Source organism: Crinia signifera, chromosome 2, assembly GCF_055691185.1.
Source record: "Crinia signifera chromosome 2, ASM5569118v1, whole genome shotgun sequence".
NCBI lineage: Eukaryota > Metazoa > Chordata > Amphibia > Anura > Myobatrachidae > Crinia > Crinia signifera.
Genome location: NC_139218.1, coordinates 8,102,057 through 8,390,414, shown reverse-complemented (window position 1 = coordinate 8,390,414; position 288,358 = coordinate 8,102,057). Strand labels below are relative to the sequence as shown.

The 288,358-nt window shown below is 48.9% G+C and overlaps 3 protein-coding genes across 8 annotated transcripts; 1 reads left to right on the top strand and 2 right to left on the bottom strand.

Moving 5' to 3' along the window:
* Window positions 1-5,260: 5,260 nt before the first annotated feature.
* On the bottom strand, window positions 5,261-24,083 carry COX17 (cytochrome c oxidase copper chaperone COX17). Of its 4 annotated transcripts, none has more exons than XM_083171530.1 (4): window positions 23,939-24,083; window positions 21,889-22,050; window positions 5,824-5,933; window positions 5,261-5,446 (listed from the first exon to the last, which is right to left on the bottom strand). In XM_083171530.1, the coding sequence occupies exons 2-3, from the start codon at window positions 22,005-22,007 to the stop codon at window positions 5,849-5,851; spliced, it is 204 nt and encodes a 67-aa protein (XP_083027656.1). In that variant the 5' UTR covers window positions 22,008-22,050; window positions 23,939-24,083; the 3' UTR covers window positions 5,261-5,446; window positions 5,824-5,848. The 4 variants fall into 4 exon arrangements, with proteins under 4 accessions (XP_083027656.1, XP_083027657.1, XP_083027655.1 ...); XM_083171531.1 differs by having other exon boundaries at window positions 21,889-22,046; window positions 23,939-24,061; XM_083171529.1 differs by having other exon boundaries at window positions 23,919-24,058.
* A 563-nt stretch (window positions 24,084-24,646) lies between these two features.
* Window positions 24,647-89,395, top strand: CFAP44 (cilia and flagella associated protein 44). Of its 2 annotated transcripts, none has more exons than XM_083171527.1 (34): window positions 24,647-24,892; window positions 28,415-28,516; window positions 28,630-29,938; window positions 31,052-31,214; window positions 31,814-31,916; window positions 32,019-32,235; window positions 32,408-32,522; window positions 33,905-34,069; window positions 34,169-34,324; window positions 34,486-34,533; window positions 35,047-35,146; window positions 35,909-36,003; window positions 36,968-37,177; window positions 38,024-38,134; window positions 41,343-41,495; window positions 41,677-41,904; window positions 42,391-42,539; window positions 58,936-59,215; window positions 59,350-59,405; window positions 60,567-60,729; window positions 64,226-64,356; window positions 68,604-68,797; window positions 68,935-69,097; window positions 72,037-72,214; window positions 72,382-72,876; window positions 79,207-79,410; window positions 79,498-79,693; window positions 80,493-80,603; window positions 80,778-80,908; window positions 81,287-81,403; window positions 86,501-86,702; window positions 86,828-86,988; window positions 87,573-87,707; window positions 88,706-89,395. In XM_083171527.1, exons 1-34 carry the CDS (start codon window positions 24,862-24,864, stop codon window positions 88,892-88,894), a joined length of 6,561 nt encoding a protein of 2,186 aa, XP_083027653.1. In that variant the 5' UTR covers window positions 24,647-24,861; the 3' UTR covers window positions 88,895-89,395. The 2 variants fall into 2 exon arrangements, with proteins under 2 accessions (XP_083027653.1, XP_083027652.1); XM_083171526.1 differs by having other exon boundaries at window positions 68,932-69,097.
* A 19,133-nt stretch (window positions 89,396-108,528) lies between these two features.
* On the bottom strand, window positions 108,529-240,543 carry BOC (BOC cell adhesion associated, oncogene regulated). Of its 2 annotated transcripts, XM_083171525.1 has the most exons (20): window positions 240,511-240,543; window positions 239,009-239,071; window positions 145,964-146,130; window positions 143,033-143,302; window positions 123,179-123,325; window positions 119,313-119,456; window positions 118,718-119,011; window positions 118,111-118,383; window positions 117,721-118,004; window positions 117,438-117,600; window positions 117,231-117,341; window positions 116,633-116,839; window positions 115,860-116,041; window positions 115,488-115,593; window positions 114,766-114,888; window positions 114,304-114,516; window positions 113,968-114,170; window positions 113,225-113,298; window positions 110,291-110,418; window positions 108,529-109,439 (listed from the first exon to the last, which is right to left on the bottom strand). In XM_083171525.1, exons 3-20 carry the CDS (start codon window positions 146,079-146,081, stop codon window positions 109,297-109,299), a joined length of 3,183 nt encoding a protein of 1,060 aa, XP_083027651.1. In that variant the 5' UTR covers window positions 146,082-146,130; window positions 239,009-239,071; window positions 240,511-240,543; the 3' UTR covers window positions 108,529-109,296. The 2 variants fall into 2 exon arrangements, with proteins under 2 accessions (XP_083027651.1, XP_083027650.1); XM_083171524.1 differs by lacking the exons at window positions 239,009-239,071; window positions 240,511-240,543 and adding an exon at window positions 169,572-169,905.
* Between the last annotated feature and the right edge of the window lie 47,815 nt (window positions 240,544-288,358).

Sequence of the window (288,358 nt, the reverse complement as noted above, 5' to 3'; positions counted from 1 at the left end):
CAGGACCATCTACAGGACGGCTTATTCACAAGGTGTTACAATGCGCAGGTGACGCCCACAGCTTCAGCCTACTCCCAGGAGCCTGCTTGGGCCACCGCTCACCCAGATGATGGTGCAGGTAGTAAGATAAGTTCCCATCTGCCCCATCCCAGCAGCCTGTGATGTCATCCCCATCCCTAACGGGATTACCACCACCATGGGTGAGCGCCTCATAGCTTGCAAAACACCTTACAGGGTAAACCTCATAAGCGTAGGGCTCCAGGCAGGGGAAGTTCTTCCTCTCAGCCCCTATCTCCGGCTCAGATTGGGAGGATGAAAATGTGGGATCGGTCCTGTGCGCATTGGGTTGGACACATCAGTGTAGGTGTGTGACAGTGGTGAAGCACTGCTATCACACACCTGTGCAGCGGTGGCTGGAAGCGGTGTCCATGCGGGATCCCTGTGGCGCTGGGCAGGAAGTCAGCAGGTCCATGCGGCAGCTGGGAAACAGGTAGCGCTATTTTACTGGCGGCGACGCGGGAAGCGCTGCTAAATTTGAAAATGCTGATTGGCTGAAGTAATCGGCGTCCGGCCAGTCTTTCCAAAATGTTTTCAAATTTAGCATCGCTTCCCTCGCCGCCGCCTGCCAAATAGCGCTACTTTTTATTATTATTTATTGCATGTATAATTTGGCACATCAAGTACCAAATCGTAAGCAAACCTCCCGGGGAGTTCCCGGGCGAACTGGACAGACTTGTCCTTAGGACAAGTCGGACTAGTGTATGGGGGCCTTTTTAGAGGGTTCCCTTCTGTTTGGGTCCGAATTAGATAAAATAGTAGCTCCAACACAACATAATAGGCCGACTGCATCAGATCTCTTGTGTACTATACGCTGTGGTCACTGGGGATGCTTAATATGTGCAGGTACCCTGTGATAGCCAACATATATACTGTAATAAATCTGCCCCTTTTCTGTGATCCGTGTGAGAGCCGGGCTCGGCCTAAGGTGTAGGGCTGGAGCGGGGGTCTTGGCTGCGGCACGTCACGCAGTTATAGGGCCTACACACATCCCGATTTTGGCCAGATATAGCATGCCAGATTTAGCATAGCAGATTTCCTTTGAGCACAAAATCATCTATATTGCTTAGAACGTGCAAAATGTGTCAACGATATGCCTCAGCGATTCTGCTTAGCGATTTAAGCATGCCAGATTGACACCACACAAAAGGCGCCCGATATGCAGGGTCTTGCTAAACGATTTTGCTAGATTGATGGGACATGCTCATTCTTCATCTTAATGCGATTTAGACGCGCGGGGCCGCGCATCTATATCGGTTTAGCCCCCACACACACACCGATGTATGCTTAGTTTCTAAGCGACCTTGCTAAATCGCTTAGAAAATGGCACAAAATCGGCATGTGTGTAGGCCCCATTAGAGTTTGAGCTTGGAGAAACTCAGATATTGCAATGTACTTAGTCAGCCGGACGCAATTCTAGTCTATTCTACAGAATATTGCCGCTGCTTCTGTGTCCTGCCGCTGCTTCTGTGTCCTTATTTAAGCACATACTGGAAGCACTGTTGTAGTAAAATGAACCATAAGTATCGGACCAATTCCCAGATGAACTCTTTATGATGATCTGATACATTGTGAGCGATCTGTAATATCCTGCGCTATATTCTGTTTGTCTGACATCTGCCGATTACCAGCATCTGAGCATATGTTCTACATGGATTTTGAGCTAGTAAAACTCTTTATTTTAATACAACTTCTCTATTTTAACTATGTATTATTCCATTTGTGCCCCCTTATGTTCCTTTTACGCTGTCCTTGGGGAATCCGCACCCCCTTGTTGGGTGTTTGTAATTATAAGCACCTGGTTGTGTTCTCCCTCTTCAATGACCGAGTCCTGGGGCTTATTTAATGACGCTATGTACCCAAATGTGCTGCAAACCGCCATCTTTTGTTTTGTAAATTGCACGTGATCTCCCGCTGGAATGAGGCTGGACGCAGAGTACTTGCTCACATCTCGCCAAGTTATTACACAGGTCTCTACATACTATGTAACTCACACGGGTGTGGTATATTTCCCCGACAGTCATTACTCAGACATCGGAATCCCGACTGCACAGTGTGGGAAGCGCAATGAAGCCCCTTGCGGGCTTGCCATGCTGCAGGCACAGTGGCGAGCTGCACTCGCCACCTATTTTATTACCCCTCTATGGGGGTCGTGGATCCCCACGAGGGAGCAGTCGGGGTTCTGATGTCGGAGGAATGACTGTTGGAATCCCGACTGTCGGGGAGCCGTCCGGCACCCACTCACAGAATGGAAAACCTGGAACCGGATGTATAACTAACACAATGTCCCATGTCACTGAGACGTGCCTGTACAGAGTTACACAACACAGCCCCATGTTACCAAGACGTGCCTGTACAGAGTTACACAATGTCCCATGTTACCAAGACGTGCCCGTACAGAGTTACACAACAATGTCCCCATGTTACTAAGACGTGCCTGTACAGAGTTACACAACACAGCCCCATGTTACTAAGACGTGTCCGTACAGAGTTACACAACACAGCCCCATGTTACTAAGACGTGCCGGTACAGAGTTACACAACAATGCCCCATGTTACTAAGACGTGCCGGTACAGAGTTACACAACAATGCCCCATGTTACTAAGACGTGCCGGTACAGAGTTACACAACAATGCCCCATGTTACTAAGACGTGCCGGTACAGTTACACAACAATGCCCCATGTTACCAAGATGTGCCGGTACAGAGTTACACAACAATGCCCCATGTCACTAAGACATGCCGGTACAGAGTTACACAACAATGCCCCATGTCACTAAGACGTGCCGGTAAAGAGTTACACAACAATGCCCCATGTTACTAAGACGTGCCGGTACAGAGTTACACAACAATGCCCCATGTTACTAAGACGTGCCGGTACAGAGTTACACAACAATGCCCCATGTTACTAAGACGTGCCCGTACAGAGTTACACAACAATGCCCCATGTTACTAAGACGTGCCGGTACAGTTACACAACAATGCCCCATGTTACCAAGATGTGCCGGTACAGAGTTACACAACAATGCCCCATGTCACTAAGACGTGCCGGTACAGAGTTACACAACAATGCCCCATGTTACTAAGACGTGCCGGTACAGAGTTACACAACAATGCCCCATGTTACTAAGACGTGCCCGTACAGAGTTACACAACAATGCCCCATGTCACTAAGACGTGCCGGTACAGTTACACAACAATGCCCCATGTTACCAAGATGTGCCGGTACAGAGTTACACAACAATGCCCCATGTCACTAAGACATGCCGGTACAGAGTTACACAACAATGCCCCATGTCACTAAGACGTGCCGGTAAAGAGTTACACAACAATGCCCCATGTTACTAAGACGTGCCGGTACAGAGTTACACAACAATGCCCCATGTTACTAAGACGTGCCGGTACAGAGTTACACAACAATGCCCCATGTTACTAAGACGTGCCGGTACAGTTACACAACAATGCCCCATGTTACCAAGATGTGCCGGTACAGAGTTACACAACAATGCCCCATGTCACTAAGACGTGCCGGTAAAGAGTTACACAACAATGCCCCATGTTACTAAGACGTGCCGGTACAGAGTTACACAACAATGCCCCATGTTACTAAGACGTGCCGGTACAGAGTTACACAACAATGCCCCATGTTACTAAGACGTGCCGGTACAGAGTTACACAACAATGCCCCATGTCACTAAGACGTGCCGGTACAGAGTTACACAACAATGCCCCATGTCACTAAGACGTGCCGGTAAAGAGTTACACAACAATGCCCCATGTTACTAAGACGTGCCGGTACAGAGTTACACAACAATGCCCCATGTTACTAAGACGTGCCGGTACAGAGTTACACAACAATGCCCCATGTTACCGAGACGTGCCTGTACAGAGTTACACAACAATGTCCCATGTTACTGAGACGTGCCGGTACAGAGTTACACAACAATGCCCCATGTTACTAAGACGTGCCGGTACAGAGTTACACAACAATGCCCCATGTTACCGAGATGTGCCTGTACAGAGTTACACAACAATGTCCCATGTTACTGAGACGTGACTGTACAGAGTTACACAACAATGTATCCTGTCTCCTATATCCGGAGACAGAAGGAAGCGCTGTGTGTGCAACAGATTCTGCCTCGTTCGCCAATTGTCACAGCTCTCAATATAACACATTGGGGAGGTGTCAGACCCCTTTGGTATCAGCTACTCGCCTGATTGGTGGAGAGAAGATACTCCTTATGCTGTGTGTTGTACCCAGATGTATAAAATACTATTCGGTTCTTTTAGTGTTGCTCTATGGGGAGAAGCTCAGAAGGTGAACGGCATTTGCTGCACTAAAACCTTCCAGACCATGAAATAACAAACACTTCTTACACATAGTCAAGTTACCGCTTGGTATTTGGGTATATTTTGGAGTAGGGTAGAATGTTTTGGGTAATACTGGTAATGAGGGCCTGCTAGTAATTCAGTACAGCATGCTGTGCTGCAGGGGGCAGATGTAATATGTGCAGAGACAAGTTAGATTTGGTTGAGGTGTGTTTAAACTTACGGTTCCCATACACTAGTACAATCATATGTTATGCAACATCACCATCCAATTTCCATACGCATCTGAAATGCTGTTTTTCCCTCCACCCAATGTGCGACGTTACACATCAGGTGCTGGAACTGGGCAGGAGACCGGTGGCGGTAGCTGGCAGTGGTCAGGGGTGCGGGCGGCAGAATTTCAAAATATTGTTCAAAAGACTGGGTGGCCTTTTGTATGTCACATTGCAAGGGAGTGTGTTTATAAACCACGTGTGATCATACATGCAGCACATATCTGGTGATGCGAGATATAACCGGTGGGCCTGCACGTCGTGTCGGGTTACACGTAATTTGTCGAAATGACATCCAATATATCCCATGTGTATGGGCATCATAAGATCTAAATTATATTGTAACAACAAAGCTGTCTAACCTCTGCGGGCTACATGCAAAAGCAGTCAGTATTTACCCTGCACAGACTCCTATAGCAATGACTGCCTTGCTGAATCTGACCCAGAATACCAGTGTCTCTGGTGCATGTATTGTGCCTATGTCCCCATGCAGGGCGATGGATGGTGAGAGCGTGGCAAGGCTGGCAGAGGACACAGCAGCCTGTATCCTGTATAAGACCAAATCTAGTAACCGATCTAAGAAGACATTATACAAACAATGATTCTTATTCATTTACTTTTCTTTATTATAGTTCAAAAATAAAACTTTGTAACAATGACGTTATAGCTGGAGGTCAGGTCCAATCTGTATTCCGCATCCAGACTCATCTGCCCCATTCTGCAGCTGCAGCGCAGGTTCCATCATAAGAAATAAGTTATAACTTCCACACCGCACACAAGATCAATCCCTGAAAGAGATGAAGGCAAATTATTATGGTTTCCCTGTGTCCGTACACGCAGCGCACACACACACACACACACACACGTATGTCCTCCATCACCTGCACACTGCCCCCTACTGGCACAGCACCGGGAGTGGTAGCTAGAACCTGGCAGAGCAGCATTATCTGACTGTACGGATGCTGCTGAATCACAGAGCGATCAGATTTAATGGTGTGTACACACTTGTACAATCTGCATGAGATCCATATATAGTCAAACTCTCATCTGGATCTCATGCAGAAAGTCTTGGCTGCATAGACTATATAGTGTAGATCTGCACTATATAGTCTAAATTGTACAAGTGTGTACACACCTCAACAGTATAAGGGCAGAGGGTTCTTACCACACACTCCGGCCTCCGGCCACCGTCACACCTTGAACCCCAGCGATCTCATGCATTCCTTGTGAGCCTCGATCAGCTCCTGGCAGTGCTCCTCTCCCTTCTCAATGATGCTGGAGACAGAGGGGGAGATGTAATAATACAAGTCAGTGCACCACTGTCCTCACAGCCCCTATATTATACATACTCTGCTCCCCCCGGTCTGTGTACCACTGTCCTCACAGCCCCTATATTATACATACTCTGCTCCCCCCAGTCTGTGCACCACTGTCCTCACAGCCCCTATATTATACATACCCTGCTCCCCCCCGGTCTGTGTACCACTGTCCTCACAGCCCCTATATTATACATACTCTGCTCCCCCCGGTCTGTGTACCACTGTCCTCACAGCCCCTATATTATACATACTCTGCTCCCCCCGGTCTGTGTACCACTGTTCTCACAGCCCCTATATTATACATACTCTGCTCCCCCCCCCGGTCTGTGCACCACTGTCCTCACAGCCCCTATATTATACATACTCTGCTCCCCCCGGTCTGTGCACCACTGTCCTCACAGCCCCTATATTATACATACTCTGCTCCCCCGGTCTGTGTACCACTGTCCTCACAGCCCCTATATTATACATACTCTGCTCCTCACAGCCCCTATATTATACATACTCTGCTCCCCCCGGTCTGTGTACCACTGTCCTCACAGCCCCTATGTTATACATACCCTGCTCCCCCCGGTCTGTGTACTACTGTTCTCACAGCCCCTATATTATACATACTCTGCTCCCCCCGGTCTGTGCACCACTGTCCTCACAGCCCCTATATTATACATACTCTGCTCCCCCCCGGTCTGTGTACCACTGTCCTCACAGCCCCTATATTATACATACTCTGCTCCCCCCGGTCTGTGCACCACTGTCCTCACAGCCCCTATATTATACATACTCTGCTCCCCCCGGTCTGTGTACCACTGTCCTCACAGCCCCTATATTATACATACTCTGCTCCCCCCGGTCTGTGCACCAATGTCCTCACAGCCCCTATATTATACATACTCTGCTCCCCCCGGTCTGTGTACCACTGTCCTCACAGCCCCTATATTATACATACTCTGCTCCCCCGGTCTGTGTACCACTGTCCTCACAGCCCCTATATTATACATACTCTGCTCCCCCCGGTCAGTGCACCACTGTCCTCACAGCCCCTATATTATACATACTCTGCTCCCCCCGGTCTGTGTACCACTGTCCTCACAGCCCCTATATTATACATACTCTGCTCCCCCCGGTCTGTGTACCACTGTCCTCACAGCCCCTATATTATACATACTCTGCTCCCCCCGGTCTGTGTACCACTGTCCTCACAGCCCCTATATTATACATACTCTGCTCCCCCCGGTCTGTGCACCACTGTCCTCACAGCCCCTATATTATACATACTCTGCTCCCCCCGGTCTGTGCACCACTGTCCTCACAGCCCCTATATTATACATACTCTGCTCCCCCCGGTCTGTGCACCACTGTCCTCACAGCCCCTATATTATACATACTCTGCTCCCCCCAGTCTGTGCACCACTGTCCTCACAGCCCCTATATTATACATACCCTGCTCCCCCCCGGTCTGTGTACCACTGTCCTCACAGCCCCTATATTATACATACTCTGCTCCCCCCGGTCTGTGTACCACTGTCCTCACAGCCCCTATATTATACATACTCTGCTCCCCCCGGTCTGTGTACCACTGTTCTCACAGCCCCTATATTATACATACTCTGCTCCCCCCCCCGGTCTGTGCACCACTGTCCTCACAGCCCCTATATTATACATACTCTGCTCCCCCCGGTCTGTGCACCACTGTCCTCACAGCCCCTATATTATACATACTCTGCTCCCCCGGTCTGTGTACCACTGTCCTCACAGCCCCTATATTATACATACTCTGCTCCTCACAGCCCCTATATTATACATACTCTGCTCCCCCCGGTCTGTGTACCACTGTCCTCACAGCCCCTATGTTATACATACCCTGCTCCCCCCGGTCTGTGTACTACTGTTCTCACAGCCCCTATATTATACATACTCTGCTCCCCCCGGTCTGTGCACCACTGTCCTCACAGCCCCTATATTATACATACTCTGCTCCCCCCCGGTCTGTGTACCACTGTCCTCACAGCCCCTATATTATACATACTCTGCTCCCCCCGGTCTGTGCACCACTGTCCTCACAGCCCCTATATTATACATACTCTGCTCCCCCCGGTCTGTGTACCACTGTCCTCACAGCCCCTATATTATACATACTCTGCTCCCCCCGGTCTGTGCACCAATGTCCTCACAGCCCCTATATTATACATACTCTGCTCCCCCCGGTCTGTGTACCACTGTCCTCACAGCCCCTATATTATACATACTCTGCTCCCCCGGTCTGTGTACCACTGTCCTCACAGCCCCTATATTATACATACTCTGCTCCCCCCGGTCAGTGCACCACTGTCCTCACAGCCCCTATATTATACATACTCTGCTCCCCCCGGTCTGTGTACCACTGTCCTCACAGCCCCTATATTATACATACTCTGCTCCCCCCGGTCTGTGTACCACTGTCCTCACAGCCCCTATATTATACATACTCTGCTCCCCCCGGTCTGTGTACCACTGTCCTCACAGCCCCTATATTATACATACTCTGCTCCCCCCGGTCTGTGCACCACTGTCCTCACAGCCCCTATATTATACATACTCTGCTCCCCCCGGTCTGTGCACCACTGTCCTCACAGCCCCTATATTATACATACTCTGCTCCCCCCGGTCTGTGCACCACTGTCCTCACAGCCCCTATATTATACATACTCTGCTCCCGCCGGTCTGTGTACCACTGTCCTCACAGCCCCTATATTATACATACTCTGCTCCCCCCGGTCTGTGCACCACTGTCCTCACAGCCCCTATATTATACATACTCTGCTCCCCCCGGTCTGTGCACCACTGTCCTCACAGCCCCTATATTATACATACTCTGCTCCCCCCGGTCTGTGTACCACTGTCCTCACAGCCCCTATATTATATATACTCTGCTCCCCCCGGTCTGTGCACCACTGTCCTCACAGCCCCTATATTATACATACTCTGCTCCCCCCAGTCTGTGCACCACTGTCCTCACAGCCCCTATATTATACATACCCTGCTCCCCCCCGGTCTGTGTACCACTGTCCTCACAGCCCCTATATTATACATACTCTGCTCCCCCCGGTCTGTGTACCACTGTCCTCACAGCCCCTATATTATACATACTCTGCTCCCCCCGGTCTGTGTACCACTGTTCTCACAGCCCCTATATTATACATACTCTGCTCCCCCCCCCGGTCTGTGCACCACTGTCCTCACAGCCCCTATATTATACATACTCTGCTCCCCCCGGTCTGTGCACCACTGTCCTCACAGCCCCTATATTATACATACTCTGCTCCCCCGGTCTGTGTACCACTGTCCTCACAGCCCCTATATTATACATACTCTGCTCCTCACAGCCCCTATATTATACATACTCTGCTCCCCCCGGTCTGTGTACCACTGTCCTCACAGCCCCTATGTTATACATACCCTGCTCCCCCCGGTCTGTGTACTACTGTTCTCACAGCCCCTATATTATACATACTCTGCTCCCCCCGGTCTGTGCACCACTGTCCTCACAGCCCCTATATTATACATACTCTGCTCCCCCCCGGTCTGTGTACCACTGTCCTCACAGCCCCTATATTATACATACTCTGCTCCCCCCGGTCTGTGCACCACTGTCCTCACAGCCCCTATATTATACATACTCTGCTCCCCCCGGTCTGTGTACCACTGTCCTCACAGCCCCTATATTATACATACTCTGCTCCCCCCGGTCTGTGCACCAATGTCCTCACAGCCCCTATATTATACATACTCTGCTCCCCCCGGTCTGTGTACCACTGTCCTCACAGCCCCTATATTATACATACTCTGCTCCCCCGGTCTGTGTACCACTGTCCTCACAGCCCCTATATTATACATACTCTGCTCCCCCCGGTCAGTGCACCACTGTCCTCACAGCCCCTATATTATACATACTCTGCTCCCCCCGGTCTGTGTACCACTGTCCTCACAGCCCCTATATTATACATACTCTGCTCCCCCCGGTCTGTGTACCACTGTCCTCACAGCCCCTATATTATACATACTCTGCTCCCCCCGGTCTGTGTACCACTGTCCTCACAGCCCCTATATTATACATACTCTGCTCCCCCCGGTCTGTGCACCACTGTCCTCACAGCCCCTATATTATACATACTCTGCTCCCCCCGGTCTGTGCACCACTGTCCTCACAGCCCCTATATTATACATACTCTGCTCCCCCCGGTCTGTGCACCACTGTCCTCACAGCCCCTATATTATACATACTCTGCTCCCGCCGGTCTGTGTACCACTGTCCTCACAGCCCCTATATTATACATACTCTGCTCCCCCCGGTCTGTGTACCACTGTCCTCACAGCCCCTATATTATACATACTCTGCTCCCCCCGGTCTGTGCACCACTGTCCTCACAGCCCCTATATTATACATACTCTGCTCCCCCCGGTCTGTGTACCACTGTCCTCACAGCCCCTATATTATATATACTCTGCTCCCCCCGGTCTGTGCACCACTGTCCTCACAGCCCCTATATTATACATACTCTGCTCCCCCCGGTCTGTGTACCACTGTCCTCACAGCCCCTATATTATACATACTCTGCTCCCCCCGGTCTGTGTACCACTGTCCTCACAGCCCCTATATTATACATACTCTGCTCCCCCCCGGTCTGTGTACCACTGTCCTCACAGCCCCTATATTATACATACTCTGCTCCCCCTGGTCTGTGTACCACTGTCCTCACAGCCCCTATATTATACATACTCTGCTCCCCCCAGTCTGTGCACCACTGTCCTCACAGCCCCTGTATTATACATACTCTGCTCCTCACAGCCCCTATATTATACATACTCTGCTCCCCCCGGTCTGTGCACCACTGTCCTCACAGCCCCTATATTATACATACTCTGCTCCCCCCGGTCAGTGCACCACTGTCCTCACAGCCCCTATATTATACATACTCTGCTCCCCCCGGTCTGTGCACCACTGTCCTCACAGCCCCTATATTATACATACTCTGCTCCCCCCGGTCTGTGTACCACTGTCCTCACAGCCCCTGTATTATACATACTCTGCTCCTCACAGCCCCTATATTATACATACTCTGCTCCCCCCGGTCTGTGCACCACTGTCCTCACAGCCCCTATATTATACATACTCTGCTCCCCCCGGTCAGTGCACCACTGTCCTCACAGCCCCTATATTATACATACTCTGCTCCCCCCGGTCTGTGCACCACTGTCCTCACAGCCCCTATATTACACATACTCTGCTCCCCCGGTCTGTGTACCACTGTCCTCACAGCCCCTATATTATACATACCCTGCTCCCCCCGGTCTGTGTACCACTGTTCTCACAGCCCCTATATTATACATACTCTGCTCCCCCCGGTCTGTGCACCACTGTCCTCACAGCCCCTATATTATACATACTCTGCTCCCCCCGGTCTGTGTACCACTGTCCTCACAGCCCCTATATTATACATACTCTGCTCCCCCCGGTCTGTGCACCACTGTCCTCACAGCCCCTATATTATACATACTCTGCTCCCCCCCGGTCTGTGTACCACTGTCCTCACAGCCCCTATATTATACATACTCTGCTCCCCCCGGTCTGTGCACCACTGTCCTCACAGCCCCTATATTATACATACTCTGCTCCCCCCGGTCTGTGTACCACTGTCCTCACAGCCCCTATATTATACATACTCTGCTCCCCCGGTCTGTGTACCACTGTCCTCACAGCCCCTATATTATACATACTCTGCTCCCCCCGGTCAGTGCACCACTGTCCTCACAGCCCCTATATTATACATACTCTGCTCCCCCCGGTCTGTGTACCACTGTCCTCACAGCCCCTATATTATACATACTCTGCTCCCCCCGGTCTGTGTACCACTGTCCTCACAGCCCCTATATTATACATACTCTGCTCCCCCCGGTCTGTGCACCACTGTCCTCACAGCCCCTATATTATACATACTCTGCTCCCCCCGGTCTGTGCACCACTGTCCTCACAGCCCCTATATTATACATACTCTGCTCCCCCCGGTCTGTGCACCACTGTCCTCACAGCCCCTATATTATACATACTCTGCTCCCGCCGGTCTGTGTACCACTGTCCTCACAGCCCCTATATTATACATACTCTGCTCCCCCCGGTCTGTGTACCACTGTCCTCACAGCCCCTATATTATACATACTCTGCTCCCCCCGGTCTGTGCACCACTGTCCTCACAGCCCCTATATTATACATACTCTGCTCCCCCCGGTCTGTGTACCACTGTCCTCACAGCCCCTATATTATACATACTCTGCTCCCCCCGGTCTGTGCACCACTGTCCTCACAGCCCCTATATTATACATACTCTGCTCCCCCCGGTCTGTGCACCACTGTCCTCACAGCCCCTATATTATACATACTCTGCTCCCCCCGGTCTGTGTACCACTGTCCTCACAGCCCCTATATTATACATACTCTGCTCCCCCCGGTCTGTGTACCACTGTCCTCACAGCCCCTATATTATACATACTCTGCTCCCCCCCGGTCTGTGTACCACTGTCCTCACAGCCCCTATATTATACATACTCTGCTCCCCCCAGTCTGTGCACCACTGTCCTCACAGCCCCTGTATTATACATACTCTGCTCCTCACAGCCCCTATATTATACATACTCTGCTCCCCCCGGTCTGTGCACCACTGTCCTCACAGCCCCTATATTATACATACTCTGCTCCCCCCGGTCAGTGCACCACTGTCCTCACAGCCCCTATATTATACATACTCTGCTCCCCCCGGTCTGTGCACCACTGTCCTCACAGCCCCTATATTATACATACTCTGCTCCCCCCGGTCTGTGTACCACTGTCCTCACAGCCCCTATATTATACATACTCTGCCCCCCCCCCGGTCTGTGCACCACTGTCCTCACAGCCCCTATATTATACATACTCTGCTCCCCCCGGTCTGTGTACCACTGTCCTCACAGCCCCTATATTATACATACTCTGCTCCCCCCGGTCTGTGTACCACTGTCCTCACAGCCCCTATATTATACATACTCTGCTCCCCCCGGTCTGTGTACCACTGTCCTCACAGCCCCTATATTATACATACTCTGCTCCCCCGGTCTGTGCACCACTGTCCTCACAACCCCTATATTATACATACTCTGCTCCCCCCGGTCTGTGCACCACTGTCCTCACAGCCCCTATATTATACATACTCTGCTCCCCCCGGTCTGTGCACCACTGTCCTCACAGCCCCTATATTATACATACTCTGCTCCCCCCGGTCTGTGTACCACTGTCCTCACAGCCCCCATATTATACATACTCTGCTCCCCCCGGTCTGTGTACCACTGTCCTCACAGCCCCTATATTATACATACTCTGCTCCCCCGGTCTGTGCACCACTGTCCTCACAGCCCCTATATTATATATACTCTGCTCCCCCCCCCCCGGTCTGTGCACCACTGTCCTCACAGCCCCTATATTATACATACTCTGCTCCCCCCGGTCTGTGTACCACTGTCCTCACAGCCCCTATATTATACATACTCTGCTCCTCCCGGTCTGTGTACCACTGTCCTCACAGCCCCTATATTATACATACTCTGCTCCCCCCGGTCTGTGTACCACTGTCCTCACAGCCCCTATATTATACATACTCTGCTCCCCCCGGTCTGTGCACCACTGTCCTCACAGCCCCTATATTATACATACTCTGCTCCCCCCGGTCTGTGTACCACTGTCCTCACAGCCCCTATATTATACATACTCTGCTCCTCCCGGTCTGTGTACCACTGTCCTCACAGCCCCTATATTATACATACTCTGCTCCCCCCGGTCTGTGTACCACTGTCCTCACAGCCCCTATATTATACATACTCTGCTCCCCCCGGTCTGTGCACCACTGTCCTCACAGCCCCTATATTATACATACTCTGCTCCCCCCGGTCTGTGTACCACTGTCCTCACAGCCCCTATATTATACATATTCTGCTCCCCCCGGTCAGTGCACCACTGTCCTCACAGCCCCTATATTATACATACTCTGCTCCCCCCCGGTCTGTGTACCACTGTCCTCACAGCCCCTATATTATACATACTCTGCTCCCCCCGGTCTGTGTACCACTGTCCTCACAGCCCCTATATTATACATACTGTGCTCCCCCCGGTCTGTGTACCACTGTCCTCACAGCCCCTATATTATACATACTCTGCTCCCCCCGGTCTGTGTACCACTGTCCTCACAGCCCCTATATTACACATACTCTGCTCTCCCCAGGTCTGTGCACCACTGTCCTCACAGCCCCTATATTATACATACTCTGCCCTCCCGGTCTGTGTACCACTGTCCTCACAGCCCCTATATTATACATACTCTGCTCCCCCCGGTCTGTGCACCACTGTCCTCACAGCCCCTATATTATACATACTCTGCCCTCCCGGTCTGTGTACCACTGTCCTCACAGCCCCTATATTATACATACTCTGCTCCCCCCGGTCTGTGCACCACTGTCCTCACAGCCCCTATATTATACATACTCTGCTCCCCCCGGTCTGTGCACCACTGTCCTCACAGCCCCTATATTATACATACTCTGCTCCCCCCGGTCTGTGCACCACTGTCCTCACAGCCCCTATATTATACATACTCTGCTCCCCCCGGTCTGTGTACCACTGTCCTCACAGCCCCTATATTATACATACTCTGCTCCCCCCGGTCTGTGCACCACTGTCCTCACAGCCCCTATATTATACATACTCTGCTCCCCCCGGTCTGTGCACCACTGTCCTCACAGCCCCTATATTATACATACTCTGCTCCCCCCGGTCTGTGCAACACTGTCCTCACAGCCCCTATATTATACATACTCTGCCCCCCCCGGTCTGTGTACCATTGTCCTCACAGCCCCTATATTATACATACTCTGCTCCCCCCGGTCTGTGTACCACTGTCCTCACAGCCCCTATATTATATATACCCTGCTCCCCCCGGTCTGTGTACCACTGTCCTCACAGCCCCTATATTATAAATACTCTGCTCCCCCGGTCTGTGCACCACTGTCCTCACAGCCCCTATATTATACATACTCTGCTCCCCCCGGTCTGTGTACCACTGTCCTCACAGCCCCTATATTATACATACTCTGCTCCCCCCGGTCTGTGCACCACTGTCCTCACAGCCCCTATATTATACATACTCTGCTCCCCCCGGTCTGTGTACCACTGTCCTCACAGCCCCTATATTATATATACTCTGCTCCCCCCGGTCTGTGCACCACTGTCCTCACAGCCCCTATATTATACATACTCTGCTCCCCCCGGTCTGTGCACCACTGTCCTCACAGCCCCTATATTATACATACTCTGCTCCCCCCGGTCTGTGTACCACTGTCCTCACAGCCCCTATATTATACATACTCTGCTCCCCCCGGTCTGTGTACCACTGTCCTCACAGCCCCTATATTATACATACTCTGCTCCCCCCCGGTCTGTGTACCACTGTCCTCACAGCCCCTATATTATACATACTCTGCTCCCCCCAGTCTGTGCACCACTGTCCTCACAGCCCCTGTATTATACATACTCTGCTCCTCACAGCCCCTATATTATACATACTCTGCTCCCCCCGGTCTGTGCACCACTGTCCTCACAGCCCCTATATTATACATACTCTGCTCCCCCCGGTCAGTGCACCACTGTCCTCACAGCCCCTATATTATACATACTCTGCTCCCCCCAGTCTGTGCACCACTGTCCTCACAGCCCCTATATTATACATACTCTGCTCCCCCCGGTCTGTGTACCACTGTCCTCACAGCCCCTATATTATACATACTCTGCCCCCCCCCGGTCTGTGCACCACTGTCCTCACAGCCCCTATATTATACATACTCTGCTCCCCCAGTCTGTGTACCACTGTCCTCACAGCCCCTATATTATACATACTCTGCTCCCCCGGTCTGTGCACCACTGTCTTCACAGCCCCTATATTATACATACTCTGCTCCCCCCGGTCTGTGCACCACTGTCCTCACAGCCCCTATATTATACATACTCTGCTCCCCCCGGTCTGTGCACCACTGTCCTCACAGCCCCTATATTATACATACTCTGCCCTCCCGGTCTGTGCACCACTGTCCTCACAGCCCCTATATTATACATACCCTGCTCCCCCCGGTCTGTGTACCACTGTCCTCACAGCCCCTATATTATACATACTCTGCTCCCCCCGGTCTGTGCACCACTGTCCTCACAGCCCCTATATTATACATACTCTGCTCCCCCCCCGGTCTGTGTACCACTGTCCTCACAGCCCCTATATTATAAATACTCTGCTCCCCCGGTCTGTGCACCACTGTCCTCACAGCCCCTATATTATACATACTCTGCTCCCCCCGGTCTGTGTACCACTGTCCTCACAGCCCCTATATTATACATACTCTGCTCCCCCCGGTCTGTGCACCACTGTCCTCACAGCCCCTATATTATACATACTCTGCTCCCCCCGGTCTGTGTACCACTGTCCTCACAGCCCCTATATTATATATACTCTGCTCCCCCCGGTCTGTGCACCACTGTCCTCACAGCCCCTATATTATACATACTCTGCTCCCCCCGGTCTGTGCACCACTGTCCTCACAGCCCCTATATTATACATACTCTGCTCCCCCCGGTCTGTGTACCACTGTCCTCACAGCCCCTATATTATACATACTCTGCTCCCCCCGGTCTGTGTACCACTGTCCTCACAGCCCCTATATTATACATACTCTGCTCCCCCCCGGTCTGTGTACCACTGTCCTCACAGCCCCTATATTATACATACTCTGCTCCCCCCAGTCTGTGCACCACTGTCCTCACAGCCCCTGTATTATACATACTCTGCTCCTCACAGCCCCTATATTATACATACTCTGCTCCCCCCGGTCTGTGCACCACTGTCCTCACAGCCCCTATATTATACATACTCTGCTCCCCCCGGTCAGTGCACCACTGTCCTCACAGCCCCTATATTATACATACTCTGCTCCCCCCAGTCTGTGCACCACTGTCCTCACAGCCCCTATATTATACATACTCTGCTCCCCCCGGTCTGTGTACCACTGTCCTCACAGCCCCTATATTATACATACTCTGCCCCCCCCCGGTCTGTGCACCACTGTCCTCACAGCCCCTATATTATACATACTCTGCTCCCCCAGTCTGTGTACCACTGTCCTCACAGCCCCTATATTATACATACTCTGCTCCCCCCGGTCTGTGTACCACTGTCCTCACAGCCCCTATATTATACATACTCTGCTCCCCCCGGTCTGTGTACCACTGTCCTCACAGCCCCTATATTATACATACTCTGCTCCCCCGGTCTGTGCACCACTGTCCTCACAACCCCTATATTATACATACTCTGCTCCCCCCGGTCTGTGCACCACTGTCCTCACAGCCCCTATATTATACATACTCTGCTCCCCCCGGTCTGTGCACCACTGTCCTCACAGCCCCTATATTATACATACTCTGCTCCCCCCGGTCTGTGTACCACTGTCCTCACAGCCCCCATATTATACATACTCTGCTCCCCCCGGTCTGTGTACCACTGTCCTCACAGCCCCTATATTATACATACTCTGCTCCCCCGGTCTGTGCACCACTGTCCTCACAGCCCCTATATTATATATACTCTGCTCCCCCCCCCCCCCGGTCTGTGCACCACTGTCCTCACAGCCCCTATATTATACATACTCTGCTCCCCCCGGTCTGTGTACCACTGTCCTCACAGCCCCTATATTATACATACTCTGCTCCTCCCGGTCTGTGTACCACTGTCCTCACAGCCCCTATATTATACATACTCTGCTCCCCCCGGTCTGTGTACCACTGTCCTCACAGCCCCTATATTATACATACTCTGCTCCCCCCGGTCTGTGCACCACTGTCCTCACAGCCCCTATATTATACATACTCTGCTCCCCCCGGTCTGTGTACCACTGTCCTCACAGCCCCTATATTATACATACTCTGCTCCTCCCGGTCTGTGTACCACTGTCCTCACAGCCCCTATATTATACATACTCTGCTCCCCCCGGTCTGTGTACCACTGTCCTCACAGCCCCTATATTATACATACTCTGCTCCCCCCGGTCTGTGCACCACTGTCCTCACAGTCCCTATATTATACATACTCTGCCCTCCCGGTCTGTGTACCACTGTCCTCACAGCCCCTATATTATACATACTCTGCTCCCCCCGGTCTGTGCACCACTGTCCTCACAGCCCCTATATTATACATACTCTGCTCCCCCCGGTCTGTGCACCACTGTCCTCACAGCCCCTATATTATACATACTCTGCTCCCCCCGGTCTGTGTACCACTGTCCTCACAGCCCCTATATTATACATACTCTGCTCCCCCCGGTCTGTGCACCACTGTCCTCACAGCCCCTATATTATACATACTCTGCTTCCCCCAGTCTGTGCACCACTGTCCTCACAGCCCCTATATTATACATACTCTGCTCCCCCCGGTCTGTGCAACACTGTCCTCACAGCCCCTATATTATACATACTCTGCCCCCCCCGGTCTGTGTACCATTGTCCTCACAGCCCCTATATTATACATACTCTGCTCCCCCCGGTCTGTGTACCACTGTCCTCACAGCCCCTATATTATATATACCCTGCTCCCCCCGGTCTGTGTACCACTGTCCTCACAACCCCTATATTATACATACTCTGCTCCCCCCGGTCTGTGCACCACTGTCCTCACAGCCCCTATATTATACATACTCTGCTCCCCCCGGTCTGTGTACCACTGTCCTCACAGCCCCTATATTATACATACTCTGCTCCCCCCGGTCTGTGCACCACTGTCCTCACAGCCCCTATATTATACATACTCTGCTCCCTCCGGTCTGTGTACCACTGTCCTCACAGCCCCTATATTATACATACTCTGCTCCCCCCCGGTCTGTGTACCACTGTCCTCACAGCCCCTATATTATACATACTCTGCTCCCCCCGGTCTGTGTACCACTGTCCTCACAGCCCATATATTATACATACTCTGCTCCCCCCCGGTCTGTGTACCACTGTCCTCACAGCCCCTATATTATACATACTCTGCTCCCCCCGGTCTGTGTACCACTGTCCTCACAGCCCCTATATTATACATACTCTGCTCCCCCGGTCTGTGCACCACTGTCTTCACAGCCCCTATATTATACATACTCTGCTCCCCCCGGTCTGTGCACCACTGTCCTCACAGCCCCTATATTATACATACTCTGCTCCCCCCGGTCTGTGCACCACTGTCCTCACAGCCCCTATATTATACATACTCTGCCCTCCCGGTCTGTGCACCACTGTCCTCACAGCCCCTATATTATACATACCCTGCTCCCCCCGGTCTGTGTACCACTGTCCTCACAGCCCCTATATTATACATACTCTGCTCCCCCCGGTCTGTGCACCACTGTCCTCACAGCCCCTATATTATACATACTCTGCTCCCCCCCCGGTCTGTGTACCACTGTCCTCACAGCCCCTATATTATAAATACTCTGCTCCCCCGGTCTGTGCACCACTGTCCTCACAGCCCCTATATTATACATACTCTGCTCCCCCCGGTCTGTGTACCACTGTCCTCACAGCCCCTATATTATACATACTCTGCTCCCCCGGTCTGTGCACCACTGTCCTCACAGCCCCTATATTATACATACTCTGTGCACCACTGTCCTCACAGCCCCTATATTATACATACTCTGCTCCCCCCGGTCTGTGCACCACTGTCCTCACAGCCCCTATATTATACATACTCTGCTTCCCCCGGTCTGTGCACCACTGTCCTCACAGCCCCTATATTACACATACTCTGCTCCCCCGGTCTGTGCACCACTGTCCTCACAGCCCCTATATTATACATACTCTGCTCCCCCGGTCTGTGTACCACTGTCCTCACAGCCCCTATATTATACATACCCTGCTCCCCCCGGTCTGTGTACCACTGTCCTCACAGCCCCTATATTATACATACCCTGCTCCCCCCGGTCTGTGCACCACTGTCCTCACAGCCCCTATATTATACATACTCTGCTCCCCCCCCGGTCTGTGTACCACTGTCCTCACAGCCCCTATATTATAAATACTCTGCTCCCCCCGGTCTGTGCACCACTGTCTTCACAGCCCCTATATTATACGGGAAGCGGTCATCTATTAGAATGAACTTAGGTCTACAGTCATTAGGTCGACCCCACTAGGTCGACTGGCAGGAAGGTCGACCTGACTTAAGGTCAACATGGGCCAAGGTCGACATGACTTAAGGTCGAATTTGCATAAAGGTCGACTTTGCATAAAGGTCGACATGAGGAAGGTCGACTGGTCATAAGGTCGACATGAGGTTTTTCACAGTTTTTTTGAGCCGACATGTGCCAACAGGCGGTATTTCATGCCCTACCATCCACTAGGGCGTGGAGGAGGTTATTAAAGCTGTGGCGAGCGAAGCGAGCCACCGTGCCCGATGCATTGCGAGCGATGCGAGGGTCCGATTCTCATTGCCAACTGTGTCCATGTCGACTGTCGACATTCGGATAAAAAAGTGAAAAACCCATGTCGACCTTATGACCAGTCGACCTTCCTCATGTCAACCTTTATGCAAATTCGACCTCAAGTCATTTCGACCTTGGCCCATGTCGACCTTAAATCAGGTCGACCTTCCAGCCGGTCGACCTAATGACTGTAGACTTAATGACTGTAGACCTAAGTTCATTTTGACAGATGTACCGATTCCTATTATACATATTCTGCTCCCCCCGGTCTGTGTTCCACTGTCCTCACAGCCCCTATATTATACATACACTGCTCCCCCAGGTCTGTGTACCACTGTCCTCACAGCCCCTATATTATACATACACTGCTCCCCCAGGTCTGTGTACCACTGTCCTCACAGCTTCTGTGCTAGGACCCCGCAGGCCACTAACCTGTGATTACAGCCCCTATATTATAAATACACTGCTCCCCCCGGTCTGTGCACCACTGTCCTCACAGCCCCTATATTATACATACTCTGCTCCCCCCGGTCTGTGCACCACTGTCCTCACAGCCCCTATATTAAACATACTCTGCTCCCCCCGGTCTGGGCTCTGATTATACCGACATGCCGTTCTCTACCAAGCTGCCGACACAGCGAGCACAGCCTCCGGGCGGCACCGGATCCCAGGTAACCAATATTCCACATTTCTGTCTAACTGCACAAATATCGGGTTTCCAGTTTGGGGCAGAATTACACGCCTGTTATTGTAGTCATAGAAAAGGGGTTATGGCAGTGGTTCCCAAACTGTGCGCCTAGGCTCCCAGGGGTGCCTCAGAGCACTTGCAGGGGTGCCTCAGGTTGGTGGCCAGAACCAATTCAAATTGTTTATGGTCAATGTAATGGGCAAAATCAGTGCTTGTGGCTTTCAAGTATAAAATACTGTACTGTATGCGTATAAACAGAAGTGAATCATGTTCCTTACTACATACAGTACTGTAACTGGATCTACAGTACTGTAAGGATGACATTTAAGCACAACTTACAGTACTTAATTTACAGTAATTATTATTATTTTTTATTCTTGGTAACAAACTTTTGGGTGCCCTGAAAAATATTCTGATACTCTTGGGGTGCCGTGATTCCAAAAAGTTTGGGAACCACTGGGTTATGGGAAGGCCTGTGACCAGCTCCGCAACAGGAGACTGTCTGACACGGAAACATGGATTATCCCCAATAAGAGCTGGAGCCGCCGGTACTGATCACACAGAAGACTATGGTCAGGACAAGTTATAGCAACCCTGCGGGTGGGCTATGATGAAACATCTAGGGGTGCACAGGGTAGCGGCACCAAGATTGGGGGGCACTAACGTTACTTACCAGGCGTCCCGCACTTTCTTTGTCTCCGGACACGCACAACATGGCTTTAGCGGCTTCTTCTCCGGGGTTTCTGCGCTTGCAGACGTGGACTCACAACTCGCTGCCGCCAAGCTAGACATGGTGGGATGGTATCGCCGCTTCGGTGCTGGTGGTAAGGTCTGGCTGCCAGTAGAAACAGCGGTTAGTCCACAAATACACAATGTCTGCTGTGGCCCTGCAATTCTATATAATGTCCGATATATAATACAGTGACTGGTCATCATGTTATACAGAAACAGAAGGGACTTACAGGACGCTGACAGCGGGTGCTAGGGCAGCGGGTACATGGGACGCTGGGGCAGCTGGTACATGGGATGCTGACCGCACACGCTGGGGCAGCGGGTACATGGGATGCTGACAGTGAGTGGGTGCTGGGACAGCAGAACATGGGACACTGACAGCGGGTACCTGGGATGCTGACAGTGGGCGCTGGGACAGCAGGTACATGGGACCCTAATAGCGGGTACATGGGACGCTGGGACAGCAGGTACATAGGACACTGACAACGGGCGCTGGGACAGTGGGTACATGGTACACTGACAGCGGGCAATGGGACAGCAGATACACAGGATGCTGACAAGAGGTACATGGGACGCGGATAGTGGGCACTGGGACAACAGGTACATGGGACACGGATAGTGGGCACTGGGACAACAGGTACATGGGACCCTAATTGCGGGTACATGGGGCCCTGGGACAGCAGGTACATAGGACACTGACAATGGGTACAAGGGATGTGATAACGGGCACTGGGACATTAGGTACATGGTACACTGACAGCGGGCACTGGGACAACAGGTACATGGGATGCTGACAGCGGGCGTTGGGACAGCAGATACACAGGATGCTGACAACAGGTACATGGGATGCTGACAGTGGGCACTGGGACAACAGGTACATGGGATGCTGACAGCAGGTAAATGGGATGCTGACAGCAGGCGCTGGGACAGCAGATACACAGGACGCTGACAGTGGACCCTGGGCCAGCAAATACACCGGTGTGTGAAGGGCTCCTTCTGGTGTAAATTATTTCCCCCACACCCACTGGCCGCAGATGAAGCAGGATCAGGTGTAACATGAGCACAGCCAGCTCTGGTCTAAACATAGATCCACAGACTCTGCCTGACGGCCTGTAACAGATCAGCAGCACAAACACCACGTCTGTGCCCGCTGGCAGCGCGGACCTAATGCCCACATTCCCATACAGGACGCTACCAGTATAATGTAACTGTGCTGCACACATGACACATTATAAAACTCTGCAATAACACGTGTGCCAGCAGAGATAGCGTCTCCACACACCTGCTGCGCCTCTGTACCCAGCACACACTGGGCACTGTCTACCCTCTGGGCATCTTACCTGGCACACAGGACCCCAGCCCCACCCATTTGGGCACCAAGACAACCCCACCCCATGGGCACCAGAACCGCCCCAGCACACACTGGGCACTGTCTACCCCCTGGGCATCTTACCTGGCACACAGGACCCCAGCAACTTCCCACCCGTGGGTATCAGGGACCCCAGCACAGTCCCACCCCATGGGCACCAGCACCACATGGGCACTAGGGCATGACATCTATGACCTTCCCATGTCTTTGGGCCTAAGCAAGTTTCCGTCCTACCATGTTGAAGTGATAGAGACAACATAGCTGTCCCTACATACATGACCCACATCCCATGTGCTAGACATGTAGCATGTCACGGCCCCCTCTCCATGTTACATAACTGACCTCTGGCTCCTTCAGCCCGGCTGCCCCCTACACCTGTGCATATCACACCGGCCCCCTCCCACCAACACGGACACATGACACATGTGTGATCCAGTGCACATGCTCTCCCAGAACACACACACAACATGCTACTAACATGTAACACATACTAGATACGCTGCCACCCCCCCAGGCTCCTGGCTATATATGGAGACGTAAGAGCAGCTGCGCCCGTGTTCTACCGGGTGTAAACAGAATTATGCAATAATCATGTAACATACATGTAACATGCGCCACTCACGAGCTGTGTGGTCCCGGAACTGCTGCTGCCGCCGGTAATAACGTGACTATAGTGGGAGAGTGTCCAGCAGCGCCACCTGCTGTCCGCCCGCTGTAACTGCTGCCATATGCGCTGCTGAGCGGCGTACACCAGCTGTTATTGCAGCCACACAGCGCCACCTAGTGTCAGCACACTACTATAGATGCAGGTATTTAGTCACATGTCCGGCAGCGCCACCTGGTGTCCACCTACTATATAGCGCTGAGCGGGTCCACCAGCTGTTATTGCAGCCACACAGCGCCACCTAGTGTCAGCACACTACTACAGATGCAGCCACACAGTCACATGTCCGGCAGCGCCACCTGGTGTCCGCCCGCTGTAACTGCCGCCATATAGCGTTGCTGAGCGGCGTCCACCAGCTGTTATTGCAGCCACACAGCGTCACCTAGTGTTAGCACACTACTACAGATGCAGCGCCACCTGGTATCCACCTACTGTAACTGCAGCCATATAGCGCTGCTGAGCGGTGTCCACCAGCTGTTATTGCAGCCACACAGCGCCACCTAGTGTTAGTACACCACTACAGATACAGGTAGTCAGTCACATGTACGGCAGCGCCACCTGGTGTCCGCCTACTGTAACTGCAGCCTCTCAGATCCAGATATATGTCCGGCAGCGCCATCTAACGCCCATCCTTTGTAACTGCAGCCCCTAGGCACGGACAAATGTCTCGCAGCGCCACCTGCTCTCCGTCCTATATAGCTGCACGCCAGAGCAGCGCCACCTAGTGGCCACTCTCTAGCCCTACAATCTTAGAGTCCAACAGAGTGCTGGGGCCGGCCCTAGGGTGGCAAGTGCCGCCTGCTGTTCACGTGATACCGTTACCACGGTGACCTCATGATGCCGGCCGGGTCCCTGGTATCGTAGCAACGGCGCCAACAAAGATGGCGGCCAAGGAGGAGGCAGCAGGGACAGGTAGGGGACAGTGGGGGGCTGATCTCACAACACACACACACACACCACTTATACATACATACATACATACATACATACATACACATACACCCCACATACAAACACACACACACACACACACACACACACACACACACACACACACACCACACAACCGCATACACACACACGTATTTATCTATGTGACATTGTCCTGCAGTTCCTATTACAGTATTACCCAGGGCCTTGGCTGTGATACTTTGTTCTGCTTCAGCTCTAATGAGAGTTACTTGAGGGAGAGGAGGATAGAGAACAAGATTATATGACCAGTGCCATTGTGTACCCTCTCTTCCCTATGCCAGCCAGTGTTATTATGGAACCCCGCAGATCAGTGGCGTAGCTATGTATGTGGCAGACCCTGCGGCGGCTTGGGGGAGCGGTACCAACGGGGTCTGTGGTGGCCGTGGCAGGCTGAACTGACAGGCGACCCAGGCAGCAGTGAGCGCTGAGCTGGTCCCGCCCTGTACATATCTAATGAGCGGGGACCCAGTGCAGTGCATATTGATTGAGGCGTCCCCGCACCATGCATAGGTAATGAGCGGATCCCATTCATTACATATGCACAGGGCGGGGACCCGCTCATTAAATATGCACTGCTCTGGGTCCCCACTCATTAGATATGCACATAGCGGGACCAGCTCAGCGCTCACTGCTGCCTGGGTCGCCTGTCAGCTCAGCCAGCGGCGCCCGTAGTTCATTGCCTTGCCTCTTATCGTTATTTATTTATAGCTGTAATATTATCCCAACCTCCATGTGCTGCTCAGTGTATGCATGGGGGAAATTTACTAAGAACCCTCTAGAACATGGGTCGTCAACCTGCGGCCCTCCAGATGTTGTGAAACTACATGTTCCAACATGCATTGCCACATTTTTTTCTATAAGAGCATGCCAAAAACCCTCAGGGCATACTGGGATATGTAGTTCCACAACATCTGGAGGGCCACAGGTTGAAGACCTGTGCTCTAGAAGATAGTAGACAAGATCTGATTGGTTGCCTATAGCAACATCACATGTGAAGTAGAATACACATCTTAGTAAATTTCCCCCAATGACTGGTTGTGCTTCCCATAAGTTCCACCACCTCTAATGGTAGGGGGAACTAGAACCCTGCACAATAAGTCCAACAGAAAACCCTGTTCCAGCTGCTTCTTTTTCCATGGGATTTTACTGTGGGAATTATGTGTAAGGCACACTACTACTGTGGGCATTGTATATAAGTGACACTACTGTGTGGAATACATGTAAGAGGAGTACTACTGTGTAGGCCAGTCATATCCAAACTGTGGCCCTCCATCTGTTGTGAACTACACATTCCAGCATGCCTTGCCATTGTTTTAGCATTCCCTTATACTAAAACTGTGGCAATGCATGATGGGACTTGTAGTTTCACAGCAGCTGGAGGGCCATAGTTTCAACATGCCTAGTGTAGCCTAACATCAATAAAGGGCACTAATAAGTGATGTAATGTGAATAAGGGGCAATACTGTGTGTCATAAAGTGAATAAGGTGCACTACTATGTGGTGTAATATAAATCAGGGGCACTACATGCTGTCTAATGTGAATATGATTGTGCTAGCATAATATGAATTTGGGGTACAACTGTGTAACCGCACCCCTCTTCCTTATAAGACCGCTGTTCCGCGGGACATGACTTCCACCACCTCTCCGAGACTACTTTAAGCCCTGATCACTACATTGTGTTACTGAGAGTGTCAGAGTCCTGGGGATCTTAGACGTCACGTATTATATACACCACTGTGCAGATGGGTGCCCGGGATTAATACGGAGGATGTCAGACACATTTACACAGATACTAAGCTAGATGGCAGAAGTTGTGCAGGTAACAGGGCAGATATGGGGAACATGGATTCTGTGACACCAGTGCATAGATTTATACATTTGGGAGGGGGAAGGGTCACAGGGAATTTCTGATTATTACAATACTCTGCTGATTTCAGCAGTTGATGATGTCATGATGATGACATCAGAGTCTCTGTAACACAGTGTTATGATGTCACGGCTGGCAAGTGGAGATGTCGCAGTGTACAAGAGGCACTACTGCTCCGTCTGAGAGATGTGTGTCTGTAAATCAGCCCAAAAGCAGTTGCACAGTTCAGCACATATAATATCACCACAGGTTTGACCTATATATTAAAAATATGCTGCACTGTACCATGTTCTAGCATCTGTTATGACCCTCTCTCCCTTACACGGGGTTCATGCAGTGTGCCACACATGCCCTGTAATGCAGCACACATCATGTAGCAGCATTCAGAGTGCTATAGAGTGGCGGCCATTTTCTTGTGGCACACGTCCTCCTTTCCCATCACTCCCAGTGTTTAATCCATGTTGAGAGTGATGACATAGATGCTCAGCTGTGGTATGCCTACCAGGGATTAGGGACATAGCGAGACTCTTGGGGGTGTCAGGGAGATCACCTTTTAAGGTACTTGTGGAGTATCACGGCTCCCATCGTATGGCATCGTATGCCATATGTAGTGGCATACGATGGCATACGATGCAATACGATTTTTATCGATTTTTTTCGATTTTTGCTCAAAAATCGTATGCGATCGCATCGGATGCCATACGATGGCATACGATGCGATGCGATGGCACCCGATTTTGCACTGAAATGCATCAAAATGCATTGAAATGTGTATTAAACTTGTGAAATGCCCCCAAATGCCATTTTTCATAGTGCACCACCCCCACTATCAACGTCAACCCAAAGCGTGGCGAGCGGCGGCGGTACGCGTCCTAAGGCCTTTTCAAACCCCCACTATCCACGTCGGCGTGGAGTTGAGAATAGAAAGTGTGGCGAGCGCAGCGTGCCACCGAGCCCGAAGCGTGGCGAGCGGACGAGGATACCTGTGAAGCCCGCGAGGGGACGTGTATAGCTGTGAAGGTATCCGCGTCCCCTCGCGGGGCTCGCTGCGCTCGCCACGCTTCGGGCTCGGTGGCTCGCTGCACTCGCCACACTTTCTATTCTCAACTCCACGCCGACGTGGATAGTGGGGGTTTGAAAAGGTCGTAGGACGCGTACCGCCGCCGCTCGCCACGCTTTGGGTTGACGTTGATAGTGGGGGTGGTGCACTATGAAAAATGGCATTTGGGGGCATTTCACAAGTTTAATACACATTTCAATGCATTTTGATGCATTTCAGTGCAAAATCGGGTGCCATCGCATCGCATCGTATGCCATCGTATGGCATCCGATGCGATCACATACGATTTTTGAGCAAAAATCGAAAAAAATCGATAAAAATCGTATTGCATCGTATGCCATAACGAATTACCGTAGAAGGCAATTTAGGACAGGTACATGATAAATAAGGACAGTTGCATCAGGGGGCAGGACACTGATGCATGTATTAGGGTGGCAGAGATATATACTAAGAAAAGCTTATGAGGAGAGAGGGCCCTGCTCGTGAGAGCTTACATTCTAAAGGGTAATGGGTGATTCTGTTTCTGTTCTATAGATATGGCCACCAGCCATAAAGAGGCGGAAAGTGAAGATAAGAGTGCTGAAGATATACCTCTCTCTGACTCTGAAACATCTGCCCAGGAGACAACCATCGATGGTGAGAACAGTACCTGTATCTTATCAACAATTAGTTTATACTAATGTGTAATATATTGTATACTATATATTTATATTGCTATAATTAATTTTATGTTGTTTTTATTACATTAGGCCAGGTTACAGAATCATCCTCTGGAAAAGACCCTAACCTAGCAGAGGAATCTAACCCAGCAGAGGAACCTAACCTAGCAGAGGAACCTAACCTAGCAGAGGACTCTAACCTAGCAGAGGAACATAACCCAGCAGAGGAACCTAACCTAGCAGAGGAACCTAACCTAGCAGAGGAACCCAACCCAGCAGAGGAACCTAACCCAGCAGAGGAACCTAACCTAGCAGAGGAACCTAACCCAGCAGAGGAACCTAACCTAGCAGAGGACTCTAACCTAGCAGAGGACTCTAACCCAGCAGAGGAACCTAACCCAGCAGAGGACTCTAACCCAGCAGAGGACTCTACCCCAGCAGATGAACCTTACCCAACAGATGAACCTTACCCAACAGAGGAACCTAACCTAGCAGAGGAACCTAACCTAGCAGAGGAACCTAACCTAGCAGAGGAACTTAACCTAGCAGAGGAACTTAACCTAGCAGAGTACTCTAACCCAGCAGAAGGTCCTAATCTAGTTGAAACTAATCTAGCAGATGGTGCTAATGTAGAAGATGAACCTAACCTAGTAGAAGATCCTAACCCATCAGAGGAACCTAACCTAGCAGAGGAACCTAACCTAGCAGAGGATCATAACCTAGCAGAGGATACTAATTTAGCAGAGGAACCTAACCTAGCAGAGGAAACAAATCTAGTAGAGAAGACTAACCTAGCAAATGAACCTAACATTTTAGAAGATGCTACTCTAGCAGAGGGACCCAACATAACAGAAGATGCTAATTTAGCAGAGGAACCTAAACTAGCAGAGGAAACTAATCTAGCAGGGGAACCTAACCTATCAGAAGATACTAATCTAGCAGGGGAACCTAACCTATCAGAAGATACTAATCTAGCAGAGGAACCTAATCTAGAAGAGGAGACTAATCTAGCAGAGGAACCTAACCTAGTACAAGAGGCTAATCTTGCAGAGGAATCTAACCTAGCAGGAGATCCTACCATAGCAGAAAATGTTAACCTAGCTGAGGCACTTAATTTAACTGAGGCACCTAACCTAGCTGAGGAACCTAACCTAGTAGAATATCCTAAATTGGCAGAAGACACTAACCTAGTAGAAGAACCTAAACTGTCAGAAGACACTAATCTATCCGAGGACCCTAACCTAGCTGAAGGTTCTAAACCTTTAGAAGATGAAGAGGAGACATCAGAGCAGACAGAGGATACAATCCCAGAGGACTTTTTCTATGATTATGATAGTATCTGCTCCCAGCCTTACATCTCGCCAGACTCTGGAATCCCCGGCAAAGTCCTTCAACTACTGTATCCTTCTTCCTGCAAGAAAGTGGTGATCTGTTATACAGCATGACATAGTATAGTTGGATAATCTCCTACATCTACTTTCCTGTATGGATGTATTGGGGGTCTGCTGTACAGGAGACAATAGTATAGTTCCATCATCACCGCTTATAACCTTCTTATATGTGGATGGTGGTTTCCTGTGCAGGAAAGCATCATCTGCAACCTTATTCCTGTAGGAGAGTAGTGAGACCTTGCTTGGCAGGAAAAAAAGTCTTGTTGCATCATCTCCCATATCTTTCAACCATGGGAGAGTAGTGAGTTTATTATTTGTGCACCACAATCAGAATCTTGCTACACATTGAACATTTTGCAGCCGCCCCCCCCCCCCCCCCCCCCCCATTACCTCATGATTTTTTTTTTCCAGGTGAGGGGCATATTAATAGAAGAAGGGGTGTGCAGTCTCTATCTGGGCCCCCTACTCTCTTGCTGTCACTTAGTGCAGCAGTATCTGTGCACTAGGGTCACTAGGAGACACCATAGCTGTGCCAGAAACTCCAGTCTCAGATCAGATTATTCACCGAACCACTAGGAGGCACTAATAATATAATATTGCAACCACTAGAAGGCACTGATGACATAATATTCCCACCACTAGCAGGAGCTGATGACATAATATTCCAACCACTAGGAGGCACTGATGAGATAATCTTCCAACCACTAGGAGACACTGATGACATAATATTCCAACCACTAGGAGGCACTGATAACATAATATTCCAACCACTAGAAGGCAGTGATGAGATAATATTCCAACCACTAGGAGGCACTGATGAGATAATATTCCAACCACTAGGAGGCACTGATTAGATAATATTCCAACCAATAGGAAGCACTGATGAGATAATATTCCAACCACTAGGAGACACTGATGAGATAATATTCCAACCACTGGGAGACACTGATGAGATAATATTGCAACCACTAGGAGACACTGATGAGATAATATTCCAACCACTAGGAGGCACTGATGAGATACTATTCCAATCACTAGGAGGCACTGATGAGATAATATTCCAACCACCAGGAGGTTCAGATGACATAATATTCCAGGGTGTTTCCTTAATGTACCTATAGACATTCTTTTGGTTACGACTGCACCAAACGGGCAAATCTCCACTTGCTGGATGACCAGACCTTGCTGTATGTTGCTGGCACAATGAGTGTCATCCTAACACTAAAGACTCAGGAGCAGAAATATCTGAGGAGCAGCAGCGGGAGGGGGATTGGCGGAGTGACGGTGAGTATTACTAGGAGACCCTCTGATACATGAGAACTGTAACATTAATGATATTTGTATACAATAGTTATGTTCATTTGTCTTAAATAAGATTTTGGGCTATATTCCGAGTCGCACGCAGCGCCAACAGTCTTGTAGCTGATGCAACTGTGCATACGTGAAGAATTCTGGTGGTATGGGAGTGTTTTGGGTGGTAACTGGGAGGTGGCTAGTAGTGCATGTATAAATGTGCTGCTCAGTGGGTTTGTATTGGAGTGTCCTCAGCGGTGCCTGGGAGGTGGCTAATAGTGGATACATAAATGGGCCATTCAGTGGGTGTGGTATGGGAGTGTTGGGGCGTGTCATTGCAAACGGCTGTGATGCCATACACACTGCTACATGCATAGAAGCCATCGGCCAGGCAGAGAGACTGCACATGCCATTGGGCTGTGCAGGTTTCCATGATGCAGCTGCTGGCAGCGTCCAATGGTATTATAGCATGCACAGGTGCTAAACGTGGGCACCTCACCGCTTGCACCATTGAGGCAAATGTACGTATACAAGGTAATGAGTGTGCAGCATGTCTTTATCTATTCCCAAACGCCCGTCTCTACTCACAGGTCCACCCCAGCAGGAGATACTTTGCTGTAGCTGAGAAAGGAAACAACCCAAACATTATCCTCTATGAATTCCCGTCTCTGAGACCATTCCGGATACTCCGAGGTGAGAACACACAGGTTTATTTCCTTTATCACCATAACCGGGTGTCACCACATCTTCAGTCCTGACCCACAGCAGTCATCGTTCTTCCCTTTCCACTTTCAGGAGGCACAGAGGAAGCCTACACCTTCGTAGACTTTAACATGTCCGGCACCCTCCTGGCCAGCGTGGGCAGCAGCCCGGACTACATGCTGACCATCTGGGACTGGAAGAACGAGAAGATTATGTTGCGTTCCAAGGCGTTTTCTCAGGACGTGTTCCAAGTCACCTTCTCACCGGAGAACGAGGAGCAACTCACCACCTGCGGGACAGGACACATCAAGTGAGTGGTTATTCTCCATGCGAGTAGCCCAAACCCAACCGTCTTTCTCCATGTTGTGCATATAACACATCTTTGTATCTATCAGTGGTAGAAGGTTTCAATTGGACCCCAGACTTGGCTGAGTATTCTGCTCCTCCACATACTGACTGGTGTCTGCATTGTCATTATCTAGATTTTGGAAGATGGCTCGCACGTTCACAGGCCTGAAGCTGCAGGGAGAACTGGGGAGATTTGGGAAGACCACGCTTACAGACATACAGGGATACGTTGAGCTGCCGGATGGGAAGGTAGAAGAAGGGAAATATATTATTATTAATAACATAATATTTATATGGCGCCACAAGGGTTCTGCAGCGCCTGACAATACATAAATGAGCAGGCACAAGAAAACAATGACTTATAGTACAGAACAATGTAGGACAAGTACACGGTAAATAAAGATCTCTGCATAAGGAGACAGGACACTGATTACGTATTAGGGTGGATACGACCTAGGGTTAGGTGCCGCTTAAAGGAGTATGGACTTAAAAAGAGTCAATGCTGTATGCGGATATCTTACCTGTTGAACGCAGGTTATATGAGTGTGAGAGGTGATCACAGGTGAGTGAGAGTTGATCTTAAGCAGCACAGGTGCATGAGAGGTGATCACAGACAGGACAGGTGTGTGAGAAGTGATTGCAGGTAATAGGTGTATGAGTTGATCCCAAAGAGGACAGGTGTGCAAGAGGTTTTCACATTAAGCACAGGTGTGTGAGAGGGCATGAAATACTGCCTGTCGGCACATGTCGGCTCAATTTTTTTTAAAAACCCCATGTCGACATTTTGACTGTCAACCTAAACCATGTCGACCTTATGACCCTGTCGACCTAATGACCTTGTCGACCTAACCCATGTCGACCTTCCTGCATGTCACCTATTGGTGTCGACCTGACTGTCCACCTAATGACCCATACCCACAAAAATGTTCCCGGCACAATAATAGCAATGTGCATTAGTGTGGTGAAAGGCTGCACGCTTACCTGCGGCTGATGGGAACAATAAATGCATTCTCTGTAGTAAGTTTCCCCTGTATGTTGAGATTGAAGGAACCGTCCTATCAGCAGCAGAGCAGTCTGTAGATGACAGAGGGGAGATGCAGGCAGGTAGCTGGGCATTATTACAGATTGGCCACAAAAGGGCCAATGGTTCATTGCGCACACAGAAATATATACATCTTGCTGTGCTACCGTCCACTATCCGTGTGTCTCGTTTTCTACTTATCATCATCATCAGAGTTCATATGAGACAGCTTTTACTTACACTTATGGGCAACCCTGCACAGATGCATCAACACACTCACACTCAACTTTGCCTCTGTGCAAACACTTTTAACCATGTACTCCCCTTCAGCCAAAGGTGAAGAGACATATGGCTTTATAAGACCAGTGCAAAAATACACCAGATACACCAGTTCCGCAAATAGATCTGAGTTCAGTTTTGCATCAACACCATAATGTGCATTAAGAACCAAAGTTCAGTCATGTTACACATAGTAGGAACATGTCCCATGGGATAGGAGATGTAACATTCAGAATGCAGGGGGTGCACAATAACCAGTAAGATGATGAGTAAATGGGTACTGCCATGGGCACTACCTAAAGCCTCACTTTTACCCATCACTTTCCTTCAGGTGATATCTGGGTCTGAATGGGGCAACATGCTGCTCTGGGAAGGTGGACTCATCAAGGTGGAGATTTGTAGACGAGGATACAAGCCTTGCCATAATGGTCCTATTAATCAGTTTGTCCTGGATGAAGGCGAGCTTATCACCATTGGTGCCGATGGCTGTGTTAAGGTGAGTATACATGTGCACTGTACTTTGAGGGGAATTATGTAATCAGCATTCCCAACAGCATTTCCGACGTTCTGCCCTTCTTCCCTTCCCTCCTGTCAGGTCTGGGACTTTGAGACGGTGGACACTGCTGACTCTGTCGACGACACCGGTCTTCTGGAGATGGAGCCGATGAATGAGCTTCTGGTTGGGAAGAATGTCAATCTTCACTATATGGTTAAGACATGGGAAAATGACTCCCCCATGTGGTATGCACAGGTAATGCAGGTTCTTCATGACTTCTATGGGATAAACCATGAAACAAATTACAGTTGAGGGGATTAATCTGCATCTGTGTTAATAACATGACCTCTTTTATCAGAATATTTGTTTTACAATTTGTATGTAGAAATCTATAACTGTCCCTTTGGGTTTTGCAGGACGCCAATGGTGGAATATGGAAGCTGGATTTGTCCTTTTCCAATATAGTAAGTTTTACTCTCAGTTCCCTCCGTGCATTATAATAAGCATTTAGGGATAATTTAATAACGTTGCATTTAGACTTTGCACTAAGCTACAGAAACCAGTCAGGTGCTTGCTTACATTGTCTAACTTACAGTAGACAGATAACAGCTACTTGCTGATTGGTTATTGGTTTCTAACGTTTTCCATGAATGCAATGTTTCGGGATGGACTTGGTTGTAAGAAGATGGTTCACCAGGCCCTGAACTGTGCATTAGATTGAATAGTCCAAGTGGCTTCCTGCCACAGCACTGTAGAAGAACTCAGGCCTACACTCTCAGTAATACAGAAATGGAAGAGTTCTTTACTGTAAGGGCGCCTATACTGTGGGATTCTCCGCCACCAAATTCTCTGACAGAATGTAACATTGGGTTGGGACCTGTCATAGAAGAATTGGTGTCTGTCGCTGTAAGTAAGGGTTATGTTAGGAATATATTATACCTGTGAGATCACAATGGCTGCTTTCCTTATCTCTATAGACCCAGGACCCCGAATGTCTGTTCTCCTTTCACTCAGGCAGGATCAAAGCTCTGGATGCGTCTCCGTCAACATATCTTATGGCCACTACGTCTCTAGACCGTAAGTTCGGGGATGTCCCTTATACGGAGAGAAGATACTAAATGCTGCTTACTGTACTTACCTGAGTGTTACACCGGATGATATAGCACTTTGTCTTTAGGAATATATCAGGTGTCTGTTTTACTAATTATGGGCCTGATTCCTGGTGTCGATATGGTGGTCATAGATAGGGCTTATTCACAAAGTGGGTGACAGGCGTAACAGAGTGATCACTCAGACGTTGGCATTTCACGACCGTTGCAAGGCGCGTCTTACATGCTGCACACTGGTAGGATTACTCAAAAGGTCGATGATTGACCGCCGATTGTCGTACTGAAACGGCGGATCAGATTTTCTCACTACCGCTGCTTATAGAATCCCAGCTATAATATCAGGTGTTTGGTTACACGTCAATATGTGGCCTATGATTGGATACTCTGAACTTTAGGGCTGATCCGGAATCACACGCTGCTATTGGTCACTTGCGCTAGTTGCATCTGTGACTATATAATACTAGCTACTTCCCCGGAGAACAAACGTGCACCAGGGAGTGCAAGGACCAGGGCGCCCACTTTTTATGTATTTAGACGCTACCATCGGATGCACCATGGTGACTCACACCAGCCCCGTGCTAGCTGAACAATCTCCGTAGGTGCGACCTCCATGTGCTGAACAACATCTTGTAAGCAGCTAATAACATTGTCTATTTGCGTGAATATTATGTTCAGCTCGGAATCTGGCCATTCGGGTGTTACTTACAGCTCTGCCTTATCCTCCTTCCAGGATCGGTGAGAATCTATGACTTTGTCGGGAAGGTTCCTCTGGTGGAGATGAAGTTCAAAAAAGGAGGCACATCCCTGATATGGGCACCACGCATGGTGAGTTCTTGGGTTCGGCACTACACAGTATGATATGGGCACCATGCATAGTGAGCTCTTGGGTTTGGCACTACACAGTCTGATATGGGCACCACACATGGTGAGCTAATGGGTTTGGCACTACACAGTCTGATATGGGCACCATGCATGGTGAGCTCTTGGGTTCGGCACTACACAGTCTGATATGGGCACCACACATGGTGAGCTAATGGGTTTGGCACTACACAGTCTGATATGGGCACCAGACTTGGTGAGCTCCTGGGTTCGGCACTACACGGTCTGATATGGGCACCATGCATGGTGAGCTCTTGGGTTCGGCACTACACAGTCTGATATGGGCACCAGACTTGGTGAGCTCCTGGGTTCGGCACTACACGGTCTGATATGGGCACCATGCATGGTGAGCTCTTGGGTTCGGCACTACACAGTCTGATATGGGCACCACACATGGTGAGCTAATGGGTTTGGCACTACACAGTCTGATATGTGCACCAGACTTGGTGAGCTCCTGGGTTCGGCACTACACGGTCTGATATGGGCACCATGCATGGTGAGCTCCTGGGTTCGGCACTACACGGTCTGATATGGGCACCATGCATGGTGAGCTCTTGGATTTGGCACTACACAGTATGATATGGGCACCACACATGGTGAGCTAATGGGTTGGCACTACACGGTCTGATATGGGCACCATGCATAGTGAGATCTTGGGTTTGGCACTACACAGTCTTATATGGGCACCACACATGGGGCCTTATTCTAGTTTACTCTTTCTGACAAAATCCTTCTTAGATGGACAAAACCATGTGCACTGCAGGTGGGGCAGATGTTACTTGTGCAGAGAGAATTAGATTTGGGTGGGGTTTTACTTCAAAGTGAGATCTATATTGCAGTGTACCCACCAGGGCTAGGAGTCAGGTGATGTTCTCTGAACCTGCTGCCACCATTGTCTTCTACTCTGCAGGTTAATCCTAAAGGCGGCCTGTTTGCAGTGGGGTTCGAGGATGGAGTTGTGCGTATCCTGGAAGTTTACAATGCGCTTGGTATGAGGCTCGTGGCCGGACGTGGCGGCACACAGGACGCTACAATAAGCCTGAAACAAGCATTCAAGCCACATAGTGCACCAGTGACCGCTCTGGCGTACGAGCGTAATGGAGAAATCCTCGCCACAGGGGTATACACACCGGTTTCACACTTTATGAGATACTTTACTCAAAATAAAATAATATGAAATATTGTTACAGACAGAACATAAGATCTTCCATTGGTCTCTGTATAATGGATGAGATGACAAGCCGTCACACAGAGAAATCCGGGAATCCTTTCTTATTCGGTTTCTATAACTAGCACCTTCTGAATCAGCTTTTCCATTATGCTTTATCCCCAGTGGCGGATCCAGAGGAGGGGCTGCACCATGGTTCAAAATTCAAATAGAGGAGCCACACCCACTGCCAGTGAGTCAGTTTGGAATGGCTGTTGGTGGCAGTGGGTTTGGTTCTCCTATTTGAATTTTGAACTGTGCTGCAGCCCCCCCTCTGGATCCGCCACTGCTCATCCCTCAGACTTATTTAAGTGTATTGTAGACATAAGGGAGAAAGCTGCTCTATTCAGTTATATCAGCAATCGGGGGAAATTCAGAGGAGCCGCTGGCACCAGATTGCTTGGGACTGTGCTGTGTACTTGGGTCATTGGGGAAGGGCCATGTTTCTCCCCATACCCAGGAGCCATAGGGCCCCTCAGGGGTAAAGGGAATCTTTAACCCCCAGATGTAATGGGCTCTTTAGGGGGAGGGGTCTTCAGGACCACCTCTGCCACAAGCCCCAGGTGATCCCCTATTTACCTCCCAGAGATCCCCTACGGTCGGCCATCCTACCCTTGTACATATAGGTGTATACGTTATCATAGTATTGTGGGAATGGGAGCAAAAATTCCCAGGAAACACAAATGATGTCACTAAATCTGCATTTCCCATGACTCTCAGGGACTGTATTACAATGTGACTTCTGTTTGTACCACACAGAGCACAGACAAAACCGTCTTCTTCTTCGCCGTCGGAGACGTGTATAAGCCCATAGGATTCGTACGTTTGCCGGGAGCGGTCAGGGAGCTGCACTGGTCTCCGCCGACACACGTGAGTCCCAACACTTTCTTCTCTCTGACGTATTGGGCGTCATTTAGCCTTAGGAGCGAATCCAGGTAAAGGGAGAATATTTGCACGTGGACAAATCATATTGTGATAAACATGGGACAGATGCTGGATATGAGCAGGTAACACACAGATTACAGAGCTTGTATGTCTCCTCTGTCCCAGCTCGACGGGGTGAGAGGGTTAGATTTAGGCTTGGGAGGGTTAGGGTTAGGCTGCAGGAGGGGAGGTTAGGGTTAGGCTGAGGGAGGGGAGGTTAGGGTTAGGCTGCAGGAGGGGAGGTTAGGGTTAGGCTGCAGGAGGGGAGGTTAGGGTTAAGCTGCGGGAGGGGAGGTTAGGGTTAGGCTGGGGGAGGGAGGGTTAGGGTCAGGCTGCAGGAGGGGAGGTTATGGTTAGACTGCAGGGGGGGAGGTTAGGGTTAGGCTGCGGGAGGGGAGGTTAGGGTGAGGCTGTGGGAGGGGAGGTTAGGGTGAGGCTGCAGGAGGGGAGGTTAGGGTTAGGCTGTAGGAGGGGAGGTTAGGGTGAGGCTGCAGGAGGGGAGGGTAGGGTGAGGCTGCAGGAGGGGAGGTTAGGGTTAGGCTGCAGGAGGGGAGGTTAGGGTTAGGCTGCGGGAGGGGAGGTTAGGGTTAGGCTGCGTGAGGGGAGGTTAGGGTTAGGCTGCGGGAGGGGAGGTTAGGGTGAGGCTGCGGGAGGGGAGGCTAGGGTGATGCTGCAGGAGGGGAGGTTAGGGTGATGCTGCAGGAGGGGAGGTTAGGGTTAGGCTGCGGGAGGGGAGGTTAGGGTGAGGCTGCAGGAGGGGAGGTTAGGGTTAGGCTGCAGGAGGGGAGGTTAGGGTTAGGCTGCAGGAGGGTAGGTTAGAGTTGGGCTGAGGGAGGGGAGGTTAGGGTTAGGCTGCGGGAGGGGAGGTTAGGGTTAGGCTGCGGGAGGGGAAGTTAGGGTTAGGCTGCAGGAGGGGAGGTTCGGGTGAGGCTGCAGGAGAGGAGGTTAGGGTTAGGCTGCGGGAGGGGAGGTTAGGGTGAGGCTGCAGGAGGGGAGGTTAGGGTTAGGCTGCAGGAGGGGGAGGTTAGGGTTAGGCTGTGGGAGGGGAGGTTAGGTTTAGGCTGCGGGAGGGGAGGTTAGGGTTAGGCTGCAGGAGGGGAGGTTCGGGTGAGGCTGCAGGAGGGGAGGTTAGGGTGAGGCTGCAGGAGGGGAGGTTAGGGTTAGGCTGCAGGAGGGGAGGTTAGGGTTAGGCTGCGGGAGGGGAGGTTAGGGTTAGGCTGCGGGAGGGGAGGTTAGGGTTAGGCTGCAGGAGGGGAGGTTAGGGTTAGGCTGCAGGAGGGGAGGTTAGGGTTAGGCTGCAGGAGGGGAGGTTAGGGTTAGGCTGCGGGAGGGGAGGTTCGGGTGAGGCTGCAGGAGGGGAGGTTAGGGTTAGGCTGCGGGAGGGTAGGTTAGGGTTAGGCTGCAGGAGGGGAGATTAGGGTTAGGCTGCAGGAGGGGAGGTTAGGGTTAGGCTGCAGGAGGGGAGGTTAGGGTTAGGCTGCGGGAGGGGAAGTTAGGGTTAGGCTGCAGGAGGGGAGGTTAGGATTAGGCTGCAGGAAGGGAGGTTAGGGTTAGGCTGCAGGAGGGGAGGTTAGGGTTAGGCTGTGGGGGGGGGAGGTTAGGGTTAGGCTGCAGGAGGGGAGGTTCGGGTGAGGCTGCAGGAGAGGAGGTTCGGGTGAGGCTGCGGGAGAGGAGGTTAGGGTTAGGCTGCGGGAGGGGAAGTTAGGGTTAGGCTGCAGGAGGGGAGGTTCGGGTGAGGCTGCAGGAGAGGAGGTTAGGGTTAGGCTGCGGGAGGGGAGGTTAGGGTGAGGCTGCAGGAGGGGAGGTTAGGGTTAGGCTGCAGGAGGGGGAGGTTAGGGTTAGGCTGTGGGAGGGGAGGTTAGGTTTAGGCTGCGGGAGGGGAGGTTAGGGTTAGGCTGCAGGAGGGGAGGTTCGGGTGAGGCTGCAGGAGGGGAGGTTAGGGTGAGGCTGCAGGAGGGGAGGTTAGGGTTAGGCTGCAGGAGGGGAGGTTAGGGTTAGGCTGCGGGAGGGGAGGTTAGGGTTAGGCTGCGGGAGGGGAGGTTAGGGTTAGGCTGCTGGAGGGGAGGTTAGGGTTAGGCTGCAGGAGGGGAGGTTAGGGTTAGGCTGCAGGAGGGGAGGTTAGGGTTAGGCTGCGGGAGGGGAGGTTCGGGTGAGGCTGCGGGAGGGGAGGTTAGGGTTAGGCTGCGGGAGGGTAGGTTAGGGTTAGGCTGCAGGAGGGGAGATTAGGGTTAGGCTGCAGGAGGGGAGGTTAGGGTTAGTCTGCGGTAGGGGAGGTTAGGGTTAGTCTGCGGGAGGGGAGGTTAGGGTTATGCTGCGGGAGGGGAGGTTAGGGTTAGGCTGCAGGAGCGGAGGTTAGGGTTAGGCTGCGGGAGGAGAGGTTAGGGTGAGGCTGCAGGAGGGGAGATTATGGTGAAGTTGTAGGGAGGGAGGATTATGGTTAGACTGCGTTGATGGAGGGTTCGGTTGTGAGGAGGGAGGGTTAGGCTGCATTGAGGGAGGGTTAGATTGTGGGGATGGAGGGTTAGGGGGGGAAGATAAGAATACTTACTAGACCCCTGTCGAGATTCCCACTATCGGTATTCTGACCGCTGGCATCACCACGCTGGTCATCTATATGTATTCCGACTGTACAGCTGTAAATGTCCCCAACACGAGGGTTATTTGGTTGGCTGGGCCTATCACGTCCCTGTAGTACTAGTCACTAGAGGACTGACATTCACTCATGTTACACCGATACCCCTTTTACACTACCACAATAAACTGGGTTATTACTAGGGCCAAAAAATAACCCAGTCCCAATGACCTGAGAATCCCACCCGGGTAGAAAGCTGGGGGGACCCAGGTAACAGGGCAGTGTAATCGTGTGACCCAGATCATTAAACTTGGGTCCCATTAGAAGCCTATGGAAAGCCAGCTCACCTGCGCTTGGAGATGATTTGGGCAGAGAGGAGCCCTGGCATTATCCCGGGTAAAGCCTGTGCTGTAAATGGGGTCTTGAGTCGCTGTGATCTGGGCTGGACCCGGGATTGGGGTGTAACAGGGGTATGAATATATATGCATCTGACATAACAGCTGCCCCCTCCGGGTATATGACAGGTGCCACCTTTGCCAGCTCCATAGTGCCCACTGACCACCGCCTGTCCCATGTCTGTAGGAGGAGAACACGCTGCTGGTTCTGTGTGAGAATGGATTTGCCGTTCAGATTCCGTCTCCTGCCGCCGAGCAGGCGGATCCTGTCTCCACCTATGAGATCTCTCATCTTCCTCTACGTTACTTCCAATTCAGCAGCATCAAGTCAAAGATTGAGGTAAACGCATCTTCCCGGTATAACTGCGGTCCCCCTACTAAAGCTAAACATGAACTCATTGTGCATTCTCTGCGCTAAGTGCGCCAGGCACAGATAATGGTGGAGTAGAGTCCTACTGTTGAGGTGCCTCGTGCTGTACATAGGGAGGACCACAGGAATCACATCCCTGTCTCTGTTGCAGAGGGAGGAGCAGCTTGCTCGCATACAGGAGAAGCGGCAGCAGAAGCAGAAGGAGCGAGATGCCTGGATACAGCAGGAGAAGGAGCGGGGAGTGGAGCTGACGGAGGAGGACCTGGAGCCGCTGGAAGAGGATGAGGAGGACAAGCTGCCAGAGCTATATGTTCCCAAGGAACCGAGTCCTGTTCTCTGTGGCTTCTACGCCACTCCTGGGAAGTTCTGGTTGTCCCTGGTATGCTCTCCCTCCATTGCACTGCTCTTATTAGAGATCCATGCAGAATAAGGCCCTAAATGTGTAGTTTTTGCTATATGCAGAGTAGGGAAGCCAATCCTGGGGCATTTTTCAATCTCAGGATTGAAAAATGCTCAATCCTGGGATTGGCTTCCCTATTGATACACCAATCCCGGGATTGAAATCCCGGTGTTTTGGGGGCCAAATCCTGGGATCCCGCCGATCCTGATCCCGGGATTGGCCACCCTAATGCAGAGTTGATTGTGGACATCCCCGATACTTCCTACACATTGGCCCTCATTCTTGTTGACTCGGTAAGCTGCGAAACTCGCAATTTACCAAGTCCCAGAGGGCACATCCAGCTGCCCTCGGCCGCCGCCGTATCCCCTCGCAACCATACGACGGGATGTGTCCTGAAGACATGTCGATGGTCAGCCAAGTCTGCACCACCCGGATTGTATGATCCCCTTTTCCTTTTCGCCATAGGATGGGTATGACGCCGGGTTCCTCTACCTCTGTGAGTTTTCAGAAAGCGAACAACAATCTGGAGATTTGTATATGAGGAAGGACGAACCACTGAGGGCTCTGCCCATGGAAAGCACCGGCACCAACCCAATCCACAGAATGCACTTCAGGTAGGTACCGCTGCAGAGGATCTGGGGACTTGCTACATGCATAGAAGGACTTGTGTCCATCTCCAGGGTCTAATCAAGTAAAACGTTATCTTATTACAGGACAGGATGAGTAGATATCTGCTGGGGTCAGTACTGACAAGGAAAAAAACATTTTGTATTCCAATTGCACACTGAGGGAAAAATAACTACATAATTATTATGTAGTTATTTTTCACTCCGTGTGCAATTGGGATACAAAATGTTTTTTTTTCCCTAGACAGAATTACCCCTCCTTTTTGGCACCTGAGTGACACACCTCTGATTGAGCAGCTTACCAACAAATGTGTTGGTCAGTACTGACGAGTCCGGTGTCTCCTAATAATGACTGTGGTCTTATGTTACCGATGTCTCCTAGTAATGACTGTGGTCTTATGTTACTGGTGTCCCCTAGTAATGACTGTGGTCTTATGTTACTGATGTCTCCTAGTAGTGACTGTGGTCTTATGTTACTGGTGTCTCCTAGTAGTGACTGTGGTCTTATGTTACTGGTGTCTCCTAGTAATGACTGTGGTCTTATGTTACTGATGTCTCCTAGTAGTGACTGTGGTCTTATGTTACTGATGTCCCCTAGTAGTGACTGTGGTCTTATGTTACTGATGTCCCCTAGTAATGACTGTGGTCTTATGTTACTGATGTCTCCTAGTAGTGACTGTGGTCTTATGTTACTGGTGTCTCCTAGTAGTGACTGTGGTCTTATGTTACTGATGTCCCCTAGTAATGACTGTGGTCTTATGTTACTGATGTCTCCTAGTAGTGACTGTGGTCTAATGTTACTGATGTCCTAGTAATGACTGTGGTCTTATGTTACTGATGTCTCCTAGTAGTGACTGTGGTCTTATGTTACTGGTGTCTCCTAGTAGTGACTGTGGTCTTATGTTACTGATGTCCCCTAGTAATGACTGTGGTCTTATGTTACTGATGTCTCCTAGTAGTGACTGTGGTCTAATGTTACTGATGTCCTAGTAATGACTGTGGTCTTATGTTACTGATGTCTCCTAGTAGTGACTGTGGTCTTATGTTACTGGTGTCTCCTAGTAGTGACTGTGGTCTTATGTTACTGATGTCCCCTAGTAATGACTGTGGTCTTATGTTACTGATGTCTCCTAGTAGTGACTGTGATCTTATGTTACTGATGTCTCCTAGTAGTGACTGTGGTCTTATGTTACTGATGTCTCCTAGTAATGACTGTGGTCTAATGTTACTGATGTCTCCTAGTAGTGACTGTGGTCTAATGTTACTGATGTCCTAGTAATGACTGTGGTCTTATGTTACTGATGTCTCCTAGTAGTGACTGTGATCTTATGTTACTGATGTCTCCTAGTAGTGACTGTGGTCTTATGTTACTGATGTCTCCTAGTAATGACTGTGGTCTTATGTTACTGATGTCTCCTAGTAGTGACTGTGGTCTAATGTTACTGATGTCCTAGTAATGACTGTGGTCTTATGTTACTGATGTCTCCTAGTAGTGACTGTGGTCTTATGTTACTGGTGTCTCCTAGTAGTGACTGTGGTCTTATGTTACTGATGTCTCCTAGTAGTGACTGTGGTCTTATGTTACTGGTGTCTCCTAGTAGTGACTGTGGTCTTATGTTACCGATGTCTCCTAGTAATGACTGTGGTGTTATGTTACTGATGTCTCTTAGTAGTGACTGTGGTCTTATGTTACTGATGTCCCCTAGTAATGACTGTGGTCTTATGTTACTGGTGTCTCCTAGTAATGACTGTGGTCTTATGTTACTGATGTCTCCTAGTAATGACTGTGGTCTTATGTTACTGGTGTCTCCTAGTAGTGACTGTGGTCTTATGTTACTGATGTCTCCTAGTAGTGACTGTGGTCTTATGTTACTGATGTCCCCTAGTAATGACTGTGGTCTTATGTTACTGATGTCTCCTAGTAGTGACTGTTGTCTTATGTTACTGATGTCTCCTAGTAGTGACTGTGATCTTATGTTACCGGTGTCCCCTAGTAATGACTGTGGTCTTATGTTACTGATGTCCCCTAGTAATGACTGTGGTCTTATGTTACCGATGTCCCCTAGTAATGACTGTGGTCTTATGTTACTGATGTCTCCTAGTAATGACTGTGGTCTTATGTTACTGGTGTCTCCTAGTAGTGACTGTGGTCTTATGTTACTGATGTCCCCTAGTAATGACTGTGGTCTTATGTTACTGATGTCCCCTAGTAGTGACTGTGGTCTTATGTTACTGATGTCTCCTAGTAGTGACTGTGGTCTTATGTTACTGATGTCTCCTAGTAGTGACTGTGGTCTTATGTTACTGATGTCCTAGTAATGGCTGTGGTCTTATGTTACTGATGTCTGCTAGTAATGACTGTGGTCTTATGTTACTGATGTCTCCTAGTAATGACTGTGGTCTTATGTTACTGATGTCTCCTAGTAGTGACTGTGGTCTTATGTTACTGATGTCTCCTAGTAGTGACTGTGGTCTTATGTTACCGATGTCTCCTAGTAATGACTGTGGTCTTATGTTACTGATGTCTCCTAGTAGTGACTGTGGTCTTATGTTACTGATGTCCCCTAGTAGTGACTGTGGTCTTATGTTACTGGTGTTTCCTAGTAATGACTGTGGTGTTATGTTACTGATGTCCCTTAGTAATGACTGTGGTGTTATGTTACTGATGTATCCTAGTAGTGACTGTGGTCTTATGTTACTGGTGTCTCCTAGTAATGACTGCGGTCTTATGTTACTGATGTCTCCTAGTAATGACTGTGGTCTTATGTTACCGGTGTCTCCTATTAATGACTGTGGTGTTATGTTACTGATGTCCCCTAGTAGTGACTGCGGTCTTATGTTACTGGTGTCTCCTATTAATGACTGTGGTGTTATGTTACTGATGTCCCTTAGTAATGACTGTGGTGTTATGTTACTGATGTCTCCTAGTAATGACTGTGGTCTTATGTTACTGATGTCTCCTAGTAATGACTGTGGTCTTATGTTACTGATGTCTCCTAGTAGTGACTGTGGTCTAATGTTACTGATGTCCCTTAGTAATGACTGTGGTCTTATGTTACTGATGTCTCCTAGTAGTGACTGTGGTCTTATGTTACTGATGTCTCCTAGTAGTGACTGTGGTGTTATGTTACTGGTGTCTCCTAGTATTGACTGTGGTCTTATGTTACTGATGTCTCCTAGTAATGACTGTGGTGTTATGTTACTGATGTCCCCTAGTAGTGACTGTGGTCTTATGTTACTGGTGTCTCCTAGTAATGACTGTGGTGTTATGTTACTGGTGTCTCCTAGTATTGACTGTGGTCTTATGTTACTGATGTCTCCTAGTAATGACTGTGGTGTTATGTTACTGGTGTCTCCTAGTATTGACTGTGGTCTTATGTTACTGATGTCTCCTAGTAATGACTGTGGTCTTATGTTACTGGTGTCTCCTAGTAATGACTGTGAACTTATGTTACTGGTGTCTCCTAGTAATGACTGTGGTCTTATGTTACTGGTGTCCCCTAGTAATGACTGTGGTCTTATGTTACTGGTGTCCCCTAGTAATGACTGTGGTCTTATGTTACTGATGTCTCCTAGTAGTGACTGTGGTCTTATGTTACTGGTGTCCCCTAGTAATGACTGTGGTCTTATGTTACTGATGTCCCCTAGTAGTGACTGTGGTCTAATGTTACTGACTTCTCCTAGTAGTGACTGTGGTCTTATGTTACTGGTGTCTCCTAGTAGTGACTGTAGTCTTATGTTACTGATGTCCCCTAGTAGTGACAGTGGTCTTATGTTACTGATGTCCCCTCGTAGTGACTGTGGTCTTATGTTACTGATGTCTCCTAGTAATGACTGTGGTCTTATGTTACTGATGTCTCCTAGTAGTGACTGTGGTCTTATGTTACTGGTGTCTCCTAGTAATGACTGTGGTCTTATGTTACTGGTGTCTCCTAGTAGTGACTGTGGTCTTATGTTACTGATGTCCCCTAGTAATGACTGTGGTCTTATGTTACTGATGTCTCCTAGTAATGACTGTGGTGTTATGTTACTGATGTCCCTTAGTAATGACTGTGGTCTTATGTTACTGATGTCTCCTAGTAGTGACTGTGGTCTTATGTTACTGGTGTCTCCTAGTAATGACTGTGGTCTTATGTTACTGATGTCCCCTTGTAGTGACTGTGGTCTTATGTTACTGATGTCCCCTAGTAGTGACTGTGGTCTAATGTTACTGATGTCTCCTAGTAGTGACTGTGGTCTTATGTTACTGATGTCTCCTAGTAATGACTGTGGTGTTACGTTACTGATGTCCCCTAGAAGTGACTGTGGTCTTATGTTACTGATGTCTCCTAGTAATGACTGTGGTGTTACGTTACTGATGTCCCCTAGTAGTGACTGTGGTCTAATGTTACCGATGTCTCCTAGTAGTGACTGTGGTCTTATGTTACTGGTGTCTCCTAGTAGTGACTGTGGTCTTATGTTACTGATGTCCCCTAGTAGTGACTGTGGTCTTATGTTACTGATGTCCCCTAGTAGTGACTGTGGTCTTATGTTACTGATGTCTCCTAGTAGTGACTGTGGTCTTATGTTACTGATGTCTCCTAGTAGTGACTGTGGTCTTATGTTACTGGTGTCTCCTAGTAGTGACTGTGGTCTTATGTTACTGGTGTCTCCTAGTAGTGACTGTGGTCTTATGTTACTGATGTCCCCTAGTAGTGACTGTGGTCTTATGTTACTGATGTCCCCTAGTAGTGACTGTGGTCTTATGTTACTGATGTCTCCTAGTAGTGACTGTGGTCTTATGTTACTGATGTCTCCTAGTAGTGACTGTGGTCTTATGTTTCTGATGTCTCCTAGTAGTGACTGTGGTCTTATGTTACTGATGTCCCCTAGTAGTGACTGTGGTCTTATGTTACTGATGTCTCCTAGTAGTGACTGTGGTCTTATGTTACTGATGTCTCCTAGTAGTGACTGTGGTCTTATGTTACTGGTGTCTCCTAGTAATGACTGTGGTCTTATGTTACTGATGTCTCCTAGTAATGACTGTGGTCTTATGTTACTGGTGTCTCCTAGTAGTGACTGTGGTCTTATGTTACTGGTGTCTCCTAGTAGTGACTGTGGTCTTATGTTACTGATGTCCCATAGTAATGACTGTGGTGTAATGTTACTGATGTCTCTTAGTAATGACTGTGGTCTTATGTTACTGATTTTTCCTAGTAATGGCTGTGGTCTTATATTACTGGTGTCTCCTAGTAATGACTGTGGTCTTATGTTACTGGTGTCTCCTAGTAATGACTGTGGTCTTATGTTACTGATGTCTCCTAGTAATGACTGTGGTCTTATGTTACTGATGTCTCCTAGTAATGACTGTGGTCTTATGTTACTGGTGTCTCCTAGTAATGACTGTGGTCTTATGTTACTGGTGTCTCCTAGTAATGACTGTGGTCTTATGTTACTGGTGTCTCCTAGTAGTGACTGTGGTCTTATGTTACTGGTGTCTCCTAGTAGTGACTGTGGTCTTATGTTACTGATGTCTCCTAGTAATGACTGTGGTCTTATGTTACCGATGTCCCCTAGTAATGGCTGTGGTCTTATGTTACTGGTGTCTCCTAGTAATGACTGTGGTCTTATGTTACTGATGTCTCCTAGTAATGACTGTGGTCTTATGTTACCGGTGTCTTCTAGTAGTGACTGTGGTCTTATGTTACCGGTGTCTCCTAGTAATGACTGTGGTCTTATGTTACCGATGTCCCCTAGTAATGGCTGTGGTCTTATGTTACTGGTGTCTCCTAGTAATGACTGTGGTCTTATGTTACTGATGTCTCCTAGTAATGACTGTGGTCTTATGTTACTGATGTCTCCTAGTAATGACTGTGGTCTTATGTTACCGGTGTCTTCTAGTAGTGACTGTGGTCTTATGTTACCGGTGTCTCCTAGTAATGACTGTGGGGTTATGTTATTGATGTCTCCTAGTAATGACTGTGGTCTTATGTTACTGATGTCTCCTAGTAATGACTGTGGTCTTATGTTACTGATGTCTCCTAGTAATGACTGTGGTCTTATGTTACTGGTGTTTCCTAGTAATGACTGTGGTGTTATGTTACTGATGTCCCCTAGTAATGACTGTGGTCTTATGTTACTGGTGTTTCCTAGTAATGACTGTGGTCTTATGTTACTGATGTCTCCTAGTAATGACTGTGGTCTTATGTTACTGGTGTCTCCTAGTAATGACTGTGGTCTTATGTTACTGATGTCTCCTAGTAATGACTGTGGTCTTATGTTACTGGTGTCTCCTAGTAATGACTGTGGTCTTATGTTACTGGTGTCTCCTAGTAATGACTGTGGTCTTATGTTACCGATGTCTCCTAGTAATGACTGTGGTCTTATGTTACCGATGTCTCCTAGTAATGACTGTGGTCTTATGTTACTGATGTCTCCTAGTAATGACTGTGGTCTTATGTTACTGGTGTCTCCTAGTAATGACTGTGGTCTTATGTTACTGGTGTCTCCTAGTAATGACTGTGGTCTTATGTTACCGGTGTCTTCTAGTAGTGACTGTGGTCTTATGTTACCGGTGTCTCCTAGTAATGACTGTGGGGTTATGTTATTGATGTCTCCTAGTAATGACTGTGGTCTTATGTTACTGATGTCCCCTAGTAGTGACTGTGGTCTTATGTTACCGATGTCTCCTAGTAGTGACTGTGGTCTTATGTTACTGATGTCTCCTAGTAATGACTGTGGTCTTATGTTACTGGTGTTTCCTAGTAATGACTGTGGTGTTATGTTACTGATGTCCCCTAGTAATGACTGTGGTCTTATGTTACTGGTGTTTCCTAGTAATGACTGTGGTGTTATGTTACTGATGTCCCTTAGTAATGACTGTGGTGTTATGTTACTGGTGTCTCCTAGTAGTGACTGTGGTCTTATGTTACTGATGTCTCCTAGTAGTGACTGTGGTGTTATGTTACTGATGTCCCTTAGTAATGACTGTGGTCTTATGTTACTGATGTCTCCTAGTAATGACTGTGGTGTTATGTTACTGATGTCCCTTAGTAATGACTGTGGTGTTATGTTACTGGTGTCTCCTAGTAGTGACTGTGGTCTTATGTTACTGATGTCTCCTAGTAGTGACTGTGGTGTTATGTTACTGATGTCCCTTAGTAATGACTGTGGTCTTATGTTACTGATGTCTCCTAGTAATGACTGTGGTCTTATGTTACTGGTGTCCCCTAGTAGTGACTGTGGTCTTATGTTACCGATGTCTCCTAGTACTGACTGTGGTCTTATGTTACTGGTGTCTCCTAGTAGTGACTGTGGTCTTATGTTACTGATGTCTCCTAGTAGTGACTGTGGTCTTATGTTACTGATGTCCCTTAGTAATGACTGTGGTCTTATGTTACTGGTGTTTCCTAGTAATGACTGTGGTGTTATGTTACTGATGTCCCTTAGTAATGACTGTGGTGTTATGTTACTGGTGTCTCCTAGTAGTGACTGTGGTCTTATGTTACTGATGTCTCCTAGTAGTGACTGTGGTGTTATGTTACTGATGTCCCTTAGTAATGACTGTGGTCTTATGTTACTGATGTCTCCTAGTAATGACTGTGGTCTTCTGTTACTGATGTCTCCTAGTAATGACTGTGGTCTTATGTTACTGGTGTCCCCTAGTAGTGACTGTGGTCTTATGTTACCGATGTCTCCTAGTACTGACTGTGGTCTTATGTTACTGATGTCCCCTAGTAATGACTGTGGTCTTATGTTACTGATGTTTCCTAGTAATGACTGTGGTCTTATGTTACTGATGTCCCCTAGTAATGACTGTGGTCTTATGTTCCTGATGTTTCCTAGTAATGACTGTGGTCTTATGTTACTGATGTCCCCTAGTAGTGACTGTGGTCTTATGTTACTGATGTCTGCTAGTAATGACTGTGGTCTTATGTTACTGATGTCCCCTAGTAATGACTGTGGTCTTATGTTCCTGATGTTTCCTAGTAATGACTGTGGTCTTATGTTACTGATGTCCCCTAGTAGTGACTGTGGTCTTATGTTACTGATGTCTGCTAGTAATGACTGTGGTCTTATGTTACTGGTGTCCCCTAGTAGTGACTGTGGTCTTATGTTACCGATGTCTCCTAGTACTGACTGTGGTCTTATGTTACTGATGTCCCCTAGTAATGACTGTGGTCTTATGTTACTGATGTTTCCTAGTAATGACTGTGGTCTTATGTTACCGATGTCCCCTAGTAATGGCTGTGGTCTTATGTTACTGGTGTCTCCTAGTAATGACTGTGGTCTTATGTTACTGATGTCTCCTAGTAATGACTGTGGTCTTATGTTACCGGTGTCTTCTAGTAGTGACTGTGGTCTTATGTTACCGGTGTCTCCTAGTAATGACTGTGGGGTTATGTTATTGATGTCTCCTAGTAGTGACTGTGGTCTTATGTTACCGATGTCTCCTAGTAGTGACTGTGGTCTTATGTTACTGATGTCTCCTAGTAATGACTGTGGTCTTATGTTACTGGTGTTTCCTAGTAATGACTGTGGTGTTATGTTACTGATGTCCCCTAGTAATGACTGTGGTCTTATGTTACTGATGTCTCCTAGTAGTGACTGTGGTGTTATGTTACTGATGTCTCCTAGTAATGACTGTGGTCTTATGTTACTGATGTCTCCTAGTAATGACTGTGGTCTTATGTTACTGGTGTCTCCTAGTAATGACTGTGGTCTTATGTTACTGGTGTCTCCTAGTAATGACTGTGGTCTTATGTTACCGATGTCTCCTAGTAATGACTGTGGTCTTATGTTACCGATGTCTCCTAGTAGTGACTGTGGTCTTATGTTACCGATGTCCCCTAGTAATGGCTGTGGTCTTATGTTACTGGTGTCTCCTAGTAATGACTGTGGTCTTATGTTACTGATGTCTCCTAGTAATGACTGTGGTCTTATGTTACTGGTGTCTCCTAGTAATGACTGTGGTCTTATGTTACTGGTGTCTCCTAGTAATGACTGTGGTCTTATGTTACCGATGTCTCCTAGTAATGACTGTGGTCTTATGTTACCGATGTCTCCTAGTAGTGACTGTGGTCTTATGTTACCGATGTCCCCTAGTAATGGCTGTGGTCTTATGTTACTGATGTCTCCTAGTAATGACTGTGGTCTTATGTTACTGATGTCTCCTAGTAATGACTGTGGTCTTATGTTACCGGTGTCTTCTAGTAGTGACTGTGGTCTTATGTTACCGGTGTCTCCTAGTAATGACTGTGGGGTTATGTTATTGATGTCTCCTAGTAATGACTGTGGTCTTATGTTACTGATGTCCCCTAGTAGTGACTGTGGTCTTATGTTACCGATGTCTCCTAGTAGTGACTGTGGTCTTATGTTACTGATGTCTCCTAGTAATGACTGTGGTCTTATGTTACTGGTGTTTCCTAGTAATGACTGTGGTGTTATGTTACTGATGTCCCCTAGTAATGACTGTGGTCTTATGTTACTGGTGTTTCCTAGTAATGACTGTGGTGTTATGTTACTGATGTCCCTTAGTAATGACTGTGGTGTTATGTTACTGGTGTCTCCTAGTAGTGACTGTGGTCTTATGTTACTGATGTCTCCTAGTAGTGACTGTGGTGTTATGTTACTGATGTCCCTTAGTAATGACTGTGGTCTTATGTTACTGATGTCTCCTAGTAATGACTGTGGTCTTATGTTACTGGTGTCCCCTAGTAGTGACTGTGGTCTTATGTTACCGATGTCTCCTAGTACTGACTGTGGTCTTATGTTACTGATGTCCCCTAGTAATGACTGTAGTCTTATGTTACTGATGTCTCCTAGCAATGACTGTGGTCTTATGTTACTGATGTCCCCTAGTAATGACTGTGGTCTTATGTTACTGGTGTTTCCTAGTAATGACTGTGGTGTTATGTTACTGATGTCCCTTAGTAATGACTGTGGTGTTATGTTACTGGTGTCTCCTAGTAGTGACTGTGGTCTTATGTTACTGATGTCTCCTAGTAGTGACTGTGGTGTTATGTTACTGATGTCCCTTAGTAATGACTGTGGTCTTATGTTACTGATGTCTCCTAGTAATGACTGTGGTCTTCTGTTACTGATGTCTCCTAGTAATGACTGTGGTCTTATGTTACAGGTGTCCCCTAGTAGTGACTGTGGTCTTATGTTACCGATGTCTCCTAGTACTGACTGTGGTCTTATGTTACTGATGTCCCCTAGTAATGACTGTGGTCTTATGTTACTGATGTTTCCTAGTAATGACTGTGGTCTTATGTTACTGATGTCCCCTAGTAGTGACTGTGGTCTTATGTTACTGATGTCTCCTAGTAATGACTGTGGTCTTCTGTTACTGATGTCTCCTAGTAATGACTGTGGTCTTATGTTACTGGTGTCCCCTAGTAGTGACTGTGGTCTTATGTTACTGATATCTCCTAGTAATGACTGTGGTCTTATGTTACTGGTGTCTCCTAGTAATGGCTGTGGTCTTATGTTACTGATGTCTCCTAGTAGTGACTGTGGTTTTATGTTACCGATGTCTCCTAGTAGTGACTGTGGTCTTATGTTACTGGTGTCTCCTAGTAATGGCTGTGGTCTTATGTTACTGATGTCTCCTAGTAGTGACTGTGGTTTTATGTTACCGATGTCTCCTAGTAGTGACTGTGGTCTTATGTTGCCGATGTCTCCTAGTAGTGACTGTGGTCTTATGTTACTGGTGTCCTCTAGTAGTGACTGTGGTCTTATGTTACTGATGTCTCCTAGTAGTGACTGTGGTCTTATGTTACTGATGTCCCCTAGTAATGACTGTGGTCTTATGTTACTGATGTCTCCTAGTAGTGACTGTGGTCTTATGTTACTGATGTTTCCTAGTAATGACTGGGGTCTTATGTTACTGATGTCTCCTAGTAATGACTGTGGTCTTATGTTATTACTGATGTCCCCTAGTAATGACTGTGGTCTTATGTTACTGATGTCCCCTAGTAATGACTGTGGTCTTATGTTACTGATGTTTCCTAGTAATGACTGTGGTCTTATGTTACTGGTGTCTCCTAGTAATGACTGTGGTCTTATGTTACTGATGTCTCCTAGTAATGACTGTGGTCTTATGTTACTGGTGTCTCCTAGTAATGACTGTGGTCTTATGTTACTGATGTTTCCTAGTAATGACTGTGGTCTTATGTTACTGATGTTTCCTAGTAATGACTGTGGTCTTATGTTACTGATGTCCCCTAGTAGTGACTGTGGTCTTATGTTACTGATGTCTCCTAGTAGTGACTGTGGTCTTATGTTACTGATGTCTCCTAGTAGTGACTGTGGTCTTATGTTACTGATGTTTCCTAGTTATGACTGTGGTCTTATGTTACTGGTGTCTCCTAGTAATGACTGTGGTCTTATGTTACTGGTGTCTCCTAGTAATGACTGTGGTCTTATGTTACTGGTGTCCCCTAGTAATGACTGTGGTCTTATGTTACTGATGTTTCCTAGTAATGACTGTGGTCTTATGTTACTGGTGTCTCCTAGTAATGACTGTGGTCTTATGTTACTGATGTCTCCTAGTAATGACTGTGGTCTTATGTTACTGGTGTCTCCTAGTAATGACTGTGGTCTTATGTTACTGGTGTCCCCTAGTAATGACTGTGGTCTTATGTTACTGGTGTCTCCTAGTAATGACTGTGGTCTTATGTTACTGATGTTTCCTAGTAATGACTGTGGTCTTATGTTACTGGTGTCTCCTAGTAGTGACTGTGGTCTTATGTTACTGATGTTTCCTAGTAATGACTGTGGTCTTATGTTACTGATGTTTCCTAGTAATGACTGTGGTCTTATGTTACTGATGTCCCCTAGTAGTGACTGTGGTCTTATGTTACTGATGTCTCCTAGTAGTGACTGTGGTCTTATGTTACTGATGTCTCCTAGTAGTGACTGTGGTCTTATGTTACTGATGTTTCCTAGTTATGACTGTGGTCTTATGTTACTGGTGTCTCCTAGTAATGACTGTGGTCTTATGTTACTGGTGTCTCCTAGTAATGACTGTGGTCTTATGTTACTGGTGTCCCCTAGTAATGACTGTGGTCTTATGTTACTGATGTTTCCTAGTAATGACTGTGGTCTTATGTTACTGGTGTCTCCTAGTAATGACTGTGGTCTTATGTTACTGATGTCTCCTAGTAATGACTGTGGTCTTATGTTACTGGTGTCTCCTAGTAATGACTGTGGTCTTATGTTACTGGTGTCCCCTAGTAATGACTGTGGTCTTATGTTACTGGTGTCTCCTAGTAATGACTGTGGTCTTATGTTACTGATGTTTCCTAGTAATGACTGTGGTCTTATGTTACTGGTGTCTCCTAGTAATGACTGTGGTCTTATGTTACTGATGTCTCCTAGTAATGACTGTGGTCTTATGTTACTGGTATCTCCTAGTAATGACTGTGGTCTTATGTTACTGGTGTCCCCTAGTAATGACTGTGGTCTTATGTTACTGATGTCTCCTAGTAGTGACTGTGGTCTTATGTTACTGATGTTTCCTAGTAGTGACTGTGATCTTATGTTACTGATGTCTCCTAGTAATGACTATGGTCTTATGTTACTGGTGTCCCCTAGTAATGACTGTGGTCTTATGTTACTGATGTCCCCTAGTAGTGACTGTGATCTTATGTTACTGATGTCTCCTAGTACTGACTGTGGTCTTATGTTACTGATGTCCCCTAGTAATGACTGTGGTGTTATGTTACTGGTGTCTCCTAGTAATGGCTGTGGTCTTATGTTACTGATGTCCCCTAGTAGTGGCTGTGGTGCTATGTTACTGATGTCTCCTAGTAGTGACTGTGGTCTTATGTTACTTATGTCTCCTAGTAATGACTGCGGTCTTATGTTACTGATGTCCTAGTAATGGCTGTGGTCTTATGTTACTGATGTCCTAGTAATGGCTGTGGTCTTATGTTACTGATGTCCTAGTAATGGCTGTGGTCTTATGTTACTAGTCTCCCCTAGTAATGAGTGTGGTCTTATGTTACTTATGTCTCCTAGTAATGACTGTGGTCTTATGTTACTGATGTCCCCTAGTAATGACTGTGGTCTTATGTTACTGATGTCTCCTAGTAATGACTGTGGTCTTATGTTACCGATGTTTCCTAGTAGTGACTGTGGTCTTATGTTACCGATGTCTCCTAGTAGTGACTGTGGTCTTATGTTACTGATGTCCCCTAGTAATGACTGTGGTCTTATGTTACTGGTGTCTCCTAGTAATCACTGTGGTCTTATGTTACCGGTGTCTCCTAGTAATCACTGTGGTCTTATGTTACCGGTGTCTCCTAGTAATGACTGTGGTCTTATGTTACCGATGTCTCCTAGTAGTGACTGTGGTGTTATGTTACTGATGTCCCTTAGTAGTGACTGTGGTGTTATGTTACTGATGTCCCCTAGTAGTGACTGTGGTCTAATGTTACTGATGTCTCCTAGTAGTGACTGTGATCTTATGTTACTGGTGTCTCCTAGTAGTGACTGTGGTCTTATGTTACTGATGTCTCCTAGTAATGACTGTGGTGTTATGTTACTGATGTCCCTTAGTAATGACTGTGGTGTTATGTTACTGATATCCCCTAGTAGTGACTGTGGTCTAATGTTACTGACTTCTCCTAGTAGTGACTGTGGTCTTATGTTACTGGTGTCTCCTAGTAGTGACTGTAGTCTTATGTTACTGATGTCCCCTAGTAGTGACAGTGGTCTTATGTTACTGATGTCCCCTCGTAGTGACTGTGGTCTTATGTTACTGATGTCTCCTAGTAATGACTGTGGTCTTATGTTACTGATGTCTCCTAGTAGTGACTGTGGTCTTATGTTTCTGGTGTCTCCTAGTAGTGACTGTGGTCTTATGTTACCTATGTCCCCTAGTAATGACTGTGGTCTTATGTTACCGATGTCTCCTAGTAATGACTGTGGTCTTATGTTACTGGTGTCTCCTAGTAGTGACTGTGGTCTTATGTTACTGGTGTCTCCTAGTAGTGACTGTGGTCTTATGTTACTGATGTCTCCTAGTAATGACTGTGGTCTTATGTTACTGATGTCTCCTAGTAATGACTGTGGTCTTATGTTACTGATGTCTCCTAGTAATGACTGTGGTCTTATGTTACTGATGTCTCCTAGTAGTGACTGTGGTCTTATGTTACTGGTGTCTCCTAGTAATGACTGTGGTCTTATGTTACTGGTGTCCCCTAGTAGTGACTGTGGTCTTATGTTACTGGTGTCTCCTAGTAGTGACTGTGGTCTTATGTTACTGATGTCCCCTAGTAATGACTGTGGTCTTATGTTACTGGTGTCTCCTAGTAGTGACTGTGTTCTTATGTTACTGGTGTCTCCTAGTAGTGACTGTGGTCTTATGTTACTGGTGTCCCCTAGTAGTGACTGTGGTCTTATGTTACTGATGTCTCCTAGTAGTGACTGTGGTCTTATGTTACTGGTGTCTCCTAGTAGTGACTGTGGTCTTATGTTACTGGTGTCTCTTAGTAGTGACTGTGGTCCTATGTTACTGATGTCTCCTAGTAATGACTGTGGTGTTATGTTACTGGTGTCTCCTAGTAGTGACTGTGGTCTTATGTTACTGATGTCTCCTAGTAGTGACTGTGGTCTTATGTTACTGGTGTCTCCTAGTAGTGACTGTGGTCTTATGTTACTGGTGTCTCCTAGTAGTGACTGTGGTCTTATGTTACTGGTGTGTCCTAGTAGTGACTGTGGTCTTATGTTACTGGTGTCTCCTAGTAGTGACTGTGGTCTTATGTTACTGGTGTCTCCTAGTAGTGACTGTGGTCTTATGTTACTGGTGTCTCCTAGTAGTGACTGTGGTCTTATGTTACTGATGTCCCCTAGTAGTGACTGTGGTCTAATGTTACTGATGTCTCCTAGTAGTGACTGTGGTCTTATGTTACTGGTGTCTCCTAGTAGTGACTGTGGTCTTATGTTACTGGTGTCTCCTAGTAGTGACTGTGGTTTTATGTTACTGATGTCTCCTAGTAATGACTGTGATCTTATGTTACTGGTGTCTCCTAGTAGTGACTGTGATCTTATGTTACTGGTGTCTCCTAGTAATGACTGTGGTGTTATGTTACTGGTGTCTCCTAGTAATGACTGTGGTCTTATGTTACTGATGTCCCCTAGTAGTGACTGTGGTCTTATGTTACTGATGTCCCCTAGTAGTGACTGTGGTCTTATGTTACTGATTTCTCCTAGTAATGACTGTGGTCTTATGTTACTGGTGTCCCCTAGTAGTGACTGTGATCTTATGTTACTGGTGTCTCCTAGTAGTGACTGTGGTCTTATGTTACTGATGTCTCCTAGTAATGACTGTGGTCTTATGTTACTGATGTCTCCTAGTAATGACTGTGATCTTATGTTACTGAGGTCTCCTAGTAATGACTGTGGTCTTATGTTACTGGTGTCTCCTAGTAGTGACTGTGGTCTTATGTTACTGATGTCTCCTAGTAGTGACTGTGGTCTTATGTTACCGATGTCCCCTAGTAATGACTGTGGTCTTATGTTACCGATGTCCCCTAGTAATGACTGTGGTCTTATGTTACTGATGTCTCCTAGTAGTGACTGTGGTCTTATGTTACTGATGTCTCCTAGTAGTGACTGTGATCTTATGTTACTGATGTCTCCTAGTAGTGACTGTGGTCTTATGTTACTGGTCTCCCCTAGTAATGACTGTGGTCTTATGTTACTGATGTCCCCTAGTATTGACTGTGGTCTTATGTTACTGGTCTCCCCTAGTAATGACTGTGGTCTTATGTTACTGATGTCTCCTAGTAGTGACTGTGGTCTTATGTTACTGATGTCTCCTAGTAGTGACTGTGGTCTTATGTTACTGATGTCTCCTAGTAATGACTGTGGTCTTATGTTACCGATGTCCCCTAGTAATGACTGTGGTCTTATGTTACCGATGTCCCCTAGTAATGACTGTGGTCTTATGTTACTGATGTCTCCTAGTAGTGACTGTGGTCTTATGTTACTGATGTCTCCTAGTAATGATTGTGGTCTTATGTTACTGATGTCCCCTAGTATTGACTGTGGTCTTATGTTACTGGTCTCCCCTAGTAATGACTGTGGTCTTATGTTACTGATGTCTCCTAGTAGTGACTGTGGTCTTATGTTACTGATGTCTCCTAGTAGTGACTGTGGTCTTATGTTACTGGTGTCTCCTAGTAATGACTGTGGTCTTATGTTACTGATGTCCCCTAGTAATGACTGTGGTCTTATGTTACTGATGTCTCCTAGTAGTGACTGTGGTCTTATGTTACTGATGTCTCCTAGTAATGACTGTGGTCTTATGTTACCGATGTCCCCTAGTAATGACTGTGGTCTTATGTTACCGATGTCCCCTAGTAATGATTTGGCTTCCCCTTCTCATCTGTAGCTCCAACAAGCAGCTGTTGTTCTGTGGTATGCAGGACGGTGCCGTTCGGGTCTATCCACTTCAGCCCAATGATCCTTTACTTACTTCCATGAGCAATTACTGGTCCCTTGGGATGCATGACAACCAGTACGGCACCATACAAGCAGTCAGCTCCAGCTATGATGACCAGTATCTGGTGACCTGCGGAGCTGATGGCAATATATTCACCTTCAGCATCCTTTCCATGGAAGACATTGAGCGGAATCTAAGTCTGCAGAAAGCAAAAGTGCCATCGCCCAGGGTAAGTCTCCTACGACTTGCCCCCTGCCAATGTGTAACGTTCCCCGCCCAACTTCTCCCTCCACCTGTAGCCTGTAGCATTGGCCAATCTTCTCTGATATATACATAACATGTATTCTGGACATTTTATTGCAGAGTAATCAGGAGACAGACAAACCCGCAGAGGATATTGAGGATCCTAACGCTTACAGGTAAGTCTGCAGCAGCCAATCAGCTCGTGACTTATCGTGTGTACATGCAGAGCCCTGGTAATATCCCGCCGCTGGCTGATTGTCCAGGTAACGACTTTACAGCATCATTGCTCTGCATTATCTAAGGATGTCATGTACCTACAACTCTACTATATATATATATATATATATATATATATATATATATATATATGCAGAAATGAGTTCTGAGGGCGCTTTCCAATAAAACAACAGTTTTGAAAACATGAATTTAATAACAATTTAAACAGAATGAATAATCCATTGGATCAATACATTAAAGTGCTTTGTTCACAGTTGTTAGATGTCGAAAAACACATGCAGGCCAACGCGTTTCGTCACGCACATGACTTCATCAGGGGCAATATGAACAGTAGACACCTTTTTTTACTAGAAATGTTGCTAATCCATGAGACCTTTAGACCAACTTCAGAGTCTGGGACTAGTCAGAATTTTGAAAAAAGTCGCCACCAGTATATTAGATCCACTTTATCTGGATTATTGAGTATGGGTCACAACACAGACCAGACTTTAGCCTTAATGAGGTGAAGTGTACTGAGTGAGATCCAAATCAGGATAAGTGTTCACTTGTCTGTCTCAGCAAGATTCTTGATGAGCCAGACAAGTGAACACGTATCCAGGTGACCAATTGTATGGGCGATCCACTTGAATACCTGCATTTATTACCCCAAAACAACCCTTCTACCAGAGGCGGGGCCATTTCGGGGCAGTTATCAACCGATTGAGACAGTAGCATAGGCTGGGTGGCCTTCTCTTTCGGCTTAGAGGAAAGAATCGCACACTTCCCACCCTGTTTGTAGTTTTAGCACAATGTGATTCTATAAAGCTGATACCCCTGAGGAAGCCCCTTGTTGGGCGAAACGCGTCGGGTGAAAACAGCACGTTTTGTCTAAAAATACTTTTGATAAAGAGAATAACACCAAGTTATGGACTTTGTTTAATATATTATGGACTGAAGATGAGAAGTGCGCCATTCCACACTTGTTCTCGTATCTTTTCTAACTCCCCTTAGCCAACAGGGGTATTGTGGTAACAGGCAGCAAACTAATAATCTCTCAGAATTTAGCGCAAAAAAGAATGGGTCTGGTGTGACGCTGTGATGTCTTATCTGCTTCTCCTCAGCATAGAGATCGCCAAACAGAAGCGGCAACACGATCTGCTCCTCAAACAAGCCGAGGAGAAGAAGGCCAGCAAGAGGCAGCAGCTCGCCATGTTGAGAAATGAGTTCCGGCTCATACTGAGGAAGAATACGGAGCTGCCAGCTCACATGCAGCTAGGCAGAGTGGTAAGTATCCTTCAGGCCGGATTCAGATATGAGGGGATCCCATAGAAAACATTATTTGTAAATACTCACAGCGTGGCTCCAATGAGGCACAGGTGCGACAAGTATGCCGCGATACATAACCACGCTGCATGTGCGTGCATCTTTGTCACTCCCATGGCCGTTAGTTCTACATTAGCCAGCAACCCGGCATCCTGAGTTGCAGGCGCAACTAGGCACTCCAGACATCCATGCGCGGCCGCATTGGAGCCACGATGACAGTGGCTACATCTGTACTCCCAGCAGCAAAAGTATGTTGATCACTTTAGTGTCTCCATTTCATATTATGTCACACACTGCCCCCAGTTCACATTATGCTACACAGTATCTGTAGTTCACATTATGCCACACAATGCCTCTAGTTCACATTATGAAACACACTGCCCCCAGTTCACATTATGCCACACACTGCCCCCAGTTCACATTATGCCACACACTGCCTCCAGTTCACATTATGCCACACACTGCCTCCAGTTCACATTATGCCACACAGTGCCTCTAGATCACATTATGCCACACACAGCCCCCAGTTCACATTATGACACACACTACCCCCAGTTCACATTATGCCACACAGTGTCTATAGTACACATTATGCCGCACACTGCCCCCAGTTCACATTATGCCACACACTGCCCCCAGTTCACATTATGCCACACACTGCCCCCAGTTCACATTATGCCACACACTGTCCCCAGTTCACATTATGCCACAGTGTCTATAGTACACATTATGCCTCACACTGCCCCCAGTTCACATTATGCCAGACACTGCCCCCAGTTCACATTATGCCACACAGTGTCTCTAGTTCACATTATGCCATACACTGCCCCCAGTTCACATTATGCCACACAGTGTCTATAGGACACATTATGCCGCACACTTCCCCCAGTTCATATTATATCACACAGTGTCTCTAGTTCACATTATGCCACACACTGCCCCCAGTTCTATTACGTCATACAGTGCCTCTAGTTCACATTATGCCACACACTGTCTCCCGCGTACATCGCATCACACAGCGCAGCATATATCTGTACGTGTTAAGCCTATCTCCCTTTAATCATCTCTTCTCCAGCGTAAACATTCCTAATTTGGCTAATATATCCTCTTAGCTTAATCACTCCTTCTCTTTTATTAGCTTGGTTGCCCTTCTCTGAACTCTTTCAGTTCTACCATGTTCTTTTTGTAATGTGGAGCTCAGAACTGCACTCCACATTCCAGATGCGGTCTAACCAGTGCCTTGTACAGTGGTATGATATGGTTACACACATGGGCCTCATTCTGATCTGAGCTCAGTACAAATTTGTTTGGAAAATGGGCAAAACCATGTGCACTGCAGGTGGGGCAGATGTAACATTTATAGAGAGAGTTAGATTTGTGTGAGGTTTTTGTTTCTGTGCAGGGTATATACTGGCTGCATTATCTTTACACTGCAATTTAGATTTCAGTTTCAGCACACCCCACCCAAATCTAACTCTCTTTGCACAGGTTACATCTGCCCCACCTGCAGTGCACATGGTTTTGCCCATTTTCCGAACAAATTTGTACTGAGCTCAGATCAGAATAAGGCCCATAAAGAAGTAAGAGAAGAACATGGGGCACCAGGGGCAGGCTTGGAAACAATTATAATAAAACAATTTTATTGAAAACCCAAATACACAAAACCACAATTGAATTGGAGATGAAAAACAATAAAAAATTCCCAATTGGAAAAAGCCACGAAACGCATTTTCGGAGGAATCAGCAATACGGGATGTCCTGTCGCCTTTACCCCCGCTAGCCCAGCCTCACGTTTGCGACCCTACGGCACTCATTAACTGCACTCACATGCCCGCGAGGGCTGGAGCCTATACAGCATTCGCAAGCAGCAAGCGGTGAGGCTCGAGCTACCACGCCGGGCACAGAGGACAGGCAGCCGGGCAGTCAGCGCTGATCACAGTGCAGACGCTAGCGTCTTTACACAATTCAGCAGCCTCTCCCCGCCGGGCCGGGTGAGCCCCGTTATACGCAGGGAGCTGCTGTCTATAACGCACAATCTGAGGACGTCCCTGCTGCCATGAATTGGTGACACTTATCCGCATAACCGGATTTGGTACTTGTGTATTATCACGGCGCCCCCAATTTCCATCGCAGGGCATTGTACAACCACAAAATCGTGTCGCATCGCATGCGATGAGACACGATTATACCCGATTTTTAATTGTACAGGCACCCTCCGACCTTTTCATACCCCCACTATCCACGTCAGCGTGGAGTTGATTTTATATAGTGTGGTGAGCCAGAAGCGTGGCGAGGGGACGCAGATTACTTTACATGTATTCCACGTCCCCTCGCGGTGCTCGCTGCGCTCCCCACGCTTCGGGCTCGGTGGCTCGCTGCGCTCACCACACTATATAAAGTCAACTCCACGCCGACGTGGATAGTGGGGGTATGAAAAGGTCGGAGGACGCGTAATGCCGCCCCTCGCGGGCACACTGCGCTCGCCACGCTTCGGGTTGGAGTTGATAGTGGGGTGGCGTTAACAATGGGGGGCATTTAACATTGTCATTACCCATCAGGGTGGGGATACAATTAAAAATTGGGTCTGGGTGGGCATTTAACATGGAAATTGCGTTGCATCGCATCGCCATTAAAATGGCATGCGATGCGACGCAATATTAAAATTGTACACTCATCCCGGGGAAAGGCTCAAATCGGGTCCATCGCATGCCATGGCATACCTTAATTAGTGGGATGCGATGCGACGCGATGGGCGCCGTGATAATACACAAGTACCCCGGATTTAATCCACCACTCTGAATAAATGCCTAGATTTGTGTGATCTGTACTGTATTGCCAATCTACCCAATTGTCGGACTATTGTTCTACAATCTAGTCAGATTGACGAGGCCGTTTGCACATTGAGTGCATATTTTAACCAGAATTTGGCAAGCTTGTTATCGCATAAAGATGAACTTTTATTCCTACCTTAATTGATGACCCCCAGGAGGTATCCGCTTGTATGTATTATTATTATTGTAACTTTTTTTGTGATTTTTCTTTTATTGTTCCAATTCAATTGTGGTTTTGTGTATTTGGGTTTTCAATAAAATTGTTTTATTATAATAGTTTCCAGGTCTGCCGCCGGGCGCCCCACGTTCTTCTCTTACTTGTTTTAGCATTTTGGAGGCTGGCATTCCTCCATCGTGGTGGCTGCTGGGCTGTATATCATTGCATCCCCAGTGCTGTAGATATATTTAATGATTACATACATGATCGCATCTGAAGGCAGATAAGTGCCTCAAGTACGTGCAGCCAATCCCACATAACTCCCCAATGTTCCTTTCCTGTCAATCACACTGTGAAGTAACCGATGGGACCAGATGAAACAAGTTCTGCCCCAATCTTCTCTTGTCAGGCATCAGTCATTGTATGCAGATTATAGGTAAATACCCACAGTCCTCTGTTTCTGTCCCAGGAGTTTGAGATGGATCACCGGATCCGGGAGGAGTTGGAGCGGCAGACTTCAGAAAGGATCCGGACCACGCTGAAGGAACTGGCCTGGGAGCAGGAGAAACATAACATAGGACTGAAGAAGCTGCAGGCTCGGTGAGTGACTATATAACCAGTGCCGGATTACCAAATTGGCAGAGTAGGCATGAAAATGATTTTTCGTCCAGCGGATTGGGGAAGCGGGGAGGAGGGTGGGCGTTTGTCGAGGCAGCATGCAGCACTTACCCGCTCGCTGGGCTACGAGTGTGTCTGAATCAGGCCCATTGTTGTTTTGGTTAATTTAAAAACGTATTAGAGCGATTTTGCGAGAGGAGACCCTGAAGTTTCCACTTTCTAGGGTCCTCCACAGGGTTTAACCCCTTCAGTGGTGGGTTTTCCTGGGGCAGGACAAACGTACCAGGGCAGAACAAACATGGTAACCACTGAAGGAACTGCCAGCTGGCACCGATCCCTCCCTATTTCCATTCGGGCACAAGCCCGGGAATGCCCAAACAGCCCCGAACTTCCCAGGCGATGACGAGGAACGATCAGCAGCGGGATGAGTGATAAAGCGAGGGATGGGGAGTGATGACAGAGAGGAGTGGTGGTGCTGCCAGATAGGCATGTGCCAGTGGTGCACCGCCTAAGGCACCACTGGCGCACCCCTACTTATCAATGGTATGACCGGAATTGTTCTGGGAAAGCTTGGGACGGCAGAGCAGCTGAGACCGGAAAATCTTCAGGCCCAATAAGTAATAGTGAATGTTATTGGTGGTTCCTTCCTGTAGTTCCGTGCACGCTGGCTGTAGTGCCCTGTGATTGGCTGGCAGCAGATGGCATAGAACAGGGTCCGGTATGTTACCTGCTGATGTTACTGGTTGTGTATGACATTCAGGCAGGGACGTGCAGTCAGGGGAGGCAGGGGAGGCAGAGCCTCCCCTGTCATAACTGATAAAAAAAAATAATTCAAAGATGATATTTATTTCACAATAACTCATATGCTGTTATAAATATCTTATTTGATTTTTTTCTTTAATTAGCTATGAGGTGGGACACTGTGGGGAGGCTGGGTGGCAGCGGGAGCTGTGCCTCCCGCTGACAATAGAAAACTGTCAGGCAGCTGGGGGCGGGCATAACCCGCAGGGAGAAAAGAGGCTGAGAAGCCCACTGAAATTGTATGGGGAAGCGGCATCTACTCCTCTGCCTCAATGACAGGGACGGATGCCCCTGCCACTGAGACAGATGTGATAGGACAGCGGAGCAGACTGTCACTCACTGATAGCCTGTATCCGCTGTCCATGAGCTGCACAGTGTCAGTCAGTGTCTGCAGGCAGGGACAGCATCATCATGTAAGTGTTTAGTTAACACTACACTTACACAGGCACTATTATAGTTTTTAAAAATGCATTCTGTGTCCCCCCCCCCCCAACACTCACTGATTTTATTTAATTTTACATTCAACCAAGGCATCGGTGCTGGCAGGAGTAGGGGCATATGTGCGCTCCACTGCACTGCAGCAACTGCCACTGATCGATGGCTGCGGGCGGCTGCGGACAGCAGGGGTGGTAGCGGCGGGTATATTTAATCTGCGCCCCAGGCTGCTGCTGCCCCCGCTCTCCCCCCCCCCCCCAGCAGCCCGTTGCCAAGCTCCAGTCCCACTACCAAGCTCCCCCCGCCTGCTGCCCGGGACACTGTCGGCTCAGGTGCAGGGGGAGCTGTCATTTCTCTTCCCCGGGATGCGGGGAAGAGGAGACATTGCTAGCTGGGCAATATTTGGTGGCGGGGTGGTAGCGGCGGGTATCTCATCTGTGCCCCAGGCTACTGCTTCTCCCCCCCACCCCCACAGTGCGGCGCCGAACGCCCGCTACAGCCGCTACCTAGCTCCTCCCGCCTGCTGCCTGTAGTCCCTGTCGGCTCAGGTGCAGGGGGAGTTGTCAGTTCTCTTCCCCGGGATGCGGAGGCAGACATTGCTAGCTGGGCAATATTTGGTGGCGGGGTGGTAGCGGCGCCAGCGGGTATCTGCGCCCCAGGCTACTGCTGCCCCCGCTCTTCCCCCCCGCAGTGCAGCAGCCCGGTGCCAAGCTCCAGTCCCACTACCAAGTTCCCCCCGCCTGCTGCCCGGGACACTGTCGGCTCAGGTGCAGGGGGAGCTGTCAGTTCTCTTCCCCGTATCACATGCGGGGAAGAGAACTGACAGCTCCCCCTGCACCTGAGCCGACAGGGAGCACGGGCAGCAGGCGGGGGGAGCTAGGTAGCGGGCATTCGGCGCCGCACTGCGGGGGGTGGGGGGGGGAGCAGCAGTAGCCTGGGGCGCAGATATCCGCCGCTACCACCCCGCCACCAAATATTGCCCAGCTACGGTAGCAATGACTCCTCTTCTGCTCTTCCCCGCATCCCGGGGAAGAGAACTGACAGCTCCCCCTGCACCTGAGCCGACAGGGACCACACGCAGCAGGCGGGGGGAGCTAGGTAGCGGCTGTAGCGGGCGTTCGGCGCCGCGCTGCGGGGGGTGGGGGTGCAGCAGTAGCCTGGGGCGCAGATATCCGCCGCTACCACCCCGCCACCAAATATTGCCCAGCTAGCAATGTCTGCCTCCGCATCCCGGGGAAGAGAACTGACAGCTCCCCCTGCACCTGAGCCGACAGGGACCACAGGCAGCAGGCGGGGGGAGCTAGGTAGCGGCTGTAGCGGGCGTTCGGCGCCGCACTGTGGGGGTGGGGGGGGGGGAAGCAGTAGCCTGGGGCACAGATGAGATCCACCGCTACCACCCCGCCACCAAATATTGCCCAGCTAGCAATGTCTCCTCTTCCCCGCATCCCGGGGAAGAGAAATGACAGCTCCCCCTGCACCTGAGCCGACAGTGTCCCGGGCAGCAGGCGGGGGGAGCTTGGTAGTGGGACTGGAGCTTGGCACCGGGCTGCTGGGGGGGGGGGAAGAGCGGACCTTGCACTACAAGTCCCAGCATGGTTAGTTAGTTGCTGGGACTTGTAGTGCAAGGGTACCGGTAATTACTAGTATTTATATATTAGCCACATTTTGGGGCATAGAAGCAGAGGTGCATTTGAAATACACAGCATTTGAAATTTAAAGATGGCCGCCGGGAGCCAATCAGAGTGTGGCATGTCTGGCTCCGCCCCCTCATATAGTTTTTAAGAACCAGCAGCAGGCAGTCTGACATCAGGAATGGAGCATAGAAGAGCTCCCGAAGAAAGAAGACTCAGGAAGTCTAGTGGGCAGTGGCTTTTCAAAGCAGCTCAAAATAGGCTGCTGCCCACCAGATGAAGTTGCTGGAAGCCCTGGCACTGCGGCAGCCGCGCAAAAGAGCTTATTGGCTGCCGCTTGCCAGGTGAAGACGCCGGAAGCCCTGGCACGGCGGCAGCCACGCAAAAGAGCTTATTGGCTGCCGCCTGCCAGGTGAAGACGCCGGAAGCCCTGGCACGGCGGCGGCCACGCAAAAGAGCTTATTGGCTGCCGCCCGTCAGGTGAAGACTGCTGTGTTAATAAAATTTTACTTTACATGGTGTGGGTGTTTTTATTGGTGTATTGGTTCTGCTGTGGGACTACAAGTCCCAGTGGGCCCATTAATGCCCTGTATGCTGGGACTTGTGGTTCCCCAAGTCCCTGCATACAGGGGAAGGTTTGCTGTGATTTGTTGTTCCGCAGCAGAACCCAATACTTTTACACTTATTTTATCAGCCCGGTGTCCACCGCCCTGGGACATCGGGGACAGCCCCGGGCTTCAGCCCGGGATGGGTGAAGCCTGGGGGTGGGGGACCCCTTTATTGGGGGGGTCCTCACTCCCCCAGGTACCCCATCCAGGGCTGACCAGCCAGGGTGAACATGCTATGGCTGGGGGACCTTGCATAAAAAGTGTCCCCCAGCTGTGGCATGACACTGCTGGCTGTTGGAGCCCGGTGTTGGTTCCAAAATGCGGGGGACCCCCAGTTTTTTTGTCCCCCGTATTTTTTGGAACCAGGACTGGTCCAAGAGCCTGGTGCTGGTTTCTTAAATATGGGGGAACCCCACAATTTTTTTATCCCTATATTTGGGGAACCAGGACTGGCTCAACGAGCCCGGGGCTGGTTATGCTTGGGAGGGGGGACCCTACGTGTTTTTTTTTGGCTCTGGCTCTGAAACTAGCCAGTGCCTCACCAGTCACTAACCTCACCGCACGTCACTGCATTCAGGGTACTTGTCTCACACCTGGTCGGATGCAGGAGCCTAGGCCAGTATTCGTGGCATCTTGCCATGTCTCACGTTGAAGGCCCTGTGTTCCTGTGTACCCCCTGGGAAGGCCGAAGCCCCGATGTGTTCTGTACACCTCTGGGAATGATGACTGAATGTGTCTGTCTGTCACATGCCAGGTTCCGGGATAAGGTGGAATTCGATACGGTGACGGTCCGCGCCATCAGCACAGAGCACCAGGTGACTACATACAGGCTTCTGTTCCTCTCAGAGAAGAACTACAAGGTGAAGGGGATGATCGGAAAGAGAAGGGCCACCCGCTATGACCTACTTCTGAAAGGGGCAGATTTGCCTAAAGACAGCCGTGACTCAGGTGAGGGGGATGGGAACTCCTCTCTGGGGCACTGATGAGGGGACTGCTGGGGGTATACAGGAGGGGATCAGTTGCAGATTATCTAACACTGTCTCTGGTTGTGGTTTGTACCTGTGTTACATCACGTAATGAAGCAGCTATAGGAGCAGAGAGCGAGCTTGGTGATGTGACGCAGGGGCAGAAGCAGCAGTGGGTAGGAAGGCGCACTGAGGGCCGCGTGGAAAGAATCCGGAAGATCCTCGAGAAGACTGAGAAAATAAAATCCAAAATCTTACAGAGGAAGAAGGAGTGGGATGAGCTGTGAGTTATATGTGTGCTGGAACATGAGCTGTGAGTTACACGTGTGCTGGAACATATGCTGTGAGTTATACGTGTGCTGGAACATTAGCTGTGAGTTATACGAGTGCTGGAACATTAGCTGTGAGTTATACGTGTGCTGGAACATTAGCTGTGAGTTATGTGTGTGTGATGGAACATGAGCTGTGAGTTATACATGTGTTGGAACATGAGCTGTGAGTTATATGGGTGCTGGAACATGAGCTGTGAGTTATATGTGTGCTGGAACATGAGCTGTGAGTTATACGTGTGCTGGAACATGAGCTGTGAGTTATACGTGTGCTGGAACATGAGCTGTGAGTTATATGTGTGCTGGAACATGAGCTGTGAGTTATACGTGTGCTGGAACATGAGCTGTGAGTTATACGAGTGCTGGAACATGAGCTGTGAGTTATACGTGTGCTGGAGCATTAGCTGTGAGTTATAAGAGTGCTGGAACATGAGCTGTGAGTTATATGTGTGTGCTGGAACGTGTTCTGTGAGTTATACGTGTGCTGGAACATGAGCTGTGAGTTTTGTGTGTGCTGGAACATGAGCTGTGAGTTATACGTGTGCTGGAACATGAGCTGTGAGTTATACATGTGCTGGAACATGAGCTGTGAGTTTTGTGTGTGCTGGAACATGAGCTGTGAGTTATACATGTGCTGGAACATTAGCTGTGAGTTATGTGTGTGTGCTGGAACATGAGCTGTGAGTTATACATGTGTTGGAACATGAGCTGTGAGTTATACGGGTGCTGGAACATGAGCTGTGAGTTATACGTGTGCTCGAACATGAGCTGTGAGTTATACGTGTGCTGGAACATGAGCTGTGAGTTATACGTGTGCTGGAACATGAGCTGTGAGTTATACATGTGTTGGAACATGAGCTGTGAGTTATACGTGTGCTGGAACATGAGCTGTGAGTTATACGAGTGCTGGAACATGAGCTGTGAGTTATACGTGTGCTGGAACATGAGCTGTGAGTTATACGTGTGCTGGAACATGAGCTGTGAGTTTTGTGTGTGCTGGAACATGAGCTGTGAGTTATATGTGTGCTGGAACATGAGCTGTGAGTTATACATGTGCTGGAACATGAGCTCTGAGTTATACGTGTGCTGGAACATGAGCTGTGAGTTATACATGTGCTGTAACATGAGCTGTGAGTTATACGGGTGCTCGAACATGAGCACTGCCAGTAGTAGTGACTCTCGGGGTGCACTGCCAGTATTAGTGACTCTCGGGGTGCACTGCCAGTAGTAGTGACTCTCGGAGTACACTGCCAGTAGTAGTGACTCTCGGGGTGCACTGCCAGTAGTTGTGACTCTCGGAGTACACTGCCAGTAGTAGTGACTCTCGGGGTGCACTGCCAGTAGTAGTGACTCTCGGGGTGCACTGCCAGTAGTAGTGACTCTCGGGGTGCACTGCCAGTAGTAGTGACTCTCGGGGTGCACTGCCAGTAGTAGTGACTCTCGGGGTGCACTGCCAGTAGTAGTGACTCTCGGGGTGCACTGCCAGTAGTAGTGACTCTCGAGGTGCACTGCCAGTAGTAGTGACTCTCGGGGTGCACTGCCAGTAGTAGTGACTCTCGGGGTGCACTGCCAGTAGTAGTGACTCTCGGGGTGCACTGCCAGTAGTAGTGACTCTCGGGGTGCACTGCCAGTAGTAGTGACTCTCGGGGTGCACTGCCAGTAGTAGTGACTCTCGGGGTACACTGCCAGTAGTAGTGACTCTCGGGGTACGCTGCCAGTAGTAGTGACTCTCGGGGTACGCTGCCAGTATTAGTGACTCTCGGGGTACACTGCCAGTAGTAGTGACTCTCGGGGTACGCTGCCAGTAGTAGTAACTCTCGGGGTACACTGCCAGTAGTAGTGACTCTCAGGGTGCACTGCCAGTAGTAGTGACTCTCGGGGTGCAATGCCAGTAGTAGTGACTCTCAGGGTACACTGCCAGTAGTAGTGACTCTCGGGGTGCACTGCCAGTAGTAGTGACTCTCAGGGTGCACTGCCAGTAGTAGTGACTCTCGGGGTGCACTGCCAGTAGTAGTGTCTCTCAGGGTGCACTGCCAGTAGTAGTGACTCTCGGGGTGCACTGCCAGTAGTAGTGACTCTCGTGGTGCACTGCCAGTAGTAGTGACTCTCGGGGTACACTGCCAGTAGTAGTGACTCTCAGGGTACACTGCCAGTAGTAGTGACTCTCAGGGTGCACTGCCAGTAGTAGTGACTCTCAGGGTACACTGCCAGTAGTAGTGACTCTCAGGGTGCACTGCCAGTAGTAGTGACTCTCAGGGTACATTGCCAGTAGTAGTGACTCTCGGGGTACACTGCCAGTAGTAGTGACTCTCGGGGTACACTGCCAGTAGTAGTGACTCTCAGGGTACACTGCCAGTAGTAGTGACTCTCGGGGTGCAATGCCAGTAGTAGTGACTCTCGGGGTGCAATGCCAGTAGTAGTGACTCTCGGGGAGCACTGCCAGTAGTAGTGACTCTCGGGGTGCACTGCCAGTAGTAGTGACTCTCGGGGTGCACTGCCAGTAGTGACTCTCGGGGTGCACTGCCAGTAGTAGTGACTCTCGGGGTGCACTGCCAGTAGTAGTGACTCTTCTGGTGCACTGCCAGTAGTAGTGACTCTCGGGGTGCACTGCCAGTAGTAGTGACTCTCGGGGTGCACTGCCAGTAGTGGTGACTCTCGGGGTACACTGCCAGTAGTAGTGACTCTCGGGGTGCACTGCCAGTAGTAGTGACTCTCGGGGTACACTGCCAGTAGTAGTGACTCTCGGGGTACATTGCCAGTAGTAGTGACTCTCGGGGTGCACTGCCAGTAGTAGTGACTCTCGGGGTGCACTGCCAGCAGTAGTGTAAGGTGGGTGTGAGAATGACTATATTTCCGTCACCTGGATGGCATGCTGATGTGTTATTGTCTCCAGGTACAAAACTAAGCCCAGTGAGGACTACGAGGACCCACAAGATGTCTTGGCTATTAAAAATGCCAAAGAGAACATGGGAGACTTTAAGCTGAAAACAGCCGAAGATTATACTGTACCCGAGCAGCTGCGTATCAATGCCGAAAGGAAGAGGAACGAACTGGCAGTGCTGGAAAACCTGGTATGTACAATAACTATAATAGGCTGGCGACATCTTAGTATAGAGATTGGTCAGTTAGGAACTACAACTCCCAGCAGATACCCGTGTAGATAACTGATCTGTCCTTGCCTTTCATGTGTAATAGAAGCGATCACTATAACACCTCCATCTTTTGTTTATTTGTACAGATACATGAGCGGAAATCGTCCATGAACCGCTCAATCCTGGCACTTCGAGATCTGAAGGTGGAGACCATAGCGAGGATGAAGAGCTTGGTGGGAGAAGTGAGAGACGTCCAGCTCGCACTGGACCCTTCCAAACACCTCTCCATCCCGATGATCCCGTCTATGTGTCCAGACGAGACACCGGAGAAGAAGTTTCAGTACAACAGCGAGACGCTGCGAAGATTCCAGTTGGAGCAGGAACGGCGCATTCAGGCTCCGCAGGCGGCAGAGAGCGGAGGGTTTGGCGAGTTCGGTGGGTTTGGAGGAAAACAACAAGCTACAGTCAGTTTATCAGAGTCCTCCTCCAGACCATCCACCACGACCACCACCAGGTCCTATGGTTCTGTGTCTCCCAGAAGAAGACCGATACAAGACTCGGAGCTGTCAGACCTAGAGAGGGAGATGCTGCAGATAGAAGAAATCAAGAACATGTATAAGCAGGAGAACCTCATACAGCAGGTAATAGGAGGAGGGAGATAACAGGGAAGGATTCCCTGTGCCCCACTATTCACTGTGCACCTGATATAAGTGAATGTATCCGCTACACCTAAACTGATGTCCGCCTTTAGTCGTATGATTGACGCAGAGGGTGAATTATATCAGACAATGGGGAATAATAATTAGTACCAGGTATTACTGCGTGGCATTTCTGCCAGGTACAAGTTTCGGGATCCAGCGCAGAGATTCCCGCGACAGACCTTTAGCAGGAAAGCCCCCAGGGTACTAATATGCTAGCGGCTGCATAGATTACATATACCGCCCATGTCTCTTCTGCAAGATCTAAATATACAGTGTACAGTATGTGATCGGTACATAAAATGGTAGATGGCAGCAGCACCACCAGAATACAGAGGGGATGCTGGCAGTCAGAACACCAACACTGGCATCCCAATAGCGGGAATACCAACAAGAGTCGGGTAAATATACTTCCTTTGCCCCTTACCCTAACTCTGACTACCCACAGCATAACCCTAACCTTACGCGTTGGTGCCTAACCTTCCTACCCTTCAGCCTAACCCTAACCTTCTTACTCCACAGCATAACCCTAACCTTCTTACCCTTCAGCCTAACCCTAACCTTCTTACACCACCGCCTAACCCTATCCTTCTTACCCTTCAGCCTAACCCTAACCTTCTTACTCTTCAGCCTAACCCTAACCTTCTTACCCTTCAGCCTAACCCTAACCTTCTTACCCTTCAATCTAACCCTAACCTTCCTACCCTTCAGCCTAACCCTAACCTTCTTACCCTTCAGCCTAACCCCAACCTTCTTACCCTTCAGCCTAACCCTAACCTTCTTACCCTTCAGCCTAACCCTAACCTTCTTACCCTTCAGCCTAACCCTAACCTTCTTACCCTTCAGCCTAACCCTAACCTTCTTACCCTTCAGCCTAACCCTAACCTTCTTACCCCACAGCATAACCCTAACCTTCTTACACCACCGCCTAACCCTGACCTTCTTACACCACCGCCTAACCCTAACCTTCTTACCCTTCAGCTTTTCAAACTTCCTTTGCCCCTTACCCTAACTCTGACTACCCACAGCATAACCCTAACCTTACGCGTTGGTGCCTATCCTTCTTACCCTTCAGCCTAACCCTAACCTTCTTACCCTTCAGCCTAACCCTAACCTTCTTACCCCACAGCATAACCCTAACCTTACGCGTTGGTGCCTATCCTTCTTACCCTTCAGCCTAACCCTAACCTTCTTACGCCACAGCCAGGGCCGGCGCCACCACTAGGCAGCCTTAGGCATTTGCCTAGGGTGTCGGCCACTGGAGGGCAGCAGTTTGGAGCTGGTCCCCCACCCTGGATGGAGTTGAGCGGCGCTGGTTGCGACTCACTGCATCACCCACCTACCCATCCCCCGTGGAGTGATGAAACGACCCGCGCCGCATCACCCGGCAAGCCCTCCCCCCTGGAACATCATGGCGACTCGCGCCGCATTGCATCAACCGGGAGCCCCCCCGGGAGCGGCACCATGGCCCTGGGGAGCGTTGCATCGCATGGCACTAACCCCCCCCCCCACACATGGATCAACACAACGGGTGAGCTCCCTCCGCCTGAGGCGCTGTGGTGCTTTACACCGGCCCTGCCCACAGCATAACCCTAACCTTTTTACCCCACCGCCTAACCCTAACCTTCTTACCCCACAGCCTGACCCTAACCTTCTTATACCACCGCTTAACCCTAACCTTCCTACCCTTCAGCCTAACCCAAACCTTCCTACCCTTCAGCCTAACCCTAACCTTCTTACACCACCGCCTAACCCTAACCTTTCTACTCTTCAGCCTAACCCTAACATTCTTACGCCACAGTATAACCCTTACCTTACGCGTTGGTGCCTAACCTTCTTACTCTTCAGCCTAACCCTAACCTTCCTACCCTGCAGCCTAACCCTAACCTTCTTACCCCGCAGCCTTACCCTAACCTTCTTACCCCGCAGCCTTACCCTAACCTTCTTACCCCGCAGCCTAACCCTAACCTTCCTACCCTGCAGCCTAACCCTAACCTTCTTACCCCACAGCCTAACCCTAACCTTCTTACCCCACAGCCTAACCCTAACCTTCCTACCCTGCAGCCTAAGCATAACCTTCTTACCCCACCGCCTAACCCTAACCTTCCTACCCTTCAGCCTAACCCAAACCTTCCTACCCTTCAGCCTAACCCTAACCTTCTTACACCACCGCCTAACCCTAACCTTTCTACTCTTCAGCCTAACCCTAACATTCTTACCCCACAGCATAACCCTTACCTTATGCGTTGGTGCCTAACCTTCTTACTCTTCAGCCTTACCCTAACCTTCTTACCCCGCAGCCTTACCCTAACCTTCTTACCCCGCAGCCTAACCCTAACCTTCCTACCCCGCAGCCTAACCCTAACCACCTTAACCCACAGCCTAACCCTAACCTTCTTACCCCACAGCCTAACCCTAACCTTCTTACCCCACAGCCTAACCCTAACCTTCTTACCCTGCAGCCTAAGCCTAACCTTCTTACCCCACCGCCTAACCCTAACCTTCTTACCCCACAGCCTAACCCTAACCTTCTTACCCCACAGCCTAACCCTAACCTTCTTACACCACCGCCTAACCCTAACCTTCTTATACCACCGCCTAACCCTAACCTTCCTACCCTTCAGCCTAACCCAAACCTTCCTACCCTTCAGCCTAACCCTAACCTTCTTACACCACCGCCTAACCCTAACCTTTCTACTCTTCAGCCTAACCCTAACATTCTTACGCCACAGTATAACCCTTACCTTACGCGTTGGTGCCTAACCTTCTTACTCTTCAGCCTAACCCTAACCTTCCTACCCTGCAGCCTAACCCTAACCTTCTTACCCCGCAGCCTTACCCTAACCTTCTTACCCCGCAGCCTTACCCTAACCTTCTTACCCCGCAGCCTAACCCTAACCTTCCTACCCTGCAGCCTAACCCTAACCTTCTTACCCCACAGCCTAACCCTAACCTTCTTACCCCACAGCCTAACCCTAACCTTCCTACCCTGCAGCCTAAGCATAACCTTCTTACCCCACCGCCTAACCCTAACCTTCCTACCCTTCAGCCTAACCCAAACCTTCTTACACCACCGCCTAACCCTAACCTTTCTACTCTTCAGCCTAACCCTAACATTCTTACCCCACAGCATAACCCTTACCTTATGCGTTGGTGCCTAACCTTCTTACTCTTCAGCCTTACCCTAACCTTCTTACCCCGCAGCCTTACCCTAACCTTCTTACCCCGCAGCCTAACCCTAACCTTCCTACCCCGCAGCCTAACCCTAACCACCTTAACCCACAGCCTAACCCTAACCTTCTTACCCCACAGCCTAACCCTAACCTTCTTACCCCACAGCCTAACCCTAACCTTCTTACCCTGCAGCCTAAGCCTAACCTTCTTACCCCACCGCCTAACCCTAACCTTCTTACCCCACAGCCTAACCCTAACCTTCTTACCCCACAGCCTAACCCTAACCTTCTTACACCACCGCCTAACCCTAACCTTCTTATACCACCACCTAACCCTAACCTTCTTACCCCGCATCCTAACCCTAACCTTCTTACACCACCGCTTAACCCTAACCTTCTTAACCCACAGCCTTACCCTAACCTTCCTACCCTGCAGCCTAACCCTAACCTTCTTACCCCACAGCCTAACCCTAACCTTTCTACCCTGCAGCCTAAGCCTAACCTTCTTACCCCACCGCCTAACCCTAACCTTCTTATACCACCGCCTAACCTTAACCTTCCTACCCTGCAGCCTAACCCTAATAGCATATTTTTGGTGGGTGCACTCTGGGACTTGGTAAGCTGCGCATATTTCCGAGTACCAAAAATAGGGCCAATATGTAGTAAGTTCAGAATGTAATGGGTCACGTCTGAGGTTTGGTCAGAACCAGAAGCCGCAGGCGTAGGGGCTGACTGATACTGGACCCAGGAACTTGTGCTTACATCAGACATGGTGACCAATAGTTGTTAGAAAAAAAGGGGTTTGGCTTGCACTGACTATTATTATTCTAACATTTTATGCCAGCTTATTGTTAAGATAAAGATATGAATATCTCTTTGCATTTATTAGCTGGTGGTGCTCCCCAGAGTTATGGGTAACCATCAATTTTGTGGGAAGAAAAAGATAACTCTTTTTTGGGGGGCACTACTTCAAAAGATTATTTTAAATTCTTATTGCATGTTCTAAATTAATTGTGTGGGGGGGTAATCCAAATCATCGCCATTTTAAAATTTATAATCATTTATTTCATTATTTATTATTTTTTCACAATTTTTGGTGTAAACACCACACTTAGTAAAATCCTTACTTATCACTAAGCATTAAAAAAAAAAAAAAAAAAAAAAGAAAATTCAGCGAAGTGATCAATTGCCCATGTGGCTTTTCGGAGCACCATATATGGAAAAATTGATTAATGATAGCTGAAACATTCATCACTTTAGGTGTACACAGCGGCAGTAGATGGTTGTATTGTGATGAGACAGACCTACTAGGGGTGATAAGGCGATTCCAGGCCGATGCATCCAAGTATGGTCTAGCTCACAAAATTAATTGAATTTTACAACATATCTCAATTTCACAATATAAAATACTATCTTTACTTATTTTTGCTTCCTCTCTCATTTGCCCAATTAATTGTCTCCCCTCATGCTTACCTGTCCAGGATACCACATTACTCTTTGTTGTTCAGATTTTGGATTACCCCCCACACAATTAATTTAGAACATGCAATAAGAATTTAAAATAATCTTTTGAAGTAGTGCCCCCCAAAAAAGAGTTAATCTTTTTCTTCCGACAAAATTTATGGTGACCAATAGTGTAACCTGAATGCTTGTGTCTTGGCAGGAGATGGTACAGATAGCGGCAGTTTGTAAATTATTTGATAAATTGGTATCACAGGATTATGTAAACAGTAATCACATGCATAAGATCAGGAGTAATACTGCAGAGGGTAACATCGATGGTGAGCTGCAATAAGGGTGCAGTGTAAATACACCGATGGCGTCCCAATAATTAGCTGTAGACTCAGGAGCTACTCAGGAGACTCAGTAGTTATTGATGGTGGAACACCGATGGAGCAGGAATATCGGTGGTGGAACACCGATGGAGCAGGAGTATGGATAATGGAACACCGATGGTCACAGATAATGCTGGAACATTGTTGGAGTCAGGCGGCACCATGGTTGGAATAGGTGCAGGTCGGTTTAAGCAGGGACTGGAATCCTCTGGAGCTGGTTAGCCAGGAAGCTGGAAACAGATCACAGCAACAACAGCAGAGAGAGCCTATCGCAGGAGAGACAAGCATAGCACTGACAACCAGGAAGTGCTGGATCAGGGAACTTATACCTGCTGGGAAGCAGGGATTGGCTGAGAGACAACCATAGCACTGACAACCAGGAAGTGCTGGATCAGGGAACTTATACCTGCTGGGAAGCAGGGATTGGCTGAGCAATTAGGAGCATCGGAAAGTGCAGCAGATTGGCTGTAGAAAACCATGGGACTTATCCAATAATGGCTGCACCCATAATTCTATAGCTGTAGTTTTTAAAGAATACATTTTGTCTGAGACACCTAGTGTATACTTCCCAACTGTCCCGATTTCCACGGATTTCCCATATTTTTGGGGCTGTCGGCCCCAGGTCGGCAGTGTCCCACTGTAGTGGTGGTGGGGGCAGTTGGGAGCCCCCCCCCCCCCCCTGCAGCAGCGTAGAATAGATGCTTTGTGCATCTGCATGTCTTCTATTTACAATGAGAGAGCAGGAGTCCTGCTAATGACAGCCGAAATGGTGGGAGGTATGCTAGTGTCAGGGCATGAGATGGATGCAGGTGTGCCGGCATGTCAGCATAGGACTGTGGAGGTGCTGTGCTGCTGACCGCACATGAACAGGGCAGGTTATTGCTGAACCTGGCACGCAGGGACAGTCCGGACAGACACTTGAGAGGGAATATGTGTTATGTGTACTCGTGACATAATCTGACTGACACAGAGGTGCACACGTCCGTCTTCCAGATAGATCTTGCAATGTTTAGCACTGTGCAGGCTCCGTAGCCAACCGTACGCAGCTGTGAGCAACTACGGGGGATTCAGGCTGTAAGGAACGTGACCACAGGTCCGCTTACAGCTGAGGCGGCATATTGCCTTATATAGCAATGTGTGAAACATCTATAAATACAATGGAAATTAGGAATCACAAATGTCTCCAACCTAGACATGGCCCAAGTTCACCTAAGTAACCTTGTTCAGTGAATCAGATACATTGTTCTCCACCCTCCTTACTACAGATTAAGAAGCTGGTGAGTGATTTTGATGCCGAACTCCGCATCCTGCGCCACACGAAGATGCAGTTGGATGTGCAGATGAAGATGGCCGACTTGCGGCACATCACGCTCTTCGAGGAGCTGCTACTGTTGAAGGAATTCGAAAAACGTGAGGACAACCTGCAGGAGAGAGTCAGCGAGCGAGTCACTGAGCTAGAAGAAATTAAGGTGCCTATACGTAATACCATGCAGGGGGGGACGACGACTATTTCTCAGCACTCAGTTGATATCACTTTTACCATCTCTCCCTTGCAGAGAAAGTCCGAAGATTACCTGCAGCAGCTGGAGACCAAGAAGAAAGACATTGTGAAGCTGCAGGAGAAGGAGAAGGCCTTAGACTCCACCTTCCAAACCTCCCTGGGCGAGAACAACAAATTTGCCACATTCCTCACCAAAGTTTTCAAGAAGAAAATGAAGCGTACCAAGAAGAAGGAGGTGCGCGGAGATGAAGGTCTGTATCAACTTTGTGCCAGCAGCATGCTATCTCTTTATTGTTTAAATGCACCGAATATTACATGTCTTACTTATAACAGAATTTTAGAATACTTTTAGGGATGGTGAATATGTACTTTTGTTTATCATAGTAAAGGCTAACTTTTTCATGGGTCATAAATTATATTGGCAGATGCCTACAAGTTGGTTGGTGCGTAGCTGAGGTGAGCAAGGAAGTTAGTCCACACACTGATTCCATACTGAAGTAGTTTAGATTCAATATGACCTAATGTTAGAAGATAAAAGCAGTAAGGTATCAATCTCTTTTGGGCTAAGTACTGTATACTAGTAAAGCACTGTAGCACTCCAATATCACAGTGACAGACTTGTTCACATGCAGATACTTTTATAGAGACATGTAAACAAGTGGTACACCTGTAGCCTGGACAGTCTGACCTTTAAGTTTGGTAAATAATATATTTTCAGATATATGTTGTTATTTAGACAGATGAGTCATTCACAAAAACATACAGATAAACGACAGCACGTAGCGATTAACCATTTAACTATAAATGAAAAAAAAAAAAGATAAAGGCACTTGGTTATTCCCAGAGCCTCCCATGACCTCTTTAAGGCTCTTCTGAAAAACCAATCCAATTTAACCCATAATGCTCAGACTTAAATCGAAATTAGAAACATAGAATACTATCATTTGACAGCAGATAAGAACCTTTTTATCTAGAGGATAGTACAGCTCAGTGTAGAGCAGCAGTCCACCTACCATGGCTGAGGGCAATAATGGACAATTTCCTTTCCAGAGGAAGAGGAGGACAGCGATGAAGAGTCGGATGAGGAGTCCACCTATGAAAGCCATGAAGAGGAATCTGATTCGGAAGAGGGTGGATTTGATGACTCTGTTTGCCCAGACAGTGAGTGTTGTGCATAGATGATACATATCCCAACATGTCCTCATTGTGTAGAACCTAAGCAGAATAGAGCTTTAAATGGAATGTTGTCATAGAGAGGGAGATGCGTTCCGTCAGTATGATGGGCTTAATTCATTACTGACCTGTATGTTGTCACCATTCACATGCTCCCTCCAGACTGCGACCCCGAGCTGTTCAGCAACGCCCTACAACTGCGAGAGAAGCGCCTGGACATCGAGGAGACTCTGACAGAGGAGAAGAAGGTTGTGGACAATCTGAAGAAGGAGTGCGACACTTTGGCCAAAAAGGTAATTCCCCAAAAATGGACTCAACATATAAAGACACGGGTTGTGTAACTATGCGGAGGTCATTGCAGAGGAGCCCCCCGCAGGCGGCTTAGTATCTGCCATGTCTGGGCTCCACCATGTGATGGGAACGCCCCCTGACACTTGGCACGTATGTATTCTGTACATTGGGCAAAACGCCCCCATGGAAGCACCAATCCGCAGTGCTGAGTGTATACACAATGGCTCTCGCTAGCTATATTCTCCCTTGTCCTGCATGCACAGGTGATGGACAATGTCGCTATGTGCGGGATCGCGCATGGTCAGTGCCATCCTGCATACACATGTCTGCTGTGAACGGGACGGCTGCATGGTTCCTGACCATTGTTATATCACTGATAGATTAGGATTGTGGAAGTGACCCTGAAGTCAGCAGAGGAGGAGCTGGAGGCATTCCAGAGGGAAAAACAGAAGAAGCTGAATGAGCTGCATGTGGTGGTTCCTCTAAAGCTGCACCAGGTACAGTAACTGCAGGACACTACTATATATCTCACATGTGACTGCAGGACACTAACATATGTCACACATAAAACTGCAGGACACTACCATATATCACACATGTGACTGCAGGACACTACCATATATCACACATAAAACCGCAGGACACTACCATATATCACATATATAACTGCAGGACACTACCATATATCACACATAAAACCGCAGGACACTACCATATATCACATATATAACTGCAGGACACTACCATATATCACATATGTGACTGCAGGATACTACTATATATCACATATGTGACTGCAGGACACTACCATATATCACACATGTGACTGCAGGACACTACCACATATCACACATGTGACTGCAGGACACTACCATATATCACATATGTGACTGCAGGACACTACTATATATCACATATGTGACAGCAGGACACTACCATATATCACACATAAAACTGCAGGACACTACTATATATCACACATAAAACTGCAGGACACTACCATATATCACATATATAACTGCAGGACACTACCATATATCACATATATAACTGCAGGACACTACCATATATCACACATAATACTGCAGGACACTACCATATATCACATATATAACTGCAGGACACTGCTATATATCCAGCATATACTGTAACTGCAGGACACTGCCATATATCCAACATATACTGTAACTGCAGAGCACTGCCATATATCCAGCATATACTGTAACTGCAGGACACTGCCATATATCCAACATACAGTATACTGTAACTGCAGAGCACTGCCATATATCCAACATATACTGTAACTGCAGGACACTACCATATATCCAACATATACTGTAACTGCAGGACACTGCCATATATCCAACATATACTGTAACTGCAGGACACTGCCATATATCCAACATATACTGTAACTGCAGGGCATTACCATATATCCAACATATACTGTATCTGCAGGACACTACCATATATATAACATATCCTGTAACTGCAGGACACTACCATATATATATAACATATCCTGTAACTGCAGGACACTACCATATATATATAACATATCCTGTAACTGCAGGACACTACCATATATATATAACATATCCTGTAACTGCAGGACACTACCATATATATATAACATATCCTGTAACTGCAGGACACTACCATATATATATATATATATATATATATATATATATGGTGCGAAGGTCATAGGCACTCCCGGGGCTTTCACAAATAATGCAACAAGTCAAAGCTTAATGCAGCAACGTTTCGAGCTTTATTGCTCGTCTTCTGGCTCAAAAAACAAATGTACAGTACAAGCACTCACCTATATAGAATACCACCACCGTGCAGGGGATCCCACGCTCCCGTCCCGGAGTCCAGCACCTATGACGTCACACCCTCAGCGGCGCATATCGGTGTTTCCGGACTGACGGGCGGTTGCTAGGCAACCCCTGTAAACAAAAGTGAAAAAAACCTTTTAAAAACAGTCAAAACGAATATACAAAAGATGCTATGGCATGTCATTAAAGTGTAACATGAAAAGAGCAAGCAGTGTAAGCATAAATAGACATGTCAGCTGCTGTCACGAGAACACAAAGAAGTGACGACAAAAGTACAGGATACGTTCCTGAGGTGTACCAATAAAGGAAGATCATACGAAACAAGTGAAGCTACAATATTCATTGAGACCCGCTGGATGAACCGTGTTTAGTCGATGAATCCAGCGAGCCTCCCGTTGCAGCAACAATTTGCTGCGGTCCCCTCCTCTGATATTGGCCGGTATATGGTCAATAATTTTGTAACGTAGGGTCGACAAATTGTAACCATGTTCTCTAAAGTGTCTGGGTACGGGTTGTTCAATGCCAGATATTTTGCCTTCCAAAGAGTGTCGGATGGTTGACCTGTGGGTAGCCATCCTTTCCTTCAAGGTACAGGTGGTCTTTCCCACATATAAAAGACCGCATGGGCACCTAATAATGTATATAATGTAGGTGCTAGTACAGGTCAAAACGTGCTTAATAGGGATCTTGGCTCCCGAGTGAGGATGGCAAAAGAAACTACCCGTCTCCAGATAGCTACATGTCGTGCAATTAATGCAACGATAGCACCCCGGTTTTTTGCTCATAAAATGTACAGGTCTTTCTTTTTTGAAGCCTGTAATGTCATAGCGGACAAGCCAATCAGTCAGATTGCGTTGTCTTTGGAAACTGGGAAGAATGGAACTTTTGGTGAAAGATTTTAAGGCTGGATCCCTCTGGACCATAGGCCATAGTTGTCTGGCTGTTTTAACTATTTCCTGGCTGGCCTGGTTGTACTTCTGAACGAGGGGAATTTTAACAACTGAAGATGGATTTTTTTGGTCTTTGGGTTTGAGTGTGTCAGCTCTGGGAATGGACATAGCTTTATTTGTGGCCAATTGAAGATCATTATGGTTATACCCCCGAACTAAGAACTTATTGATCATGAGATCTATTTCTTTATCAGCATCTGCGATATTATCGCAGATGCGTCTCACTCTTAAAAATTGTGAGAAGGGCAGACCTTTCACTGTGGCAATGGGATGCAGGCTGGAGCTAGGAAGCATGACCATCAATCAATTGTATATTCACATCAAGATAATGTACAGTGGTGGGACTCATTTCAAAGGTAAACTTGATGGTACTGTCAAGACTATTGACATGTTCCATCAAGTCAATGACTTCCTGCTGATGACCTGTCCAGATCACCAGCAGGTCATCTATGTATCTCATGAAGAAAAAACAATTCTTGGCAACTGCAGGATTAGAGAAGAAAAAGTCTTGTTCCACATCAAACATGTAGGCATGTGCAAACGCTGGAGCTACGCAAGAACCTATTGCACAATAGGTTCTTGCGTAGTTGCCAAGAATTGTTTTTTCTTCACGAGATACATAGATGACCTGCTGGTGATCTGGACAGGTCATCAGCAGGAAGTCATTGACTTGATGGAACATGTCAATAGTCTTGACAGTACCATCAAGTTTACCTTTGAAGGAAAGCATGGCTACCCACAGGTCAACCATCCGACACTCTTTGGAAGGCAAAATATCTGGCATTGAACAACCAGTACCCAGACACTTTAGAGAACAGGGTTACAATTTGTCGACCCTACGTTACAAAATTATTGACCATATACCGGCCAATATCAGAGGAGGGGACCGCAGCAAATTGTTGCTGCAACGGGAGGCTCGCTGGATTCATCGACTAAACACGGTTCATCCAGCAGGTCTCAATGAATATTGTAGCTTCACTTGTTTCTTATGATATCTTCCTTTATTGGTACACCTCAGGAACGTATCCTGTACTTTTGTCGTCACTTCTTTGTGTTCTCGTGACAGCAGCTGACATGTCTATTTATGCTTACACTGCTTGCTCTTTTGATGTTACACTTTGATGACATGCCATAGCATCTTTTGTATATTCGTTTTGACTGTTTTTAAAAGGTTTTTTTCACTTTTGTTTACAGGGGTTGCCTAGCAACCGCCCGTCAGTCCGGAGACACCGATATGCGCCGCCGAGGGTGTGACGTCATAGGTGCTGGACTCCGGGACGGGAGCATGGGATCCCCTGCACGGTGGTGGTATTCTATATAGGTGAGTGCTTGTACATTTGTTTTTTGAGCCAGAAGACGAGCAATAAAGCTCGAAACGTTGCTGCATTAAGCTTTGACTTGTTGCATTATTTGTGAAAGCCCCGGGAGTGCCTATGACCTTCGCACTATATATGACAGCTTGGATTCATCCCTGCCTGACATAGTGCACCCGGGCACCATATGCTTATTGTACTAAGGGAGTGCCGACCGTTTTTGCGCTATATATATATATATATATATATATATATATATATATATATATAACAAATCCTGTAACTGCAGGACACTACCATATACCATATGGGGGTTTCCAGAGGGGCGGAGCAAAGCACGGAGATGGACACTTAGGTGACCCAGTATATGCCGGGTCAGTTAAAGTATTTTAGATAGACCAAATGTATATAAATAATAATAATAATACACACACACACACACACACACACACACACACACACACACACACACACATGTATATATATATATATATATACATAACAGCTGTGTAGACCCCTGGGCATAGCAATGTATTGGGGCCCCTACCGATCCTCCAGCAGTAGGGGTGGGGGAAGTTTTGATGTCCCGCGACTTTTGATATCAACCGCTCAGCATGTAGGGCCTGGATCAGTAATTTCCACTAATTGCCCCTTTACTGCACAGATGGTGGGAGATGGGGTGGGGGAAGGGGGCATTGGGCTGAATGAAGGGGCCCTAATACATAACTTCCAGGGTGGTAGGGGATGTTTAATATGCAGAGGAGGGGTGTATAGTGGAGTGGGCTTATTATTCATAATTTTCTGGTGGGAGGACAGCTTGCTTGACTGCAGATATCTCCAGTTCCCAGAAATAGATTTCTTAGATTTTAATGGAATTAAAAACTAGAGGATCCCACCTACCAAATGGTGTTGGGGATCAGAGTTCAGGAGGCAAAACAATCTGCCAACAAGAATATAAAACTACATACCAGGTGTGTGGAGCTGGAGCAGTAACCAGCTGCTGGAAAGCTGATATCTCTGATTCTGGGAACAGTAGAGACAAGCTTCTAGTGTCCCTCAAAGGAGGAGAGTCCCAGCTTTTGGAATATATCCTCAGAAAAACTCTAAGTCAGACAGAACCTGAAATATCTGACTGGGAAGAGCAATTAACAGGCTTGGATGGGGACCACTGCTTTGAAGTCATATATCTCCAGTTCCCAAGGGCCGATTTTTAAAATTCTTGTACCCATGGAAAGAGGAGACCCTCAGCTTTCAGCCTAGAGCCCTTAGACTCCTGGGGGGGGGGTGTGTGTGTGTGTTTCTGGGTACTCAGAAACCCCCCCTGCGTGTGCTACTGCTACCATATATATATATATAACATATCCTGTAACTGCAGGACACTACCATCTATAACCTATCCTGTAACTGCAGGACACTGCTGCCCTATATCCAGTATATACTGGATCTGCTGTATATGACCCACCCTGTGATTTATACTGAGCTCTGTGTAGGTGGACTATGTGATAAATGGGGAGATCCCCAGCGACTTGTCCCAGGCTCTGGTCTTCACCGAACATTCCCTGGACAGTCTGCAGCGTCGGATCAGGGAGCTGCAGCTGGAGAAGGCGGAGAAGAGAGATCTGTACAAGAGGGCGAAGGAGCAGCACAAACAGCTCACCCGAGAGAGGAAGGAGATGGTGGGCAAAATCCAGAGTGAGTACCCGCTGACGTCTCCCGTAGGTGTATGTGGTGGATGAGGGTATTAGGAGATGGCTGTCGGGGGTGTTCCGTACACTGGCCGTATGTCCTATTCCTCACGTGACGTTATAAATGTCCAGGTCTGGAAGAGAAGTGCCAGCAGCAGATGATGATAAAGTTTGGCCGCGTGGTGGACCTAGAAGCCCTGCAGACCCTCTCCGTCAACACAAACCTGGAGGAGCTGAAGACCAGGTCATCAGAGAGGCAGGAGGAGATGGACTATGAGATCGAGCAGTGGAAGGTAGGAATGGGATACGGGGGTGTTTTATCATCAACACCTCCTCAGGCAGCGCCTCAGATGAGGGGAACGGGTCGTTTGGAAAAACAAAAAATGTGGCCAACAAATGACGCATCACAAACGCTGACATGGGCCTGAGCGTATGGCAACGCTGGCTGTATTAGTGTCCATGAACCATTTACATAACCCTGGTCTCCATCATATACCAGGGATAACATGGGTATACTGCAGTCATATGGTGACTTATGTACTAACTGGCGGCATGAATTACAGGGGTGCTGGATGACTCACCAACAGTCGGGATTCTGAGGGTCGTTTCTCCGACAACGGAACCCGACTGACACAGGCAGAGGGAGAATGGAATAGGTGGCGAGCGCAGCAAGTCTGAGAGGGGCTTAAATGCGCTCGCCCCCCTGTCGTAGAAACAACCATCAGAATCCCAACTGTCGGGGACGTATACCGTACCCGAATTACAGAATGCTGCCACTGTCATATTCATGGTGAACTGTCCATTCGACTCCATTCAGTTCCCATGAGATCTCGGCCCTCTGTATACTGTGTACCTTACTGTTCTATACTCCCAATAGGACAGGGTGATGGAGATGAAGAGGGGACTGATGGAGGTGACCCAGGAGCAGACGCAGAGACTGGAGAGGATGAACCAGTTGCTGACAGAGAAGAAGGCCATTGAGGCGAAGCTTGATGCCCAGCAGAGTGTAGTGGTACGTCAGTCTGTGGAATGCCACCTCAGGCTGCAGTAACGCGCAGAGGTGGCACTAGGGTTGGTGTCACCCGGTGTAGAAACTCATGGTGTCACCCCCCCCCCCCCCCCCCCCCTTAACGATGGACCTCGTTCCAGTTGAGAGCGAAAATATATATGAAATGGTGGCACTCCCAGTGTCAGGTAGCTTTAAGGTGACTTTATTTGCGTCATAGTTTGGGTGTTACCCCTTCGTCAGCAAACATCCGGAATATTGAAGCAAATACAGGTGTTATATACACACACACGAGAAACATGGCGCTCAGAGACTCCAGCAGATTGTTAAAAAGTGAAAAGCTTTTAATCCACAATGATCAACACTTCGGGGACTGTGTCAGGATACAGTGTATGTGGTGATGTGACATTGTACATGGAGTGTGCATACTTCTTGTGTCTGGAGATCTATCTATCTATCTACAAAAATATATTATAGCTAGCTATATATGTAGATATAAGTTTATAGATAGATGCCCCCAAAAAGCATCCCTGAAAGCCCCCCTCCCACCCCCCTTAATAAGCGCCTGACTGTCACCCAGACACCCACACCGCTGTAGCCGGGGGACAGTACCTGGAATCACGCTGCTGCAGGGAGCAGTGGGAGGAGGCTCGCTGAGCCGCTAAGGATAATGTTACCCACAGCAGCACATTGCGTCACCTCTCACTGCTGATTCCTGGTCCCGACCACGACGGTGTGTGTGTGGGGTGCGGGCACTAATTGCCGGCCACGGATGTGGGCTGAGTGGGGCTATTTTTTGGGTGTCACCCCACTGACGGTTTAAGGTATTTGTGAGCCATGCACAGGTGCATAAAATTGCTGAACTAGGCCACATAGACTCTGTACACGTCACACAGCTTGCACCAAAGCCGAATGTATAACAGATTCTGTATGCTGAGCCCTCAGTCCCCTGACATGCATCCGGCTCCCTCTGACTCCCATGTGTTTCCTGTGTCCATCTCCAGGGAGAAGAGTTCCAGGGGCCTCGGAAAGCCAATGTCCGGGAGAGACAGAAGCTGCTGCAGCTGGTGGAGATGCAACTGGAAGAGATTGAGAGTCTGAAAGAGGAGATCGGCCTCTTAAGCAAGAAAGGAGGAAGTATTCTGCCCCCCGCTCACCCGCCGGCGCCCCACGGAACCAGCACCCTGGCCTGAGACCAGTCCCGTCCGACCCCCATGTGACACAGCCCTCTTTACAGGCAGCGTCACCTCTCAGGAGAACAATGCGGATTTCCCCATTCATTAATAATTAGTGCGGTGAGAGGGTCATTACTGGGCCTAGGCCTTGGAGACACAGGATTGGTGACCGTGGTACATTGGCGTGTAGGTGACCACGGATTTATATAAACCGGATCAACACATGAAATAGGTTGACATAGGTAAAGTCGACATGGTTGGAAGGACTACACAAGCATTAGCTCAACAATGGCTAGGTCCACAGGCAAAAGGTTGACGTGGGTTTAATCTACTTTTATGTTGCAGAACTGAGGAAGGTTGTTATGTATTATCTGCATGTGACAATGTGACAAATACATGTAACGTTGATGACATTGCCTGGTGTGTGATTCACATCACTGCTCACTTGCTGTCTACTACACAGACCTGGAATTAAACCTGGATTATTTATTCAAATAAAATGAAACAAAAAAATGCAAAGCAACCAGACACTGTCCTCCTACTTCAGTGACATCACAAGTTGGTGATGTCATCCATGAGCAGCAAGCCTCCTTGGCTTAACAAAGGGTCTGATGAAAAAAGTTGGTTAGGTGTGTGTGTGGTGACCGGTGCTGGAGAGGAACCGGGTTTCCTACCTTGGTGCTTCGGCGACGGCTCAGGTTCATCCACTTCTCTACTCTCCGGTGGACAGGGGAGGGACGCTTCAATGAAAGGGGACAACGTTCTGCGGTACAACTCAAATTTATTGTAACTCAATTGCAACCTCTGCCCACCGACCCTCACGGCAGAGCAGTAGCCGCAGGGGTAAGGCAAGTCATTAGATAGCACGTATTGTAACAATTATTCCTGACAACCAGTATTTAAACTAGGCAACAATAACAAAAGTAACGCGCCGCTACGGCGTCTTATCTACGGAGCCGGCTCGACAGTGGCAATTACACACAAACTAACCCAGGTACCTGTGGGTCCACTAGGACTTGCAGGCCTCAAGTGTTCGGAGTACCGTAACGACACTCGGGGTCAAACACCCCCGCTTTAAAGTTACTACTGGATCGACGAGTCGACGCAGTACCCTTAACACTAAGGTTTACCTGCAGCATGTACATACATAAATTCAACTTCACATAGACAAGTCACGTTGATAAGCATAACAATAGGCGATACCCTGGATAGCTGGTGCACCAGTATAACTCTCTATCTAATAACCAGAGGTGACGTCACCTTAAATATAATTTGGTCTCGATCCCGTACGTCGGGGCAAAGGGAATGTCAGTCCCGGAAGGGAGTACTCTGCAATATGTAGGGCCTCTACGGTTCCTTTGGGGAGAAACTGCGGAATTACTGAACCCGGCCACAAGATGGCACTGTCTCCTCAAACACGTGGAAGTCTCTGTAACACCTGTACCTTTGTACAGGATACAAACTGTAATGCAGGGTGCAATTCCAATGGGCTATCCTGTGCAGCCTGTTAGACCCTCCTAATGAGGGTGATGTCCCTTTTACTTGGGGCTTATGCGTGGCCTGGTCCCTTGGGCACTGGATGATGGGACCTGTGGGTTTCGGGTTGGAGAGGATGCTGGTGGGCTTTGGTAGGTGGGGCACTCCGGATGGGCCTTGCGCTGTGGGAAGGTAGCAATGCGGGCACCAGGGGCTGGGTAATGGCTGCCTGTGCGTGTGGGTGCTACCATCAGTACCTTAAGGCTGGTCACTGGCGCAGGCTCCCGCCCGTCACGACCTCCGGCTCCCGCTTCTGGGCTCCGTCCTTGTCCCTGGAACTTCGGCAGGACTTCTTCTTCTGGCCAGGAAGCACACTAGTGTGGGCGCTGCAGCCGCAGCGTTGCCGCACTCAGTGGCTCTCCTGGTCCTTGGTACTCCCCCTTGGATGCGGCTGACAGGCGGCGGGGTCAGCGGGGGTCACGGCCTCGCCGCGCGGTCGTCTCTGGCTGGCAGTGGCAGGAAGGAGGCGCGTCGCGTCTCTCCTCTGTCCTGGAGGTCAGCGGGGGTCACACCGCCGTGCGCCGCGTCTCCAGATGTCCTCCGGCTGTGGCAATTCTCCGGGTGCCGTCCTCTGCTCTGGAGGTCGGCGGGGGTCATGCTGCTGCCCGGCTCCCTCACCCTTCTCCCTTCTCGCCGCTCATCACACACACACTTCAGCCCTCCTCTCCTCACCGTCCTCTGCTCTTGACTCCTCCCTCCAGCCTGTCCATCAATCCTCCGGCGCGAAGCCCTGGGAAAAATGTTAACCCCTGGCGCCCTGGAATGAGGATGCGGGCTATAGTTAACCCCTAGCGTCCTGCATGGGGTTTAGGGGCACCACATTCACCCCCGCTTTTTCGGATGTGTGTCCCCGCGCATCGTACCACAACAGTTAATGTCCTTTTACGCTCACATGACATTCATAACGGTAACAAAGACAGTATTTTACAGGTTACAATACATACAACAGGTTATGGAAAGGTATCTAATCCTGGTACCGCTGGGGAAGTGTACCCCGAGTACTCCTTTCGGAGCGCCTTAGCTCAGGCTCGGGGGCCACCTCCTCGGCCGCGCGAGGCGCGATTAATTCAACTGGCGGCCTAGGCTGGGCTTGCTGTGGCATAATGGACCAGCCCACCATCATCAATAGCTCGAGAGGGTCAGTGGGCAGTGGAAGCGAGAGGACCTCTTCACCCTTCGGCCTTCATCCCCATCATCATTTGGTGCTTCCTTTAGCTTTTGGTCCGGTGTTAGGCGGAGCCTGCGCTGACTTCTGTGGGCCGATGCTGGAGGGGCGCCGTCGAACTTCGAGGTCTGGCCACCCGCCACTATCAACATGGATTCGACTGCGTGCGAATTCAGCCCCCGCTTGGGGTTCACTTCGGTATGTGGCCGCTTCTTCCTCATTGGCTCACTCTGTACTCGAACCTGAGAGCTCTGTTGGCCACATCCGTACGCTTTCCCGTTACTTCTTCCTACCCCATCTTCTGTTTCTTCGGGGTACACACAACTCCATTGGGGTGGATCTTTCGGGGGGTAGTACCGTGGATGACTTCTGTGGCTTGGGTAATTCCAACGGCGCTCTCTTCTTGCGGCATATTGGGTACCTCTGACTGGAACGCCACCAGGGCCAGTGACGTTGGCTGCCCGGAGGCCCTTTCTTCCCCTGATGATGTCGAATTCCACCGGCTCTCCGGCCCCAAGACTTCGATAGGGATCTGTTGCATTTTTCTTCTCGATAGCTGTGAAGTGGACGAAGATATCCCTTGCTGCGTCAGCACAATTAATAAAACCGTATCCCCGTTGTACGTGAAACCAGACCACTCTTCCCTGGTTCTTCATGCGGGTTATAGGGTAACGATCCGAGGTGGCAGATAACTCGCTTGCACCTATATAGCATTGTCTGCCGTAACAAGCCTGCCCATCTTCGGGAGCTGGACCTACGCTTCCTGTCCTCCCCGAGGCTCGGCCCTTGACCTCGGGGCGTTGGGGTTTAAAGCTTTGTCCTGGTCGCAACCTCTCTCTGTGTGTCCAGCCTCTTGGCTTTGGTGGTGCATCAGACGTCCCTGTCCCTCAAACTGGTCGGGAGGCTGCCGTCCATACTCTCGGGGCGGTTCCCACCTACTTCGGGCCGGTCTTTGTCTTTCGGCTCTCCATTTTGGCTCCGAGTAGTTCTGTGCCGGCGAGCTCGCCATTCGGCACATCTCCCTCTGCATCTCTGCCATCCCTACGGCCAACCCCTCCATTTGTTTCTGAAGTGTCTGCATCGCGTCCCTGTCGGGCTGTTGGCCACCCTGTACCGCCAAGTCGTGGGGCCATTTCGCCTTCTCCGTTCCGCTGGCTGTGGCTCTTGTTGGTTTCACCCCTTCTCTGAAGCCAATCAGTTCCGGGTACTCTTCCTCCCTTCCTTTGGGGTTACCGACGATGGCGAGGGCAGCCGTCTTAAAGTCCCGGAAGGTCTTGCCTGGCATCTGTGACTTCAGCAATCGCAGTTGAACCTTAACGTTCTCTTGAGACGCTCCTTCAACGAATTGAATCGTTAGGGCTTCATCAGCGTTTCGTACTTCCTCCGGGTCTACTGCCATGATGGCCTTTAGCGTCTCCTGCAGACTCAGGGCGTAGTCCCGTAGGGACTCATTTGGCCGCTGCTTGCGGGCGTACAATTTCATCTTCAGCATGTCCGGCGCACTTTTTCTCTCTCCCATCGGCCATGAGGCCACTTCTCTGCGTGCCGACCCCGTTAGCTGTCCCATCAGAATTTCCACTTTCTGCTGCTCGCTAGGCTGGTACATCCGGAACGTGGATTCGAGGTTGTTCTTGAAGTCTGCAAACGAGGTTTTCTGTAACTGATCATCGTCTCCACTGTAGGTCGGGAGCCACGGGGCCCCGAAATAGTATGGCAGGGTTATGGCCGCAGCCAGTGTTGTGTCTTGGACGTCCATGTTGTTCTTGGTTTTGAGGGTTTGCCTGTTGCACCGCTTCTCCGCCCTGTTGCTGCTCCATCTTTCACCGAGTTGTCGCTCTCCTGATGCACCCGGATCCTGTTCGGTGTGACGCCAAAAGAGATGTGGTGACCGGTGCTGGAGAGGAACCGGGTTTCCTACCTTGGTGCTTAGGCGACGGCTCAGGTTCATCCACTTCTCTACTCTCCGGTGGACAGGGGAGGGACGCTTCAATGAAAGGGGACAACGTTCTGCGGTACAACTCAAATTTATTGTAACTCAATTGCAACCTCTGCCCACCGACCCTCACGGCAGAGCAGTAGCCGCAGGGGTAAGGCAAGTCATTAGATAGCACGTATTGTAACAACTATTCCTGACAACCAGTATTTAAACTAGGCAACAATAACAAAAGTAACGCGCTGCTACGGCGTCTTATCTACGGAGCCGGCTCGACAGTGGCAATTACACACAAACTAACCCAGGTACCTGTGGGTCCACTAGGACTTGCAGGCCTCAAGTGTTCGGAGTACCGTAACGACACTCGGGGTCAAACACCCCCGCTTTAAAGTTACTACTGGATCGACGAGTCGACGCAGTACCCTTAACACTGAGGTTTACCTGCAGCATGTACATACATAAATCCAACTTCACATAGACAAGTCACGTTGATAAGCATAACAATAGGCGATACCCTGGATAGCTGGTGCACCAGTATAACTCTCTATCTAATAACCAGAGGTGACGTCACCTTAAATATAACTAGCAAGCAGGGTTTAGGATAGGACCTGTATAGGCGCAATGCTGCCTGAGGATCTGTACTTTACCCGGTTATCACCTAATAACCAACAAGAATATACAACATACAAAATTGGGAATTTCCAAGTCTCTGGCGCAATGCTTGAAAACGATGGGTCTAAAGATTTTCAGGAGTCTTCACAGTTCTTAAGGGAATTTCTCAAAAACAAAGAGAAAGGATATCAGTAATGATACTGACTATTCTAATATCAGAAATGGATCACAAGGAGGAGACGAATGGATGGGCGTACCCCACTCACGGTAAGTAGCTCTATGTACAGGCACGTAGCGGTTTCTTGTCTTTATCTCTCCTTCTTACTTCTTTTCTCTTTTTCTTTCTTTTTTTCTTTTTTTCTTTGTTTTCTTAAGCCGGGGATTTTTTCAATCAGTGGTTTATGTGAAAAATGTAGGAGTAAAGAATCAGGGTTAGTGCATTTGATCAAAGGTTTCTCTAAACACCCCGTGCAGGTAGGAAGTGGTGATGCTCGTACCTTACTCACCCGAAAGAAGAGTATCTTTGTAAGTGTAGCTAGTATTTATCCAAGGGAAGTATAAAAGTGCGTACCGCACTTACGTGACTGTATGATAGGTATCCACCCGTAGCGTGTGCTTGACTTGAAATATAGGTTCCGATATCACCGTCGGGACCAGTTTTTCTAAATTGAGGTGTACATAGGTAAGTGAAAATAGTAATAGAATATTAGTGAGTGAACTTAATAATTTAAGTTCACTCACTAATATTCTATTCCTATTTTCACTTACCTATGTACACCTCAATTGAGAAAAACTGGTCCCGACGGTGATATCGGAACCTATATTTCAAGTCAAGCACACGCTGCGGGTGGATACCTATCATACAGTCACGTAAGTGCGGTACGCACTTTTATACTTCCCTTGGATAAATACTAGCTACACTTACAAAGATACCTTTATATAAGTATCTTACTCTTCTTTCGGGTGAGTAAGGTACGAGCATCACCACTTCCTACCTGCACGGGGTGTTTAGAGAAACCTTTGATCAAATGCACTAACCCTGATTCTTTACTCCTACATTTTTCACATAAACCACTGAGTGAAAAAATCCCCGGCTTAAGAAAACAAAGAAAAAAAGAAAGAAAAAGAGAAAAGAAGTAAGAAGGAGAGATAAAGACAAGAAACCGCTACGTGCCTGTACATAGAGCTACTTACCGTGAGTGGGGTACGCCCATCCATTCGTCTCCTCCTTGTGATCCATTTCTGATATTAGAATAGTCAGTATCATTACTGATATCCTTTCTCTTTGTTTTTGCGAAATTCCCTTGAGAACTGTGAAGACTCCTGAAAATCTTTAGACCCATCGTTTTCAAGCATTGCGCCAGAGACTTGGAAATTCCCAATTTTGTATGTCACCTTAAATATAATTTGGTCTCGATCAACCCGTACGTCGGGGCAAAGGGAATGTCAGTCCCGGAAGGGAGTACTCTGCAATATGTAGGGCCTCTACGGTTCCTTTGGGGAGAAACTGCGAAATTACTGAACCCGGCCACAAGATGGCACTGTCTCCTCAAACACGTGGAAGTCTCTGTAACACCTGTACCTTTGTACAGGATACAAACTGTAACGCAGGGTGCAATTCCAATGGGCTATCCTGTGCAGCCTGTTAGACCCTCCTAATGAGGGTGATGTACCTTTTACTCGGGGCTTATGCGTGGCCTGGTCCCTTGGGCACTGGATGATGGGACCCGTGGGTTTCGGGTTGGAGAGGATGCTGGTGGGCTTTGGTAGGTGGGGCACTCCGGATGGGCCTTGCGCTGTGGGGAGGTAGTCACGCGGGCACCAGGGGCTGGGTAATGGCTGCCTGTGCGTGTGGGTGCTACCATCAGTACCTTAAGGCTGGTCACTGGCGCAGGCTCCCGCCCGTCACGACCTCCGGCTCCCGCTTCTGGGCTCCGTCCTTGTCCCTGGAACTTCGGCAGGACTTCTTCTTCTGGCCAGGAAGCACACTAGTGTGGGCGCTGCAGCCGCAGCGTTGCCGCACTCAGTGGCTCTCCTGGTCCTTGGTACTCCCCCTTGGATGCGGCTGACAGGCGACGGGGTCAGCGGGGGTCACGGCCTCGCCGCGCGGTCGTCTCTGGCTGGCAGTGGCAGGAAGGAGGCGCGTCGCGTCTCTCCTCTGTCCTGGAGGTCGGCGGGGGTCACACCGCCGTGCGCCGCGTCTCCAGATGGCCTCCGGCTGCGGCAATTCTCCGGGCGCCGTCCTCTGCTCTGGAGGTCGGCGGGGGTCATGCTGCTGCGCGGCTCCCTCACCCTTCTCCCTTCTCGCCGCTCGTCACACACACTTCAGCCCTCCTCTCCTCACCGTCCTCTGCTCTTGACTCCTCCCTCCAGCCTGTCCATCAATCCTCCGGCGCGAAGCCCTGGGAAAAATGTTAACCCCTGGCGCCCTGGAATGAGGATGCGGGCTATAGTTAACCCCTAGCGTCCTGCATGGGGTTTAGGGGCACCACATGTGGGGTGGTGTTGGACAGAAAAGTTGGACGGTTGGAGGAAAGGTGGTCTGATATTATCTATTTATATATTAACAGTTTCTTATGTAGCGCAGAATATTCTGTTGCGCTTTACAATAGGAGACAGTGATACAATGTTAGGGACTTGCCCGACTAATGAGGTCACCTGGACGCGGTGGGCAAGCCGTTACTTATGGCCATAAATAAGCGAAGAACCTCGCTAAAAATGCTAAATTTTATTGCAAAATTTTTAAATTGGGAGTTTTATTTGTGCACCTGCACCTTTGACTTTGTATGCTATAAAAATCCAGTTCAACAACACTAGCGCAGTTGTTGACGCAAACCACCAGGGCAGCGCCAAAAATTTGGTCAAGTATATTTTGGTACAGGGATAATAATAACGTTGCCTTTACCATGTTAATGGAAATGAAAAACAGTCACAGATAGAGAAATGAATAACAAACAAATAATTAAAATCATCAGTTTCCCTCCCATTAAGAAGATCACACACACACATATATATATACATATATATATATATATATATATATATATATATATATATATATAATTTACTTGTAGGTAATACCACAGACCAAAGAAAGAAGTAATAGACACTGTATATATGAGGACATTAATGGACACAATGCAAGCATCTTCCCAATTCCCACAAACATCTGGAACCACCACCGGGCTTTCCTTCTGAGTCTATATATAGGATTGTAAGGCATGTTATGTCGTTGGATGGACAGCAGGTGGCGCCTCAGCCTTTTCATTTCAAGATTTTCTGGTGCTATATAATGTAAAGTGCAACAACCATCACCCAGGAACCAACTAATGGACTTCTATTATTTCTATTGTGCTTTGTACAAACTCTTAGTAATACGTTTGGCGCAGACTAATCAGATTTGTAATATCCATAGTACGAGATGTTCTGTACTGCATGAGGCATGTGAGGCACATGCCCAGGGGTAGCACTTGGTCGGGGGGGTATAGACTTACTTTTCATAGCGAAGGCTGGAAAAATCATTTGATAGTGATTTCTCCTTCGTGCGACCACATGTAAGGGTACACAACCGCTTACATGCTAGTGCTGGGATTCGCTCGGCGGGGGGCATGGATTCGGCGAGGCGGTGTTTACCTGCTCGCTACGCTGCTTAGTAAGCTGGTCTGAATCAGGCCCTTATACAGAAGCTGGATATACAATATTTATTATGTGATCCATCCAATTAATCGTTTCAGCCAGTTCCACCCAGCTCATTGTTTGAGTGTGTTCGCATTTGATGTGCTGCACATCAGGAGGCACAATGTGATGTATGATGTGCTGCACATCAGGAGGCACAATGTGATGTACGATGTGCTGCACATCAGGAGGCACAATGTGATGTACGATGTGCTGCGCTTACATTTATACTGTGACAATATATTGTGTCAATGTATGCTGGATCGCTCAGTGTGCACAGGCGGCGGGATATATTGTTTCATCGCAACGGCTTCGCGCAAGATGGCCAGATCCAGTGCGTCCCCAGCTCGGGAGTGCATCAACCAAAAGCTTCACCTCCACACAAAGCTCCGTTCACAGTTTGCTCCACTTTTCCATTCCAAAAAATGAGCAAAAAAGTATCAAGCTGCCAAAATAAGTATCGCACCTTTCCCACCCCCGTCCGAGGGGTTGTTTCTGCCATGCTCGCAGGCTGGGACCTCGTAAGAGGAATTTAATGCAAGAACCAGAGCACTCAGGATCAGTGTTTGGACTGCAGTCTCCAGCTCCCCAGATGCCGGCGCTGGGACGGGGCCCAGTTTAAACAGCAGTAAAATAAAATGATCTAGGGCAGGACGTTTCTGACAGCGAAAAGCGAAAGCGGAAAATATGACACGTATATTTATACATCTATAGATTTATATAGATGTGTGTAGCTGCGATCCTGGGGGAGGAACAGAACAGATGTGTATCTAGCCCAACGGCTCACGATACAAACAACTGCTATTTATAGGCGCCTTTAACTCTCTCAGTGCCACAACAACGGTAAATATTAATGCTGTACATATATATGCATGCACTTCAAGCCTAGGCTCACCTTCACTGCGGGCAGCAGCAGGATTGTTACGGGAGTAATGTGTACTGCTATGCAGCCTAACATGAATATGGGACACTATATGTTGTGTAATGTGAATAAGAGACACTACTGTGTGGTGTAACAAGAATAAGGGGCACTACATGTTGAGTATGTGAATAAGGGACGTTACTGTGTGGTGTAACATGAATAAGAGGAACTACATCCCTTTCTGGGGGCACACACCTTTGGCGCATGCTGTCCTTATTTAAAATATGGGGGTATTGCTGGGACAGGTCTCCAGAATGTTTATTTATGGTCCGGTGGTTGAGGATTTGGTCTGGGTTATGGGTGTCACCCAGTTCTGCTGTGATATTTGCTGCTGGGTGATGGGTGCTATGCTGGGAGAGGGGTGCTGCGTCAGAGGCGAAACTGATGGCATTGCTAGGAGGCAACAACCAAAATCTTGCCTAGGCCATCAAATTGGTTAGGGATGGCCCCGGGGAACTCAAGCTGACTATTTCATATGCCACGTGTAACAATTTCTTTAAAAATTATTTAGTTACGAAAAGAAATATACGCAGAACGGTTTGTATTCAGTCCACAAATAACATCCACAGTGGAGTACGCAGATATATATACCCTGAAAATTATAGACCGTCAGCCTTACATCCATTGTGCGGAAAATATTAGAAGGAAAAATAAGAGATAGTATCCAAAATTTCTTAGAACAGGAGTAGGTGATAAGAAAGGTTCAGCAGGGGTTTGTCAAAAATAGATCATGTCAGACTAATTTAATTAGCTTCTGTGAGGAAATCAGTAGGGGGTTTTTATTTAGGGAAATCTGTTGATGTAATACTTCTTGATTTCGCTAAAGCTATTGACACGGTGCCTCATAAAAGGTTATTAATGAAACTAGGTAATTTAGGGTTAGGAGATAAAATGAGTAATTGGATTAAAACTGGTTGCACAATCGGGGACAAAGAGTGGTGGTAAATGGCATACATTCCAGCTGGGGTAAGGTCCAAAGTGGAGTCCCACAAGGTTCAATATTGGGACCCACCTTGTTTAATATATTGATTTATAAAATAGGAGTGAGATACAGGGCGGTAAGGAGGGGGATAGTGAGACACAGGGCGGTAGGGAGGGAATAGAGACGCAGTGTGGTAGGGAGGGGATAGTGAGACACAGGGCGGTAGGGAGGGGATAGTGAGATGCAGGGCGGTAGGGAGGGGATAGTGAGACGCAGGGCGGTAGGGAGGGGATAGTGAAATGCAGGGCGGTAGGGAGGGGATAGTGAGACACAGGGCGGTAGGGAGGGGATAGTGAGACGCAGGGCGGTAGGGAGGGGATAGTGAAATGCAGGGCGGTAGGGAGGGGATAGTGAGACACAGGGCGGTAGGGAGGGGATAGTGAGACACAGGGTGGTAGGGAGGGGACAGAGAGACACAGGGCGGTAGGGAGGGGATAGTGAGACACAGGGCGGTAGGGAGGGGATAGTGAGACACAGGGTGGTAGGGAGGGGATAGTGAGATACAGGGTGGTAGGGAGGGGATAGTGAGACACAGGGCGGTAGGGAGGGGATAGTGAGATACAGGGTGGTAGGGAGGGCATAGTGAGACACAGGGCGGTAGGGAGGGGATAGTGAGACACAGGGCGGTAGGGAGGGGACAGAGAGACGCAGGGCGGTAGGGAGGGCATAGTGAGACACAGGGTGGTAGGGAGGGGATAGTGAGACACAGGGTGGTAGGGAGGTGATAGTGAGATACAGGGCAGTAGGGAGGGGATAGTGAGATACAGGGTGGTAGGGAGGGGACAGAGAGACGCAGGGCGGTAGGGAGGGCATAGTGAGATACAGGATGGTAAGGAGGGGATAGAGAGACGCAGGGGGGTGGGGAGGGGATAGTGAGACACAGGGCGGTAGGGAGGGGATAGTGAGACGCAGGGCGGTAGGGAGGGGATAGTGAAATGCAGGGTGGTAGGGAGGGGATAGTGAGACACAGGGCGGTAGGGAGGGGATAGTGAGACACAGGGCGGTAGGGAGGGGATAGTGAGACACAGGGTTTGTAGGGAGGTGATAGTGAGATACAGGGCAGTAGGGAGGGGATAGTGAGATACAGGGTGGTAGGGAGGGGATAGTGAGATACAGGGTGGTAGGGAGGGGACAGTGAGACACAGGGTGGTAGGGAGGGGACAGAGAGACGCAGGGCGGTAGGGAGGGCATAGTGAGATACAGGGTGGTAGGGAGGGGACAGTGAGACGCAGGGCGGTAGGGAGGGCATAGTGAGATACAGGATGGTAAGGAGGGGATAGAGAGACGCAGGGGGGTGGGGAGGGGATAGAGAGATGCAAGGGGGTAGGGAGGGGATGAGATGCTCCCCTGGGGCAGGGACTGATGTGTGTGTTCAATTATTCTCTGTAAATTGCTGCGGAATATGTGTGCGCTATATAATAACTGGTAATAATAATCTCTGTACAGTGCTGCGGAATATGTGTGCGCTATGTAAATAACTGGTAATAATATTCTCTGTACAGCGCTGTGGAATATGTGTGCGCTATGTAAATATCTGGTAATAATATTCTCTGTACAGCGCTGTGGAATATGTGTGCGCTATGTAAATAACTGGTAATAATATTCTCTGTACAGCGCTGCGGAATATGTGTGCGCTATGTAAATATCTGGTAATAATATTCTCTGTACAGCGCTGTGGAATATGTGTGCGCTATGTAAATAACTGGTAATAATAGTCTCTGTACAGCGCTGCGGAATATGTGTGCGCTATATAACTGGTAATAATATTCTCTGTACAGCGCTGCGGAATATGTGTGCGCTATATAATAACTGGTAATAATAGTCTCTGTACAGCGCTGCGGAATATGTGTGCGCTATATAATAACTGGTAATAATAGTCTCTGTACAGCGCTGCGGAATATGTGTGCGCTATATAACTGGTAATAATATTCTCTGTACAGCGCTGCGGAATATGTGTGCGCTATGTAAATACTGTAACTGGTAATAAATAATAATGTGATGCCAGGGCCCTTGTGCCCCAGTCTGTCACCATTTCAGGTACTAAGGTGATACAGGCGGCTGCACATAAGAACACAATGGGAGTTCTCTTGAAGATGGGATGTTGTCCATAGCAACCACTTAGATTCTATCTATTTTCCTCTATATAGTAGGTGCCTGTACAATGGCGGCAGGAATCTGGATGCGGCTATATCTGGGAATACAGCCCTTCCTGCAGGTGTGTAGAAATAATGTGCCCTCGATTTAGCTGGTACAGTACCATTTTTGAATTGTCTGTATCGGCTAAATCTTAAGGCCCCATACACTATGCGATTTTCGGCCGATTTCATCTGATTTCGGCCCTTTGGGCTGATAAATCGGGTGAAATCGGACCAAAATCGCATGTGTTTGACATCTTATCTGATCTGATGCGCGGTCCCGCGTGCATCGGATCGGATCACGGCGTCGAACCTGCAGAACATAAGATATATCGGAATCTGAGCCATCATGGGTGCTTTTTAGCACCCACGATGTTCAGATCCGATATATCTTTATATACAGCCCCCCTGTCTTACTAGCAGCGCCCCCCCCCCCCCCATTGATGGCTCCCGGCGGAGGTAGTGCAGGAGGGGACCGCAGGCGTCGCAGAGCAGAGACCGTCGGCGCGGCGGGAGAATAGGAAGAAATCCTATTCAAAAGACCGGGCGGCCGCTGATTGGCTGAGCTCAGCGGCCGCCCGGTCTTTTGAATAAGATTTCTTTCTATTCTCCCGCCGCGCCGACAGTCTCTGCTCTGCGACGCCTGCGGTCCCTGCCTGCACTACCTCCGTAGGGAGCCGGGAGCCGTCAATGCGGGGGGGGGGGGGGGCGCTGCTAGTAAGACAGGGGGCGCTGCGGGGGACACAGAGTTGGCAGTACAAGAGCCGGGCAGGAAAAGCTGTCAGTGCTGGAAAAAAAAAAGCCCCTACAATGAATGGGCAGCCTGTGATTGACTGAGCGCTCTCTCAGCCAGTCAGCAATTGGCTGAGAGAGCGCTCAGCCAATCACAGGCTGCCCATTCATTGTATGGGCTTTTTTTTCCAGCACTGACAGCTCCCGCCTCCCCCTGCCCGGCTCTGTCACTGTCCCCCGCAGCGTCCCCTGCATGCTGCCTTAGCAGCGCCCCCCACCAGCAGCCCTGTTCTGCAGCCCCCCCCCCCCCGCTCCCCGGGTTTACATGTGATAAATCGAGACGATTTATCACATGTAAAAAATGGAACATCAAGTGCCAATCTTATCAAGTTCCCCCGGGGAGCTGCCGGGGAAGCTCAGGGGGAAGTCGGGGGCGACTTGTCCTCAGAACAAGTCGCCCTAGTGTATGGGGGCCTTTACTGTACCGATTGTACTGGTTTTTCAAAGCAGCTCCTTCGACACTGGGAGTTGTAGTTTGGCTGGCCAAGACTACATCTACCAGGGGGACTCTCCCTGCTCAGTGGTTCCTCCTGCTCCTCGGAACCTCTGCGCCTCCTGTCCGTTCCCAGGGAAAGGCAAAGCAAGTGCACAGGTGCCACCATTACAGGACAATGGGCAGCTTTAGGAGGCCCGGGGGCGCAAGAAGCGGGTAAGTGCTGCTAGCAATATACTCGGTTCATTCTGGGGCCTCGGGTATGTGATCTGACGCCAGTACAAATTTGGAAAGGGGGTGTTGTCCCCTTGGTCATGCCCCTTTTCCCCTTAGTAATGCTCCCTTTCGTGCAGCAAGCAGGAGGAGGAGTTTGCAGGTGCACACTAAATATAAATGCTAGACCTTTTAATATCTTGCTATATTGCATTTCTGAGGTTATTAGCATAATGATGGCCATTATTACCGGCTTGTCCACCGCGTCCAGGTTACCTCAATAGGACAAGTCCCTAACACTACTCTGGGACGGGTCCAGGGCACGGGACCCCCAGGCCAGCCCAGCAGAGCCACCCCATGGCATCACATTAGTGTGAAATGGAAGTGATAGTAAAAGGGATAGGGGAAATTATATGTGATAAGACTTACCTAAGTAAGAAGTAATAATAAATGTGAAGGGTGCTACATATATATTAAACAAACAAAAGGGGTGATGGAGAGTGTACGATATGATGCCATGGAGCAGCCCAGCAACAGCAGCCCAAAGAGCCCCGCGCCCCCAACACAGGTCTGTGAGACGTTTACCCCCCCCCCCATTCCATCCAGTCAGTGAGATGGATTACCCGAGCAAAGAAAAAATACAGGAGTCAGGGCTTAGTCCCCCCACCCCAAACCTAGCACCCTTGAGTGATGGACCATGTCATCCACAACCTACGGATAGTCCAGATGACAGATAGACGATCCTCAGATCCCACTGGGGCAGGCACAAGGAGCTGATATATATTATACTATATATTATACAGAATTTCATTGGACTGATTGTACCTTTTATAAATGAATATTGCAGGGGCGTAAGTTTAGACGAGGTGCCCGGAGGCAGTACAGATAGTGGTGCCCCCCTCCAGTAATTGTGTCTACCATATAATACTGCGTGTGTGTTGGAGAGAGTGAGAGCTTACAGTTCCTCCTGTCCCTCCTCCTCCTCAGACTCAGAGCAGCACAGGTGGCGTTTCATACATTAGGCACACCGTCACTGAGTCCACTGCTCAGGGATCCAGCCTCCTTTGTCCGGGCAGCCTGCGCACCAGCCAATAAGGGTGCCGCAGGCTGCAGTTTCAAATATCATAGGACAGCCGAGCTGTCGCTCAGCTGTCCAGACTACTGTAGCTCTGAAGCAGTGGCACTGCAGTAGGAGCCTGAGGCGGGCAGCAGTGTGTGGATCACAGAGAGAGGGGAGGGGGGGGGGGCCTTATTCTAGTTAAATATTGGGCCTTATTCTAGTTCACTCTTAGAGGCAAATTTCTTCTAAAATGGACAAAACCATGTGCACTGCAGGTGGGGCAGATGTAACATGTGCAGAGAGAATTAGATTTGGGTGGGGTTTTTCTTCAAAGTGAGATCTATATTGCAGTGTAGAAATAAAGCAGTCAGTATTTTCCCTGCACAGAAACAAAATAACTCACCCAAATCTAACTCTCTCTGCACATGTTACATCTGCCCCACCTGCAGTGCACATGGTTTTGTCCATTTGAGAAGGAATTTTCCTCTAAGAGTGAACTAGAATAAGGCCCATTGTGTTGGAGTATAACAACAGCTACAGGTCTAAGTTTTACTTGAGAAACTACACTGGAGTGACAGTAGGTGGCGCTGTATCTTATTGTAACTTTATTATGAATAAACGTGTGATGTTCATGGTCTCAGATCTTGTTAAATAAAAACACCAAACCATCCATATATATCAAGCATTTTAATATAAATTATCATAATTCTGGACTAGTCTCAGTTCATGCGGCTAAGCGGACCCAAACTCATGGTATAACTTGAGGAGCCTGCAGTAGCCAAGTACCTGAGAGGAATAAAAGCATATACGTACTCTGCATACAGACCAATCTCTTATACCAGATACCCATCGTCCAGGCCTCACATAGGGCCAGATGCACTAAGCTTCTAAAGTGATAAAATGGAGAGTGATAAACAGCCAGCCAATCAGCTCCTACCTGCCATGTCACAGGCTCTGCTTGAAAAATGTCAGACAGGAGCTGATTGGTTGGTATGCTGGCCCATACTCACTGCTAGGGGTTCTAAGACAGTGATAGCATCAGTGGGCACAAGCCTGGATTCTGCGGCGTAAAGGGGATATAACCAACACATTCTGAGGCCATGGGACAGGAATACGACCGTTTCATTGACCTGATAAGGTTACGCCAAGGTCACAACCATTCCAGACGGGATCCTTTGCTCTCAGTATGGCGGGAATGAGGTACCAGCGTGGAGGACTGTAGGTAGAGGAGGAAGCAATACTGCGGTTATAGGTAGTATTTTATTTCTGGACCATAAGTGGCACATGGGTCCCGCCGGCGCCTACCCTCAGCTCACCCACCTGCTCCCCAGTATCGCCCTTCCTGCATGCTTGTAATAGACCTTACCAGTGCGAATAAGGGTTTGTTCCAAGTCATCTTAGTAATACCAAACCCAGTATTCCAGTCATGTAGATTCCTGTTCAGCCACTGGGGGCAGAGTTGCAGGAGGCTGTGGCCGATGTCTTAATAGAAAATAAACCCAACACTAAAAATGAGCGGTGATCTTTGGTGGGCTAATCATCGATGGTACCATTGGTTGTTACCCTCGATGTTATTAAACCATCAATGGTTTTGATGGTCATCCCTGCTCTATTACTTACCAGGCAGTTGGCTAATCAGAGGTGGGTTTTATGGGTCACATTGGGGGCGGATCTAGGCTCCGTGCTCCCGCCAAAGCGATAAAGGTAAAAAAAAACATTGACTGGCTCTGTGAAATTGATGGCGGACCACTGCATCTTTTCTATCGATTGCAAACCCGGCATCTACCATGGTAGTGGTTAACCATCAAATGTTGTTACACATCAATGGTCAATTTGGTTTGTTCACCATGAGTCTGCTGTCCAGGTCAGGTTGGGTGTAGACAGAAAGGTCTACAGCATCTACGTCAGCACAATTTTTTATTCTCCCTCCATGCCGTAGTGGATGGTAGGGTATGAAATACCGCCTGTCGGCACATGTCGGCTGAAAAAACGTAAAAAACTCACGTTGACCTTTCCATTGTCGAACTAATGCTTGTGTCAACCTTCTGACCATGCCGGCCTATTTAAGGTGTCGACCTATAGCCTGTTGACCTTCAGTGGTCGACCTTCATAGGGTCAGTCTTGTGACTGTATCCCGTGATGTATTGTGTTTTACCAAAGGTCTCTCCCTGAGAATAATGGGATGTTGTTATTGGCGACCATCCAGATTATGGGGGAAATTTACTAAGCCAAATATGGCTAAAATATTCGTATTAGTAAATCATACTTGCCGACTTTTCAAATAGCCCTTCCCCCCCCCGGGAGACGCCCAGAGAGGACAGCCGGATCTTCAGGTCAGGGGGCGGGGACGGGGCTAATTACTGAAAGACCCACCCCCAATCCAGGCAAACGCCACAATTTGTGGATCCGCGAGTAGGGGGCGGGGCTAAAATTATGGGAAATTACGTAATTTGCATCATTTTAGTCCCGCCGCGGACCCGTGAAAAACCGGTAATTAGTACAGTAAGGAAGGGGGGTGCGGGGGCTGTCAGGCAAAAGCGGGAGGATTGCCGACCTTCCCAGGGGGCCGGGAGGGGGACCCGATTCTCAGGAGCCTCCCAGCAATTTCTGGGAGGATAGGCAAGCCTGTAGTTAATAGAAATATTTTATGTGTATTCGTATTTTTGCCATTTACTGTGCCAAAAATACAACAACTCATATTCATGGCACATTCCTATTTATGAATACGAATGCATGCACCATTGACAGAATACGAATAGGAATCACCATTCAAAAGAATGGTGATTCCTAATTTGGTAATTAGTGCGATACGATTGCCAGTAAAACACGCTTAATTTTCCAGGCGTATTTGGCAGAAGCCTGCACGGATCAGTCAGATCCGTCATATCGGTCAGATCCGTCATATCGGTCAGATCCGTCATATCGTTCAGATCCGTCATATCGGTCAGATCTGCCATATCGGTCAGATCAGTCAGATCCGTCATATCGTTCAGATCCGTCATATCGGTCAGATCCGGCATATCGTTCAGATCCGTCATATCAGTCAGATCCGTCATATCATTCAGATCCGTTATATCAGTCAGATCCATGCAGGCTACCGATACGAATTCGTATTTAGTATATACAGAATCCATATGACATCAGAACATACGTATCAGTCCAATACGACTCCTTTGTAAATTTGCCTCCGGAATAGGAACTTGTTAATGACACAGGCGGTGATAGCAGTGGTACTGTAGGCATTCCTATTCAGTAACAAATATGGAAATTCTTATTCGTATTCTTAGTAAATATCCCACTATATCTATTGTCTTCTGGAAGCCAGGTGCTATATAAATAAGAACTAGATTGGTTGCCCATAGCAACATCCAATATTCAATAGGACTCTGATCTTAGGGTTACCCCTTTCACACAGAAAAGCAAATTCCCGGGTTAAAAATTTCTACCTGGTAATTTGCCAATAAACATGGGTCCTTTTTCTGTGTGATAGGGTCAATCCGGGTCATAAACAATGTTCCCTCTAATTTTACGAAGTCTGTGTGCGGCTAAAGATTTTGGCTGTGCAACTTTGGAATGAAATTTAAATTTTTGTGCGTCACTTATATATAACTGGAAAATGACATTCAGCATTTGTGTTAACTTTACTTCACAATTATATTAAACATTTAAACATTCAAAATACAGTACACAATGTAGTTAATGGGTGAAACACGCATTAATTGAGTCCACAACTGCAAAAAGGTACCACTGCTGCTTTGTGCGCTCAGTTGTAATGTCTGTGCGCACGCTCGTCAAGGTGTGTGCGCGCGCACGTGCGCACAGCTTAGAGGGAACACTGGTCATAAATCCCAGATCTCCGACCCTGGAATTTACGAGGGTCGAGGATCCGGGATTTATGACCTGAGTTGACCCTTTCACACAGAAGAAATCCCCGCGTTAATCAGCAAATTAACGGCTAGGAATCTTTAATGCAGTCATTTGCTTTTTCTGCGATTATGGTGACTTACTCCCTATTTTTAAAGCAGCAATAATTGAGAAGGCAAAACCGACCTGGATTTGCTTATTTTAAATTATTTCTGCTCTAAAAGTAAGGCCCAAGTCGCCAGAACCACGCCCGGGTCTGCGCCACGCAGTCTGTTACATAATAAGTCCATGAACCTCTGTTTAAGCAGCAAGAAATGAGCACACGCGACAAAATCTTTACTTCATTTATTAATTTCCATTCCTGTCTTGTTACAAATATACTGAAAGCAGCCAACGTCTGGTATTGCATTAAGGAGTATACATATTGCTTATGTACATGTATCAGCTATGTGCGCATGTGGGTGTGGTCTCGGGACCGGCTGAGGTGGTGACCGGAGCTGGGACGTTCCGCACCCCGGTCGCCGTCAGTCTCTCTCTTCCAGGCCTAGACACATCTCCGGCTGGGCAGGATTAAAGGCAGCGGAAGCAATATTGTACGTTATAGGCGTCTCCCACCGGCAGTGTCATCTTGTGTCTACGTCTGGTATTGGTTGTGGAATATATTGGTCCCTCTGTTTATGACCATACAAATCTTTCTTCATAAAGAAAATAATCTATGTACAAAGTGCATAAATATATAAATATATCTATTGTATAAAAATAAACTCCATTTATTTCTCTTCTTAGAAAAGGGTCCGAACAGCCTTGTAAGACTAGCGAGTGACAGCGCACTGGTTTGGGGAGGGCGCTCGCCTTATCCGTGTGTACCCCAGAAGCAGGGCCCCCCAAATGCGTCACTCCGCGATGTAACCTAGCGATCGCAGGGAAGACCCTCACGGAACAGCTCCTGCCCCAGGGGCAATAGCGCCAAACACAGCGGCTGTAAACAAGTGCGTTGTGTCCGTGAAGCTCCGTAATAAGGGTAGGGGCCATCACTGTAGCGTTATGCAGCGAAGCACTGCCACCCCATACAGAGTCCTTATATTGGGCTTTAGTCCTTTAGGTAGCCGGTCTCTCAGAGTTGTGGTGACATAGACCAGTGTCTCCGTCTCTGGTCTGTGCTGATCCGCGTCGGGTCAGAGGGTCTGTGAGAGGGTCCGGACGCTCCGTCATCTCTACAGGAGAGAGGGAGTATACAGGACCTGCAGGGAGGAGATCCAGTTATACAAAGGCTGAAATATCTAATAACAGTGAGACCTTAATGCCCAGTATAGTAAGAATCATATTACTGCAGGGAATTTAAAGAGACAATTGTGCTACGGTCAAAAGAAAAAACATAAACTACAAAGAAGAACATAGACCTAGTGTATTGTACAGATTGCGATTAGGTTGGGAAGGAAAAAACGGTCAATCCCACGATTCCCGGGATTGGCCACCTGATGGGGGAGCTGCGCTGGGGACAGTCCTTCAGCAGGCGGGTGGAGAGGGCAGGCTGTGTGGATGTGGCTGGAAGAGTGGACAAGCACCGCAGAGAGTGTGGGTGGGGAAGAAAGGCTGTCCAGGGACCGGCAAGAACAGTGGGCGGGCGAAGGCCTCTGCACAGCCGCAGACAGGGATAAAATGCGCATTTCAATCCTGGGTTTAAAGGATCTAATCCTGGGATTGAAATCCTGGCAAAAATTGTCCTAAATCCCGGGATCCCGCTGATCATTGGATTGGCCTCCCTAATTGCAATTCACCTGTGCGCGTCACCTGGATAAATCTCCCAACATACATATGTACAAAGCTCCAGACACAAGACGCAACTACGGGCCTGACCCCATCGCCACTGCGAATTCATATGCAGCGGATCTGATGAGATATGACGTTGCCTGGGGATCTGTACAGACACACCCACCGATTGCGTCTCTGATCCACCGCCCGCGCACAGATAAACCCTCACTGAGTACGCAGTACACCTGACGCAGTGTGCTACAGTAAGTCACCTAACATCAGCATTGCGCCCACCACTGATTGCGGCCCAATATGAGCTGAATGTGACTTGCTCCGGTACCTTGGCATACACCCGGTGCAGTCGCCATGGCTGAGTCCTCAGAGACTTCTATGTAGGGATCAGATCGCTCCTGGGATTCGTACAGACCGCACAGCGCAGTCATCTCGCTGCCCTGTGACTGGTTCAACCTGGAAAATAAACACGGATATAAGTGACATTGCCGCTACTGTATGACCCTCTATACATCGCTGGACTAGGTATCATACACCCCTGCATAGCCCCCTAATATATAATACACCCCTGCATAGCCCCCTAATATATAATACACCCCTGCATAGCCCCCCATTATATCATACACCCCTGCATAGCCCCCTAATATATCATACACCCCTGCATAGCCCCCTAATATATCATACACCCCTGCATAGCCCCCATTATATCATACACCCCTGCATAGCCCCCTAATATATAATACACCCCTGCATAGCCCCCCATTATATCATACACCCCTGCATAGCCCCCTAATATATCATACACCCCTGCATAGCCCCCTAATATGTCATACACCCCTGCATAGCCCCCATTATATCATACACCCCTGCATAGCCCCCTAATATATTATACACCCCTGCATAGCCCCCTAATATATTATACACCCCTGCATAGCCCCCTAATATATCATACACCCCTGCATAGCCCCCTAATATATTATACACCCCTGCATAGCCCCCTAATATATAATACACCCCTGCATAGCCCCCTAATATATTATACACCCCTGCATAGCCCCCTAATATATTATACACCCCTGCATAGCCCCTATTATATCATACACCCCTGCATAGCCCCCATTATATCATACACCCCTGCATAACCCCCTAATATATAATACACCCCTGCATAGCCCCCTAATATATCATACACCCCTGCATAGCCCCCTAATATATTATACACCCCTGCATAGCCCCTAATATATAATACACCCCTGCATAGCCCCTATTATATCATACACCCTGCATAGCCCCTATTATATCATACACCCCTGCATAGCCCCCTAATATATCATACACCCCTGCATAGCCCCCATTATATCATACACCCCTGCATAGCCCCTATTATATCATACACCCCTGCATAGCCCCTATTATATCATACACCCCTGCATAGCCCCTATTATATCATACACCCCTGCATAGCCCCCATTATATCATACACCCCTGCATAGAATCGGTACATCTGTCAGACCAGACTAAGGTCTACAGTCATTAGGTCGACCCTGGAAGGTCGATTGGCCCCAAGGTCGACAGGGTTAAAGGTCGACATGGGTCAAGGTCGACATGGGTTTAGGTCGACAGTCATTAGGTCAACATGAGTTTTTCACAGTTTTTTTTACCCGAATGTCGACACAGTCGACATGGACAGTTGGAGTTGAACCGCAGCCCCTCGCATCGCTTGCTTCGCTCGCAATGCTTCGGGCACGGTGCCTCGCTATGCTCGGCACACTATTTTATTCTACCACCACGCCCTAGTGGATGGTAGGGCATGAAATACCGCCTGTCGGCACATGTCGGCTCAAAAAACAGTGAAAAACTCATGTCGACCTAAACCCATGTCGACCTTAAGTCATGTCGACCTTAACCAATTTCAACCTTTAACCCTGTCGACCTTGGGGCCAGTCGACCTAAGTGTGGTCTGACAGATGACCGTTTCCCATATCATACGCCCTGCACAGCCCTCATTATATGTTGTTTTTGTATGGACATGAATAGAACGTCCAGCCGCCGCGCAGTGCACAATGCTGACATACTGCAGTGCCCAATGCTGACATACCGCCGTGCACAATGCTGACATACCGCCGTGCACAATGCTGACATACCGCAGTGCAAAATATGCTGACATACCGCAGTGCACAATGCTGACATACCGCAGTGCACAATGCTGACATACCGCAGTGCACAATGCTGACATACCGCAGTGCACAATGCTGACATACCGCAGTGCACAATGCTGACATACCGCAGTGCACAATGCTGACATACCGCAGTGCACAATGCTGACATACCGCAGTGTTCAATGCTGACATACCCTAGTGCACAATGCTGACACACCGCAGTGCACAATGCTGACATACCGCCATGCACAATGCTGACATAGCCTAGTGTACAATGCTGACATACAGCAGTGCACAATGCTGACATAGCCTAGTGTACAATGCTGACATACCGCAGTGCAAAAAATGCTGACATAGCCTAGTGTACAATGCTGACATACCGCAGTGCAAAAAATGCTGACATACCGCAGTGCACAATGCTGACATACCGCAGTGCACAATGCTGACATAGCCTAGTGTACAATGCTTACATACCGCAGTGCACAATGCTGACATACCGCAGTGCACAATGCTGACATACCGCAGTGCACAATGCTGACATACCGTAGTGTACAATGCTGACATACCGCAGTGCACAATGCTGACATACCGCAGTGCACAATGCTTACATACCGCAGTGTACAATGCTGACATACCGCAGTGTACAATGCTGACATACCGCAGTGCACAATGTTGACATACCGTAGTGTACAATGCTGACATAGCCTAGTGCACAATGCTGACATACCGCAGTGCACAATGCTGACATACCGCAGTGCACAATGCTTACATACCGCAGTGCACAATGCTGACATACCGCAGTGTACAATGCTGACATACCGCAGTGCACAATGCTGACATACCGCAGTGTACAATGCTGACATACCGCAGTGCACAATGCTGACATACCGTAGTGTACAATGCTGACATAGCCTAGTGCACAATGCTGACATACCGCAGTGCACAATGCTGACATACCGTAGTGCACAATGCTGACATACCGCAGTGCACAATGCTGACATACCGTAGTGTACAATGCTGACATACCGCAGTGCACAATGCTGACATACCGCAGTGCACAATGCTGACATACCGCGGACCGGGACTACTATGCAGGAACTTACTTTGCAGGATCCTGGTGGTCTGTTAGCTCTGGGGACCCCGGCTCGCTCTCTGCCAGCAGTGTACAGGCCTCATCCTGTTTTCAAAACACAAGAAGAATTCAGCTGAGTATTTCCATAAAGGACAGAACGCTGTAATTACCCTGATGTGATCCTGTCTACATCCAGGGCCTTATTCAGGTTCACTCGCCCCCTACGTGTTCACGCAGGGGAGCGATGTTTTGCAACTAGATTATCACGGCGAATAGATTATTCGGCAGGCAGGGGGTGTGGGGATGCGGGCCGGGGGATTCGCCCATGGGAGTGCCCATGAAAACGCTGGGTGTTCTCATGGTAATTCCCTGATGACGCGGTTGCGGGCAGCTGATGTCAGCTGCCCGTCCGCTTCCCGTACAGGCACTCGCAGATGTACGATGTCTTAGATTTGTGAGCACTTGCAAAATCATTTGCATGCCTGCGGCGAGTTGCCCCATGTGAGGGCGGTGGGGTGGGCATGTGTCGACTGGTGGACTGGACAAAATTTGCAGCTTTGCGAGTCAACCAGAATAAGGGCCCATATATGGTACGCAGAGACTGTTCTATACAGAGAATAACAGCAATTTCTTATACGGCAATAGATGTATATAGTATACTCCTGCACACAGGATCAGTATGAGCTCTGACATCACCAGAGAGCCGTGATGTCATCCCGTCAGTCTTAGACAATAATGCCCCCTTACTGAGTAATCCAGGGCACCGTCCTTTACCTTGTGCAGACTGTCCGAGCAGTAATCTCTTGGCTTTTCTCCAGAATACCCCAGCTTGTCCGGTGGGCCGGTGTGGTTCCCCAGAGAGCCATTAGCACAGGGGATAGTGCTGACAGCAGGTGTTCCTCGCAGGGACACCATGGTGTACTGACAGGAAGAGTTCAGGATCCCCGTACTGGGGAAGGTGATATCCGTTGTCTGTTCTGCAGAGAAGAATAACGGAGTCAATATCTGTGCAGAGTTCTGCGCTCTAGAACCTCAGGCTCTAAGACATGTTCTAGAACAAATAAAAACTGGACAACATTCCTGAAACGGGAGCCCAGTGCGGACACTTACTCTGCTTGGACAAAGCCCTCCACAGACAGATTGGGGTGAACGCCACGATCAGGAGGACGATGGATCCCAGAACCACTCCGACTATCAGGTACGGCAGGTCGCTGGATCGGGCCACTGTCGCAGTTCCCAGGGCCCCGCTCCTGCTGGGTGGAGGTGGAGGAGATGGGACCACAGACTGGGGCGGGCGGCCCGGCTGGGAAGAAGACTTCCGGGCTGGAAATGAGGAGACGCAGGAGAGGATGAGACCCTGCCGTAGCTCTAGTTAAATCATACTATACAATACAGCTATTATGGCCATGACTTATACAGGTGGCCTAGAAGGGGGTTACCGGGCAACTGGAAACCCCCCCATGGAACTGAACTAACAGGGACCACCATCAGCCCAGATCTCCCAGCATTGTTCATGGTCCGTGATGGTTACACATATTCCACCGACGCAGTAGTGAGCGCCGCGGACCTCACCTCTGGTCTCGCAGATCATGACGTTGCTGAACTCACTCTCTCCGCCCTCGTTGAAACACTGCATCTTAATATCATAGGAGGTCTCCGGCTGCAGGTCACTGATGGAGTGCCAGTAACGATCTCCTGTGGGGGGGGGACACAACGATGACTCAGTGAGACCCATTGCCTCCACCATACAACCCGGACTATTACAGCACCTCTGTGGGGAGGGGGGGGGAGGGACAACGATGACTCAGTGAGACCCATTGCCTCCACCATACAACCCGGACTATTACAGCACCTGACTGCGCTGTTAGAAAACTAAACACCGCCAAAGGTTTTATCTCTATTTTTCTATGAAAGTGACACAAAATCCAGGCCTAAGTCATTTACCCATAAACTATACTATTAATGCTGGATTGTTTGTTCCCAACCACTGACTCGTATGGGACAAACCTTCTCTAAAAAAGTGCTTATTGGGGAAATTCAGACCTGAACGCACAGCTGCGAATTCACACGACGGACGATTATGAGCATATTCATTTGCGGCCGTGCAATCAGGTGTGAATTACCCCCAATGTCTTGACCAAGTCACTAGATTATTTTACGCATCTACTATCACAAAAAAAAGCGGAGGTCTGGTCGCCATGGTTACAGACACGCGCACCAGCGATCTCTCAGGCCACGCATGCGTCACGGACACAACAGGTTCCGGAGTACAGATTGCGGCTTGTCCTACCCACCTTCCACCACGTCCTTCTTGTAGTCGCTGTCATTGTCGCTGTCCGTGGGCCGGTAGTAGATGTAGTAGCCGTGGATCGGAGTGTTGTTGTTACTTGCTGGGAAGTACTACGGGGGAAATAGATTCAGTATCAGCACAAAGAACATGATCAGATCCCAACCTCCCCCCCCAACTGATCGTTGCAAACATACGGAGAGGGCCCACTGTATACATCATCACAATTTGGTAGAACTTTGTGTCACACAGGTAATACCCTCCTTATTTATAGCGAAGGACATTGGTAGGATTGGAAGACAACCCCCCTCATTCTCCGCACTCCTGTAAGCGCAGGCCGACCTCCCCTCACTGCGATTACTAATGAGCTGGCTCTTACCATCCACTTCAGCATAATGGTGGTCTCATTGACGGCCTCAGTGAACGTTATGTACGGTCCGGTAACCGGGCGCTCGTAATTGCGGTTGCTGTATCCGGACACCATGTAAGGACGGGAGGCTGCGCTGGGCTGACTCTCCCCCAGGATGTTCAGAGCCCGCACCCGGAACTTGTAGGAGGTTCCTAAAGGAGATGCAAGAGAGTGATTGGCTGCCAAGTAACACGGTGCTGTCCTGATGCAATGTACAGGCCCCTCAGGCCATTAGAAACCAATTGTTCAAAGCGTTTACTGAATGATCTACGGCAGCGATTGGGAATAACGGGGTTAAAGAAAAAAAAGCACAACGAAAAGTGGACATAAAATTTAAGGGATTCCAGCAGAGAAAACAAACACGTTCTAGAACCTCTCCTGGCTTTGGAAACATGAGTGTCAGACAGAGGAAGCAGACAGGACTGGGCCCATAACTCGAACGCCCTCGTCACATCTGGAACTGTACATCTGTGGAACACTCGCAGCCGTCAGCGCTGTGTTATACCCTGAACAGCTCATAATGATCCAATAAAACGAGAGCAGGAACCCTGCAGAGCCTCACAGGACCCTTCCTGCTCATCCACGTAACAGCAGAAATGACTACGGCAGAAGCTGGAAGCTACGAGGGTCATGGAAGACCAAACACCGGCAACTACGAGGGTCATGGAAGACCAAACACCGGCAACCTAACCACTAGACGTAAATCGTGTTTGGACCCAATTTGTCTTCTACGGGGTCGTTACCTTTCTCAAGATCAGAAATCTCCACGGATAGGCGGGACGGCGGTATGTCTCTGGTGGCCAGGATCCAGTCTCCTGGCTGCTTCAGTTTCTTGTACTCCACGTAGAAGGACTGGATTGGAAATCCACCGTTGCCCCTGGGGATCCAGGTCACGTATACGGATGTCTCAGAGGCCATTGAGATTGTGGGGCGGTCAGGAGCTTCTGGAGCTGGAAGCCCAACAAGATATTATTTTATCTGCAAATATTACATCCGTAACAGTTTATGACTTTATTAACATGGGTAAAGAGGAAAACCTATGTGGAATTGTAGGTTGCTCGAGAGCGTAGTATCACAGACAGGAGCGGGAGCGTAGTATCACAGACAGGAGCGGGAGCGTAGTATCACAGACAGGAGCGGGAGCGTAGTATCACAGACAGGAGCGGGAGAGTAGTATCACAGACAGGAGCGGGAGAGTAGTATCACAGACAGGAGCGGGAGAGTAGTATCACAGACAGGAGCGGGAGAGTAGTATCACAGACAGGAGCGGGAGCGTAGTATCACAGACAGGAGCATTGAGCCGCTATATCTCAGACACCTGGACCATACAAAGATACTTACGAGAGAGACGGTTGTTGTCGGACTGGTTGTTACTCTGGGTGCTCGTCCCTGGGTCGTCCTTCTGGATCTGGATCTCCTTGCTGGCCCTGATCTCTGGCTTTGGACGGCGCCCTAACGGTGTACAACAAGCGGAAGAGTTAACAAAAGTCTGCAGCCTAACAAGGACACAACGCAACATGACAGAACAGACAACCTAGTGTTCTTCACCTGTCCGGAAGGTCATCATGGCCGTCTGTCCTTCCCCAGCACAGTTATATGCTGCCATCTCCACCTCATACAGGCTGCCAGGGTCCAGCTTGGTGAGGGTTAGGCGGTTCTGTGATCCCAGAACACGTGACACGGTCCAGTCATCCGAGGCATTTACCACCTGCTGCAAAGGGGAAGAGACAGTTAGGGGGATGGGGTGATGGATGGACCAGTGCTCCCACATGCTAGATCCACAGTGTAATGGAAGATGTTCAGGAAGAGACCAGTATGAGATCTGTATTACCTTGCGGTGCTTCACTGTGTAATACAGTATAGCGGCTCCACCATTGTGTTTAGGCTTCCACACCAGCTCGTAGAAGTCTGTCTTGGATGTTCGGGGAAAGCTGAGTATCGTGGGAGCCTCTGGCTGTAGGACGTTAGCCTTGTCGGCTGGACAAGGGGTCGGTAGCCCTGGAGTTGGGGGCCTTGGTTTCAGCTGAGCCTTTAGGAGCAACTGTTTGTCATCAGGGATGGGGGCTGCTGTTGGAGGCTGAACCTCTGCATCCATCTCTGGGTCTAGGAAGGCTCCTGGAACAGTAACCATAAAACATATCAGCAAAAGTGGAGACAGCGAGTCAGATGGGACCTTCAATATAAATCCATTAAGGAACGGTCTTGCCCACATGTTCCTCACCTGTGCTGGTGGTCATTAGGAAAGTCAAGGCCTGGGCACTGCCCACTTCGTTCTCAGCCATACACTGGTAGATGCCATTATCCTCGGGCCCTACGCTGACCACCCGTAGGACTTTCCTCGAGATCCGATGCCTCAGGCTGGGGAGAAGGGGAACCGCGTTCCTCAGCCAAACCACAGAGGGCTGAGGGTTACCCTTCACTTCACAGCTAAACTTTGCTGTCTGGCCCCAGGAAACAATTTGCTGAGATAAGTCCATGCTGACCTCTGGGGGTTCTGAGATAGAAAGTAAAAAGAGTTCATCACATCTGGTACGTTAACAAGTAGCGTATAATAATGTCAGTGATCACCACACAACGCATTTCACTGAGCGAACCAACCAGTCTAAAGGTTCCACCGTCTCATCCAGCCTTCACGGGAAGTTAGGCTAATAGTGACTCAATCATTGTGCAAATGGAACCGTGGGCAGAAAGGAGACTATTTACCCATAATAACTTTATATTATAGAAATAAATATGGGTTTGGGGCTATTCTTGGTTTCTAAGCAGTTGTTGAACAGTAAGTCAACAATATTCAGGAGATTCCTAGAGAACATGATAGAGCTACTCACCAAACACTTGAACATTGTAGAAGATGAAGGCCGAGTCACCGTCTCCCATCCCGTTGCTGGCTGTACAAGTGTATGTCCCAGAATCCTCCTCACTGGTGGCCTCTATCAGGAGGTTGCTGAGCAAGAAGCGCGTTTTGTTGTATCCGCTGACATTGGAGCCATCCTTGGCCCAAGAGATCCTCGGTGGCGGCATGCCACTGGCCACGCACTCCAGGATGAGGCTCTGGCCCTTGGTGACGATGATGGTTTGAGCCACGGGTGGGTAGATTATGCGGGCGGCCTCTGCTGTGGAACCTGCCGGGGTGGGACATTGTATTGATTAGGTGGGACATTGAGAGCAGACACCAAGACTTCCTACGGAACCAGAATAGGATCTACGCACTCGCTGAGACCGGAGATGGCAGGTGGTGCTTTTATTACACGGCCCTGGGGACAGCAATTATGGCATTCTCAGAACTCTCCTTTATACCCTAGTGCCAGTAAGTGAGTAGGTCCTATTGCTCCTGTAATGTAGGGAGTCGGACCACCCACCCTGGGAATCGGCAGTGTCTCTGGACACAACCACAGCTTGTGGCAGGAAATCCGCCATACTTACGTCGCACGCGAAGCCGGTCGCTGGACACGGATGTCTTCACTTCCTGGGTGACAGGGTTATACGCTGCACACTTGTAGGTCCCCTCATCTTCCTGTGTGGCATTGACGATCTGCAGGTTTCCCGAGGGCATGATCAGGTAATTATCTGTGGGGACACCGGGAGAAAACACGTCATGAAGCCAGAAGGAGCAGGGCTATCTCACTTTGGGCAGTGATAAGCTACCAACCAATCAGTTCCTAACTGACATTTTTGCAAACACATCCTGTAACACAACATTTAGGTGCTGACTGGCTGTCACTTTGTCACTTTTAAATGTTATCACTTTTCAAGCTTGGTACATCTAGCCCACTGACCCATAATTCTAGGGGCCTCCGAGCAGGGGCGGATGGTTGTTATCCATTTAGAGCAGACAGGTAGCATTCCCTACCTGCCTTCCAGTCTGCAGCCAGACAGTGAGCAAGCTGATTGGTTAGTGGCTGGAGCTATCAACCAATCAGAGTGCAGCATACTCCACCTCCCCCCAGCCTGCAGCCAGAAAGTGATTGGTTAGTGGCTGAGAACCATAATAATACTGTCAACCCACTATCCAGGACTCGTTATGTGCCTATTACAGGCTGTGGAGGGATTACTGAACTGTCCCAGAAACTGTTTTTTTTTTACTTTTTTCCGCTAATTGCGTAAAAAATGAAATTGTAAACACTTTAGGATCACGATTTCCATTAACGGAACCGTCCAGCCTGATGGAAGAGAAATCCAGCCGCCCTCTTACGGTTCTTGTAATTGATTTTATGTTTTATATCCAAGAGCTAACAATCGCCATATGTCTGTCCCACGCACTCTGGATTTATTTTACGGATTTGATCCCCCTGTAACCACTGACAGATTGCGCCATGGATCTTCCGCCATTTCTCCTAATTTCTCGTTTCAGTCCTCTTCACCCCGTATGACAGAATCTGGGTCACCAGTAATCTAGGTAGAGCGTTCGTAGCCCCATTGGGTGCTCCAGAATGCAGACATTGGAGCGGACCCGCCCAGATCTGTCCTATCCCTTGTCTCCTGAAGCGTTTCTTCCTCTGGCGTCGGTGTAACTGACAGCAAATAACGATGGCACCGTCTGCGCTGGCCCGCAGGATTACCCTCGCATTTTTATTTGACACCAGTTGCAAAACAAAACTTGACAGCCAGAGACAGCACTAATGACTGAGTGCAAAACCATTCCTCACTAATCCCGTCATAGGCTCTGGAACCTTAACCCTTTGCTGGATCTCCCAACCTCTGCCCAGGTGAGCGCGCTATGGCACAGAGTACATGGCACTAAGTCTACAGAGACACGCAGGCGGCTCCTATGGAGAACCCTCCCTTCCTGCATCTACGCTGGATCTGCAGAATTAAGCTGATTTATGAACAGTTATTTACAGAGCGTGTTACAATCAGCAGCTAACACAGTAACTAACAAAGAGGTCAAAGCGATATAATTTCCCTGTGTATATAATACAGTGAGCCCTTGGAGCTAACACTCTATTCGCACACATGTATATTAAGCTGGATTAGTGGCAGCAGCCAAACCCACCTGGATGCTAGAACAGTTTGGGCCTGGGAAATGTGATCTGCTCGTCGCTCCCCTGGCAGTGGTGGGGTTAAGGGACGAGTGCAGAGGGAAGATCCGGTGGGTTAGATTCTGTCAGGGGCTGGAAGTGGTGCAGAACAAGCTGCGAGGAGTTAGCGATATGCCCCCCAGGCATCTCCCTGCTCATTCACCCGGGAGACAAGCCACCTATTCTCGTCTCCTGTTATGACTTTGGGAATCAGGGAGGATTGTCAGCCCGCAGCCCTGTGCAACTCTGGGCATGTTCCCGGTGGTGAGGTGTGTGCTCACAGCCTGGGACATGCTGAGCTGTCAGTGGGCAGAGATCCAGGGGGACGATGCACCAGGGTGCACACTAACACTGCATGGAAATGATCGGGGGGGGGGGGGGGGGGTATTATAGGGGATGGTGCGTGCAGTACATGGGAAGGGGGAAGTGTAATATTATATGGGAAAGTACGGTTATTGGATGGGATGGGGGGATGTGTGATATTACACGGGAAAGTGCGATTATTGGATGGGATGGGGGGGAATGTCCGATATTACACAGGAAAGTACAATTATTGGATGGGATGGGGGGAATGTCCGATATTACACAGGAAAGTGCGATTATTGGATGGGATGGGGCGAATGTGCGATATTACACGGGAAAGTGCGATTATTGGATGGGATGGGAGGAATGTCCGATATTACACAGGAAAGTGTGGTTATTGGATGGGATGGGGGGAATGTCCGATATTACACAGGAAAGTACGATTATTGGATGGGATGGGGGAATGTGCGATATTACACAGGAAAGTATGATTATTGGATGGGATGGGGGGAATGTCCGATATTACACAGGAAAGTACGATTATTGGATGGGATGGGATGGGATGGGGGGAATGTCCGATATTACACAGGAAAGTGCGATTATTGGATGGGATGGGGGGAATGTCCGATATTACACAGGAAAGTGTGATTATTGGATGGGATGGGGGAATGTCCGATATTACACAGGAAAGTGCGATTATTGGATGGGATGGGGGGAATGTCCGATATTACACAGGAAAGTGCGATTATTGGATGGGATGGGGGGAATGTTCGATATTACACAGGAAAGTACGATTATTGGATGGGATGGGGGGAATGTGCGATATTACACAGGAAAGTACGATTATTGGATGGGATGGGGGGAATGTCCGATATTACACAGGAAAGTACGATTATTGGATGGGATGGGATGGGATGGGGGGAATGTCCGATATTACACAGGAAAGTGCGATTATTGGATGGGATGGGGGGAATGTCCGATATTACACAGGAAAGTGTGATTATTGGATGGGATGGGGGAATGTCCGATATTACACAGGAAAGTGCGATTATTGGATGGGATGGGGGAATGTCCGATATTACACGGGAAAGTGCGATTATTGGATGGGATGGGGGGAATGTTCGATATTACACAGGAAAGTGCGATTATTGGATGGGATGGGGGGAATGTTCGATATTACACAGGAAAGTACGATTATTGGATGGGATGGGGGGAATGTGCGATATTACACAGGAAAGTACGATTATTGGATGGGATGGGGGGAATGTGTGATATTACATGGGAAAGTGAGATATTATATGAGCATGGGGGATAAGTGTGAAAAGGGGGAAAGTGAGATATTACATTGGATGCGAAGGGGGGGGGGGTGCAATTTTATATAAGGCTTTCATGGGATTTCAATGGGATTTCATGAAATAGGAAATGGAATGACATATTACATGGGGTGCGGAGAAGCTGTGATATTACTTGGGTTTGAAGGGGGGGGGGGGGGGTGATATTACATGGGACGGGGAAGGGTGTGATATCATATGTAATGGGAAAGGAATTGTGATATATAGGATGGGGGGGATTATTATTGTTTATTTATATGGTGCCACAAGGGTTCAGCACGCCTGAGAATACATAGACAGGCAAAAAAATAGGAAATTGTGATTTACAGTACAAATGCCAATTATGACAAATACACGGTAAATAAAAGACCGCTGTGATATTACATCGGGTGGGGACAAAATATGACGTTACATGAGATTTAGGGGTCAGACGTAGGATATTAATGGCAGTCTAGGCTCTGGACAAAGTAACAGTCACATGTACAGGGCAGAAATGGGCAATGTACACGCTACACTGATAACTATATAAATATACATAATGCCCCCCCCCCCCGTCAGCGAGCGATACTGAGCGTTAGGAACATCCCATCAGTGACCCTATGTATTCTGGGGTATTTGTGTCATCTCCCGTCCTCACCTCTGGACGTCTCCAGCCATTCCTGCTTGACGCTGTAGCGCACTTGCGCTTTGGGGTGACTCTCGGGTACGTTACAGGCGATCACAGCCGTGTTCCCCTCATCCACTTCAATCACGTGCTGGGTGTCGGATGTAAAGTCCTGCAAATCTGTGGGTAAAACAAAGCGTGTGACTACTCAGTGTCCCAGCAGATTATACAGCGACTTGCTGGACAATACAGCGGTACAATGGAGTTGTGCGCTCCCATCCCTTACACGCAGCGAGGCAGCCATTTTGTCGGGCGAATATTCATGGCAATGAAGTCTATCAATTCAGCAGAATCTAGGGACATTGCTAATGCAGGGGACACAAAAAAACGATTTGGCCTCAATCTCGTCAATTTGGATGCAATTTTGACCGATTCTATGTAAATTGGACATGTTTTTGCATGTTTTAGATCAGATTCCAATCCAATGTAACGGAATCTGCTGCGCTATATAAGACGCTGTAACGGAATCTGCTACGCTATATAAGACACTGTAACGGAAACTGCTGCGCTATATAAGATGCTGTAACGGAATCTGCTGCGCTATATAAGACGCTGTAACGGAATCTGCTGCGCTATATAAGTAACTGTAACGGCATCTGCTGCACTATATAAGACGCTGTAACGGAAACTGCTGCGCTATATAAGACGCTGTAACGGAATCTGTTGCGCTATATAAGACGCCGTAACGGAAACTGCTGCGCTATATAAGACGCTGTAACGGAATCTGCTGCGCTATATAAGACGCTGTAACGGAATCTGCTGCGCTATATAAGACGCTGTAACGGAAACTGCTGCGCTATATAAGATGCTGTAACGGAATCTGCTGCGCTATATAAGACGCTGTAACGGAATCTGCTGCGCTATATAAGTAACTGTAACGGCATCTGCTGCGCTATATAAGACGCTGTAACGGAAACTGCTGCGCTATATAAGACGCTGTAACGGAATCTGTTGCGCTATATAAGACGCTGTAACGGAAACTGCTGCGCTATATAAGACGCTGTAACGGAATCTGCTGCGCTATATTAGACGCTGTAACGGAATCTGCTGCGCTATATAAGACGCTGTAACGGAATCTGCTGCGCTATATAAGACGCTGTAACGGAATCTGCTGCGCTATATAAGACTCTGTAACGGAATCTGCTGCGCTATATAAGACGCTGTAACGGAATCTGCTGCGCTATATAAGACGCTGTAACGGAATCTGCTGCGCTATATAAGACGCTGTAACGGAATCTGCTGCGCTATATAAGACGCTGTAACAGAATCTGCTGTGCTATATAAGACACTGTAACGGAATCTGCTGCGCTATATAAGACGCTGTAACGGAATCTGCTGCGCTATATAAGACGCTGTAACGGAAACTGCTGCGCTATATAAGACGCTGTAACGGAATCTGCTGCGCTATATAAGACGCTGTAACGGAATCTGCTGCTCTATATAAGTCACTGTAACAGAATCTGCTGCGCTATATAAGACGCTGTAACGGAATCTGCTGCTCTATATAAGTCACTGTAACGGAATCTGCTGCGCTATATAAGACGCTGTAACGGAATCTGCTGCGCTATATAAGACGCTGTAACAGAATCTGCTGCACTATATAACAAACTGTAACGGAATCTGCTGCGCTATATAAGACGCTATAACGGAATCTGCTGCGCTATATAAGAAACTGTAACGGAATCTGCTGCGCTATATAAGACACTGTAACGGAATATGCTGCGCTATATAAGACGCTGAAACGGAATCTGCTGCGCTATATAAGACTCTGTAACGGAATCTGCCGCGCTATATAAGACACTGTAACGGAATCTGCTGTGCTATATAAGAAACTGTAACGGAATCTGCTGCGCTATACAAGACACTGTAACGGAATCTGCTGCGCTATATAAGACGCTGTAACGGAATCTGCCGCGTTATAAAAGACACTGTAACGGAATCTGCTGCGCTATATAAGAAACTGTAACGGAATCTGCCGCACTATATAAGACACTGTAACGGAATCTGCTGCGCTATATAAGAAACTGTAACGGAATCTGCTGCGCTATATAAGACACTGTAACGGAATCTGCTGCGCTATTTATGACGCTGTAACGGAAACTGCTGCGCTATATAAGACACTAACGGAATCTGCTGCGCTATATAAGACGCTGTAATGGAATCTGCTGCGCTATATAAGACACTGTAACGGAATCTGCTGCGCTATATAAGACGCTGTAACGGAATCTGCTGCGCTATATAAGACACTGTAACGGAATCTGCCGCGCTATATAAGACACTGTAACGGAATCTGCTGCGCTATATAACAAACTGTAACGGAATCTGCTGTGCTATATAAGACACTGTAACTGAATCTGCTGCGCTATATAAGAAACTGTAACGGAATCTGCTGCGCTATATAAGACACTGTAACGGAATCAACTGCGCTAAATAAGACACTGTAATGGAATCTGCTGCGCTATATAAGACACTGTAGCGGAATCTGCTGCGCTATATAAGACACTGTAACGGAATCTGCTGCACTATATAAGACGCTGTAACGGAATCTGCTGCGCTGTATAAGGCACTGTAACGGAATGTGCTGCACTATATAAGACACTGTAACGGAATCTGCTGCGCTATATAAGACACTGTAACGGAATCTGCTGCGCTATATAAGACACTGTAACGGAATCTGCTGCGCTATATAAGACACTGTAACGGAATCTGCTGCGCTCTATAAGATGCTGTAACGGAATCTGCTGCGCTATATAAAACGCTGTAACGGAATCTGCTGCGCTATATAAGACGCTGTAACGGAATCTGCTGCACTATATAAGACGCTGTAACGGAATCTGCTGCGCTATATAAGATACTGTAACGGAATCTGCTGCACTATATAAGACGCTGTAACGGAATCTGCTGCGCTATATAAGACGCTGTAACGGGATCTGTTGCGCTATATAAGACGCTGTAACAGAATCTGCTGCACTATATAACAAACTGTAACGGAATCTGCTGTGCTATATAAGACGTTATAACGGAATCTGCTGCGCTATATAAGAAACTGTAACGGAATCTGCTGCGCTATATAAGACACTGTAACGGAATCTGCTGCGCTATATAAGAAACTGTAACGGAATCTGCTGCGCTATATAAGACACTGTAACGGAATCTGCTGCGCTATATAAGACACTGTAATGGAATCTGCTGCGCTATATAAGACACTGTAGCGGAATCTGCTGCGCTATATAAGACACTGTAACGGAATCTGCTGCACTATATAAGACGCTGTAACGGAATCTGCTGCGCTGTATAAGGCACTGTAACGGAATGTGCTGCACTATATAAGACACTAACGGAATCTGCTGCGCTATATAAGACACTGTAACGGAATCTGCTGCGCTATATAAGACACTGTAACGGAATCTGCTGCGCTATATAAGACACTGTAACGGAATCTGCTGCGCTCTATAAGATGCTGTAACGGAATCTGCTGCGCTATATAAGACGCTGTAACAGAATCTGCTGCGCTATATAAGACGCTGTAACGGAATCTGCTGCACTATATAAGACGCTGTAACGGAATCTGCTGCGCTATATAAGATACTGTAACGGAATCTGCTGCACTATATAAGACGCTGTAACGGAATCTGCTGCGCTATATAAGACGCTGTAACGGGATCTGCTACGCTATATAAGACGTTGTTAATAAATAAATAGTTATCAGATTGTATGCAGATTATGCGACCATCATACAATTTGCTCATGATCATGATCGTTCTGGTGTGTATAGAGGGGGAGTAGGGTTGACATCTGCACACAAAGGAGAGAAATTGTTTGCCCTGTAAATTCAGGGTATTACAACCGCTATATATTTTCCTGCTAGCGGGGGGTGCTATCCTATCGACTAGGTATAGTAGTTTTAATGAGAGAGAAAAAGAAAAGTAGTCATGGCGGATGCACACCACATGTATTTAGTAATTATCGAATCTTGATGAATAATGTTTACAAATTTTTATATCTTATGTGGGGAATCCTTTTAATCTTTATTGTGAACTGGATTCAGGATATACCCACAGTAGTGTACCCAGCATTAGACCTTTCCCTGCTGATGTTACTTGTTTCCAGCGGAACCATAGCGGGAAGACTAGTCCGAGGCAATGCAACGGAGTGGCCATACAAAGATATTTTTATAATGCATCAGGTAACAAAGACATTTGTGTAGAGTCCCGCGTTTGGCCTGGAAGGGGTTACATTTTGCAGGGAGGGCTCAGGAAGTCCTCTACACTCCTGAATGGAAAAATCAGGCTAAGAGGGATCTGGTTTCTTGACGTGACACCTGGCCCCGGCCTGCATGCTGGTACATTTGAGAAATCCATTAGGAGCTGTTTTTCTAGCAAGCTCCCAGTGCACATTCCAGGGTCTCCACCTATCAGCCAGCTCCCATCAATCACAGGCTTGTTCTCCAGCACTCCTGGGCCTGGGCCCCAGATCCCCGCCATCTCAGACACTCACTCTTTCTGTCATTACTGGCTGGAGACCCGTTTTCACAGTCTCCCCTTCCAGTCACAGCCCTCCCTGAGCTGGCCTGGATGGATAGCAGGCAGGACCCAAGGCCAGGGAGAGAGAGCAGCCAATAAGTAATTCCTGGCAGGCGCAGGGAGCTCACATCCCTGCTGGAATCTCATTTCTAGACACACATTGCTCCATGACCTGGTAAAACGCGTTTCTGCTTTTAATTAAATGAAAGGAAGAAAAAAAAATCAAAAGCGCTCTCTGTTTAGGGGAGAAGTGGAGCAGATGGTTCAGATGTGGCCCCGTTGTAAATCATTTTATATTATTTATGAGTGTAACGATAGCTGTGAGCAATTTTGCGCAGTCTCCTGGTGTAAAGGGCTTATCGGACTGGTGAGGGCGCCGCGTTTCGCTGTCATTAGGACAATGTGTCCCATTAAAAAGAGGTGAAAGTTGCAGAGGAGCGATCCCAGAGGAATCTCCCTAACTCAGCCACAAACACAAACACCGGGATCCCAGCGCGGAAGGAATGTACTAGGCCGCTGTTTACTACTTCTACATGAAAACAGTGTCAAACGTAACAAACACAAAGCTTCTTCCAATAAACACCAGATAGCAAAAACACAACATCACAAATACAAAAGCATTTACGCAAGTGTTACGTAACGGCGGGGCTTCCTAGGACTACAACACAATCCTATGACAAGGCCCCACACATGCTAAATGCTCCAGTGCCCCCAAACAGCGCTCACCAGATATAGGGGTAATAGGGTCCGAGGTGCACAATGCCTGTATATTTAAAGCGGCAATCATTTACAAGGCAAGACCAACCTGGTTTTGCCTGGCAGAGGATTAACGCTTTAAAAATACTGGCAACTCGGACCAAATTACATTTATACCCACGGTGGCGGCCATGTTGAATGCTGGCGAGTGGCAATAAATGGGTAGAACAAGTATGCGGCAAGATTCATTTCTTCCATGCTGACTCTTCTGACATCAAATAACCCCGAAATATATGATTAATAAGAACGTGGAAAGTTGCTTTTACACAACCGGCCAAGATTTAATGCATGCCGCTGCTGGAAAGGGAGAGTCGGGTGTCCGCCGCGAGGAAGCTGCACCTTTAATCATCATGCGGGAATGTTCGAGCTTTCTCCCTGCTGACTTTTCAATCAGGCAAATAAAATAAAAAAAAACCAAGTTCTCATTTTTCTCTCATAACTTTTTTTTTTTTGCTCACAGCGTCTGAGGAAAAACAAACCCAGATGAATCTCTCCGCAGATGAAAAGGAATTTAGATACCAAAAAAAACTGTAAGAAATAAGTTTATTTGAGGCTATTTGGCTCTTTTCTGTGTCTCTTCTCGCTGGCAGCGTCTGGTGCTAATGAAACCTCAATCGCAATTGTCGGGCCCAGAACGGCGCGCTCTGCGTGGAGCCGGAGCCTGGACCACAGTGATTTACTGCAGGTGACAACTTTTTGGAGTTAGTATGGGCGCGGTAATCTCGCCTAATGTCTTACTATTTTTGGTTTGGTAGGTGGCTCATGCTTCTGCAGTTGGCGGTACTACAAGTTCCAGCATACCCAGAGGTTTCCCGTAACCAGATTTCATTTCAGGATAAAAAGCAGAAGATTGAGATGTGAAGTGTCAGGCTGGTATGGCGGTCGTAGTGCGATACATACAGGGAGGATGGAGGACCCTGCTGTACACAGCCAACGCCTCGTAAAGGGGGTCATTCTGGTTGATTCTCACCCTTTTGAATCAACCAAACCCCGCCTTGCGAATGGTTGGCTGCCCCTTTCCTACTCGCTGGGCCAAACCCCGGGAAACTTTTTGTGGGGCGTCAGATGCAAATGAAAATATGCGCATTTGCAGACTGCCCACCATTGGGACAGCGCTGAATTAGGCCCTGTCTGATCACTGTTGAATCTCCGCCTAAGTCTCCGAACTGCAGGCTATGGGGTTATTCTGGTCTGTTCCTTCTGACCCCTTCGTTCGCAAGGGGTCCGATGATGGGCGTATGCGCATTTCTGCTCATGTACATACGCCGGGTGGGTGCGTGCGACCACCAAAGACAGCGTTTCAAGGGCATTCCCATGAAAACCCTGGACGTTCCCATGGTAATCGCCTGGGAACGTGTGCCCGCCCACTTCCTCCCGAATCTAAGGTTACCTGGGAGCCGACCATCCAATGATGTGGGTGTTCCCCCTGGCCTGCGAATGGATGTTTATGTAAAACATCCACATACCTCCCAACTGTCACGATTTTAGAGGGACAGTCCCGATTTTCGGGTCCTGTCCCGCTGTCCCACCCGCGGCAGGCATTGTCCCGCTGCGGGGGGTGGCAGTTGGGAGACCCCCCAATCTAGTAGAATAGACGCTGTGCGCATGCTCACAGCGTCTATTCTCGTATGAAAATGAGGTTGCGGCTAATTAGCATAAGCCGCGCCCTCATTTGCATACGCCCCGTCCCCTTTTCGGGCGCTCGCGCGGCGGTCCCTATTTCTTCAGATCAAAAGTTGGGAGGTATGCATCCATTTGTAGCCCCTGCAAACCAGCGTGGCATGTGAGGGTGGGGAGGTGGGCGACCCGGCATTCGCAGTGTGGACTTGCAAGGCTGCAAATCAACCAGAATAAGGGCCTATGAACCTAACAGGAAGGACAGAGAGGCCGCCATCATTGTCAGTGCCGTCTCCTACACCTGTAATATGTATGCAGTAATGAAGATGTCGCGGCTGAAGTTATTACTGCCTTGTAGCGCTGAGCGCCTGGAACCCATAGCAAAACCGTTGCACCCCCCGGGCTAAACTTTCCCTCCCAGTCTCCAGCCAGGAGGAAGAACCTGACAGCATCATTCACAAACGAGAAAGACAAATCGCTGCAAACCGTCAGAGGCCGGGCCCTTCGGGGAATTATAGGGTAGTGACGGGAAATGGTTTTAATGAGGATAATTAAAATTAACCGGTTTTGCTCATTACACAGGGCTGGCTTAGCGTACAAAAATGTTTTGTCTTTAGCTGCCAGAAAAGCCCACTGTTCCTAATGATAATCCATCTCCGCTGCATACCTTCTGATTAAGACAATTATCCCTGTCCCGGCCCCTCCTGGATAAGCCGCGTATCTCCGAGACCCAAAATCAGGATGTGTGTGTGTGTGGTGGGGGTAAGATATACAGCGAGAATATGCTATAGATCCATCATTTACTTGGAATCATGTTGAATGTTACAGAATTGTCTTCACCTGAGCCAAAACACGAAGGAGAAAATAGTGTTGAAAAATGGGGATTAATCCCTTAAGGCAGGGCGTATCCGGCAGTACAGCCAGGGAGAACCCAACTGTTTGCGCTCAAGTTGAACTAACATTAGACCATTTGGGTCACCCTGTAACAAAGGGGTCTGACACTCACAAAATTCTGGTGTAAAAATGGGAACTTTCCAAGCAAAAATGACATGGACGATAATAACATTACTCGGGACAGGGCGAAAGCGGCCGTTGCTTCCAGTCTGCTTATGTGACTGCGCACACCGATAGTTACTGTGGAGAACGCAGTGCGATGTTGGAAGCAGAGAAGTTTCAGTGGGCATTTTTGGGTGTCAATGGGAGAAGGGGATTGATGGGGTTAGATATATAGATGCGACTATGTATTGCAGCAGCGACTGCAGCGTCCAAATGGCGCACTGGTGGCGACACTCTGTGCAATGGTTGCTCAGAATATATGAGAGCGGTGGATTAGACCCACAGCCTGCAGACTTCACTGTACAGATCCCATCAGCTGCAGCATTAGCAGAAGCGCTGCGTAAAAGGGCCGATCAACGAATCAGGCCCATAGTCCCTACATTGTATACAGGGGTAACAAGGTCACTAAGAATCAGGCCCATAGTCCCTACATTGTATACAGGGGTAACAAGGTCACTAAGAATCAGGCCCATAGTCCCTACATTGTATACAGGGGTAACAAGGTCACTAAGAATCAGGCCCATAGTCCCTACATTGTATACAGCGGTAACAAGGTCACTAAGAATCAGGCCCATTAGTCCCTACATTGTATACAGCGATAACAAGGTCACTAAGAATCAGGCCCATAGTCCCTACATTGTATACAGCGGTAACAAGGACGCTGCGAATCAGGCCCATAGTCCCTACATTGTATACAGGGGTAACAAGGACGCTGCGAATCAGGCCCATAGTCCCTACATTGTATACAGGGGTAACAAGGACGCTGCGAATCAGGCCCATAGTCCCTACATTGTATACAGGGGTAACAAGGTCACTAAGAATCAGGCCCATAGTCCCTACATTGTATACAGGGGTAACAAGGTCACTAAGAATCAGGCCCATAGTCCCTACATTGTATACAGGGGTAACAAGGTCACTAAGAATCAGACCCATAGTCCCTACATTGTATACAGCGGTAACAAGGTCACTAAGAATCAGGCCCATAGTCCCTACATTGTATACAGGGGTAACAAGGTCACTAAGAATCAGGCCCATAGTCCCTACATTGTATACAGGGGTAACAAGGTCACTAAGAATCAGGCCCATAGTCCCTACATTGTATACAGGGGTAACAAGGTCACTAAGAATCAGGCCCATAGTCCCTACATTGTATACAGGGGTAACAAGGTCAATAAGAATCAGGCCCATAGTCCCTACATTGTATACAGCGGTAACAAGGTCACTAAGAATCAGACCCATAGTCCCTACATTGTATACATGGGTAACAAGGTCACTAAGAATCAGACCCATAGTCCCTACATTGTATACAGCGGTAACAAGGTCACTAAGAATCAGGCCCATAGTCCCTACATTGTATACAGGGGTAACAAGGTCACTAAGAATCAGGCCCATAGTCCCTACATTGTATACAGCGGTAACAAGGTCACTAAGAATCAGGCCCATAGTCCCTACATTGTATACAGCGGTAACAAGGTCACTAAGAATCAGGCCCATAGTCCCTACATTGTATACAGGGGTAACAAGGTCGCTGGGAGAAAGAGACTGAGGACATCTCCCATCTGCAGCATTTCCCCCTAGTTTGGAAAGGACCTTTGTATGAATTTATGAGTGTTTTTTGGGTGGAGAATTTGGATTTTCACTCACAGGAAATGAAAATATTTCTGCCTCTAGGAAGATTTCTTAAATTAATCTGCAGCTTTGACTTCACCCTAAGTCAGATTCCTCCCTCTGTCCGCTGATGCCCCAGAGATAAATCTGCAATGTGAGGCAGAGCTCTCTCTGAGAGTCACAGTGACTGCATTTATATCTCAGCTCTATAGTCAGTGACTGCATTTACAGGTATATCTCAGCTCTAGAGACACAGTGCCTGCATTTATATCTCAGCTCTAGAGTCACAGTGACCGCATTTATATCTCAGCTCTATAGTCACAGTGATGGCATTTATATCTCAGCTGTAGAGTTACAGTGGCTGCATATATATCTCAGCTCTAGAGTCACAGCGGCTGCATTTATATCTCAGTGCTACAGAGTCACAGCGGCTGCATTTATATCTCAGTGCTACAGAGTCACAGCGGCTGCATTTATATATCAGCGCTACAGAGTCACAGTGGCTGCATTTATATCTCAGCGCTACAGTCACAGTGGCTGCATTTATATCTCAGCGCTACAGAGTCACAGTGACAGCATTTATATCTCAGTGCTACAGAGTCACAGTGTCTGCATTTATATCTCAGCGCTACAAAGTCACAGTGGCTGCATTTATATCTCAGAGCTACAGAGTCCCAGTGGCTGCATTTATATCTCAGCGCTACAGAGTCACAGCGGCTGCATTTATATCTCAGCTCTAGAGTCACAGTGACTGCATTTATATCTCAGCGCTACAGAGTCACAGTGGCTGCATTTATATCTCAGCGCTACAGAGTCACAGTGACTGCATTTATATCTCAGCGCTACAGAGTCACAGCGGCTACATTTATATCTCAGCTCTAGAGTCACAGTGACTGCATTTATATCTCAGCGCTACAGAGTCACAGTGTCTGCATTTATATCTCAGTTCTACAGTCACAGTGACTGCATTTATATCTCAGCGCGACAGTCACAGTAACTGCATTTGTATCTCAGTGCTACAGAGTCACGGCCGCTGCATATATATCTTAGCTCTAGAGTCACAGTGACTGCATTTATATCTCAGCGCTACAGAGTCACAGTAACTGCATTTATATCTCAGCGTTACAGAGTCACAGTGGCTTCATTTATCTCAGCTCTAGAGTCACAGCAGATACATTTATATCTCAGCACTACAGAGTCACAGTGGCTGCATTTATACCTCAGCATTGCAGAGTCACAGTGACTGCATTTATATCTCAGCGCTACAGTGTCACATGGCTGCATTTATATCTCAGCTCTACAGTTACAGTGGCTGCATTTATATCTGAGCATTGCAGAGTCACAGTGGCTGCATTTATATCTCAGCATTGCAGAGTCACAGTGGCTGCATTTATATCATAGCGTTGCAAAGTTAAAGCCACTGCCTTTACCCATTGTGAGGCCCGCTGATTCTAAGCCTAGCACCAGGGTCTTATAACCCAGGGCCTGATTCTGATTCACAGATGTCCGCTTTTCCCTAAGGCCCGCACTATTGTACTCACTATCATGTGCTAATGCGACAATAAGCCGGACTGTGTGTTTGAGCCGATCATGGCCACCGTTTTAGCGTCCACAGACGCAGCTGACACTGGACACTGGCACCAAACCCACGGCATATCCCTTCCCCGAATCACACGGAGTTGGACATGCACCCGATTCAGATGCAGAAGGATCAAACATGGGAGATGGGTGCTTCTTAAAAAAAATGTGTCCGATGGGGACCGCTGGGAGATTCTGGCTCCGCAGTCAGTGCGCCACAGTGATCACACCAGGCACGGACGCAACACAAGAATAACACAACGCTGCGGTTATCTGCAAGGGATCAACCAAGGCTCTAAGGGCCTAATTCTAGTTCACTCTTTCTGACAAAATCCTTCTTAGATGGACAAAACCATGTGCACTGCAGGGGGGCAGATGTAACATGTGCAGAGAGAATTAGATTTGGGTGAGTTATTTTGTTTCTGTGCAGGGTAAATACTGACGGCTTTATTTTTACACTGCAATATAGATCTCACTTTGAGGTAAAACTCCACCCAAACCTAATTCTCTCTGCACAAGTAACATCTGCCCCCCCTGCAGTGCACATGGTTTTGTCCATCTAAGAAGGATTTTGTCAGAAAGAGTGAACTAGAATAAGGCCCTAAATGTAATCCTGCATCGCCATCCATGCATCCCAAGAAACTGAAAAAGGATGTAACCCAGGTGTTGGTATTTTGTGCAAGAGACAGAACACAAGGAGCAGAAACAGCCCCAAAGCTGGATTCACTTTCACCCCTCACGTCCCAGACTTGCAGAGAACCTTGTGCAGCTCGGCACAATGCTCCTTCAGTATTCCAGCTTCAGCTGAGTGTGCTACAAATGTCTGAGCAAAATGATCCAGGTCTGCGCTTAGATCCCTCTCTCCGTTACGTCCAATGAATGCTCTCTAACAGGCTGGTACTGAGAACCACCCCGCGGCCTCTTACGGGAAAAAAGGGGGCAGAAGCCACTTATTCAGAACACACATATTGTACCAATATAAAACCTGAGGTCCCGGGAGACGGAGCCATTTTTCCAGCACAGTTCTGGATGAAAACCGGCTGCATTCCAGCCGCCATAGGAGAAAAGCCAACACAACTGCTAAATATCCTATTGACATTGGACTCTACCTTAAGCAAATTCATCTCAATTAGGGGCTCCTGGGACAGGGCCGGAGAACCTGATAGGTGCGCACGCTGATAGGCCCTGCTCATAGGAAGAATGGCTCTTTGTATTACTCTGCGCCGGCCGCTCTGCCATACACAGCGAAGACAAACAGAGCGTGCAAGTAATTATGAGTGACCTCCGCGGGGACGCAGACAATGCCCGAGATGTAGCCGCAGAGGGGCCGGCTTCAGGGGCCAATGGTTCCCCATTACAAGGGACCCTTGTCTCCGTGTAGGACAAACCCCACGCATATCGGTGATGATGTTTCCTAAATACGTTATACGTTATATATTAAGAAAAAAAAATTATATTTTTGCGCCACGGACTTAACCGCGTCTGAATTCAGAGTCACCCTCCCAATGTATTAATCCTTCACACATAATGTTCCCCAACCACAAAAGTGCACAAGTAGCGGAACCATCTGTTACCTGGCAGCTATCTGCACAATGGGCCTGATTCAGAACTGATCGCTAGGCAGCGTAAGTCTGCAGCCTAGCAAACAGGTACAAGCCTCCCGCTAGCCACCCCTCCCCTTCTTGGAGCGAACGACTCTGTGACTGTGAAACTCACCAAAGCCGTTTGCTCCCAGGCATTGCACATTCGCAAACCCCGAGCATCGGCGATGGGGCCTTTAGCGCTAAGGATGAGTGAGACTGGTCTTCAACATGTGCATTAAAAGTAGGAATGGCCATGGGCCAATGGTGGACCTTTAAACATTGATGGTCTTTACCCGAGGATTAATACTAAAGCAGCCCTGCCCCTGACACCTGCAAAGCCCCATCCCTAGTCTCTTCCCACAGCTGTTATATATCCTGTTATCTGCCCACCGCTATTACATCCTGTTATCTGCCAGCCGCTATTATATCCTGTTATCTGCCCACAGCTATTACATCCTGTTATCTGCCCGCAGCTATTACATCCTGTTATCTGTCCGCAGCTATTATATCCTGTTATCTGCCCGCAGCTATTACATCCTGTCATCTGCCCGCCCCTATTACATCCTGTCATCTGCCCACCCCTATTACATCCTGTCATCTGCCCGCCGCTATTACATCCTGTCATCTGCCCGCCCCTATTACATCCTGTTATCTGCCCGCAGCTATTATATCCTGTTATCTGCCCACAGCTATTACATCCTGTTATCTGCCAGCCGCTATTACATCCTGTCATCTGCCCGCAGCTATTACATCCTGTTATCTGCCCGCAGCTATTACATCCTGTCATCTGCCCGCCCCTATTACATCCTGTTATCTGCCCGCAGCTATTATATCCTGTTATCTGCCAGCCGCTATTATATCCTGTTATCTGCCCACAGCTATTATATCCTATTATCTGCCCGCCGCTATTACATCCTGTTATCTGCCAGCCGCTATTACATCCTGTCATCTGCCCGCAGCTATTACATCCTGTTATCTGCCCGCCCCTATTACATCCTGTCATCTGCCCGCCGCTATTATATCCTGTTATCTGCCCGCAGCTATTACATCCTGTTATCTGCCCGCCCCTATTATATCCTGTTATCTGCCAGCCGCTATTATATCCTATTATCTGCCAGCCGCTATTACATCCTGTCATCTGCCCGCCCCTATTATATCCTGTTATCTGCCCGCAGCTATTACATCCTGTTATCTGCCCGCAGCTATTACATCCTGTCATCTGCCCGCCCCTATTATATCCTGTTATCTGCCCGCAGCTATTATATCCTGTTATCTGCCCGCAGCTATTACATCCTGTCATCTGCCCGCAGCTATTATATCCTGTTATCTGCCCGCCCCTATTATATCCTGTTATCTGCCCGCAGCTATTACATCCTGTCATCTGCCCGCAGCTATTACATCCTGTTATCTGCCCGCCCCTATTATATCCTGTTATCTGCCCGCAGCTATTATATCCTGTTATCTGCCCGCCGCTATTATATCCTGTTATCTGCCCACCGCTATTACATCCTGTCATCTGCCCGCCCCTATTACATCCTGTCATCTGCCCGCCCCTATTACATCCTGTCATCTGCCCGCCGCTATTACATCCTGTTATCTGCCCACCGCTATTACATCCTGTCATCTGCCCACCCCTATTACATCCTGTCATCTGCCCGCCCCTATTACATCCTGTTATCTGCCCGCAACTATTATATCCTGTTATCTGCCCGCCCCTATTATATCCTGTTATCTGCCAGCCGCTATTATATCCTGTTATCTGTCCACTGCTATTATATCCTGTTATCTGCCCGCAGCTTTTACATCCTGTCATCTGCCCGCCCCTATTATATCCTGTTATCTGCCCGCAGCTATTATATCCTGTTATCTGCCCGCCCCTATTATATCCTGTTATCTGCCCGCAGCTATTATATCCTGTTATCTGCCCGCAGCTATTATATCCTATTATCTGCCCGCAGCTATTATATCCTGTTATCTGCCCGCAGCTATTATATCCTGTTATCTGCCCGCAGCTATTATATCCTGTTATCTGTCCACTGCTATTATATCCTGTTATCTGCCCGCCCCTGCCCGCAGCTATTATATCCTATTATCTGCCCGCCGCTATTATATCCTGTTATCTGCCCGCAGCTATTATATCCTGTTATCTGCCCGCAGCTATTACATCCTGTTATCTGCCCGCAGCTATTATATCCTATTATCTGCCCGCAGCTATTATATCCTGTTATCTGCCCGCAGCTATTATATCCTGTTATCTGCCCGCAGCTATTATATCCTGTTATCTGCCCGCAGCTATTACATCCTGTTATCTGCCCGCGGATCCGATATGATTTCCCGGCGGTCGGGATCCCGGCGGTCGGAATCCCGACACTGGAATCCCGACCGCCGAAATCCCGACAAGGGGGGGACATGGATCGCCCCCCCTTGCGGGCTCGCTGCGCTCGCCACGCAGCGGGCCCGGTGCCTCGCTACGCTCGGCACGCTATTTTATTCTCCCTCTATGGGTGTCGTGGACACCCACGGAGGGAGAAAGTTTCGGGATTTCGGCGGTCGGGATTCCAGTGTCGGGATTCCGACCGCCGGGATCCCGACCGCCGGGAAATTAACCGCATCCCCTGCCCGCAGCTATTATATCCTGTTATCTGCCCGCAGCTATTATATCCTGTTATCTGCCCGCCGCTATTACATCCTGTTATCTGCCCACCGCTATTACATCCTGTTATCTGCCCACCGCTATTACATCCTGTTATCTGTCCACTGCTATTATTTCCTGTTATCTGTCCGCTGCTATTATTTCCTGTTATCTGCCCGCAGCTATTATATCCTGTTATCTGCCCGCCACTATTATTTCCTGTTATCTGCCCGCACCTGTCATTTGTCCGCCGCTATTATTTCCTGTTGTCCATCCACCGCTATTATTTCCTGTTATCTGCCCACCCCTATTAATTCCTGTTATCTGCCCATCCTTATTATTTCCTGTTATCTGCCCACCCCTATTATTTCCTGTTATCTGCCCACCACTATTACAGTATTTCATCCTCTCCCCCCTCTACCTGTCCCTTGGACCCTCTCCCCTCCCGTCTCCTCAGTTCCCTCTCCCCCACTGGCTGCTCCCACCTTGCTCACCTCTTTAACCTATCTCTTTCTACTGGCATCTTTCCCTCACCCTTCAAACACGCTCTGGTCTCGCCTATTCTTAAAAAAACTAACCTGGACCCTTTTTCTCCCACAAGCTACCGCCCAATCTCTCTTCTCCCATTTGCCTCTAAAATACTAGAACGGCTGGTTTACAGGCGTCTCACCAGCTACCTGTCTGACCACTCCATCCTAGATCCCCTTCAATCTGGCTTTCGCCCACTTCATTCCACTGAGACTGCCCTAGTGAAAGTCACCAATGACCTGCTGTCAGCCAAATCCAAGGGTCACTTCTCCCTGCTTATCCTTTTGGACCTATCTGCTGCCTTTGACACTGTGGATCACCCTCTCCTCCTCCACACACTCCAAAACATTGGCCTCTCTGGCACAGTCTTCAACTGGTTTTCCTCTTACCTCTTCAACCGTTCCTTCTCAGTCTCTGCCTCTGGCTCTACCTCACCACCTTCTATCCTTCCTGTCGGGGTCCCTCAGGGTTCCGTCCTTGGCCCCATTCTGTTCTCTTTGTACACCTCCTCTCTGGGTGCACTCATTAACTCCTTTGGCTTCCAATATCACCTCTATGCAGATGACACCCAAATCTACCTCTCCTCTCCTGATCTGTCCCCCACTGTTTTCTCTCAAGTTTCCAACTGCCTCGCTGCCATCTCTACCTGGATGTCTGAGCGATTTCTGAAGCTGAATATGGACAAAACCGAACTTATTATCTTTCCCCCACCCAGAGCTATGCCCCCTACTAATATCTCTATCACTGTTAACAACACCATCATCTCCCCTGTTCCCCAACTCCGCTGTCTGGGTGTCACTCTTGACTCCTCCCTCTCCTTTGCACCCCACATCCAAACGATGGCCCATTCTTGCCGGTTCCAGTTACGCAACATTGCTCGCATCAGGCCCTTTCTCTCACAGAGTGCAACTAAGCTGATCATCCACTCATTGGTCATCTCACGGCTTGACTACTGTAATGCTCTTCTCACCGGCCTTGCTCAATCCCAACTAGCTCCTCTCCAATCTGTCCTCAATGCTGCAGCCAGGCTTATCTTCCTCTCCCGCCGCTCTAATTCTGCTACTCCCCTTCAACAAAATCTGCACTGGCTTCCATTCCCCTACAGAATCCTCTTCAAACACCTCACACTCACATACAGGGCCATCTCTAATTCCATTGCTCCATATATCTCTAACCTCATCTCCATTCATACACCCTCCCGCCCTCTACGGTCAGCTGACGACTGTCGTCTCTCCTCCACCCTGATCACTGCTTCCCATGCTAGAGTACAGGACTTTGCCCGTGCTGCACCCCTTCAGTGGAACGCACTCCCTCGCTCCATTAGACTCTCCCCGACCTTGCAAAGCTTCAAACGGGCACTGAAAACTCACCTATTCATCAAAGCGTACCCTTCCACTGCATAAACCAGCTGGTTCTCCGACCCCTTGCCTGTTTCCTGTTTACATCCTGCTATCTAACCACCACCCCCTCGCTTGCACCTCTTGTAATCTGTCTGTCTCCCCTTCCTACTAGATTGTAAGCTCCTCCGAGTAGGGCCCTCTTCCCTCCTGTTGTCAAAGCCCACTTCTCTTCACATTTCACTCACAGCTCTCCTTTACTCCAACACTCAGGGACCATCTTCATCTGCATACTCCTCTCCATCATTGGCCTCAAGCCTCTAGTTGTTTGTTGATTGAGTCCTCACTACTTATATCCAAGCTGTAATGTGTATTGATCTGTGGCGCTCTTTATTTGTACTGTATTTTTGTTATTTATTCAATGTTATGCCAAGTTTTGTTTCCCTGTATTGTTCCTTTGTACGGCGCTGCGAAACACTTGTGGCGCCTTATAAATAAAATTATAATAATAAAAATTATAATATTTCCTGTTATCTTTCCGCCACTATTATTTCCTGTTATTTGTCCGCCACTATTATTTCCTGTTATTTAAACAGAGGCGAGCAAAAAAAGTAGTGGGCAGATAACAGGAAATAATATTGTCGGACAGATAACAGGAAATAATGGCGGAAGATAGATAACAGGAAATAATACGACTTGCAGATAACAGGAAATAATACGACTTGCAGATAACAGGAAATAATAGCGGCGGACAGATAACAGGAAATAATAGCAGCAGGCATATAACAGGAAATAATGGCGGCGGACAGATTAAAGGAAATAATAGCGGCAGACAGATAACAGGAAATAATACAACTTGCAGATAACAGGAAATAATAAGACTTGCAGATAACAGGAAGTAATAAGCGTGGACAGATAAAAGTATAAATCTTTTTTTGAAGAAATTAAGAAAAAAAGTTAATACAAATAAATAATAAAAATAAACATTCTATTTTTGTCGAGTAAAAAAACAAAAAAACTTTATTTAAACACACAAAGCATTTTATTCCCGTGGCCGGATGCAGCGATCGCCATCCTGAGATGACATCCATTTTTTGGCAGACAAAGGGCTGATTTCCCTCTTATTACTAGATTGCAGTGGAGCCGGAGAACTTCAGGGCCCCAGGTTACAGAAGTAAGCAGGCTAGCGGCACACTGCGGCCTAGCAAACGGCACACATACAGTACAACTGGGATGTCTCCATGACTCTCACCTACGCCTCCTACTGGGGAAAACCCGCTACTGTCACTATCTATCCAAAGTTCTGGAATCTGGACTCTAAAGGTTTTTTTTGCTGTGGTCTGTGCAGCTAAATCCCGGGCGGTGGGCTGCAGTTGTGCAGGGAACGGCTGAAGTATAATTACAGTATATACCGGTGGTATGAGAACGGTTACTCGCCCCACTTACAGCATATAATAAAGAACATAAGAGATCCTTATTTTCCCCAATGTCAAGTGTATTCCATGCACTGTATACTAAGCATAGGCTCCAGCAGTGGAGGGGTTAACCGAAATATGAAGCCCCATCCCCTGTAATCATATCTCTGATTAGACGTCACCCCCCCCCCCCCCCCCACTCCAACTCTTCAGCTACACGCTCATTTATCAACTCTCAAGCATAACACTGCCCCTATTCTGCTCCGGAATGTGTTCTCAGAAACTCTATCCCTCTCTCCTAGCCTGGGCCAAGTCCTAAAACTCTCAGGGATTAATGACAGGGGCTCCTGGAGCCCCTCACCCCCCTCTCCGAGCTCTTGGTATGTTCACCTGCATACAGCATTGTTACTGAATCCGAGCTCTGGGGAAGGGGCTCAGCTGCAGTCCGTGAGATCGCCAGACCCCTGTGTAACCCGTTCCGTGCCGGGGATACGGCATTGGCTCGTCCACTGAAGTTGACGACTGAAATAGGTGGACATATCTAAGGTCAAGAGGCTGATACAGACATTAGGTGGACAACGGCAAGGTCGACATGAGTCTTTCACTGTTTTTTGAGCCGACGTGTCCTACCATCCACTATGGTGCGGCGGGAGAATAAAATATTGTGCCGCGCGCAGCGGTGCACTTTGACGGTATCCATGTTGACTATGTTGACATTCTGGTCAAAAAAGTGAAAAACTCAAGTTGACCTAAGGCTTGTGTCGATCTTCCAACCCTGATGACTTCAGCCATGTCCACCTGTTTCCTGTGTCGACTTAAGCACTGTTTACCTTTAGTGGTCAACCAATGCATGTTGATGTTGAGCCAATGATCCTTGCCCCCTGCCAGAGGGGAACCGCAGACCGATCTCCGATGACCTCTGCCCTCTGGATACGTTTCCGACCAACATTCGGGTTCATGATACAACGTTACTAACAGCAACAGTGGATTTGAATATACACAACACTAGCGCCTAGCAGCACGCAGGAGCTTCGCGCGTCAGCTTCGCTGCTCACCAGCGCAAATAATGTTTATACAGTAAAACGATGAAATCCAAGGGCTGCAATGCGCAGGTGCGCTAACGCGTTCCGCCAAACACATTAGTAAGTTATAACAGACAGCACACGGCAGTCATACAATCATCATTGTACTTACTGGCCAGCGTCACAATGGCGGGATAGCTGGCCATGGCGCCAGCAGAGGTTTCTGCGATGCACTGGTACCGCCCGGCAGTATCATTGTTCAGACCAGTAATCACCAGGGTCCCACCGGACACCAGAACACCCGGGAGATCTCCCAACTGCACCCCATTCAGCCTCCAAGATATCACCGCGCTGGCCGGTTCCACCACGCAACTGAGAGTTACCGATCCACCATACTTCTGGAACGTGGAGAGAGGCTGCACCAGGAACTGTGGGGCTTGGGCTGCAGAGAAAGACAGAGATAAAGTCAGGATGACACGAAGATGGGCGATAGGCAGATGTTTGCAGTTTTTGCGTAGGAACAACAATTGCGCATGTAACATCACACATTACTCATTAACCACAGACGGCTAATGAAGTGTTCTAGGTGAGCCACAGAGTGCCTCATGCCTTCTTTATATCTCTACTTCAACTGCACTCTAGTGGTTGTTGATTGGTGTGTGGTCTTCTAGGTAACAAATCAAATAGCCATATACAAGTTGTTGTAGCACATATGATGTAAAATATAGATCATGGGGTTCCAGTGAGAACGTTGCCAGGTTGTGATTGCAGAATGTCGACAAGGACACTATTCAAGATTATTAAGATGTCGACAATTATGAATGTCAACATTTTACCTGGAAACCTAATGGAGTTTCTGACATTTGGACAGTGGAGTTTTCATGCTCATCAGTGTATTTTACCTTGTATCCGGACCCTAGGTCGACAGCCTATGGTCGACCTAATGAATGTCCTGTGTGTATAGGAAAGCCCTAGGACTGTGCCCTCCGACCCCGTGATGTCATTAAGTGTAATCCGCGGGAGACAGCGCAGCGCAGACACACCACTGAACAGGCTTTGTCCGGACAATTAGCCACAACTGGACTTCATTTCCCACAATGTCTAACACATGTGCTGCACATCCCTGATTTTCCTCCTGGGGCCTCTCGGCTATGACATCATGTCTGTTTTGTCTCAATGACATCACACGGCTGCAGGAACACACCCTGTAATTAGCATTAGAGAGAGCACAACCTGATTAGCAGAAAGAGCAGACTCCGGTCACTGCGGAACGGCCTGCAAACGAAGAAAGAGCCATTTATCGCGCCTGCAGGGCCCAAAACAGCGGCTCGGGCTCTGCAGCGGGGGATTCTGGGTAGTGACGGTTTCTGCAGGCGTCATGGAGGAACCATGTCTAGTTATGTTCTGGTTTCCAGACAGGTAATCCTGGAGCTGATTGGTCGATTTGGGCAACTAAACCACTTTATCACTCTCCGAGACTGAGCAGGCTGGACGCCCCTCAGTCTCCTCGACCCCCATCCTTAAACTAACACAGCCCTTGAACAACACACCCTAATGGGGGAGCTGGTCACCAACACCGCGCCTCTCCCCCAAACCATTTCATCTCACCTCAGCCCATGACAGAAGCTACGTGACAAGTCATGCATCAGTGGCAAGGGACAGATATTATTCACACCTATCCAACAACAACACTGGCAGCCTGCTCCGGGCACTGCCTGGCACCCGTCCACCCATGGATTAACCCACTCCCTACCCAGCACACTTGTATAAACAGTTACAGTGCCTGTACCACTGCTTGTGCCTTCATACCACTGATCAACGCAAAACACTATATAACATCGATACAAAAAGCTCCAAAGCTTTTTGCACGCAAAAAAAAAATGCAAAAAAGCTTTAAAGCTTTTTCTGAATAAAATCTAAAGAAAATCCGCAGACAATTTGCAGCCCTGTGCGCCAGTCGCACCTTTATCTGCAGTAATAGTCGGACCGCAGGGCTCCTGCAATATTGTCCGGTTTGGATATAACTTTTTTTTTAATCCATTCCACCGGTTCTCCATGAGACCGAAGTCTATAGGCGATCACGTGAAGGACACAGAAGTAGCTTAAACACCAAAAAGACAATGCAGGGAAATTACTAAGATGGTAGTTCTGTTTTACATGGTATGTTGCTATGGGCAACCAATCAGATGCTGTCTATTATCCCATGTAGAACTCCCACCTTAGTAAATTGCCCCCAACGTGTTTAGTCTTGGCCCTCGTATTGCCTTGGCAAATTCCCAGCATTGCCATATTCTCCCCATTTCCTTACGTTGGCAGATGGTGCCCCAGGGAATATAAACCTCAAAGTTTTGTATCCTTCCTCTGATTGGTGCCTTCATTTAGCCCTTTGGAATTGCTGTAAACGTTCTTTGATCTTCATGATGAAGCACTAACTCAGTGTGGCATCTCCCACAGACAGGTGTGTCTATTTAAAAATCAACTGAAGCGCTGTAAAGTGTACACAGGTGGACTGGAATCAGTGACGCCAACTCTGAAGATAACTGATTGCATGGGTTGAATGGGGGGGGGGGGGGGGGGTTAAGAAGGGGGTGCAGGGAGAGTGGCTAATTATTATTTCTATCCAATTATCAGTTTTCTTTCACATAAAAGACTATTTTTTGTTGATAATTTGTTAAAGCTCATGAAAAATCCATTTGGATTCCATAATATGAGAGATATCAAACATTACAAATGCTGAAGGGGGCATCTTGCTTCCCATAGTAATAAGACTGGATGGTGCCCTGTGCACCCAGGATCAGTTCCTTCGCTGCCCACCTGTCCTCAGGTAAGTGCCCCAACTCTACCGTCAGCCTCTAATCTATGGCATTCCTTTAACAGTCCAGGGTGTCACCCTGGAGGATTTCCAACCGTATCTTCTACTTAACCAGGCTGACAATAGGGTTGATGATGGTGACAGAGGAATGCAGAGGAGGGGTGCGGAACGGCTCCAGGTGACAGGAACTTATTCCCGTAATACCCTGCATTGTGTGTGTGTGTGCCATCCCCCCCCCCCCCCCATATCCTACAAATACACATCATTCATAGGAACATGAGAGACACTTACTGCACTTGTCCAGGCAGCTAACAGCAGTAAGGAAACAGCAACAGACAGCAACAGCAACGGGGCTTATTCTCAGGATCATGGTGCTTCCATATAGCGCAGGCTGGGGCTGTGAGCACATCCGCCGCGCCCTCCGTCACTCTCCGCCTCGCCCTGCACTGCAATCGCACCTGGGGGGAAAAAATAAGAAGAAATCTTTCAGAACCAAGGGCCCAAGTGAGTGACAGCTGTCAGTCACATCCATCACTTTATAACACACAAAGCTTTTTCCGATTAATCCGCGAATTTAGCAAAAACACAAAGAATAAAATAGCAGGGGTCATACGAACAGGTATGATGCGCATCCTAACAGGGGTGACGCGGACAGTTGTGGTTGGCTATTGCACCTCTCAGCATCTGGCTCAAGCACAACGAGGGATTAGGTTTTGGGGGTCACATAACTTTGGGGAGGGGCACAACGGTTCTGTGTTCCAAAGATCCCCAGGTATATGTCATATGGATAGGCACGAGGTCAGCGAATTCTGGCTCTCTATATGTTGAGATACTACAAGCCCCAGCAGGCTTTGACTGTTATTGCATGCTGGAAATAGTAGTACAATAAAGAGCCTTCCAAAATCTTCCCCAGAGGTTCCAACGGGCGGCCAACCAGTGCTCATCCCGGCACCTCTGTCGGAGCAGCACAAATAACCTGCAATGCTGCGCTGCGGCCCATGCCGATCCTATATAAATACACATGACCATTACTCCCAGTGGTTACATTCCTGCGGCCAACACTGGGAAGCGCCGCACAACAAACCCCAGCACTGCCAGGGACGTGCTGAGGATTAAAGGCCTCTCAATACCCAGCTCACAATGAGGCAATCCCCAGCTGTTTAGGGCTCTTAATACTCTTCCCACCAGGTTAAAATAACAATTTCCTGTGAGTGGGGGTTTAGATGGCCCCTGACCCCAAGGCCCCATTCTCCTTACCCCCCTCCCTAACGGCCTCCGCCTCCTCTCAGCCTCAGACAGGCCTGTAAATCAAACCCCAGGAGGGAGTCATTAGCAGAGTGAAATTAACAAGGGCTGGAGCAGTATAAAAGACACAAGTCCTCTCTGGTATGGGGGCTGCAGAGGGAATGTGGGGGGATACAGGGACGTTCCATCACTACACAACCCCAGTCCACTCTGGTATGGGGGCTGCAGAGGGAATGTGGGGGGATACAGGGACGTTCCATCACTACACAACCCCAGTCCACTCTGGTATGGGGGCTGCAGAGGGAATGTGGGGGGATACAGGGACGTTCCATCACTACACAACCCCAGTCCACTCTGGTATGGGGGCTGCAGAGGGAATGTGGGGGGATACAGGGATGTTCCATCACTACACAACCCCAGTCCACTCTGGTATGGGGGCTGCCGAGGGAATGTGGGGGGATACAGGGATGTTCCATCACTACACAACCCCAGTCCACTCTGGTATGGGGGCTGCAGAGGGAATGTGGGGGGATACAGGGACGTTCCATCACTACACAACCCCAGTCCATTCTGGTATGGGGGCTGCAGAGGGAATGTGGGGGGATACAGGGACGTTCCATCACTACACATGTCCAGTCCACTCTGGTATGGGGGCTGCAGAGGGAATGTGGGGGGATACAGGGACGTTCCATCACTACACAACCCCAGTCCATTCTGGTATGGGGGCTGCAGAGGGAATGTGGGGGGATACAGGGACGTTCCATCACTACACAACCCCAGTCCATTCTGGTATGGGGGCTGCAGAGGGAATGTGGGGGGATACAGGGACGTTCCATCACTACACACGTCCAGTCCACTCTGGTATGGGGGCTGCAGAGGGAATGTGGGGGGATACAGGGACGTTCCATCACTACACAAGTCCAGTACACTCTGGTATGGGGGCTGCCGAGGGAATGTGGGGGGATACAGGGATGTTCCATCACTACACACGTCCAGTCCACTCTGGTATGGGGGCTGCAGTGGGAATGTGGGGGGATACAGGGACGTTCCATCACTACACAACCCCAGTCCACTCTGGTATGGGGGCTGCAGAGGGAATGTGGGGGGATACAGGGACGTTCCATCACTACACACGTCCAGTCCACTCTGGTATGGGGGCTGCAGAGGGAATGTGGGGGGATACAGGGACGTTCCATCACTACACAAGTCCAGTACACTCTGGTATGGGGGCTGCAGAGGGAATGTGGGGGGATACAGAGACGTTCCATCACTACACAAGTCCAGTACACTCTGGTATGGGGGCTGCAGAGGGAATGTGGGGGGATACAGGGACGTTCCATCACTACACAACCCCAGTCCATTCTGGTATGGGGCTGCAGAGGGAATGTGGGGGGATACAGGGACGTTCCATCACTACAGAGGGATGTTACTGTATCCACTATCAATCTGTGTGGAGATCAGTCCCACACCCCTACTGGCAGATATATACTGTACATCCGCAGCAGCCTGTCCCAAGGCCTGCACCCCCATACATACAACATTATTATAGATAATATAACACGCTCCTTGCTGTATAGCACAACACACACTCGTCAGATGTATCCAGCTACAGACTGGTCCTGTGCCACAGTAGGGACCTGGAACATTGTAGCATTTGCTGTTCACATCTTATTTAAAAATATCGTAACAAAAATAAACAAAGAAATGATACCCCCACAATGGCATCTATGTGGAGTTTGTATATTCTCCCCGTGCTTGCGTGGGTTTCCTCCAGGTACTCCAGTTTCCTCCCACAATCCAAAAATATACTGTTAGGCTAATTGGCTTCCAACAAAATTAACCCTAGAATGTCTGTGTGTGCGTGTGCATGTGGTAGGGAATATAGATTGTAAGCTCCATTGGGGCAGGGACTGATGTGAATCTGTGTGCGCTATATAAGAAACTGTTAATAAATAATAAATAAAAAACTGAGGTTCACCGATTGCACTTAAAGCGCGACCGGTAAACCTGGAATGCGAGCTGCGGGTTTGCAATCAACGAATATATTTGGCGCCATCGAGATGTTAAACGAATTTCCAACTGTTTTAAGCATCTCTGAAATGGGTGCCGGACGGGTTCCCGACAGTCATTTACCCGACGTCGGGATCCCGACTGTCAAAACGCAGACAGCCGGGTGCCCGACGGCCACCCGCTATTTTCCCTCGTGGGGGTCCACGACCCCCATAGAGGGAGAATAGAATAGGTGGCTCGCTACCCGCAAGGGGCTTTTTCCAACGGGCGATTTTTTTTTTGCGCACGCCATGCTGTCTGACTCTGGGCAGTCGGGATCCCGACGTTGGGATAATGACTGTCGGGATCCCGACTGTCGGAGTCCCATACCACACCTGTCAGAAATGTGGAGGTGTAAATTTCTGGCACACCCCATGTATTTATTACCTGGAATCTGTACCTTCCCGGTAGTGATATACCTGTCCAGTAGGACCTCTAGCTTATGTCTCCTCCAAGGCAGTAGCCATTTTTTGAGGGACATTTTCACCAGGTTCCACAGACCACAGTGCCGGCTCTCCCCCAGTCACCGCTTGGCCTGCAGTGCATACCTCCCAACTTTGTAGCTGCAGAAATAGGGACACTCGCGCGGCTTATGTAAATGAGGGGCGTGGCTTATGCAAATGAGCCGCGTCCCCGTTTCCGGCCGGGAATAGACGCTGAGCCCAAGCGCACAGCTTCTATTCTGTTAAATTGGGGGGGCTCCCAACTGCCCCCCCCCGCAGCGGGACACCTCCGGCCACGGGTGGGACAGCGGGACAGGACCCGGTAATCGGGACTGTCCCGCTGAAATCGTGAGTGTTGGGAGGTATGCAGTGCCATTGCTACACCATTGGAAGTTGTAGAGACAGGTTGTGCGTTTGTGTAAAGGCCGGATCAAGTGATCCTGACAAACCGCTCGCAGTTGTTTATGAGCAACATTACATGTGGTTTCCCGGCACAACCTGGCTGTGGCCACACAAACCACCCATTTACCAGCTGAAGGTGTAGAGGAAACGAGTCACAGGGCAATCAGGCCACAACAGCAGAATCCTGGCTCGGAGAGCTCACGGTGTCCTTATAAAGACAGATTGAGCTGAGATCTGTTCAGACCTATGTGATATCTCCATACAATTCACACTATGTACATTCAGTCTGCACTATATAGTCATTGCTGCCCTGTCTATTTGGCTTCTCGATGTCAGCAGAACGGGAGCGCACACCGGCATCGAATGGGGATAGAGAGCTTAAAAACATGTTCTATCTCCTTTCGATGTATATGCAATCCCGATTCGATTTTGACTATATAGGCAAAATCTAATGTCAAATTGTACAGTGTGTACACAGCATTACACAAGTTCTACGGAATGACGTGTCGGCTTAAGATTACTGGGAGTGCCGACAGCAGGCGACGGATAAAAAGGAACAAAATAATGTAAAAAAACAGCTTTAAGGGTACAACGGCGGGGTGTACAAAGGTGCTCAGCGCAACATAGATCCGCGCTCAGAGCAACATAGATTTGCGCTCAGCGCAACATAGATCCGCGCTCAGCGCAACTTAGATCCACGCTCAGCGCAACTTAGATCCGCGCTAAGCGCGACGTAGATCCTCGCTCAGTGCAACATAGATCCGCGCTCAGCGCAACTTAGATCAACGCTCAGCGCAACGTAGATCCGCGCTCAGCGCAACGTAGATCCGCGCTCAGCGCAACATAGATCCGCGCTCAGCGCAACGTAGATCCATGCTCAGCGCAACATAGATCCATGCTCAGCGCAACATAGATCCGTGCTCAGCGCAGCTTAGATCCGTGCTCAGCGCAACGTAGATCCGTGCTCAGAGCAGCTTAGATCTGTGCTCACTGCAGCTTTGTTTCTGTGCTCAGCGCAGCTTAAATCCGTGCTCAGCGCAACATAGATCAGTGCTCAGCGCAACATAGATCCATGCTCAGCGCAACATAGATCCATGCTCAGCGCAACATAGATCCGTGCTCAGCGCAGCTTAGATCCGTGCTCAGCGCAACGTAGATCCGTGCTCAGAGCAGCTTAGATCCATGCTCAGCGCAACATAGATCCGTGCTCAGCGCAACATAGATCCGTGCTCAGCGCAACGTAGATCCGTGCTCAGAGCAACTTAGATCCGCGCTCAGCGCAGCTTTGTTTCCATGCTCAGCGCAACATAGATACGTGCTGAGCGCAACATAGATCCTTGCTCAGCGCAGCTTAGATCCGTGCTCAGCGCAACGTAGATCCGTGCTCAGCGCAGCTTTGTTTCCATGCTCAGCGCAACATAGATCCACGTTCAGCGCAACTTAGAACCGTGCTCAGCGCAGCTTAGACCCATGCTCAGCGCAGCTTAGACTCGTGCATAGTAAGGATAAAACACCCAAAATCTGTAAATTGCTGAATTGCGTGCAACGGAAGAATCAGGCCCATAGTGTTTGGCTCCTACAATATGAGCAATGGTGCACAGATGATAGCAAGGCATTCTGGGATTTGTTGTTCCCCCTAGCTGAAGGGCCTTAGAGAGCCAGGAGAATAAACGTCACACGCTACTTGTACAGGGCTACAGCATAGGCTGCACTATAATGTGAAGGCGCTACTAGGCCGCGCACTTACTGTGACACACGCTTGCTCTCTGAGCTCGCCCTGTAAGGCTGAGATTTTGTTCCCGCCTCCCCCCCTTATACCCACCAGAGAGCGGCTGGCACAGACACCCATGAAACCGGGCCAGCTCCTCCTCGCTCTGGTCTCTGTTTTCTGTCAGCCCGGCTATTTCTGGCACACGGAAGAACACGGATTTTGCTGGTGGGAGGTTGGACGCTGATGGCTGCGTGGAAACTTGGCCGTACAAGCCTGAGCCTTCTAAGGGCTCTCTTATTATTTCATTTTTCTTGATTTTTCCTTCTTATACTTGGCAGATCAGCCTAAACAAGCGATACAGAAATATTACGCCACCCGTACTCCCAGTAACCCCTTCCTCGCCGAGCTGCTGCAACAGCAACGCCAAGACCATACGCGTGAAACTAGAAGTGAAAGCTGAGCTAGGGGGAGATGTACCAAGCTGTGGAGAGTAATAGGAGAGGGATTAAGGCGCAGCCAATCAGATGCAGGCTGTGTAAAAAAAGTGCCAGGACCTGGTTGGTAGTTTAGCGCTCTCCATTTTATCTTTCTCCAAAGCATAGAAGGAGAGAGATAAAGTACCATCCAATCAGCTCCTACCTGCCATGTGATAGGTTGTGTTTGAAAATTGACTGTTAGCGGATATTTGTTTGGTACTTTCTCCATCCACTTTATCTCTTATCTCTTTCTCCGTCCACTTTATCTCTCTCCAAGGCTAAGTGCATTGGCAATGTATTGGGCACAGGGTAGCTTTGTAAATGGACAAAAAATAGCAATCCTAACCCCTGGGACAGGACAGTTATTATGCCTGGGCGCGGAACCCATTCTGGGGTAAGATCCATGAACGGTCTACCAGCCAGGGACCCATTAGCACTCACACCTATGTGCCAGAGAGCGGCACCAACAGGTTGGCAGAGTGATCAGATGCGATGGTAAGAGATAGAGTGTGTGGACCTGAATTGGATGGGAACATGGAAAGAGAAGAACATTACAGTCTGAGCCAGCTGAGAGGATGGATTAAAGAGGAGCAAATAGGTGTGACGGAATGGGTGCCATCAGCAACCTGCCAGCTATATCTTGCCAGAAAAAAAGATCCTGGCGCTGTAATGATATATTCCATGCCACAACAATCAAGCATAAAAAGGACCACCTTGCCTGAGCCGGATTCAGTCGTCTACACCTCAGGAAGTGTGACCATTTTCTAGACCAAAATCAACGGGGATCTGGAAGAAAATCACACAAAGACGGAAATAACTTCCTAGAAAAAACAGCGGCATCCCAAACAGAGGACTGGCCCTTCCCAGAGAGCCTGAAATAGAGAAAACACTGCACCAATCCTTCTAAGATAACCTTGCACTGGTTCTTCCAGGAGAACTTTACAATGGCCCTTGCAAGAGAACATTGTAATGGACCTTCCAGAAGAACCTCGCAATGGCCCTTCTAGGAGAACTTTGCAATGGCCTTTCAAAGAAAATCTTGCAATGGTCTTTTCAGGAGAACATCGCACTGGCCTTTCCAGGAGAACCTCGCACTGGCCTTTCCAGGAGAACCTAGCACTGGCCTTTCCAGGAGAACCTAGCACTGGCCTTTCCAGGAGAACCTCACAATGGCCTTTCCACGGGATCCTCACACTGGCCTTTCCACGAGAACCTCACAATGGCCTTTCCAGGAGAACTTAACACTGGCCTTTCCACAAGAACCTTGCACTGGCCTTTCCAGGAGAACCTCACAATGGCCTTTCCAGGAGAACCTCGCACTGGCACACACTGGCCTTTCCGGGAGAACCTCACAATGGCCTTTCCAGGAGAACCTTGCACTGGCCTTTCTAGGAGAACTTCGCACTGGCCTTTCAAGTAAAACCTTGCACTGGTCCTTCCAGGAGAACCTCACACCAGCCCTTCCAGGAAAACTTCAAACTGGCCCTTCCAGGAGAACCTTCACTCGCACGCTCAGGAGTTTCTCATACCCTCCATTTCTAAAACCTCACAATTATTTTAAATCTCATTCAATGCTGGATAAAGACCAAAACTACAAAAGAACTTTAAAAAAGGGAGGGGGATAAAACTTTTTTTTTTTTTTAACTTTCCCCTTTTTCACCAATTCTCTTTAATTTATGTCCCTTCGCTTACTATCAACTCAACTTGACAAGCTTGCTAATTGGATAAATGCAGCTCCCACACATGGAAGAAGCAATAGGGTGGGAGAAGGTAGGGGGGATCACTAGTTTAATAGTAGGGTGGGGGTAAGTTTCTCAACATGAATTCCATCTGCTTTTTTTTCCTATCGGCCATTGACGCCGATCTCTGAATATTCATGAACCCTTCTCTCTTGCACCTCAGCCCCCCTCCCTCTATCCCTCTCATAGCCTTGGACAATAGGTGAGCCAGCAGCCCCCCCTCTACGAATTAGATAAACCCAGGCAGTGTCAAGTGTGAGGAGGGGCTTCAACTGCCAGTCATAGATCGGCCGTACAATGAGGCCTGGAGGCCCGCAATAATACACTGCATGCTTTCCATATGGGGGCTACGTTGCCCATGGAGACACTAACAGGCAGAACGAGGCTTAATAGAGTCCGTATTCATTGTCATGCAGCAAGCTGGCTCAAGAGACCATTGCCCCTTGGGTCGTATTTCTTTATATCTGTACCCCCCTCCCCTTTCATTCCTCCCCCCCACCCCTCCCGTTCATTGAAAAAGGGACAAAAGGCGAAGGTTGCTTAAGGATCCCAATCTGGAGAGGATCGAGGCCTAAGAGAAGAGATGTCGCTCGAGTTTTGGAAAGCTGGGCGGGGGGAACTTTGGAAAATAGGGGACACATTAAAAAAAAAAAAACTTCGAAAGTTAAAAAGCATGCAGAGGTGCCAGCTGCCTATAGAAAGCCGCAATAGCTGGGGGGAAGCCGGCTTTTTAATACACAATGGCTTGGCATGGGAGAAGGTTAACGTGTAATAGAAAAAACAGCTGCTTAAGGCAAGAGGGACATCTAACCACCCTCCTCGAATCCCACCGCTTCAAACGCTTAGCAAGTCCAAGATACCCTGCCAACCATAAGATGGCGACACCTCCCCTCACCCTCCGCACAAGCTCTGGGAAGTTTAATAGAGTGTCCGGGGCACTTCATCTATTATCAGTGTCAAGGAATCAACATGGCTGCCCCTCCCTCTCTGCCCCTATCGCCTTTATCAGATAAATGGGAAGCAGGTGACTGTGGGTGAGTGAGCTTGGTCACATACAGGGGGTGGTACCAGTGGTAAGGTCTGATAGGCCTTGCCAGCGACAGTCTTTACAAAAGCGCAAACACCATCCTTGCCCATATTCCCACGGTGATAAGGGATTGAAAGTTTTTAAAAAAGACAATATTTTTTACATTTGTTGCACCAATTTTTACTTAGGAACTGGAGGCTCAAGTGCCGGCTTCACTGCACATCGTCCATCAAATCATTGTCGCCCGTCGCTCAAATACATGAGTGTGTTACACGTATTAATGCCCCCTCAGCTCCCTGTGTCACACGTATAATTAGTGCCCCTGCAGCTCTCAGTGTGTCACACGTATTAGTGCCCACTCAGCTCCTGGTGTGTCACACGCATTAGTGTCCCCTCAGCTCTGGGTATGTCACGTGTATTAGTGCTCCCTCAGCTCTGGGTATGTCACGTGTATTAGTGTCTCCTCAGCTCCCGCCCCCTCAACACCTGGTGTGTCACACATGTTAGTGCCCCCTCAGCTCCCGGTGTGTCACATGTATTAGTGTCCCCTCAGCTCTGGGTATGTCATGTATATTAGTGCCCACCAAGTTATGGGTGTGTCACGTGTATTAGTGTCTCCTCAGCTCCCGCCCCCTCAACACCTGGTGTGTCACACGTGTTAGTGCCCCCTCCGCTCCCGGTGTGTCACATGTATTAGTGTCCCCTCAGCTCTGGGTATGTCACGTATATTAGTGCCCACCAAGTTATGGGTGTGTCACGTGTATTAGTGCCCCCTCAGTTGTGGGTGTGTCACATGTATTAGTGTCCCCTCAGCTCTGGGTATGTCACGTATATTAGTGCCCACCAAGTTATGGGTGTGTCACGTGTATTAGTGCCCCCTCAGTTGTGGGTGTGTCATACGTATGAGTGCCCCCTCAGCTCTGGGTGTGTCATGTGTATTAGTGCTCCCTCAGCTCTGGGTATGTCACGTGTCTAAGTGCCTCCTCAGCTCTGGGTGTGTCACGTGTATTAGTGTCCCCTCAGCTCCCGGTGTGTCACATGTATTAGTGTCCCCTCAGCTCTGGGTATGTCACATGTATTAGTGTCCCCTCAGCTCTGGGTATGTCACGTGTATTAGTGCCCCCTCAGCTCTGGGTATGTCAGGTGTATTAATGTCTCCTCAGCTCCCGGTATGTCAAATGTATTAGTGCCCCCTCAACACCTGGTGTGTCACACGTGTTAGTGCCCCCTCAGCTCCCGGTGTGTCACACGTATTAGTGCCCCCTCCTCTCCTGGCGTCACACATATTAGTGCCCTCTCAGCTCCTATAATTGGGAAGGATCAGATCTTTGATGAATAACAGCAGAGGCAGACATGCAGGTTGGTGACCACAAATATCAGCTGCATACAGTATGAGGACAGCACTGCGGGGGCCACAATACCATGTTACAGTACCAGGACATAACGGCAGAGTCTTCTCCAGTCACAGAACTGGCCGTAGTATTATCTACCACAGTGCTGCTAAGTATGTAAACTCCGTGGTCTTATTACCTTTAGCGCTATTACACTTTATTTATTATGGCTGTAACCTGCCACAGTCAGGACACAGGTAACACATCAGTGTCAGGAGGATTCACACCTACTGCTGTGTCCAATGTAAACACCCAGAACATAACAACACATAACATAAAGGCCTGTGTGGATCTAGCTAATCCCCTGCTCTGTGTGATAAGTCTATAGTCAAGCTGCTTTTTAAACCAATAAATTGTTGACTTTTTCCCTTTGTGCGACTGAGTAAACGGAAGAACCAAAGCGCTTCAGGCAGACTCAATAATTAGCACAATAAATAGATGTGCCTTCAGTGACAGGGAACTACGGTGTGATGCATCTCCCTGGGGCCAAATCTCTATATGTGCAGCACTCACAAGAGGGAAAATAGCTTTTGGTGGGGTCTACTGGTGCATACACGTTTCTGTGTGCAGCCTATCCAGTCACTAGAAACCAGTGACATCACAGGGGGTGCAGCCTATCCAGTCACTAGAAACCAGTGACATCACTGAGAGTGCAGTCTATCCAGTCATTAGAAACCAGCGACATCACAGAGAGTGTAGCCTATCCAGCCACTAGAAACCAGTGACATCAGAGAGTGCAGTCTATCCATTCATTAAAAACCAGCGACATCACTGAGAGCGCAGATAATCCAGTCACTAGAAACCAGTGACATCACAGAGAGTGCAGCCTATCCAGCCACTAGGAACCAGTGACATGACTGAGAGTGCAGATAATATAGTCACTAGGAACCAGTGACATCACTGAGGGTGCAGCCTATCTAGTCACTAGAGACCAGTGACAACACTGAGAGTACAGCCTATCCAGTCATTAGAAACCAGTGACATCACGGAGAGGGCAGCCTATCCAGCCACTAGGAACCAGTGACATCACTGAGAGCGCAGACAATCCAGTCACTAGAAACCAGTGACATCACTGAGAGTGCAGCCTCTACAGTCACCAGGAACCAGTGACATCACTGAGAATGCAGCCTATCCAGTGAACAGGAGCCAGTGACATCCCTAGAGGTGCAGCCTATCCAGTCTCTAGAAACCAATGACATCACTGATAGTGCAACCAATACAGTCACTAGGAACCAGTGACATCACTGAGAGTGCAGCCTATCCAGCCACTGGAACTAGTGACATCACCAGTGCAGCCTACCCAGTCACTAGAGACTAGTGACATCACTAAAAGGGCAGCCTATCCAGTCACTAGGGAACAGTGACATCACTGAGAGTGCAGCCTATCCAGTCATTTGAAACCAGTGACATCACTAAGAGTGCAGCTTATACAGATACTAGGAGCCTGTGACATCCCTAATAATGCAGAATATCCAGTCACTAGGAGCCTACGACATCACTAAGAATGCAGATTCTCAATTCATCAAGAACCAGTGACATCACTAAGGACATTTTTCCTTGTTTAAAAAATAATAATGACAAAAAAAAACTAATAAAGTTTTAGTCAGTACTAAAACACATGCAGATTATTTCATATAAAAAAGGTCCCTAAACGTGTTTTTGTGAAAGCTAGGTCATATCTGTAACACGCATTAACACGGCACAAATACACAAGATTTACACATAACCACAAAGGGTTACCTACTGCCGGGTTTTCAATGAATTGTGTGTTTTGTGGCATCTCGATCTCCCGTGTCTGCGACCACAGGGAGACCGCATCTCAGAAAGTGGCTTGCGACCACAATGGGCCTTCTTTATATCACCCCAAAAAGCTCTCACACATTATATAGATTGCTCTTTATATAAACTCTTTAAATCCCTCATAAAAACACAGCAGCGGAAACAGCTGATGAATGATCTAGAAGTCTGCACTCGAATGATCGCTGATACAGGCATACCCTGCAGACAGACAGGTAGGGTGCCATCCCTCTGCTCCCTACACCAGGTAACACCAGGGACGGGTGTGCCTGACTCCACATAAAACTATGGCGGGAGGGACTCAGGGATATATGTTACCTTTTGGAATCGCCTTAGTATAAGGTTCTCCATCCCAACCTATGGATATGATGACTGTATATATAGAATTCTGTAACCTCGCCTATCGCCGTCCCATTTATCCTCTTTAGGGACTGCAATCTGGATCATTATACCAAGATCTGAAATGATTCACCTCAAATAGCCAAAAAAAACTTCTGATGGAATTAGCAGATGGGTCCATACCGGGAGAGCATTAATGGAGGGGGATCACAAAATCCCTCTCTGGGATCCTCCATTCTCCTCCCTAGCTGGTGATTTGCAGCTTCAACACAGGCAGTGAGGTGATAGCGATGGTTGCCCCTTTACTGCCAACGTCTTGGCTGGCACAGACTGCCGTATATGCTCCGGGCCAGGGCGACATGAGGTCATGAGAAATGATTGTTTATGAGGCTTCACTGCTGCCAAGGAGATCTGTAATATGGTTCCTGCAATCTGCTGAAATATCTCCCGATATTGGAGGGAAATCACCTGTTAAAAGCTCAGAAATATACTGCCTCTGCCATATGACAGATACGCTGTAACGTCACAGGTTTCCGATAGATTTGGGAAACAAAGGAGCAAAAATGCTGAGAAATAACTGATGGAAATGATAAATCAGTTCGTAGAGTGGGCCTGATTCACGCGGACTGGGAAGTGGCTGAATTCGGGCCCGTTCCGATGGGGATGCAGCATCAGGGGAACACCATTTTATGGGCGTCTCCTGGGCATTTCCTTGGGAACGTAGGCGTGGCGTTCCCTGCTCTGGGCGGTGGGCGGTGGCTGATGGACGGCGATCATCCAATGATTTTTTTTCACCTGTATGCATTAATGCGAATGAATGTGGAAGTGTACACATCCATTTGTATGCTGCCGGGGGACATCTGCGTGGTGGACGTTCACCAGCGAGCAGACCTTAATCAGGCCTGGAGTGTGAACGATCTAACTAGGACTCATCCACTGATGCCCCGTGTGCAATTTACTCATCCCAGTCCTAGAGCTTTTGTCAGCGATCCCTTAAAGAACATGCACTATATAGGGAGAATGTTTCTATGCAATGCTATAACTAACACTGAAGACGTACAGTAACAATGCGTCATCGATGGTGACACAAACAGCAAGCCCAAGTGTACAGACATGCACGTAACGTGGGCACCGCAATCCGCCAAAGTCTGCCCATTGCTAAACAACACAAACGGCGCGGCCTAGTACCCTGCCACCTAGTGGCCAAGGTATCATAAAAGTTGTGGCAAGCGTTTCCCACATGAATAAACTCTCTCTCCCAGCCATGTTTTATTTGGCAATGGCCATACCGTACATTATAACCAACCAGAGTGTTTATCTGATCTGTCACGTAGGGGGATATAAGGAACTACATACGTGTCTACCACTCCGTGTGAGAGACATCAGCGCCAAATATTTGGGCAACATCGATATTGTCGCTGAATACTGCCCTTACTATTGTATCATTCCACAACATAAACTACCCCAGGGGGGGGGGGGGGTATTTGGTAAATCTATGAAACCTTTCAGATCAGGAGTTAAAAGTGAGAAATGGCGTCACGTAAAAGCGCGTTGGGGATTTAAGGGTCATCGGTTTGTACTATGTGGGTGACCGACTCTAACTGAGGAAGTTTAAGAAGAATCTGACTCACATCCAACGTAAGAGCCAAGTCTGGGATTTGGGCAGAAGACTAATTGCACTCCCAGAGAATCTCCAGTTACCAAACCACTTGGGGATTCTAGTGTTACCGCGGCTGTGCCAACACAGTCCACTCTCACTGCCAACACACTGCTGCAAGGAACACCGGGTGACTGGGTAACAGGACGCAGGGTGGACCAGGCATATTACATACACATCACAAGTAACCATTTGTGCAGTGGGTGCAGCTGCTATGGGCCCAGAGCTGAGAGGGGCCACCTTCCCTGTCACAGTTACATGTGTTATATACAGGGGTGTAGCTACCATACGTGCAGGGGGTGCAGCTGCTATGGGGCCCAGAGCTGAGAGGGGCCACCTTCCCTGTCACAGTTACATGTGTTATATACAGGGGTGTAGCTACCATAGGTGCAGGGAGTGCAGCTGCTATGGGGCCCAGAGCTGAGAGGGGCCACCTTCCCTGTCACAGTTACATGTGTTATATACAGGGGTGTAACTACCATTGGTGCAGGGAGTGCAGCTGCTATGGGGCCCAGACTGAGAGGGGCCACCTTCCCTGTCACAGTTACATGTGTTATATACAGGGGTGTAACTACCATAGGTGCAGGGAGTAGTGCTGCTATGGGGCCCAGAGAGAGGGGCCACCTTCCCTGTCACAGTTACATGTGTTATATACAGAGGCGTGGCTACCATAGGTGCAGCTGCTATGGGGCCAGAGCTGAGAGGGGCCACCTTCCCTGTCACAGTAACATCGGTTGGTACTTGTGAGTTATCCGGGCTGCCGATTTCTAAATCGGGTCGGATCGGGCACATCGCATCGCATCGCATGCGACCATCGGATGCGATGCGATGACCCGATTTTTCCATAGGAATCAATGTTAAAATGGACTGAGTCCATTTTAACATGGAATTCAATGGGAAAAAGGGGTCCTTTTCATACCCCTACTATCCAAGTGGGCATGGAGTTGGATATAAACCTGTGGCGAGCGTAGCGAGCCACCGAGCCCGAAGCGTGGCGAGCGTAGCGAGCCCCGCGAGGGGACACAGAATACCGTTTGCTCGCCACGCTTCAGGCTCGGTGGCTCGCTATGCTCGCCACAGGTTTATATCCAACTCCATGCCCACTTGGATAGTAGGGGCATGAAAAGGACCCCTTTTTCCCATTGAATTCCATGTTAAAATGGACTCAGTCAATTTTAACATTGATTCCTATGGAAAAATCGGGTCATCGCATCCGATGATCGCATGCGATGCGATGCGATATCGCATCGCATCTGATTGTATGCCTTAACTTAAGGCATACAATCAAAAAATCGGCAGCCCAGATAACTCACAAGTACCCATCGGTTATATACAGGGGTGTAGCTACCATACGTGCAGGGGGTGCAGCTGCTATGGGGCCCAGAGCTGAGAGGGGCCACCTTCCCTGTCACAGTTACATGTGTTATATACAGGGTGTGGCTACCATAGGTGCAGGGGGTGCAGCTGCTATGGGGCCCAGAGCTGAGAGGGGCCACCTTCCCTGTCACAGTTACATGTGTTATATACAGGGGTGTAGCTACTATAGGTGCAGGGGGTGCAGCTGCTATGGGCCCAGAGCTGAGAGGGGCCACCTTTCTTGTCATAGATACATGTCCTATGTACAGATGTGTACCACAACTTTTGGAGCTATTGGGCCAGATGCACTAAGCTTGAAAAGTGATAAAATGGAGAGTGATAAGCAGCCAGCCAATCAGCTCCTGCCTGACATTTTTCAAACACATTCTGTGACATGGTAGGAGCTGATTGGCTGGCTGTTTATCACTCTCCATTTTATCACTTTTCAAGCTTAGTACATCTGGCCCTTAGACTGCAAATGCAGGAAACCAATCAGCATTGAGCTAACATTTCTTAGGTGCATTCTATAAAAAGTATACGTAGCAGCTGATTGGTTGCCATGGGCAACTTTACCACTGGCTCTCTTCACCACTCTTTTTACTGCTTCATGAATTCAAATGTAAAGCGCAGAGGCAGCCAGCAGATGGCGCCCAGTGGAACTGTTCAACTGTTTCATTAGCGTACGATCGCTGCCAACATGCGCAAAATATGACCAGTTTGAGCGCTCAAGCGCACATTAGTTTGGTTGGATTTAGCCGCCATCCCAACCATAGTTAGCACAAAACAAAAAAGAAAGAAAAAAAAACAATTGAATATCCCCCAGCAATCTTCCGTCACTTTAGTCGGGAGATATGGGGCGATAAATAATTGAATCCCCCCGATAGAGTCTTGCCATTTCTATACATGTTAGTTGAAGACATTTTCTGTACAAAGCCACATGTACTGTAGATATTCATGTCCTTGATAAGAGCGCAGCAAGTTATTTATACGCCAGCGAGGACAGACAGGTTGCAAAGGTCTAAGCCATTTCCCCCTGCTCAATATACCAGGGTTGTTAAGAATTCCAGCGGCTCTTTGTCAACGAGTAATAACTACAAAGCGAAGCTTTACATCAGGAAGAGAGTAAGAAACCGGTCAATGTGCCACCGTTCCGGCACTAGAGGGATCAATAGGACGACACTAAGGTAATGTCAGCCAAGGAGAGGAGAAAACTGCTTAGATAATCGGATGAGGTTGTGCAATGACGTCAGTGGAGTGGAAAGAGCGCATGAGGAGAGAGGGCCCTGCTTGTGGGAGCTTACATTCTAGAGGAATAGTGGTTCTCTATGGTGGGAGGGATGACATTTATATATCCACCACTCACTTTCTGAACCTGCAGATGGCGCTGTGGGTGTGGTGTTATGCGGCAGGACGATCCTTTACACGGCAGCACCACAACTCTCTTGTTTAATTTGGAAAATGCAGATAAAGAAAATGACCTTCTTATGCTGACATATGTTTTTAATTATGTATTTAAAAAATACCTTTTATATGTTTGCAACTCTGATTAGGCTATTGCCTGGTCGTGTGCACCCTACTGCAACTTCAGCTTCCGACACACTACTCCTAACTGGCACTTTTCAACCCCAGCCTTTCACATGACAGGCAGGAGCTGATTGGCTGGTTGTTTATCACTCTCCACTTGATCACTTTTTGTAGCTTGATACATCTGTTACCACCCATGTGGACTCCGATTGGGAGCGGTACACCAACTAGGGGGTCTACTGTATGTGCTCAGGTTTTGACAGTCACACAAAGAGTCGACACTAGATTGGAATGTGACGCAGCGCAGGTTCAGGATCATCCGCGGTTTGTTTCCAAGATGGGGGGGATCTGAGTTCTGACTCCAGCGGGCAGCTTCCCCTGGAGCGTGTGAAGGGTTACGCGGCCAGGAAGCCTCTGGAGGTTGTGTAACCTAATATTTTCTCCTGAGTGGTAGGGTTTGAGGTTTCAGGTGACCAGGGTGTGTTTTTAATGACCCAAGGTCTTGTTTTCTTAAGGTTTGTGGCATCTCAGCCCTTGAGGCAAATTACCCTCTAAAACCCCAGAGCTGTCACCGAAACAACCAGACGAGATGGGAAGAGAGAGGGGGGGGGGGGGGGGGGGGGGATCATGGGACACACCATCCTGGACCCTACATTTATATGTGCGACACCATTGTGGACATGAAACGGCAGCATAAAACCACTTCTCAGCCTGCACACAATGGCCTCCTTTATGCTGCCGCGCAGGGATCAGCGAGCACTTCTAATGAGCCCCAGCTGAGGCAGCAGTAAATTACCCCACTGCGTTATTCACACTGAGCACAACTTCACTTTACGCCGCTGCGTCAGGAAACCGTCTCCCCGTCGCCGCATAAAACACCGCGCAATCTCACCATGGATAAAGCGTATCAAAAAGGAAAGATGGAGGTGTTGCCCCTAGCAACCTGACAGATTGCATTTGTGAAATGCTCATAGCAACCAGATTTCAGCTACCAAAGGAAAAGTGCTCTTGTTGTCCATAGCAACCTATCATTTTCTGGACTGTACTAGGCATCCCCTTAGTAGGGCACCATGGTGGCGTGATGGCTAGCATTGCTGCCTCACAGCTCTGAAGGTCTGGCTTTGAACCCATCGCCACCCCATTGGTGTGGAGTTTGTACGTTCTCCCTGTGTTTGCATGGGGTTCCTAAGCATACTCGTGCTGCCTCACAGCTCTGAAGGTCTGGCTTTGAACCCATCGCCACCCCATTGGTGTGGAGTTTGTACGTTCTCCCTGTGTTTGCATGGGATTCCTAAGCATACTCTGTGCTGCCTCACAGCTCTGAAGGTCTGGCTTTGAACCCATCGCCACCCCATTGGTGTGGAGTTTGTATGTTCTCCCTGTGTTTGCATGGGGTTCCTAAGCATACTCTGTGCTGCCTCACAGCTCTGAAGGTCTGGGCTTGAACCCATCACCACCTTATTTGTGTGGAGTTTGTATGTTCTCCATAACTGTTAGGAAGCAGATAAAACCTGGTTGTTGCATAAAAAGCCACTGGCCCTCTGTGCAAATGGATAGATCTAGAAGAACCATACATAAAACAGAACCAACGGCGGGTGTAACTTCTAGGTCACACCGATGCCATTGGCGCAGAATATTGATGTGCGCGCTCACGAGCGCCTTGCTGCGAGCGATATTTCGGACGCCACCTTTGGCATGCTGAGACTCGTCACGAGTTTCACAAGAGCCCGGAGGGTGAAAGATTACGGAATCCTGCTGTAACGTCACCGCTCCCCTTATCGTATTTCTCACCTTCGTTGACTTTACACTGAGGCAGAACCCGGCATTAGCCTCTGTCAATCCGAGCGCTAATCGCAGGAAAATAAAATAAACACGTCCAAAACGCAAACTTTCCAGCCAGAGACGTTATGTGTCTCTTCCGCGCTCACGCCCCCTCCCCCGGCACCATTATAGTTAAACAACCTTCTGTCCTCAATTGACTTCTGGAGGAGAGTCGCCCACAAACGAAGGAGTTAAGGGGCGAGGAATCTGCATAATAAAATACATAACACAAGCTCCGACAATGGTGCCCGGATCTTCCAGCCGGGATAGCGGCACAGATTGGGGGAAAAACGGGGCCTACTCATGCGGAAATGGGCGAATTCCTAATCACATGCATCATAACAATCTAATGATATCGCTTACAGGGGGAGAATTATCAAAGCTTGGAGAGTACCAACCAGTCAACTCCTGACCAATAGTTTACAAACACAGGGGCAGATGTACTAAGCCTTGCAGAGAGAGATAATATCAACCAATCAGCTCCTAATTGCTGTTACCGGCTATATATGAAAAGATGACAGTTATTGGGCCAGATGCACTAAGCTTCAAAAGTGATAAAATGGAGAGTGATAAACAGCCAGCCAATCAGCTCCTACCTGCCATGTTTCAGGCTGGGTTTGAAAAATGTCAGGTAGGAGCTGATTGGCTGTAAGTTTATCACTCTCCATTTTATCACTTTTGAAGTTTAGTGCATCTGGCCCAGTAGCTGATTGGTTGGTAGTTTAGCATCTATGTACTGAGCTTTGGAGAGTAAAAACGTGGACGGAGTTAAAGTACCAGCCAACCAGCTCCTAACTGTCATGTTACAGGCTGTGTGATAAATGACAGTGAGCTGGTTGGCTGGTATTTTATCTCCGTCCACTTTAGCACTCTCCAAAGCTTAGTACACAGACCCCAAATTAGGACCGATTTACCCCTGAGCACACAAAGCTATTTAACAAACTCAGTTCCTGCAAATAATTTCAACCCTGCCTCAACAGCTGCACCCACCCAGCACCACATCGCAGCACCATGGCACCGAGCAAGCACAAATATATGTCAAGTATGAAGGGTCAACAGCAGGGGACTCTGGGTAATGATATGCAAATGACAACTCATGGTCCTGTTGGGAAAACTGCAATGGCCCTATAGCCCCGTACACACGGAACGATTTGAAGGACAATGTGGGAACGACCAATCGTTCAGATCGTTCCGTGCATCGTTAACGATGGTCATGCAGGAAGATCATAGACCAATCTTTCAGTGTGTACGCACGATGAACGATTTGATACACTCGTGACCGATGTCGGAGCCCTTCCGGCATTGTTCCGTGTGCACTGTACGCACCTTTAGGATACTGGGCACACAAGTTATTCCTGTGGTATTTGCCAGGTGCAGTGTGTCTGGGGAAGAGGTATCAAATCTTGGAGAGAGGTAAGGTGTAGAAGTTAGAACCGATTAGTTACCATGATCCACATCACCCCATCATACCCTCTGCTAAAAATGTATGTTGCCCATAGCAACCAACATGTCTATCATGTGTCCTACAAAATGATAGACAGAATCGGATTGGTTACTATAGGCAACATCACCTAATTTCATTTTTAGAAGTTTTAGTGAATTTACCGACTGATTTTTAAGTTTATTTTCCCACAGAGTTTGTGGTGATAGAAGTAAATAAAGTAACTTTATTACTGTAGATTGTAAGCTCTGAGGAGCAGGAAAACTCCCGCAGCTTTTGTACGCTACATATCGCCTACTCCTATTCCCCGGAATTGGGTTTAGTCTACCCTCCGTTCTCCATACTGGCCGACATAGAAATGCAAAATGGCCGCCTAATGTACACAGATTACTGGAGAAAAAGTCAACTTTAAACGTAAGTCGTAGTTTTCTGAACGACACTATGCCTGGAACAATGTCTCATTATAAATATGTAACTCAACCGCAATATGTAACGCAACCGCAATATGTAACGCAACCCCACAAAAAAAAAGTGCTGACCCTAAAGCATGCTGGGAAATGATTATTCTACCTCAGTAATTGCTAAGGTGCCGCAATGGCTAGAGAACCTGCAGGCGCCTTTAGCAGAGGCAGAAACCGGCGTGTGTTTTACAGCTCATTACAGCTTCCATATATAAAACTCCAACCGATGGCCTGCGGTCACACTAATACACCTTGGTGGCTTTGTAGTGTGTTCTAACACCTTCTCCCCCCCCTCCCCCCTTCACCCCCTATAATGCAGCTGAGCCGCACCTGACACGAAGCAGATCCCCCTGTGACCGTGCAGGCCCGCGCCGCCAACACCATGGGATATATTATATTTGTAAGGGAACAATAGACAACATGGCGTAAGATTAACCCCTTCCTGTCACCATGACCTACGCTGACATCTCGCCATTTATTGTGCACATAGGTCTGATAATATGTTATCTGCCCTCACTAACACTCCTGGTCATTATACAGTCCCGGTTATTACACAGAGTTCAGGTGTCACCACCCCCAAAGCCCACACTAACAAGGCCGACACTGCGCAAACACACGGTACTCTCTGTACGGTATTAGGCTGGTATCTTACTAACGTCAGCAATGCTGGGACTTATGGTTCCTCAGGAGGGACAGATCCACAGGTTGCGGAAATCCTCGGACAGCTGAGATTTAACTCATTTCCAAAATAATTTGGTGAATAAATGTAACTTAAAGTATCCGGCACTGTGGCCCCACAGGCTTACAATCTAATATGATGCAAGGACGGAACGCAAAACATTAGGAGGATGAGACTCTCGAAAACTGTCCTCCAGCAATTGGTGCGTCTCCTTCATCTCTCCGGGGCAGCAATGGTGGTGCTGGGGGACATACGGGGATAGGTCAACCCTAAGAAGGTCAACAGCCCAATGCAAGCATTAAGTTGACAATGGGAAGGTTTACATGAGTTTTTCACGTTTTTTTTTGCCGACTTGTGACGACAGGCAGTATTTCATACCCTACAATCCACTACAGCATTTTGGGAGGATATAACCATGTGAGGCACCTTGCCCAAAGCATGGCGGGGCAGCAACATTTGGAACAAAAATGTGAAAAGCTTATGTCGACCTTTTCACCGTTGACCGTCCCATTGGCGACCAAATGCTTGTGTCGACCTACCGACCTTAGCCATGTCCACCTATATCTGGTGTCGACCTCCAGTGGTCCAACCTACTGTATGTCAATCTTCATTGAGTCGACGCTATGCCCCATGCAGGAGCAGGAAACACACCGTTAGGTGCAAAACTATCCAAAATACCGATACTCAATTCACCCCAAATAATAGCTCCCCCAATATCCAGGATACCTGGCACAGTATAATCACCAGTGTGTACTTGTGTCACACGCGCTCCGAGGCTGACACACGCACAAACTAAAAACTCATTTACCAATAACTTGTCCATTTAGATCTGTGGTAATCCCATGTCCCCCTATGTCACAGACTTACCCCCCCCCCCCCCCTCGTTATCTCCAGGCTCAGCGCCGGTGCACAATGTGGGGAACACATCACCCCCAAGACAAAACTATAAATAAATACAGGACACAGAGATATTTTTTCCTCACACCGATATAAAGTCACAGAAAACCAAAAAGTCAAACACTTGTAATAAACACAAAATGCCCATTATTACACATGACGCATATAGTAAACGATACGCGGTGGTCAGGAACAATCAGACAGAACAACGTATAGCACCGTTGTATCTACAGCGCATAACCACTGTACTATCGGTGGTATTTATCAAAGCTTGGGGAGAGAAAAATTGTGAGAGATAAATAGTATCAATCAACTGTCCTTTTTTCAAACAGCCTGTAGAATGTAAGACAGAAGCTAAGTGGCTGGTAGTTTATCACACACACAATTATATATCTATTGAAGCTTTGATAAATACCCTTATAGTATCATACCGGCTATCTACCCTATTAGCGTCCCCGATACCTTGTCCCGCAGCCACAGATTGCAGAATGTCCCAGCATGACACCCCCAGCGAACGCCGCTCAGATTGAGCACTAATAGTGCAAATGATTATATATTACACACACAATACACAGAGAGTCCCCTGGGCTGTCTACCGTGTAATTATTCCACGTTAGATAATGTCCTTTCCTCCATGCTGCCGACTCTCATACCAACGTTGTTACTTTAATCGTACTTATATAAAAGAATATTCTAGATAATGACATTCTATTACCTCATATACTCTGACAGCGACTTACATGATGCCTGTCTGTCAGAGACACAAGTAATGCGACATATAAGACAACTCAGACACATGTAAACACTGATGTGTAATATACACAAATGACATCACCTAAGTCACCGGACTATTGACAGAATTACCCGACATCTTGGACGCATGTAAACACTGATGTGTAATATACACAAATGACATCACCTAAGTCACCGGACTATTGTTAGAATTACCCGACATCTCGGAAACTCTATTTTTGCACCTTTTATAAACAAGCCCCAATTGCACAGTGTGTTTCTGTGTATAGTATACACTAAATACACCATGGTAAACATTACTACAACAATTTATTAATGGACATAAAGCAGGATGTGGGGAATTAAAAACAGGGGGGACGTGTTGCAAAGTCCAGTTTGGGATCCGTATCGGACTTCCAGGACATAATTAGGATGTTCCCAGACTGCGGAGAGTTTGGAACATTCAGTAACCACAGGGAATGTGCAGGACAACAGACTAGGCCCAGGCTGCCAGACTCCATGGAACACCCCGATCCCAGGAACAGGAACCTCTGGTACAATTTGGGGAACCAGTCTCCCCGTGACCCAGGAGTGTCCCTGGGTGACAGCGATCCAGGTAATCCCAGACCACAGGTAAGCAGGCAGGACAGGGGCAGGAGAACACCCAGCAGCAGGAAAGTTTGGAAGGGTGTAGAAGAAAGTTTAGACTTACCAGAGAGACAGAGAGCGGCAGCCGGAGTCCTGGAAATGCAGAAATTCCTCAGCCCCACCAGTCTGGAGAGAGGCGGAAAGTTTTGTAGGGGTGCAGAATTTGGGGTGGCTCAGATGCAGGAGTGTTGCACAAAGTCAGTGAGCATGTTGTGCCCTCAGATTTCAGAATGGGGTCTGCGGCTCTTTTTGGATGACTGCTTCTCTAAAACAATCCCTTCTTTGGCTGAATAGGAGCCTCCCCTCGGAGAGGGGGATGGGACTGCTGGGCAGGAGGTACTGTGGGGTGGGAGGCATGTACCAAAACACACACAAGTCGCATTCCCAGTCTGAGGACCAAATATAAAGTGCTGGCTTCACCCCCAGCTTGGAGGATGCGAGTTTTCGGGTAATTGCAAACTACCCACATGAAGGATTAGAGGTGGGAAAAGTTATTTTTTCGGGCTGATGCTCAGGCAGAGCCTGGAGGACTGAACCCTCCCCCCCCCCAGTGTTTTTTTGTGGGGTAGCTGAAAGACCCTCTCTCCCTCCCCCTATTCATAAGGGGTCTGTGCAGCTGCTGGGGGAGAAGAAGAAGAGGATGACATTTAACTCACTGCTCACAGCAAGTTCTCCCTGACATTGTCTAAAGGGAATGCCGCCCGTTAGATGCCAGTGTGCCCGGCGGCCTGGTCTGCCAACCGAGTACCATCAACACTCTCCAACCAAATTCCGGCAGCATTCTAAAAATGAAAAAAAAATATATATATTGAAAGTTAAAACTATAATTTTTTTTTACTTTGTTTTGAGAAGTAAATGCAATGGAAGACTTCATTCCGTGAGATGTTCCGCCATACGGGCATAAGCAGCTAATATAACAATTGTTATTAATAAAAATCATTTATATATAGCGTTCTTACTTCAACAGGACTGAAGGCGCAGTACAGATACATCGTTATCCTTCATTTACCTGGTGCCACAAGGGGCCGGCAGCGCCGTATCAGAATCAACTTTATTGGCCATGTATGCTTGAGCACACTAGGAATTTTTTGTGGATTACAGTGCAGCATCAAGCAGGGAGGAAGGGGGGAAGAAATTACATACATTACATTAAGACATTGCATGCGGTGGACACATGCCCGCCGAGCTATACAGCGCCTAGGCAGCCATCAGCGGCACCACTGGTCATTGCAGCAGCCAGGTAGGTAACAATATAAGCAGGGACAGTACAGTATCACAGGGATGCAGTTAAAATCCCAGCGGTCGGGATCCCGGCGTTCAGAATCCCGACGCCGGAATCCCGACCGCCGAAATCCCGACACTTTCTCCCTCCTGGGGTGTCCACGACACCCCTGGAGGGAGAATAAATTAGTGTGCCGAGCGTAGCGAACCCGCAAGGGGGGAGATCCACGTCCCCCCCTTGTCGGGATTTCGGCGGTCGGGATTCAGGCGTCGGGATTTTGAACGCCGGGATCCCGACCGCCGGGATTTCATACTGCTTCCGTATCACACAGGGAACACATACCTGCAGAGCTACACAGCGCCTAGGCAGCCATCAGCGACATCACTGGTCATTGCAGCAGCCAGGTAGGTAACAATATAAGCAGAGACAGTACAGTTATCACACAGGGAACACATACCCACCAAGCTGAACAGCGCCTAGGCAGCCATCAGCGACACCACTGGTCATTGCAGCAGCCAGGTAGGTAACGGTATAAGCAGGGACAGTACAGTTATCACACAGGGAACACATACCTGCCGAGCTACACAGCGCCTAGGCAGCCATCAGCGCCACTGGTCATTGCAGCAGCCAGGTAGGTAACAGTATAAGCAGAGACAGTACAGTTATCACACAGGGAACACATACCTGCCGAGCTGCACAGTACCTAGGCAGCCATCAGCGGTACCACTGGTCACTGCAGCAGCCAGGTAGGTAACAATATAAGCAGGGACAGTACAGTTATCACACAGGGAACACATACCCACCGAGCTCCACAGCACCTAGGCAGCCATTAGTGGCACCACTGGTCATTGCAGCAGCCAGGTAGGTAACAATATAAGCAGAGACAGTACAGTATCACACAGGGAACACATACCCGCCGAGCTGCACAGCGCCTAGGCAGCCATCAGCGGCACCACTGGTCATTGCAGCAGCCAGGTAGGTAACATTATAAGCAGAGACAGTACAGTATCACACAGGGAACACATACCCACCGAGCTGCACAGCGCCTAGGCAGCCATCAGCGGCACCACTGGTCATTGTAGCAACCAGGTAGGTAACAGTATAAGCAGGGACAGTACAGTTATCACACAGGGAACACATACCCACCGAGCTGCACAGTGCCTAGGCAGCCAGCAGCGGCACCACTGGTCATTGCAGCAGCCAGGTAGGTAACAATATAAGCAGAGACAGTAGAGTATCACACAGGGAACACATACCTGCCGAGCTGCACAGCGCCTTGGCAGCCATCAGCGGCACCACTGGTCATTGTAGCAACCAGGTAGGTAACAGTATAAGCAGGGACAGTACAGTTATCACACAGGGAACACATACCCACCGAGCTGCACAGTGCCTAGGCAGCCATCAGCGGCATTACTGGTCATTGCAGCAGCCAGGTAGGTAACAGTATAAGCAGAGACAGTACAGTATCACACAGGGAACACATACCCACCGAGCTACACAGCGCCTAGGCAGCCATCAGCGGCACCACTGGTCATTGCAGCAGCCAGGTAGGTAACAATATAAGCAGGGACAGTACAGTTATCACACAGGGAACACATACCCCCGAGCTGCACAGCGCCTAGGCAGCCATCAGCGCCACTGGTCATTGCAGCAGCCAGGTAGGTAACAGTATAAGCAGATACAGTAAAGTTATCAAACAGGGAACACATACCTGCCGAGCTACACAGCGCCTAGGCAGCCATCAGCGCCACTGGTCATTGCAGCAGCCAGGTAGGTAACAATATAAGCAGGGACAGTACAGTTATCACACAGGGAACACATACCTGCCGAGCTGCACAGCACCTAGGCAGCCATCAGCGGCACCAGTGGTCTTTGCAGCAGCCAGGTAGGTAACAATATAAGCAGGGACAGTACAGTTATCACACAGGGAACACCTACCTGCTGAGCTGCACAGCGCCTAGGCAGCCATCAGCGGCACCACTGGTCATTGCAGCAGCCAGATAGGTAACAATATAAGCAGGGACAGTACAGTTATCACTGCTTATATTGTCACCCACCGAGCTGCACAGCGCCTAGGCAGCCATCAGTGGCACCACTGGTCATTGCAGCAGCCAGGTAGGTGACAATATAAGCAGGGACAGTAGTTATCACTCAGGGAACATAAACCCACCGAGCTGCACAGTGCCTAGGCAGCCATCGGCGGCACCACTGGTCATTGCAGCAGCCAAGTGAAGTAGGTAACAATATAAGCAGGGACAGTACAGTTATCACACAGGGAACACATACCTGCCGAGCTGCACAGCACCTAGGCAGCCATCAGCGGCACCAGTGGTCTTTGCAGCAGCCAGGTAGGTAACAATATAAGCAGGGACAGTACAGTTATCACACAGGGAACACCTACCTGCTGAGCTGCACAGCGCCTAGGCAGCCATCAGCGGCACCAGTGGTCTTTGCAGCAGCCAGGTAGGTAACAATATAAGCAGGGACAGTACAGTTATCACACAGGGAACACATACCCTCGAGCTGCACAGCGCCTAGGCAGCCATCAGTGGCACCACTGGTCATTGCAGCAGCCAGGTAGGTAACAGTATTATTTATTTATTTACAGTTTCTTATATAGCGCAGCAAATTCCAGTGTTCCACCGGGGGTGGGGGGTCCCCAGGGGTGTGGGGGGGGGGGGGTCCCCCGCGTTGATGGTCCTGCCGAGGGATGGTGGCGGGGATGCAGCGCTGCGCCTCCGGCCGGATGTCGATGCACTCGGCACTACCCGGCAGACACAGCAGCCTCCTCCTTTCTTCAGCGGCCAGCCGGGTCTCTGCAGCAGCCTCCGCTCCCTCCTTCTGCCTCTCCTCCGCCACTCTGCACACCGCAGGACCGGTGAGAGCGGAGGAATGGGGCCCATTAGCTGGGAATACAGGACAGGTAAGAGCGGAGGAATGGAGGCATTAGCTGAAAATACAGGACCGGTGAGAGAGGGGGAATGGGGCCATTAGCTGGGAATGCAGGACCGGTGAGAGCAGAGGAATGGAAGCATTAGCTGGGAATGCAGGACTGGTGAGAGCGGAGGAATGGAGGCATTAGCTGGGAATGCAGGACCGGTGAGAGCGGAGGAATGGAGGCATTAGCTGGGAATGCAGGACTGGTGAGAGTGGAGGAATGGCGCCATAGCTGGCAATGCAGGACCGGTGAAAGCGGAGGAATGGTGGCATTAGCTTGGAATATAGGACCGGTGAGAGCGGAGGAATGGAGGCATTAGCTGGGAATGCAGGACCGGTAAGAGCGGAGGAATGGTGGCATTAGCTGGGAATGAAGGAACGGTGAGAGCAGAGGAATTAGCCCATTAGCTGGGAATGCAGGACCGGTGAGAGCAGAGGAATTAGGCCATTAGATAGGGATACAGGACCGGTGAGAGCGGAGGAATTAGGCCATTAGATAGGGATACAGGACCGGTGAGAGCAGAGGAATGGAGGCATTAGCTGGGAATGCAGGACCGGTGAGAGCGGAGGAATGGAGGCATTAGTTGGGAATGCAGAACCGGTGATAGCAGAGGAATGGGGCCATTAGAGAGGAATGCAGGACCACTGAGAGCGGAGGAATCGGGCCATTAGCTGGGAATGCAGGGCTGGTGAGAGCGGAGGAATGGAGGCATTAGCTGGGAATGCAGGACCGGTGAGAGCAGAGGAATTAGGCCATTAGCTGGGAATGCAGGACCGGTAAGAGCGGAGGAATGGAGGCATTAGCTGGAAATACAGGACCAGTGAGAGCGGGGGAATGGGGACATTAGCTGGGAATGCAGGACTGGTGAGAGCAGAGGAATGGAGGCATTAGCTGGGAATGCAGGACCTGTGAGAGCGAAGGAATGGAGGCATTAGCTGGGAATGCAGGACTGGTGAGAGCGGAGGAATGGCGCCATAGCTGGCAATGCAGTACCGGTGAAAGCGGAGGAATGGCGGCATTAGCTTGGAATATAGGACCGGTGAGAGCGGAGGAATGGAGGCATTAGCTGGGAATGCAGGACCGGTAAGAGCGGAGGAATGGTGGCATTAGCTGGGAATGAAGGAACGGAGAGAGCAGAGGAATTAGCCCATTAGCTGGGAATGCAGGACCGGTGAGAGCAGAGGTATTAGGCCATTAGATAGGGATACAGGACCGGTGAGAGCGGAGGAATTAGGCCATTAGATAGGGATACAGGACCGGTGAGAGCAGAGGAATGGAGGCATTAGCTGGAAATACAGGACCAGTGAGAGCGGGGGAATGGGAACATTAGCTGGGAATGCAGGACTGGTGAGAGCAGAGGAATGGAGGCATTAGCTGGGAATGCAGGACCTGTGAGAGCGGAGGAATGGAGGCATTAGCTGGGAATGCAGGACTGGTGAGAGCGGAGGAATGGCGCCATAGCTGGCAATGCAGGACCGGTGAAAGCGGAGGAATGGAGGCATTAGCTTGGAATATAGGACCGGTGAGAGCGGAGGAATGGAGGCATTAGCTGGGAATGCAGGACCGGTAAGAGCGGAGGAATGGTGGCATTAGCTGGGAATGAAGGAACGGTGAGAGCAGAGGAATTAGCCCATTAGCTGGGAATGCAGGACCGGTGAGAGCAGAGGAATTAGGCCATTAGATAGGGATACAGGACCGGTGAGAGCGGAGGAATTAGGCCATTAGATAGGGATACAGGACCGGTGAGAGCAGAGGAATGGAGGCATTAGCTGGGAATGCAGGACCGGTGAGAGCGGAGGAATGGAGGCATTAGTTGGGAATGCAGGACCGGTGATAGCAGAGGAATGGGGCCATTAGAGAGGAATGCAGGACCGCTGAGAGCGGAGGAATGGGGCCATTAGCTGGGAATGCAGAACACATACCCACCGAGCTGCACAGCGCCTAGGCAGCCATCAGTGGCACCACTGGTCATTGCAGCAGCCAGGTAGGTGACAATATAAGCAGGGACAGTACAGTTATCACTCAGGGAACATAAACCCACCGAGCTGCACAGTGACTAGGCAGCCATCGGCGGCACCACTGGTCATTGCAGCAGCCAAGTGAAGTAGGTAACAATATAAGCAGGGACAGTACAGTTATCACACAGGGAACACATACCTGCCGAGCTGCACAACGCCTAGGCAGCCATCAGCGGCACCACTGGTCATTGCAGCAGCCAGGTAGGTAACAGTATTATTTATTTATTTACAGTTTCTTATATAGCGCAGCAGATTCCAGTGTTCCACCGGGGGTGGGGGGTCCCCAGGGGTGGGGGGGGGGGGTCCCCCGCGTTGATGGTCCTGCCGAGGGATGGTGGCGGGGATGCAGCGCTGCGCCTCCGGCCGGATGTCGATGCACTCGGCACTACCCGGCAGACACAGCAGCCTCCTCCTTTCTTCAGCGGCCAGCCGGGTCTCTGCAGCAGCCTCCGCTCCCTCCTTCTGCCTCTCCTCCGCCACTCTGCACACCGCAGGACCGGTGAGAGCGGAGGAATGGGGCCCATTAGCTGGGAATACAGGACAGGTAAGAGCGGAGGAATGGAGGCATTAGCTGAGAATACAGGACCGGTGAGAGCGGGGGAATGGGGCCATTAGCTGGGAATGCAGGACCGGTGAGAGCGGAGGAATGGAAGCATTAGCTGGGAATGCAGGACTGGTGAGAGCGGAGGAATGGAGGCATTAGCTGGGAATGCAGGACCGGTGAGAGCGGAGGAATGGGGCCATTAGCTGGGAATGCAGGACCGGTGAGAGCGGAGGAATGGAGGCATTAGCTGGGAATGCAGGACCGGTGAGAGCGGAGGAATGGGGCCATTAGCTGGGAATGCAGGACCGGTGAGAGCGGAGGAATGGAGGCATTAGCTGGGAATGCAGGACCGGTGAGAGTGGAGGAATGGGGCCATTAGCTGGGAATGCAGGACCGGTGAGAGCGGAGGAATGGGTCCATTAGCTGGGAATGCAGGACCGCTGAGAGCGGGAGAATGGAGGCATTAGCTGGGAATGCAGGACCGGTGAGAGCGGAGGAATGGAGGCATTAGCTTGTAATGCAGGACAGGTGAAAGCGGAGGAATGGAGGCATTAGCTGGGAATGCGGGACTGGTGACAGCGGAGGAATGGAGGCATTAGCTGGGAATGCAGGGCTAGTGAGAGCGGAGGAATGGAGGCATTAGCTGGGAATGCAGGGCTAGTGAGAGCAGAGGAATTAGGCCATTAGCTGGGAATGCAGGACCGGTAAGAGCGGAGGAGTGGAGGCATTAGCTGGAAATACAGGACCAGTGAGAGCGGGGGAATGGGGACATTAGCTGGGAATGCAGGACTGGTGAGAGCAGAGGAATGGAGGCATTAGCTGGGAATGCAGGACCTGTGAGAGCGGAGGAATGGAGGCATTAGCTGGGAATGCAGGGCTAGTGAGAGCAGAGGAATTAGGCCATTAGCTGGGAATGCAGGACCGGTAAGAGCGGAGGAGTGGAGGCATTAGCTGGAAATACAGGACCAGTGAGAGCGGGGGAATGGGGACATTAGCTGGGAATGCAGGACTGGTGAGAGCAGAGGAATGGAGGCATTAGCTGGGAATGCAGGACCTGTGAGAGCGGAGGAATGGAGGCATTAGCTGGGAATGCAGGACTGGTGAGAGTGGAGGAATGGCGCCATAGCTGGCAATGCAGGACCGGTGAGAGCGGAGGAATGGAGGCATTAGCTGGGAATGCAGGACCGGTAAGAGCGGAGGAATGGTGGCATTAGCTGGGAATGAAGGAACGGTGAGAGCAGAGGAATTAGCCCATTAGCTGGGAATGCAGGACCGGTGAGAGCAGAGGAATTAGGCCATTAGATAGGGATACAGGACCGGTGAGAGCGGAGGAATTAGGCCATTAGATAGGGATACAGGACCGGTGAGAGCAGAGGAATGGAGGCATTAGCTGGGAATGCATGACCGGTGAGAGCGGAGGAATGGAGGCATTAGTTGGGAATGCAGAACCGGTGATAGCAGAGGAATGGGGCCATTAGAGAGGAATGCAGGACCACTGAGAGCGGAGGAATCGGGCCATTAGCTGGGAATGCAGGGCTGGTGAGAGCGGAGGAATGGAGGCATTAGCTGGGAATGCAGGACCGGTGAGAGCAGAGGAATTAGGCCATTAGCTGGGAATGCAGGACCGGTAAGAGCGGAGGAATGGAGGCATTAGCTGGAAATACAGGACCAGTGAGAGCGGGGGAATGGGGACATTAGCTGGGAATGCAGGACTGGTGAGAGCAGAGGAATGGAGGCATTAGCTGGGAATGCAGGACCTGTGAGAGCGAAGGAATGGAGGCATTAGCTGGGAATGCAGGACTGGTGAGAGCGGAGGAATGGCGCCATAGCTGGCAATGCAGTACCGGTGAAAGCGGAGGAATGGAGGCATTAGCTTGGAATATAGGACCGGTGAGAGCGGAGGAATGGAGGCATTAGCTGGGAATGCAGGACCGGTAAGAGCGGAGGAATGGTGGCATTAGCTGGGAATGAAGGAACGGTGAGAGCAGAGGAATTAGCCCATTAGCTGGGAATGCAGGACCGGTGAGAGCAGAGGAATTAGGCCATTAGATAGGGATACAGGACCGGTGAGAGCGGAGGAATTAGGCCATTAGATAGGGATACAGGACCGGTGAGAGCAGAGGAATGGAGGCATTAGCTGGGAATGCAGGACCGGTGAGAGCGGAGGAATGGAGGCATTAGTTGGGAATGCAGGACCGGTGATAGCAGAGGAATGGGGCCATTAGATAGGAATGCAGGACCGCTGAGAGCGGAGGAATGGAGGCAATAGCTGGGAATGCAGGACCGGTGAGAGTGTAGGAATGGAGGCATTAGCTGGGAATACAGGACCGGTAAGAGCGGAGTAATGGAGGCATTAGCTGGGAATGCAGGACTGGTGAGAGCGGAGGAATGAAGGCATTAGCTGGGAATGCAGGACTGGTGAGAGCGGAGGAATGGAGGCATTAGCTGGGAATGCAGGACTGGTGAGAGCGGAGGAATGGAGGCATTAGCTGGGAATGCAGGACTGGTAAGAGCGGAGGAATGGGGCCATTAGCTGGGAATGCAGGACCGGTGAGAGCGGAGGAATTAGCTGGGAATGCAGGACCGGTGAGAGTGTAGGAATGGAGGCATTAGCTGGGAATACAGGACCGGTAAGAGCGGAGGAATGGAGGCATTAGCTGGGAATGCAGGACCGGTGAAAGCGGAGGAATGGAGGCATTAGCTGGGAATGCAGGACCGGTGAGAGTGTAGGAATGGAGCCATTAGCTGGGAATGCAGGACCGGTGAGAGCGGAGGAATTAGGCCATTAGCTGGGAATGCAGGACCGGTGAGAGCGGGGGAATGGAGGCATTAGCTGGGAATGCAGGACCGGTGAGAGCGGAGGAATTAGGCCATTAGCTGGGAATGCAGGACCAGTGAGAGCGGAGGAATGAGGCCATTAGCTGGGAATGCAGGAACGGTGAGAGCGGAGGAATTAGGCCATTAGCTGGGAATGCAGGACCGGTGAAAGCGGGGGAATGGAGGCATTAGCTGGGAATGCAGGACCGGTGAGAGCGGAGGAATTAGGCCATTAGCTGGGAATGCAGGACTGGGGACATTTGCCACTTACACATGCAAATGATGCAAAGCAAATGTTATCAGTGAGTGGGCAATTTGCTGCCCTAATCTGGGCTATCAGTGTGCGAGTGACATCATAATTACCCAGGAAAACCAACAAAGGACAGCGTTAATTAGCAATCTGCCTGTGGCCACTCTCACACCTTTGTCACAAAGCTACGGGCGGGGGAAGCTGCTTCTCACTGAGCTGTTATATTTTATTTATTTATTAACAGTTTCTTATATAGCGCACACATATTCCGCAGCGCTTTACAGAGAACATTCACATCAGTCCCTGCCCCAATGGAGGTTACAATCTATGTTCCCTATAACTTGCACACGCACACAGACATTCTAGGGTTAATTTGTTGGGAGCCAATGAACCTACCAGTATATTTTTGGATTGTGGGAGGAAACCGGAGTACCCGAAGTAAACCCATGCAAATATGGGGAGAATATACAAACTCCACACAGTTAATCTGATTTATGTTATATATTGGTGCCTGGTGTATATTACTGATTACTCAGTTGTGTCACACTGCTATGGGCAGGGGAAGCTGAGTCTCACTGATATTCTGTTATATCGGTGCCTGGTATATGTCACTGAGGCACACAGTGCCTCATGCCTCAGTTGTGTCACACAGCTCTGTCCGGGGCAGCTGCTTCTTGCTGAACTGTTACACTGATATTCTGTTATATTGGTGCCTGGTATATGTCACTGAGGCACACAGTGCCTCATGCCTCAGTTGTGTCACACAGGTCTGTCCGGGGCAGCTGCTTCTTGCTGAGCTGTTACACTGATATTCTGTTATATTGGTGCCTGGTGTATGTCACTGAGGCACACAGTGCCTCATGCCTCAGTTGTGTCACACAGCTGTGGCCGCTGCTCTCCTACACTTATATTCTGTTACATTGGTGCCTGGTGTATTTTATGTACACAATAAATTGTATAGTCAGCAACATATATTAATATGCAGCCACATTGTGTCCATAACCAGCACTCGCACGGATGCAGCCGACCAGATGAGAAACCAGTTCTATCACTGAGGCACACAGTGCTCATGCCTCATGTCATTAAGGCCCTGATTCAGACATGCTCACTAAGCTGCCTGTGTATATTCGGTGAATGCACCCCCCTGCCCTGGTGGAGCTTGCAATCTAATATATACAGAGACACACTAGGGTTTTATGTCAGAAACATAACTAACTTATTAGTATGATTTTGGAGTGTTGTAGAAAATCGTAGCACCCAGAGAAAACCCATGCAAATGGAGAGCACGTACAAACTCCACACACATATAACATAATACTTAAGGCATGGTTCTTAAATAGTCTAACGTGAAGAGCGTCAGGTATGAGAGATGGAGCTTTAATGATATTAAAGAGGCGAACTCCAACAGGAATATTTATTTAATATTAGAATGTAAGCTCTAACGAGCAGGGCCCTCTCCCCTCATGTGCTTTTCTTAGAATATGTCTTTGTCACCCTGATAATAGCATCAGTGTCCTGTCCCCTGATGTCTTTATTTACCACGTTCTTGTCCTATTTGTTTTTTTCTTGTCAGGACCCTTGTGGCACCATATACATAAATAATAATAATAATAATAATAAAAAAAAGATTATTTAATAACATAATACAAATGCAGTTCCTTATTCAGAGTTATGAGCAAATTACAAAAGAAAAACGGCGCAAACAACAAAATCCCTGATAAGTGGTGGATTGCGCCATTTTATCGGGGCTAACTGGATAGCTCACAGGGGGGGAGATTCCCCCTTTGCATTTATAATTATCGCATATGTTCTAACATATGCGATAATTATAGCAAAGGACAGCTCTTGCGTTAAGAGCTGTCCTTTGCGGTGAGAGTCGACGGGTCCCAGCAGGTCCCCCCTCCCTCCCACACCCGGCGCTGCTACTGCTGCCCCGGGCTCTCCTCCTCCCTGCACCCGGAAGAGGATCAGTGCAGGGAGGAGGTCACAGGTCCGGACACAGGTGAGGGGGAGATGCGGGGCGGCGGGGGTCCGTGCGGGGTGGCGGTGGGATGCGGTAGAAGCCCATTGGCTTCTATGGGGCATCGCCAGATTTTTCTGGCGATGCTCCCCCCCCCGCCGCTTACAGCATCCCAAAAATGTTTTACCGCATTTTTAGCTTAGAGAATCTTCCCCAGGGATACAATTACCTGTGGTGCGATCAGCCTATTATTTAAGCCCACAGAAAGCATCCTAATGGTTGGCATACAATGCACAGAGCATCCCAGTGACTGATACAATACAGAGAGCTTTTTAGTGACATCCATACAGTACACAGTGCATCCTAGTGATCCCCTATTCACAAAGCAGAGCATCCCATTGACCACTATGCCTCACAAAGAGCATCTTAGTGACCTCCTGAAGCCCCGTACACACGGATATATTTTGCTCAGTTTCTCCCTTTCATCAGCGACCAGAGATGGTCGCTGATGAAAGGGAACCTCTGCCGGCGGTGCAGCAGAGGTAATCAGCTGGTCACAGGAGCAAGATCCTGCGACCAGCGATTAGAACGGGGCTGAAAACGGGAGCGCGCACCCGGCGATTTATTGCCGGGGCACACTCCCATCACTGGCAATATGGTCGCCTGCGACCATATTGCCAGCGACTTCAGCCCCTATCGCCCATGTGTACACAGCTATACAGTCCTGAGAGCATCCTGGTGTTCCCCTATACAATACAAAGAGCAAAACATCCCAGCGATTGCTATACAATGCAGAGAACATCTTAATGACCTCCACACAGTACAGAGTGCATTCTAATGGCCCCCCTCTACAATACACAGAGAATCTCAGTGAATGCTATAAGAGAACATTTCTTACTGCCATACTATTTCATTTGTTATCATTACCCCTCTGCAATTACTCTGTTAACATTTTACCAAATTCATTTTACATAATTACCCCTTTACAATCAATATGACCCTCATCTCAACATTAATTAAACCTACATTATCATATAATTCTATGTATATTTATTAACCCCCTAATTATCTCAGAAATGTTAAGTAGCCCCATTAAAATAATTAACACCTTTACTCTTAGTGAAGTCAGCCTAACACCTGGGGTGAGATTTAATAGGATGAGAGATTCAGAAAGTGAGAGATTTGGGAAGAAATCTCCAGGTTTTTTTTAAAGCGGCAATCATTTACACTGCAAAATCAAACTGGTTTTGCAGTGTAAATGATTGCCGCTTTAAAAAAAAACTGGAGATTTCTTCCCAAATCTCTCACTTTCTGAATCTCTCATCCTATTAAATCTCACCCCTTATTCTTACGAATTTACCTAAATTATAGCCATCACCTGCCTTCCACCCAACTGTCCTGTTACCGTCCTTCTCCAGCCACGCATGCGATACCTCCACTACTTCCCACCAGGAAGTGTACATGCTCCTTTTGCATATTTATATATTGTACAGTATGTGACATTGAATCCTACAGGATCCAACAAATCCTTGTCGCAGCCATTGCAATCTTCGGATCCTATCCATGGGACTGCTCATTGGATCATATCCAGATGTAAAACACATAGAAAATTGCACTTTTTACACAATTTATTGGCCTGATGGATTGAAATAGTGTGGAAAAAGGCCAGAGAGGACTGCACTACACTAAGCACCACATTGGGAGGACCGCTCTACACTAAGCACCAGATTGGTAGGACTGCACTACATGATGCACCAGATTGGGAGGACTGCACTACATGATGCACCAGATTGGGAGGACTGCACTACACTAAGCACCGGATTAGGAGGACTGCTCTACACTAAGCACCAGATTGGGAGGACTGCTCTACACTAAGCACCAGATAGGGAGGGCTGCTCTACACTAAGCACCAGATTGGGAGGACTGCTCTACACTAAGCACCAGATAGGGAGGGCTGCTCTACACTAAGCACCAGATTGGGAGTACTTCTCTACACGATGCACCAGATTGGGAGGACTGCACTACACTAAGCACCAGATAGGGAGGACTGTTCTACATGAAGCACCAGATTGGAAGGACTGCTCTACACTAAGCACCAGGTTGGGAGGATGGCTCTAGACCAGTAGTTCCCAACCCTGGTCCTCAAGTACCCCCAACAGTGTATGTTTTGCAGGTCTCCACACAGAATCAGTGAAATAATTAGCTCCACCTGTGGATATTTTAAAATGTGCCTGAATAATCTGTGCACCTGCCGGGTGACCTGGAAACGTGCACTGTTGGGGGTACTTGAGGACCAGGGTTGGGAACCACTGCTCTAGACAAAGCACCAGATTGTAAGAAATGCTCTACACTAAGCACCAGATAATTAGAGCTGCTCTACAATAAGCATTATATTGGGAGGACTGCTCTACATTAAACACCAGATTAGGGGGACTGCTCTACACTAAGCACCAGATTGGGAGGACTGCTCTACCTTAAACACCAGATTGTGAGGACTGTTCTACAATAAACATCAGAGTAGGAGGACTGCTCTACACTAAGCACCAGATTGGGAGGACTGCTCTACACTAAGCAGCAGATTAAGGGGACTGTTGTACATCAAACACCAGATTGGGAGGACTACTCTAGAGTAAACACCAGATTTGGTAGGACTGCTCTACACTAAGCACCATATTGGGAGGACTGCTCTACCCTAAACACCAGATTGTGAGGACTGTTCATCAATAAACACCAGAGTAGAATGACTGCTCTACACTAAGCACAAGATTGGGAGTACTGCTCTATACTAAGCACCAGATTTGGTAGGACTGCTCTACACTAAGCACCAGATTGGTAGGACTGCTCTACCATAAACACCAGATAAGAGGGACTGCTCTACACTAAGCACCAGATTAAGGAGACTGTTGTACATCAAACACCAGATTGGGAGAACTACTCTAGAGTAAGCACCAGATTTGGTAGGACTGCTCTACACTAAGCATCACATTGCTCTACACTAATAAAGAACTTTACCTACCACATATCCGGAGGATTTCTGAGGTGGCAGCACACTTGCACAGTCACACAGGTTTACCTGACACCCTAATAAGTGAATTTGCTGGATTACCATCATCCACCTCACCGTCTCCTATTAGGACTATACTGGCTACCTGGTAACATCTTGCCGCTTAATTACGTATTTTTACAGTGGTATTGTGCTTTCTCTGATTTCCTGTACTCTTGGTAGGTCCTGCGGCGGTTGGCTTGTGCGACCCTCACATTATTATGCTGGCTTCACATTAGTCGACAGTGCAAACGATATATCACCACCAATTTCAGTTGAACTGCCTGGACCTTCTGATCAAACGACATAGTGCATCCATACACAGGCCCTTCTTATGGTTCACTCACAAAGGCAAAATCCTTCTCAAATGGACAAAACCATGTGCACTGCAGGTGAGGCAGATGTAATATGTGCGGAGAGAATTAGATTTGGGTGGGGTTTTACTTCAAAGTAAGATCTATATTGCAGTGTAAAATTAAAGAAGTCAGTATTTTCCCTGCACAGAAACAAAATAACTCACCCAAATCTAACTCTCTCTGCAAATGTTACATCTGCCCCACCTGCAGTGCACATGGTTTTTTTCCATTTGAGAATGCATTTGCCTTTGCGGGTGAACCAGAATAAGGGCCATAGTGCATATAAGGAACATCAGGAAAAACACAGGTGTGTCCAGGTGTTTTTAGGGAGGGTCTGTGACATCATCACCAGCCCCAATTCAATCGCACAGGCAGAGTGGGATCTGGGTTAAGGAGCATACACAGTGAGCGATTTCCTCTTGTCCAGTGATTTGATTTTCGCAGGGGTGGACGATTATAGACACTAGCAGGATGCTATGGAAAGCCATCCACTCGGCTGGTTGTATCAGCAGATGAGTGACGCTCGGCGGCAATGCGGGAGCGCGCATCAGTGCTCATCGCTGCCCCGTAAACACTGGACGACTTTTGAGATGGAACCGGTAAAACTGAGCTGCATTCAGCTCAAAGTCGCGGTGTGTTTGGGTGTATGGGCCTTTACACACAGACTGAACACCCTGAGAAAATCATTAGATGGCGAGCGAGTTGCGTATGAATTTGTAGCTGATCACGGCGATAGTTTTTTCAAGCAATCCGCAGGCTTACACGGAGCTGGCTTTCACTCTGGTGGGAGGCGGCTATCTGAACACAGGGCTCTATTAAACTGCCCCGCTGCGATCAGGTCTGAATAACCCCCTATGTATCACGCTGGGCACAGAAGCACTCGGGGCCTGCAGAGATCCATACAAGGAGAAATGTCCTGACTGTTCTGGGATCTCGCCATGACCCGGCCGGTTACTATGTGTCTCTGATAAAGGACTGTGCGCTCCAGCCAAAATGTCCTAATATATCAACCGGGGTCGCAGCGCAGCGCGGTTATAACGAGCATCGATCTTATCATCTATTTACAGCACGGAGTCATGTTATGTAATACACAAAACAAACACAGATATCACTATCATTTATTTATATAGAGCCGCACAGAGCTGGATGATGTCCACCGTCGTACAGTGTACAGAGATGGATGATGTCCAGCGTCGTACAGTGTACAGAGCTGGATGATGTCCACCGTCGTACAGTGTACAGAGCTGGATGATGCCCACCGTCGTACAGTGTACAGAGCTGGATGATGTCCACCGTCGTACAGTGTACAGAGCTGGATGATGTCCACCGTCGTACAGTGTACAGAGCTGGATGATGTCCACTGTCGTACAGTGTACAGAGCTGGATGAGGTCCACCGTCGTACAGTGTACAGAGCTGGATGAGGTCCACCGTCGTACAGTGTACAGAGCTGGATGATGTCCACCGTCGTACAGTGTACAGAGCTGGATGATGTCCACCGTCGTACAGTGTACAGAGCTGGATGATGTCCACCGTCGTACAGTGTACAGAGCTGGATGATGTCCACCGTCGTACAGTGTACAGAGCTGGATGATGTCCACCGTCGTACAGTGTACAGAGCTGGATGATGTCCACCGTCGTACAGTGTACAGAGCTGGATGATGTCCACCGTCGTACAGTGTACAGAGATGGATGATGTCCACCGTCGTACAGTGTACAGAGATGGATGATGTCCACCGTCGTACAGTGTACAGAGATGGATGATGTCCACCGTCGTACAGTGTACAGAGCTGGATGATGTCCACTGGATGATGTCCACCGTCGTACAGTGTACAGAGCTGGATGTGGTCCACCGTCATACAGTGAACAGAGATGGATGATGTCCACCGTCGTACAGAGATGGATGATGTCCACCGTCGTACAGTGCACAGAGATGGATGATGTCCACCATCGTACAGTGTACAGAGATGGATGATGTCCACCGTCGTACAGTGCACAGAGCTGGATGATGTCCACCGTCGTACAGTGTACAGAGCTGGATGAGGTCCACAGTCGTACAGTGTACAGAGCTGGATGAGGTCCACCGTCGTACAGTGTACAGAGATGGATGATGTCCACCGTCGTACAGTGTACAGAGATGGATGATGTCCACTGTTGTACAGTGTACAGAGATGGATGATGTCCACCGTCGTACAGTGCACAGAGCTGGATGATGTCCACCGTCGTACAGTGTACAGAGCTGGATGAGGTCCACCGTCGTACAGTGTACAGAGATGGATGATGTCCACCATCGTACAGTGTACAGAGATGGATGATGTCCACTGTTGTACAGTGTACAGAGATGGATGATGTCCACCGTCGTACAGTGCACAGAGCTGGATGATGTCCACCGTCGTACAGTGCACAGAGCTGGATGATGTCCACCGTCGTACAGTGTACAGAGCTGGATGAGGTCCACCGTCGTACAGTGTACAGAGCTGGATGAGGTCCACCGTCGTACAGTGTACAGAGATGGATGATGTCCAGCGTCGTACAGTGTACAGAGATGGATGATGTCCACCGTCGTACAGTGTACAGAGCTGGATGATGTCCACCGTCGTACAGTGTACAGAGCTGGATGAGGTCCACCGTCGTACAGTGTACAGAGATGGATGATGTCCACCGTCGTACAGTGTACAGAGATGGATGATGTCCAACGTCGTACAGTGTACAGAGATGGATGATGTCCACCGTCGTACAGTGCACAGAGATGGATGAGGTCCACCGTCGTACAGTGTACAGAGCTGGATGAGGTCCACCGTCGTACAGTGTACAGAGATGGATGATGTCCACCGTCGTACAGTGTACAGAGATGGATGATGTCCAACGTCGTACAGTGTACAGAGATGGATGATGTCCACCGTCGTACAGTGCACAGAGATGGATGAGGTCCACCGTCGTACAGTGTACAGAGATGGATGAGGTCCACCGTCGTACAGTGTACAGAGATGGATGAGGTCCACCGTCGTACAGTGCACAAAGCTGGATGATGTCCACCGTCGTACAGTGCACAGAGCTGGATGAGGTCCACCGTCGTACAGTGCACAGATCTGGATGATGTCCACCGTCGTACAGTGCACAGAGCTGGATGATGTCCACCGTCGTACAGTGTACAGAGATGGATGAGGTCCACCGTCGTACAGTGTACAGAGATGGATGATGTCCACCGTCGTACAGTGTACAGAGATGGATGATGTCCACCGTCGTACAGTGCACAGAGCTGGATGATGTCCACCGTCGTACAGTGCACAGAGCTGGATGAGGTAACCGTCGTACAGTGTACAGAGCTGGATGATGTCCACCGTCGTACAGTGTACAGAGATGGATGATGTCCAGCGTCGTACAGTGTACAGAGCTGGATGATGTCCACCTTCGTACAGTGTACAGAGCTGGATGATGTCCACTGTTGGACAGTGTACAGAGCTGGATGATGTCCAGCGTTGTACAGTGTACAGAGATGGATGATGTCCAGCGTCGTACAGTGTACAGAGATGGATGATGTCCAGCGTCGTACAGTGTACAGAGATGGATGATGTCCACCATCGTACAGTGTACAGAGCTGCATGATGTCCACCGTCGTACAGTGTACAGAGCTGGATGATGTCCACCGTCGTACAGTGTACAGAGCTGGATGATGTCCACCGTCGTACAGTGTACAGAGCTGGATGATGTCCACCGTCGTACAGTGTACAGAGCTGGATGATGTCCACCGTCGTACAGTGTACAGAGCTGGATGATGTCCACCGTCGTACAGTGTACAGAGATGGATGATGTCCACCGTCGTACAGTGTACAGAGATGGATGATGTCCACCGTCGTACAGTGTACAGAGATGGATGATGTCCACCGTCGTACAGTGTACAGAGCTGGATGATGTCCACTGGATGATGTCCACCGTCGTACAGTGTACAGAGCTGGATGTGGTCCACCGTCATACAGTGAACAGAGATGGATGATGTCCACCGTCGTACAGAGATGGATGATGTCCACCGTCGTACAGTGCACAGAGATGGATGATGTCCACCATCGTACAGTGTACAGAGATGGATGATGTCCACCGTCGTACAGTGCACAGAGCTGGATGATGTCCACCGTCGTACAGTGTACAGAGCTGGATGAGGTCCACAGTCGTACAGTGTACAGAGCTGGATGAGGTCCACCGTCGTACAGTGTACAGAGATGGATGATGTCCACCGTCGTACAGTGTACAGAGATGGATGATGTCCACTGTTGTACAGTGTACAGAGATGGATGATGTCCACCGTCGTACAGTGCACAGAGCTGGATGATGTCCACCGTCGTACAGTGTACAGAGCTGGATGAGGTCCACCGTCGTACAGTGTACAGAGATGGATGATGTCCACCATCGTACAGTGTACAGAGATGGATGATGTCCACCGTCGTACAGTGCACAGAGCTGGATGATGTCCACCGTCGTACAGTGTACAGAGCTGGATGAGGTCCACAGTCGTACAGTGTACAGAGCTGGATGAGGTCCACCGTCGTACAGTGTACAGAGATGGATGATGTCCACCGTCGTACAGTGTACAGAGATGGATGATGTCCACTGTTGTACAGTGTACAGAGATGGATGATGTCCACCGTCGTACAGTGCACAGAGCTGGATGATGTCCACCGTCGTACAGTGTACAGAGCTGGATGAGGTCCACCGTCGTACAGTGTACAGAGATGGATGATGTCCACCATCGTACAGTGTACAGAGATGGATGATGTCCAGCGTCGTACAGTGTACAGAGCTGGATGATGTCCACCTTCGTACAGTGTACAGAGCTGGATGATGTCCACTGTTGGACAGTGTACAGAGCTGGATGATGTCCAGCGTTGTACAGTGTACAGAGATGGATGATGTCCAGCGTCGTACAGTGTACAGAGATGGATGATGTCCAGCGTCGTACAGTGTACAGAGATGGATGATGTCCACCATCGTACAGTGTACAGAGCTGCATGATGTCCACCGTCGTACAGTGTACAGAGCTGGATGATGTCCACCGTCGTACAGTGTACAGAGCTGGATGATGTCCACCGTCGTACAGTGTACAGAGCTGGATGATGTCCACCGTCGTACAGTGTACAGAGCTGGATGATGTCCACCGTCGTACAGTGTACAGAGCTGGATGATGTCCACCGTCGTACAGTGTACAGAGATGGATGATGTCCACCGTCGTACAGTGTACAGAGATGGATGATGTCCACCGTCGTACAGTGTACAGAGATGGATGATGTCCACCGTCGTACAGTGTACAGAGCTGGATGATGTCCACTGGATGATGTCCACCGTCGTACAGTGTACAGAGCTGGATGTGGTCCACCGTCATACAGTGAACAGAGATGGATGATGTCCACCGTCGTACAGAGATGGATGATGTCCACCGTCGTACAGTGCACAGAGATGGATGATGTCCACCATCGTACAGTGTACAGAGATGGATGATGTCCACCGTCGTACAGTGCACAGAGCTGGATGATGTCCACCGTCGTACAGTGTACAGAGCTGGATGAGGTCCACAGTCGTACAGTGTACAGAGCTGGATGAGGTCCACCGTCGTACAGTGTACAGAGATGGATGATGTCCACCGTCGTACAGTGTACAGAGATGGATGATGTCCACTGTTGTACAGTGTACAGAGCTGGATGATGTCCACCGTCGTACAGTGCACAGAGCTGGATGATGTCCACCGTCGTACAGTGTACAGAGCTGGATGAGGTCCACCGTCGTACAGTGTACAGAGATGGATGATGTCCACCATCGTACAGTGTACAGAGATGGATGATGTCCACTGTTGTACAGTGTACAGAGATGGATGATGTCCACCGTCGTACAGTGCACAGAGCTGGATGATGTCCACCGTCGTACAGTGCACAGAGCTGGATGATGTCCACCGTCGTACAGTGTACAGAGCTGGATGAGGTCCACCGTCGTACAGTGTACAGAGCTGGATGAGGTCCACCGTCGTACAGTGTACAGAGATGGATGATGTCCAGCGTCGTACAGTGTACAGAGATGGATGATGTCCACCGTCGTACAGTGTACAGAGCTGGATGATGTCCACCGTCGTACAGTGTACAGAGCTGGATGAGGTCCACCGTCGTACAGTGTACAGAGATGGATGATGTCCACCGTCGTACAGTGTACAGAGATGGATGATGTCCAACGTCGTACAGTGTACAGAGATGGATGATGTCCACCGTCGTACAGTGCACAGAGATGGATGAGGTCCACCGTCGTACAGTGTACAGAGATGGATGAGGTCCACCGTCGTACAGTGTACAGAGATGGATGAGGTCCACCGTCGTACAGTGCACAAAGCTGGATGATGTCCACCGTCGTACAGTGCACAGAGCTGGATGAGGTCCACCGTCGTACAGTGCACAGATCTGGATGATGTCCACCGTCGTACAGTGCACAGAGCTGGATGATGTCCACCGTCGTACAGTGTACAGAGATGGATGAGGTCCACCGTCGTACAGTGTACAGAGATGGATGATGTCCACCGTCGTACAGTGTACAGAGATGGATGATGTCCACCGTCGTACAGTGCACAGAGCTGGATGATGTCCACCGTCGTACAGTGCACAGAGCTGGATGAGGTAACCGTCGTACAGTGTACAGAGCTGGATGATGTCCACCGTCGTACAGTGTACAGAGATGGATGATGTCCAGCGTCGTACAGTGTACAGAGCTGGATGATGTCCACCTTCGTACAGTGTACAGAGCTGGATGATGTCCACTGTTGGACAGTGTACAGAGCTGGATGATGTCCAGCGTTGTACAGTGTACAGAGATGGATGATGTCCAGCGTCGTACAGTGTACAGAGATGGATGATGTCCAGCGTCGTACAGTGTACAGAGATGGATGATGTCCACCATCGTACAGTGTACAGAGCTGCATGATGTCCACCGTCGTACAGTGTACAGAGCTGGATGATGTCCACCGTCGTACAGTGTACAGAGCTGGATGATGTCCACCGTCGTACAGTGTACAGAGCTGGATGATGTCCACCGTCGTACAGTGTACAGAGCTGGATGATGTCCACCGTCGTACAGTGCACAGAGCTGGATGATGTCCACCTTCGTACACAAGGGCAAAGCTGGGAATTACATTTGATCCATACTGGTTGCAGGCCCTGAATTAACCATTTACCTCCAGGACGCTTATCCTTTATACCTGGATTTCTGAGGTAACTTGAGGGGTGAGTATGGGAAACCCTGTTGTATACAACAGTATGCACATATAATCCACAATAACGCATCAGGTTCTGCAGATGATTGCGCCCCTGCAGTACGATGCAGATGATCCCCAGGGGGTGTGAACCCTGCATCTCATTTAGTGGCTACAGCATCTTCTTAATCAAGGAAATTGGGCCGATTTTTACACCACCGCAGAGTTGGCAGCGAGCAGACCTCAGCCGCTACTTTGAATGGAACCTCTTGTACTTGGCCCGACTTTACAGAGGAAGTGCACTAATACACAAACCATAAACCAAATTAATTAAAAACTTCAAATACAGGCAGCCCCGACGTTCTGTCCCTGTCACCGGTAATATAACGCAGGAAAAGAAATAAAGGGCGTGCTTAGTCGTCGCATGTATATATCCGACATAAATGAGATGAGCAACGTGTGTCTCTCTGGCTGTGTGGAACCACACATCCCAGCATACACTGATAGATATTAACACTCTGTATTTTTTTTATTAGGGAGGCCAATCCTGTGAACCCCAGGATTGCTGGGACTGGGCAGCCACACTGGCAGCACACAGCCACACAGCGGGGGATGATTTGCGGTGCGCGCCGCCACCCTGCACCCCTTCGGCGCCTGGAGCTTGCGCTCCACCGGCACAGCCCTCCCTACGCTCCTGCTGACGGCGCATGTCGGCTTAAACAAAAACATGAAAAATTCATGTTGTCCATTTGCATTGTCGACCTAATGCTTGTGAGAACCTTCCAACTCTGTCGATCTTAGCAATGACCTATTTCAGGTGTCGACCTTCAGTGGTCGACACAATGCAGGTCAACCTTAATAGGGTGGACTTAATGACTGTATCCTACCCTGAGCTTGCCCCCCCCCCCCCCCCCCGCATGCTAGTGACAGGAGTTGTAGTTTTGCGAAGATTCACACAACTACTACTGAAGCTGAATTAGGCCCATATTCTGTATGTTCCACGTAATCCCACAGACAATTCGGTGGTCTGATCGGAAGCCGCTTCCACCTACACACATTCCTGAAGACCTCCCGTGCCCACCGCTAAGCCCTGGCAGAGCTTCACATCGCCCACTGTGCCAGGCCTGGGGGATAATGCCATTCACCCAACAGACTGGAACAAATGGCAGCCGTCCCGGCGGACTCAGACACATCCCAATCTCAGGCCAGGTTTGCAGAGCAGAAGAGGGTAAATAGAGGAGAGGGGCTCAGTGTCACCGACACAAGGCATTATTCCTCATCAGCTGGAGAGTGCCGCAAGGTCCTGGGGACGCTCAGGCCCTTAGTTACTGGGAGATATCCAGACTTCAAAGAGCAGGGAATGAAAGCAGCAGATTAATGAGTCAAGTTGTCTCAGCGGGAGCTGCGGTCAGTCCCCTCTATCTCCATTATATCCGCACTCACTCAATAAGCACTTATCCCCGTCAGCCGCACACACTTTCCCTTACTGTACCCTGATTACACAGAGACCCTTCTATCCGACCACCCCTAGCACCCACCCAGCACCAATCGCCAGACGCGCACGGATGTGTGATTATATTTATAGGGCTATATACTGTATACACAAGAGGCGTAATATGGGGAATTAAGCAGCAATTAGCATAACGAGCAGATCCAGTGCTGACAGCGCTCTTTCATTTCCAGAAGATCTTCTGTCTCCGGAATTTCCACATTTTCAGAAACGGCGCAATAAAATAACTATGTTAGATGGAATCCACACAATGGGCCTGATTCAGAACTTATTGCTTATCTGCAAAGAAAGAAGGAAACCTGCCCCTTGTAAATTTGCGAAAGAATTGCGCATGATCGCTAATCACAATCCGCAGTTTCCGAACCTTCTGACGGGTTTTGCAGTGTAAATGTGAGTAACTCTGACAATTCCACTGATCTGCGGCTGATCAAGGCCGCTGCTGATGTCACAGACCCTCCCCTAAAATGCCTACTTTATTCCAACCACTCCCAGAAAACAGCAGGTTACCACCCCCCAAACGCCGGCTTCCTGTCAGTTTTGTGATTACGACTGATATGTATTTTCTGCCGCTATTTGGGCTATGGACCTTATTCTGGTCAATGCGCACCGTTGCAAATTCCCAACGGTGCGCAATGTTTTCTTACTGCGCATGCACCGAGTGGGGGTTGTGGGGCGGCGGGCCGAGAGATGCACCCATGGGAACGCCCATCGTTTCATTCCCATAAAAACGCTGGGTGTTCCCATGGTAATGATCCAGTGACATGGTGCCGGGGGCGTGTCTTAGATTTGTGTGTGCACTGCGTGTCAATCACAATAACCTCCTATGTGTACAGTTCGGTCATTCGATAATCAAACGATTTCCAAAATCGCTGATCAGTGATCATCTCTGAATCAGGCCCAATCTGATCACATTCCCTCACTCTATACATTGTTATTATCACTTATTAACAAGCATTTGTTGTAACCTAACTCCTAGAACAAGTCACGGTGGGGGCTGTAGTCCGTGAGTCTACGTCACGGCATAACGCGCTTCCCCGTAATAAAGCCACTTTGTCCTGGAATGTTGGCAGCTATGTGCCAGCCGCGGGCTGAATTACAGTTGCCGGGGGCACCTTGCTATGTTTCTCACTGGGCATTTGCACGTGGACAGGGTAGGTACGGTGGCAGAGATGCGACCCACTCTGGACACAGAGGCGAAGACCCGCATTTATTTCCAAGCAGGAAATGTGTCTGTCCATGTGAATGAGGCCCTTTGTAGCCTGCCTTGTGGGATCCCGGAGGGCGACGCAGCCAGAGACGACAGAGGAGGCTCAGCAGACGACACTAAGTAGATTGGGTACTTGTTTAGTTTCACGGCGGCAGTTACGTAGTTTACGTAGTGCTGTATTGAGAATACCAATACAGCACTATGCTGCCTACGTAATCTACGTAACTGCTTCTGTAGCCCTGAAACTAAACAATGGTTAATATCCCCACTATCCACGTCATACCCCCAGTGTCCACGTCGGCGTGGAGTCGATTTTATAAAGTGTGGCGAGCGCATCGAGCCCCGCGAGGGGACGCGGATAAGCGTGCACTCGCCACACTTTATATAAACAACTCCACGCCAACGTGGATACTGGGGGTATGACGTGGATAGTGGGGGAAATGTGTGTGTGTTGTGCATTATACTTACCCTCCTCCGGCCCGGCCACCGCAACCATTGCATCCCCGCGATCCACCGATGGATCCCCCTCCTCCGGCAGTCACTCCCCGGCACCATCGTTCAGTCCCCCTCCTCCGGCACTGCCAGTGTACAATGTACCGGTGCCGCTGGGGGAGCAGGGAAACCATGTGATGCTCCCCCAGCGGCAATGCACTGAATTACGTACATTGCTGGCGCCGGGGAGTGACTGCCGGAGGAGGGGGACTTAAAGCTGTCGCCCGTGACCGTCGCCCGCGGGGATCGGTAAGTATACAACGAAGCACCCACCCTGCTCCCAGTGTAGTTTCAAGGCGGCGCCTGCAACGCTGTCAGCGTAGGTTAGGCTACATTGTCAGCGTAGTGTAGAGCTGCCGCCGTGAAACTAAACAAGCACCGTAGATTGTTACAGTACAATGTGTCAGCAGAGGCAGCACAGGGGAGAATGGCCACATGCTGCTTACGGTGCACTAGAAGAAGTAGAAGTCACATAGGTTGACTGGTAAAGCAGCAGTCGTTCCCTGCTTAGTGAGCACTGTAACACCACCCTGCCGAAACACCCCCCTCCCCCGATGCTCAAATCCCTTCCCTGCTATGCGGGGGCATGTGCTCGCTAACACATCCCCTTGTATGTCGCTGCTAGCAGGAGAAATAATCCGATGGCCGTGAGGCAGAATGACCCTCGTAAAGCACGATAAGGGTCAATGTACTGAGATGTGAGGTCCATTGTAGACTCTACTAGGAGATAATACCGAGGGTGACATTTAATAGGAGGCGATTTTGTGTTTTTGCGATTTCTAGGCCAAATTTGCATGTTTTCCTGAAATCGCCAACTTTTTCTATTCGAATCCAGAAGTTTTCCCATTGAAAAGTATAGAAATCGCAAATTTAATGGGATGCGAATACAGGAACAGACCAAATTGTGATGGGCGATTTTGACAGAACCATGGGTTTTGGGTTCTGTCCCAAAACATTTGTTAAAAAAAAAAAAAACGGCGTGGGGGTCCCCCTCCCGGGCTGAAAGAGCTGGTCCAGGTTTCATAAAATCACGGGGCCGACTGACTAGGGGTCCTCCAGATTTGATAAAACTAGCACCAGGGTCAAGGGTTGGTCCTGGTTCCCAAATATGGGTGACAAATCGAATAAGGTTCCCCTGTATTTCAAGAACCGGCACCAGGTCCAACCAGCCAGCAGGGTAATGCCACAAGGATCTCTGGGGGGAGACCTTTTATACAAGACCCCAGCGAAAGCATTGACCCCCTGATCGGTCAGCATGGGCAGGGATCCTGGGGAAGTGGGGACGGGGACCACCCCCCCCCCCCTTCAGAATTTACCTGCCTATGCTGATGCTGAAGCCCGGGGCTGTCCTCCCCCAGGATCCCTGCCCAGGGGTTAATGCTTTGGCCGGGGGGACTTGTATAAAAAGTCTCCCCCCGGCTGTGGCATTACCCTGCTCGTTTTGTCCTGTGATTTTATGAAACCAGGACCGGTTTTTTTCTTTCACTTTTTTTTTTTTACTCAAAATCGAATATTTTGATGACTGAAAATCGCACCATATCGCATTTCTTTGCCCTAAATTTGCATCTCATTAAATAGTCGAATTCGAGCTAATAAAATGCAATTTGAAAAAAAACGCATCCTATTAAATGTCACCCATAGAATCTGATTGGTTGCTTTGGGCAACATACCATCTTCAGTGGAACTCTCATCTTAGTGAATTTACCCTTAAGAATTACTGATCCTGGGATCTGTCCGCACTGTTCCATACATACAGCATGAGAACAGATACTGGGACTTCTATACGACATCTAGAGCAAAGAGATTGTACTGTGCATGGTCCCATACATACAGCATGAGAACAGATACTGGGAATTCTATACAACATCTAGAGCAAAGAGACGGTACTGTGCATGGTCCCATACATACAGCATGAGAACAGATACAGGTTGAGTATCCCTTATCCAAAATGCTCGGGACCAGGAGAATTTTGGATAACGGATTATTCCGTATTTTGGAATATTTTAATATTTCAATGATGTATTTTGAAGTATCTTGCATTTATGCTGTATAAACACATAATATACACACAAATATATTTTATTACCACATAAAATACACACAAATATATTTTAATTGTTCAAAAAACAAGGTTTCAAAACGTGAAACAAAATGTGTGTACTATCTCAGCACTGAATTTAAATGCCAAGCAATCATTTTCTTGCACATATATAGTGGCAGTTACATATCATGTCCCCAGTGATGCTGTTACAAATGTCCCCAGTGAGTTTTTAGCAAAAAAAAATAAAAATTTTCACTTTCTGGAATGTCCGTATTTCGGAATAATTCGGATAACGGATATTCGGATACGGGATACTCGACCTGTACTGGGAATTCTATACGACATCTAGAGCAAAGAGATGGTACTGTGCATGGTCCCATACATACAGCATGAGAACAGATACTGGGAATTCTATACAACATCTAGAGCAAAGAGATGGTACTGTGCATGGTCCCATACATACAGCATGAGAACAGATACTGGGAATTCTATACGACATCTAGAGCAAAGAGATGGTACTGTGCATGGTCCCATACATACAGCATGAGAACAGATACTGGGAATTCTATACGACATCTAGAGCAAAGAGATGGTACTGTGCATGGTCCCATACATACAGCATGAGAACAGATACTGGGAATTCTATACGACATCTAGAGCAAATAGATGGTACTGTGCATGGTCCCATACATACAGCATGAGAACAGATACTGGGAATTCTATACGACATCTAGAGCAAAGAGATGGTACTGTGCATGGTCCCATACATACAGCATGAGAACAGATACTGGGAATTCTATATGACATCTAGAGCAAAGAGATGGTACTGTGCATGGTCCCATACATACAGCATGAGAACAGATACTGGGAATTCTATATGACATCTAGAGCAAAGAGATGGTACTGTGCATGGTCCCATACATACAGCATGAGAACAGATACTGGGAATTCTATACGACATCTAGAGCAAAGAGATGGTACTGTGCATGGTCCCATACATACAGCATGAGAACAGATACTGGGAATTCTATACGACATCTAGAGCAAAGAGATGGTACTGTGCATGGTCCCATACATACAGCATGAGAACAGATACTGGGAATTCTATACGACATCTAGAGCAAAGAGATGGTACTGTGCATGGTCCCATACATACAGCATGAGAACAGATACTGGGAATTCTATATGACATCTAGAGCAAAGAGATGGTACTGTGCATGGTCCCATACATACAGCATGAGAACAGATAAGCAATAAGGAGATATATGTACAAGCAGCATACGGTGCAGGAGAAGTGGTACTGTGCTGCTGGCCATACAGCAATAAGGAGATATATGTACAGGCAGCGTACGGTGCAGGAGAAGTGGTACTGTGCTGCTGGCCATACAGCAATAAGGAGATATATGTACAGGCAGCGTACGGTGCAGGAGAAGTGGTACTGTGCCGCTGGCCATACAGCAATAAGGAGATATATGTACAGGCAGCGTACGGTGCAGGAGAAGCGGTACTGTGCTGCTGGCCATACAGCAATAAGGAGATATATGTACAAGCAGCATACTGTGCAGGAGAAATGGTACTGTGCTGCTGCCCATACAGCAATAAGGAGATATATGTACAGGCAGCGTACGGTGCAGAAGAAGTGGTACTGTGCTGCTGGCCATACAGCAATAAGGAGATATATTTACAGGCAGCGTACGGTGCAGGAGAAGTGGTACTGTGCTGCTGGCCATACAGCAATAAGGAGATATATTTACAGGCAGCGTACGGTGCAGGAGAAGTGGTACTGTGCCGCTGGCCATACAGCAATAAGGAGATATATGTACAAGCAGCGTACGGTGCAGGAAAAGTGGTACTGTGCCGCTGGCCATACAGCAATAAGGAGATATATGTACAGGCAGCTTACGGTGCAGAAGAAGTGGTACTGTGCCGCTGGCCATACAGCAATAAGGAGATATATGTACAGGCAGCGTACGGTGCAGGAGAAGTGGTACTGTGCTGCTGGCCATACAGCAATAAGGAGATATATGTACAGGCAGCGTACGGTGCAGGAGAAGTGGTACTGTGCCGCTGGCCATACAGCAATAAGGAGATATATGTACAGGCAGCGTACGGTGCAGGAGAAGTGGTACTGTGCTGCTGGCCATACAGCAATAAGGAGATATATTTACAGGCAGCGTACAGTGCAGGAGAAGTGGTACTGTGCCGCTGGCCATACAGCAATAAGGAGATATATGTACAAGCAGCGTACGGTGCAGGAGAAGTGGTACTGTGCCACTGGCCATACAGCAATAAGGAGATATATGTACAGGCAGCGTACGGTGCAGAAGAAGTGGTACTGTGCCGCTGGCCATACAGCAATAAGGAGATACATGTACAAGCAGCGTATGGTGCAGGAGAAGTGGTACTGTGCTGCTGGCCATACAGCAATAAGGAGATGTATGTACAAGCAGCGTACGGTGCAGGAGAAGTGGTACTGTGCTGCTGGCCATACAGCAATAAGGAGATGTATGTACAGGCAGCGTACGGTGCAGGAGAAGTGGTACTGTGCCGCTGGCCATACAGCAATAAGGAGATATATGTACAAGCAGCGTACGGTGCAGGAGAAGTGATACTGTGCTGCTGGCCATACAGCAATAAGGAGATATATGTACAAGCAGCATACGGTGCAGGAGAAGTGGTACTGTGCCGCTGGCCATACAGCAATAGAGGAGATATATGTACAAGCAGTGTACGGTGCAGGAGAAGTGGTACTGTGCCGCTGGCCATACTGCAATAAGGAGATATATGTACAAGCAGCGTACGGTGCAGGAGAAGTGGTACTGTGCTGCTGCCCATACAGCAATAAGGAGATATATGTAAAAGGAGCGTACAGTGCAGGAGAAGTGGTACTGTGCCGCTGCCCATACAGCAATAAGGAGATATATGTACAGGCAGCATACGGTGCAGGAGAAGTGGCTCTGTGCTGCTGGCCATACAGCAATAAGGAGATACATGTAAAAGCAGTGTACAGTGCAGGAGAAGTGGTACTGTGCTGCTGGCCATACAGCAATAAGGAGATACATGTACAAGCAGCATACTGTGCAGGAGAAGTGGTACTGTGCCGCTGGCCATACAGCAATAAGGAGATATATGTACAAGAAGTATACTGTGCAGGAGAAGTGGTACTGTGCTGCTGCCCATACAACAATAAGGAGATATATGTACAAGCAGCGTACGGTGCAGGAGAAGTGGTACTGTGCCGCTGGCCATACAGCAATAAGGAGATATATGTACAGGCAGCGTACGGTGCAGGAGAAGTGGTACTGTGCCGCTGGCCATACAGCAATAAGGAGATATATGTACAGGCAGCGTACGGTGCAGGAAAAGTGGTACTGTGCCGCTGGCCATACAGCAATAAGGAGATATATGTACGAGCAGCGTACGGTGCAGGAGAAGTGGTACTGTGCCGCTGGCCATACAGCAATAAGGAGATATATGTACGAGCAGCGTACGGTGCAGGAGAAGTGATACTGTGCCGCTGACCATACAGCAATAAGGAGATATATGTACAGGCAGCGTACGGTGCAGGAGAAGTGGTACTGTGCCGCTGGCCATACAGCAATAAGGAGATATATGTACAAGCAGCGTACGGTGCAGGAGAAGTGGTACTGTGCCGCTGGCCATACAGCAATAAGGAGATATATGTACAAGCAGCGTACGGTGCAGGAGAAGTGGTACTGTGCTGCTGGCCATACAGCAATAAGGAGATATATTTACAGGCAGCGTACGGTGCAGGAGAAGTGGTACTGTGCCGCTGGCCATACAGCAATAAGGAGATATATGTACAGGCAGCGTACGGTGCAGGAGAAGTGGTACTGTGCCGCTGGCCATACAGCAATAAGGAGATATATGTACAAGCAGCGTACGGTGCAGGAGAAGTGGTACTGTGCTGCTGGCCATACAGCAATAAGGAGATATATTTACAGGCAGCGTACGGTGCAGGAGAAGTGGTACTGTGCCGCTGGCCATACAGCAATAAGGAGATATATGTACAAGCAGCGTACGGTGCAGGAGAAGTGGTACTGTGCCGCTGGCCATACAGCAATAAGGAGATATATGTACAAGCAGCGTACGGTGCAGGAGAAGTGATACTGTGCTGCTGGCCATACAGCAATAAGGAGATATATGTACAAGCAGCATACGGTGCAGGAGAAGTGGTACTGTGCCGCTGGCCATACAGCAATAGAGGAGATATATGTACAAGCAGTGTACGGTGCAGGAGAAGTGGTACTGTGCCGCTGGCCATACTGCAATAAGGAGATATATGTACAAGCAGCGTACGGTGCAGGAGAAGTGGTACTGTGCTGCTGTCCATACAGCAATAAGGAGATATATGTAAAAGGAGCGTACAGTGCAGGAGAAGTGGTACTGTGCCGCTGCCCATACAGCAATAAGGAGATATATGTACAGGCAGCATACGGTGCAGGAGAAGTGGCTCTGTGCTGCTGGCCATACAGCAATAAGGAGATACATGTAAAAGCAGTGTACAGTGCAGGAGAAGTGGTACTGTGCTGCTGGCCATACAGCAATAAGGAGATACATGTACAAGCAGCATACTGTGCAGGAGAAGTGGTACTGTGCCGCTGGCCATACAGCAATAAGGAGATATATGTACAAGAAGTATACTGTGCAGGAGAAGTGGTACTGTGCTGCTGCCCATACAACAATAAGGAGATATATGTACAAGCAGCGTACGGTGCAGGAGAAGTGGTACTGTGCCGCTGGCCATACAGCAATAAGGAGATATATGTACAGGCAGCGTACGGTGCAGAAGAAGTGGTACTGTGCTGCTGGCCATACAGCAATAAGGAGATACATGTACAAGCAGCGTATGGTGCAGGAGAAGTGGTACTGTGCTGCTGGCCATACAGCAATAAGGAGATGTATGTACAAGCAGCGTACGGTGCAGGAGAAGTGGTACTGTGCTGCTGGCCATACAGCAATAAGGAGATGTATGTACAGGCAGCGTACGGTGCAGGAGAAGTGGTACTGTGCCGCTGGCCATACAGCAATAAGGAGATATATGTACAAGCAGCGTACGGTGCAGGAGAAGTGATACTGTGCTGCTGGCCATACAGCAATAAGGAGATATATGTACAAGCAGCATACGGTGCAGGAGAAGTGGTACTGTGCCGCTGGCCATACAGCAATAGAGGAGAAATATGTACAAGCAGTGTACGGTGCAGGAGAAGTAGTACTGTGCCGCTGGCCATACAGCAATAAGGAGATACATGTAAAAGCAGCATACTGTGCAGGAGAAGTGGTACTGTGCCGCTGGCCATACAGCAATAAGGAGATATATGTACAGGCAGCGTACGGTGCAGGAGAAGCGGTACTGTGCCGCTGCCCATACAGCAATAAGGAGATATATGTACAAGCAGCGTACGGTGCAGGAGAAGTGGTACTGTGCTGCTGCCCATACAGCAATAAGGAGATATATGTACAGGCAGCGTACGGTGCAGGAGAATTGGTACTGTGCCGCTGGCCATACAGCAATAAGGAGATATATGTAAAAGGAGCGTACAGTGCAGGAGAAGTGGTACTGTGCCGCTGGCCATACAGCAATAAGGAGATATATGTACAGGCAGCATACGGTGCAGGAGAAGTGGTACTGTGCTGCTGGCCATACAGCAATAAGGAGATATATGTACAGGCAGCATACGGTGCAGGAGAAGTGGTACTGTGCCGCTGGCCATACAGCAATAAGGAGATATATGTACAAGAAGTATACTGTGCAGGAGAAGTGGTACTGTGCTGCTGGCCATACAGCAATAAGGAGATATATGTACAAGCAGTGTACGGTGCAGGAGAAGTGGTACTGTGCCGCTGGCCATACAGCAATAAGGAGATATATGTACAGGCAGCGTACGGTGCAGGAGAAGTGGTACTGTGCTGCTGGCCATACAGCAATAAGGAGATATATGTACAAGCAGTGTACGGTGCAGGAGAAGTGGTACTGTGCCGCTGGCCATACAGCAATAAGGAGATATATGTACAGGCAGCGTACGGTGCAGGAGAAGTGGTACTGTGCCGCTGGCCATACAGCAATAAGGAGATATATGTACAAGCAGCATACGGTGCAGGAAAAGTGGTACTGTGCCGCTGGCCATACAGCAATAAGGAGATATATGTACAGGCAGCGTACGGTGCAGGAGAAGTGGTACTGTACCGCTGGCCATACAGCATTAAGGAGATATATGTACAAGCAGCGTACGGTGCAGGAGAAGTGGTACTGTGCCGCTGGCCATACAGCAATAAGGAGATATATGTACAAGCAGCGTACGGTGCAGGAGAAGTGATACTGTGCTGCTGGCCATTCAGCAATAAGGAGATATATGTACAGGCAGCGTACGGTGCAGGAGAAGTGGTACTGTGCTGCTGGCCATACAGCAATAAGGAGATATATTTACAGGCAGCGTACGGTGCAGGAGAAGTGGTACTGTGCCGCTGGCCATACAGCAATAAGGAGATATATGTACAGGCAGCGTACGGTGCAGAAGAAGTGGTACTGTGCTGCTGGCCATACAGCAATAAGGAGATACATGTACAAGCAGCATATGGTGCCGGAGAAGTGGTACTGCTCCGCTGGCCATACAGCAATAAGGAGATGTATGTACAAGCAGCATACTGTGCAGGAGAAATGGTACTGTGCTGCTGGCCATACAGCAATAAGGAGATATATGTACAGGCAGCGTACAGTGCAGGAGAAGTGGTACTGTGCTGCTGGCCATACAGCAATAAGGAGATATATGTACAAGCAGCGTACGGTGCAGGAGAAGTGGTACTGTGCCGCTGGCCATACAGCAATAAGGAGATATATGTACAGGCAGCGTACAGTGCAGGAGAAGTGGTACTGTGCTGCTGGCCATACAGCAATAAGGAGATATATGTACAAGCAGCGTACTGTGCAGGAGAAGTGGTACTGTGCCGCTGGCCATACAGCAATAAGGAGATATATGTACAGGCAGCGTACTGTGCAGGATAAGTGGTACTGTGCCGCTGGCCATACAGCAATAAGGATATATATGTACAAGCAGCGTACGGTGCAGGAGAAGTGGTACTGTGCCGCTGGCCATACAGCAATAAGGAGATATATGTACAGGCAGCGTACGGTGCAGGACAAGTGGTACTGTACCGCTGGCCATACAGCAATAAGGAGATATATGTACAAGCAGCGTACGGTGCAGGAGAAGTGATACTGTGCTGCTGGCCATTCAGCAATAAGGAGGGTACTTATGTAGTATCTGGGCTGCCGATTTTTTGATTGTATGCCTTAAGTTAAGGCATACAATCAGATGCGATGCGATGCGATATCGCATCGCATCGCATCGCATCGCATCCGATATCGGATGCGATGACCCGATTTTTCCATAGGAATCAATGTTAAAATGATTCCTATGGAAAAATGGGTCCTTTTCATACCCCTACTATCCAAGTGGGCATGGAGTTGGATATAAACCTGTGGCGAGCGTAGCGAGCCACCGAGCCCGAAGCGTGGCGAGCGAAGCGAGCCCCGCGAGGGGACGGTATTCGTCCCCTCGCGGGGCTCGCTTCGCTCGCCACGCTTCGGGCTCGGTGGCTCGCTACGCTCGCCACAGGTTTATATCCAACTCCATGCCCACTTGGATAGTAGGGGTATGAAAAGGACCCATTTTTCCCATTGAATTCCATGTTAAAATGGACTCAGTCCATTTTAACATTGATTCCTATGGAAAAATCGGGTCATCGCATCGCATCGCATCGCATCGCATCGAATCGCATGGTCGCATGCGATGCGATGCGATCTCCCGATCCGACCCGATTTAGAAATCGGCAGCCCAGATACTACATAAGTACCATAAGGAGATATATGTACAGGCAGCGTACGGTGCAGGAGAAGTGGTACTGTGCTGCTGGCCATACAGCAATAAGGAGATATATTTACAGGCAGCGTACGGTGCAGGAGAAGTGGTACTGTGCCGCTGGCCATACAGCAATAAGGAGATATATGTACAGGCAGCGTATGGTGCAGAAGAAGTGGTACTGTGCTGCTGGCCATACAGCAATAAGGAGATACATGTACAAGCAGCATATGGTGCAGGAGAAGTGGTACTGCTCCGCTGGCCATACAGCAATAAGGAGATGTATGTACAAGCAGCATACTGTGCAGGAGAAATGGTACTGTGCTGCTGGCCATACAGCAATAAGGAGATATATGTACAGGCAGCGTACAGTGCAGGAGAAGTGGTACTGTGCTGCTGGCCATACAGCAATAAGGAGATATATGTACAAGCAGCGTACTGTGCAGGAGAAGTGGTACTGTGCCGCTGGCCATACAGCAATAAGGAGATATATGTACAGGCAGCGTACTGTGCAGGATAAGTGGTACTGTGCTGCTGGCCATACAGCAATAAGGAGATACATGTACAAGCAGCATATGGTGCAGGAGAAGTGGTACTGCTCCGCTGGCCATACAGCAATAAGGAGATGTATGTACAAGCAGCGTACGGTGCAGGAGAAGTGGTACTGTGCCGCTGGCCATACAGCAATAAGGAGATATATGTACAAGCAGTGTACGGTGCAGGAGAAGTGGTACTGTGCCGCTGGCCATACAGCAATAAGGAGATATATGTACAAGAAGTATACTGTGCAGGAGAAGTGGTACTGTGCTGCTGGCCATACAGCAATAAGGAGATGTATGTACAAGCAGCATATGGTGCCGGAGAAGCGGTACTGTGCTGCTTGCCATACAGCAATAAGGAGATATATGTACAAGCAGCGTACGGGGCAGGAGAAGTGGTACTGTGCTGCTGGCCATACAGCAATAAGGAGATATATGTACAAGCAGTGTACGGTGCAGGAGAAGTGGTACTGTGCTGCTGCCATACAGCAATAAGATGATATATGTACAAGCAGCGTACTGTGCAGGAGAAGTGGTACTGTGCTGCTGGCCATACAGCAATAAGGAGATATATGTACAAGCAGTGTACGGGGCAGGAGAAGTGGTACTGTGCTGCTGGCCATACAGCAATAAGGAGATATATGTACAAGCAGTGTACGGTGCAGGAGAAGTGGTACTGTGCTGCTGCCATACAGCAATAAGATGATATATGTACAAGCAGCGTACTGTGCAGGAGAAGTGGTACTGTGCTGCTGGCCATACAGCAATAAGGAGGTATATGTACAAGCAGCGTACGGTGCAGGAGAAGTGGTACTGTTCCGCTGGCCATTCAGCAATAAGGAGATATATGTACAGGCAGCGTACGGTGCAGGAGAAGTGGTACTGTGCCGCTGGCCATACAGCAATAAGGAGATATATGTACAAGCAGCGTACTGTGCAGGAGAAGTGGTACTGTGCTGCTGGCCATACAGCAATAAGGAGATATATGTACAAGCAGTGTACGGTGCAGGAGAAGTGGTACTGTGCCAACAAACAAAAAATAATCAGTCCCAAGGCGCAGTCACTCTTCTTCTGCCGGTCCGAAAGAAGGGGTCACCACTCAACCCCACGTGGATGCAATTCGTACAGAAAGGGACCAGGGGCGATGAAGAGGTGTTACATCCGACAAAAAAATGGAAAGAAATGGTAATAAAGGTTAGAACCTTAATAATTGGGCGATAATCTTTATCATAACACACGGAAGAGGGTTCTTCAATAGCGTACCCGTACTCACGCTCAAGATTGAAATTATGTGCTCATAAAGGTATCTTTTGCAACACTAGGGGATTTCACCACGAGTGGATTTAAGTCACCGGATGCGTACCGTACTCACAAGTCGGAATTGCTGGTACAGGCGCATCAAGGTTTCTTTATTTTTGGGAACCCAGTCTCTCAAATGCAATATGAATCCATAGTTTGCACCATATAAAAGACAGAAAGGCTTCTTTCAGGAAAGGGGTGTACACATTTATTGGTGTAAAATCCACTCGTGGTGAAATCCCCTAGTGTTGCAAAAGATACCTTTATGAGCACATAATTTCAATCTTGAGCGTGAGTACGGGTACGCTATTGAAGAACCCTCTCCCGTGTGTTATGATAAAGATTATCGCCCAATTATTAAGGTTCTAACCTTTATTACCATTTCTTTCCATTTTTTTGTCGGATGTGTTAACACCTCTTCATCGCCCCTGGTCCCTTTCTGTACGAATTGGTACTGCGCCGCTCGCCACACAGCAGTAAGGAGGTACATGTACAAGCAGCGTACGGTGCAGGAGAAGTGGTACTGTGCCGCTGGCCATACAGCAATAAGGAGGTATATGTACAAGCAGCGTACGGTGCAGGAGAAGCGGTACTGTGCTGCTGGCCATACAGCAATAAGAAGATATATGTACAAGCAGCGTAGGTACTGTGCCGCTGGCCATACAGCAATAAGGAGGTACATTTACAAGCAGCATACGGTGCAGGAGAAGTGGTACTGCGCCGCTGGCCATACTGCAATAAGGAGGTATATGTACAAGCAGCATACGGTGCAGGAGAAGCGGTACTGTGCTGCTGGCCATACAGCAATAAGGAGGTATATGTACAAGCAGTGTATGGTGCAGGAGAAGCGGTACTGTGCTGCTGGCCATACAGCAATAAGGAGATATATGTACAAGCAGCTTACGGGGCAGGGGAAGTGGTACTGCGCTGCTGGCCATACAGCAATAAGGAGGTACATGTACAAGCAGCGTACGGTGCAGGGGAAGTGGTACTGTGCTGCTGAGGGAGAGGAATAAGCAGTACAAATAGTGAGTTTATGAGGATCAGAGTTCGCCTTAGACCCCGGGGCCCCCTGCCACCTCAGTATAACTGCTCTATGTGTAGCATAGTTACCGGCAGGCTGCACATAATAAAGCGCGAGCACCTGGGGGCTCAGCTCTCGTTAATAAGAGCCCAGAGCTCATTAGCGCAGAGAGAGGTGACTATTCTCCCTGTGACATCACACCAGCTGCGCAAACACCATGGCCTACATGTATCCCTAAGCAAACGTCCTGATCTCACCGTATTACAGCAGCGAGAGGAAATAATAGACCTTTATGGCCGCACGCTGCGGAGACGGCTGCTTTTCTTGGCTGTAATAAGTGAGCGCGTTCCGGCATCCTGTAAGTGGCACTGACGGAGTGTTGGGACGGTTCCTGTGAGCACAACACGGGGTGGGGAAGGGGGGGGGGGGATTTGCTCGGTGGTCGCTATGGCGATGATAAAAATAATCACATTATTTATATAAGGCCTCCAGGCTTATTAACTGCAATTCTATTATTAATTTCCATTACCGGAATTGGCCACGGCATGGTCTCCATTATCAGGCCAGACGCTTGCCGACGTTACGTCAGTGAATTGGAGGATTTTTGGTCACATTCCCACATATAAAATTGACCCTCTAACGATACTGTAAGTAACATAATCCAGATATATTAGGAAGGCCCCTGTGCATCCTGTGCAGCCAGCACCTGTCAGCGTTTAATGCTTGGACTGATATCGCTGCCAAGTATTATTACTTTGTGCATTAGTTATATACAGTACTAGCAGCCACATGTTCTGTAAATGTGCCTTTCCTTCATGCTCGGGGTCCGCGCCCTTCCCCAGCACAGAAGCGCCATCGATGAAGAAAGGGGTCTTTTGACACTGCACTGATGGCGTGACAAGGACACATGTCCTTTACCCTATGACAGCCTGCAGGGCCATCAGTGGGTATATTGGGATCAGGTACTTGCCTTAATTGGGGTCTGTAGCACCCATGCCTAACCGCCCAGAAGTTGCTGGAGATTTATCATTTATTTCCCTAGCCCCCTGCAGCTCTGGAATAGTAGGTGGATCTCCTGCACCTCACCAGTCCCTAGTGAATCTGTCAGGATGGGGAGAAAATCACCAGAATTAGAATAGAATCAACTTTATTGGCCATGTATGCTTGCGCACACTAGGAATTATTTGTGGATTACAGTGCAGCATCGAGCAGTGATGAGGGGGAGGGGGGGACATTACATCCCTTTTGTTAAGACTCATGCCCGCCGAACTGCACAGCGCCTAGGCAGCCATCAGCGGCGCCGCTGGTCGTTGCAGCAGCCAGGTAGGTAACAATATAAGCAGGGACAGTACAGTTATCACACAGAGAACACATTCCCGCAGAGCTGCACAGCACCTAGGCAGCCATCATCGGCACCACTGGTCATTGCAGCAGCCGGGTAGGTAACAATATAAGCAGGGATAGTACAGTTATCCCACAGTGAACACATACCCGCCGAGCTGCACAGCACCTAGGCAGCCATCAGCAGCACCACTGGTCATTGCAGCAGCCAGGTAGGTAACAATATAAGCAGGGACAGTACAGTTATCACACAGGGAACACATACCCACCGAGCAGCACAGCGCCTAGGCAGCCATCAGCGGCACCACTGGTCATTGCAGCAGCCAGGTAGGTAACAATATAGGCAGAGACAGTACAATATCACAAAGTGAACACATACCTGCCGAGCTGCACAGCACCTAGGCAGCCATCAGCGGCACCACTGGTCATTGCAGCAGCCAGGTAGGTAACAATATAAGCAGGGACAGTACAGTATCACACAGGGAACACATACCTGCCGAGCTGCACAGCACCTAGGCAGCCATCAGCGGCACCACTGGTCATTGCAGCAGCCAGGTAGGTAACAGTATAAGCAGGGACAGTACAGTTATCACACAGGGAACACATACCCGCCGAGCTGCACAGCACCTAGGCAGCCATCAGCGACACCACTGGTCATTGCAGCAGCCAGGTAGGTAACAATATAAGCAGAGACAGTACAGGTATCATACAGGGAACACATACCTGCCGAGCTACACAGCACTTAGGCAGCCATCAGCGGCGCCATTGGTCATTGCAGCAGCCAGGTAGGTAACAATATAGGCAGGGACAGTACAGTATCACACAGGGAACATAAACCCGCCGAGCTGCACAGCGCCTAGGCAGCCATCAGCTGACAGCACTGGTCATTGCAGCAGCCAGGTAGGTAACAATATAAGCAGGCACAGTACAGTTATCACACAGGGAACATAAACCCGCCGAGCTGCACAGCACCTAGGCAGCCATCAGCGGCACCACTGGTCATTGCAGCAGCCAGGTAGGTAACAGTATAAGCAGGGACAGTACAGTTATCACACAGGGAACACATACCCGCCGAGCTGCACAGCGCCTAGGCAGCTATCAGCGGCACCACTGGTCACTGCAGCAGCCAGGTAGGTAACAATATAAGCAGGGACAGTACAGTATGACACAGGGAACACATACCCTCCGAGCTGCACAGCTCCTAGGCAGCTAACAGCGGCACCACTGGTCATTGCAGTAGCCAGGTAGGTAATAATATAAGCAGGGACAGTACAGTTATCACACAGGGAACACATACCTGCCGAGCTGCACAGCGCCTAGGCAGCCATCAGCGGCATCACTGGTCATTGCAGCAGCCAGGTAGGTAACAGTATAAGCAGGGACAGTACAGTTATCACACAGGGAACACATACCCGCCGAGCTGCACAGCACCTAGGCAGCCATCAGCGGCACCACTGGTCATTGCAGCAGCCAGGTAGGTAACAATATTAGCAGGGACAGTACAGTTATCACACAGGGAACATAAACCCGCCGAGCTGCACAACGCCTAGACAGCCATCAACGGCACCACTGGTCATTGCAGCAGCCAGGTAGGTAACAATATAAGCAGGGACAGTACAGTTATTACACAGGGAACACATACCCGCCGAGCTGCACAGCGCCTAGGCAGCCATCAGCGGCACCACTGGTCATTGCAGCAGCCAGGTAGGTAAAAATATAAGAAGGGACAGTACAGTTATCACACAGGGAACACATACCTGCCGAGCTGCACAGTGCCTAGGCAGCCATCAGCGGCACCACTGGTCATTGCAGCAGCCAGGTAGGTAACAATATTAGCAGGGACAGTACAGTTATCACACAGGGAACATAAACCCGCCGAGCTGCACAACGCCTAGACAGCCATCAACGGCACCACTGGTCATTGCAGCAGCCAGGTAGGTAACAATATACAGGGACAGTACAGTTATCACACAGGAAACACATACCCGCCGAGCTGCACAGCACCTAGGCAGCCATCAGCGGCACCACTGGTCATTGCAGCAGCCAGGTAGGTAAAAATATAAGAAGGGACAGTACAGTTATCACACAGGGAACACATACCTGCCGAGCTGCACAGCGCCTAGGAAGCCATCACTGGTCATTGCAGCAGCCAGGTAGGTAACAGTAAGAGCAGGGACAGTACAGTTATCACACAGGGAACACATACCCCCCCGAGCTGCACAGCACCTAGGCAGCCATCAGCGGCGCCACTGGTCATTGCAGCAGCCAGGTCAGTAACAGTATAAGCAGGGACAGTACAGTTATCACACAGAGAACACATTCCCGCAGAGCTGCACAGCGCCTAGGCAGCCATCAGCGGCACCACTGGTCATTGCAGCAGCCAGGTAGGTAACAATATAAGCAGGGACAGTACAGTTATCACACAGGGAATACATACCCGCCAAGCTGTACAGCGCCTAGGCAGCCATCAGCTGACACCACTGGTCATTGCAGCAGCCAGGTAGGTAACAATATACGCAGGGACAGTACAGTTATCACACAGGGAACACATACCCGCCGAGCTGCACAGCGCCTAGGCAGCCATCAACGGCACCACTGGTCATTGCAGCAGCCAGGTAGGTAACAATATAAGCAGGGACAGTACAGTTATCACACAGGGAACACATACCCCCGAGCTGCACAGCACCTAGGCAGCCATCAGCGGCACCACTGGTCATTGCAGCAGCCAGGTAGGTAACAATATAAGCAGGGACAGTACAGTTATCACACAGGGAACATAAACCCGCCGAGCTGCACAACGCCTAGGCAGCCATCAGCGGCACCACTGGTCATTGCAGCAGCCAGGTAGGTAACAATATAAGCAGGGACAGTACAGTTATCACACAGGGAACACATACCCCCGAGCTGCACAGCACCTAGGCAGCCATCAGCGGCACCACTGGTCATTGCAGCAGCCAGGTAGGTAACAATATAAGCAGGGACAGTACAGTTATCACACAGGGAACATAAACCCGCCGAGCTGCACAACGCCTAGGCAGCCATCAGTGGCACCACTGGTCATTGCAGCAGCCAGGTAGGTAACAATATACAGGGACAGTACAGTTATCACACAGGAAACACATACCCGCCGAGCTGCACAGCACCTAGGCAGCCATCAGCGGCACCATTGGTCACTGCAGCAGCCAGGTAGGTAACAATATAAGCAGGGACAGAACAGTTATCACACAGGGAACACATACCTGACGAGCTGCACAGCGCCTAGGCAGCCATCAGTGGCACCACTGGTCATTGCAGCAGCCAGGTAGGTAACAATATAAGCAGGGATAGTACAGTTATCACACAGGGAACACATACCCCCGAGCTGCACAGCACCTAGGCAGCCATCAGCGGCGCCACTGGTCATTGCAGCAGCCAGGTCAGTAACAGTATAAGCAGGGACAGTACAGTTATCACACAGGGAACACATACCCGCCGAGCTGCACAGCACCTAGGCAGCCATCAGCGACACCACTGGTCATTGCAGCAGCCACGTAGGTAGCAATATAAGCAGAGACAGTACAGTTATCACACAGGGAGCACATACCCTCTGAGCTGCACAGTACCTAGGCAGCCATCAGCGACACCACTGGTCATTGCAGCAGCCACGTAGGTAGCAATATAAGCAGGGACAGTACAGTTATCACACAGGGAACACATACCTGCCGAGCTGCACAGCGCCTAGGCAGCCATCAGCCGGGCCACTGGTCATTGCAGCAGCCAGGTAGGTAACACTATAAGCAGGTACAGTACAGTTATCACACAGAGAACACATACCCCCGAGCTGCACAGCGCCTAGGCAGCCATCAGCGCCACTGGTCATTGCAGCAGCCAAGTAGGTAACAATATAAGCAGGGACAGTACAGTTATCACACAGGGAACACATACCCACCGAGCAGCACAGCGCCTAGGCAGCCATCAGCGGCACCACTGGTCATTGCAGCAGCCAGGTAGGTAGCAGTATAAGCAGGGACAGTACAGTATCACACAGGGAACACATACCTGCCGAGCTGCACAGCGCCTAGGCAGCCATCAGCGGCACCACTGGTCATTGCAGCAGCCAGGTAGGTGACAATATAAGCAGGGACAGTACAGTTATCACACAGGGAACACATACCTGCCGAGCTGCACAGCGCCTAGGCAGCCATCAGCGGCAGCACTGGTCATTGCAGCAGCCAGGTAGGTAACAATATAAGCAGGGACAGTACAGTTATCACACAGGGAACACATACCTGCCGAGCTGCACAGCGCCTAGGCAGCCATCAGCGGCACCACTGGTCACTGCAGCAGCCAGGTAGGTGACAATATAAGCAGGGACAGTACAGTTATCACACAGGGAACACATACCTGCCGAGCTGCACAGTACCTAGGCAGCCATCAGCGGCACCACTGGTCATTGCAGCAGCCCAGTAGGTAACAGTATAAGCAGGGACAGTACAGTATCACACAGGGAACACATACCTGCCGAGCAGCACAGTGCCTAGGCAGCCATCAGCAGCACCACTGGTCATTGCAGCAGCCAGGTAGGTAACAATATAAGCAGGGACAGTACAGTTATCACACAGGGAACACATACCTGCCGAGCTGCACAGCACCTAGGTAGCCATCAGCGGCACCACTGGTCATTGCAGCAGCCAGGTAGGTAACATTATAAGCAGAGACAGTACAGTATCACACAGGGAACACATACCCACCGAGCTGCACAGCGCCTAGGCAGCCATCAGCGGCACCACTGGTCATTGCAGCAGCCAGGTAGGTAACAATATAAGCAGAGACAGTAGAGTATCACACAGGGAACACATACCTGCCGAGCTGCACAGCGCCTAGGCAGCCATCAGCGGCACCACTGGTCATTGCAGCAGCCACGTAGGTAGCAATATAAGCAGGGACAGTACAGTTATCACACAGGGAACACATACCTGCCGAGCTGCACAGCGCCTAGGCAGCCATCAGCGGCACCACTGGTCATTGCAGCAGCCAGGTAGGTAACAATATAATCAGGGACAGTACAGTTATCACACAGGGAACACATACCTGCCGAGCTGCACAGCACCTAGGCAGCCATCAGCCGGGCCACTGGTCATTGCAGCAGCCAGGTAGGTAACAATATAAGCAGGGACAGTACAGTTATCACACAGAGAACACATACCTGCCGAGCTGCACAGCACCTAGGCAGCCATCAGCGGCACCACTGGTCATTGCAGCAGCCAGGTAGGTAACAATATAAGCAGGGACAGTACAGTTATCACACAGGGAACACATACCTGCCGAGCCGCACAGCGCCTAGGCAGCCATCAGCGGCACCACTGGTCATTGCAGCAGCCAGGTAGGTAACAGTATAAGCAGGGACAGTACAGTATCACACAGGGAACACATACCTGCCGAGCTGCACAGTGCCTAGGCAGCCATCAGCGGCACCACTGGTCATTGCAGCAGCCAGGTAGGTAACAATATAAGCAGGGACAGTACAGTTATCACCCAGGGAACATAAACCCGCCGAGCTGCACAGCGCCTAGGCAGCCATCAGCGGCACCACTGGTCATTGCAGCAGCCAGGTAGGTAACAATATAAGCAGGGACAGTACAGTTATCACACAGGGAACACAGACCTGCCGAGCTGCACAGCACCTAGGCAGCCATCAGCGGCACCACTGGTCATTGCAGCAGTCAGGTAGGTAACAATATAAGCAGGGACAGTACAGTTATCACACAGGGAACACAGACCTGCCGAGCTGCACAGCACCTAGGCAGCCATCAGCGGCACCACTGGTCATTGCAGCAGCCAGGTAGGTAACAGTATAAGCAGGGACAGTACAGTTATCACACAGGGAACATAAACCAGCCGAGCTGCACAGCGCCTAGGCAGCCATTACCGGCACCACTGGTCATTGCAGCAGCCAGGTAGGTAACAATATAAGCAGGGACAGTACAGTATCACACAGGGAACACATACCCGCCGAGCTGCACAGCACCTAGGCAGCCATCAGCGACACCACTGGTCATTGCAGCAGCCAGGTAGGTAACAATATAAGCAGGGACAGTACAGTATCACACAGGGAACACATACCTGCCGAGCCGCACAGCGCCTAGGCAGCCATCAGCGGCACCACTGGTCATTGCAGCAGCCAGGTAGGTAACAGTATAAGCAGGGACAGTACAGTATCACACAGGGAACACATACCTGCCGAGCCGCACAGCGCCTAGGCAGCCATCAGCGGCACCACTGGTCATTGCAGCAGCCAGGTAGGTAACAATATAAGCAGGGACAGTACAGTATCACACAGGGAACACATACCTGCCGAGCCGCACAGCGCCTAGGCAGCCATCAGCGGCACCACTGGTCATTGCAGCAGCCAGGTAGGTAACAGTATAAGCAGGGACAGTACAGTATCACACAGGGAACACATACCTGCCGAGCTGCACAGTGCCTAGGCAGCCATCAGCGGCACCACTGGTCATTGCAGCAGCCAGGTAGGTAACAATATAAGCAGGGACAGTACAGTTATCACCCAGGGAACATAAACCCGCCGAGCTGCACAGCGCCTAGGCAGCCATCAGCGGCACCACTGGTCATTGCAGCAGCCAGGTAGGTAACAATATAAGCAGGGACAGTACAGTTATCACACAGGGAACACATACCCGCCGAGCTGCACAGCACCTAGGCAGCCATCAGCGGCACCACTGGTCATTGCAGCAGCCAGGTAGGTAACAGTATAAGCAGGGACAGTGCAGTTATCACACAGCGAACACATACCTGCCGAGCTGCACAGCACCTAGGCAGCCATCAGCAGCACCACTGGTCATTGCAGCAGCCAGGTAGGTGACAATATAAGCAGGGACAGTACAGTTATCACACAGGTAACACATATCCACCGAGCTACACAGCGCCTAGGCAGCCATCAGCGGCACCACTGGTCATTGCAGCAGCCAGGTAGGTGACAATATAAGCAGGGACAGTACAGTTATCACTCAGGGAACATAAACCCGCCGAGCTGCACAGACCCTAGGCAGCCATCAGCGGCACCACTGGTCATTGCAGCAGCCAGGTAGGTAACAATATAAGCAGGGACAGTACAGTTATCACACAGGGAACACATACCTGCCGAGCTGCACAGCGCCTAGGCAGCCATCAGCGGCACCACTGGTCATTGCAGCAGCCAGGTAGGTAACAGTATAAGCAGGGACAGTACAGTTATCACACAGGGAACATAAATCCGCCGAGCTGCACAGCGCCTAGGCAGCCATCAGCTGACAGCACTGATTTGGAGAAGGTGGGCTAAATTATGTTAATTGCCGAAGATGTGACAGTCCGTGCTTTTTATGCTTTGAAGGTATAATTTACCAATACAATACCAGTTTCTTATATAGTGCACACATATTCCGCAGCGCTTTACAGAGAACATTTGAACACTTACATCAGTCTCTGCCCCCAGTGGAGCTTACAATCTATATTCCCTACCACATGTACATGCACACAAAGACATTCTAGGGTTAATCTTGTTGGAAGCCAATTATTGTACCAGTATATTTTTGGATTGTGGGAGGAAACCGGAGTACCCGGAGGAAACCCACGCAAGCACGGGGAGAATATACAAACTCTGCACAGTTAGGGCCATGCTAACCATTACACCATCCGTGGTGCCCCTAGGATAATTTACCCTGTATTTGTCATGTACTGTCACTGTTTTCCTGTTTTGATAATGTGTACTCTGTAATTGGGCGCTGCGGAACCCTTGTGGCGCCATATAAATAAAGGATGATAATAATACAGCGTGCAGTGATGGAGTAAACAGATACAAGCTCCCAGCAGTCTCTTCACCAGACAGGAGGAAGAAATGCTTAAGGCCCCATACACTATGCGATTTGGTCCCGATTTCACCCGATTCAGATGGATCGGGCAGTGAAATCGGGCCAAATCGCAGGTATAGACACCCGGTCCGACCCAATGCGCGGTCCCGTGCGCATCGGGTCAGAGTCGGGAGGTCGGACCGGCTGCACAGAAGATTTGCTAAATCTTCTGTGCAGCCGGGCAGGGGACACAGGTGGCGGATGCTGGGGAGGGAGATGGGCAGGGGGAGCCGGAGCAGGGAGCTGTCAATGCTCCGTCCGGTGGAGGGAGCGGGGGGGGGGGGGGGGGTGGCAGGGGACGCTTCTAGTAGCGCAGAGGCAGCGGACGCTGCGGGGGACACAGGCGGCAGTAACGTAGAGGCAGGCAGGGGGAGCCGGGAGCTGCTAGCACTGGAGAGGAAAAAAAAGCCCATACAATGAATAGGCAGACTGTGATTGGCTGAGCGCTCTCTCAGCCAGTCAGCAATTGGCTGAGAGAGCGCTCAGCCAATCACAGTCTGCCCATTCATTGTATGGGCTTTTTTTTTTCTCCAGCGCTGACAGCTCCCGGCTCCCCCTGCCTGCCTCTACGTTACTGCCGCCTGTGTCCCCCGCAGCGTCCGCTGCCTCTAGGCTACTAGCAGCACCCCCCGCCACCTCGCAGCGTCCTCCACCCGCCACCTGGATGTCCCTTGCCCCCCTGCTCCCTCCACCTTGTAGCTCCCCGGGAGTTGCAAATGATACATCGCATGCGATGTATCATTTGCAAAACTTGGCACATCAGTGCCTAATCATGTGTCCCCCTCCCGGGGAGCTGCAGGGGGAAATCAGGTCCGACTTGTCCTTAGGACAAGTCGGACTAATGTATGGGGGCCTTTACAGGGAGCAGAGATTATTATGTCAATACTGCATAGATAATAGACTAGTCATTAAGAGGTATTGTCAGAGAACCATTAACAACTCCGACTTCTCCTGTATCCCCAGGACATGGAGCCTTCCTCCTCCTCATTCACTTCAGGATTGTCACAAGAGGAGATCTTAGGGAGGGGGGCGGAGGAAGCACTGACACAATGCTGCTGGAGGGCGCAGTAATAAGCCCCTTTACAATCTACAGCCACTTTACTCTGAGACAAAGAGTTCCCCTCAGCCAGCAATCATCTGGGGGCAGCCTGTTACCCATGACGTACCACTGACCTGTATCCCAGATGCCATAGTGTCTTATATAGCGCAGCAGATTCCGTTACAGTGTCTTATATAGCGCAGCAGATTCCGCTAGTGTCTTATATAGCGCAGCAGATTCCGTTACAGTGTCTTATATAGTGCAGCACATTCCGTTACAGTGTCTTATATAGCGCAGCAGATTCCGTTACAGGTTCTTATATAGCGCAGCAGATTCGGTTACAGTGTCTTATATAGCGCAGCAGATTCCGTTACAGTGTCTTATATAGCGGAGCAGATTCCGCTAGTGTCTTATATAGCGCAGCAGATTCCGTTACAGTGTCTTATATAGTGCAGCACATTCCGTTACAGTGTCTTATATAGCGCAGCAGATTCCGTTACAGTGTCTTATATAGCGCAGAAGATTCTGTTACAGTGTCTTATATAGCGCAGCAGATTCCGTTACAGTGTCTTATATAGTGCAGCACATTCCGTTACAGTGTCTTATATAGCGCAGCAGATTCCGTTACAGTGTCTTATATAGCGCAGAAGATTCTGTTACAGTGTCTTATATAGCGCAGCAGATTCCGTTACAGCGTCTTATATAGCGCAGCAGATTCCGTTACAGTGTCTTATATAGAGCAGCAGATTCCGCTACAGTGTCTTATATAGCGCAGCAGATTCCGTTACAGTGTCATATAGCGCAGCAGATTCCGCTAGTGTCTTATATATGGCAGCAGATTCCGTTACAGTGTCTTATATAGTGCAGCACATTCCGTTACAGTGTCTTATATAGAGCAGCAGATTCCGTTACAGTGTCTTATATAGCGCAGCAGATTCCGTTACAGTGTCTTATATAGAGCAGCAGATTCCGTTACAGCATCTTATATAGCGCAGCAGATTCCGCTAGTGTCTTATATAGCGCAGCAGATTCCGTTACAGTGTCTTATATAGCGCAGCAGATTCCGTTACAGTGTCTTATATAGAGCAGCAGATTCCGTTACAGTGTCTTCTATAGCGCAGCAGATTCCGTTACAGTGTCTTATATAGCACAGCAGATTCCGTTACAGTGTCTTATATAGCGCAGCAGATTCCGTTACAGTGTCTTATATAGCGCAGCAGATTCCGTTACAGTGTCTTATATAGTGCAGCAGACACAGTTACATCGTCTTATATAGAGCAGCAGATTCCGTTACAGTGTCTTATATAGCGCAGCAGATTCCGTTACAGTGTCTTATATAGCGCAGCAGATTCCGTTACAGTGTCTTATATAGTGCAGCAGACACAGTTACATCGTCTTATATAGAGCAGCAGATTCCGTTAGTGTCTTATATAGCGCAGCAGATTTTGTTACAGATTCTTATATATCGCAGCAGATTCCGTTACCGTTTCTTATATAGCGCAGCAGATTCCCTTACAGTGTCTTATATAGCGCAGCAGATTCCGTTACAGATTCTTATATATCGTGGCAGATTCCGTTAGTTTCTTATATAACGCAGCAGATTCCGCTACAGCGTCTTATATAGCGCAGTAGATTGCGTTACAGCGTCTTATATAGCGCAGCAGATTCCGTTACTGTGTCTTATATAGCGCAGCAGATTCCGTTACAGTGTCTTATATAGCGCAGCAGATTCCATTACAGTGTCTTATATAGCGCAGCAGATTCCATTACAGTGTCTTATATAGCGCAGCAGATTCCGTTAGTGTCTTATATAGAGCAGCAGATTCCGTTAGTGTCTTATATAGCGCAGCAGATTCCGTTAGTGTCTTATATAGCGCAGCAGATTCCGTTAGTGTCTTATATAGCGCAGCAGATTCCGTTACAGTGCCTTATATAGCGCAGCAGATTCCGTTACATCTTATATAGCGCAGCAGATTCCGTTAGTGTCTTATATAGAGCAGCAGTTTCCGTTACAGTGTCTTATATAGCGCAGCAGATTCCGTTACAGATTCTTATATATCGCAGCAGATTCTGTTACAGTTTCTTATATAGCGCAGCAGATAACATTACAGTGTGCACGGCACATTCCGCTACAGCGTCTTATATAGCGCAGCAGATTCCTTACAGCATCTTATATAGCGAAGCAGATTCCATTACAGCGTCTTATATAGCGCAGCAGATTCCGTTACAGCGTCTTATATAGCGCAGCAGATTCCATTACAGCGTCTTATATAGCGCAGCAGATTCAGTTACAGTGTCTTATATAGCGCAGCAGATTCCGTTACAGTGTCTTATATAGCGCAGCAGATTCCGTTACAGTGTCTTATATAGCGCAGCAGATTCCGTTACAGTGTCATATATAGCGCAGCAGATTCCGTTACAGTGTCATATATAGCGCAGCAGATTCCGTTACATTGTTTTATATAGAGCAGCAGATTCCGTTAGTGTCTTATATAGCGCAGCAGATTCCGTTAGTTTCTTATATAGCGCAGCAGATTCCATTACAGTGTGTGCGGCACATTCCGCTACAGCGTCTTATATAGCGCAGCAGATTCCGTTACAGCGTCTTATATAGCGCAGCAGATTCCGTTACAGTGTCTTATATAGCGCAGCAGATTCCGTTACAGCTCAATATATAGCACAGCAGATTCCGTTACAGCGTCTTATATAGCGAAGCAGATTCCATTACAGCGTCTTATATAGCGCAGCAGATTTCGTTAGAGCGTCTTATATAGCGCAGCAGATTCCATTACAGCGTCTTATATAGCACAGCAGATTCCGTTACAGTGTCTTATATAGCGCAGCAGATTCCGTTACATCGTCTTATATAGTGCAGCAGATTTCGTTACAGCGTCTTATATAGCGCAGCAGATTCCGTTTCAGTGTCTTATATAGTGCAGCAGATTCCGTTAGTGTCTTATATAGCACAGCAGATTTCTTTACAGTGTGTTATATAGCGCAGCAGATTCCGTTAGTGTCTTATATAGCGCAGCAGATTTCGTTACAGTGTCTAATATAGCGCAGCAGAATCTGTTACAGTGTCTTATATAGCGCAGCAGCTTCCGTTACAGTGTCTTATATAGCGCAGCAGCTTCCGTTACAGTGTCTTATATAGCGCAGCAGCTTCCGTTACAGTGTCTTATATAGCGCAGCAGATTCCGTTACAGGTTCTTATATAGCGCAGCAGATTCCGTTACAGTGTCTTACATATCGCAGCAGATTCCGTTACAGTGTCTTACATATCGCAGCAGATTCCGTTACAGTGTCTTATATAGCACAGCAGATACCGTTACAGAGTCTTATATAGCACAGCAGATTCCGTTACAGTGTCTTATATAGCGCAGCAGATTCCGTTACAGCGTAGCAGATTCCGTTACAGTGTCTTATATAGCGCAGCAGATTCCGTTACAGGTTCTTATATAGCGCAGCAGATTCCGTTACAGGTTCTTATATAGCGCAGCATATTCCGTTACAGCGTCTTATATAGCACAGCAGATTCCGTTACAGAGTCTTATATAGCGCAGCAGATTCCGTTACAGCGTCTTATATAGCGCAGCAGGTTCCGTTACAGTGTCTTATATAGCGCAGCAGACTCCGTTACAGGTTCTTATATAGTGCAGCAGATTCCGTTACAGTGTCTTATATAGCACAGCAGATTCCGTTACAGAGTCTTATATAGCGCAGCAGATTCCGTTAGTGTCTTATATAGCGCAGCAGATTCCGTAATAGCGTCTTACATATCGCAGCAGATTCGGTTACAGCGTCTTATATAGCGCAGCAGATTCCATTACAGGTTCTTATATAGCGCAGCATATTCCGTTACAGCGTCTTATATAGCACAGCAGATTCCGTTACAGAGTCTTATATAGCGCAGCAGATTCCGTTACAGCGTCTTATATAGCGCAGCAGGTTCCGTTACAGTGTCTTATATAGCGCAGCAGACTCCGTTACAGGTTCTTATATAGTGCAGCAGATTCCGTTACAGTGTCTTATATAGCACAGCAGATTCCGTTACAGAGTCTTATATAGCGCAGCAGATTCCGTTAGTGTCTTATATAGCGCAGCAGATTCCGTAATAGTGTCTTACATATCGCAGCAGATTCGGTTACAGCGTCTTATATAGCACAGCAGATTCCGTTACAGAGTCTTATATAGCGCAGCAGATTCCGTTAGTGTCTTATATAGCGCAGCAGATTCCGTTACAGTGTCTTATATAGCGCAGCAGATTCCATTGCGCTTTACAATAGTAGACAGTGATACAACAAACTGGGTAACAACAGACATACTTGGAGGTAGGAGGGCCCTGCTGCAAGCTTAGATTAAGCGAGGGCTGCCTAAGCCAGAGCGTACTTAAGAGGCTTACATTTTTGGGTTTGCAGGAAGGAATTAAAGATTGCTAGTTTGTTTAAAGTTAGTTTCATTTTTGTGGTTAGCCTATGGGTGAGTGTAGTAGTGTGAGGTTAGGAGAGGGGTATATAGGCAGGTCCTGACAGGAAGTACTTCCTCTTGCAGAAGTTCTTTCAGCCCCACCCACCCTCCCTTGCCTTTGGCATTTCAATTTATAGGTTCATTTACCATTATCTGAACTTGGGCGGTAGGGTGTCATGGTCCAGCGGTCACTTGTGGCATGAGAGGGTGCTGGGAGGCACTGCCCCTTGTAAAGACGGCAGGGTGTCCTGCCTTTGCGGGGGGCACTGTGGGATCTCCGTCAGCGGAGTGTCCACACCGACCAGAGAAGGGGTGGTGAGACCTCCCAGCGTTAGGTTTTGCCTTAGTCGGATGGGACGTCTCAGTTGTCACCATGTTAATATCAGTCAGTTGGGGCCCTTTACGAAGAAGGGTCATACCACATAATAAATTTACATATGACCTTTAAATCTAATTGCTTTGTGTCAGAGTGAGTTATTTTAGTTAAGCTTAAAGTGTGTGTTAAGGTTCAAGCCAAATAAATGTATAGACGCCTTACAATCTATAGGGACATCGGAGGGACAAACAAGGACAGGCACCAGTAATAGCATAGCTTGTAGGTCCAGAAGGGAAGCTATATAATACATAAGTGCCTCAGAGGGTTATGTGTGCGGTATATAAATATGATAGGCTTGCCTGAGGAGGTGAGTTTTCAGGGAACGCTTGAAAGTTTGGAGGCTAGTGGAGAGTCTTATTGTGCGTGGAAGGGCATTCCATAGGATGGGAGCAGCCCGATGAAAGTCCTGTAATAGTGGCCCTTATTCTGATCGGTGCGGATTTCTCCGCATGCGTTCGCCCCGCCGATGGTGATCGTCTGCGCATGTGCAGAGGTCACTCTGCGCATGTGCAGACGATTTCGCCGCACGTATTCTTGACACGCCGCACAGGGGGCGTAGAGGGGCTACTTAGCCTCATTACCCTATGCATACGCTCCGCGTTTCATGGGCGTTCCCATGCAAACGCGGGGCGTATGCATGGTAATGAGGCCGTGACGCGTGTGTAGGGGGCGGGCATCTGACATCGCCGGATGTCAGCTGCCCGCCCCCATACATGATTTCACACGGACAAGTGTCCGTGTGGTCTTGTGTGGCGGGACCTGGTGGAGCGTGCGGCCCTGCATTCGATGTTCGGCGACCATCGAATGCAGGGGCTGCTCCCAAGACGGAGGAGGCGTATCCCCGTCCAATTTCATGCGGATCGCCACATATCCGCGTACGGACGGAGGTGGCGATCCGTATGGAAGGCGGGGATTCGCCTGCACGGTCGTGGCCGCATATTCTGATCGGGCCGCACCGATCAGAATAAGGCCCAGTGAATGGGAGCTAGTGATCCGTGCAGAAGAGAGATGCAAATCTTGAGATCTTGCGCAGAGCGGAGTGACCGAGATGGGAGATATTTTGTGATAAGTAAGGAGATATAAGCTGGTGCAGTATGGTTAATAGCTTTATATGCGAGTAGATATGTTTTATATTGAATACAGTAAAATACAGGCAACCAATGGAGGGACTGGCAGAGCGGATCAGCAGACGATGAGCATCTTGCAAGGATGATCAGCCTAGCAGCAGCATTTAAGATAGATTGCAGTGGTGAGAGTCTGTTCTTGGAAATACCAGTTAGGAGACTATTACAATAGTCGGTATCCGGACTGATCATAGACTGACTCATGATAGACAGTCATATGGTCCACCACTAATGGTCGACAGTCAAAAGGTAGACAGTCAAAAGGTTGACAGGGTTTAAAGGTCGACACACAATATGTCGACATGGCCAAAAAGTTGACATGGAAAAGGTCGTAATGGAAAAGGTAAACATGCTTTTTTTTTTTTTTAATTTTCAGCCGACATGTGCCGACAGCCGTTATTCCATACCCTACCATCCACTAGGGCGTGGCGGGAGAATAAAATAGTGTGCCGAGCGTAGCGAGGGGACGCGGTACTCTTAGACAGTGTCCATATCGACACCCTCATGTCAACTCATGTTGACCTTTTAACATTGTCGACCTTTAAACTCTGACGACCTTGTGATTGTTGACCATATGACTGTCTATCATGAGTCAGTCTATGGGCCAGATGTATCAAGCTTCAAAAAGTGATAAAATGGAGAGTGATAAACAGCCAGCCAATCAGCTCCTACCTGCCATGTCACAGGCTGTTTGAAAAATAGTGCACACTCAGCCTGTGTAGGCATGTTGGGGGCCCACACCCCAGACCCAGTATTAGGGACCCCCAGTGACAGAGATGCCTTGACGTACGGCCTGGGGGCTTAGCCCTATATCTGCAGATATATGCAACCAAGATCTCTGTATTATCTGATTATTATGTAGTTATTTTTCACTCAGTGTGCAATTGGGATACTAAATGTTGTTTTCCTAACCAGAATTACCCTTCCCTTTTGGCACCTGAGTGACACACCTCTGACTGAGCAGCTTACCAACAAAAGTGTTGTGTTTGAAAAATGTCAGGTAGGAGCTTATTGGCTGGTTGTTTATCACTCTCCATTTTATCACTTTTGAAGCTTGATACATCTGGCCCAATGTTTTATACCATAACCGCAATAATCAATGCGGGATATAATGAGTGCATGGATTAGAGATTTAGTAGTGTCTTGTGTGAGATACGGTCGTATTTTGGATGTTTTTTAGATGCATGTAACATGATTTGGAGACAGATTGAATGTGGAGAACAAAGGACAGTTCAGAGTCGAGGATGACCCCTATGCAATGAGCTTGTGGGGTAGATTGTCGAGTTGTCAACAGTGATGGAGATATCGGGATGGTAACTGTTCTTACGGGATGGTAACTGTTCTTAGCTGGTGGGAATATAAGTAATTCTGTTTTGGAAATATTGAGTTTGAGGTGGAGATCTATGTAGTGTGTGGCTGCAGGGATTGTATTTGAGGCTGCACACTACATAGATCCGTTCAATTGCAATGCTGATTATTTTTTACTAAGTACACGTAGCTTCATAAAGGGCCTAATTCGGTAAGCAGTGAAATTCGTCTGCAGATATGACCCATGACAACCATCCTTCTTTACTATGGCAGGTAACATCTTATGATACTGCCAATTTCAAACAATAAAATAGGCTGCAGGACAGGGCGATAACAGCCCCCACCACCGTCTGTCCCAGGCCATGTATTATTTTAGAGGATTTTAACTTTTTTCAGATTATTTTTATTCCAAAATCCCCCAAAAATATGAATTTCCGCAAGATGTTTTTTTACACAAGAAATGATAATAAGGGATTGTGAGGAATGCTGCTTGTGAAATAAAAGCCAGGCTACAATCTGGTTTGTGTTAGGGTGTGAGTAACAGGTGGGACATGTAACCATCAGTGTACAGTAAGACAACGTTCCATATGCTGTATGTAGAGAGCCGGTAATCTCTCTAATACCCATGTGCTCACAGCCGCACCCACAAATCCTCCGTTCCCTGGACCGGGTCTGAGATCCCAAACTGCTGTGGGATCAGGGAGAAATCATGAGAATCAGAGAAGAACATGGATTTCACACTCGGGGTCTTCACCATAGACAGCGCCAGGAACTGTCCGCCAGCTGACAGAGAACATTTGGAACAGACTTATTGTATATACAGGACCTTAAACACTGTTGCTGTATATATCATTTTCAGACAATACAGAGAGTGGCAGAGACTCATCATGGATATCTTACAGCACCATGCCAAGCATACCCGACACCTTGTTACTCTGCAGGACAACCCTGCTTTAGTAGTCTAGTGATCTCAGGAGACTGACAGACAAATCAGGAGCATGTACAGTATGTCTGGTCAGTTGTGGGTATGGCCTGCGAGGAAAGGGGCTTTATTCTCAGTAATGTCCCTGGCTGCTAGTGACACCACAGGAAGAATTCTCAGTGATGTCACTGGTACCAAGTGCGTGAACAGGTTGTGCTCTCAGTGATGTCATTGGCTCCTAGTGACTGGATAGGCTACATTCTCATTGATGTCACTTGTTCCTCTTAGTGATGGTATAGAATGCGCTCTCATTATGTCACGTTCCTAGTGACGGGATAGGCTGCACTTTCAGTGATGTCACTTGTTCCTCTTAGTGACTGGATAGGCTGCACTCTCAGTGAGGTCATTGGCTCCTAGTGACTGGATAGGCTGCACTCTCAGTGAGGTCATTGGCTCCTAGTGACTGGATAGGCTGCATTCTCATTGATGTCACTTGTTCCTCTTAGTGATGGTATAGATTGCACTCTCATTATGTCACGTTCCTAGTGACGGGATAGGCTGCACTCTCAGTGAGGTCATTGGCTCCTAGTGACTGGACAGGCTGCACTCTTAATGATGTCACTGGTTCCTATGACTGGGTAGGCTGCTTTCCTGGTTTATGGAAGAAGTGGTTCCGTCATGTTTTCAATGCATGTAGATGACCGGTACATGTTGCGGCAAAGGGTTCACATTTTTGAAATACATAGCCCCTCTTTTTTAAAGGACCAATAGTAATTGGACAATTGACTCAGAAGCATTTTGTTAGGGTACCAGGTCAGAAATCAGGCAGTTGGCTCGACCCAGGTTGCTTGGTGACTGAAGACCTCCTCTAGACATGAGCTGTAACCAGTGTGACTTCCCAGCTAGTGGACAATGTCCGGGACTCACGCCAGGAGCCAGCAGTGATGCTAGCAGGAGATCGCGCAACACTGCTGGCGTGGGGAGAGGGTGGCGGGTAATTCTTTGAAGCTGCAGAGCAGTGTCTAACACATTTTCATGGACAGGTCGTGATGATTTTGAAGGTGTAAAGGTTTATATCTAGTGCTTCCAATGCACCTATCCATCGGGCACAGTACACACTGCCCATCGGAAGTGTTCTGCTCCGCTAGAAGAATCTGGTCTACAGTATCACGATTTAACAGACCAGAGATGTTGGGAATTATGTCTGACTCATATTTGGCATTTACACACACCAATTAAGTCATACACATCTCTTATGTCACACATGGCCTCTGTCATGGTGTATGCCCTACTGGACTGCGACTGGATTATCATTTATCAACTGTAATAATACACGCGGTTTGGAAGAAGATCAAACGATTATGGGGAAGAGACATCACACAATGGCAACTGTACTGAATGGAGAAGTGTAAGATCAAACAGTCCAACCCCAATTTATTCTTATATACACAAATACTTTGCACGCGCCTTCCTCGCTGCATCCGGCAGAACTGGTGCCGCACTTGGCGCATGCGTTGATGCGTAATGTGTTCGCTGGGGCTCTGTGTAGCCACCAACTCTGTATAAAACATACATATCGCTATTTGCACCCCGCACCCCTCTGTTGTGGAGCATCCAGGTCAGAAAATGCATGGGGCCTGATTCAGACCTGCTCACTGGGCTGCAAGTTTTCGGAGCCCAGAGAGCAGGTAAAGGCCGCCACGCCCGAGTGAAATCCTGCCCATGTGAAAATTAATTTGCAGCCGTGCACATGAGGAGAAAACCATTGGGAATCACTCACCAGCGAATGATTTGTTTGCAGCGCAGAGTAAGCCAGGACTTACTTGTCGCTGCGTTGGCCGTGGGGACGATGACATCAGCGGCCCTTCCTCCCAACGGCCGGGAATGCCTGTGTATTCTATGACGCTCCCAGAATATGCATGGTTACCGCCCCCAAACAGGGTATCAATCAGCCCGCGATTAGCCTTTGCTGTTGGTCTTCGTACAGACGTCTCACGCATGCTTGGTCGGCCGACAATCGCTCCTGCTGCAAATTTGCAGCACAGCAAACAGGTCTGAATCAGGCACATGAACTTTGGGGGCATGTAGGGGTCCTCAGTGTGTCAGGTGGGAGGTGGTCCCTGGAAGGGTTAATGTCACCCGCTCTCCGGCCTGACTCCCTCTGCAGAGCCTGGTCCCCATCACCAGCACACAGTCTAATTCAGGCGTACATGTTTATTTATAAAGAGATTACACACAGTTCCATGCTACTCTCTTCTCTCTCCCCAGAGAGGGGAAATCAGAGCCCCCCCCCCCCCCCCCGACACCAGCTCTTCCAGAAACATGTGCCCACCATTACTTTCTCCTTATATGTAATCATCTATATTAATGACCCCGGCTTCATGCGTGATGTAATTCCTGCAGGTATCTGGAACCAGACGTGAACCCGATGATTTGGGGTCATACGCGCTGATTGTAGCATCAAAATCTGACGTGCAGTACATCGGTGGGGAACGCAGCATTTACAGTAAATACCGTCTCCGAAATGACAAGGATGAACTTCTACTGACCCGCAAAGTGTTTCCTTACTGCGGAACATTACAGATTTTACATCATTTAAATATATGATTTGCAGAACAGAATAACGCGAGGCTCTGCATTGTCTGAGAGGCGATGTGTTCCGTAGTTACAGTGCGGTGCAGCCGCTACAGGACATGTACGAAGGCGTTAAATACAGTTATTTAGTATATGGGCAATTGCACCTATTTGTCCCCCCGGATGGGATCCACTGGTACGGTCTACAATAAAGATCAGTCATTTATTTACATTTTGTCATTTTTCTCCTAAAATCCTTTGTGGTTTGGTATATTTATGTGTTAAATAAACCGTAATAGGGAAGGGAAGTTGGGACTTTCCGCATTGCGTGCGTTTGACGGTTTAACTGCAAAAGAATTACAACGGGGAGGTGCGACGTTCCCTGCCGTGGGGACAGGACCATTGCTGTGACTCGCCGGTTATGTTCCCTCGCAGAACCGGTGTGTGCATCATTGGTCCAACTTTATATGGCAGACACCTGAAAAGGTTGACGTGGAAATGGATAAGGGGCTTTTTTTATTTTAGGGCTTTGTTTTGTACTTGAACCAGAATACCGATACGGACAACCTGATAAAGGGAATCCCGACAGTGGCCTGGTAAGTATACCTCCCCCTACCCCCCAATCCCACAGCCTAACCCTAACCTTCTACCCCCCGCCTAAACACCACCCTAACAGTAGCCCCCCTTCTAAGTGGCAAACCTTATTACCCCACAGCCTGACCCTAACCCCCCCCCCCCGTAGCCTAAATCTAAAGCCCCTGCTTGTGCCCAACCCCCCCCCCCCCGTCCCACAGCCTAACCCTAATCCCCCATTCTATGTGACTAACCCTAACCCTTCTACCCCACGACCTGACCCTAACCCCCCCCCCCCGCAGTCTAATCCTAAATAATCTCCCCCCCCCCCCAGTGCCTAAACCTTAGCAGCATGCATAGAGAGGGCAAGGGTCACCAACGGAATGTAGGACGCTGGTAATACACTAGAACGACCTGCGTACAACCTGATCGTAAGAGCGATTGTACGAGCATATACCATCTGCCTACGACCGCAAGCAAAGCCAATGGATCATACATGCAGCTCATATGATCTGGGACTCGACCTCTCGACCAGCAGGACCGATATTCCTCACGATGTGCACACAATCAGCTGAAAGACCTGTGGAAATTGAGTGTTCGGGCTGGAGATCGTTCTGGTGTATGTAAGTGGCAATGCATTACCTCCCAGGTGCCTAGGAGAGACCTGATGTCCCAGGTCCCCTCCTCTTCTGTCTGGCTGTGCCCCCCCCCTACCGTGTCTCCCCATCGATGCTGACCCCTAAATTCTGACTTGCACGCATCACATTGGTAGAACCACAACTTATCTCTGCCAACAAATGTTTCGCACTCACCAACATAGACTGACTGGCACTGTGATGCCGCGCCACGCTCTGCCACAATGACAGTTAGAGTTAATGCATAAAGTACCTGGGATTACAAAGAGATAAGATCTAAGGTGCGATATTGGCTGCCATGACACCGTGACCTTCGCTCTCTCGCCGCCGCCGCCCTGTCTCCTGATATTAAAAAAAGCTCTTCATATATATTCGGGTATTTAAGGTATGCAAAGAATTATGAGCCCTCCGCGCAGCACAAGGGTTAATCGCTCAGATCCCGTACAGGATATTGTTTTTTAATACAGTAGAAGACTTTGTGCGCTTGGCTCCATGTCCCCGGTATCTGATGGAACCGCACGCGAGGAGACCACACAGCATCAGCCCCATTCTGCAACAGACATCTCGCTCTTTTGTTTAAATAACTTTATGATGGATGTTCCAGGCTCCGGTGCAGAGCGCCCCCCCCCCTCCCATGTCTGACATTCTCATCACTCCAGGAATTAGTTATAGTGGGGAGAGACGTCTGCTCATCCCAGGGTGCAATGCCATGGAAGGCATGGGACAGGGTGGGGACAGGGAAGGCATGGGACAGGGTGGGGACAGGGAAGGCATGGGACAGGGTGGGGACAGGGTAGGCATGGGACAGGGTATTAGATGAGGCTCTGTCATTTTATAGATGAGGGACGAAGGGACTTTAGGCAATCCTTACTCGTCTGCCTGTGTGTCCTGTATTGTGTGTCCTCAGTGCACTGTACGGCACTTGTTTATTATGGCTTATGTGCAGCCAGACCCGGTGCTAGGGTGTCCGGCACCCCCTGCAGACTATACATTTGCGCTGTCCCTTCCATATTCAATAAAGGGACACAAATATAGGGTGTGGTATCATAAAGAAGGGGCATGGCCGCACAACAGTACCACCAATTCAATTGCACCTTACAGTAGCACAATCTTATTGTATCTACATTACATCGCACAGTGCCCTTGATTTATGTAACACCACATAATAGTGCCTTTTATACACAATGCCCAAAAGTAGTGCCCCTTATATAATCAAAGCCACCGTAGTGCCTCATACACATAATTCCCCCAGTAGTGCCCCTTACACACAAACCACACAGTAGTGAGAGAGGGGGACAGACGCTGGGCAGAGAGAGGGGGACAGATGCTAGGCAGAAAGAGGCGGTCAGATGCTGGGCAGAGAGAGGGGGACAGATGCTAGGCAGAAAGAGGCGGTCAGATGCTGGGCAGAGAGAGGGGGACAGATGCTAGGCAGAAAGAGAGAGGGACAGATGTTGGGCAGAGAGAGGGACAGATGTTGGGCAGAGAGAGGGGACAGATGTTGGGCAGAGAGAGGGGACAGATGTTGGGCAGAGAGAGGGGACAGATGCCGGGTAGAGAGTGGGATGGACAGATGCCGGGCAGAGAGTGGAGGGGACAAATGATGGGCAGAGAGAAGGGGCCAGATCCTGGGCAGAAAGAGGCGGTCAGATGCTGGGCAAAAAGAGAGAGGGACAGATGCTGGGCAGAGAGAGGGGACATATACTGGCAGATGCTGGGCAAAGGGAGGGAGACAGATGCTGGGCAGAGAGGGGAGGGGAGACTCCCATATCTGCAAAATCACGCCCCCCCCCCATATGGTCATGTTTGGGAAAAATCTACTTTAAAAAAACGGTACTTGTGGAGTATCACGGCTACCATCGTATGCCATATGTAGTGGCATACGATGGCATACGATGCGATTTTTACCGATTTTTGATCATTTCTGGTCAAAAATCGTATGCGATCGCATCGGATGCCATACGATGCCATACGATGGCATACGATGCGATGCGATCGCACCCGATTTTGCACTGAAATGCATCAAAATGCATTGAAATGTGTAGTTAACTTGTGAAATGCCCCCAAATGCCATTTTTCATAGTGTGGCGTGGCGAGCGCAGCGAGCCCGCGAGGGGCGGCGGTACGCGTCCTACGACCTTTTCATACCCCCACTATCCACGTCGGCGTGGAGCTGAGAATAGAAAGTGTGGCGAGCGCAGCGAGCCACCGAGCCCGAAGCGTGGCGAGCGCAGCGAGCCCCGCGAGGGGACGCGGATACCTGTGAAGCCCGCGAGGGGACGCGTATAGCTGTGAAGGTATCCGTGTCCCCTCGCCACACTTTCTATTCTCAACTCCACACCGACGTGGATAGAGGGGGTATGAAAAGGTCGTAGGACGCGTACTGCGATTTTATCGTATGAGATGCGATTTTTTAGCATACGATCAAGGTCGTGGGAGCCGTGATACTCCACAAGTACCAAAAAAACTTTGCCCCTTTTGATGTCCACAAATAAGGACTTCTAGTGGGTGGGTGGCTGGTAGGAATCTGGGTAGCAGCGGGGTACATCATAGTTACCACCCCTTCTGCATTCTGCAGGAGACTCCCTGACATAGCAGCAATCTCCCTCATTAGTCTACCAATCTCCCTCATGTCGCCTAGCCCACATTACACTGTTACATCATAGTTACCTCTTCTTCTGCATTCTGCAGGAGACTCCCTGACATAGCAGCATTCTCCCTCTCTCCCTCATTAGTCTAGCTGATTCAGTATTAAATCCCGGCGGTCGGGATCCCGTCATTTAGAATCCCGACGCTGGAATCCCGACCGCAAAATCCCGACAAGGGGGGGACGTGGATCGCCCCCCCTTGCAGGCTCGCTGCGCTCGCCACGCAGCGGGCCCGGTGCCTCGCTACGTTTGGCACACTAATTTATTCTCCCTCCGGGGGTGTCGTGGACACCCCCGGAGGGAGAAAGTGTCGGGATTTCAGCGGTCGGGATTCCAGCGTCGGGATTCTGAACGCCGGGATCACGACCGCCGGGATTTACACTGCATCCCAGTCTAGCAATCTCCCTCATGTCACCTAGCCCACATTACACTGTTACATCATAGTTACCTCCCCTCCTGCATTCTGCAGGAGACTCCCTGACATAGTGGCAATCTCTCTCTCTCCCTCATTAGTCTAGCAATCTCCCTCATGTCACCTAGCCCACATTACACCATAGTTACCTCCCCTCCAGCATCCCTGATATAGCAGAAATCTCCCTCTCTCCCTCATTATTTTAGCAATCTCTCTCATGTCACCTAGCCCACATTACACTGTTACATCATAGTTACCTCCCCTCCTGCATTCTGCAGGAGACACCCTGATTTAGCAGCATTCTCCCTCTCTCCCTCCTTAATCTAGCAATCTCCCTTTCTCCCTCATTAGTCTAGCAATCTCCCTCATGTCACCTAGCCCACATTACACCATTACATCATAGTTACCTCCCCTCCAGCATTCTGCAGGAGACTCCCTGATATAGCAGAAATCTCCCTCATTAGTCTAGCAATCTCCCTCATGTCACCTAGCCTACATTACGCTGTGACATCATAGTTACCTCCCCTCCTGCATTCTGCAGGAGACTCCCTGACATAGCAGCAATCTCCCTCAATAATCTAGCAATCTCCCTCATGTCACCTAGCCCACATTACACTGTTACATCATAGTTTCCTCCCCTCCTGCATTCTGCAGGAGACTCCCTGATATAGCAGCATTCTCCCTCTCTCCCTCATTAGTCTAGCAATCTCCCTCATGTCACCTAGCCCACATTACACTGTTACATCATAGTTACCTCCCCTCCTGCATTCTGCAGGAGACTCCCTGACATAGCAGCAATCTCCCTCTCTCCCTCATTAGTCTAGCAATCTCCCTCATGTCACCTAGCCCACATTACAATGTTACATCATAGTTACCTCCCCTCCTGCATTCTGCAGGAGACTCCCTGACATAGCAGCAATCTCCCTCTCTCCCTCATTAGTCTACCAATCTCCCTCGTGTCACCTAGCCCACATTACACTGGAACATCATAGTTACCTCCCCTCCTGCATTCTGCAGGAGACTCCCTTATATAGCAGAAATCTCCCTCTTTCCCTCATTAGTCTAGCAATCTCCCTCATGTCACCTAGCCCACATTACACTGTTACATCATAGTTACATCCCCTCCTGCATTCTGCTGGAGACTCCCTGACATAGCAGCAATGTCCCTCTCTCCCTCATTAGTCTAGCAATCTCTCTCATGTCACCTAGCCCACATTACAATGTTACATCATAGTTACCTCCCCTCCTGCATTCTGCTGGAGACTCCCTGACATAGCAGCAATCTCCCTCTCTCCCTCATTAGTCTAGCAATCTCCCTCATGTCACCTAGCCCACATTACACTGTTACATCATAGTTACCTCCCCTCCTGCATTCTGCTGGAGACTCCCTGACATAGCAGCAATCTCCCTCTCTCCCTCATTAGTCTAGCAATCTCCCCCATGTCACCTAGCCCACATTACACTGTTACATGATAGTTATCTCCCCTCCTGCATTCTGCAGGAGACTCCCTGACATAGCAGCAATCTCCCTCTCTCCCTCATTAGACTATCAATCTCCCTCATGTCACCTAGCCCACATTACACTGTTACATCATAGTTACCTCCCCTCCTGCATTCTGCAGGAGACTCCCTGACATAGCAGCAATCTCCCTCTCTCCCTCATTAGTCTAGCAATCTCCCTCATGTCACCTAGCCCACATTACACTGTTACATATTTGTGGAAAAAAGCAATGAGAGACAGATACATGTACATTGAACCATCAGCGCCATTTCCCAGCACTGTAGCAAGTCTAGTATATCTTACTAACTGCTTTGGGGATCATCTACATTTGGATATAATCATTGTAAAAGATTGCTCTCAGATGTAGCAGTACACACCCACGCTTCTAGGTGCCACGTTCACAATCTCTTTATATATGGAACTAAACACGCCCTTTAGGTGGAGCAATGGGGCGCTGTGCAAAATTCTATTACCAACTATAATCTCCCTGAAACTAGTTTTCAAAAGTAGGCAAGTAGAGGGTACACACCTGACAATTTGTAGATTCCTACTGGTCAGAACGGCATAATCTTTCTATCCTCTAGTGTGTGCATACGTATCGCTGACACTGCACCCTCCATCCTCTGTCACCTGTACATGGAAAGGTGACAGAGGGTATTCCGCTGTCTGCCAAGTGGAGGGATATTATTACTGACCATATATTTGTGCATCTCTCTGGGACACCCGGTATCTGTGAGGGCTGAGTGGCTGATAGGAGGCTAATCCTCCATAATGACACAGTGTACAAGGTGTTAATTGGCTGAGTGCTTGTCTTTCATTGCCCCAGGGAGCTGCTGGATGATCTCTCTGAGGATTTGGGGAGAAAACCTGTTTGCTTTAGTTTCCTGTGATCACAGCGCTCTTCAAATAAAACTCTTCACAGCCATTGTGTCACCAGAATGGGACAAATCAGCCCCAGTCCCTGCGCCCAGAGCAAACACTGTAACACACTCCAGTCCTCACTCCCAGTATACACACCGTGCAATGCACCAGTCCTCACTCCCAGTATACACACCGTGCATTGCACCAGTCCTCCATCCCAGTATACACACCGTGCACTGCACCAGTCCTCCATCCCAGTATACACACCGTGCAATGCACCAGTCCTCACTCCCAGTATACACACCGTGCAATGCACCAGTCCTCACTCACAGTATACACACCGTGCATTGCACCAGTCCTTACTCCCAGTATACACACCGTGCAATGCACCAGTCCTCACTCCCAGTATACACACCGTGCAATGCACCAGTCCTCACTCCCAGTATACACACCGTGCACTGCACCAGTCCTCCCTCCCAGTATACACACCGTGCACTGCACCAGTCCTCACTCCCAGTATACACACCGTGCACTGCACCAGTCCTCCCTCCCAGTATACACACCGTGCAATGCACCAGTCCTCACTCCCAGTATACACACCGTGCATTGCACCAGTCCTCACTCCCAGTATACACACCGTGCAATGCACCAGTCCTCACTCACAGTATACACACCGTGCAATGCACCAGTCCTCACTCCCAGTATACACACCGTGCACTGCACCAGTCCTCCCTCCCAGTATACACACAGTGCACTGCACCAGTCCTCCATCCCAGTATACACGCCGTGCACTGCACCAGTCCTCACTCCCAGTATACATGCCGTGCAATGACCAGTCCTCACTCCCAGTATACACACCGTGCAATGCACCAGTCCTCACTCCCAGTATACACACCGTGCACTGCACCAGTCCTCCCTCCCAGTATACACACAGTGCACTGCACCAGTCCTCCATCCCAGTATACACGCCGTGCACTGCACCAGTCCTCACTCCCAGTATACATGCCGTGCAATGACCAGTCCTCACTCACAGTATACGCACCGTGCACTGCACCAGTCCTCCATCCCAGTATACACGCCGTGCACTGCACCAGTCCTCACTCCCAGTATACATGCCGTGCAATGACCAGTCCTCACTCACAGTATACACACCGTGCAATGCACCAGTCCTCACTCCCAGTATACACACCGTGCAATGACCAGTCCTCACTCCTAGTATACACGCCGTGCAGTGCACCAGTCCTCACTCCCAGTATACACGCCGAGCAATGACCAGTCCTCACTCACAGTATACACGCCGTGCAATGACCAGTCCTCACTCACAGTATACACGCCGTGCACTGCACCAGTCCTCACTCCCAGTATACACGCCATGCACTGCACCAGTCCTCCATCCCAGTATACACACCGTGCAATGCACCAGTCCTCACACCCAGTATACTCACCGTGCACTGCACCAGTCCTCACTCCCAGTATACACGCCGTGCAGTACACCAGTCCTCATTACTGACTGGTCACACTTACAGTATGTGTCCTCTAGTTGCTGGTTGGGGCCTGTGGTACTGTATAGGTGAAGCCTGGTGTAGGAAGGATTCTCCCCTATTGTTGTGTGCGTGGGTTTCCTGCTGTCACATTTTCCAGAGACTTGCAGCCTGCTTCTGCTGGAATGTGACCTTTTCGGGATTCCTAAGCACTGTGTCACCGCACAGGAGGTGATGCGTCAGTGGTGCGGCCACGTGCATGATGTTAGTGAATCTATCAGTTGCCTGTCGCCTACACAATGTGGATACGTGGATAGTGGCAGCACCAATATTTACATGAACTTAGCCTTGTAATGCACTGGGGCCTGGGTCTATGTAGAGAGGCGCACCAAGGGCCTGATTCCCGAACAATCGGTCCCCGATGTATTCGATCAGGGGACCGATTGTGGGGCTCTGCGCATGGTCGTTGGTACGAGAAGGGGAGGGGGGGCGAACAGAGGAACGCCTAACATCTTATGGACATGAAAATGCTGGTCATTCGCCTGGGAACGCGGGTGGGACAATGCCTGCCGTAGACGCCTCTCTACCGCGGAAACCGAAGGAAATAAAAGTCGGTTCAGACGGACTTATTTCCGAAATGGAGAGACATCATTGGATAGCGGTCTCTGCACTTCAGGCACTGTGGTTAGCATTACTTCCTCACAGCACCAAGGTCATTAGTTCTATTCCGGATCAAGGCCTATATATATGTGTGTGTGTGTGTGGAGTTTGTACCTTTTCCCCTGTCTTTGTGGGTTTCCTCCAAAATCCAACAAAGCGTTGCGTTACACATAAGTTATGGCTAATTCATAAAATGTGTCTGTTAGGAAAAATAACAAGCTTATTATTATTTGCAAAACGTCTTATTGTCACCCGGGGTACAGGAATTCTCAATACAATGACAGGATTATAAGATGTTCTGCAGCAGCGGCCGGTGACTGGGACGTATTCCCCGCTGGGAGCCCCTGTGTCCCTGGCGTTCCCTCTGTATAAATCTCATCACATCATTCCCAATGCCGCCCCATTACACGGCACCTCATGTAGGAGGTGTCTGGCGATGAGCATGGAGTCACTGAATGCAAACATGCGGGAACTGGTGCTCACGGACGCACAGTCACTGCAGCACCTAGGGTAATGCCTTCCAGATGTCATCTGTGCCCTAATTGTGAGCATCAGTCTGCCCGGCACCTCAGGAACACATCAGACACTTGGCCCCGGTCACATGGAATGAGTGTGAAATACAACACCAGGCGGAGGCCGCTGCCAGCGGGAGCCTGGGAGGGAATCAGGGGACTAATGAGGTCCTAATTCCACAAAAATACATTTAGCAGGCTAAACATGTGTGCGCTCTGCCTATATAACCTGGGCATCGGTGGCGGGGGCCTGACTCACCGGATCCATGTAATATCATGGACACGTACAGTGATGGCGGCGCTCCTAATACATGACCCTCTCCAGGAGGGACACAATGCTCTGCTCCTGGAGTTTCTTCTTAATGCATGACTACCTTCATCTGTGTTGAACAGTTTAATTGATAAGAAAGGTTCTTGAACACAGGTGCTGGCAATCATGCATTAAGAGGGAAGTGCAGGAGCAGAGCAATGTGTCCCTCCTGGAGAGGGTCATGCTGGGAGGTATGTAATAGACTGAGGGGGAAGGTTCTCTTGTGTGAGATCGGGCTGGGCATGCTCAGACAGCAAACCGATGCCAACGCATTTCACACAGGTTGGCGCTTATGGCCAGAGCTAGGGGGAGGGGCAGCACGTCCTCACATGGGCAAGGTTCGCAAATGCGACTCAAGCAGACCGTTAAAAATGCGCACACATGCTGATGTCGCACTACAAGTCCCACAGTGCTGTGCGATAATGCTGCACGAAGTGTACAGAAGCCGATATAGTGCATAGGTATACAGGGGAGGCTGAAGTTATCATAGGTGTACCTTCCACGTGCACTGACCTACCTCTCATGCCTCCTGTCCTGAATACGTGAAGCGCAGGTATCATGGCCGTGATTCTAGAACCATCTGGAACAGAAGGCATCTATGATACAAGGTGGCACTATATGTACAATTATAGCCGTTATATGGTGCCATGCGGTATAATGGGTAATGAATTACACTGTACGTAGTACCCCTATTTCATGTTACACAGTAGCAGAACCACTAATATACATAAATGCCCGCAGTAGCAGTGCCACTAATATACATAAATGCCCGCAGTAGCAGAGCCACTTATATACATAACAAATGCCCGCAGTAGCAGTGCCACTTATATATATAATAAATGCCCGCAGTAGCAGAACCACTTATACACATAATAAATGCCCGCAGTAGCAGAACCACTTATACACATAATAAATGCCCGCAGTAGCAGAACCACTAATATACATAAATGCCCGCAGTAGCAGAGCCACTTATATACATAACAAATGCCCGCAGTAGCAGAACCACTTATACAGATAATAATGAGCACGGTAGCACTGCCACTTTCACCCATAATGATGCGCACATAATGTGCTCCCGCCCATTTTGGGAGCGTAGGAAAGTATGGCACATACTGTATACACATACACCACAATATAAAATATATACACACACATCACTACATATACACACACACACAGTACACAGTACACTACACATCACCACATATACACACACAGTACACACATCACCACATATACACCCACAGTAAGTACACGTCACCATAAATACACACACACAGTACACACTACACTACACATCACCACATATACACACACAGTACACACATCACCACATATACACACACAGTACACAGTAAGTACACGTCACCACATATACACACACAGTACACACATCACCACATATACACACACAGTACACACTACACTACACATCACCACACACAGTACACAGTAACTACACGTCCCCACATATACACACACAGTACACACATCACCACATATACACACACAGTACACACTACACTACACATCACCACACACAGTACACAGTAACTACACGTCACCATATATACACACACAGTACACACTACACTACATATCACCACATATATACACACATAGTACACACATCACCACATATACACACACAGTACACAGTAACTACACGTCACCATATATACACACACAGTACACACTACACTACATATCACCACATATATACACACATAGTACACACATCACCACATATACACACACAGTACACAGTAACTACACGTCACCATATATACACACAGTACACACTACACTACACATCACCACATATACAAACACAGTACACAGTAAGTACACGTCACGTCACGTCACACACACAGAACACACTACACTACACATCACCACATATATACATTACGCACACAGTAAGTACACGTCACCATATATACACACACAGTACACACTACACACAGTACAGTGTACACACTAATCGATTACTTAAATGGACATCATAGAACACATTACATCACAGTCCCAGGCTTCCTGCAGCAGCAGCAGCGGCTCCTCGTGTAGTCTGGGGGCGGAGCTTGTCACTGTGAGTGGCAGGTTCAGGACCCCAGAGATGGAGAGAGCTGAAGGGAGGGGCGGCCACCACACTGCCTGCACCGCACTGCCACTGATCTCAGGTGATGAGAAGATTTCTGGAGGCTGGAGGGGGGCATGGGAGAGAGGGCGGCCACCGCATTGCCTGCACCCGCTCTGCCACTGATCTCAGGTGAGAGCGCTGGAGCCGGAGGAGGGGGCATGGAAGAGAGGGGTATGGGTCAGGGGCTCAAAAACAGAATTGTTCATACTTTACTATCCTAGTGGACCTGTGCCCGGAGCATGTCGACCGCAGCGAGCCATGCGAGGGAATGTGGTATACTTAGGGCTGTATTCAATGAGGCTGATTCGCCAGGTTTTTATGGCGATTTTGTGCTGTAAGGCGAATTTCTGACTAAAACGGTGAATTACCCTATTCAATGACCAGATGGCGAATACATTTCAAGGTTTTTTTCGCCATGATTCACCGAGTAGCAATCGCTATCTTTTTATGGTGAAGTGGAATGTGAACTTTTAAAATAAAGTGTTTTGTTTTTACAATTGGTGTCAAAAAATCTGGAATTTTATTCTGAGGAGGGGCATGCTATTTTTATTCATGTGCTGTAAGCACATGAATATATATTTAATTTAAAAAAAAATATATATTTTTTTTTACACAGACCAGCCAGCAGGGGGCCGGAGCCGAGCCGCTCATTAGATATTCATATATTCACTTCACCCGATCATTACATATGCATGATCGGGTGTAGTGAATACACCCGGTCCCCTGTGGCACCCCTGGGGGGCAGCCTGGCTCCCGGGGAGCCCACCTCCCCCCCACAAAGTTCTGGGGCAGGCAGGGAGACTTCCATCTCCCTGCCTGCCACCGTCCTCAGGCTCCCTGCGGCGTCCGCCGCAGGAGCTCAAATTCGCCATTCAGGGGCAGCTAGCCCCTGACTCGTTGAATACCGGAGCCGGCGAGGCTCCGGAACGCAGCGAGCAGTGGCGAATGTGCAGCGAATCCTAAACAGGATTCGCTGCACGTCGCCGGTATTCACATTGAATACCGCCCTTAGACGGTCCCAGGTTGACCTATGTCGACAGTGGCACAAAAACCCTGCAGAAACACATGTCGGCATGTTAAATGTCGGCATTTCAACTATTTATGTCGGTTAACTGAACGTGTCGGCATGATGAATGTCAGTACATTGAACATGTCAGTATTTTGACTAATGGGTGTCGGTATAATGACCGCTGGTAAAACGTCCATTGAGAACTGAACCCATCATTCCCATTGAGTGTAGCGTTCATTCATTTGGAATCCCGGTGATAGTTTCCACTTTGTGACCCCAATTTATGTCAGACCACTGAATGCAGAGACATGGATGAGACCAGTGCGCACAGGAAGCCTGCGTCTGTCAGATGGTCCCTCCTCCCATGTATCCTCCCCTCCAATACATGTTTTTCCGATTTTGGGATTAAGAAATCCAGCAAATCCCTCCATGTGGTAAATGATCCTGCATTATACAGTGTAAATAACGCGCGTCCCCAGGGAAGAACTTTCCAAACTTATTCCAGTTCCAGACTTCTCTACAGCACAGTAACGGGACAAAGGGGGTCATTCTGGTTGGCTCGCGAACCTTCTAACGCCCACCCTCCGGCCATCAAATGCCTGCCCCCGCCTCCCTGTCTCCGTTTTGGCTGGCTTAGGGCCCCATTTATCAAGTAATTGCGGCTAAACCCCGAAAACACCCGGGTTAGCCGCAAATATTAAGTATCACCCCAATGAATCAAAGGGGGACCGCAGCAGGAATCTCCGGTCCCTGCTGCGATCCCCCTTGCAGCGCTGCTGGCCGCATCCTCCATAGGTTTCTGTCGGGGATGCGAAGCTGCCTGATGTATCAACATCGGGCAGCCCGGCTTCGCATTCTGGAATGGCGATAGCCCATTGTAGCCTATGGCTACGGGATCGCACTGCTGAGCGGGGCAGTGCGGTCAGAGAGGTCGGCGGGGGTCAATGCATAACCGCGCATGCACAGACCCCGCGGCTTCCGGGTCCTGTGCCGTATATGAGGAGGTTCTGCTTATATTAAACATCATGCTTTTTTTCTTTTTTAGGAGACATGGAATTTGTGAATAGATAACAGAACTAGCACCCACAGGTGCACGCTTAGGGGGGGGGGGGGGGGGGGGTTTCCTGCAGCCCAGAACCCAACATACTCATTGGAATCACCAGTTATATGTGTCAGATTGGTTGAGGGGGAAATACCTGAGGCCACAATTGGCAGGAACAGATCTGTGCCAGCAGAATGCCATGTTGTGCTCTACAAACCCAATGCCTGGCACACTGACTTGCCTGGACGCATAATGAGACTTTACCTTTATGGCGTCAGAACCGGCACATTGATCAGTACTGTGCGACATGTTTGTTTGCTCCTCTACCAAGTATCGCACCTTTAAATGGGCAACATGTGTTGGCATGGCACAACAGAGTTTGCCCTCCCATGTGATACACTGGCACATTGAGATAGTTGGGGGAAGTCTGTGGGAGGCATGCGGACAGGCCTTGCAGTGTGAGCGAAGCCAAGTTACATGGAGAGCCATCCGCTATTACACGCCAGCCAAGGAAGGAATAAATTCAGGCAAAAACTGAAAATAAAAACACATTCCACCCCCTCCCCCTGGGGCTAGTGAGGCAGACGGAAATAAAGATCTGTCTCATTCTCTGCCGAGTGCAAAAAGAAAGAGGTATCTGGAGGAGGGAAGGAAGAAATAACCCAAAGAATGGCGGTCCTGAGGCCACTTGGCACTGGGCATCGCTGGCATTGCCACAGAACCAGACTTTGTATAGGGTTAATGATACCACCGCATGTGTCCAAGTTTATGTATTTCAATGTTTAAATAACCGCCGCTTCTATATATATATATATATATATATATATATATATATATACCCGTTCCTTGGGATGATGGGGGTTATTTTGGTTCACTCTTTCTGACAAGTTCCTTCTCAAATGGACAAAACCTTGTGCACTGCAGGGGGGGCAGATGTAACTTGTGCAGAGAGAATTAGATATTTACCGATTATCGGTCGATATTTACCGATATCGGTCCGATGCGCGCTCCCGTGGATCTTTAGCTGAATCTTCTCATCTTACGTGCTGCACAAAAGATCAGAAGATTTAACAAAAGATCCATAGGAACACACATGGGATCGTAAAAAAAATCTTTGGTGAAGATGTGCGCTGGCCTGAAATCTTTTGTCCAGGGCGGAAAAAAGATTTCAAGGCTAATTTATGCGCACATCTTACGATCGCAGATCTTTCTAGTGTGTGGGCACCTTAACTCTCTCTGCACCTGTTACATCTGCCCCACCTGCAGTGCACATGGTTTTGTCCATCTGAGAAGGAATTTGCCTCTAAGAGTGAACTAGAATAAGGCCCTCTGCCAACCTAATAGTTATCTCAGTGTCCTCTCAATGTCTGTATTTACCATGTACTTGTCCTACATTGCCTTGTATTGTGTTGTTATTTTCTTGTTTTTGCTTATTTATGTTTTCAGTTCGGCGCTGCGGAACCCTTGTGGCGTCATATAAATAAATGATAATAATAATGCTGAGTAATTAAAAACAGCATAAACATGAAAAGCCTTATTCAAATAATAATCCCGTAACTATTACCGCCTGGGAGAGTTAACTCTTTATAGCCAAAGCAGCAAAATAAACTATTGCCAGCGAAGAAAACCTTTTCAATGCCGGCAGAGATTACATTTGCGTTTCGCTGCATGTGACCACAGGATACGTCGCATTGACCGCTACCCTTTGTTGCTTGTTTGTTTTAAACAAATCCAAATAAATATCTCCATAACTAGAGCGCCCCGCTCCCTTTCGTCGCCTCTGTAACGTGTCGGAAGCGGGTTTTTTTTGGGTATGATAGGACTGCTGACATCTTACACCTTGCTTACACAAACACACGCGTCTCCCATGAGTGTGAGGCTCCTCTCCGTGTCCGGCTGCCGGGAGAGATTCACACAAACATACTTAGTTCTGTGTCTCTAAGTACACAGGGAAGGCTGCGACTGTTGTTCCTCGCATCACAGGCGAAGCCAGAACTAAATAAACACAGGGCGCAGCCGGGCCCAGACGCTTCCATGTGTTTCCAATATACCTCCTGATATATTTAGATGCGACTAACCGGGCTCATACCCAGAGTGAGAGGAGGAGTGTGGGAGACGGCTGTAATCACCCAGGTGCTAAACCTTTAACCCTCCACCTCCTGCCGCAATAATATATAGCGCAATCTGGATAGGACCTGAATTCCATACAGCGCAGGCTGCAGGCGCTTATGGATCATTAGGTCACCAGCATGTTGGTCAATATCATTAGGTCGACATGCATTTAGGTTGACATGAGTCTAGGTCGACATGCAGGAAAGTCAACTTGAGTGTAGGTTGACATGGGTTAGGTCGACAGGGTCATTAGGTTGACATGGGGGTAGGTCGACAGTAAAAAGGTCGACATGGGGTTTTTCACATTTTTTGTCCCAACTAACGACACAGTGGACATGGGCACTGAAACGTACCACCGCATCCCCTCACATGGCTGGCTGTGCTCGCCATGCTTCGGGCACGGTGCCTCACTACACTCGGCACACTATTGTATTCTCCCACCGCGCCCTAGTGGATGGTAGGGCATGAAATACCGCCTGTCGGCACATGTCGGCTCAAAAAAAAAAATGAGAAAAAAAACATGTCAACCTTTTGACTGTCAACCTCACCCATGTCGACCTAGACACATGTCAACCTTTCTGCATGTTGAACTAGACTCATATCGACCTAAATGCATGTCGACCTAATGGTGTCTACCTAATGACTGTCGACCAACATGCTGGGGACTTAATGACCGTATCCCCCTGAAATTATTGTAATGTAGTCGTGGAAATCACTAGAAGCGCTGGCGTCACAATCGTAACATGTAAATGTACACATAGATATTTGGAAAGTGTGGGGATTATTTGAGTCCCATGGACTCATGGGTAATGAGCGCTCACAATGCAGACGTGAGGAAAATCTATAGACACAAAAAAAAATAGAAAAACTCATGTTTTGTCTGTGTTGACCTTTTGACAAAGTGGAGAGTGATAAACCATCATCCAATAAGCCCCTAACTGCCATTCTACAGGTTGTGTTTGGGAAAAAAGACAGTTGGCAGCTGATCGGCTGGTTGTTTATGACTCTCCACTTTCGTACATCTTGACCCGGGACGCTGAAACACTGATACTTGGTGGAGCATCTCCGTTGTAGAACGGGAGTAGTGTTACACTCACAATGCTATACCTGTGGGTGAGGTCCATGGCCTGCGGAAGCAGTGTCGGCACTCCTGGTTGGCTCTCCGATCTCTAAGTACTGTGTGGACCTTATATTGAGGCCTGAGGGCTGCCGGAAACCCCACTGAGGTCCACCAGCGTCCGGCCATGCCTGTGTAGTCTGGGTGAGATCTAGTGGCCAGCTTCTGACTGGTGGTGCGTGCCCAACTGTGTGGTGGAACCGCCACGGAAATGTCCTACATTCTGCCCTGAGAACCCATCCATTGCACCAGCCTGGAATCCGCCATCACCGCCAAGTGACGGCACAATAATGGAAGTCACCCATGCTAGACCTCCATGTGAAGTTCTGAAAGTATTATTGTTCCTTTGTTATTACTACAAGCGGTTTGCTCTGTATTCCCCTGTGATCAGCAGCCGGAGAGACTAGATCAGGTCACAGGCGACCGAAGCTTCATCAGCGCCAGTTCCTGTGAGGTCTACAGGAGTCTATAAGCACAGAATGTCACACCCTGGACCCTCGTTAGTCGCCCAGTACACAATGTGTGAACACAAGCTGCATGCAGGCCGAGATAGCCATCAGAGGTCAACAGGACGAGCCAGGCAGGAGGAGGCAGATAAACAGCTAGGTGAGGGGCATAAGGCGTCTGTACATTATTGTGTTTGTACCTTAAGGCTAGCTTATCTACAAATAACACAGGCTGATGCAATAACGACTCGGACACCACAGCGTTAGGTTTAATAGGTCATAGCTATTTATTATCTTGTATGACCCCTCTTCGTAAAGGGCTGGCAATAAGGCGCCACGTGATGTCCAGCTCTAGTCACATAACATGGCGGTGACTTAAACGCCCCAACTATTAAATATGCTGGCTGAGTGCACCCCCCCCCCCCCCGAAGGCAGGACACACCCGCCATCTTTGGTGTCTTTGGAGGGTGGGAGGAAACTACGCAACCTGGAAAACAGACAAACTCCACACAGATCTGCCATGGCTCAGAATTGAACTCATGACCTGAGTGCTGTGAGGCAGGGATGCTGACCACTACAACGGCCAAATCAGGCTTTTACTGTCAATAAGTAAACTCGTTTGCTCTTCATTATATTACACTCTAATATGTAGTGATGTAGCAATTACAGTGATGTAGTGATTACAGTGATGTAGCGATTACAGTGATGTAGCAATTACAGTGATGTAAGTGATGTAGCGATTACAGTGATGTAGCGATATAGTGATTACAGTGAAGTAAGTGATGTAGCGATTACAGTGATGTAGCGATTACAGTGATGTAGCGATTACAGTGATGAAAGTGATGTAGAGATTACAGTGATGTAGTGATGTTGCGATTACGGTGATGTTGCGATTACAGTGATGTTGCGATTACAGTGATGTTGCGATTACAGTGATGTAGCGATTACAGTGATGTAAGTGATGTAGCGATTACAGTGATGTAGCGATATAGTGATTACAGTGAAGTAAGTGATGTAGCGATTACAGTGATGTAGCGATTACAGTGATGTAGCGATTACAGTGATGAAAGTGATGTAGAGATTACAGTGATGTAGAGATTACAGTGATGTTGCGATTACAGTGATGTAGCAATTACAGTGATGTAGCAATTACAGTGATGTAAGTGATCTAGAGATTACAGTGATGTAGCGATTACAGTGATGTAGTGATGTAGCAATTACACTGATATAGTGATTACAGTGGTGTAGCGATTACAGTGGTGTAGCGATTACAGTGATGTAGCGATTACAGTGATGTAGCGATTACAGTGATGTAAGTGATGTAGCGATTACAGTGATGTAAGTGATGTAGCGATTACAATGATGTAGCGATTACAGTGATGTAAGTGATGTAGAGATTACAGTGATGTAGCGATTACAGTGATGTAGCGATTACACTGATGTTGCGATTACAGTGATGTAGCGATTACAGTGATGTAGCGATTACAGTGATGTAGCGATTACAGTGATGTAAGTGATGTAGAGATTACAGTGATGTAGAGATTACAGTGATGTAGTGATTACAGTGATGTAGCGATTACAGTGATGTAGTGATGTAGCGATTACAGTGATGTGATTACAGTGATGTAGCGATTACAGTGATGTAAGCGATGCAGTGATTACAGTGATGTAATGCTGGCCACACATCAGACCAACTTTCCTCCAACCATCCAACTAGTTGGTTGGTTGGACTGAAAATCTGGTACTGTATGGGGGCAAATGCCAATAAGCTATTTGCTCACAAACTCAGGAGAATGGACAAAAACTTTCAGTGAAATTGTTTAAATCAAATAGGTCCAACTACAGTACATTGTCTGAGTGGCAGTTGTTGTCCATTTTCAGATTTGGGAAACAAATGACTTCATTACAAATTATATTTGCTCCTATCCAGTACCAGATTTTTATTCCATCCAATCAACTAGTTGGATGGTTGGAGGAAAGTTGGTCTGATGTGTGGCCAGCATTAGTGATTTAGTGATTACAGTGATGTAGTGATGTAGCGATTACAGTGATGTAAGTGATGTAGTGATTACAATGATGGAGCGATTACAGTGATGTAGTTATTGTGATGTAAGTGAAGTAGCGATTACAGTGATGTAAGTGATGTAGCGATGTAGCGATTACAGTGCTGTAGCGATTACAGTGCTGTAGCGATTACAGTGCTGTAGCGATTACAGTGATGTAGCGATTACAGTGTTTACAGTGATGTAGCGATTACAGTGATGTAGAGATTACAGTGATGTAGCGATTACAGTGATGTAGTGATGTAGAGATTACAGTGATGTAGTGATGTAGAGATTACAGTGATTTAGTGATTACAGTGATGTAGCGATTACAGTGATGTAGTGATTACAGTGATGTAGCGATTAGTGATGTAAGCGATGCAGTGATTACAGTGATGTAGCGATAACAGTGATGTAGTGATTACAGAGATGTAGCGATTAGTGATGTAAGCGATGCAGTGATTACAGTGATGTAGCGATAACAGTGATGTAGTGATTACAGAGATGTAAGTGATGTAGCGATTACAGTGATGTAAGTGATGTAGCGATTACCGTGATGTAAGTGAAGTAGCGATTACAGTGATGTATTTATTGTGATGTAATTGATGTAGCGATTACAGTGATGGAGTGATTACAGTGATGTAGTAATTACAGTGATGTAAGTGAATTAGCGATTACAGTGATGTAGTTATTGTGATGTAAGTGATGTAGTAATTACAGTGATGTAAGTGATGTAGTATAGTGTTCATTCTAGCACCCGCTATATTTGAAAACCCATGCAGTTCCTCTTCCCTGCCTGGGGTGTCGCTGTCTGCTGTAGTGCTTCTAGCATAGTGTGGTCTGTATATCAACACTGATATGCAAACCAGACCTGTGCTAGAAACACTACAGCAGACAGCGACACCCCAGGCAGGGAACAGGAACTGCATGGGTTTTCAAATATAGCGGGTGCTAGAATGAACACTATTGTAATTACAGTGATGTAGATATTACAGTGATGTAGTGATTACAGTGATTACAGTGATGTAGCAATTACAGTGTTGTAATGATTACAGTGATGTAGTGATTACAGTGATGTGATTACAGTGATTACAGTGATGTAGCGATTACAGTGATGTAGCGATTACAGTGATGTAAGCAATGTAGCGATTACAGTGATGTAGCAATTACAGTGATGTAAGTGATGTATTGATTACAGTGATGTAGTAATTACAGTGATGTAGTAAATACAGTGATGTAGTGATATAAGTGATGTAGTGATTACAGTGATGTAGCGATTACAGTGATGTAAGTGATAGAGCGATTACAGTGATGGAGCAAGTACAGTGATGGAGCGATTACAGTGATTTAAGCGATGCAGTGATTACAGTGATGTAGCGATTACAGTGATGTAAGTGATGTAGTGATGGAGCGATTACAGTGATGGAGCGATTACAGTGATGTAGTGATTACAGTGATGTAGCGATTACAGTGATGTAGCGATTACAGTGATTCCAGTGATGTAGTGATTACAGTGATGTAGTTATTGTGATGTAATTGATGTAGCGATTACAGTGATGGAGTGATTACAGTGATGTAGTAATTACAGTGATGTAAGTGAAGTAGCAATTACAGTGATGTAGTTATTGTGATGTAAGTGATGTAGTTATTGTGATGTAGCGATTACAGTGATGTAGTGATTGTGATGTAAGTGATGTAGTAATTACAGTGATGTAAGTGATGTAGTAATTACAGTGATGTAAGTGATGTAGCAATTACAGTGATGTAGTAATTACAGTGATGTTAGTGAAGTAGCGATTACAGTGTCATAGTTATTGTGATGTAAGTGATGTAGCGATTACAGTGATGTAGTTATTGTGATGTAGTAATTACAGTGATGTAAATGATGTAGCGATTACAGTGATGTAGTAATTACAGTGATGTACTTAAAGTAGCGATTACAGTGATGTAGTTATTGTGATGTAAGTGATGTAGCGATTACAGTGATGGAGTGATTACAGTGATGTATTAATTACAGTGATGTAGTAATTACAGTGATGTAGTTATGGTGATGTAAGTGATTACTACATCACTGTAATTACTACATCACTGTAATTACTACATCACTGTAATTACTACATCACTGTAATCGCTACTTCACTGTAATTACTGCATCACTGTAATCGCTAGGATTACAGTGATGCAGTAATTACAGTGATGTAGTTATTGTGATGTAAGTGATGTAGTAATTACAGTGATGTAGTAATTACAGTGATGTAGCGATTACAGTGATGTAGTAATTACAGTGATGTAAGTGAAGTAGCGATTACAGTGTCATAGTTATTGTGATGTAAGTGAAGTAGCGATTACAGTGATGTAGTGATTACAGTGATGTAATGATGTAGTGATTACAGTAATGTAGCAATTACAGTGATGTAGCGATGACAGTGATGTAGCGATGACAGTGATGTAGCGATTGCTGCACTACTTGTACCATTGTGAACATTGGTTTGCGGGCTCCTCTGTGCTTTATCCCTGGTGATGGTTAGCATTATTGCCTCACAGCACTAAGGTCATGGTCTCGATTCCCTTGGCAGCCCTAACTGCTTGTATATTCTCCCTGTACCTGGGTGGGTTTCCTCTGGGCACTCCAGTTTCCTCTCTCAATCCAAAGGTTACTTGTTTCTTGACAATAAATGAACTCTGGTGTAAGTGTGTACATGGGAAGACGGGCCAAGTGGTTCTTATCCGCCAAGTGTACCCAGAAGCTGCCATTGCCATTTCCCATGGATTAGCCCTGGGTATAGTGCAGAGCTGGGTATTCCAGGGCTGCAATGCTATACTCCAGGGCATGGTGGGATAGGCCGGCGAGACAGAGCGAGGTGCCATCATCTCAGTGCCGCTATCTCTTGCTCTGCTAAACAAACTCTGAGAGGCAGAAATAGGCAGCACATTCCATGAGGCGACCCCTCGCCCTCCTCCCAGCTCACACAGAGGGATTAATCCATCAGGAGGAGTGGGATGCGGGGTAATGATACTGCACTCCAGTGAGCACTGAAGAGGGGCCTTTCATGGACCAGAATAGCCATGACACTGACCCTTCATCAGCCAGAGACACCCTCCAGCATCACGGCCTGGGCCAGACACCCTCCAGCGTCAGTGCACTGCCACAGCCTGGGCCAGAGACACCCTGCAGCATCAGGGCGCCGTCACGGCCTGGGCCAGAGACACCCTCCAGCGTCAGTGCACCACCACAGCCTGGGCCAGAGACACCCTCCAGCATCACGGCCTGGGCCAGAGACACCCTCCAGCGTCAGTGCACCACCACAGCCTGGGCCAGAGACACCCTGCAGCGTCAGTGCACCGCCACAGCCTGGGCCAGAGACACCCTCCAGCATCACGGCCTGGGCCAGAGACACCCTCCAGCGTCAGGGCACCGCCACGGCCTGGGCCAGAGACACCCTCCAGCGTCAGTGCACTGCCACAGCCTGGGCCAGAGACACCCTGCAGCATCAGGGCACCGTCATGGCCTGGGCCAGAGACACCCTCCAGCGTCAGTGCACCGGCATGGCCTGGGCCTGAGACACCCCCCAGCATCAGTGCACCGCCACAGCCTGGGCCAGAGACACCCTCCAGCGTCAGGGCACAGTCACGGCCTGGGCCAGAGACACCCTCCAGCATCACTGCCTGTGCCATAGACACCCTCCAGTGTCAGTGCACCGCCACGGCCTGGGCCTGAGACACCCTCCAGTGTCAGGGCACCGCCACAGCCTGGACCAGAGACACCCTGCAGCGCCAGGGCACCGCCACAGCCTGGGCCAGAGACACCCTCCAGCTCCAGGGCACCACCACAGCCTGGGCCAGAGACACCCTCCAGCGCCAGGGCACCGCCACAGCCTGGGCCAGAGACACCCTCCTGTGCCAGGGCACCGCCACAGCCTGTGCCAGAGACACCCTCCAGCGTCAGGGTACCACCACAGCCTGGTCCAGAGACACCCTCCAGCGCCAGGGCACCATCACAGCCTGGGCCAGAGACACCCTCCAGCTCCAGGGCACCACCACAGCCTGGGCCAGAGACACCCTCCAGCGCCAGGGCACCGCCACAGCCTGGGCCAGAGACACCCTCCAGCGCCAGGGCACCGCCACAGCCTGTGCCAGAGACACCCTCCAGCGTCAGGGTACCGCCACAGCCTGGTCCAGAGACACCCTCCAGCGTCAGTGCACCGCCACAGCCTGGTCCAGAGACACCCTCCAGCACCAGTGCACCGCCACAGCCTGTGCCAGAGACACCCTCCAGCGTCAGTGCACCGCCCCAGCCTGGTCCAGAGACACCCTCCAGCACCAGGGCACCGCCACAGCCTGGGCCAGAAACACCCTCCAGCGTCAGTGCACTGCCACAGCCTTGGTCAGAGACACCCTGCAGCGTTAGGGCACCGTCAAGGCCTGGGTCAGAGACACCCTCCAGCGTCACGGCCTGGGCCAGAGACACCCTCCAGCGTCAGTGCACTGCCACGGCCTGGGCCTGAGACACCCTCCAGCGTTAGGGCACCGTCACAGCCTGGGCCAGAGACACCCTCCAGCGTCACGGCCTGGGCCTGAGACACCCTCCAGCGTCAGGGCACCGCCACGGCCTGGGCCTGAGACACCCTCCAGCGCCAGGGCACCATCGCGGCCTGGGCCAGAGACACCCTCCAGCGTCAGGACACCGTCACGGCCTGGGCCAGAGACACCCTCCAGCATCAGGGCACCGTCACAGCCTGGGCCAGAGACACCCTCCAGCGTCAGGGCACGGCCTGGGCCTGAGACACCCTCCATCGTCAGGGCACCGCCATGGCCTGGGCCAGAGACACCCTCCAACGTCAGGGCACCATCACAGCCTGGGCCAGAGACACCCTGCAGCGTCACGGCCTGGGCCAGAGACACCCTCCAGCGCCAGGGCACCACCACAGCCTGGGCTAGAGACACCCTCCAGCTCCAGGGCACCGCCACAGCCTGGGTCAGAGACACCCTCAAGCTCCAGGGCACCACCACAGCCTGGGCTAGAGACACCCTCCAGCTCCAGGGCACCACCACAGCCTGGGCCAGAGACACCCTCCAGTGCACCGCCACAGCCTGGTCCAGAGACAGACTCCAGCGCCAGGGCACCATCACAGCCTGGGCCAGAGACACCCTGCAGCGTCACGGCCTGGGCCAGAGACACCCTCCAGCGCCAGGACACCGCCACAGCCTGGGTCAGAGACACCCTCCAGCTCCAGGGCACCACCACAGCCTGGGCTAGAGACACCCTCCAGTGCACCGCCACAGCCTGGTCCAGAGACAGACTCCAGCGCCAGGGCACCACCACAGCCTGGGCCAGAGACACCCTCCAGCATCAGGGCACCGCCACAGCCTGGACCAGAGACACCCTGCAGCGTCAGGGCACCGCCACAGCCTGGGCCAGAGATACCCTCCAGCGTTAGGGCACTGTCACAGCCTGGGCCAGAAACACCCTCCAGCATCAGGGCACCGTCACAGCCTGGGCCAGAGACACCCTCCAGCATCAGGGCACCGTCACAGCCTGGGCCAGAGACACCCTCCAGCATTAGAGCACCGCCAGAGCCTTGGCCAGAGACACCCTCCAACGTCAGGGCACCGTCACAGCCTGGGCCAGAGACACCCTCCAGCGTCAGGGCACCGTCACGGCCTGGGCCAGAGACACCCTCCAGCGTCAGGGCACCGTCACGGCCTGGGCCAGAGACACCCTCCAGCGTCAGGGCACCGTCACAGCCTGGGCCAGAGACACCCTCCAGCATCAGGGCACCCTCACAGCCTGGGATGAAGACACCCTGTAATATGGGAAACCGGGGTATCTATGGAACCGGTCGGAAAGCGTCTGTCATATCACAATGTACCAGGCTCACCACGCTCAACCTCCTCAACCAGGAACGTCCCACCGCTGTCTGGTCCCCTCCTCCTGCGCTGCAATTACTTTTATAGGTCAAGTGTAAATATATAGGGCCAGATTCTCTAAGCTTCAAAAGTGATAAAATGGAGAGTGATAAACAGCCAGCCAATCAGCTCCCTCCTGACATTTTTCAAACACAGTCTGTGACATGTCAGACAGGAGCTGATTGGCTGGCTGTTTATCACTCTCCATTTTATCAGTTTAGAGAATCTGTCCCATAAAGAGACAGATAGAATATATTTTCATTTTATGCTCATTCTACGCTCGGGATACAGCAAGCTTTAAGATTGTTCCCAAAAGCGAAGCATTAGGAATTGTTCCTGTTCCTGCTGTTTTCCGGGTCTCAGGCTCCCGATGGATTCCTTTTGTTGACCCCGCTGGTGACATTAGGAAGGGTTAAAGTTCAGTCAGTGCAGCCCTCTATCCAGCTGCAGAGTAACAAGTTCCACGTTTTTACAGAATTGTGGTCTGGAACCAATCAGAGGTGAATAAGAAGGAGATTACGGGGAAAGGGGCGCACAGGCCTAATTAGCAGCCCCCCTGCTCCTTCCTTCTCCGCCACCCTCCTATGAGAAGCTGTCACACCTTCTTCCTGGCTAATAAAGCCCCCTTCACGTTAACCAGTTATAATTAGCGTAACGCTGGCAAAGCTGCGGCATTTCTGCACGTGTTTGTACCCACCTGCTCTCCTTACGTTCCGCTCAGTTATTGTACAAAGCTGATAACATAAATGGGGGACGGGGACTGGAGCTGTGGTACTGATACATGGCTAGCTGCTAACCCAAGGGGGTTATGGGGTAGGTATAGCCATCGACCATCGATGATTCAAAATCATAGCCCCGCCCCTTGACACCCTATTTTTTATGTCTTTATATATATCAAATATTCTTGATATTCACAGCGTGTCCTCCATCATTGTGCACAGTGTGATTGAACCCATGTATTAGATATATTTTTTTATCAGCTCCACCTTTTGACAGCGCAGTGTACACACCCCCCAATCCTCCAATTTGCAAGAGGGAGAAATCTCTCTTTTTCTGGGTCTGGCAGACTCAGGTACACTTGCAGCAGCCATAGAGGATTTTTGAACACAATACAAAAATTTCTAAACTTTATTTTTTGAAACTCTAGAGCGCCGGGGCTCCTGAGAGATCGGCTTATCCCCTGTCTCTCGGGAAAACTTTCCAATTTTACCCTTGAAGCCCTGCCCCTTGTTTTGATAGGTCCACAGGCTAATCAGTCTGCAAAAAATGGATGACGATCGATAAAAGCATTGATCATCATCCATTGCATAGTTTAACACATTTTCGATGGCCAGTTGCACTATTGCAACCATCGATGCTAATGGCAACGGTGGCCATCTTTTTTATGGGGGGGCTAAATCACTAAATAAGTGGCATTGGTTTTACTGTGCCCCAATAATCCTTCTGGTATCCAGTCAGAATGTCGACGTGGAAGTAAGGAAAATGTGAAAAAAATTTAAATTCACGACAGTCAACATTCGCCAAATGTTGACATGTTTGTAGGGGCATATTTAATTAGCCAGAGGATTTCCTCCCGAAGCGATTCAATTATTGATCACCGTAATTTCTGGGTTATTATCGCGCACTAATAACCACTAATTCCATGGGTTCCCCCGCGTGATAAAATGCAGATATAACACCATCATTTTTCTTGCAGCTCCTGAGGCTGATGTTTTGAACATGCCGACATGTTGACCACATGTGGCTGTCGACATTTTTTCTCTGTCAACCTAATGTTTTGTTGACATACACACTTTCGCCTTTGTGCAGTGTCCTGTGGGGGGCACTATATTCTGAGGGAGAGGGGCACCAACCTGTAAGTGTCCTCTGAGTGGTTTCCTCTGGCAGAACACTTTCTTTGTGTGTTTGGTTTGTGTGACTCTGTGTTGTGATACTAGGGGTTCCAGAGTCTACCTGCCAGACGGATCGCACACAGCGACGAGCAAGACGCCTGGCGCCTGGTGCAATATGTGACCTATAACTGGTTTATGTCTCCTAGTATTCTATCTCATGACCAGATACACACTGTAAATCTCATGGAAGATATACAGAGCAGTATATCCCTACTCCATGGGAGGTAAACTCTTCTTCTGTTTCAATCACAACGTCTCTGAAACCGGCTCCGACCCTCACATTCCAATACCAGAGAACTGGTGCATTGCATGAGAGCTGATTCTGCAGTACCGCGTGTGACCAGCAGGTGTCAGTTATGAATCCAGCCACTGGATTCTAAACCCCTTACTTGACAACAAGAGGGCTTCTGTGTACATCCCCACCCTAAAGGGCTAATTCAGCACCCATCGCAGATGAGCGAATATTGCTATTTTACAATGACCGCTATTCTGCGCATGCGTGCATGCAGGACCCCTTAAACTTCTGTCGCATTTAATACATACTTGCCTACTTTTGAAAACTAGTTTCAGGGAGATTATAGTTGGTGGTAGAATTTTGCACAGCAACCCATTGGGGGGGGGGGGGGGGGGGTGTTTCATGCTCCACCTAAACAAGCTGTCTAATTCCATATATGGAGAGATTGTGAATAGTGATTGTGAACGTGGCACCTAGAAGCGTGGGTGTGTACTGCTACATCTGAGAGGAATCTTTTAAAATGACTTATATCCAAATGTAGATCAGCCCCCAAAGCAGTTAGTAAGAGATACTATACTTGGTAAAGTGCTGGGAAATGGTGCTGATGATTCAGTGTAAATGTTTCTGTCTCTCATTCCTTTTTTCCCAAAAAATATAACAGTGTAATGTGGGCCAGGTGACATGAGGGAGATTGCTAGACTAATGAGGGAGAGAGGGAGATTGCTGCTATGTCAGGGAGTCTCCTGCAGGATGCAGGAGGGGAGATAACTATGATGTAACAGTGTAATGTGGGCCAGGTGACATGAGGGAGATTACTAGACTAATGAGGGAGAGAGGGAGATTGCTGCTATGTCAGGGAGTTTCCTGCAGGATGCAGGAGGGGAGGTAACTATGATGTAACAGTGTAATGTGGGCTAGGTGACATGAGGGAGATTGCTAGACTAATGAGAGAGAGAGGGAGATTGCTGCAATTTCAGGGAGTCTCCTGCAGAATGCAGGAGGGTAGGAAGCTATGATTTAATAAAATGTGATCGCAATCTAAATGCCGGCAGAAGTGGTGACACAATGTTGTGAGGGCGCGGTCCAAACAATGCAGACGTGCCCGGACCATTTGCGGGGCGGGCCATGGCGGCTGCATGACAAAAGATGCGACCCAAAAAATGGCAGCTCGGCGACTGGCTTCACAGCTTGGTACATAGGTACATGTTCTGGGTATTGATTAGCCCACATATTCGGGTGATTATTTGACGGATACCAAGCCAGCATTCTGCACATTTCACAGATGGTTTTTGTCCCTTCGTTTTTTAACGTGGAGTTACACCAATGACCTGGGCCGGATAAAGGACCTCTTAGCAAGTCTGCAAATTTTGCAGATGGACAAAATGCTGCACTGCAGGTGAGGCAGATGTAACAGGTGCAGAGAGTTAGATTGGGGGGGGGGGGGTTGAAACTGAAATCTAAATTGCAGCGCAAAAATAATGCAGCCAGTATTTACCCTGCGCACAAACAAAATAACTCACCCAAATTTAACTCTCTCTGCACATGTTACATCTGCCCCACATGCAGCGCAGCATGGTTTTGTTCATCTGCAAAAACTGCAGCCTTGCTTACAGCCTTACGGCTGAATCCGGCCTTACGGCCTAATGGGCCTGGAGCTAAAAATGTTTAAAGGGCCTACACTGAAAAATAGAGGCGGTGAGGCCGGAGCCGGGTAGAACCCACACACTATTAGCCTCGGTGTTTCCCTACATATATAACAGTACAAACATTGCATACGTGTATTATTATATAGTAGAAAGCGCCAGACCTGGTGATTACGCCGCTGGGACTGCCGATTTCACAAGAATCGATTTGCAGGAAACTTTGCTGCAGTGTTCCCCATCCTTATATCCAGATTACTCTGTCAGTCCATTTACACTCACCCTAAATAGGAATGCTCAGTGTAACCCTGCGAGCTGGCCACGGTTCCCATAACCCAGAGGCCTCCAGCCATGAAGGCCAGACCACGAGTCTTGTACGACCTATATATATATATATATATATATATATATATATATATATATATATATATATATATATATATTTATATATATATATTTATATATATATATCTTCCATTAATAGCTTCCCTGGCGGAGATTAGCAGCACGGCCTTGATGGATAACTTCCACCTCTCATTGCAACCTCCAGCGCTGCGACAGGAAATAAAGGAAGACATTATTATCCTTAGCCAAGCGAGAACAATCGCCATTAAATAATTGGTGTTCAGCGCCTGCCTGCAAATCCCGGAGGAGTCTGTTTGTTGATACAATGCTATTGGATAATAATAATAATAAAACAATATGTATGAAAGTGTACAAAAATAAGTGGAAACTGTCCGTGACCCAAGGACTGTGTATAAGAGGGCCATTATTAGCTAATTGTGATGTGAAATTCTGACACAAGTTTCCTCGTGGGGAATTGTACAGATAAATCTGCGATATTCCTTATATTTTGGGACAGTTGTCAATAAGGCAATCAAAACAACGTAACATAGGTTGTGACGGTATCCATGGGATGTGCTGGACCAATGACAGAAGCTGATTGGTTTCTAGGGTAACTCTGGAAGGTTTTATACATACCCCCTATGGCAGTGTATACAGTAATAGATATATAGCTTGTATGCCATGTTTACCAGGGTGTCATACTGAAAGTCTTATGCACTGGTTCTGTACTGGGACAGGATGAAATATGATATTCTGTCCTGTGCGGAGCGATGGCGCTCTGCGTCTCCTGTGGCCACATCTTGGAAAAAAGGGCATGGACTCCAGCAAGGGTGCAGAGTCTCAGCTTAAAAAAACATGGTGCCGCACAAGAAGGGTAGGGAGCACCGCAAAGGAGACACAGGGGTCGTTTCTGGGTGCAAGATAACAGCCCTCCTGGACCCACCCATCCTAGGCATAGGCAAATGCCTTGGGCTGGCTCACCTTGATAGCCGGCAGTGGCAGGTCTGGAATGGGTACAATGTGTATAAGAAAAGGGATACTACTTTGTGGCTTAACGTGAATAAGGGACACTACATGTTATGTAACATGAATGAGGACCATTATTGTGAGACATAACACATAAATAAGGAACACTATACGTCATGTAATGTGAATAAGATGTACAGTACTACTGTGTGGCGTAACATGAATAAGGGACACTACATGGTATAATCTGCTGTCAGCAGATGGCACCTTTCATTACTGAGAGTGTGCAATTTAGAGCCACTTTTCCACACTACAATGGTAAGTTATGTGAATAAGGAGAGGACCATTACTGTGAGATACAGTATAACACATAAATAAGGAACACTATATGCCATGTAATGTGAATAAGAGATACTTCTGTGTGGCGTAACATGAATAAGGGACACTACTTGTCACGTAACATGAATAAGGGACACTACTGTGTGACATAATGTAAATAAGCGATACTATCATGTGATGTAATGTAAATAAGGTTTCATTACTGTATGATGTCATTTGATTTGATACTATTGCGTGACCATTTCTGAAACCTTTGGCTCATGCTGTCCCTATTTAAAATATTGCTGGCACAGGGCACCAAAATGTCTAGATTGTTATGGATGAGGGGTGATGGGCATCTATGATAGATATGCCACAGTAGAGAAGCACGGCATTACCACAGTATCAGGGGAACGACACTCTTCGGGCTCTTGTGTGCACATATTGTATATGGCAGGTATAATATAGGCTACACTTACCATTTTGTGTGTGACTATAGTTGTACACGTATCTTACTGTCGCTGCTTGTCACTACATGTACTCGTGTTACCGTGAACTAGGCCTCAGTATTGTGTTGCTAGGCACAGGACTAGAGACCCTCCGCCATTACAGGGTTAATTGGCTTGGCAGAAGGTGGCAGCTGTCTCTTGTGCCCGGTGCAGGGAATGAGTCACCCACGGGCACCTGGCCAGCCTGCCCTCCCATGCAGAGCGCCTGTAGACGCCAGCGCACATTTCTTCAATTTGTCCGGCATTCCATAGATGTGAAGGAATGGGGGATCACAGGAGACGGGAGAGAGGCTGCGACACCCCCGGCCCCCTCCCAGCCGGGACCTGCACTCACTGATATTTATTGCAGAGGGATCTCCAGCACATAATGAAATGCTTATACCTTTGTACCCCAGCCATGGACGAAATAAGAATCAGACCTTCTCCATCACTCTGAGCCCCCCTCCTCCTCCTCCTCTGAGCCCCCCAGGCCCCATAAATCTCACTTCTCCCAGGGAATGAGCCCAGTTACTGAATTCTCCCTCACATCCCTGCCTGACACATGTGCATGTACTGACACACATGTAATCTCCCTCACATCCCTGCCTGACACATGTGCATGTACTGACACACATGTATTCTCCCTCACATCCCTGCCTGACACATGTGCATGTACTGACACACATGTAATCTCCCTCACATCCCTGCCTGACACATGTGCATGTACTGACACACATGTATTCTCCCTCACATCCCTGCCTGACACATGTGCATGTACTGACACATCTGTCATCCCCCTCACACATGTACATGTACTGACACACATGTAATCTCCCTCACATCCCTGCCTGACACATGTGCATGTACTGACACACATGTAATTTCCCTCGCATCCCTGCCTGACACATGTGCATGTACTGACACACATGTAATCTCGCTCACATCCCTGCCTAACACATGTACTTGTACTGACACACATGTAATCTCCCTCACATTCCTGCCTGACGCATGTACATGTACTGACACATCTGTCATCCCCCTCACACATGTACATGTACTGACACACATGTTATCTCCCTTACATCCCTGTCTGACACATGCACATGTACTAACACACATGTAATCTCACTAACATCCCTGCCTGACACATGTACATGTACTGACACACATATAATCTCCCTCACATCCCTGCCCGACACATGTACATGTACGGACACACATGTAATCTCCCTCACATCCCTGCCTGACACATGTACATGTACTGACACACATGTAATCTCCCTCACATCCCTGCCTGACACATGTGCGTGTACTGACACACATGTAATCCCCCTCACATCCCTGCCTGACACATGTACTGACACACATGTAATCCCCCTCACATCCCTGCCTGACACATGTACATGTACTGACACACACATGTAATCTCCCTCACATCCCTGTCTGACACATGTAAATGTACTGACACACATGTAATCTTCCTCACATCCCTGCCCGACACATGTACATGTACTGACACATTTAATCTCCCTCACATCCCTGCCTGACACATGTGCATGTACTGACACACACATGTAATCTCCCTCACATCCCTGTCTGACACATGTAAATGTACTGACATACATTTAATCTCGCTCACATCCCTGCCTGACACATGTACATGTACTGACACACATGTAATCTTCCTCACATCCCTGCCCGACACATGTACATGTACTGACACATTTAATCTCCCTCACATCCCTGCCTGACACATGTGCATGTACTGACACACATATGTAATCTCACTCACATCCCTGCCGAGATATGTGCATGTACTGACACACACATGTAATCTCCCTCACATCTCTGCCTGACACATGTACATGTACTGACACACACATGTAATCTCCCTCACATCCCTACCCAACATATGTACTGACACACATGTAGTCTTGCTCACATCCCTGCCTGACACATGTACATGTACTGACACATTTAATCTCCCTCACATCCCTGCCTGACACATGTGCATGTACTGACACACATGTAATCTCCCTCACATCCCTGCCTGACACATGTACATGTACTGACACACACATGTAATCTCCCTCACATTCCTGTCTGACACGTACTGACATACATGTAATCTCGCTCACATCCCTGCCTGACACATGTGCATGTACTGACACACATGTAATCTCCCTAACATCCCTGCCCGACACATGTGCATGAACTGACACACATTTAATCTCCCTCACATCCCTGCGTGACACATGTACATGTACGGACACACATGTAATCTCGCTCACATCCCTGCCCGACACATGTGCATGTACTGACACACACATGTAATCCCCCTCACATCCATGCCTGACACATGTACATGTACTGACACACATGTAATCTCCCTCACATCCCTGCCCGACACATGTGCATGTACTGACACACACATGTAATCCCCCTCACATCCCTGCCCGACACATGTGCATGTACTGACACACACATGTAATCCCCCTCACATCCCTGCCTGACACATGTACATGTACAGACACACATGTAATCTCCCTCACATCCCAGCCCGACATATGTGCATGTACTGACACACAACATTTAATCTCCCTCACATCCCTGTCTGACACATGTACATGTACTGACACACACATGTAATCTCCCTCACATCCCTGCCCAACACATGTGCATGTACTGACACACACATGTAATCCCCCTCACATCCCTGCCCGACACATGTCCATGTACTGACACACACATGTAATCCCCCTCACATCCCTGCCTGACACATGTGCATGTACTGACACACACATGTAATCTCACTCACATCCCTGACCGACATATGTGCATGTACTGACACACACATGTAATCTCACTCACATCCCTGCCCGACATATGTGCATGTACTGACACACAACATGTTATCTCCCTCACATCCCTGTCTGACACCTGTACATGTACTGACACACACATGTAATCTCCCTCACATCCCTGCCTGACACATGTACATGGACTGACACACACATGTAATCTCCCTCACATCCCTACCCAACATATGTACATGTACTGACACATGTAATCTCCCTCACATCCCTACCCAACATATGTACATGTACTGACACATGTAATCTCCCTCACATCCCTACACAACATATGTACATGTACTGACACACATGTAGTCTTGCTCACATCCCTGCCTGACACATGTACATGTACTGACACACACATGTAATCTCCCTCACATCCCTGCCTGACACATGTACATGGACTGACACACACATGTAATCTCCCTCACATCCCTACCCAACATATGTACATGTACTGACACACATGTAGTCTTGCTCACATCCCTGTCTGACACATGTACATGTACTGACACACACATGTAATCTCCCTCACATCCCTGCCTGACACATGTACATGGACTGACACACACATGTAATCTCCCTCGCATCCCTACCCAACATATGTACATGTACTGACACACATGTAATCTCCCTCACATCCCTGCCTGACACATGTGCATGTACTGACACACATGTAATCTCCCTCACATCCCTGCCTGACACATGTGCATGTACTGACACACATGTAATCCCCCTCGCATTCCTGCCTGACACATCTGCATGTACTGACACACATGTAATCTCCCTCGCATCCCTGCCTAACACATGTACTTGTACTGACACATATGTAATCTCCCTCACATTCCTGCCTGACGCATGTACATGTACTGACACATCTGTCATCCCCCTCACACATGTACATGTACTGACACACATGTTATCTCCCTTACATCCCTGTCTGACACATGCACATGTACTGACACACATGTAATCTCACTAACATCCCTGCCTGACACATGTACATGTACTGACACACATATAATCTCCCTCACATCCCTGCCCGACACATGTACATGTACAGACACACATGTAATCTCCCTCACATCCCTGCCTGACACATGTGCGTGTACTGACACACATGTAATCCCCCTCACATCCCTGCCTGACACATGTACTGACACATGTAATCCCCCTCACATCCCTGTCTGACACATGTAAATGTACTGACATACATTTAATCTCGCTCACATCCCTGCCTGACACATGTACATGTACTGACACACATGTAATCTTCCTCACATCCCTGCCCGACACATGTACATGTACTGACACATTTAATCTCCGTCACATCCCTGCCTGACACATGTGCATGTACTGACACACACATGTAATCTCACTCACATCCCTGCCGAGGTATGTGCATGTACTGACACACACATGTAATCTCCCTCACATCTCTGCCTGACACATGTACATGTACTGACACACACATGTAATCTCCCTTACATCCCTACCCAACATATGTACTGACACACATGTAGTCTTGCTCACATCCCTGCCTGACACATGTACATGTACTGACACATTTAATCTCCCTCACATCCCTGCCTGACACATGTGCATGTACTGACACACATTTAATCTCCCTCACATCCCTGCCTGACACATGTAGATGTACTGACACACACATGTAATCTCCCTCACATCCCTGTCTGACACATACTGACATACATGTAATCTCGCTCACATCCCTGCCTGACACATGTGCATGTACTGACACACATGTAATCTCCCTAACATCCCTGCCGACACATGTGCATGTACTGACACACATTTAATCTCCCTCACATCCCTGCGTGACACATGTACATGTACGGACACACATGTAATCTCCCTCACATCCCTGCCCGACACATGTGCATGTACTGACACACACATGTAATCCCCCTCACATCCCTGCCTGACACATGTACATGTACTGACACACATGTAATCTCCCTCACATCCCTGCCCGACACATGTGCATGTACTGACACACACATGTAATCCCCCTCACATCCCTGCCCGACACATGTGCATGTACTGACACACACATGTAATCCCCCTCACATCCCTGCCTGACACATGTACATGTACGGACACACATGTAATCTCCCTCACATCCCAGCCCGACATATGTGCATGTACTGACACACAACATTTAATCTCCCTCACATCCCTGTCTGACACATGTACATGTACTGACACACACATGTAATCTCCCTTACATCCCTGCCCAACATATGTACATGTACTGACACACATGTAATCTCCCTCACATCCCTGCCTGACACATGTACTGACACACACATGTAATCTCCCTTACATCCCTGCCCGACACATGTACATGTACTGACACACATGTAATCTCCCTCACATCCCTGCCCGACACATGTGCATGTACTGACACACATGTAATCTCGCTCACATCCCTGTCCGACATATTTGCATGTACTAACACACATGTAATCTCCCTCACATCCCTGCCCGACACACGTACATGTACTGACACACATCATATGAACTGCTCCATAGACATGTACAGCTGTACGTATACTGACTCTCAGACATAGCCACATGTACTGACACACTGACATGCACATATATGCACATACTTCATACACTAAACATGTACATTTTGCAGTGGAAAAGCCCAATCCCGTGTGTCTGCTATCGGTGTTGGAGAAACATCAGACCACTGTCATCAATTGCAAAAACATTGCCAGTCGGTGGGAATCCATCCATGGTTGCCGAGTATTGGTGCACGATACTTAAGCTTACACGAGTCTCCCCCATATGATATGTATTGGGTCTGCTGCCACTGAGCTGGCGGAGGTGGTGAGACCAGTCCCTGTTATGTACCATGTCAGTGAGGAAGCGCAATGGAATACGCTGAGGGAGAACATTTCATCTCAGTACATACTTGCCTACTTTGGAAAATTAGTTTCAGGGAGATTATAGTTGGTAGTAGAATTTTGCACATAGCCCCATTGAGGGGGCGTGTCTAGTTCCATATATGCAGAGATTGTGAAAATAGATTGTGAACGTGGCACCTAGAAGCATGAGTGTGTACTCTCATTCCTTTTTCCCCCAAAAAATGTAACAGTGTAATGTGGGTTAGGTAACATGAGGGAGATTGCTAGACTAATGAGGGAGAGAGGGAGATTGCTGCTATGTCAGGGAGTCTCCTGAAGAATGCAGGAGGGGAGGTAACTATGATTTAACAGTGTAATGTGGGCTAGGTGACATGAGGGAGATTTCTAGACTAATCAGGGAGAGAGGGAGATTGCTGCTATGTCAGGGAGTCTCCTGCAGAATGCAGGAGGGGAGGTAACTATGATGTAACAGTGTACTGTGGGCTAGGTGACATGAGGGAGATTTCTAGACTAATCAGGGAGAGAGGGAGATTGCTGCTATGTCAGGTAGTCTCCTGCAGAATGCAGGAGGGGAGGTAACTATGATGTAACAGTGTAATGTGGGCTAGGTGACATGAGGGAGATTTCTAGACTAATCAGGGAGAGAGGGAGATTGCTGCTATGTCAGGTAGTCTCCTGCAGAATGCAGGAGGGTAGGCAACTATGTCTCAGTATCGCAGGAAACGTCGGTCACTGTGGCCAGCAGTTATATTGTTTGATAACAGAGGGCAGTAGCTTGTGATTCCTCACTTAGATGGGAAATGTACACTACATTATTCAGTCATAGACATATCTCAGTATTTCATGTTTCATGGTCATAAGAAATGCCATTTATTTAGATTCCTCTGCAAATGACAGAGAACTACATCTATGACACACAGACCGTGCGCTGACAGATCCGCGGACGGCACATCACGCGCTCTACAGGTATGTACTAAGCAGACAGCAAGGAATCATTTTATGTTTCATGTTATTTCTTTATGCGACATATAGAAGGCCATTATTACCGAGACCGCCATTAGGACGACCTCATACAATAAACATGCAAGAGGTCAACAGGGTCAAAAAGGCAATAGGTAAAACGTAGACAAAATGTCTTCATGATCAAAAGGTTGAAATTAAAATTGTTGACGCAAAAATTCTGTACACATTTAAAAAAAAAAATGCCATTTCATATGTTTCATTATACGTTACGTCACGGTGACCTGCTGGTCCGGAGATGCACCTTCACTGTGCCCAACGGTTTGTGTGATCAGTGCGCTACTAACTGCAGCTGGTACTGAGACTTGTCAGGTCTCGTGGTGGGTAAAGAGGGAAAAGAAAAATGTACCAGCGCTGGCTGAAAACTAAAAAATAATGATATATAGAATGGTATCCTTTACAGAATTTATTTATCAATGAAACATGCTAAAATAGCTGTACCGTTAATAATTTAGGTATGCTTTTGGTATAAAACAGGGGGTTACAATAAAAATGACAATAGCACAATAGGATATTCCATATGCATCACAATTATTTTATAATTAAACGGGCATTGAATGTATATTTTCACACGGATGTCGCGGATGGTAGTCCCATATAGCAGCAAGTGGCCAGGTGGCCAAAGACAGTCCCAAAGCACAGAGTCCAATGGTGGAATTAGGTTCCTCTGGTGGGAAAGATGGTAAACCTGGAGGATGATTGAATTTTCCTGGTCGCTGCCTCGGATGATGAGTCCGGATGGGGTGGTGCGAATTGCACAGGGCGTAGGTCCACTGTGGTATTGATTAGGCCCGATGGAGTGATGCAATGTGGGTATTGTCAAGTGTTGAAGGGCTCAACGCGTTTCTCTGGGTCAGACACCCAGCTTCTTCAGGAGCAAGTGTGGTCCGGAGACACATCTTCACAGTGCCCGGCTGGTCCGGAGACACACCTTCACTGTGCCCGGCTGGTCCGGAGACACATCTTCACTGTGCCCGGCTGGTCCGGAGACGCACCCTCACAGTGCCCTGCTGGACCAGAAACACACCCTCATGGTGCCCTGCTGGGTACTTGTTTCCTAGTACGGCGCCCATCAAATCGCATACCATAAGGCATACGATGGTATGCGATGCGATGTTACGCAAAGGCAGCCGATGTTATACAATTTTAAATTGTATACCATCGCATTGTATGCCATATACAATGGTATACGATTTAAAATTGTATAAGCACCCTAATGGGTGTTTTCAATGTTAAATGTGCCCCCTATAAGATAATTAATTGTATAAGCACCGTAATGGGTGCTTACAATGTTAAAAGCACCCCCACTATCAACGCCAACCGGCGGTACGCGTCCTCCGACCTTTTTAATACCACCACTATTCACGTCGGCGTGGAGTTGACTTTAGATAGTGTGGCGAGCCACCGAGCCCGAAGCGTGGCGAGGGGATGCGGAATATATGTGAAGTAATGCGCGTCCCCACGCGGGGCTCGCCACGCTTCGGGCTCGCTGCGCTCGCCACACTTTATAAAATCAACTCCACGCCGACGTGGATAGTGGGGGTATGAAAAGGTCGTAGGACGCGTACCGCCGCCCCTCGCGGGCTCGCTGCGCTCGCCACACTTCGGGTTGGCGTTGATAGTGGGGGTGGCGTGGGGGTTCATTTAACATTGTAAGCACCCATTAGGGTGCTTATACAATTTAAAAATCGTATAGGGGCTTATACAATTTAAAATCGCATTGCATGCGGGCATATGGAATGCAATGCGATGCAATGTCATACTACTTAATATCGTGGGCGCCGTGCTAGGAAACAAGTACCCCCCCGCTGGACCAGAAACACACCCTCGTGGTGCCCTGCTGGGCCAGAAACACACCCTCGCGGTGCCCCGCTGGACCAGAAACACACCCTCACAGTGCCCCGCTGGTCCAGAGACGCACCTTCACTGTGCCTGGCTGGACCAGGGACACATCCTCACAGTGCCCCGTGGGACCGGAGACACACCCTCATCGTGCACCCATAGACCGTAGACACACCCTCACGGTGCCCCGCTGGACCGGAGACACACCCTCCTGGTGCCCAACCTAACCGGAGAAACACACTCATGGTGCCCCGCTGGACCAGAGACACACCCTCCTGGTGCCCAACTTAACTGGAGACACACACTCATGGTGCCCCGCTGGACCAGAGACACACCCTCCTGGTGCCCAACTTAACCGGAGACATACACTCATGGTTCCCAGCTGGACCGGAGACACACCTTCATCGAGCGCCGCTTGTGTGGAGACACACCCTCATGGTGCCCCGCTGGACCTGAGAGACACCATCGCAGTGCCACTGTGATAAAGTATAGAGTGATAAACTACCGACCAACCAACTCCAACTGCCATGTTACAGGATGTTTGAAAAAATGTCAGTTAGGAGCAGATTGGCTGGTGCTCTATCACTCTCCTCTTTTTATCACTTTTTGAAGCTTAGTACATGTGGTTCTGAGTGGGAGCCTCTGGGTCATGGCGTTGAGGTCACCTGCGCGGTATTACTGCGCAGGCCTCGGTTACCAGATGCTCCTGCACGGAGGGTTAAATGGCCAAGAAGCTGCAGATTCTCACACATCAGTCTCATTATACTGAGAGCCAGGTCTCCTGCTGGGGGCAGAGTGGTCATTTATTTATCCCCCCCCCTCCTCTGAGGGCCCCGCAGGCCGGGTGATCCGCATTAACCAGCTGACTGATAACCGTATAAAATTGTTTTATGAACTGAAGGGTCTTTTTACCCCCTAAACCCCCTGACTCAGTGCCGTTCCCTCGCTCCCCATCCAGGCTCCGGCCTCATTCAGGCAGTAATTGATTATACGTGCCTCTGTGACAGGAAATGGGAGAGAAAGCGGAGGGAAGAAAGCAGCCCCCCTGGGGTCCTGGCATAAGCCCCTCCATTCACATCACCTATCCGTTTACAGCGTGACAGGGGCCCAGGATTCCAGCATATCGGGACCCCTCCTCTGCCATCATTACTACAAGTCTGTGACTGCACTTCATTATTACTGCGCGGTGTCAGCGCTATCAGAACACTGCGTATCCATCACACAGGGGACCAGATGTACTAAGTGGAGAGTTATAAACCACCAGCCAATCAGCTCCCACCTGTCACTGTTCAAACACAGTCTGTAACATGGCAGTTCAAAGCTGATTGGCTGGTGGTATTTCTCTCCATTTTATCACTGGCTTAGTACATCTGGCTCCGTGAGTGACATTTATCACTGCTGCTCCGGAGAACATAGCTCCGTTTTACTACGGTTGTTATATAGATCTGCAGAGAGTTCCCTCCATTCGCCAGATCAGGGATCCCGCTGCAGAGATGTCTCCATCCGCCAGATAAAGATCCCGCCACACACTGTACATCTCATGGGTCCCGCAAAGATCCCTCTGTCCACCAGATCAGAGATCCCGCCACACTGTACATCTCATGGGTTCTGCAGAGATCCCTCCATCCGCCAGAACAGAGATCCTGCCACACACTGTACATCTCATGGGTGAGCACAGAGATCCCTCCATCCGCCAGATCAGAGATACCGCCACACTGTACATCTCATGGGTTCTGCAGAGATCCCTCCATCCACCAGAACAGAGATCCTGCCACACACTGTACATCTCATCGGTGAGCACAGAGATCTCTCCATCAACCAGATCAGAGATCCCGGCACACTGTACATCTCATGGGTTCTGCAGAGATCCCTCCATCAGCCAGATCAGAGATCCTGCCACACACTGTACATCTCATGGGTCCTGCAGAGATCTCTCCATCAACCAGATCAGAGATCCCGCCACACTGTACATCTCATGGGTTCTGCAGAGATCCCTCCATCAGCCAGATCAGAGATCCTGCCACACACTGTACATCTCATGGGTCCTGCAGAGATCTCTCCATCAACCAGATCAGAGATCCCGCCACACTGTACATCTCATGGGTCCTGCAGAGATCTCTTCATCAGCCAGATCAGAGATCCCGCCACACTGTACATCGCATGGGTCCTGCAGAGATCTCTCCATCAACCAGATCAGAGATCCCGCCACACTGTACATCTCATGGGTCCTGCAGAGATCTCTCCATCAACCAGATCAGAGATCCCGCCACACTGTACATCTCATGGGTTCTGCAGAGATCCCTCCATCCGCCAGATCAGAGATCCCGCCACACTGTACATCTCATGGGTTCTTCAGAGATCCCTCCATCCGCCAGATCAGAGATCCCGCCACACTGCAGAGATCTTTTACGTCGGCCATAGAGATCCCATTTGTGAATTTGGAAAAAGCCCTTCTGTGTTCCCTGCATGGAAAGGATGGATCTCATGTACTCTGATTTACCCCAGAGAATGAGACATTCCTCCAGAATAACGCGTCTTCCTCCTCACTGCCATCCACATAGACCACAGCGAGAATCCATCCTGAGTCTGTGTAACAAGTGGGGAATAGCCTATTCAGGATGGCACTACCCTTACCGGGCATTACGGGGCCAGTGAGGCAGGAGGGTATCTCTATCCCTCTGGCCATAACTCTACATGTAACCCCATCTATGGGGACGCTGCACTGGCAGAGGTGCAGGGCTTTCCCTGGGGGACCCTGAATGGTAAAACTGCATTATATAACTGTGTAATGAGAACCTTACCGAATGCTCTGCCACAAATACCCTCGGTACCATGTGTATGAGAACCTTGCATGCTTCCGCTACCAGCAGACGGTCGCTGACCAGCAAATGATTTCTCCTTTACAAATAATAGGTAGTAAAATATTTTTTTTTTTACAGTGTTACAATGAAGACGGGGGGGGGGGGTCCTGTAATGTTAGGCACCGGCACCCGGCAGGCATCAGCCCGCTTGCGTAAATATGGTAATGCCCATCGGTTTCATGGTTATGCCCATAAAGTGCTTGGTGTTGCCATGGTCCAGCGATGCCACCTCCCCCGTCCCTCCCTCCGAGGGTGTAACTCGCCAAAGCCGCCCGTTGCCAGGGTCTGCACATGTGCAAATACCATGCACCATCGGAACAGGGCCGAATTCGCCCCGTTCTGAATGGTGTTGAATTAGGCCCTTCATTTATAAGGCGCCACAAGTGGTTGGCAGCCGAGGCGCTGTACGTATGATTACGCAGATACATAATAAAGTGATATGTAATGAAGACAGCGCCCACAGGAAGCGCCAGGAACCTCGGGGCCATCTCCTACTTTATTGGTTCCAATGATCAATAACTAATGGGAAAAGAACAAAGCGTTGTGTTGTCTCTCCTGTAATGCCACCCTGTGGTGTTGTTTTGTTTTTACAGCACCCCCTATGTCCCCTTAGTCCTCACACCTCCTGTCCGACCTGGAGGATTGTGGGTAATGGCCCACATTCCGAGGCCCCATTGCTTGCGATTAGTTCCGGAGTGTCACATAGATTTGTGTGTGATGGCCGCAGCAATAGACTCAGTAGGAAGCATTAAGCTGAACGGGTTTTCCCTCCTTCTCTGCTACAATGGCGGCTCCCCGCACACACTGGGCTTGTGTGTTAGCTTTGTATCCAGCCTTGAGAACAGTATGCTAATGAACGCCATTCTCCCCCCAGTTAATGATCTCTCCGTTTCCCTTTTCTTTAACCTCTCCATGGCCAGAGTGACCCGCGGGGGGTCGTGCCTCAAACAATGCGCCTCATTTATTTATTACCATAATAATGTGTGAGAGGTGTCTGCCGGTGCTAGGGCGCGATACCTACACAGATATTTATATATCTTCCCATCACACGCACTATACCGCGCCACTGACCATCGATGGCTAGAAATGATCGATGGTAACCCAACGGTTTTACTAACCGCTCGTGGAGATTTGGGGCCTACCAGCTGCAATTCTGTCCTTAGCAGCTGTATGAAAATATGCAAATGACTCAGGTGCCAGGAAATGTACTGGAGACGGCTTGTGTCGACCATTGCTATGTCAGCCTTTTCACCCTGTTGTCATTTTGGTGTAAATTTACTAAAGCTTCTAAAAATGCAAAGAGGTGATGTTGCCCATAGCAACCAGATTCTGTCTATTATTTCTCTATTGCATCCTAGACAAGAATAGACAGATTCTGATTGGTTGCTATCAATGTAGAAAATGTAATAAATTGACCACATTGTCCCTGTAAACATTAACTACTGTTGACCCTTTGTGCCTGTCGACCTACTGTGTCAACCTATTGCCTGTCTACCTAGAGACTGTAGATGTATTACACCACACCCATTGCTCTGTAGACTAGCGGTTCCCAAACTCGGGGGCCCATTTATCAACGAGACATACATTTCATAGATGACAAAACTCGCTGTGCATAATGCTCCAGCCAATTGTCCCCAACTGAAACTTTTCAAACACCTGGCAGTTGGCAGCAGAACACATGACAATTGGGAGTAGAACACACGACAGTTGGGAGCGGAACACATATGATAGTTGGAAGCTGAACACATGACAGTTGGGGGTGGAACACCTGATAGTTGGGAACGGAACATGTGACAGTTGGGAGCGGAACACGTGACAGTTGGGAGTGGAACACGTATGACATTTGGGAGTTGAACACATGTCAGTTGGGAGCGGTACACATATGACGAGCTGAACACATGACAGTTGGGAGCAGAAAACATTATAGTTGGGAGTGGAGCACATATGACAGGAGCCGAACACATGACAGGTAGGAGCAGAACACATAACAGAACATAAGACCATTGGGAGCTGTTCACATACCATATGGGAGCTGAACACATGACAGTTGGGAGCTGAGCACATAAAAGTTGGAGGCTGGACACTTGACAGATGGGAGTAGAACACATGCCAGTTGGGAGCAGAACACATGGCAGTTGGGAGCTGATTGGCTACAGCACCATTTGCCATAAACAGTGAGTTTTATAATCCTATGACTGTTATCTCTTGTTGATAAATGAGCCCCTTGGTCCCGAAGCGAAGAAACTGTTCATGTTTTCTAGGTCGTCTGAGGATTTTTAAAATGTGACAGTTGGTGATACACGGCGCACCTGCCGGGTGACCTGGAAAACCTGCACTGCTAGACTCACAGCAAGGCCCTACAGTCAGGTCTCTCTATGGCTGGCACCCACGCACATGCCCGAACACCAAGGTACTGTGAGGAGGGTGCATCACCTATTGCTGAATCAGTTTGGAATATACTTCCTATGTGGCCCACAGTACATATCACAGAGGTGGGCCCTAGATTCAACTGTTTTATCGATGATACAGAATTTTGTTAGTTCCACTAAGAACACCTTGTACACAAATTTTATAGCTCTGTAAATAATTGATGTACTGTATCTGGCTCCGGATACATCAGCAATGTATTATGGATGTCTATCTATGATAGCTCCCTCTGTATTACAGCAGATAGAAACACCACACACATCTAAGGAACTCTCGCGGGTTAGCAGACTAAGCAGCAATAGCCATGGCCCAGTTGGACTTTCCCAACTGTAGGACTGGCCATCAAGCATTAATGGCAACCTTCATTGGGTGGATGGTTGATGGGAATCCTCTGCTCTGGGGATCTGTGCATACACACTGTTAATTAATTGATGGTTCTACCATTGACAGTTTCTCATGGATGCGTTGAAACCACTGCCACCGGTGGCAGAACAGCCACAGGATCTTATGTACCAGGAGGACTTGGATCTTATGCACCAGGAGGACTTGGATCTTATGCACCAGGAGGACTTGGATCTTATGCACCAGGAGGACTTGGATCTTACGTAGCAGGAGGACTTGGTTCTTATGCACCAGGAGGACTTGGATCTTATGTACCAGGAGGACTTGGATCTTATGTACCAGGAGGACTTGGATCTTACGTAGCAGGAGGACTTGGTTCTTATGCACCAGGAGGACTTGGATCTTATGTACCAGGAGGACTTGGATCTTATGTACCAGGAGGACTTGGATCTTATGCAACAGGAGGACTTGGATCTTATGCACCAGGAGGACTTGGATCTTACGTAGCAGGAGGACTTGGATCTTATGCACCAGGAGGACTTGGATCTTATGTACCAGGAGGACTTGGATCTTATGCACCAGGAGGACTTGGATCTTATGTACCAGGAGGACTTGGATCTTATCTATCAGGAGGACTTGGAGCTTATGTATCAGGAGGACTTGAAGCTTATGTATTAGGAGGACTTGGATCCTATTATACCAGGAGGACTTGGATCTTATGTACCAGGAGGACTTGGATGTTATTATATCAGGAGGACTTGGATCTTATATATCAGCAGGACTTGGATCTTATATACCAGGAGGACTTGGATCTTATATATCAGGAGGGCTTGGATCTTATGTATCAGGAGGAATTGGATCTTATATACCAGGAGGACTTGGATTGTATGTATCAGGGCTCTTGGATCCTATGTATCAGGAGGAATTGGATCTTATATACCAGGATGACTTGGATCTTACATATAGGATGTTGAAGAATGATAATCCTGTAACCAAATCATCAGCACCAGTGAGAGAGATGACCTTAATTCGTTATTTTCCTTTTTTAATTCCGCTTCCTCTTACTTCGGTGGCATGAATTGAGGTTAAGGTGACAGACACCAACCACGGTCATGGCCATTAAAGTGAGTCAATGGGAGCACATGAGCTTTGTCTGTCCCCTCACATCTCCCCTGGTTCCGGTGTTCACCACTTTCCGACCCTTATTTAATTTTAACATGAATTATACCCAGTCGGAAGCCAGCGGAATCCCACTTAGGCACTTGGGTGTCACTTTCTATAGACAGAGTTCCCTGTTTGGCTAGAGACACTGAATACCTCTCCCCTGACTTGTGGGACCTGCTCAGATTGCGCCACTCCTCTCTGTTGGCAGAGCAATCAAGGGACATCGCCAGATGGAATGATCCTCATCTATCTTGGCATGGCGGTTGGGCGGACTGAGACTGAATGCTTTGCCCAGACTTCTGTGCCTTCCACAGATTGTCTCAATTATCCTTCCTGGTTCTTTCATCAGACACATTTGTACCATGCTCTCACGGTTTGTGTGGGGTAATGAGAGGCCTGAAGACTGAAATATCACACCCTCATCTGTGCCAAGTCCAAGGGAGGGTGCACCAGCTGCCCGAGGTACAGAGCTGCTACCAGGCTGCTCTACTGTCCTCTCTGGATGATTACAAATGTTATTTATATACTAGGAAGTTGATCTGAGTAGAGGAATCCAAACTGGGAGGTGCCCCCACCACCCTCATACGGGCACCTTTTCATGCCATCTGATTTTATATCCTGTCCTCCTGTGCTCTGGATCCTGAGATGTGATATCAGAACAGGTAGTGCCGTGATACAGCGTCCGACCCATTGATTGCGCTACTGTGCATTGGCCGCAAATGCGCACATGCGAGGCCTGGTTGCGAGCGGGTGTGGATCCTGGCCGGTATATGGGCCTGCCTGCAAAAATGTAGGGGGCGCCCAGCGAAACACTGGTAGTGTCTGGGAAATTGCAGGCATATTCTAGGGGCGGGCGTAGACATCTGCACCCGCCTGGAAGTGGCACAGCCGCCGAGTGAGTCCTGGGCTACGCAGTTGGCCATGGTAAGGGAAAATCAAATGACTTTTGTGTGGGCAGTCGGATGTGAACAAATGTGTACCCGCTTACATCTGTTCGCATCCCATGCAAACCCCTTTGGAAGGTGGAATTTCACAGGGCAGGGGGCGGCGGCTACCGAACACTTATAGCCCCGCCTGCAGTTCTGAATAAGGCCCACAGTCTTGCCACAATGTCTAATGGAAGCAAAGCCATGGGAAAGCCGTTGGCAGCAAAGCTGGAAGGAGCGGCCCGGAGGTGGCATGGGCCAGTTACTAAAGAGACGTTGTCCCCCTTTTTTAGGGGAGTAGAAGGCGTAGCCACACCTCCCAGATTTGGCCACGCCTCCCTCGGCACCCGGGTCCATCCAGATGGCCTTGACTGGAGAATCATACCGCCTAGAGAATTTATTGCCACTTATCCGTTGTCATGGTGATCCGTTGCCATGGTGATCCGTTCTCATGGTGACCGCCAATGGCAGACAGCTTCAGTACAGGAAGTGTTTGCCATTGGTGCTGGATGAGGATTTGGGGGTAGGAGGGGTGTGTACTGCCAATGAGGAGACCAATAAGTTTCCTCATAATGGGGGATACAGTAGGTGGTGTTTTGGGAGGTGATATCATTCATATCTAAATAATTGCCCAAACAGAATGTGCCCTAATGTACACAATTAGACAATTATCATGGCAGGGGGCGCTCAGGACCCCCATCCCACCATCGCTGAGCTGCGCCTAAGATCCGTACCTCTCAAATCATTGATTATAAGGTCTTCAGTATCTAGGTCAACACAAAAAGGTCGGCATTGACAAAATGACGACATATGCAAAAGGGTCAACATGAAAAAGGTTGACTCGTGAAAAGGTCGACTTGATTTTTTGGTGTCAATGTCGACACCTGTCGACATGGACCCCCAACTAATGTAGCACACACCCTCACTTCTCTCACCATGGGGCCTCACTCTGCACTCAGCACAGTTCCCAATCGGAGTCCACAAGGATCTTTAAGTATGAAAAAGCCCCAAAAATGAAAAAATCATGAAAAACTCATGTCGATTCTTTGCTTGTATTGACTTTTTGTCAATGTTGACTTAGTTCATGTCGACCGTTTGTCTATCTTTTGGATACCATTTGGAATTGCGCACAACTGGGCACTACCGTGTGCACGACATCGCCACTAGCAACACCCTGTATTATTTGGGGCATTCTCCCACGTCGGGCGCTTTGTATTCAGTGCGGGCATCTGTCGGACTCTGCTGTCAGCCCCATCTAATCAGCGGCTCCGGGCCTGCGGGAAAGGTGCCCGCTGCACAGTCCCATTCACAGCACCCTGCTCATTATCTGCCTAAATCCCCAGGAAAATGATGTGTGAGAACCGCAATTCCCTTTATCCCGTAATGAGCAAGAGGGAGAATTTTGGGAGGGGAGGGGGGTTAGGAAGCCCTCCCTCCCAATCACTGCTAATTCACCACCATAACCAGGGTGAGAACAGGAAAATGGTCAATTTAATTACAGCGCTCCAAAAAGTTTAATTTACCCCTCTCCCCTCCGATGGGGCCTTAACCCTTTGAGTGCCAAGTGAATTTGTTAAACTAGGTGTGACAATTGCCAAGCAAACATTGTTGACCTGTAATGTCACCTTATATAGGAAATACCTTTTTTTTTTTTTTTTTTTTTTTACACAACATTTTTTATTTTAATTGATATAACAAATGTGAGCCACAGTGGAATTTTTTGCTGATATTTTGCACATCTCCCATAGAGATGTTGGCACACAAAGGGTTAAAGGAACCGCGTCATGGCAGAACTGGGTGGCAGGATCTGAGAGGCGGCTTTGGACCCTTCTTTCCGTTTTCTCATGGCTAGGGGGCGCTGGTGCTTGGCCGGCGTGCTGCGGTGACAGAAGGGAAAGCTGTTTGTGTTCTCATTATACCTTGTGTAAACCTGCCCTCGCTGGGTAAACACGACTCTCGTGTATCTGACAGCCGCCCATTAGGTTACACAAACAGTAGGAAAGGACTGACAACAGCGGACGGGGGCCGCAAACAGATCCGGTTGTGGCAGGGCCGGGTTAGGGGCACCGGGCGGCAGATGTCTGGCTGGTAGTAGCACTAAGGGTTAATCCACGCCTAGTTATGGTACACGGCGAACCGATAAGGGGAAACCATCACAGATATGGATAGTCAACGGCTTCTAAGTTGTAATCACGGCTATTTCTGTCGACTGCAAAATGTTGACATTGACCAAGTGTCGACTTGCAACATTGACAAAAATCACATTCACGTAGACCCTGATTGGAAACGGTAAAGTGCCCGAAGCATGGTGAGCTACACTAACTGAGAGTCAATGTCGACAGGTGTCAACATTTCTCAATGTCGCCCTTTTGCATGTAGACCTTTTGGCGTCGACATTGATTGCCGACCTAGATACTGGATCTTACAGGGTCTTACATCTAGCAGAAAGGGTTTTTGAGGCCTCTTTATCAGTAAATATTTGTAGTACATCCAACTCGAGCCTCCCCATTTTTAAGGAGTACCTGCAAGTACTAAGTATCCCCCAAATGCATGTGAGGTTTCTATGGGGGCTGTGGTATTCACCAAGCTACGGCGATAATCAGTTATAAATATTGGGTTTAGAACCGGATCCCTCTGTGCAAAGCATCCCCTCAAGGACACTGTAACCCCCCCCCCCCCCTCCTCCTTCCCAGCCCCTGTCTGGACTTTACTAGATGCAGAGATAATGAGGCCCATAACCAGCAATCACAGTATTTATGCGCAGATTCGCAGCCTTGGTAATTGATAGTTAATAGCAGCTGACATTACGGCAAACTGCTTGCAGATGTTCCCCCTAATGAGGTAATCGCCCCAACGCAACTGTCCGGAGGATGCTACACCCCCCACTTGGAATTTCACCCATAACAAATGTTAATCTGTACGATGGATCTAATGACATTAATTACAAGCTCAAATCACGCCCAGAACGTTTGTGGGGGCATAAGTGACCCCAATATTCTAACGAAAACAAAAGAAGCCTCAAAATTCCAACAAAGGAATGTTTGGGAAGTAACGGAAGACGATACGTCAGGTATAGATTTGTCATCTGATGCCGGTGAAGTCCCCGGATGGGTCACCTGACTCGGTGCTGATGATAGCATTGGGCCCCAGAAAGTAGCGGGGGCGACCCTCTTACACCCCCGTTGTTAAAATATTGATACATCGGCAGAGGAATAACACGAGGAGGTTGTGCGGTGACGCAGAATAGTCATTTATAGGGAAACATTTTTGTTGGCCCAGGACGGTCTCTGAAGGGTTGGGGGGGTGGGGGTATAATTTAGGAAGAGAAAGGTCGGCTGGAGGGTTATGTTTGCTCAGAGTATATTGAATCCAGCTTTGGGATGTAGTTAAGCAAACAGCACTGGAGTAATGTCCTCAGGTCTGGGGATAAGACCCCCTCCCCTCACTCACTCTCTCCAGCTCACTGTGTGGAATAAAGACTACCACATGGGGATTTATTGTCACTGAAAACACTCAGTTTAACCCTTCGGCTACGGGGGGGGGGCAAAGGGACCAATGTTGTTCTAGTAGGAAATGCTGGTATCAGCAGATACATTGAATTCGGGGCTTTGTTGCGCCTATTGTCGACCGTCACATGTGCGCTGTGCACTTACCACTTACTGGCTGACATAAAGTCAGTTATTTTTGCGCTTTGCTGAGTCTTGTGCGCAACACGCGGTACTGTCCGTGCAGAGCGCTACACTCCTCCCCGTGCTGCGCTCCTCTTCATTCTGCACTCCTCCTCATGCTGCACTCCTCCCCGTGCTGCACTCCTCTTTGCTCTGCACTCCTCCTCCTGCTGCGCTCCTCTTCATTCTGCACTCCTCCTCATGCTGCACTCCTCCCCGTGCTGCACTCCTCTTTGCTCTGCACTCCTCCCCGTGCTGCGCTCCTCTTCATTCTGCACTCCTCCTCATGCTGCACTCCTCCCCGTGCTGCACTCCTCTTTGCTCTGCACTCCTCCTCCTGCTGCACTCCTCTTCGTGCTGCGCTCCTCGTGCTGCACTCCTCTACCTTCTGCACTCCTCCTCTTGCTGCATTCCTCCCTGTGCTGCGCTCCTCTTCATTCTGCACTACTCCTCATGCTGTCTTCCTCTTCGTTCTTCACTCCTCCCCGTGCTGCGCTCCTCTTCATTCTGCGATTCTCCTCGTGTTGCTCTCATCCCCATGTTGCGCTCCTCTTCCTTCTGTGCTCCTCCCCATGCTGCGCTTGCTCCTCCTCATGCTGCGCTCCTCCCCGGGCTGTGCTCCACTTTGTTCTGTGCTCCAGCCCATGCTGCAATCCTCTTCAAGCTGTGCTTCTCCCCGTGCTGCCCTCTTTGTGCTGCCCTCCTCTTTGTGCTGCGCTCCTTCCCATGCTTCGCTCCTCTTCATTCTGCGCTCCTCCCCGTGCTGTGCTCCTCTTTGTTCTGCACTCCTACCTGTGCTGCACTCCTCTTCATTCTGCACTCCTCCCCGTGCTGTGCTCCTCTTTGTTCTGCACTCCTACCTGTGCTGCACTCCTCTTCATTCTGCGCTCCTCCCCGTGCTGTGCTCCTCTTTGTTCTGCACTCCTACCTGTGCTGCACTCCTCTTCATTCTGCACTCCTCCCCGTGCTGTGCTCCTCTTTGTTCTGCACTCCTACCTGTGCTGCACTCCTCTTCATTCTGCGCTCCTCCCCGTGCTGTGCTCCTCTTTGTTCTGCACTCCTACCTGTGCTGCACTCCTCTTCATTCTGCGCTCCTCCCCGTGCTGTGCTCCTCTTTGTTCTGCACTCCTCCCTGTGCGCTGTGCTCCTCTTCATTCTGCGCTCCTCCCCGTGCTGTGCTCCTCTTTGTTCTGCACTCCTCCCTGTGCGCTGTGCTCCTCTTCATTCTGCGCTCCTCCCTGTGCTGTGCTCCTCTTTGTTCTGCACTCCTCCCTGTGCTGCCCTTCTCTTCATACTTTGCTCCTCTTCATTTTGCGCTCCTCCCCGTGCTGCGCACCTCTTCCTTCTATGCTCCTCCCTGTGCTGCCCTGCTCTTCGTACTTCACTCCTCTTCGTTCTGCCCTCCTCCCCTTGCACACTTCTCTTTGTTCTACACTCCTTCCCTTGCTGTGCTCCTCTTCGTTCTGCGCTCCTCTTTGTTCTGTGCTCCTCCCCGTGCTGCACTCCTCCTCGTGATGCACTCTTCTTCATGCTGTGCTCCTCCCTGTGCTGTGCTCCTCCCCATGCTGCGCTCTGCCTCATGCTGCACTCCTATTTGTGCTACGCTCTCTCTATTCAATTGCGATTATTTTCTTCATTAGTTTGAATACGCTGCTTTAATAAATATTTTATAATTCATTTTATTCAATTCATAAAAGTAATTTCCAGGGAAAATATCCATAAACGGTATGCAGTTGATATATCTACACAATTTCTGGACTGTTTTTTCTTTGTATCTACTGTAAGTTGCTGTACTATGTTTGCACTGACTGTATAGCCGGCCTTAGTCCTTGGGTATTGTTGGTGGTGGGTACCGCTCAAGGAAAATTTAATTGATTGATACTAATTTGAATGATCCATTCTCACCTACTCTTCATTTCTCCTCTCTGGGAGAGGAGACTCTCAAAAAACGTCATCAATCCCCACCCCTATTGCAGTAAATTCCATGATTTGCAGGTCTTTGGGGAGGGGCTAAAATGACCCAATTTGCGTCATTCTAGGCCCGCCTCCTACGCGAAGAGCTGCAAATCACTGAATTTTCTCCAGTGAAGGTAGTAGTTGTGGGAGGAGGCAGGATTCTATAGATATGCAGGAGGCTTGCCCTCCCTTCCCGGGGATCAGGAGGGGAACCCAATATTTGGGAACCTACCGGCCATTCCAGGAGGGTTGGCAAGTATTAGATGAATCATTATAAATTCTGCAGATTAGCATAGGGCAACATTGAGGTTCTTTCTAGAATTTTGGCCAAAAGTATACTTTTACACCACCACGTCCAGGTGGCCTCATCAGGTAGGTCCCTAACGTTCCCAAGGTTGAAGTCCCTGAGTCCTACTGGAGAGAGAGAGCGCATTATAAGTAAACTCATTATTATTACTGCCAGTGTGGTTAATTACTAGAGTTCTGTGATTATTATACAATATTGTATGCCCAAAGGCAGTCCCCTAGGGTTGTCTCTCTTTCGGAGAGGTAGGTATTGTGTTCCCCTCCTTTTATGTACAACATTGTACAGCAGTGGTTCCCAAACTGGGTTCCGTGGCTTTCTGGGGTGCTGCGGGAATCTTGCAGGGGTGCATTATGGTCAATGTAATGGGCAAACTCAGAGCTGTGGGCAAATATTAGGACAACCCTGTCCCCACCACTTAACTTTTGGCCCTTTGATTGATGCTGCTACTCTAGGGTGCTGTGAATGAAGAAGGTTTGGGAACCTCTGGTGTACATGTTGCACAGACTGTAGAACTGATACAGCTCTAGGTGACTTTGTATTAAACAGATCTTTGCTTAGACGTAAAACACTTCTATCCGCGTCTCAATGACGCCAAGCACGGTCATCACAGAATCCTGCCTATGACTTGTGATTCATTGAAATAACCAGAAGACCCCACATTACAGGATTTATTGTCCGAAACAGAAGCAGGCTGAAATCTGGATGCCCATCCAGCATCCAGAGACTTCCACGCTCTCACCCACCACTGCGGCATGACACCCTGCTACTACCTCTGAGCTGCCCCAAATGCCCTTTATAAGAGCAGCGCATCAGGACTTTGAACAATAGCATACTTGCCAACCCTCTGAAATGGCCAGGAGACTGACGAAAATCGGGTCCCCCTCCCGGCCATCCGGAAAGGTGGGCAAGCCTCCCACATGCCAATGGACCCCACTCTATATTGAATTACAGGCATGAGGTACTGTGTGATCTCTGTATTGTATAGACATCTCTAGTAGGTGCTCTGTAATGTACGGTGGTTACTAGGATGCTCTCAGTATTGTATGGTGGGCACTGGGCTGCACTGTATATTGTATTACAGGCATGAGGTACCGTGTGATCTCTGTATTGTATAGACATCTCTAGTAGGCGCTCTGTAATGTACGGTGGTTACTAGGATGCTCTCAGTATTGTAGGGTGGTCACTAAGATGCTATCTGTAGTTTACATTATGGTGGTCACTAGTATGGTCTATGTGTTGTGTACCAGTCTCTGGGACGTGCTATGTAATATATATGACTGGGGGATTCGACCATGGGAACGGCCAGCGTTTCATGTGCATTCTTCTGCAAATTGCCCGGTGATGGGGTGTTGGGGGCGGGCAGCTGACATCACCGCTGCCCGCCTTTTCCTGTCATGGGTGCACGTATATATATAGCATTGTGAAGGATTGCCATCATCCTTATAATTATATCTTCTCCTTTTTACCATAAAAAAACGGCTATGGTGCAACAAGTCAAGGACATCGCAAATGAAACATCGTTTTTTTCCCAGCGGCAATTATCGATTTTAACCGAAATTGTTAAATTGCATTTCTCTGTGACCCAGAATGTAATTTTGTTGTTTTACAATTTTTATGTTGTTTCACAACATGCTGACAACACGGGGTGCGAGGGGGGTGGGGGGCAGACGGACCTGCGAGCAGTGGAAATTTTCACCAGAATAACCCCCTGTGTTTGAAACTTGACAAAAGCTGATTGGCCGGCACTTTACATCTCCTCAATGTTTAGCACATAGACCAATTGATATATTGGGGCAGATGTACTAAGCCTTAACAAGAGATAAATGCAAGGGTGATAAGGAGAGATAAACATCCAGCCAATCACCTGCCAACTGCCATGTTACAGCCTGTGTTTGAAAAAAAGTCAGTTAGCAGGTGATTGGCTGGACGTTTATCTGTCCTTATCACCCTTAAGCCCCCATACACGGTCCGTTAATCGGATCCGTTGTGTGCTTAAACAGCACACATCGGATCGCATCCCTAGTGCATGCAGTGTGCATGCACTGCGATCTGATCCGATGTATAGCTAGTACAAAAAGTATGTGCAGCACATACTTTTTGTACCGTACTATGGGCCTTATTTTGGTTCATTCTTTCTGACAAAATCCTTCTTAGATGGACAAAACCATGTGCACTGCAGGGGGGCAGATGTAACATGTGCAGAGAGAATTAGATTTGGGTGAGTAATTTTGTTTCTGTGCAGGGAAAATACTGGCTGCTTTATTTTTACACTGCAATATAGATCTCACTTTGAAGTAAAACCCCACCCAAATCTAACTCTCTCTGCACAAGTAACATCTACCCCACCTGCAGTGCACATGGTTTTGCCCATCTAAGAAGGAAAGAATGAACCAAAATAAGGCCCTATGTGATGCGCAGGAGCGCGCATCGCATAGTACAGAACGGAGCCATACACAACGGACCGTGTATGGGCTCCTTTACATTTATCTCTTGTTTAGGCTTAATACATCTGCCCCATTGTAACCCCATTTATTAATAACGGTAACCACAAGTAATAGCTCCGAGCATCGTGCTGTTGGTTGTTCAGTGATATATGTAGTGTACGTTGTACTATCGCTGTTCTGATGGCAGTTTGCTAAGTGGTAGTTGTAGGTCAATTTAACGATGTTACTTAAAAAAGAGGTAATCTTATAAAAGGAAAGAAAACCTACAGAAAATGTAAGAGACCTGGAACAGGCGAGTGTTAAAGTTGTCACAGATTTTATTGAAATCTTCCTTATTGCTACAATTAATTAGAGAAAGTAGCTGAACCAATCAGATCTGCCGCAGTACTGGCCCAGAGAGGTAAGGGTTACACCAAATGCAGCTCTGCTAATGCTGGGCACTTAATTCATTGCACCTGTGTAACCCAATATGCAGGACAGAAGAATACAGCATGTTTTACCACTTCCCTAAAGGGCATGCAGACTATGGAAGTGCTCTATCGCCACCTGCTGCCCAAAAACTTGCGTTGCACCTTCCATCCTGTAACTGTAATACATACCAGTTACCAAATTCAATCTGTATTATTGAAGGAGAAACAACCAGTGTCGGACTGAGACATGAAGGGCCCATCGGGGAATTCAGCAATAGGGTCCCTTGTTTAGGGGTGTGGCTAATTCCAGAGGGGGTGTGGCCAGCTGCCACAGAGATTTGGCTAACCATTAGAGCTTGCAATATAAATGTATATATCTTAAATACTGGTAATAATGTACCAGATTAATGATGGCAATGCACTGTAGAAAAAAAAAAACAATAGCCCCAAAAGGAGGTAAGGGCCCGCCAGGCAGTGGGGCCCACTGGGGGTTTCCTCTGTATCCCTGTGGGCCAGTCCAACCCTGAAAATATGTAAAAGAAGATAAACTACCAACCAATCAGCTCCTACCTGACAATTTCATGGAGAGAGGACAGGCTGCTGCTGCCTCTCTTCCCAGTTCAGCGAACAGCACTGAGCAGGGCAGCATGTGCTGGGCTGGGGAGAGAGGACAGGCTGCTGCCTCTCTCCCCAGCTCAGCGCACAGCACTGAGCAGAGCAGCGTGTGCTGGGCTGGGGAGAAAGGACAGGCTGCTGCCTCTCTCCCCAGCTCAGCGCACAGCTTGTCTTCTATCTCCCACAGCCAGGCTCTCTGATGGAGGGGTAGTAGAAGGGCCGTTTCTAGAGGCGGATAAGCCATGCAGCAGCCCGGGGTGCCGCACGGCTTGCCCGCATCTGTTAAACAGCCGGGGCGCCCTGCAGTGTCCCCCAACAACGCTGCCGCCCTTCTGCCTCCTCCCTTCCTCCTCCTGCTCTCTCCCCTGGCGTCCACACACACACAAGCAGAGGCTGATTTCCCTGGGGAGGGGAGCGCATCGCGCGTCTCTCCTTCCCCTCGCTCACTGTGTCACTGGGCTGTCAGCCAATCACAGCTCGCAGGCCGGCAGCCAATCAGGAGCCAGGCCGCGAGGTATGATTGGCTGACGGCACAGTCAGGTAAACAGTGAAGGGGAAGGAGAGAGGCGCGATGCGCTCCCCTCCCCAAGGAAGCAGCAGCAGAGGCGATGGCAGCAGGGGGAGACCCAGAGACAGTGAGTTTGGCACTGTGGGGGCATATGTGTGGCACTGTGGGGGCATATGTGTGGCACTGTGGGGGCATATATGTGGTGCTGTGGGGGCATATATCTGTGGCACTGTGGGGGCATATATCTGTGGCACTGTGGGGGCATATTTGGCACTGTTGGGGCATATATTTGTGGCACTGTGGGGGCATATTTGGCACTGTGGAGGCATAGCTGTCACTGTGGGGGCATATATTTGTGGCACTGTGGGGGCATATGTGTGGCACTGTGGAGGCATAGCTGTCACTGTGGGGGCATATGTGTGGCGCTGTGGTGGCATATCTTGCACTGTGGGGGCATATTAGTAAACGGCATCAGTTGTGCGGCAGCGGCGCGTATGGCATAATGTGTACAGTGTGGGGAGTATTATGTAATTGCCATCACAGTGTGGGGTCTAATGGGCATCACGGTGTGTGGCGTAATGTGTAATTGTCATCACAATGTGGGGTCTAATGGGCATCATGGTGTGCGACATAATGTGTAATTGTCATCACGGTGTGCGGCGTAATGTGTAATTGGCATCATGGATAAATAGTGTATAATGATTTAAGTAGCCTGTCATTGTTTAGCCTTGATCTGTGAGGCGTACTAGGTCACTGTGTGGGCCTTTATATTTTTATGTCACTGTGTGGCCTTCAGCTGAAGTGCGGGAGGACAATGACAATTCCTGCAGTAACCAATGATTGGTCATGCAGGTTGCAAAAGTGTGATGTAAGGTAATTGTTTTACTGCTAGACCACGCCCTTATATTAAGCCACAACCTTTTTAAAATCAAGCCACGCCCCCTATTTCAACGCGCGCCTCCGGCGCGCATAATTTCTTCGATACCATGTTATGTATTTGGGGGTGGGCACATTTTTATTTCTTCGCCCTGGGAGCTAAATTGTCTACAAACGGCCCTGGGTAGTAGGCCCCTCCATCAGACCCAGGTCCAGGTAAAAAGTACCCACTACCCCTCTCACTCAAATGGTGCAGAGCACAAACAGCCCTTTATGACACAGGGGCCCATAGTGCACATCCTACTCCTACCTGCTGCAGATATCGCACACAGCGGAGAAGTCACCAATAAAAATGGCCATATTGGGGAATCCCCCTGTGGCCGGCTAGCCTCTATCATAGCCAACCCTCTACCATAGCGATCCCTGTACCATAGCCACCCCTCTACCATAGCCAACCCTCTACCATAGCCACCCCTCTTCCATAGCCCCCCTCTACCATAGCCAACCCTCTACCATAGCCCCCCTCTACCGTAGCCCCCTCCTCTACCATAGCCCCCTCTACCATAGCCAACCCTCTACCATAGCCCCCTCTACCATAGCCAACCCTCTACCATAGCCACCCCTCTACCATATCTCCCCTCTCTACCATAGCTCCCCTCTACCATAACCCCCCTCTACCATAGCCATCCCTCTACCATAACCACCCCTCTACCGTAGCCCTTCTCCTTTACTATAACCCCCCTCCTCTACCATAGCCAACCCTCTACCATAGCCACCCCTCTACCATAGCCAACCCTCTACCATAGCCACCCCTCTTCCATAGCCCCCCTCTACCATAGCCAACCCTCTACCATAGCCCCCCCTCTACCGTAGCCCCCTCCTCTACCTTAGCCCCCCCTATACCATAGCCCCCTCTACCATAGCCAACCCTCTACCATAGCCACCCCTCTACCATAGTCACCCCTCTACCATAGCGATCCCTGTACCATAGCCACCCCTCTACCATAGCCACCCCTCTACCATAGCCACCCCTCTACCATATCTCCCCTC

Excerpts from the sequence above, each read along its gene's own strand:
- COX17 (XM_083171528.1), bottom strand. Across the intron at positions 5,934-21,888 it reads AAGAAAGTGCGGGACGCCTG|CATCATTGAGAAGGGAGAGG; the intron begins GTAAGTAACGTT and ends CTCTGTCTCCAG.
- CFAP44 (XM_083171526.1), top strand. The coding sequence starts at position 24,862 with ATGGCGGCCAAGGAGGAGGCAGCAGGGACAG. Across the intron at positions 37,178-38,023 it reads GAGAAATCCTCGCCACAGGG|AGCACAGACAAAACCGTCTT; the intron begins GTATACACACCG and ends TGTACCACACAG. Across the intron at positions 59,216-59,349 it reads CAAAAGTGCCATCGCCCAGG|AGTAATCAGGAGACAGACAA; the intron begins GTAAGTCTCCTA and ends ATTTTATTGCAG.
- BOC (XM_083171525.1), bottom strand. The coding sequence starts at position 146,081 with ATGTGCTCACAGCCCCAGCCTGCGCTATATGGAAGCACCATGATCCTG. Across the intron at positions 123,326-143,032 it reads CGCCATTGTGACGCTGGCCA|ATTTGCAGGACTTTACATCC; the intron begins GTAAGTACAATG and ends TTTTACCCACAG. Across the intron at positions 116,840-117,230 it reads CGACAACAACCGTCTCTCTC|CTCCAGAAGCTCCTGACCGC; the intron begins GTAAGTATCTTT and ends TTGGGCTTCCAG.